The sequence below is a fragment of the Gopherus evgoodei genome, chromosome 3 (assembly GCF_007399415.2).
Source record: "Gopherus evgoodei ecotype Sinaloan lineage chromosome 3, rGopEvg1_v1.p, whole genome shotgun sequence".
In the NCBI taxonomy this organism is placed as follows: Eukaryota; Metazoa; Chordata; order Testudines; family Testudinidae; genus Gopherus; species Gopherus evgoodei.
The window spans coordinates 94,784,530-95,058,070 of NC_044324.1; the positions used below are offsets into that span (position 1 = coordinate 94,784,530).

At 41.7% G+C, this 273,541-nt stretch overlaps 1 protein-coding gene and 1 long non-coding RNA gene across 3 annotated transcripts; both read right to left on the reverse strand.

Annotated features, from left to right (window-relative positions):
* Window positions 1–4,737: 4,737 nt before the first annotated feature.
* Window positions 4,738–237,576, reverse strand: CDK19 (cyclin dependent kinase 19). Of its 2 annotated transcripts, none has more exons than XM_030556124.1 (13): window positions 237,494–237,576; window positions 186,555–186,630; window positions 133,517–133,627; window positions 121,817–121,957; window positions 62,046–62,103; window positions 59,403–59,534; window positions 35,987–36,130; window positions 35,662–35,731; window positions 34,656–34,728; window positions 31,714–31,811; window positions 28,208–28,286; window positions 16,254–16,520; window positions 4,738–9,400 (listed from the first exon to the last, which is right to left on the reverse strand). In XM_030556124.1, exons 2-13 carry the CDS (start codon window positions 186,576–186,578, stop codon window positions 9,269–9,271), a joined length of 1,329 nt encoding a protein of 442 aa, XP_030411984.1. In that variant the 5' UTR covers window positions 186,579–186,630; window positions 237,494–237,576; the 3' UTR covers window positions 4,738–9,268. The 2 variants fall into 2 exon arrangements, with proteins under 2 accessions (XP_030411984.1, XP_030411983.1); XM_030556123.1 differs by lacking the exon at window positions 237,494–237,576 and adding an exon at window positions 236,923–237,482.
* Window positions 237,577–241,862: 4,286 nt separating this feature from the next.
* Window positions 241,863–257,353, reverse strand: LOC115648406. The gene is made up of 3 exons (XR_003999545.1): window positions 257,276–257,353; window positions 254,345–254,354; window positions 241,863–241,873 (listed from the first exon to the last, which is right to left on the reverse strand). It is a non-coding gene; the product is annotated as an uncharacterized LOC115648406 (long non-coding RNA).
* Window positions 257,354–273,541: the final 16,188 nt, after the last annotated feature.

A 273,541-nucleotide genomic window follows, 5' to 3' on the forward strand; every position in this document is an offset into this window, starting at 1 on the left:
AAAAGAGGGACAAATGTTAGTGGAACATGCATTTACATTTTACATTGTGAGTCTTCTCCTATGGAGCTGAGAGGATGCTGTTAGCCAGAACAAGTCAGGCACACCCTGGAGATCTGACTCAGGTATGTTTCAATCCATGTCACACAACAGGCAGACAGGGTTTAAAGAGAAGGAACGAATGATCCTTTTGACATTAGAACATCACAGATTCTTCAGAAGAATTGATCAAAGCAGGAACCGCAACCACAATAGGGAGCATTCAGCCACTCGCTGTACTTGGTGATCACTCAAAATTAGTGCCTGTCATTCTACCACCTGATTTTTGGATAAAGCTGGTAATGTTAATGGCAGCTGAGATGGGAGAAGCATCTGAGTTGCAAAACCCTCCCTCCAACACACCTGAACCTGGTGAACTGTCATGATCATAGACCAGTCTTTCCATGGAACAGACAAGAAAACAGGTGAACATATTTCCATGTAAATACTACACACCAAAAACATTTATATACACATGATGTGGTGAGAAAATACATCAGACCCGCTTCTGCACTTACAGCCCTGTCGGGTGGGAAGACGTGCTTGTAAGGGCTTCAGCTTTAAGTCCTCACTTCCTTACGGTTAAAAATGAATTGCCACCAAAAACTCGATCGCTTGCTGAAGTTGCATTTGTAACTAGAGGTGCATGTTCTGGTGTTCTGGATGTTTTACGTTCTTAGCAGGTTGTATGAGCTTTAGCTACGAATGGAATTTTTATTAGACTTTAAACTTGTTCAATTAATACATTCTGTAGAACTGTGAATTAAGCACTCTTGAAATGTACGAGATTAGCGCCTGAAAATGGAAGTCTTATCTAAATATATACAATACGTACAACACAATGTCAAATGAAGCTCCCTCGACCAGCTCAAATACCTGAACCCTGGAGAATTTTCATAACTCTGCAGTATTGGCCTCTCCCCTGAGACTTCCAGTAAGGGTACCAGTTTGTGTCAGTTGGCTTCTGTAATGTGGACAGCTGCCTATTAGGAACTGGACTTTGCCCATCACACTCAGTTCTTACAGGACATCAAAAAGCCATCAAATGGTAACAATTTGCAGTTGCTGCTGGCATAGGGTGACATTAAGGTGGCAATTCAGAGGTGAACATCTGAGCATGCCACCCCTTGAGCCATCTAGTCTCTGTTGAAAGAGTAACTGTTACGTAGTTTGTAGCTTCATTTCCAAAACAGCTTGTGAACATCCATTATAAAATGGAAGCTTGGGAGCCTGTGATTTGTATGTAATTTGTATGTACATTGTGGGATGCTGGGTGGTTTTGCCTCACAGCACGGAGTTCTAGCTTAAATAATGGATTTACCCTCTTGTAACTGTAGAAATGGAAGCTGGTCATGTATACAGATGAAAAAAGTTCTCATGTTACTCATTTGAGAATGTCTGGCCTTGAGCATCCTAAGCTGGGACACACTGTGTATATCTGAAACCTTGCCGAAACATGAATGTTGAGAGTTGCTATACATAGTTATTTTGGCTGTTCAGGGTATGCTGTTTTATCACATTTTTGGCTAACAGACCATGTCTCAACACACACACACATTTGGATGTATGAATAAGCAGAATAACTAGGAAACTTGATTACAATTTTTTTGTAGGTGTCTCTTCAGCATGCAGAAATGTGGTAAACTGTATTGGTAAGAACCCATCAGCTATACTACACAGGGAGATTTAGGAGATGTCCTGAGACATTTTGCATGAGCAAACCACAGTGAAATGTTACACAGGGGTTGGCCTGCTGGAGGAATCCTGGAGTCTAAAAGCAAGTCTTTTGACTTCTACCTGCCTAGCATAAAGGTGTTACCATAGATTGCATGGAAATAGTCATCAACTAAGCACTAATTTTAGACATCTCATGTGTCCTTCCTGTCTTTTCCACATTCTTTTCCTTCTAAAGGTTTACATTTGTAAAGGTGCTCTCAGTTTGAAAGTTCCCCCGCTGAAGTAATTTTCAGGTTAATTAAAATGAGGCTACTTCGCAGCATAGTGTGCATCCTCTCAGTGTGGAACTGCTGATTTATGCAAAGTGACCTAGATTTTGGGTTTTTGTGTTGTTTTTTTTTAAACTTAGGCTGGAAAAGTCTGATGACATTGGTTATTTCCATTACTGTATCACACAGAGTGCCTCAATCAAGATTGGGGCCCCATTGTCCTGGCCCCCTGCATGTATACATTACCTACACTGCTTGTATTCTCAGTTTTTTGTGGGATGGAGACAGTATAGAACATATCATTATGATTAAATTTCATATCATAGGTTCTGTGTCTTCCAACAGAAGAAATCTATTGATTCAAAAATCACATTTAAAAATGAGAGAAGAGTCCTTAGCTAATTTGTTTTTAGTAACTCTCACTGCTAGTTTAGATTTACATCCACAGAGCATGACTCCAATTTAGCAGTGACATTACTGGGGCAAATAGATCCCTTGTTTAACAACTGATTTCAGGCATCAATTTGACTCATTTTGTTTTATTGGCATCTAAAATGCACTGATATGGAATGGCACCTAAAAGCAACATAGCCCAGGGAATGCTTTGCTGACTTATTTCATTCACAGACAAGAGAAGACAAGATTTTTAGCCACATGTTGTGAATGCACATAATAAAAGTACGCAATTTACACTTTCTTCCAAATTCTTCATCCTATTTAAGGGACTCCAAAGAACACAATCTCACAGATAATGCTTTCTCACAAGTACTGCACATGCATGCCAGGATGTTTATTTTCAAAGCTAGAGAGACTGATCCTGCGATAGTGTTTTTATACAAATACCTAAAATAAAAATATTATGTATGCAGGCAATAACCGTCAGATTTTAAACATCGCCAGAATGAGGGATTATGACTTTTAAAAACATTTACTGTGGATATTATTGTTGCATAATAGCACAGTATTTTACAGGCTGATTGTATCTAAAGTCCCATTACTCACATCCTTCACAGTAACATTATTTGTTTCAATCACTATAATGGTTGTGCTAATAAATATTTAATTTATTAATGAAAAAATCAATCCCTGCAGTGTCTTGACGCAACAATATTTTTCTTTCTGAATATTAAAAAAATGCAAAAACAAAATCACATTTGCTGACCACGCATCGCTCTGTGTTGGAAAAGAAGGGCATGAAATTCACTTGCATGAAAAACCAATGTCTGTTAAATAGTATTTCCAGGTCAACGTTATCCTTTGTTGGTCTCTGAAACAATGCTAAACTTCTGAGTTTATCTAGACTGAGTTAATAATACCTAGCATTTCTGTAGTGCTGTACATTTTCAAAGTACTATACAAAAACTAACTAATCCTCAAACTACTACTGTGAGATACCCAAGTATTAGCCCCATTTTATAAATGAGGAAACAGACAGAAAGGAGAAGTGACTTTAAGGCCCCACAGATTCAGTAATAGAGCCAAAGTGTGAATGCAGGACCCTGATTCCTAAGTCTGTGCTCATTCCTCCAGACAACACTGCCTTCCACACTCCCTCCATCAATATTTGTAAAAACACCTGAAGTAAAAATTTATTGCCCTTAAAGTTTCAGCCTGATTTTCTGTTCAGAACTTGTATCTTGCCATCAGCAACAAATATTCTCTTTGACACTTTTTGTTGCCTCTCCTCTGCTTTGGTGCTAACTCTTAGCATAAGCTTGTCTCAGCTTTAAACACTGTCTTTGCAGCCCTTACCCATAAATGGCTGGATGCTGCAGGGCTGATTATTCTTTAGATCATTAGTCATAAACTTAGCTCTTTGACACAGAATGCCAGACCTCAAAGGCTGGCATCCAACTTAAGCACACTGCAGGGAATGATGAATGATCTCTGAGACAATGCTGTACATTCCAGTGGACCAGGGATTTCGAAAGGCTACTGCTGCAGCACTCCACCAAGTACAAGCAGAAGAGGGAAAAAACATAGTAAGTGGAGTAATGTAGGCAGAGAATCCTTTATATAACCATGTCTACCCCCACCGGCTAACCAGCCATCCTCTCTTCAAGAGGAATAAACATAACCACACATGTTGCAGCCCCTTGGAATGCTTGATGAAAAGATTCCTATAATTTGTAAATATCATCTGGAAAATGTTTTGGGATCCATCTAGGTGAAAGATACTACACACTGGAAATGCAAGACACTAGTGCAGACACAAAGTAAAGAAACTTCTGATACCATGCATGCATAATATTAAACCTAATCCTTGGACGCATCAGGGAGGAGGAATTGGTCAGAACTCTTTATTTACTAGAAGCCAGCAGTAATGACAAGGGTACAGCACGTTCTTACCTTGTCCTAAAGTTACAGCAGAAATTCAAGCCTCCTTTTTGGTGTCAGTCGAGAAGCAAGTGAGTGGCAGCCATTCTCTCACACACGGCTGGGATGAAGAAAATGGGTGCAGTTTATGGAAAACGCAGTATAACCACCATCTCTGAAAAACTGACTTGTGGAGTTATAATATGCAGGCCAAGGAAGCACAGAAAATCAACCTGAAAAACAGCTGAGTTCCCCAGCTCATGTTCTCCAATCTAACATGCTGTTACCTTAGACACTTGTGAGAATTATATTCAAAGATAGCCAAGAAATGGGATTGGGGGGGGGGGGGAGGAAGAGGTAAGCGGGCGCGGGGGGGGGGGCTAGTTTCCAAATGCACAGCTTTTTTAGAAGACAAATATGTAAAATCACCAGGTTGGTAGTTTTATATTTTTATAAGTGGTATCCAAGCTGCATGCTAAATCACTTCAGAGAGTACACCAAGCATTCCACCTGTTTTGTTTTTCCATAAAGCTTCATTCTATTTCCGTACATACAAAACACGAATACCCTCTTGGGTATTTAAAAAGGCTATAAGTCCAAACTGGAGGTTTTACAAGCTCTGTTTTGTGTGGTTTATGATGATATAAACATCTGAATACAATTACAGGTCACAACTCGGCAGGATACATTGCTTCTTTTGTAACTCAGTGTCTTATGTTCACAACTTTCCAGCACACTTCTTTGATTTGAACCTTTTATTATTATTATTATTATTACAAATGTATATTATTTGTATTAAAAAAATTCACACTGAAGCAAAGTCAATTCAATTTCATGACAACCAGGAATATAAAATAAATGCAATGAACTTATAGTTCAGTTTTAACAGTCATTTCAAGAGCAACATGAGGACAACTTAAAAGCAGTAAACTCTTAGCTCTAGAATGAGAAACAAATATTTTATTTTGTGTTTTTGCAAACCCATCAGCATGGGTATTGCTGTATGTGGCCACCATAGAGCTAAAGCAGCAAAGCTTTGTGGCAGCAGGAAGAGCATATGCAGTAATCTATAATAAAAACTACAAAAATGAAGGATACGTGCATGAAATTATAAAAAAATAACTGAAGAGCAACAGACACACTTCCACCAATAGCAAACATGGGAGAACACAAACTAGAACAATTTGAAAAGTATACTACATTACACAGATAAAAAGTTCTTTAAATTGCTGTTTAAAAGGACATCTTCAGTCCACATTTTGTGTAATACTTTTTAGTGTCTACACAAGACAGGTTTTTAAAAAAATTAAATAGTATTAATTTACTACTAAATATTTAGGAGATAACAGTGCATTAAGGATTTTTTTCATATAGTAATACATATCGCTCCTGTGTGGCGACACTTTTAGAAGATTACATATGGCCTTATGTACAATACATTTATTTAATCCTAAAACAATTCTTTGCTTAATGGTGTTTAAGTACCATTACTGAAGATTATGAAGGGGAACTAAGCTTTAATATGTTTATATAAAATATTAGACATATCTGAATACTTCAAGCTACCCCCAACCCTCCCCTCAGATTGCTCTTCCCTCCCCCTCCCCCCAAAAGATACAGTGTCACAGATACAGTGCAGGACTCGCAGCTTTCACAATATTCTTCCTTCATTGTGCAGTTTGTGCTACATAAACTTCACCAATGTAGACTATGCTGCTAATCCCATTCCTCACTCTCCTGTCTTCTCCAAAAACCAGATGAGAAATATTGCAGGATGGTATTTGACTGTCCACTGTTTCACCAAGGGAACAGGAATGAGAAAACAATCAAGTTGATGTCACTTTCCATTTCTAGTTGCCAGTGTGAAATACCTTTCTGAGGGCACACAGAGGTTATGGGTAAGGTCAAAACTGTGAATAATAAGTGTCAAGTACCAAAACTCCACAGGTAGAAAAATATACATGATCCTGGGTTCCCATAACATATTACATGATTAACCTCTGAATACAAAGAGCATTTTTCCTCATGAAATTACCCCTTAACAAGTCTCTCTCATCTTGGCTCCCATCCACCCTGAAATTCACACATAGCTCACCAGAAAAAGCCAAATATCCGAACACCAACTGACAAAGAGAGAGAAAGCGAGCAAACGTGCACAGTAAACATTTTTAAGCAGTAACCACTGCTTTTATTTATTCTCCTTTCTACTTATATTTTGAAGGCAATGGAGGAGTTAGCTCAGCTTTGCACGTGCACAGAAGCTGCAAGGGGCTAAAGCACAGCAAGCAATTTAGATCTAGCAAATACAGAATTATCTATTCAGTTTAGACAATGGTGATAGCAGTCAGTCATTCTAGGGGATGGAAGCTCATTGAATTAAAGAACATTATAATGCTGTGTATCTTTGCATTCCACACATCATGAGCCTACACTATGATACAGCTTTGCTGGCACTATAAGAGGCCAGCTTAATTACAAGCAGATTTTTGTCCCCCTGCCACCATCAATAATTTGATGATGAATAAAAGCAGGTGGGAGGGGGACAAATGTTAAACTATTGTGTTACAATAGGCAATGGTGTTTTGAGAGGACAGAGGGCTATGAAGAAGATAGGAGACAATGACCAGGAGACAATGTCCGGAGCCTGATATCCAGAAAACTGGAAGCCAGTCACAAGAATATCCAATAAATGTTGTTGTAGGGCAGGGGCAAAATTCTCCTTCAGACAGACATGGGACTCCCACTGACATCATTAAGAGGTGGGGACTTGCATCTTTCGAGCCCAGATATATTGCAAGCAGGTAAAAAAATTTACTAACAATTAAAATCAGTTCCTGCCAACTAAGTTACGCAGAAGCACAGGCCATGTAGTATCACAAAGAATAAAGGTGGAAAGTATCCAATAGGAGATGGTTTTGTCCTAATTTATATTTTCCTTCAAATTGCTTCATCTCATTTTTATCACTTCCTGCCCATGCTATCTTCAATCACTTTCCAGAGAAGCCTGGTGCCATCGGCAAACAGAGCAAAGTCTTGTGGCAGCTGGTGTGGCCAAACCAGGTTTCCAACTGGTTATAAAAGCAAAACATTTTTGTGAGAGGAAAAAAGCATTTAAGGTGACTGGGAGCACACTCTCAATGGAAATATTTATTACGCTAACTGGGACAAAAAAAATTCTCCTCAGAGCAAACAGATCTACCACCTGCCTAGCTTCTATCACAATTTTGTTGTGGAATGTATAGTGTTTATGTCTAAAGTCTTGCATGGATTCAGGATAGAACACAACTAACCATGATATCGCACTGTGTAGTGTAAATGTCCGCAATATCATTGCTTAAACATAATTTGCTCCTTTCTTGACTCTTCTCCAGCTATCAATTAAAAAAGACTGGTGCTGCTCATACAGCGAAGAACATTCTAAAGTACGTGAATGTCTTTCCAGTTTTAGTGCAATCAAATTCATCAGCCTTATTTCTAAACACAGAAGGAAAATGGAGCTGCTCCAAATTATACATTATGTGTCTCTGAATACCTGTGGTGCCGAATGTTGGATAATGATCCTCCGATTATGCTTGCAAGCTCTAATTATTTACCTGGGATAGACTGCTAGTAACCCATCCACTTATGGTCCTTAGGCACAATCACAACGTGTTTGCTCTTGGGAAAAAGAAACATTTCAGTGCAACCAATCTGGATTAATCACAGCAATGTGAAGAATAAAGAATTTGCGTTATTAAACATGAAAAATGAAGACAATTTTCAACATGCTCTTCAAAACATACAGTAAGTTCTCTTAAATTTGATGATTGTATATAAAAATGGACAATTATTTGTTTTTATTTTATAATCCTTTACATTTTTGTCATCTTTATACTTAGATAATTGATTTGGGGAAACTGACAAAGGGAGACTGCATCAGAGAAGCCAGATATATAGAGCTCCCACACACATTAAAGAACTGGTTTTTTGTTTTGTTTAGTTTTGTTTTTTTAAACAAGGACTAGTATAAGTCCTCAACCACATTCTCTCTTCTGCTGAGATCATAGGGCACTAAATATATTTTCCTGGCTATTTTGGGTGCCCAGCCAGAGAAGACGTTCCATTGCATTCCATTTCTCTGTTCCAATGGCGCTCCGAAAGCATCTCATTTTCATGTAAGTATCATGCTTTAGTTTAAAATAATGCTTAATTCAACACTACTCAGAACATGGTCATAATATGTATGGGATTCAACATGAAAGATTTAGGAAACATTCACAATCTTCTGTTTGGTGTACAGTCCAGTACCATGAAGCACATTAGCTGCTGCAGAGACTTGGGTTGGTTTTTTTTTTGTTTTTTTCCCCCCCTAAGACGTCGCCTGAATACTAGACTAATACAAACAGAATAGTAAAATACTCTGGAACAGTAAAATTTGCTGTTCTTGACATCCATGAGGAAAACAGTAATATCTTGTGAAAAAAACATAGTGCTTTTAAAAGGTGCATTATACCTGTATAGCTAAACTGGTTTGCCTAGTATAAAACTAACTATATACAAGCTTGAAAGCCTGGGAGTTCAAGATTTTAAAACTTTAAAATCCCATTAAAGAGATTTGAAAAGATAGATTTATGGCGATCACTACAGCATGAGAAAGGTGCACCAGGAATCCTTCAAAAATTCCAAAGATTAAAGAAGTTAAGTGCTGGGTTCAGATCAGACGGTTTCATTAGAGTTACCACAATGGAACACATGCGAGGGAAGCGCGGGAGGGCAGGGGGCACTTCACAAGAATCTCCTTTATGGCAATAAAGAAGGAACAGAGTCATTGAAAAAAAAATCTTCAGTAAATAAAGTTTTCCTTTTATAATTGTGAACTTTAAATCTGTATCACAGTTTGCATTTTTGGTTCTTCTCATTGTTAGGAACTTCATATTGCTGGAGTCTTTTGACTTTTAGTCCATTCCTTTCTAAGCGCAGTCTATTAGGTCTCAGTACCTATGAGACTGATGAGACTGATGATACTGAGAGCTCTGTTGAGATGATGTGGAATAGCCCATTGTACTCTGGGACTGAGAAGATCCCTGAATGTTGCTTTGGTAACTCAGGCGTGAACTGGAGTGCTGGGGAAAAAGAAAATGGAAAAGAAATTAAAACAGCCTGTTAGAACAATGAGGCAGGGAGCTTTTTAACTCTAAGAGGCTCATTCAAATCAAAATACTGGGTGAAAGGTGTTTGACAGGCATGGAAAAAGACAGATGTTATAATCCAAGACCATTTAAAAATAATTTGGAAGTGATTGAACCCCATTGCTAACTCTTAATCTTTGTTGTTTCTTAATCCCATGTCTAATGATTGTGATTTATTTTTAATAAATATCTATTTTATTTGTTATTTCTATGCCACTATTAACTAAATAACAAATATAAGTGACTGCCAGCTCCACACTCTCATTCTCTACCTCGGGGGTGGGGTGGGGAGAGATTAGGTGTGCTAGAGAGGCAATGTATTCAGTTCCAGAGGAGATGGAATAAGAGTAGGGAAGAAGTGGGAGAATATGACTTAAAAGATACCCCAACATCTGACTGGGGAGACTTGTTGATAAGTTCCAATAATAATAATATTCTAGAACACATCTCGATTCCTGTTCTGGTGCTCCATTTACTAAAAATAATGACATTTACACAGAGATGCTAGTGAGTACATGTGTGCAAGACCTTAGTATTTAATTCCTGAATTCACTCTTTAAATTGCCAGAGTTGTGAAACAAGATTTCACAGAAACAGAAAAAAAGTTTGTTATTCATTAATCTTAATATTTTATGTGGAGCAGATCAGCTACTTTAAGAATTTCAAAATACTTGTACAGTATTTTGCAGATTCATAACAAAACAGTGATTCAATCTGTTCATGCCTTCCAGTTTCCTTGCCAATAAACAGTTAAGACCTGATAGTATGTATCATATCATATAATACTTTGTATAAAACATATGTAGCCCTTTTCATGTAAAATATTTCAAGGTCCTGTATAAATGATCAGATCTGGCCTTCAGATCAAATAAATGCCTGTGTACCCCTGGTCTTAAATTTTGTTTTACACAGCTCTGATCCTGTTGCCTTAACATTTAGCATCCAGGCATTCAACAAAGAACAAAAATTAAATAGTGCTCTGTCACCAGCTACGATAAACATTAATCTAGTCCAGGGGTTGGCAACCTCTCAGAAGTGCTGTGCTGAGTCTTCATTTATTCACTCTAATTTAAGGTTTCACGTGCCAGTAATACCTTCTAAAAACGTTAAAATGTCTCTTTCTATAATATAATATAATATAATATAATATAATATAATATAATATAATATAATATAATATAATATAATATAATATAATATAATATAATATAATATAATATAATATAATATAATATAATATAATATAATATAATATAATATAATATAATATAATATAATATAATTAATGAAGAGGTCAACAAACATGTGGACAAGAGGGATCCAATGGACATAGTGTACTTAGATTTCCAGAAAGCCTTTGACAAGGTCCCTCACCAAAGGCTCTTACGTAAATTAAGGTGTCATGGGATAAAAGGGAAGGTTCTTTCATGGACTGAGAACTGGTTAAAAGACAGGGAACAAAGGGTAGGAATTAATGGTAAATTCTCAGAATGGAGAGGGGTAACTAGTGGTGTTCCCCAAGGGTCAGTCCTAGGACCAATTCTATTCAATTTATTCATAAATGATCTGGAGAAAGAGGTAAACAGTGAAGTGGCAAAGTTTGCAGATAATACTAAACTACTTAAGATAGTTAAGACTAAAGCAGATTGTGAAGAACTTCAAAAAGATCTCACAAAACTAAGTGATTGGGCAACAAAATGGCAAATGAAATTTAATGTGGATAAATGTAAAGTAATGCACATTGGAAAAAATAACCCCAACTATACATACAATATGATGGGGGCTAATTTAGCTACAAGAAGTCAGGAAAAAGATCTTGGCGTCATCGTGGATAGTTCTCTGAAGATGTCCACGCAGTGCGCAGAGATGGTCAAAAAAGCAACAGGATGTTAGGAATCATTAAAAAGGGGATAGAGAATAAGACTGAGAATATATTATTGCCCTTATATAAATCCATGGTACGCCCACATCTCGAATACTGTGTACAGATGTGGTCCCCTCACCTCAAAAAAGATATTCTAGCACTAGAAAAGGTTCAGAAAAGGGCAACTAAAATGATTAGGGGTTTGGAGAGGGTCCCATATGAGGAAAGATTAAAGAGGCTAAGCCTCTTCAGCTTGGAAAAGAGGAGACTAAGGGGGGATATGATAGAGGTACATAAAATCATGAGTGATGTGGAGAAAGTGGATAAGGAAAAGTTATTTACTTATTCCCATAATACAAGAACTAGGGGTCACCAAATTAAATTAATAGGTAGCAGGTTTAAAACAAATAAAAGGAAGTTCTCCACACAGCGCACAGTCAACTTGTGGAACTCCTTACCTGAGGAGATTGTGAAGGCTGGGACTATAACAATGTTTAAAAGGGAACTGTATAAATTCATGGTGGCTAAGTCCATAAATGGCTATTAGCCAGGAAGGGTAAGGAATGGTGTCCCTAGCCTCTGTTCATCAGAGGATGGAGATGTATGACAGGAGAGTGATCACTTGATCATTGCCTGTTAGCTTCACTCCCTCTGGGGCACCTGGCATTAGCCACTGTCGGTAGACAGATACTGGGCTAGATGGACCTTTGGTCTGACCCAGTACGGCCGTTGTTATGTTCTTATAACTAAACTATTGTTGTATATAAAGTAAATAAAAAGTTTTTAAAATGTTTAAGAAGCTTCATTTAAAATTAAATTAAAATGCAGAGCCCCCCCGACTGGTGGCCAGGACCCAGGCAGTGTGAGTGCCACTGAAAATCAGCGTGCGTGCCGCCTTTGGTTACCTACCCCTGATCCAGACTCCACTAAAAAGATGAATAAATGAAAAAATGAAAAGGGTCGGGAAGTTAGACAAAAACCAAGCAAACCAAGAATTACAGTTGTCATTCTTAGAAATCATAGAATCATAGAATATCAGGGTTGGAAGGGACCTCAGGAGGTCATTTAGTCCAACTCCCTGCTCAAAGCAGAACCAGGACCAATCCCCAACTAAATCATCCCAGCCAGGGCTTTGTCAAGCCTGATCTTAAAAACCTCCAAGGAAGGAGATTCCACCACCTCCCTAGGTGACCCATTCCTGTGCTTCACCACCCTCCTACTGAAAAAGTTTTTCCTAATATCCAACTTAAACCTCCCCCACTGCAACTTGAGACCATTGCTCCTTGTTCTGTCATCTGCCACCACTGAGAACAATCTAGATCCATCCCCTTTGAAACCCCCTTTCAGGTACACCTCTACCTCGATACAACGCTGTCCTCGGGAGCCAAAAAATCTTACCAGGTTATAGGTGAAACCGCGTTATATCACACTTGCTTTGATCCATCGGAGTGTGCAGCGCCGCCCCCCCAGGGCACTGCTTTACCGTGTTATATCTGCATTCGTGTTATATCAGGTCGCACTGTATCAGGGTAGAAGTGTAGTTGAAAGCCGCTATCAAATCCCCCTCATTCTTCTCTTCTGCAGACTAAACAACCCCAGTTCCCTCAGCCTCTCCTCATAAGTCATGTGCTCCAGCCTCCTAATCGTTTTTGTTGCCCTCCACTGGACTCTTTCCAATTTGTCCACATTCTTCTTGAAGTGTGGGGCCCAAAATTGGATGCTGTATTCCAGATGAAGCCTCACCAATGCTGAATGGGGAATGATCGTGTCCCTTGATCTGCTAGCAATACCCCTACTTATACAGCTCAAAATGCTGTTAGCCTTCTTGGCAACACGGGCACACTGTTGACTCATATCCAGCTTCTCGTCCACTGTAACCCCTAGGTCCTTTTCTGCAGGATCGCTGTGATGATGGATGGCTGTGATTAAATAATATAAATGATTGTTCACCACAGATTTAAATTCAGAAGATAAGTGAACCCAAAAGCAAAATACTTTTCCTTCTAATTTTGAATTAAATCTAATGGAATAAGATTAATGTCATAAAACTAAAAGAATGCATTTAACTAGGCTATGTTTACTTTAGTCCCACAAAAGAGAATTTCTGTTTTGACTCCAGATTTGGACAAATTGCAGACAATCCATTCTGGATATAAGACAAACAGTCAGCTAGAACTGAGAGAGAGACAGAGAGCTACAGCTAGCCAAATACAACTGTAAAAATGGATAATCAGATTATACTGTTTAGCAGCTGATTTAATGGGAACATACAAATAATTAACAGCACAGGGGTCAAAATAAAGCCTAGAGTGGAGGGGTCACTAAAACAAATGGCTACAGGATGTGCAGAAAAGTATCAGAGGGGTAGCCATGTTAGTCTGGATCTGTAAAAGCAGCAAAGAATCCTGTGGCATCTTATAGACTAACAGATGTTTTGGAGCATGAGCTTTCGTGGGTGAATACCCACTTGGTCAGATGCATGTAGTGGAAATTTCCAGGGGCAGGTATATATATGCAAGCAAGCTAGAGATAACGAGGTTAGTTCAATCAGGAAGGATGAGGCCCTGTTCTAGCAGTTGAGGTGTGAAAACCAAGGGAGGAGAAACTGGTTTTGTAGTTGGCAAGCCATTCACAGTCTTTGTTTAATCCTGAGCTGATGGTGTCAAATTTGCAGATGAACTGAAGCTCAGCAGTTTCTCTTTGAAGTCTGGTCCTGAAGTTTTTTGGCTGCAGGATGGCCACCTTAAGGTCTGCTATAGTGTGGCCAGGGAGGCTGAAGTGTTCTCCTACAGGTTTTTGTATATTGCCATTCCTAATATCTGATTTGTGTCCCTTTATCCTTTTCCGTAGAGACTGTCCAGTTTGGCCGATGTACATAGCAGAGGGGCATTGCCGCCATATGATGGCATATATTACATTGGTGGACGTGCAGGTGAATGAACCGGTTAGGATAAACCAGATCAGCCACATTATCACCGGTTCCACTACATGCATCTGACGAAGTGGGTATTTACCCACGAAAGCTCATGCTCCAAAACGTCTGTTAGTCTATAAGGTGCCACAGGATTCTTTGCTGCCTGTGCAGAAAAGAATCACAAGAGCTACATATAATTTTCCAAAAAGATAAGCCTTAAATTAAGAAAATCCTGTAATGGAAAGGCTTGCCTAGAACTCCAAGACATCCTGAAGAATCCCATGGTCAATAACATCAAAGGTAGTATAAAAATCCTCAAAATATGGACAGAAACAAGCCAGCCATAAACAGGGGCTTTCCGAGATCTCAATCTTCTCTGGAACTTTTCAAGAAAGAAATTTGACTGAGTTGTTGTTACTCCTAAATTGCCGTCACCACCTTTAAAATCATTTGCAATAAAGAAAGAAAACTAGAAATGGAAGGGGAATGTCTAGCATTCAGAAATCAATTATCTGGAGTGGGGGGGTTGATGGGTTAGGAAGTCAAAGCAGCTGTAGAGTAAAAAGAAAGATTTGAAAGAGGCTGATAGGAGTCTTTATCAAGATGATGCTCTTACTAAAAGTGTCCAGCAATAGCATTTAGAATCCTTGCAAAAACATAACTTCAAATGAGATCCAAAGACGACAATGAGGAGTCCTTGTGGCTCCTTAGAGACTAACAAATTTATCTGGGCATAAGCTTTCGTGGGCTAAAACCCACTTCATCAGATGCATGGAGAAGAATATACAGCAGGTAGGTATACATATACAGCACACAAAAGCTTATGCCCAAATAAATTTGTTAGTCTCTAAGGTGCCACAAGGACTCCTCATTGTTTTTGCTGATACAAGCTAACATGGCTACCCCTCTGAAAAGTGATATCCAGTCTCTTCTCATCCTGATATATTTTCAATGATCTTTTAGTTAAGAAACAAAGCTTTGTTTTCAGGTGTATTCTTTTTTAAAATGAAAAATATTTATCTGGTGATGCTCAATTAATCTTGTCTGAAACGTTCACGATCTCCCCAAGTATTTGTAAGTTTGGTTCATACAATGCTTTGAATTATTTCATGTATGTCACACATTCAGTGTTGAAAGCATACTTTAATTCTAATAAACCAAGATAAATGTGCAGCTTCAAAAAGAATACAGAGATATTGTTTTCATTTAATATAATCTAATGCTGCTATAGTGAGAACATACTGAGAGTGGAAAACAACAGACCAGTTTATTGCAAATAACCCCTCCCCTCCAAACGTTTTCTTTGAAGATTCACTTTTGAATTCACTCACAGGAAGCATTTTAGAGATAAATTGGGAATCACCATTATTAGAGTGTCTTGCCTAAGCACAAAGCATACTGACTCACTTATAGATCTATGTTATAGCGTCACAGAAACTGTTGATCTTTAAGATTAAAAGAACAGTTATCAAGGTATTAAGACAAACAACAGAATATGAAATGTCCCATCTATCATTATCACATGGAACAGAAAGTGGCAGGAATTAAATCAAAGAACCTGTGCTGTTGACTCAGCATATTTTTCTAGGGCCTGCTTCTCACATGGGATCTATCCTCCAGAGTGCTGACTACTCTGGACCCAATCAAGCAAAACACTTCCGCATGTGAAAACAGTTCAGTGGGGTTACTCACATTCCTAAAGTTATGCACATGTTTTAGAATGATACTGAAATTCTGAGGACAAACGAAACGCTACTGAAATCTACATAAATACCGAAGAGTGAAATCCATCTATAATGAATACAGTATATACATTATATTACATGAATTTAAACTGAAGTAGAACTAAAGTCTACAGTTCTACTAATAAATTAGAGCAAGCACAATTCCATTATAATGAACTTCACTTAAAGTAAATTTATTCTGTGGAAATATTTCACTATAAAATTCTACAGTGGAATACACCTTGCCCCTAAAATTAACTAAAATATAACAATCAGAGTCTGTACCTGATAATCTGAAGGCATGACAGGCCCGCCTGAGTTAGTGCCTGAAGGCCCTATGCGTGGTTTCTTATTTGGAGGCACCTGATTGAGGCTGGAGTCCTGGCTGTGCTGAAGTCCTGCCCCAGTGCCGCCTCCTCCTGCTCCACCTCCTCCTGCAGTCCCATTTGTCTGGGTACTGTTTTGCTGTTGCTGCTGCTGTTGCTGAGGTGCTGCTTGCGGTTGCTGCTGAGGTGCTGTTTGTTGCTGATGTTGATTCTGTTGCTGTTGATTCTAAGAAAAAGCACAGCTTGGGATGGTCACTTTTTTCCTGAACTGTTTATTTACATTTGGTGTCACAAACTCTTCAGAACCCCTAAACCACAATGTGGGTGAGAACTAGCCAAAGCACAAAGCACAGCTGGACTTTAGTGAAGAGCACCAAAGTAAGTGAAACATCTGTCCTCAATATGCTGCAGTTTGCTCCAGGTAGATATTTCTGAACTGAGGAGGGATGGATAATTTCAAAGCTACTTAAATTTTGTGAGTTTGAAATTTCACAATAGAATAAAATTGTTCGTGGTTCATTTTTTAAAATAAGGTGCACTGGGAGAAAAAAAAGCAACGCGAATGACAATCTAGTGCCTCCTATCCCTAGCCAGCCAATCCAGATCAGCTTAATAATGAGAAGGATGGAAGGGAACTATCAAGAAAATGGTGGTCGTCACATCATGAATGAGTGCAAATAAGCTGCAGCAGGGCAGCTAGATAGCAGTGGTCAGCAATAGCAAATAAAGTAATAATACTTTGCACTTCAATGGCACCTCCCACCCAAGAATCAAAACAACTTTCCAAACAGTAATGAAGCTTGACAGCAATCCTATGAGGCAGGTGGCATTATCTCCATTTTACAGATGAGTCAACTGAAGCACAGAGAGATGAAATGAGTTGTCCAAGGTTACACAGTAAATCTGTGGCAGAGCTGGGAAAAGATGGTTACTCACCTTTGTAACTGTTGTTCTTCGAGATGTGTTGCTCATATCCATTCCAATTAGGTGTGTGCGCGCCGCGTGCACGTTCGTCGGAAGATTTTTACACTACCAACAGCCGGCGGGTCGGTTGGGCGCCCCCTGGCGTGGCACCGCTATGGCACCGAATATATACCCCTGCCGACCCGTCCGCTCCTCAGTTCCTTCTTGCCGGCTACTCCGACAGTGGGGAAGGAGGGCGGGTTTTGGAATGGATATGAGCAACACATCTCGAAGAACAACAGTTACAAAGGTGAGTAACGGTCTTTTCTTCTTCGAGTGCTTGCTCATATCCATTCCAATCAGGTGAATCCCAAGCCTTACCTAGGCGGTGGGGTCGGAGTGAGATACTGCAGAATGCAGAACTGCTAAGCCAAAGGCTGCATCGTCTCTGGATTTTTGCACCAGGGCATAATGGGAAGTAAAGGTGTGTACTGAAGACCACGCAGCTGCTCGACATATCTCCTGAATAGGTACTCGAGCTAAGAAGGCAGCCGACGAGGCCTGGGCCTTGGTAGAATTTGTGGTAATATGACCCGGAGAGGCATGAGCTAGATTGTAGCAAGTCCGGATGCATGCCGTTACCCAGGATGAAATCCTCTGAGAGGAGACGGGTTGGCCTTTCATCCGGTCCGTCACTGCAACAAAGAGTTGGGGTGTTTTGCGGAAGGGCCTCGTTCGGTCAATATAGAAGGCGAGCGCCCTACGGACGTCGAGCGAATGTAACTGCTGCTCCCTACGAGATGTATGCGGTTTGTGGAAGAAGACCGGGAGGAATATGTCCTGGTTGAGATGAAAGGCCGAGACTACTTTAGGGAGGAACGCCGGATGTGGGCGTAACTGCACCTTGTCCTTGTGGAACACCGTGTATGGTGGGTCCACCATCAGAGCCCGAAGCTCAGAGACTCTCCTAGCCGATGTAATGGCTACAAGGAAGGCTGTCTTCCATGACAAATATAGGAGTGAGCAGGTTGCCAATGGCTTGAACGGAGGGGATGTAAGTCTCGTCAGGACTAAATTGAGGTCCCAGGAAGGGGCGGGGCGCCGTACCAGGGGGTATAGACGCTCCAAGCCTTTGAGGAACCGTGAGACCATAGGGTGGGAGAAGACAGAGTGAGTACCTTCTCCGGGGTGGAAAGTAGAAATAGCCGCCAAGTGCACTCGCAAAGATGAGATAGCGAGGCCTTGCTGTTTAAGATACCAGAGATAGTCCAAAATAGTGGGGATGGGAACCTGCGTAGGTGCGACATTCTGCCTTTGACACCAGCAAGAAAACCGTTTCCACTTGGCTAAGTAAGTAGACCGAGTAGAAGGTTTTCTGCTACCCAGGAGTACCTCTTGCACCAGGGTAGAGCAGCGCAATTCCGATTGGGTTAACCATGCAGGAGCCACGCCGTGAGATGGAGGGATTGCAGGTCTGGGTGGAGAAGCCTGCCGTGGTCCTGCGTTATCAGATCCTGATGGAGGGGCAGGGGGATCGGGTTGGCTATCGAGTGGTCCAGCAACGTGGTGTACCAGTGTTGCCAGGGCCACGCAGGGGCGATCAGGATCAGTCAAGCCCTGTCCCTGTGCACCATCGGGAAGGATGGAAAGGCATAAAGCAGGTGGTTCGCCCAAGAGATTAGGTAGGCGTCCGATATTGAGCCCGGGGCGAGACCTTGGAAGGAGCAGAACCTCTGACACTTCCTGTTGTTGCAGGAAGCGAAGAGGTCTATGTGGGGCAAACCCCACTTCTGGAAGATGGAATGTACAATGTCCGGGTGAAGCGACCACTCGTGGGAGAGAAAGGATCTGCTGATATGGTCTGCCAGAGTGTTCTGGACCCCTGGAAAGAAGGACGCTACAAGGTCTATAGAGTGGGCTATACAAAATTCCCACAGTTAGATCGCCTCCTGACAAAGGGGGGAGCATCGAGTCCCTCCCTGCTTGTTTATGTAGTGCATTGCTGTTGTGTTGTCCGTAAGCACTAGAACACAACGGCCCTGCAGATGATGATGGAACGTCTGGCACGCGAGGCGGACTGCTCTCAGCTCCTGGACGTTTATGTGCAACGCTAGCTCTTGAGATGACCAGAGGCCTTGCGTGCGATGATGGCCCAGGTGTGCCCCCCAGCAGAGAGACGACACGTCCGTCGTCAGGGATACTGAGGGCTGTCTCTGTTGGAATGGCATTTCTGCACACACCAGGGAAGGAGTTAGCCACCAGTTGAAGGAGCCTAAGACGCTCTGAGGAACGGTGACGACCATGTCTATGGCGTCCCTGCCTGGGCGGTAAACTGAGGTGAGCCAAGTTTGAAGGGGACACAGGCATAGTTTGGCGTGCTTGGTTACAAAAGTGCATGCGGCCATGTGACTGAGAAGGCTGAGGCAGGTGCGGGCCGAGGTCGTCAGAAAAGTTTGGAGGCTTTCTATGATCGAAACTAGCGCCCGAAACCAGGGTAGTGGAAGCCAGGCTGTTGCGAGTTTGGAGTCTAGAATGGCCCCAATGAATTCTGTTCTTTGAGTGGGCACTAGAGTAGACTTCTCTAGATTGATCATCAGGCCCAACCGCTCGAATAAGTCCGTGATGATGGCAACATGCCTGGTGACTTGGGCCTCGGAGGTCCCGCGAATAAGCCAGTCGTCTAGGTAAGGAAAGACATGTATTCGCCGATGACGGAGGAAGGCGGCCACTACAGCCATGCACTTTGTAAACACGCGTGGGGCGGTGGAGAGGCCAAACGGAAGGACCGCAAATTGAAAATGTTGATGGTGCACCATAAACCGTAGGTACCGTCTGTGCGGAGGGTAAATGGCGATGTGAAAGTATGCGTCCTTCATGTCGAGAGCAGCGTACCAGTCTCCGGGATCCAGAGATGGGATGATGGTCCCCAGGGACACCATGCAGAACTTCAACTGCTTCAGAAAGACGTTGAGTCCGCACAGGTCCAGGATGGGTCGGAGACCTCCTTTTGCCTTGGGGATTAGGAAATATCGGGAGCAAAATCCCTTGCCCCTGAATCCTCCGGCACCTCCTCTATAGCTCCAATGGAAAGGAGCGTATGAACCTCTTGCCAGAGGAATTGCTCATGAGAGGGGTCCCTGAAGAGGGACGGGAAGGGAAGGTAGGAGGGAGGGGGGCAAAATAAATTGTAGGTGGTATCCAAATTCCATCGTGCGTAGGACCCAACGATCCGAGGTTAATTGGGCCCACGCAGGGAGGAAGGAGGAAAGGCGGTTGGAAAACTGAAGGGGATCCTAGGAAAGGACTGACGCTCTGCTCTTGGGCGCACCTTCAAAAGTTCGGTTTGGGTCCCGTGGATGATTTGGCGGGACTGTTATTCTGGCCCCCTTGGGAACCCGATTGCCATCTGCGGTTCCCGTGACCATGCCTCCTATTAAAGTCTTGTCGTGGCCTGGATGGGGGGTAAGGGCGCTGAGGCTGGGTATGGAAGGACCTCTGTTGGGTTTGCAGAGTATGCATCCCAAGGGAACGCATGATGACGCGATTATCCTTGAGACTCTGGAGTCTAGGGTCCGTTTTCTGAGAGAAAAGGCCCTGTCCATCAAACGGAAGGTCCTGAATAGTGTGTTTCAGCTCAGGAGGTAGGGCTGACACCTGCAGCCATGATCTTCTCCGCATTGTAATTCCCGAGGCCATGGTTCTGGCCGCTGAATCAGCAGCGTCGAGTGAGGCCTGCAGGGAAGTGCGTGCCACTTTCTTCCCTTCCTCCAGAAGGGCCTGGAATTCCGGGCGGGAGTCCTGTGGGACCAGTTCAGCGAACTTACCCACCGATTGCCAGGTATTATAATTATACCTGCTGAGCAGGGCCTGTTGGTTAGCCACCCACAGTTGGAGGCCTCCAGCGGAGTAGACTTTTCGCCCCAATAGATCCATCCGTCTAGCCTCCCACGATTTTCTTTCCACGCCTCTGGCCATGGGCGGGATAGACGCCGGAGATTGCCAAATGGTGTCTACTTTGGCTTGGATGGAACGGATGAATGGCAGAGCCACGCGAGATGGCGCATCTGCCGAGAGTATGTCTATGACCGGGTCTTCCACCTCCGGAACCTCCTCCACGTGGAGATTGATATTTAAGGCGACCCGCTGGAGAAGGTCCTGGTGGGCTCGGAGGTCGATCGGGGGCGGGCCCGATGAAGAAGTACCGGCTACGGCCTCGTCTGGTGAAGAGGACAACGACAGACCCGGCACGGTTGGGTCATTTAGTGACTCCTGTTCCTGAGGAGCATCAGGGTCCGGGAACGCCTGAGGGTCCGGTGCTAGGGCTGATTCGTCTGTACCCGCTGGAGGAGGGCAGCTAACAGTGGCCTCTGGTGCACGATGTTCCAACGGGGCAGAACGAGATGGAACCATGGGTTCGCCTTGGGCCTGGTGATATGCCCAAGGCATCCAGAAGGACCACTGAGGCGCTTGTTCTGTGCCCTGAGCCTCCTGGAGGACACGGCTATGCGTTTCTGAATCCCCGTAGGCGGCGCTATCAGCGCGTGAAGACTCAGATGGGTGCCATGACAGCCATGGCGGAGCAGAGAGCACGTGAGGAGAAGCCCTGTGCACAGGGTACCGTACGTTGTGCCGCACTGGAGAGCGGTACTGGGAGTCATACCGGTGCCGAGAGGTTGACCGGGACCTGAGACCAGCGCGGTGCTGGGAGGTCGACCGGGATCGTGAAGCTCTATGGTGAGAGCGGCTGCGGCGTGAACGGTGCTGGGAGTTGGACCACCGTCTGGAATATCGATCCGGAGTGCGGGATCTTGAGTGGTGCTGCGAGTACGACTGGTACCGAGAAGATCGATACCGGGACTGCGAGCGGCGCCTATATTGGGACCGGTGGTGAGATCGGGAGCATTGGCGAGACCTCGATCTTGAGCAGTGCCTGCCTGCGGCATCGATGGAAGGTGGCCTGACCAGGGCAGGCTTCCCTGTTGATGTAATAACCCGCACCGGCGGTGCCGGGGGTTGAGGCAGGGTGGGCTCCGTTAGGGCAATGAGTTCCCTCGCCATCGAAAAGGACTCTGGCATGGTGGGAACTATAAGCTCTACCGAGGCGTGTGCCGGGGAGCTGTCATGCACTGGACTCGACGGCTCTTGCGTGGCCGGAATCAACGGTGCCGAGATTGCCGGTGCCGTGGCAGTTGTTGGTGCTGGGCAGCTCGGTTTTGGCTGCTGCTCGGACTGCGGTGCAGATATTGGAGTCGCAGGAGCTTTGAGCTTTTTGGCACGCGGGGAGAGGGAGCAGTACCAGGCTGGCTTCTGTGCCGGTGACGGCTGGTGCCGGGACATCTTCGCGGTGCCGGCGCTCTCCAGTGCTGATGAGGCACTTCTCCCCGGCATGGACTGTGCGGCACTCGGTGCCGAAGACGGAGGAGTGAGGGCCGCCTCCATTAGGAGCTGCTTAAGACGAAAGTCCCGCTCCTTTTTTGTTCGCGGCTTAAACGACTTGCAAATCCGGCACTTATCTGTAAGATGGGATTCCCCCAGGCACTTTAGGCAGGAGTCATGGGGGTCTCCCGTTGGCATCGGCTGCCGGCAGGCCGAGCATGGTTTTAAACCGGTGAACCAGGCATGGGCCTGGTCACCAGGAGAGGGGAAGGGGCTAATCCCCAACCCTCTGAACTATATACACTAACTACGTTTACAAAAGGGTATTAGAAGTATTAACTACAACTATAAAACTAAACTATATACACAATAAGTACTAGAACGAGTGAATAGCTAGGGAAGTGGAGATCAGCTAAGCCACACTCCACTGTTCCAACGACCGACACAGGCGGTAAGAAGCAACTGAGGAGTGGACGGGTTGGCAGGGGTATATATTCGGTGCCATAGCGGCGCCACGCCAATGGGCGCCCAGCCGACCCACTGGGTGTTGCTAGGGTAAAAATCTTCCGAAGAATGTGCACGCGGCGCGCACACACCTAATTGGAATGGATATGAGCAAGCACTCGAAGAATAGATTTTCCAGCTCCTGAGTTAGAGTGCTATGCTTTAACCACCTTGCAAGGAGAGAGATGCTGGGAACAGGCCAAGCATGGTGCCCTAGACACAGGGTCAGAGAGTCTTAGTGATGGCAGGAGGAAGAGAGTTTGTTAGAGCAGACTGCCTGGAACATGGCTGAAGGACAGCGTTTTCTGGGGCTGAAGAAAGGATCTGGAGGTAGAGAATGAGGGGAAAAGGTAGCTGAAAGAAGGGAGGGAGAGAGAGACGCAAGATAATTGAAAGAGACACTAGGGCCTGGTAGCAAATAAAAGAAAGGGGAAGGAGCCAGAAAGCATAGAGAAAAAGGGCAGAACATATGGATGCAGAGTGTAGGAGCTGGAGAGCAAAGGAGACTCTGGTGGCCTGGCAGCAGAGACCTAAGGATTTGAAAGAATGGAGGGTGGAGTGTGATAAGCAAGAGTTCCTCAGATATCCAGCTGTAAAGAAACAGAACCATCCAGCACTGTAAAATGTTCTTACTACCGGGCATCTGTGCAGCCAAGGGGATTACAACAGTGACCATGTTTATTTGTTGTTCATATAAGATATAAAACTTTCTCTTAAGGGAAACAAAAACACACCTTTATTGCAGTCTGAGTTTCACCAGGAAATACATAAAAACTCTAAAATGTTGCTCAAAATATTTGAGCACTTTTTGGTAAATGCTTTAAAACTTTATAAAATTCTGAACTCACTTCAGTTCTCCCAAGGTCTTGGGGGTGAGGGGTCTGCTTAACCAGACAACAATTTATCAGAGCTTAAATGTGGTCAATCTTAATGCAAAGCTTAAATAATTCACTTCTCATAAGTCATAGGAACCAATTGCCTTCAGCACAAACTTCTTGGCAGACTCTCTAATCACAAGCTATTTAGCATCCTCAAACTAAAGTGTGCATCAATTGCCATTCATCACGACAACGTCACAAGTTACACTCCAGATGAAATTCACAAGAATGTATTTACTTAGGACTGCACAAAGGCTCATACTGTCTTGCATCTACATGGAGGGCTTACGTCTCCCTTTCCTATCTGCTAAAGTCAAAAATATATCCTACTGCCTGTGTGCATCATACAAGTCACATCCAGTTTCTATTTCAGGGGAGATCAACAAGTTAACTTGTTACATTTTTTTTCTTTTAAAGTTAATGAAGTTTAACTTTTTTTTAAAAAAAGAAGTTATTTATCTCACAGAGGTAGCTCAAACCATTATTAAAGATCCACATGAACTGACATATTTAAGACCCCATTTGTATCATAGTGCTGAGATTGTCATTTTTTTCAATTAATTATTTGACATTTTGTGATTTTTATATATGGGTGCTTGGGTCTGAGCTGAACCATTTTCACTATGAATCTCTCCAGGTGCCAAGTTGAAACCTGGGCTGCATGAAAAACAGAGAGAACTCTCACAACTGGGGCTAATGATTTGTTTCACAGGGGTGTGGATCATGGAGTCCATGATTTTCTGGCTTTGGACAGGGGAGATTGGAGATTACCTAGCTGGTTTGAGAAATCTGTGTAGTGCAGCTACTGTTCCTTTTGCTTTTGAAAGAGGACAAGGCTTAGTCTACACTAGAAAAGTTTGCCAGTATAGCTATAGTGGCAACTCCCCTAGTGTAGATGGCAGCTTATACCAGCAAAAGTGTTTTTCTGCCATTACGATTTTTAACAGTTATCTGAATGAAGTAAGTTATATCAGTGTGGAGAATGAGGGCTATAACTGTGTTATTTTGTTATGAATATTATATGTACCTCAGTTTGCCTGCCTGATATTATTCTGTCTGACTACATGGAACTGAATTTAGAAGGAGTTGTAAGGAAGAGCAAGCAGAGACCAAAACAATGGTCAGAGATAAGCTCTGGGTAAATGAGTTCAGAGGGACAATAGCTGGGCGATTAAATTGAGAAGATGCTCTTCCCAGAGGCCCTGACACGCTGTTTTGTGAAAGCCAGAGTCTAGATATCAAAAGGACCATAAATAGTTCAAAGCAACCCGTGGAGAAGGGAAGGGGTTTTGGGAACTGCTACTTGAGGTGACACATTTTGAATTCAGCAGAGAATGCAGCGGCACAGTCTGCAGAGGTGAGGTTACCTAGGTTGAATGGAACCCTCCTAAACTTGCACGGAAAGGAATAAGTCTAGGTAAGGCCAGACATGTACATTTTTGTTGTTTTCACCCATTTCCCTGATCACAGTGTATCTTTGGGTGAATCAACAATACTTTTGTTTGGAAGGAGCTATTTTGAGTCACTTTAATAAGTTGCTGGTCACAGGCTCCTGGAGGAAAATTTCTTGCAGGTGCCAAATACATACAAGTCTATTGTGTTAACATGAAAATAGGAGGATCCTGCCACCACAGGATCCAGTCTAAGAATGGTAGACCTGTGTGGTTATACTCAAAGAGAGGTAAGGTAGTGAAACCTGTCAGTTGAGGGGTGCACTCAAGAGAGACTGCAAAGGGATCTAAGACACAGCTCGCACTGTAGCAATGACAGCATGGTTGACGAAACATGTTGTAGCTTGGAGGTCCACTCTAAGATGGGATGAATGCCCACAAAGAGACAGGGAGAATGCACTGATGCAGTTCACCCCATGACAACAGGCAAAAGCACTTACTTGCTAGTATAACTATGTCCACACTAAAGCTTTGGCCATATAGAAATGTCATAAAAATAAAGAAATCATACACGTAACTGACATTACTATACCAGCAAGTTTCTAGCATAGACCTCCCTGAGTCTGGAAAGCAGTGCTGGAGACAAGGCAGATGCACCTCGCCCCACAGGCTTTCAAGCACTGCTGCCACTGCAGGTCTGAGCTGACAGGCACTGGTGCAGTGGTATCCAGTGTTTTGAAATGGTTGTGAACTGTTAGAGGTCGTTAAGTGGTTTAACCCTTTTTTAAATGATGAATATTGGCAACCTGTGACTGGGAATGTGTCTTTTATCGTATTTCTAGGACCAGATCTGCCTCACAGGGTTGCTGTGAAGCTTTATTACTGTTTGGAAAGTTGTTTTGATTCTTGGGTAGAAGGTGCCACTTGAAGTGCAAAGTATTATTACTGTTAATATAAATTACTGTGGCAAACAACAAGCTTTAGTAAGCATATATTATTTTTCAAGACATTTAGCAAACTATTTCCAGACTGTATTTTATGTGACAGCTATTGCTAGAATCATTGTTCCTTCATGTCCATCACTGCAATAAAGGGTTTTGCTGTTTTCACTCATTTAGCTGAGTATCTTCCCACTGAAGGGATCTTTGTCACCGCTCTGATTACTGCAGCATTTGTGACAACACAATGACATTGTGCTGCACTCTATTAGAACAGTAAATCTGACATTCAGGAATTGCATAACTCAATGGGATGAAACTTGTTATATAGTAAAGTTGTAAGAACAGGAGCATGTTCCGCTGCACTGCCACCCTCATTCATTCTACTGTTTTAGTTAGAAAAAAATCTAGCCATGTGTCTGAAACAAGGGGGGTTTTACTTAGGAAAAAATCATGGGGTTTTGTTTTTGTGAATACTTATTTAACTTAGCTGACAAATGAAAATTTTGGAGAAAGGATGTTTTTATTAAAGATTTACCCTTCCGTTAAGTGTAAGAGCTCCAGATACACCATCTCAGAGACCCCCTGTAAGCCTTCCAGCAAAATCAGGAAAGAACAAACTTGACATTCCTGATGTTAATATGTTTTTTAAAAAAAATCGTCTAGGCCTTTTTTATATATCATAAAGCAGAAAAACATGGTACAAATCCATTTTTTAAAAACACCTTCACTGGTTACCTTTAACAAACTTTTCCTGTTGTAGAGACAGATTCAATGAGTAATACACAGTTTAAAATGTCATTTTTTTTTCGAAATTAACTAGATATGCTGCAAAATCTTTATTTATAGCATGCATAAATATGGGACAGTCCCCACGAGACACAAAGGCTATTTATACAACAGATCATAATAGCTGCTTTGAATATTTATACTGTGCGTGTCATTTTTGTTTAACTAAATAAAATTTCCCAACAAAATGAAATACAAATATATACTTTAACACTCACAAATGAGTAAAATCAATTTAACAAAAGCCAAACTCATTTGAACTCATGTTGTTTCTTAATGTTCAGTAACTGAAAGTTTAAAAAGCATTGCTAAGTCTCGGAATTTCAATTACATCAGTATCATGACTCCACTGCTATTTTAATTTAGGTTTTGTAATTTCCTAGTCTCAAAAACAGACCTGGGGAACAAAATCCTGAGGATTTAGTAGATTAACATTTCCCCCTGCTCTGACACTGTCACATGCAAAAGAAATACTAATCTACAATATCAGCTCAGAAAGTAGAATTTACTCTTTCAAATGTATCATTGATAGGCACAGCTTTAAATCAAACTGGGCTCCCATGTTGTACAGACTATCTGAATCAGAGGACATGCACAACCAGAGGGTTTCTCTTGGATCAACAACAGGCCCTGTCCCCATGCAGCCGCCAGGACACAAGTTGATTACAGCATGAGGCCTCTTTCTCTTTCTTCTGTTAGCCATGTACACCTCTACCCCGATATAACGCTGTCCTCGGGAGCCAAAAAATCTTACCGCGTTATAGGTGAAACCGCATTATATTGAACTTGCTTTGATCCGCCAGAGTGTGCAACCCCGCCCCCCCGAGCGCCGCTTTACCAAGTTATATCCGAATTCGTGTTATATTGGGTCGCGTTATATCAGGGTAGAGGTGTATTACTAACGACGTCTGACTAGCTGTACATTTTTAAATTTAGGAAAAATACAAACAAACTATCTTATTCATTATAATTTACTATGCATTAATGTGAAATTTTCTAATGTACTGTGAAAAAATTTGGGACAGTCTTGCCTTCAAAACACATTCCTAGGTAAGAGCCCATGTTCTGTTAGTTTCTCTTTGTGGCATCACAACTTTTTTGTTACATTTTGAAAAAAAGTGCCTTTTATTATACCTTATCTCCTTTTTCTTCAGGTTCATCCTCATTGAGGAATTCTCGTTTTGGATAAGGAATCTGGCAGCCAGCAAATACACTGAAATATATCAAACAGCAAATCAGAGACATACTAAACATACATGCTTCTGAAATTAATTTATTTAATGTCATATATATTTCAGGGCTTTTTCTTTTAATGTTTGTTATGCCTTGACTCCAAATTACTAAGTGACACCCTATAGACACCCAACAGATCTATAACTACTGGTAGATGTACACTGATTTTAACTTTTACTATATTTGCTGTTGGCAAGCTGCCTTCCTTTAGAATTATAGCAGAACTGAGTAAGCACAAATGACAGCACAATTATTTGCTGTCCTGACACTGCATTTGTTCACTTTGCTGTGTGAATCAACCAGAAACTCTACAGCACTTAATTGGGAGTTTGGATGGCACAGTGGATTGAGAGCCTGATCCAATGCTCATTAATGTGATGGGAATCTTTCCATTGACTTCAATGGCTTTTGTATCATGCCCTAAATGTACTAGCTATTCATCTCTGGAGAATTGGAATCAATTAGTCTCAGGGGCCTTGTTTAGAAGGAAATAAAAAAGTAGTTTTTAGATTGAGTCAGCTAATATGATCTGAAATACTATTTAGTATCTAGTGTACACACAGTTTAATACCTTTAAAATTGTGTTGCCAGGTGGTGTGACCTAGGCAGAAGTAGACCTGTACGAGAGCGCAAAAACCTACTAGTAGATAATATTTTGTACCATTTTAGTTTCAGCAATTCTTGCTGTTGAACCTTCGGGGAGTAACCTGTGTTGCAATACAATCAGCTTAACATGATTTTGAAAGTGCTAACCTGGGTCTACGATAATTGCTAAGTGGCATTTCAAATGATAATTGCTAACTTGATTTTTTTTTTTTTAATTCTTTTTTCCTAGTCTAGACTAGACCTGTGCTTTCTTCCATGAGGGCTCCTACACCTCAAATAATTGTTAACAAAAGAGTTAATATCTTTTGAAATCCAAACAAATATCATAGGACTAACAAGACTCATGATAAATGTCATTGCTTGATCGCTCACAGACTTTTGTTGCATTGTAAACTCTTCAGGGCAGGGATCTCTTTTTTATACATTTACAAAGTGCCTGGCACAATAGGTTCTAGTCCATGACTGGAGCTCCTAGGTGCTACCATAATAATAAATAAAATAAAATAAAATAAAATAAAACAAAACATGATAGATAAATAAATAAATAAATAATCCCATGCTGCATCTGTGTATTTTCTATTCAGATAATAAAGTTTCCTGGACAGGGTTTTTATTGCCTTTCTGGCTGAAAAGCAACTAGCACACTGTTGGCACAATTAAATAATTGTATACAAAAAACACTATGTTAAAAGAATAGTCAGTTTGCAAAGACAAGCACTCAAATATTAGGAAATTCAAGAATAAAGGTGGCCATGTCCCTGCATACAGTTATTAATTACTTGATCACATATTTTTACCACAGCACCCCTGCCTCACTAAGTACATGGGATGGATAGGACTCTTCAAATGGGTAGGTATTCATATTTCTTTTTATCCTCTTCAAAGAGTGGATGGCCTTTCGCCTTATTTACTGCACACCATCCAACTCCTGCATGGAATACAGAATTATTCATTTCCTCATGAGCGTTTCCATGCTGCTCATCACTGTGCCATAAGAGTACTTCACAAACACTAATTCATTACATTTATAACACCCCTGTGGGTAGGGAAGCATTACGATCCACATTTTATAGCTGGGGAACTAAGGCATAAGAGATTAAGGCCAGAACTATCAAGTGTTCACTAAATTTGCTCAGCTTGAGATCCATTGGCATGTGGATAGCAGTATATATGTTCAAATCACACCTCTCATTGACATTAGATGCAGTTGTGAGTACTCAGCACATTCACAAAGCAGAACCTAGGATCTCAAGCTGGGAACCCATAAAATGAAGAGCAGACAATCAGTGGATAACTATGAAAAGTTTTGTTTAAGTGACTTGCCCAGCACCACACAGGAACTTTGTGGCAGAGTCAAGAACAGAATCCAATTCTCTAGGATATCATTCAACTGCCTAAACCATGAAACCATCATTTCTCTTCCTGCAATCTCCTTCACTGCACACCTTCCAACTTCTGCAACAAATGAGGCAAGGGTTCTACAGACAGCCTCATTCACTACAGAACACTGGTTCAGCCCTGCGCAGATCCATCCTGTACATTGAATGAGGCAGATGTCCTGTGGAAAAGCAGTATGTTATCATGTAATTAAAGTCTGTATCATAACACATATGCACAAGGGAGCTGAATTAAGCTTGCAAGGGCAACCTGAAGTCTGGCATCTCCTAATTTTTGAGTGCTTGACTTTCTAACCAAAATGTTCTTTTAATTAAGTATTTCTGATGTAATTTCCTAGAACACTGAAGAAAACTTCTATCGTGACAAGCCATCATATTTTTCCTTAATCTCATTCTCAGAAACAGCTAAACCAGTGGTCCCCAACCTTTTTCATCTGGCGAGGCACGGAGGACCGTGGTGGCAGATGAGCATCCGCTGAAATTCTGACAACAAGCGGCAACATCAATAGGCATCGCCGCCAAAATGCCTCCGGAAAGTAGCGTCATCCAGAGGTGTCGCTGCCGAAAATCAGCGGCATTTCAGCAGCGACGCCTCTGGATGACGCAGCTTATTGGCGGCATTTTGGCAGATGCTCGTCCACCAGCCAGTACGTGGGCGCCATGGCACCTGCAGGCACCGCATTGGGGACCCTTGAGGCTAAACCATTTTAAGTGAAACTTCAATAAAAAAACAAAACAAAAACCAACCTCAGGCAATCCTTACCCAGCATCGAAAATTTCAGCCCAGACGGTTAAAATTTGGTAAAGTTATAACGGAAAGTGGTTTAGCAACCTTAACTACATCCGATGCTGCTGCCAGCTCAGTCTATAATTAATGATAAGACACTAGATTGAGGTAATATGATAAAGTGTTTTTTTGGTATTCTTATCATAACAGCAGATGTATCTGTCCATGTCACACCATCTCCGCTGGCATAATTCAAGGTCTCTACCTAAGGGAGACTGTACACTAAGATAAGAGAGGCTGATTTATAAGTAATTCTTCAGAACTAAGCACATTATGTACAGCTTGGCTGAATGATGTATGTCTAAGAGGGGCATATCTACAAGAGTTTTATATAAATACTTCAGAATAGTTTTCTAAGAACCATCACTTCTTTCCCCCCACCATTTACCCACTTTTACTGAGTGCAGCAAGTATAAAGTGGTTGCTCTGCCTATCATTGGTTGATTGACACCACTGGTGCCCCTAGAAAGCTCAGAGGTGGACTCACAGTGGTGAGAAACATGTTCTTGTTACAAGCAGAATTCTTCATTTTTAAATGGTCACCATATATTGCACATTCATAGTTAGCCAAAAAAAAAGCATCATTGTAAAGAACACAGAAAAAGTGAGACACATACTCTGACGTAGGCAGTGGATCCTCCTGGAAATAGGGATCCTGCAAAGCCTGCTCTGAGGTAATTCTCTTTGTAGGATCCATGGTAAGAAGTTTTTGAAGCTGTGTAGTGTAACATTGGAAGTAGTAAACAACTTAAGAAACCATTATTTTTCAAACTAATGGCTTGTATGCCATACTTACATCACGATCTGATAAACTACAAATGGCTCATTCAGAAAAGCAAAATAAGGCATTTCATGCACAGCAACACGTCTAGTTCTCATAGACTCATAGATTTTAGGGTCAGAAGGGACCAATATGATCGTCTAGTCTGACCTCCTGCACAAAGCAGGCTACAGAATCCTACCCATCCACTTCTATAACAAACCCCTAACCTATGTCTGAGTTATTGAAGTCTTCAAATTGTGGTTTGAAGACCTCAAGCTGCAGAGAATCCACCAGCAAGTGACCCATGCCCCACGCTGCAGAGGAAGGTGAAAAACCTACAGGGCCTCTGCCAACCTGCCCCGGAGGAAAATTCCTTCCCAACCCCAAATATGGCGATCAGCTAAACCCTAAGCATGTGGGCAAGACTCACCAGCCAGCACTCAGGAAAGAATTCTCTGCAGTAACTCAGATCCCATCCCATCCAACATCGCATCACCGACCACTGGGCATACTTACCTGCTGATAATCAAAGATCAATTGCCAAAATTAAGCTATCTCATCATACCATCCTTTCCATAAACTTATCAAGCTTAGTCTTAAAGCCAGATATGTCTTTTGCCCCCACTACTCCCCTTGGAAGGCTGTTCCAGAACTTCACTCCTCTGATGGTTAGAAACCTTTGTCTAATTTCAAGTCTAAACTTCCTAGTGTCCAGTTTATACCCATTTGTTCTTGTGTCTACATTGGTACTAAGCTTAAAAAATTCCTCCCCCTCCCTAATATTAATCCCTCTAATATATTTATAAAGAGCAAGCATATCCCCCCTCAACCTTCTTTTGGTTATGCTAAACAAGCCAAGCTCTTTGAATCTCCTTTCATAAGGCAGGTTTTCCATTCCTCGGATCATCCTAGTAGCCAGTCTCTGAACCTGTTCCAGTTTGAATTCATCCTTCTTAAACATGGGAGACCAGAACTGCACACAGTATTCCAGATGAAGTCTCACCAGTGCCTTATATAATGGTATTAACACCTCCTTATCTTTGCTGGAAATATCTCACCTGATGCATCCTAAAACCACATTAGCTTTTTTAACGGCCATATCACATTGGCGGCTCATAGTCATCCTGTGATCAACCAATACTCCAGGGTCCTTCTCCTCCTCTGTTGCTTCCAACTGATGTGTCCCCAATGTATATCTAAAATTCTTATTATTAATCCCTAAGTGCATGACCTTGCACTTTTCACTATTAAATTTCATCCTATTACTATTACTCCAGTTTACAAGGTCATCAGGATCTTTCTGTATGATATCCCGGTCCTTCTCTGTGTTAGCAATACCTCCCAGCTTTGTGTCATCCGCAAACTTTATTAGCACATTCCCGCTTTTTGTGCCAAGGTCAGTAATAAAAAGGTTTAAGATTGGTCCCAAAACTGATCCTTGAGGAACTCCACTAGTAACCTCCTTCCAGCCTGACAGTTCACCCTTCAGTAGTTCTATGATGCACATACATCAAAAGTATGATGACTATGAAGTTTTGTTGGTCTGAGAAATAAAGTTAACTGGGCTGGATTCTTCAGTGCTGTATGTGCCACCTTGAGCTACTCAAAGTGGCTCTAAATTAAGTGTAACTGTCTGTGAAGGATCAGCTCAATATAAGGGTGATTCTCTGTGGGCACACAGATAGGATAGAAGTTATTATGTCACTCCCTGCTGCTGGCAGAGCAGGGAAAGAGGCATAGAGGAAAGTGGGTGAGATCAAGACCTCCTTTTGCCATGCCCTTGGTACTCTTTGTAGACAACGTATGCAAGAGCAGCCTGAGAGGAGCTGTAACTCAGTGCATGGGGACTGGTCCCATGCAAAGGCTGCATCCAGATCAGAGTGCAAAGGTGATCTTTATGCTACTACTGTGCACACACCCATGGCCTGTCCTCTTTGCAGATGAGCTACACTAGTAGTACACGGGTAGCACTCTGCTCCCATATGAGAAACAAAGATTCTATGCCTGGTATCTCTTGCCTGTGGATGTGAACATTATGCAGGCACAGGAGCGGCCATTTTGCCCCCCCTCCCCCGCGGGTCCGGTGGACCTACCACAGTAATGCCGTATGCAGGCATGACTGCGGTAGGTCTGCCGGAGCCTTTAGACCAGCGCACCGTCCGCCGAAATGACTGCGGCAGCTCCACCGGAGCCTTTCCAGCGGCGGACCGTCCACCGGCATGACTGCGGTAGGTCCACTGGACCCATGTGCTGCCCCCCCAGCAAAATAGCGCCCCCCCAAAAATTCTGGCGCCCTAGGCCATTGCCTAGGTAGCCTAAATGGTAGCGCCAGCCCTGTGCAGGCAATTTGCTCAGCCCCTCACAGGTAAAAGCCCAACACAGGAGATGGGCTCTGAAGTGTATTTGCAAGGTTTATAAGCTAGGGCTCTGATGGACCTTTCTATGTTATAGGTATGTTAAATAGAAAGAACTAAAGAAAGCATTCTTCCTTCAGAAGGAAAGGTGATCCCCCCACCCCTTTCTCCCACTGATACACGTATAATTCACAAACTGACCTATGATGCAACTACACAGAGGGATTACTTTGCCTGTATCAGAAAGGCAGCCAATTCTGGGTGATATGCAGAAGCCGACAATGGCAAATTTGTCAAAATATTAAAAGCCATGGCTGTAGCTATCATTTATATTTTTAAAATTCATACTTCTCATCCTCCAGTAAGCAGAAACGGAACTGTTTTAATATCACAATTATATTTCAAAGTAAAATAATCTGTAAGAGCACAATGATGTACATACCAAAAGGAAAACTTTGCTGTCAGGCTTGACTTTGTGTTTCTCCATGTATTTTATGAGGCTACTATTGGCATATCTGAAAAATTGTAAACACATTTCAAAAATAATATACTGTAGGATTATGGCACTGCACCAAGCAATAAAGAAAATGCATACTAGTCCCAAAGGACACATTCTGTATTTCATTTGTTAGACTATATAATGTCCTACATTGCCATACACTATATTTGTGAAGTGTGAATGTTTGTCCTAGCTTTCAGTATTAGTATTTTTAAAATGGTTTGTTCTTTATTACAATGGAATGTACAGCTTTGATATATGGTGAGGTCTTGATAGTAGCACACACCCATAGCAAATGTTGTAGGGAGGGCAGAGCTGCCCTATCCTAGTGGAAGCTACTTTGTCAGACAGACACAGTAGCTCCAGCAGTGCAGCCACTGCATCATCATTTGCCATCTGAGAAGCTGTTGCAACTATTCCCTTCAGCTGGCAGAGAAACAAGCCTGTCCCTTTTCCCAACTGAACCATGAGCCATGTGAAGTCTTCGCATTTCCTGAGCTCAAATATTCCCATTAAGAATAATCAGACATAGAGTTTATGTCTTGCTTTTAATCTCTAGATCTCTGTGGGTAACTATAATTATTTTACAAAGAAGGAAACCGATGCACAGAGGCATCAAGTGATTTGCCAAAGGTCACTCAGAAATTCCAGGGCAGAGCTGGAAATAGTACTCAAAGCTCCTGAATCCCAGACCTATGCCTTGTCCTGGACTATGCTGCTCCCTGTACCGTTTCCCTTCCTTGTCTACCAGTGCAGGGGATGATCTGACCTACTGAGCAAAAACTCTTGCCAATATTAAAAGATGGACACGAGCATTCTTTTAAAATCCAAATAATACTCTTCCAAAGTCTAAACAAGACAGAAGATAATTGAAGGTAATCTCTAGTGCTGATTTCTGTGTACCTATTACAAGCAGTTTTTAACCACTATCTGTGGTATAATCACTTACGTTGTTCTCCTAAAATCTTTTTGAAGTGTGGGATATTCTGGCATCTTCCTTATATCTTCCCAGTCTTTATCTTAGAAAAGATAAAGCAATCGGACAGTTTAAAGTGCAGGTTAAATAATATGATGTACATAATCTGTAATATTTGTCTGATATTTTATGTTAGTTGTTCTGTATTGTTATTCCACAAGTCCCACCACTCTCTTGGGCAGTGACTCCACAGCCATCATACTGCCAGCTTTTATAAAGCTATAGAGCTAGTAATTTCCTTTAAAACAAAATCCAGCTCAAAGGGTTTATGCCTGACCTTTTAATGAAAGTAAATTACCTGCTGGGAATCCCATTACACTAAAAATGCGGTCTAGCTGATCATGATGAAAAGGATTGCTCGTTTTGATGTCTTCCTGACGACAGTGAAAAATAGGTTCTGAAGTCAATAGCTCAGCAAATATACACCCAATTGCCCATATATCTAGGAAAGAGAGAAGATAATTTATGTGAATTGACCATATTCCATCAGCCTGATTTCTATTTTACACAGTAAAGACACAATAACTCACATGAAAATTCATTACGATAATTTAAAACATGCAATAAATTAACACACGGAAAATGGAATAACTGGACCATCATATTTTAGGTTACAAGCCAAATCAAACAAACAGTCTTGTAAATTCTGTCTGAAGTTGGACTCTGGCAATCTAACACAGTATAACAATACATTCAGAGTTACACCAGAAGCCCTCCCAATCTCTGCTGACAACTTAATCACTTGAATGTCCTGAAGACTATCTAAAACAGAACATAATGCTCCAAAAAGGATAGATTGAAATAATAGCTCTATCAGATATTCTCACGCAATTCCTACAAGGCAATCAAATATATACTGATAAGGAAAAACTATAACAGCTTGTGTGACTGGGCAAACAATGCAGACTAGATAAAATGAAGAGAGCAATATCTAAATTTTAGCTAATGAAGAAGACAGACTGTAGCTTTCTCAACCAATTAAAAAGACTCTGATACATGCTCAGTAATGTCCATTGGAACCATTTTACAACAGTGTACTCTACAGTAGCTTGATAGCAAGTGCATTAATAAACAGTACAACAGACTGATCATCTCAATGAAAGCAAAGTCTAGTAACATTAATTTGATACAAAAAGGTTTTGTGTCCTGTCATGTTAATATGCCATTCAAAGCAAAATCTACCAGAACAGCAATTTCAGTTATGTTAAATAAATCTATAGATTATATATCAGACGGGTAGCCGTGTTAGTCTGGATCTGTAAAATCAGCAAAGAGTCCTGTGGCACCTTATAGACTAACAGAGGTTTTGGAGCATGAGTTTTCGTGGGTGAATACCCACTTCGTCGGATGCATGTAGTGGAAATTTCCAGCACATGCATCCGATGAAGTGCGTATTCGCCCATGAAAGCTCATGCTCCAATACATCTATTAGTCTATAAGGCTCCACAGGACTCTTTGCTGCTTTTATAGATTATATGTGATCTAGCTAACTCCATTAACAACAGTCCTAGAGTTTATTGTACTACAACAAACTTACATTATGGTAAGCATCCTAAAAATATAAAATAGTAAAGCAATGGGCTTGAGGATGGGGAAAAAACACTGGCAGCTGAATTAGGCACCACCAGAAAAATAATCTTTAATTTTTCCTTATAGTACCCTTTGCATTATTTCCTCCAGTTAGTTTTCAGTGTCCCAAATTGCTTTACTTCCTTTGAGAAATACCATTCCAGAAGTCAACATCTTATCGTCAGACATTTTCCTGATGGTCATCTTAAATTTTCCCTTTCAATATTTCATCCCATTACTTTTATACATAATTAGGCCATTCTCAGATGTTGTCTTGCTTTGATTTTATTATTAGGGGTATGCGCATGAAAACAACATCTTTTGTTCTTAAGATTTTATCTCCTTCTGCAGCATGGGCAGCCTGGTATTTACATAATTTCTATGTGGGTCAAGTGAAAAGACTTAATCATTGAGTCTTACATGAGGCATTTAACTTCTTCCACTAAAAGTAAAATATGAAATCAGTGATCTCCTTCTAGTGGCAGAGATGACCTGGAAAACCTCCTCATATATTGCACATTACACTTTAGAGTCTATTCCCTTATGAGCTAAGCTGTGAGTGAGGCAGTTTACAGGTGGGGATGGATTCAAGTATCCTGGGTCTTTGTGATATAGATAAACAGAGAAATTACATTTCTCTGTCCTCGTGACTTCACAAAAGTTGCCATAGCAACAAGTGGAATTTTTTCAATAACTTTGTTTTAAACACACACAGGCTGTAAACACAGCATTTTAGGTAATGTTTCATTTACTCAAGAAATGGATTACTGGGCAACATGAAAGTACTTTAACTATGTTGCTTTTCAGTCATTATATTTAATATGTGCAGCTAATAATTCCTGAGTTTAGCCTGTTATGCCTCTTGTTGGATTTCCTTCAACTGTCTTTAGGGTATTATCAAAAATATCCTTAAATAACTTATTAAATTATAGAAAATCTGGAACTTTTATTTTTTTTATAGAATCACACATTCATACGGCTAGAAAAGGAATCATGAATTGCAATCCAAGTGGGTCAGGATTTTCTCTACACTAATCCTTAGCTTTATGTAACCTGCTCTAAAACTTGTCCTTGGCAGATACTACTGCAACTGCTTAATTGCCCTTACTGCTAGGCAGAGTCGATAAAAATCAACTATTTTTTAAAAATCAGATTTTTTAAATTTAAATTGGATTTTCTAATTCAAATTAAATATAGGGTTATTTTTTAAAAAACAAACATAAGTAAATCTGAAATTATGACAACCTACATTAAGGTCTAAACTTACTATAATCAATCAAAGTAATTTAAGTTTATTTTTTAAAAAAATTAAGCAATACATGTTTGGTGCCAACTTTCAAAAAAAGTCAACCACTGAACTGGCAGAAATCACTGGCTAACCACCTGGAACATCATGGTTTACTGAAGCACTAAACCAGCTTTTGAAATCAGTAGTCACTTCTGCAGGTGCAGAAAGAATATTTTTTTAATTTCAGTTTATTTTACTAGTTCATCTCAATGACTAATTCATTCAAAGTTAAAAAACCAACTGGGTGATGGAAAAAAAAAAAGCAGGAAAGTTTGTTTTCCTCTTCCAATATATGTAAAAAAAAACAGGTGGAAGAGGATGAAATCTACGAGTTCTAAAATCTTGAAAGACATGATGACCAGAAACAATCAGTTCAATTAATGAACTACGAATACTACTTCCTTTGTTTAAAAATTAAGTTAATTTTCAATGCAAAAAACTTATTTTGATAAACTTTTTGTCTTCTGTATCCAGTGCTAACTAAAGATAAAAATTAAAATGATGTTTTCTGCATTTAACCGAATTTTAATTTCTATCCAAACAGAACTTAACAAATCATGTACAAAACTGATAATAAAAAGATATGAAATGTAAAAATTAAGAATCTAAGTAAACATGAGTTAAGCTATAGAACTGCTTAAATAAATATGTATAGATATATATTATACCCATCTTATTAGCAAAAAAACAAACAAACCAGACCACCACAAAATTTAGTGTAAAGGCTATTTAGTTGCAAATCAACATGTTTTAATGGTTGCCAACAAAGGAGACCCAACCTTTATTTAGGAAAATAACTAAAAAGTATAAATGCAGAACAAAATTAAAATCTGTGATTTAAGTCGCTTTGCTTTAAATCAATCCAGCCTGCTATTAGAAATGTTTTCTATCACATTTCTCAACTCTGCTTTTGTATAATACTGGCAATTTGTGATAATTATCTACCATAGGTGGTATTTCTAGAGAAGGAATAATTCTGGAAATAGTATAGAAGCTCCTTCAGTACAAGTGTCCCTATACACGCCAATGTATCTCCTGGATTATTTGAATTAAATCAATCATGTATAGTTTGGGTCTCATCTTTTTGATAAAAATAAAAGATATTCCTGCCTTTATCTACCATATGGATCCAATCCTGTCAACAGTTAGGCCTGGTCAATACTTAAGTTAGACTGACCTAACTATATTACTATGTCAACCTAACCCCTGGTGTAAACATGGCTAGGTTGATGGAAGGATTCTGTCACCTCTCGGAGAGATGGATTAACTGTAATCAACGGAAAAGCCCTTCCATCGATGTAGACAGCATCTATGCTGTGTTGCTGCAGCAGCTGTAGCTGCGGTAGTGTAGCTATAACCTTAGTACACCATTTACCCCAGTTGAAACCACAGAGACTAGACCCACAACAGTAACCACTATCCTTGGACGTGAGTGTTTTCAGGGTTGAGCACTAAATGTTCAAATGAGGTTTTAAAAAGTCTTTCAAATATAAAATATATTGCTTCTCCGCCTTTCCTGCTTCAGGGACCTCATATAAAACACAGCATTAAAACAACAGTTTTAATTAATATTTATAATATTTAGAATACGTAAGTTGTAAAACACCCCAAAATAATAAAAAAAGCAGTAAAAGTCTACCACAGTAGGTTCTTCCCTTTCCCTATCCCTAAAGGTCAGGAGAAGAGATACTTCACTGCTCTTGAGCTACCGCAGCTAAAGCATGGACAGTGTTCATTCTGCTCCTCTATGCCCCCAGGACCAAAAGCACAATTCCCTCCAAACTAGAAGGGTGGCAATGCATATAAGGTTTTAGAAGCTCAGCAAAATAGTGTAACAAGGTGACATGCTGGCTTAATATAGCCAAGTTTTTTATTTTACTACATTAATTTTATCCATATTTGATTTTCTAGTAACAAACTCTTGCTATATTCCAACTTTGGTCTACAGAAACTGAAAACGTTGCAGCCTGGACTTGATTCCATACATTTCTGCAGAGAAAGCACATAATGTTCCCTCATTTGGTGAATGGTAATATCCTGATCCATGAACTAAATTATATTACTTTCCCTGTCAGCCTGGTTCTATCTTCCACTCTCCTTTTCCTATGCTATGGTGAAGACTGAGAGATGAACACATCTACCCATGACAATGGTTCTTATGTCATTGATAAAATACTGTAACAGAATAGCTTATAGTACATTTTGGGATGTACTATAAGCTATGGATATGGCAAACAGAAATAATTCTATCTATAAAGGGTTTCATTCAGAAGTGGCAAATTTCAGGTTCAGATGCTTACTTGGCCATTACCTCAACCTTTTGAACTCTGCTTTTCATAGTTGTCCAGGCTCTCTCCCCTCCTCAGACAACCCCAAGCCCAACCAGTCTCTCTCCCGCTAACTTTGCTCCATAGCTTTGAGGGTGGACTAACTGTCGTTGGAGGAAATGACTAAGTAGTCTGTTCCCTTCTGCAATGTAAGATTCTTTATTTCTGGCAGTCTCCCAGTTCCTACCTGTAATGTCTTCACTATTGTAATTATTATCCACATATTTTAAAAGCGTCTCATGTTGTTTTATAACTGAGAAAACAGACTTTAAATATATCCACTTTCACTGGCTACATGCTGTTCCTATAAGTGCCTGTATGTCCATGTTATTGGAAAGTGTTTATGATTGGCAATGTCCTAGCTTTGAAATGTGTGAAATAATGGCTTTTTAGGACAGCTGCTAAATTAGGACCCATTCTGCATAACCCATGTCACATTAGCACTGTAGCTAAAGTGTAAGTATACACAAGGAATTCAAAGGGAAATTAGTGTGAAATAGCTAGGGTCTGAATTTAAAGCACAATAACTATTCAGTACTAATTCTCTACATGGATGCTCTTATTCTGCACTAACAAAGGGTGTCCACATGGGAGTTAATGCAGAATAGTTATTCAGCAGTTGTAGATTCTGGGCTTTTCCTTATGTAGACAAGCCCTTACAGTAAAAGATTTGAAGAGCCCAGTCTAACTTATCTAAAAGAAGAATGAAAGGTGACTTGAATGAAGGGCAGAAGTACCTCTATGGAAAGAAACTACCAGGTATTAAAGGGTTCTTTAATTCAGCAGAGAAAGGCATTACAAAAACCAATAGCCAGAAAAGCTTAAAGCCAGATGCACTGAAATTAGAAATAAGGCACAAATTTTTAACACTGAGGGTGATAACCCACTGGAACAAACTACAAGTGAAGTGGTGTATTCTCTATATCTTGAAGTCTTCAAATCAAGGCTGGATGCTTCAAGATATGCTTTAGCCAAACAAAGTTATGAACTCATTACAGGGGCAACTGTGTGAAATGAAATGGCCTGTGATACACAGGAAGTAAGAATGGATAATCTAATGGTCCCTTCTGGCCTTAAACTTTATGGATCTATTAATCTGTTTAAGAGTTTTATCCTTCAGCCCGTAACCACAATATCTGAGTTTTTTCCGCATAAAATCAACAGCTATAGTGAAATCCCTAGCGGACTTCCTGGAGAATCTGGAACTTCTCCCTTTTCAAAACTCTGCTTGGGGTACAGGTTTCATTTTTTATTGGTTGACATGGATTTAGGGATCAAGGCAGTGTTGGTGAAGGGGGCTGCTGAAGCAAGAAAAAAATTGTTCAGCATGGAGTAGAGTGAGAGAAGAAAGAAAAAAGAGATAGGCTCTATGTAACCAGTATATCCATAATGTCCAAGGACAATTCATAAAGATTTTACAATCACTAAAATAGATACTACTCAAAAAATCATTCCAAATTTTACATACAACCCAGAGTAGACTGGCAAGGATATAATCTGTTTTAAGTTTCTGTGTGATCATACAAGCAGCATGCATGTACTCAGTTCAGCTACTGATATGGTACAGTTTGATTCTGAATCTTAGTATATTAATTTGGGGCTCCCACTATGATACTACAGAAACACAGTCTGACAGTTATTAAACATAATTTCTTCAAGTACTCAAAGATAGGATAAAATGTTATAAAAATATTTAAAGATGGGAGAAAAAAAATTTCACTTCTTTTCATTATTTCTGATACGGGGGAAATATTTGTCCTTAATTTACAAAAGAAATCCTATTTTTTTTTCTTTTTTTTTTTAAGGACAGTTTTTCAACTATTCCTTTGAGTGAGACCTTTAAATTTTATTTCTCTAAGCACTGGAAGAGTGGCTCTTGGAAAAGATTGGTTATTGAACCTTTCTTTTGAATGTGACGCCTCATATGCCGATCTGATGACAGGTTTGCATGAGCTAGCCTATGAAAGGCTTTTCACCTGGAAGCAGGCAGTAATGCTGATGGGCTATGGGCCAGGAGTTTTTGGTACCGCTCATCTAGAAGTTGGCAAATATTCATTGAAGCTTTAACAAACAGCACCTTGAAGGAACAGAACTGAAGAACTGAAATTTGTACTGTGAAAATATGATGAGCAAGTTAGTGTTCTGTCAAACAACCCACTTCTCAGAGATATGGAGAAGAATGTACATAGCTAGTAATTATGTATTTAACACTAATATTTCATCACAAGAATAGGTGGTCTCTAGGGTCATCATATATAGGACCAAGCCAATTTAAAATCAGATAGAACAAAACCATGACATGCAAATGAAGATGGAAGATATAAAACCAAGAGTCTGTATCTAATGTTTAAATACACTTGCTATTTGTTTATTTGTTTTTATCACCACTTCTTTAAACTGCCTGTATTCTAAACTTCCCTTAAGGCCTCTACTGGTGTCATGTTTTAAACTCTCACTCATACCTCTTGAAAAATATTGGGTGAAATCCTGGCCCCACTGAAGCCAATGGCAAAATTCCCATTTTCTTCAACAAGGCCAGGATTTCATCCACTCTGTTTAGAAGGAATTCTCTTTACCTATCAAAATGTCTACTCTTCTACTTCCATCTCTATGCCTCATAATATTTCCATAAGATAATACTGAGATCTTCTGAGTTCAGCAGCTGCTGTATATTAGGCATCTCCAGTCATAATCTTGTTTGCAAAATTACATTCAATTACAGTGGCAAGCATTGGGTTATGACTTCACATGGGGAATGAGCAGCAGGAACAGATGAACTCCTAAAGAACAGTCTTTTTTATGTAATGTAAAGAATAAATTATGTACAAAAAACTACATGAAAACAACAACATCTAAGTTGCAAAATCAGAAAATCAAAAGTTAGGAAATGCCAGATTTAGGATTGCCTACACAACCTTAATTCTGTCACCTCGTGTGTGCACTCTGTGCACTGAATGAGCCAGTGAACCTGTGGGGAAAAGTAGGATATGTAATCATAATCTGTATCATAATGCACAAGAATTAAGGTCACGTGGGCAACTGTAAATCACGCATTTTCCAACTTTCAAGTGCCTGTCTTACAACCTAAATAATACTATTTTAAATGTAGATTAGTTGTGTGGAATTTCCTAGACTTTTAAAAAATAAATAGGAAAAGTTAAAAAAATATTTTATGTATAACTATAACAATACTCCCATCATGCAGCACCAATGTGTGAACCCTGAGCCTTCAGCACTGCCTCACAGGCTGCTACCATTTGAGCAACAGGACTAGCTACATTAGCTGGCAGTAGGAGCTGGTTGTTACCCCAGAGAGACCATGTGTTGAGTCAGGGGGGCTGGCCCCTCTTACTCACCTACTCTCCCAATTCTCCCTCCCTGAGGATTGGAGGAGCTCCAGCCCTATTTGGTGCCCCAGGGGGCAGGGAATTTGGGTTGCTAAAAGGGCCAGCTGCTGGGTTTGGCGGGGAGTTGGATCCTGGTCTGGCTCTCTCTTTTCTAACCTGCGTGGGACCGCCAGATGGGGGCATGGGTGACTGGGACCACAGGTAGGATAGGAATATTGTCCTACCCCCTGCTACTCCTGTTTCCAGGTGTTCTCAGTACAGCACGTGCTGATGTTGAGCCAGAAACATCAGCTCAGCCTCAGAAAATGTGATTAGTTACTATTTTGCCAGGCCATCAAAATTTTCCTAAGACACAAGTGAGAGAAGGGAAATGGCCATTTTAAAGTTTATTTCTCACCAAAAGCACAATGGGATTTCATGGGATTTCCTCACCAAATATCACAGGGCTGCTGCAAATAATGGATGTCAGAGAGCTTCTCACAAAAAAGTAAACAAGAATCTTTTATAATGGAAACTGTTAGGCAGCCCAAATATAGGGATCGCTTTATCTCCCCCTATAACGATGAAGGAATTAACATTATGCGAGAAATACTGCATTGGCAAAACTGTTTTGTAACAGAATGTTTTATGAAGATTTCCAAGAAGCATGAGCGGCCCTTTAAAATCACGTTATGCTTTGCAATTTTAAAGTGACTGTGGAAGGTCTGGCCTAAGCATAGGACTGGAAGGACACAACTGCTACTTTCCAATCTGGCTCTGACACTGACTCCATTTTGGGACTTGGGCAAGCCGCTTACTCTCTTTGCCGCAGCTTCTCCCCTGGGACTTTCTGTTAATAAAAGGACACATCGCTCATAAGTATATAGATGCCACTGTAAGGCATAGTCCAGGAAACAGACAGATATTGAATGCACACAGAGTAATATACGCTGTAAAAAGTGAGACTCAAAGAGCAGTCCAGTACCAGATGGCATGGACCGCTCTGGTATATAGCAATGAGTCTCAGCTGGACTGACCAGCACAGTGCACCTCACACACAGTTATAATATTTATCCAAAAGGGGGCATGTAATATATTACTGGAAAACTAGTAACTGATTATTAGTCTTCTTTTGTGATATATGTACAGAAAATCTAAAAATAATTATGAAGACAAAAGAAAGGGTCTGACACCTCAAGCCAGGACAGTGGCTTCTTCATTTCCATCAGAGATTTCAGGATGAGCATTTGTATTGTAAAAAAAAAAAAAAATCACAAGTGGGAAGAAGGCAGCATGGCCTCAACACCCAGCAAGGGAAAGGAACATTATCTGAGGCTACATTTCAGAATAATACATTTCAAAGCTTACTGAAGTATAAAAAGAGAGGGAGAGAACCCCCCACGTTATCCTTGCCCTGAGGCGACAAAGAAAACCAAGCACACTGGGCTCTGTGATCCTGGTTAAAGACTAGCCAGCCACATTGGAAGAATGACTATGCTGAAAAAACTTTCAACAAGGCGGCTCACGTTGGTTGGATTTCAGTCCTGCTAGTGTATTTTCATTTTTCTTTATAAGCATCTCTATCCCTACTACTTCTAACTTGGTATCACCTAAATCTATGTCCTTATGTAGTTTAACTTGTTTTACTATAAACCAACTCACTGCTGTGATTGGAAGGAAGGTGTGTTAACCCCAGTTAAGTTAATAAGCTGTTGTGTCCTTTCTCTTTAAAGGAGAAGCAAACTTGTAAGCTTTTGTGAATGTTCCAGCAAGAGGGACTGGACACTACCAGGGAGATGGTTTTGGGGAAACTCAGGACTGGAAGGTCTGATGGTGTTGCCCTGCAAGAAGTAAACAGGGCTGGCAGAAGTCAGGGTAACTCCATTTTGTGCTAAAAGTATATTGCTGGTATCAGGGCTCTGAGCCAAAACTGCACAGCACAGAGGCACCCAGGGCTAGAGGGCAGGTGGTGACACAACCCCTTACTGGTGTGGGTTGACTCCTAAAGCATCACAGAAGGGTACTGCTGCTTTTACCCATGTTTTCTGAAACTTGACAACTGAGGAAGATGTATATATAATCCGCTGAAAAGGAAAGGAAATAACCATTTTTCTCTTCTAATCTGAAGACAGAACATTAAATTGAACAATATGTTGGGGTGGTGTACACAATACTGTTCTTATGAGCTTAACTTCATGTGAAATTAAGATGGAAATTGGTCTCTAATCTCTCTCACATATTCCCATGCAGCTGCTTTAATAAATTATTACACTTCTCTGCCACTAGTTTCAAGTTTTATAATGCCAGTATGTTCCTCAGTTACGCCAAGGTGAGAAAAGGCTTCTTCCCTCGTGGAATCAGTCATGATAAGAAAAATGGGTGCTTGTTTAAATTCACAGTGAATCCAACAAGCGTTTTTCTATTGACTCCTTGTGAGAGCTAGATAAAGCTTTTAATGCCTAAGCTGCCATATCAGCTTCATGGGGAAGGAAGGATTAAGAGATATCTTACCTATCAGACAGGACAGACACCAAGAGCAGGGCTTTATCTTCTTTTTAAGCATAGTGCTTTGCTTTACAATATATTAGTGTCACTGTGTTACTGAGGGGTCTAATCCTACATTAATTCATTGTATTATATATATACACCCTGAGAGTAACTCTTGTATCCTTATATGTAACTAAATTGGCCAGGTTGTGAAAGCACTAATGCCAGAAAGGCAGTCTGTGAAGCAATCCCATCCATATTTTGAGAATGAGGTAGTGATCTGGAGAGCAGTGCAGCATTGAGAGATATTTGATATTGCTGTAATAATTACATTTGAAGTTCAAATTGATGAAAGCTAAAATATCTCAGCATCAGGGTTTTGTACCTTAGATGGCTGTAAAGGTTGGCACAAGTCAAAGAATAATCTTCGATCAAGTGCTGATATCTAGACTACAACTTGATAACAAACTTTGGTAGCACTCTGTGGACAGCAGCCAGTAGTTGAACCTTTTCAACAGACACTTTTATTATTGCACTGATGAGCTGGAGGAGTGGCTTGCAGGAACCCTTTGTTAATTGATGCAAACTTTCGGCTTTCTAAAAGAGAATCTTTTTATTTAAAAGTAAGTTCTGAGCCCAATTCCTTGTGAAGGGAGCCTTGAAAACATAAGTGATAACAGATTTCTGAGAGTAACAGAAATTTGAAGCTGGGACCGATTTCTGCAGTAGGAGGCTGAGGAGACCTAAAGATACAATCCCACTATATTTTGTATTTAAATAAGTAAGTTATGTTTGCGCATACCCCAAAGAATTACATAAAATCCTTAGGCTAGCCCTGCATAGTGGTGTAGAGGAGACAGGAGAGGTGAGGGATAAAGAGGCAGTGACCAAAAAATTGTTCGTAACCCTCTGCAAAATGCTAACTCTGGTTCTGCTTGTTAACATTCTCAACTCTCTAAGTGCACTCAACTATTGCTGACTGTGGCAGCAGCTGCAAGAGAAACTCCTTTATGTCCCCACACAGTCCTTGTAGACAAGAATGGGGAATGCACTGCATTGTCCCCACAGCACCACTCCCTAACCAGTTGCTACAGCAGTGCATGACAAGGCTCAGGGGAGGAAAAGATGGGACTAAATGGCTGCTGTTCTAACTGAGAAACCTGTGACCACTGCTGCTGATGCTTGCCTGAGCAGCCATAGTCCAAAGAGTTGGTGTTGGGAGGGGGCCTGAATCCCCGCTCTCCTGCCCAGAAGCCTAAGGAAATCCACTCCTCTACTCTATCTAGGGAAAACCTGCCCAACTTAAAAGGAACCATTTCCTAAGCATCTGCCCAGCACCAGAGGGAGAATACTCCCACTCAACCAGCTACTCCAGAGCCAGAGGCCGTAGGACGATCACAGCTGCTGTTGTGAGGAACAGCTACCAGGCAGAAAAAACAGGGGAGCCCCAATGAGTCAGGAGCCACTGTAATGATGTAGGATTGCGGGAGAATATGAAATGGAAACATTTTTTTAAAGACAGCAAAGAGTCCTGTGGCACCTTATAGACTAACAGACGTAATGGAGCATGAGCTTTCGTGCATCCAACGAAGTGGGTATTCACCCACGAAAGTTCATGCTCCAATATGTCTGTTAGTCTCCAAGGTGCCACAGGACTCTTTGCTGCTTTTACAGATCCAGACTAACCCGGCTACCCTTCTGCGATTTTTTTTAAAGGCAAATAGTAAGGTGGAGGGGAAGGAGTTGGGTAGAAAGTGTGTGGAACTAATGGACCTCTGTGAACAGAATGGAGAAAGATTATATTGCCCAGGGAACATTGTCTTTATTACTCATTGAGGGAGAAATTTTTCATAATATTATGGCTTCACATCACTGGCTTATTGATTTGGAAAACTTTGTTTGCCTAATGCAATATGTTCTTGAACCACCCAAAATATTGTTAGCCACACTAATTATCCTGTAATAGTGTATCTCTGAATAACTGAATATGAAATATAAAATCAAAGAACCTGGATTCAACAGTCATTACACTTGGTGGGGGGAAAATTAGCCCAAGAAGAAGCTGAAGTGGTAGTGAAAGGTGTCGGTTAATGTAGACAGCACTGGGGATAATGAATTTGCTTTTCCAATCCTGGGTTAGAATATATGAAATTTTCAGTGTTGATTTGTGTCACAATTTTATGGTGGTCAACTGATAATGGTAAATGGATAGTCTCACTGCAGCTCCTCATTTACCAGTATCAGCCAACTACCACAAAATATGACATAAATTGAAATGATTGGCAGTCTCTGCTTAAGACTGAAAATCCACAGAATTTTATGTCAGGAATGAAATGCATTTGGAGGGCTGTATGGGAAGCTTGGTCAGCCTCCTCAAATGCAGAGCTAAATACACCCCAGGAGAAATATAATCTATGTAGCTACTTATGTCTCTCAACACTGTTCTATATCCGTATCCTACAATTAATGGACTTTATCCTCACAACACTACTATGAATTTTATTCTCACTTTACAAATGAGGAACTGAATCACAAGGTAGATTAAGTGATTTGCTGTAAACTACAAATGACATTTGTGGCTAAACCAGTAATTAAACCGATACCTCGAGTTCCAGTGCAGGACCCTTATCCATTAGATCTTCCTTCCTAACCCGCAGTAGAATAACTCCTCTGGCTTCAGAACATACCGATTTGGCCCCTGTGTCTGGCTCAAGTCATTACTATTAATCTCACTTTCAAAACCACTAAATGCACTCTAAAACTTTTAAAGATGCATTAGTGTTTCCTTTCAATTTTAGAAACTAAAACTTAGTTTATAAAAATGAAACACCTTTCTGATCAGACTACTCAGTCTGTATCAGCTAGAGCCTTTACCAGTTTATTTTTGGACATTAATTCTGGGGAATATTCTATTTAATCTTAACAGCTAATATAGAGTGCAGACTAGACAGAGATACAGTAACTAGACACAGATAAAACTAGTCTTCCAATTCAGGGAACACTTAATGTAAGCAAGACTGCTACATGGCTTTTAACTCATGGTAATTTGTCAATTCTAGCTGGCAGCAGTTTAGGTTTCACAAAATACCAATTCCTCAAACACCCTTGAAATGTTTTATATAAATAACCTTGCAGGAAAAACTAACACCTGTTGTGTGTCTGCCAAATAACTTTGTGCAGTACTTTGGTTTTCAGGTGACTGCAGTGATGGAATTAAGTTTTTCCTTTCCAAAACAATCCTAGAATATACTATACTGTGTACACACAATATTTTTGAAGGAAGTCACTGTCAAGGAAGAGGGAAGTAACCCAAGGTACTCAGCAATAAATCATCCATCTCTTACTGTAACTAGATAAAGAAAGCAACATTTAATCTACTTTGTGCATTTCAGAAAAGAACGAATGCATTATAACCAAAAACCTACAGTAAACAGTTAAACTATTACGGTTAAATACTATCTGAATTGTTCCTGCACCATCAAGCATTACTTAGAGCATGAAGAAGGCTCCGCTATCCCGGTCTCTCCAGGGCCACTCACTGCATCCTTGTTCAGAAGTCCCATACACATTTTCCCTTTCAGTGGAGGGATTCTTTTGGTCAGCCTCTTTTACATGTTCCACCAGCAGTTCAATGGCATGCCTTTCTTCATTCTTAACACATGACCCAGATATATCCATCATCTTTTCTGGATAACTCTCAGGATAAGATGATGTTGAATTCTGATAAATCTCAGCTTTTGTTATAAATACATTCCATTTGATACCTGGTAACTTCCTAGGGCATTTGCTTTCAAAGGTGTGTCTGCCTATACCTTTGGTGGATTTCCAGGTTTCACATTCACATGTTAAGGTGGAAATATCTGAGTTGAAAATTCATAGTTTGGTCTTTAAATTGTAGTTTCAATGACCAAATCTTGCTGGTAAATGCAACTGCCACCTTGCTAATTCAGGACATTCTTTCCTTTTGGATATTGCTATTGGCTGGAATTTTACTGCCAAAGTATGTGAGTTGACCCACTTCCCGTACTCCTTTGCCTTCTAATGTAAAGCTTGAGTTGGGAGCTGATATTAACCCTATATTTTGTGATGCTGGACAGCCTTTTGATCTTTGCTTGCATGTTGGTTGAGTGGTTATACAAAAGAGCTATGTCATCAGCAAAAACTATTATCTTCTGCTAAACTGTTGCTTACCCTGAGTAATGTTAATTAGATTGACTTAAGTGATAGTGTAGACTTGCACTGAGAGTAACAGCTTCTTGTTTCTGGATAAGTACATGGAGACAAGCTCTCTTATTTTGGACAAAATGAAGTTTAAAGAGTTGGGACATGGAGACCATGAATGAGGAAATGTAGTAATCAAGGTGAGAGAATGGAAGAGAATGAAAACTAAAGCAGAGGTCTGATTTGTATAATATCTGATTCGGGCAATGTTTCTGGGAGTTGTAATAGGTAGATTTAGAATAACTTTTATATGCATCCATAATAAATTTGAAATAAGCTTCTCATAATGACAGAATAGTCAATATTCACATCGAGGATGAGAACTCTCTAAAGCTAACCTAAGATTATAGCTAAAAGCCAGATCATTTGCAATTAATAATTAAATGGAACAATACATGGACAAGAGAGGAAAAATATATATACTGTGGAAAATGAGAACCTATGCCTATGTTATTTATCACATTTTCATAAAATTCAATTTCAAAACCATCTAGGCAATTTCTCCTCCCAAATGAACAAGTTCTGTTCAATGAGTGCCTTATCTAATTCAAGAGCTATTACTTATATATATATATATATTCCACTTCTTGACGGCTGTTAAAATTATGTTCCTCATAAAGAAATTTTAAGATGTAGCTTAAGAACTTCCTCCTTCACCAAAGGAATGTGTCTCTAATGTGTGGTCTGCAGTTGAAATGCCAACTGTTCCTGGTATAATTAGCCCATTAAGATTGCTTGGTAATTGCTCACAATGCTAGAGGCAAAATACAAGTTTGGACTCATAAGGAGCATACACATTACAATTGTCATGTTATAAGCTTCTCCTCCTTGCCTTCAAACTCCGCATAATTCCACACCCACATATATCTCTGTTCTAATTCCTTGTCCCCCCCTTTAACTTCTTCACTGGGCCAACAAATCTGTTTCCTCACTGCCTTTATTCCTTTCATCTCCACGCTTTCTATCTCGCTATCCCATGAGCTTGGAATACACTTTCTATCCATTTGTACAAGGCACCACCCTTCACACAGCAGCATCTGTGAATATTGTGAACCATCTCTGCTTTGCTAGGAAACTCCATCTCCTCCTGGCAGACAAAGACCGCGGCCTCAGCAATCCTCTTGGTTGGATTACAGCAATGTGATATAACTGACCATGAAACCTTCAGCACTTGGGAAACTTCCACTAGTTCAGAACACTGCAGCACATCTCAGCAACACAGGCTACCACAACCATATCAAACCAGTCCCTCTGCTCTCTACTCTGGCTTCCCAAAGAATTTCAAATCAAGTTCAAGGTCTTGATCCTTATTTTCAAAGCACTCCATGGCCTGGGCCAAGGACACCCAGAAGACTGTCTTAAGATCCGTGGCAAATATCGTGGTTGACAACTGTGCTCCTCTCGCACAGCAGAACTCTCAACAAAAAGAGTAAAGCATGTCTGTGAGGGAAACAGAACTTCCTCTAAGGGTGGCTTGAGACTGTGGAATGAATTCCCTCAGGAACTAATGATCATTGCAAACCTCATAAGAACAGCCATACTGGGTCAGACCAATGATCCAGCTAGCCCACTATCCTCTCTTCCAACAGTGACAATGCCAGGTGCTTCAAAGGGAATACATTGAGTGACCTATCTCCTGTCATTCACTCTCAGCTTCTGGCTAGGGACATGCAGAACGTGGGGTTGCATTCCTGACCATCTTGGCTAGTTACCACTTCATATTCCGCATGCAAGGTACATTTCCTTGACTTGCCTTCTCTTACATAAACACCTGAAATTTTTAATTTATATTAAAAAAATTTAACAAACAAAACTCCCAGGCCTTTATCAAAACAAGACACTCCACTGTACACCTCACTCTGGGGAAAGGATGAGAGAAAAAAAGCATGTCAGAGATGCATAGACACATTGCTTAATGCACTACTGGAGGGTGCTCAAGACATTATGGTGCTAAGCATGGTATACATGGTTACAAAACAGAAAGAACAGAATCAAGATAATTTCCCACTATGCAATCAAGATTGCCTCTGGGCTGCTCTAAGTTACAGGTAGATGCAATGGTCCCCATGGGGCTGTTGTGGCAGTTGGAGATTGCTGAAGCTCACCAGAAATACAGCCATGCTCCCTTCCCACAGTCACACTCCTTGCTCCACAGGTTGTGTCTAGCACTAGGTATGCCAGCTTTAAGCCAACTGGGGATTCCTCCAGGATAGGAGAATCCTCAGATGGCTATTTAAGCCAGCATTATGGCCACATTACATAGCTGCAGTGGTGCAGTGGTGCAAAACCTTGCCCAATGTTTATATGTGATACTGTATTCTTCATATCACATTATTATACTCCTCCTTCAGGATGAACTCAATCCTGACAAATGCTAACAGAGGCCACATGGCTGTTTTCCCAAACATCTTCAAGGACATAGGAAATTAAGAAATCTCACAATCACTGGTAATCTAAAATGATATGTCTTGCTAAAGCCAATCTCACTTCTTCTCAGAGAAGGAATTCACTATCAGCATGAATCTGTCTCTTAATATACTTTTATAATATAGGACATTATTAGTAACAAAAGTGATTCAACTGACTATAACTGAATCTTTGTACTGACAGTAATAGCAATTTCTATACCCAATACCTTGTGTGTTAAGGATAGTCGCAAAGGATAATAATAATTACTGCATAAATCAGAGATGCCTAGAAAATCCAATCTCACTCTGAGTCAAATATTTAAATAAGCACAGACTGCTTTCTGTAGGAAGCAAGATGGGGTGAAAAATAGTAAACTAAGAAGAACGAGGAGTACTTGTGGCACCTTAGAGACTAACAAATTTATTTGGGCATAAGCTTTCAAGGGCTAAAACCCACTTCATCAGATGCATGCAGTGGGAAACACAGTAGGAAGATATACATATATAAAGAACATGAAAAAATGGGGGTTGCCATACCAACTCCAATGAGACTAATTAATTAAGGAGGGCTATTATCAGCAAGAGAAAAAAACTTTTGTAGTGATAATCAGGATGGCCCATTTCAAATAGTTGACAAGAAGGAGTCACCCACAACTATTTCACATTTGGGGACAATATATACCTTCAAGTCAGTGGCACTGCTATGCATGGCCCCACAATATACCAACACTTTTATGGTTGACTTAAGAATAATGCTTCCTCAGCTCCCGTCCCCTAATGCCCCTACTCTACTTGCGCTACATTGATGACATCTTCATAATCTGGACCCATGGAAGCCTTGAGGAATTCCACCATGATTTCAACAATTTCCATCCCATTATCAACCTCAGCCTGGACCAGCCCACACAAGAGATCCACTTCCTGGACATTAGAGTGCTAATAAGCGATGGTCACAAACACCATCCTATACTGGAAACCTACTGACCGCTATACTTACCTACATGCCTCCAGCTTTCATCCAGATCACGTCACATGATCCATTGTCTACAGCCAAGCTCTAAGATACAATCACATTTGCTCCAATCCCTCAGACAGAGACAAACACCTACAAGATCTCTATCAAGCATTCTTAAAACTACAATACCTACCAGCTAAAGTGAAGAAACAGATTGACAGAGCCAGAAGAGTACCAGAAGTCAATTACTACAGGACAGATCCAACAAGAAAGTGACAAAACGCCACTAGCCGTCACCATCAGACGCCAACTAAAACCTCTCCAAAGCATCATCAAGAATCTAAAACCTATCCTGAAGGACAATCTTCCCTCTCACAGATCTTGGGAGACCAGTCCTCGCTTACAGACAGCTCCCCAACCTGAAGCAAATACTCACCAGCAACCACACACCAAAAACACTAACGCAGGAACCTATCTTTGCAACAAAGCCCATTGCCAACTCTGTCCACATATCTATTCAGGGAACACCATCATAGGACCTAATCACATCAGCCACACCATCAGGGGCTCGTTCACCTGCACATCTACCTATGTGATATATGCCATCATGTGCCATGTACATTGGCCAAACTGGACAGTCTCTACACAAAAGAATAAATGGACACAAATCAGACATCAAGAATTATAACATTCAAAAACCAGTCGGAGAATACTTCAACCTCCCTGGATACTCAATTACAGACCTAAAAGTCACAATTCTTCAACAAAAAAACTTCAAAAACAGACTCCAACAAGAAACTGCAGAACTGGAATTAATTTGGAAATTGGACACCATTAAATTAGGCTTGAATAAAGACTGGGAGTGGACGGTCATTACACAAACTAAAAACTATTTCCCCTTGCTAATTTCCCCCCTACTGTTAGTCGCATCTTCTTGTCAACTATTTGAAATGGGCCATCCTGATTATCACTACAAAAGGTTTTTTTTCTCATGCTGATAATAACCCACCTTAATTGATTTGTCTCACAGCTGGTATGGCAAGCCCCATTTTTTCATGTTCTCTGTGTATGTGTCTTCCTACTGTATTTTTCACTGCATGCATCTGATGAAGTGGGTTTTAGCCCATGAAAGCTTATGCCCAAATAAATTTGTTAGTCTCTAAGGTGCCACGAGTACTCTTCATTCTTTTTGCCGATACAGACTAACACGGCTACCACTCTGAAACCGGGAGACTCTCATAGCCCTTTCTATACTTATAACTCATTCTATACTTCAGTTTTGTTCATATCACAAATAAGTGAACAGACCATGCGTTCTCGTTTGTTACATCTTCTTGATGACATCAATTGTTAAAGAAACACTAGATTTTAGTAAGAAGCTCAGGCAGCAGTAATTCAAACTCCATCCTTAAGCTTGCAAATAAAGCTGTAAGACAAGTTATGTTTTGCTGTTCTCCCAAATTAAGATCTTTACATTATCCATTTTTCCACAATATATTAACATCTTTATTTATATATTTCAACTGATGAAAAGCAGCATTTTTGGAACTACTACCTTTGAATATATTTGATGATATTGCTAATATTTCTCTGCAGATAGAAATTAAGTTTATTCACCTGTACCTAGAGTTCTTTAAGACAGACTCTGCATGTTAACACCGATGGAATGTGCCAGCATTGCAACTCTGACTGTGGAACATTTCACATCAGTGTCATCTGGAATGTTCTTGGACCTGCTCCTCCACCCGTTCCTGAATATTCTGAGGGCAAGGCTATGGGGAAGATGGTGAAAGGACTCCTAAAGCAGAAGACAACTTATCAGGTTCCAGATCCGCATCCTGGTATTCAGTGGGGCCCATCATTGTTTCCTCTGACAACATGTGGGACAACCACTGGGGAATGCTCTCTGTACTCCAGACAGAGATGGATTTGGGAGAAAAGGATCCAATGTATAAGGCTTCCACTGACTTCCAGGAGGGATGGGTCCCTGTAAAACAAGTATGTTCAACATCCCCAAAATATGTAGGTGAGGGCCAATAAAGATATAGTCTGTAGCTACATGAACTGAGGAGCATCTGTATATGGTCTGTAGCTACATGAACTGAGGAGCATCATCACATGCATCCGACGAAGTGGGTATTCACACAAGAAAGCTCATGCTCCAATACGTCTGTTAGTCTATAAGGTGCCACAGGACTCTTTGCTGCTTTTATAGATCCAGACTAACATGACTACCCCTCTGACACTTGACATCTGTATAGTGTTTGCTCTGATACCTTTTCTTTGCACATGTTGGGAGATGAGATGGTAAAGAATGGCTGCTTATCTTGTATAGTAACTAGAGTACTCCCAGGTGTATGGTCCCTATCTGTACTACCACCTCAGCAGCCTCTTGTGAGAGGGGTCCCTGAAGAGGATGGTCCTCATTCCACTGTTTTAGTGGACAGTGGTCCAGAGCACACTTGGCTGACAGTGCCAAGGAACAAGTGTCGTGTTCTCTTTAAGCTTCTGACAAACCTGCACTGCAGTGCAGAGTCTCACCCAACAGAGTGAATTGTGGAAGAAATCCTTTTCCTAGAAAAGAACTTAGAAAGGGATTTTTCACATTGTCCTTGTGAGAGTGTTTACTCTTACTCTCTTCATGTCTCCCCTATTTTCTTCTAGAGTCCTTAACTCTGCTTGCAGTGGTCCCGGAGCTGGAGATAACTGTGCTTGAAAGAGTACTTCTTGTTGCATTTGCCCAATGCACAGAGAATCTGATGGGCTAGGGTCAGACTCTGGTCTCATTGAGCAATCACCAGGAACGTTCGGAGTCTGAACTCATGGGACTGACCAATTCAGTGAAAGTCTGAGAGATGTTACAGCTGGGTGAGATATGAGCTTCCCGGAGGCAATACAAACAAGTGTTGTAGCTGTCACTGACCAGGAAGTCCCAGAGGAAGACCATGCAGTTCTTGAAGCCCGGGTCCTTGGGCATGCTAGGGGTGGGAGGGATAGAACAAGGAACCTCAAACCTTTAAAAGCTCTCCAAAATTAACCAACCTCTGGCCTCGGTTCACAAGGTATTTTTGGAACTGACCTTGAGAGAACCAAGGAAGACCAAGAACAGTGCTTGGCTCTGCTAACAGGAACTGTATCTCATGCCACACTCTTATTCAGAAGTGGAGACATTGGATTCAAAGGGGCATTCCTATTAAACCTGGCTATGCTAACACAGACTGACACCTGTAGGGTTCTGCTATTTCTAGGCTTATGATCCAATGGCTTAGGATCCTTCAGTACCTAAGATTTTGCTTTCACTCCAGAAGTGGAAGACAGTACCTTTGTAAGCATCTTTTTATTCCCCGAGGGCTAAGGTACTGTTCCAGGCCTCTCAGTACTCACAAAACAAGGGTTTGAGAAACCAGAGGGTTTGGCTGTGATTGCCTGCTGAAGTAGTAAGGCTTGGAGATGGTTCTGAAGCGTCTTGCCAGCTCTTGTGGTGAAAGCACTGTAGTTTGCACACAGTGAAAGAATATGTCCTTCCCCCAGACATCTCATATGGTCGTCCAAAGCAGGGACAAGAGGTAAACCACTTAAATACCACTTAAAGGCTTCTTCCCCTTCAGATTCACCATAGGATCCGTAAGCCCACACCATGGTGTGGCAAGTAATAAAAACTAATAATGGAAATAATTTTATAAGGAAAATAAGCTAAATTTCTAACACTAATCCTAACTAACTCAGAAATCTAATATACTGAGTCTTCATAGAGGTTGACTCTGAGACAGAGCAGCTTAGAAACGCTCCTGGTCTGCCTGCTGCTGCAGCGGGAAAGAACTGAGGCAGCTGGAGCACCACATCCCTTTTATAACCTGGCCCTCAGAATATTCAGGAACCATGAGGAAAGGGACAGCAGGGGGCACAAGCATGCTCTAACAGGCACTGCTATGAAATGTTCCCCTATCAAAGATTCATCACCTGCACAACCATGAGTGGGAATGTGTAGAGGCCACTCAAATAATTCCTCTGTCTGAAACAAAGCTTCTATATTATGCCTTCCAGTTTACTTGCTTGTTTAGGAAGCTTAAAGGTAAACTGACAGATATTGCAACTCCATATACTATCTTTAGGGACCAATGTATACAATTTATGAATGTTTATGTATGACTGTTCTACTCCATGGGGAGGGGGAGGAGGTCATCACAGCTCCTCCAGGAGCTAAAGACAGTGGGGGCTGATTATCCCTGAGATTGTAAACAACTCCACAAAAGTTCCACCCTCTCCATTTTCCAGAGACAAAGAAAGGGGCTTTTGGTATAAAAGGATGAGTTGAAACTGACTGGTTGTCTTCCTTTTGATTCAGCAAATGGATAGAACCTTCTGTCCAAGGAAAGGCCCCACCCCTTGCTGAAGGCTTGGAAGGAAGATTGGCCTATTAGACTCTCCATGTGGAAAATAGGTTTTTTCTGGTATATTTAGTATGTATGTTAATTAATTGTTTTTAATGTTTTTTCTGTAATGCTTTTGCCCTGCAAATAAATGTGCTTACCTTGAAAGAGCTGTATTGTCCCTGGTTAAAACACTGTTATTGTCCTAAGCCAGGGGTTGGCAACCTTTCAGAAGTGGTGTGTCAAGTCTTCATTTATTCACTCTAATTTAAGGTTTCGTGTGCCAGTAATACATTTTAATGTTTTTAGAAGGTTTCTTTCTACAAGTCTATAATATATAACTAAACTATTGTTGTATTTAAAGTAAATAAGGTTTTAAAAATGTTTAAGAAGCTTCATTTAAAATTGAATTAAAATGCAGAGCCCCGAGACCAATGGCCAGGACCTGGACAGTATGAGTGCCACTGAAAATCAACTTGTGTGCTGCCTTCGGTACACGTGCCATAGGTTGCCTACCCCTGTTCTAAGCCAAGCACAGGCACTGGCTGTTAGGCAAACTGGCTTGCTGGGGATATCACAGTGTGTAGCAGGGGATTGTGCAGTCTTTAATCCTGGTCAGAGGGGAGTGGGACAATAGTCGACACCCAGAGATAGGTGACAGCTGGAGACCTGACTGAGCACTTCTGGAATGGGCCACAGAAGGAATTCACATACAGTTATCCTAAAACTGTAAACAGCTTCACTTCCCTATACAGTAACTTACCAATTGCTTTTGTGTAATGTCTGGCACCAAGTAACAGTTCTGGAGCTCTATACCAGAATGTCACCACAACTGGATCCAAATCTGCTAAAGGTTTCAGAGGTGAATTGAACAATCTTGCAAAACCCATGTCGGCTGAAAAATAAATATTAAAACTTTTGTTTGACTATACATAAGTCACACAATGACAAGCAATATTTATAAGCATGATAAGCAAAATGTTTATTAGAATACGATGTGACCTAATATCATTGAACATTTTAAATCATGGTTATTAGATATCTGACTGAATTACTTCAAATTATATGGGCCTAACTCCATTGACTTCAATTAAGTGATACCATTATGTAACATTTAAAAGGTGGCTTCACCGTGGATCTCTAGTGCAGTAAAACAATTATATCATGGCTGTAATCAGGGCTGGGCGAGCAGGGCAGCCACCCGCAGTGCAAAGCTGCATGGGCAGTGCGGGCATGCGGGGGCCATGTGCTCCCCCCAGATTTCAGCCATCCATTTAGCACAGAGGTTTTCAAACTATGAGGCTTGCCTCCTGCCAGAAGCCGGCAGATCAGAAGCTGGTTGGAGCTGCCTGCTCTGCTTGGGCCCCTGGCTCTCTGCGCTGTGGGGGCCAGGGCGCTGGCTAGCTCCCCGGGAGCCTTCTTTACCCTGCTCCCCAAGCTGGGCTGCCTCTGCATGGCCAGGCACTTCCCAAACAGGACAAGCAGCACAACTCCAAACTGCTCCTTGAAACGTTCATTTCTTCCCCCGAAGGAGCCCAACGCCGGCCAGCGACACCCTCTGAAGCCAGCCCCTACCTGTGGAGCCCAGCTGCCATGAGATGTCCCTGAGGCAATTGCTCGCTGCTGCAGAGCAGCAGCAGAGCCAGGAGTAGTCCTGATGACTGATGCCAATGTATCCACAAAATGAGAGTAAAACAATGGCAGTGCAAGTTTCCCTGTACTATCCTTCTAATGTACCCAAACCCTGACTTGGAAGGATCACGTCTAGGAGTAAGAAAGTAATTTAGTCTGCACATTAGCAGAGTTCCCTCAACTACCATTACTGCACAGCAAGCCAGTGTGCTGTAGATTTACACCCTGACTTGCTGCGCAGCTGTGTCTCATATGGACACTGCCACAGTGTGCTAAAAGTTTCAGAATGCTCTTTGGCTACTACTACTTTTAAAGCACAGTAAGCCAAAGCATACTACAGAACTTCCAGTGTGCTGTAGCTATGTGCACATGGGACATTACTGCACAGCAAGCTAGTGTACTGTAGATTCACACCCTGGCCTGCTGCACAGGAACATACTGTATAGACAAGCCCTAAGATATTTGCAGGATCAGGCACTAAATCCTGGCCCCTCTGCTGAATCCACCAATGAATGCCTTTTAATACACACTCTGATGGCAGTAAATTTCAAATGCTATCAAGTTGTATAAATCAAAAGTGCTAAGATAATATAGAGATAGAAATGTATTTTATATAGGACTGGCTTTGTAGTAATGAGGAGGAACACTGGCAGGAGCAGACTGTCAAGTGTGGATAAACACTCAAAAGCATGGATGCATATCCAAACCTCACCTGAACTGTTTTTAATGCAATTTTGCATGCAAAATCTCAAGTTAAAGGGTTCTCTCACAACAATTCAGCTCTCCTCTTTCTAGGAGTGACCAATACAAAGAACTGAAGAAGCATATAAACACAAAACTTAGTCAAACATTTTCCAAAAAGTTCAGGTTGACTCAAGGAATGGGCAAAAATTCAGGTGGGTTACTATTTTATCCTAACTGATTTGAACATTCCCACCCAATACCTAAAAATAGCATACATCTACTATATTAAAAACAAATTTGATATCCTCTTTATTATTGCCTAATACCTGCATAGTATAATTAGATATGTGATTAATAGCTTCCACAGTGATTTTGTGTTTCCACTTTGATGCCTAATAGTTTTTTATTGTACAGGGAAATCTTCAAAAGAAAAGTGCACCATCTCTTTAAATTTTATATGTTAACATTGTCTGAGGAAATGTAGCATTGTTAAATACCATATTAATTCTTGGTTACAATAAATCCACTATTGCTCCATAATTCTTCAATATTTAACTTGTTTCGTTTACCAAAAATGGATTTTCAGTAATTGCATTAACAAAAATGTGAACAACTGTTAAAACCAGTACTTAAAAACATAATTGCCATACCATATCAGACCAATTATCCAGTTACCTTTCTAGTCCAGTAACTTGTCTCTAAAAGTCACTGGTACCGGAATGGCAGGTAGAAGTTGCAAGAAGCCTGTGTTGGGCAACTATTGATAAACACAGCCACAAGGAAAATTTCTACCAAACTGTTGATAGTTAGTATTTGTTTATGCCCTGAAGCATGCCCTCATCTATACTTTTATCGTACCTAGTGTAAGTATACATGTCCTCATTATCCATATAAATGTCTAATCCTTGCTAAATTCTTAACTTCAAACATACTTTTTGGCCAATATTCAGTTGAATTAGGAGTTATGTACAGAATCTTCTTATTAAGAATACAGTGAATTTTAGAATGTTCTGTTATTTTAAACTACCACGTTGCATAGCAAGTTCATTATTCATTGTATATCTAATGAATATGTTATTGAAAGGGTTACCTATTTTGACTCTTCCTCTTTCAGCACCTTCTCCCATTACCAGAATGTTTGCTGGTTTCTGAAAAATAAAAAGCAGAATATTCATCTGACTGACACCTTATGAGACAATCAAAACCCTGGGTAAATTGCTCAAATTGTTAATTACTCTCACTATTAAAAATTGGCACCTTATTTCTAGTCTGAATTTGTCTAACTTAAACTTCCAGTCACTGGATCACAAGCTAGACTTAAGATCTCCTTATTATCAAATTTCTACTCTTCCTGTAGATACTTATGGACTGTGATTAAATCATTTCTTAACCTTCCTCTTTGATAAGCTACACAGATGGAACATCTTAGACCTTTCACTATTAATGCAGGTTTTCCAATTCTTTTATCATTCTCGTGGCTCTTCTCTGAAACCTCTCCAATTTTTCAACATTATTCCTGAATTCTGAACACCAAACTGGACACAATATTCTAGCAGTAGTTGCATCAGTTCTACTCAACAGTCCCTGGTTCTATTCAACAGTCCCTTCTTTATGCATCCTACAATCACATTAGCCCTTTTAGCCAGTGTCACATCGGAAGCTGATTCAGTTGATAAGCAACTATGACACCTAAGAATTTTTCAGTCACTGTTTCCCAGGATAGAGTCTCTGTCACAGGCTGTCTAGCCCTTTAAGGCAAGCCAGGCACAGCCTTGCCTGTGACCATCACGCTCAGCTGGGGGATAGTTGTCCAACGACTTAATTAAAAGTCTGCAAGGGATCAGTGAGAGGACTACTTAAACTGACCTGTGAACACAGTCTGGGAGAGGAGACCCAGGAGAGAGGAGCAAAGGGGAGTTCCCTCTCTCTGGGAAGGGCCTGGTAAAGTCAGACTAGAAGATATCCACAGGGAGCCGGGGAGGCAACATATAGTTGAGGAAACCTGCTGGGAATAAATAGTACAGGAAGAAGCTCTGCAGGACATAGGAGATGCAGTGAAAGGCAGAGAACTTTAGAGTAGCGCAAGGGGGCAGAAGAATTATTAGTTTGTATTTTTATCTGAACTTACAGGTGAACCTTTCTTACACTAGAAGGGGATGAACTTTTAAGTGACCTGGCCAGAGGTACAGGCCATGGAAAAACTAGACAGATAGGCTCTTATGGGACCAAGAAAGTGGTTACTGGGGAGGGTGCGAGAGGGGGGTGTTAGAGACAAGAACCCCTGCAACACCACAACTTTATGCCAGGGAGTTCTATGACAGTCAGTGCAATTGCATACAGTCCACCACTCTGCAAGTATGGCCTACATTCTTTGTTCCTAGATATATGACTTTACATTTGGCTGTAAAGAAACACCTATTGTTTGCTTGAGCCTAGTTTATCAAGTCATCCAAATCGCTCTATGTCAGTTACCTGTCCTCTTCATAATTTACCACTCCCCCAATCTCTGTGCCACCTGCAAACCTTATCAGTGATGATTTCGTGTTTTCTTCCCGGTCATCAATAAAAATATTAAATAGCCTAGGACCAAGACCTTTAATTAAATTTTAATTTTACCTTTAAAAACACTTACAAATAATTAAAATGTCAGCAATTTCTACATTGAGGTACAAGCAGAGACCCAAGAACACTGTCGGGAACATTTAGATTTTTTGAATGGTGGCCCATGAAGTCCTTGTCTTGGGCTAGGTCCACACAATTTTTTTTGCTGATCATGAATGTGATTTTTATTAAATGACATTTTTATACTAACAAAAGCTCTTATGTGGAAGCAGTTATCCCAGCAAAAAGTGCTTTTTCCAGTACAGTTAATTTTGTTAGGGGAACTGTATAAGCTATATCAACAAAAGCAATCTTTTGCCAGTACAAACTGTGTCTACAGCATAGCTATACAGACAAACCTTTTCTAGTGCAGATTAAGCCTTGGCTGATAATACAAAGTCTTTATAAGTATCTCATGCAATCTGCAACTCTTCAAAGCAAACAAATAGTCCATTCCAAACATTAGCTATATAAAATGTGCATATTACATTACAACAATTGTTGTACAATTGAACAATAAGCACGGTTTAGACTTCCTAAACATTAATAGACATATCTTGGAAGATTTTCTACTATTGTATTAACTACAAAAAAAATGAACAAGATTTTAAATGTGAAATTATTTAAATAGAGGGATACACAACAGCAACCTTCAAAGCATAACTTTAGATACTTTCATTCAAACATTTATCATGAAGTAGGTTTAAATATACAGTTTAAAACTGCTGGCAACTCAACGGATCACATCAAGTTTGACTTTCTCCAAAAATTAAAAGACAGTGAACAAAACTCATGCCATAACCTCAATCAGTTTATCAATTCCTAACACCATATCCCTGAAGTTAAAACAAGATTTTTTCAAGGTCTCTTAATAGAGAATGCATTTGGCAAGGATAGTATCAATTTTAGCACACAGTTATTGCAAAAAATATAAACCACAGTCTCTTCAGCAAATCTAGGCAAAATGAAAAAGATGATGCTTGCTCTCACTTTGCACACAAAGATAAACTTGTAACTATAATTAAATGTACATTTAAGGGAAAGTGGGCAAACTCTTGCTGTAAATTTCAAATTGATCATAGCAGACATTATCCAAGTTGATAGCATCTCAGAGTTTGGTGTCTATGAGGTGTCTGTCACCAACCCAGTAGACTTATGAAAGTGATAGTCATTACACAGGTATACTCAAAAGAGTTGTGTAAAATGTAAGCAACTTGGGCCTGGTCTACACTACGCGTTTAATCCGATTTTAGTAATGTTAAACCGATTTAACCCTGCACTCGTCCATACAACGAAGCCCTTTATATCTATATAAAGGGCTCTTAAAACCGGTTTCTGTACTCCTCCCCGATGAGAGTAGCAGTGCTGAAATTGGTATTGCCATGTCGGATTAGGCTTAGTGTGGCTGCAAATCGACACGGCCTCTGGCCTCTGGGCGGTATCCCACAGTGCACCACTGTGACTGCTCTGGAAAGCAATCTGAACTCTGATTCACTGGCTAGGTAGACAGGAAAAGCCCGCAAACTTTTGAATTGCATTTCCTGTTTGCCCAGCGTGGAGCTCTGATTAGCACAGGTGGCGATACAGTCCCAAATCCAAAAAGCGCTCCAGCATGGACCGTACAGGAGATACTGGATCTGATCGCTGTATGAGGAAACAAATCTGTTCTATCAGAGCTCCATTACAGAAGACGAAATGCCAAAGCATTTGAAAAAAATCTTCAGGCTATGATACAGAGTCCACAGCACAGTGCTGTGCGACAAGCATAACGGAAAGCCAAAGAATCAAATGCACACTCATGGAGGAAGGGGGGGGAATGAGGACTCCAGCTATCCCACTGTCCCCGCAGTTTCCGAAAAGTATTTGCATTCTTGGCTGAGATCCCAATGCCTGTAGGGTCAAACACATTGTCCGGGGTGGTTCAGAGTATATCTCGTCAATTTACCCCTCCTCTTGCCCCGCGAAAGAAAAGGGAAATAAATTGTTTCTTGCCATTTTTCATTGTCACCCTATGTCTACTGCATGCTGCTGGTAGACAGGCTGCTGCGGCACTGAACAGCAGCATCCACTCCCCTCCCCTCCCCGGTGGCAGACGGTACAGTGCAGAAGGACTGATAGCAATCCTTGTCATCATTCCATGAGTACTCCTGGCTGGCCTCAGGTGAGGTCAGCTGGGGGCATTTGGGTAAAAATAGGAATGACTCCTGGTTATTCCCGGCAGATGGTACAGAACAGCTGGTAACCATCCTCATCATAGCAACTGGGGGCTGAACTGCATCAGCCCTCCCCTCCTCATGTCTGGACTATCATAACAGCAGGATGCTGCACTCCTCTCTCCTCCACCGTTTAATGTTCTGCCTCGACTATCACAGCAGCTGGAGGCTGCCTCCCCATTTTATCTCACTAAAAAGTCAGTGTTTCTTATTCCTGCATTCTTTATTACTTCATCACACAAATGGGGGGACCCTGCAACGGTAGCCCAGGAGGGTTGGGGAAGGAGGGAAGCAACGGGTGGAGTTGTTGCCGGGGCACCCCCTAGAATGGCATGCAGCTCATCATTTCTGCGGGATCTTACACGGAGCGGCTGTGCGCTCTGGTACACTGGTTCTCTAGTACGCCTGCCCCATATTCTAGGCAGGACTGACTCTATTTTTAGATACAATATAAAGGAGGGAATGACCTGGGGAGTCATTCCCATTTTTGTCTTTGCGAAGGTCAGCCAGGATCACCCATGACAGCAGCAGACGGTACAGAACGACTGATAACCGTCATCTCATCGCCAATTTACAATGGCACGGCAGAACGACTGGTAACCGTCTCTGCTACCTTGCAAAGGCAAATGAATGCTGCTGTGTAGCGCTGCAGTACTGCCTCTGTCAGCGGCATCCAGTACACATACGGTGACAGTGACAAAAGGCAAAACAGGCTCCATGGTTGCCATGCTATGGCGTCTGCCAGGGCAATCTAGGGAAAAAGGGCGCGAAATGATTGTCTGCCATTGCTTTCACGAAGGAATGAGTGACGACATTTACGCAGAATCACCCGCGACACTGTTTTTGCACCATCATGCACTGGGATCTCAACCCAGAATTCCAATGGGCGGGGGAGACTGCGGGAATTATGGGATAGCTACGGGATAGCTACCCACAGTGCAACGCTCCAGAAATCGATGCTAGCCTCGGTACATGGACAAACACCACCGAATTATTGTGCTTTGTGTGGCCGCATGCACTCGACTTTATACATATATGTAAAATCAGAATAATCCTGTAGCGTAGACGTACCCTTAGAGCAGGGACTGTCTAGTGTAGCCCCGACCTGGATGAGACCTCTACACTACAACAATATAAATATTAAATAACAAATAATATTCCCATGTTACCTACAGTAAGTAAATAGTCAAATAAGGACACTTGCCAACTTGCTATAGTTGAGGATGATGGGCGATTGCTGTCCAATTAAGTTAAGGCTGCTCATTTTTCACATCAGACATCCAGTGAAATCATAAGCAGCGGTTCACATGTGCCCATCATGCAACTGCCAAACCCACTACTACAGTAACTTCTCACTTCACATTGTAGTTATGTTCCTGAAAAAAATGCTATTTTAAGCAAAATGATGTTAAGCAAATGCAATTTCCCCAAAGAATTAATGTAAATAGGGGGGGTTAGGTTCCGGGGAAAAGACATATACAATATACACACTATAAGTTTTTTTAAAAAAACAATTTAATACAGTACACAGCTATGATGATTGTGAAGCTTGGCTGAGGTGGTGGAGTCAGAGGGTGAGATATTTCCCAGGGAATGACTTGTTGCTAAATGATGAACTAGCACTTGGCTGAGACCTCAAGGGTTAACATATTAATGTAGCCTCACACTCTACAAGAGCACAAATGGAGGTAGGAGACACAACAGACGCATGGTAGTGGGTGCAAACATTCCCTGTGGAAACTGAATGTGAGAACAAACCCACGCTGTCCCACTGGAAGTGCACCTCTCCCTTCACTTTCCAAACTGCAGAGGGTGCATGTGTGTGTGAGACAGAGACATACAGAGAGAGTGTGTGTGTGTGTGTGTGTGTGTGTGTGAGAGAGAGAGAGAGAGAGAGAGAGAGGTGTATTGCCCCTATAAGTACACTGACCCCACTCTAAGTAGACTGCCTTTTTAAGTATATCTGCAAGTTGAGACAGCAGCTGCTGCCGGCAAGCTCCCTCTGTCCTAGCCCCATGGTGTCCCCCCCGTGCTCTGTGGAGATGGGGTACAGGAGTAGGGGAAAGGGGACACCCTGACATCAGCAGCCCTCTTCTCCCCCACCTCCTGCACAGCAAGCAGGAGTCTCCCAGGAGCAGCTCCAAGGCAGAGGGCAGAAGCAGCACATGGCAGTGGGGAGAGGGACACCTGAACTGCCCAGCAGTTGATAGCCTGCTGGGCAACTGCCACACAGGAAACATATGGGAGGTGAGGGAGGGCTGCCGATGCACCTTGGTTCCAAACCCCCACCAGCTAGCTCCAACGGGCTGCTCTTCCTGCAAGCAGTGCAAACATTAGCAGCTGTTTTCCTATTAATTAGAAAAAACTGGGAACAGTCTATATATGGTTGTGATAAAGATTCCTGCACTGTATTTAATCAATCTGGAGATAGAACTCTGCTGCAACAACTAGCAAAGAAGTGTGTCTACGCTGATTTCCGAGCTGGTTAGTCTGCTGTTTTGATCACATTCTTTTGAATGTTTTTTCTATAAAAAGTTTTAAAAGTTGTTAAGGAATTCCAAGTGGGTGTTTTATGATTCTAAAATACACAATAGCATACAGAACCAGCTATCACACACTGGCAAGGTATTGTGAATAAAATCAACAGGAGGCCAAATTCAATAACACCAGGGATTAATCTATCCTAATGTGGTGTTTTTTATGTACAGTATGACATTTATAAATTTAGGCCAACATTTTCAAAGCTAGGTGCCAAATCATTATTCGAGCACTTCAATAAAATAAATGGCCTGATTTTCAGAGATGCTTGGCACCCCCAACTCTCTTTGACTTTGGAAGTAAATGGTGGAGATATGTCAAGTCTGCAGCTATACTGTTATACAATTCTCTCTTGTCAGAGATTACAAAAATATTGAAGAAACATATGCAAAAATTTGTTCTGAATATATACCTGCCCCTGGAAATTTCCACTACATGCATCTGACCAAGTGGGTATTCACCCACGAAAGCTCATGCTCCAAAACGTCTGTTAGTCTATAAGGTGCCACAGGACTCTTTGCTGCTTCTACAAATCCAGACTAACACGGCTACCCCTCTGATTCTGAATATATAGATACACTCCTCTCCAAAAACGTGTGTACTGGAATTTGCTGATTAATTAAATCTTCCAGTGAAAAGCAAGAAATGGATACCAGTTCTCTAATGGTAATAAAACATACAATACTCAAAAATGGAACTCTAAGTTGCCATCTGTGTATTCAGATTAGTTGAAAGAACTGTCAAATGGAGAACATTTTACAGGGGTGAAAAAAGTAGGGGAAATGCCCTAAAATATGGCCTGATCTGGATGCATTAATGTGAATGTGTATCTTTTATACCTGAGGTCATTGCTGAAAACAGCATTGTATAGATTACATTGGTATAATTCATTTCAATGTATTTTTCTTTATATTTGTGCTTTTTTGAAAAATAACGTTGAAAAAATATATAGGCCAACATTCTTGCTGATGCCCTGCATGGCAAAAATTGGCCAACTTGGCAGTTTTGTGATTAAATACTATATAAACAGGAGGCTGGATTTTATACCTTTTATCCATACACATGGAAAAACATGCCTTATTCTGGAGGTTTTAGTCATAAAAATCAATTTTCTGCTTTAAAATTGAGCTTTTACACTTACATCTTTCCCACATACTCTTCTTAAGTACCTAATTAGCGTGGCTTTTCATTAAGTATTTTGGGCTATGACTAACTTTGTCATGAGAGGCCACTTTGGCACCTAATGACCTTCCAATGTGACCATATTTTTGTACATGCGGTCAGGACTGCATCCATGATACTACATCCTATAGGTCCACACTGAACAATTGGAAAGGCTACAGAAAAGAGCTACAAAAAAAACTAGAGGATTAGAAAAATGCCTTACAGTGAGAGACTTACAAACTCAATCTGTTTATTAAAAAGATGATGGAGAAGTGACTTGATTACAGTATATAAGTATCTTCATCAGTAGAAAATACCAAGTACTAAAAGGGCTCTTTAATCTAATAGAGAATGGCGTAACAAGAACCTCGACTAGAAGCTGAAGCCAGACAAACTCAAATTAGAATAGGGCACAGTTTTTTAACAATAAGGACAAACTATCAAGAGAAGTAGTGGACTCTCCATCTCTTGATGTTTTCAAACCTAGACTGGATGCCTTTCTGGAAGATATGCTTTAGTCAAACAACAAAGTTATTGGGCTCAATTCAGGGGTAACTGGATGAAAATGTAATGGCTTGTGATATACATGTCAAAATAGACAATGTAAAGTCCCTTATGGCCTTTATAGTCTATTTATCTAAGAATTTTGTACAACATTAAAAATAAACGAGAGAGGCAGAATAGCCAGCCAGGGCTGGCCATAGGTGAATTTCTATCCACACCTCCACAGCACAGATTATCTTTTTTGAGTGATATTTACTATACCATTTTGCAAAGGCACTTTCTCTTAAGCAAACATTTCAAAAATTTACTTTTTGCCCCTTTCATCTGTTCTTTTCTTTCACTTCACTTTATTTTCCCTTTCTTCTACTAGATGTTTTTTCCTTTATCAGCTTATTTGCTGCTCAATTTTGCTATATTGTTTAGTAACCAGCCTTTCCCTTTCCCTCTCTTTCACCTCCATTCCCTTCCTTTCTTTTCATATTCTGTGTTCTCTTCTTCTTCCTTCCAAATTCCCAGTCTTTCTATGCTCTCCCTCTATCACTGCTTCCCTTATCCGTGTTCCCCATTCCAAACCTCTCAGTACTCTCACAATCTTCTTTTTCTTTGTCTCTCCTGCTTCCCTGATCAAAAAACTTTATATAGCCCTTCCTCACCCAATGCAAAAATCAATAGGCATGTCCACACGCAACATACTTTTCCTCTTTCCCTTTTCTACCCCAAAAAATCAACACACATTTGAACTTCCTGCACGGACTAAATTCAGAGAGGAAAAATACTGTATTATGCCAATATCCAGTATGTGCAATCTGGTGCCCTGTCAGTCATGTGAGTGGATATTTTTCTTAAATAACTGGCTGATAATTCTCCACAGCAAGAGTGATTGGTTCTGGCAGTGAGTGGAGACATTCAGAGCTAACAAGGTAATCTGCAGTCTAATAGTACAGCAGGGTGTGCTTAGAGGAGGCTGTTATGGCAGAGGAGAGATTGGACTTCTTTTTTTAAACAGCTGCAAGTCTACCTTGTGCCAGAACTTGTCTGCACATGCATGTATCTTCTACCTTCAATGCTCAAATTTTCTTCGCAATTTTTCTGTTGCTGATCATCAGAGAATCTTGGACATCTGTGAGGGGCAACTAGATGCTTCAGCACAAGCGTGTCCAATATCTGTGGTTTGTGAGTGGTTCTGGTGGCTTACTAGATCTTTTTTTCTGATGGCTTTTCAGTGGTAATGGTGGTGGGGATATACTTACAAGAAAGTTTTGGACTCTGACTAGGACATGAGCTTCTACTTGTCCAGAGGACAGATGGGTTCTGAAATCAGGATTGAGAATGTGATGGCTGGTACAGAAGAGGGGTGTATTTTCTGTGCTCTCTTTATCCATGTCCATTTAAAAAAAAAAAAATCAGATCCAGGCTGTGAACAGCTGTGCGTAGATCCAGAAACGGCCTGTGAGAAACCAAGAGTGGAAAGTACAGAGAAAAAAATTGAGTGTTGTCAACAGAGATACTGAAGTCTCTCAGAAAGTAAGTCTTGGAAATTTTATCACCATTTCAGACAGCATCTCAATTCTGCTAGGTAACCTTTGCTTTTTGGAGGCCTACATATTAACAGCAGAAACATCTTGGACTTCTCTTTAGATTTGTATAGTACTTTGATTCCCTAAAATAATTTTGTCTCGAGATGATCTCTCTTGCATTTGAGGCTGGACTGGACAGGCTGGAACATGGTAATAAGGCAACTGAGAAGATCAGGACAGAGGAAGTGGTAGTAATCAAGAAGGGAGGATAAAAAACCATGTAAGATTGTAGGCAGATGAAGACTAAAGAACAGACATAGGCAATATTGCAATGGTTGAAATAAGACTTGTAGTAATTTATATGATGAAGAAAGACTCATTCTAGGTCACAGACAACATCAAAGGCTGTGATGTGCATGGTATCTAAGAGACCAGAAACAAACACATGCACAGAGGAAATCATGGAGCTCTCCTGTTGCCCAGGAGAATAACATTTCATTCAAAGGAAATAAAAAAAGGCTATAGAAACCCCTGAATCATTTAACAAACTTATCTTAGTAAAAAATGACAACATTTCTGACCCAGTTGCATCCCAATTCATACACTCTGTACTTTCCTAAAACTCTCTCCTTACTGTGAACACAAAATGCCAGCTGTGAAACGAAGTGATATTGCTGGCTGTTGCAAGTTCAGTTGCTATAGAAACAGCAGAAACAGTAAGAGTTGCAAGTCTCACATTCAAGTTACAAGCAATAAAAAACGAACAGACAAATCCCGGCTGAGATGCATTTGAGGTTTGACTGTAAACTAAAGGAACAGTTTCAAAAAGAACAAGATCAACAGCAACAAACAATTTTGTGTGAAAATTTGAAACTTATACAGCAAGGGGTCTAAATAACGATATAATTCAACAAGTTGCTTACAAGATGTAAATTATAATGTAAATGTGAATTATAGTGTTTTCTCTTCTTCTATCAGTGGGCCAGTGGCAATTAACAGATCTCAGTGTGAGAGAACTGGAAATGCTGATGTAACAAGTATTTATTATTTAAGAATAAAAATTGAAATGCAAACATGAACGTGACCATAAGAAAACTGATGTTTATTGAATCAATATACCTTCAATGAAGTCTTTAACTGGGAGTGGTTGGAGAAGAAAAAAAAACACAAACAAAAGTAAAAACATCTACAATCTTCAGAGGAACACAATTAATTAGGTCATAACAGGAACAGTATTCTAACAATGGATCGTAGCATATTAATTGTAATAAAACTTTTACTGTTCTTTTACTTAAATACAGTGACACAATTCTTCAGAGATGTGATAAAGAACTACATTCCCATGAGAGCCTCCTTTGGTCATGCAGCTTTCCATACACAATTCTTTATTGTTTATACCCAAACAAACATGTTTCCCTGTTGGAATGTACCACTGGACAAAGAATGATCTGAAATAGGCACTTTCTATTGTAAAAAAATAAAGTATTTTTCTATGTAAAGTTTAAAGTCTTGATTATTTAGCAATTATTTATAGGCTAGGCAGCACAAACCTTTTTCCCTAGGAGACCCATCTAAATTAATTCTTAAGACGCAAGCAAAAATGAGTTTGGTGGTTTCCTCCTAGCCTTTAGATTGCAAACACTCAAGTCAGAAAGCCATTAGGCTGCACAGAACAGTTTTACACTGACAGTCTGCTGAAAAGTAGCCAGTGGTTGTTGAAGGTCAGTATTTAGATTTGTTTGGAGAAACTTGCACCCAGGTTGCCTGCACTACCCCAAAATCTCCTACCATCCACAAGAAATACATTTATACAATAAAACAGAAAAAAGTCATTAAATGGTTTTCCAGTCAGAAACTCATCAGAACAAAAATCCATCCTTCAACTCAAAACATTTTAGTCAAACATGCTGTATTACCAAACTAATGTTTTTGCAGCCAATCATCAAACTTATTAATGTAGTAATTCAGTCACTAATGGCTCATAAGCACTTTAAATCTTTTATTGCTAGACAAGCATTCAAACCCCCTAATAGTTTTTGGTGCTCTTTTCTGAACACCTTCCATTGTATTTAACTACATGAAACACAGTGTCTGTTAGCATTGTCATTCCACCATCTATTGTTAGAAAACTGTTTGGTCAACATCTTTCTGGTATTGAAGTACCTCAGAATAAGACACAATATCTAATTAGTTCTTCACATTGCAATATGACAGCACTATAAAGAAAAGCAAACGCATAAGCCTGACAAGAGTCCCTTTTGACAAAATGACTTTCAAAGTCTCTCCCTCCTACTGAATTATCAGCATTTCAAGTTATTTTCCCACAGATTAATTAGCTGATATTTTCCCAAAGTCAACTATATTACATTCTCTGTCTAGATTTCTAATCCTTCTAGTTCTTTTTGTATTTCTCTGTACTACTCTTAATAGCATTACCTCTCAATGCAGCAGCATCTATAAATTTCATCAAAATGCTGCTCACCATTTCTTCCACAAAGATGTTTTCTACAAGTATTACATTCAACAAGAACAGACTGATTCAGACCACTACAGTACACGCTAGAGACAGAATTATGTTTACCATGTAGGAAATCTGCACCAAAGTGTAGGAAATCTTTTTTAAAAAACAGTTGGAGACCATTCAACGGAAATTGAAATTAGTCTAAGTCTAAAAAGAAAAATGGGTAACAGAGGCAAATGTGGTTAAGCAATTAGGTAACAAGAAGAATAAGCCCGTGCAGTAAGTAGTACAATGCAAGGCTTTTAAAACAAAATGATCTAATAAGAACAAAGATGAAGAATGATACAGAAAATAGAAATTAACAATGGACACTATTAGATTGGTAGGCCTAGACTTTCTGGTTTCCTCAATAACACCTTGACTTCTCTCTTTTTCTTTAAATTGGATAGACATCAGACCAAAAGCTACTACTGCAGTGAAAACGGAAATAAAAATAAATATGGGTGTTTGCAAATATAAAGCCAAGTGTAGCCAGATTTTTATCTTTTAGAGAAGTGTAGCTTCAAAATTCCATATTCATGTGCTGTTTGTTCTCAGAGAAGCAGCAACTTTGGCCACAGAGATATGCTTCAATCATATTCTAAAGGATCAGAACCTAATTTCACCCTATGCCCTTTCTTTACAATTGATAATGAAGACAGCATTTATTGTCTTCTCTCTTCCTAAATCAGACATCGACCCTCTTCCTCTACAGCAAAGTGGGGAGCGCAAGAGGATCCTTCAGGGTGTGCAGCAGGAGGAGCGCCACCGGAGCAGCGCTGCTTTGGCAGTTCGGGCAGTTTTTGGGGTTTTTTTGTTTTTTTTTAAGCTTTGGCAGTTTGGGCAGGAGTCCGAGTGCCTTTTTTTTTTCTTTTGCTTGGGGCGGCAAAAATGGTAGAGCTGGCCCTGCGGCGCAGCAAGGGGTGCGTGCTCAAAAATTTTTTACTGATAGGGGTGTGCAGTCAAAAAAGTTTGGAGACTTCTGCTCTACCGGATGATAGTTTTAAAGTAAAATATACAAGGGATTGATTTTTAAACAGCTGAAAGAAAGAGTGCAGTTCTGAATTTGAGAGCAAGAAACTACTGAACAGATTTCCCTGAGATGTAGAAGAGCGGATAAATAGGCAACTGTGAGCTGTGATGACTGCTAGTGTTGCAGAGCTAAGTTTTTTATTTCTCTATTGTCCACAACTGCTGGATTAACAAAAAAGCTAACTCTGGAGACCTGAAATTCCTCCAACTGCAACCGGAAGTATACAGTTTGCCTCACGCTCTGGGTCAAATTACAATACTTTGTATAACCAGAAGCAAATAATACACTATGTAAGCTAATTGATTAGTAAAAAGCTTTTGCAGTAAACTTATTGGTTAATAATAGACTTTGAACCAAATCCTTGTCTGAGGCTGAGGAGCACAGGTCAAGAGAGACTGTCCTCATATCACAGTTTGATTCTAAAGATGATCAATCCCAAAGATGATCAAACAATCAGACTCTAAACTGAGGGAGCATGTGTGATAGATAATTACATACACAAAAACTATGTTAAAAGAACATGTTTAAGGTTGCAAAGTCAAGCACCCAAAAGTTGGGAAATGCCTATGAAATCTTAATTCAACTCCCTTGTGTGTATGCATTATGATACAACCTTTAATTACGTCATCACATAATGTTTTCCGCTGTTCTTTATGGACGAATCAAGGTTGTGTATTGAAGGAGGCTGATGTCTGTGGAACCCGTGCCTTATTAGTTGCAGAGAATTAAGTCCATCCCTGTCTCTACCATAGAGTTCCTATCTGATGGTGGACAAGTCACTTAAACCGAACTTTTCATAGGTGGTCACTAATTGTGTGTTCCTCATTTTCTGGGTGCCTCACTTAAGGCTCTTGAGTCTGATTTGCAGAAGTGCCAAGTACAGTAAACTGCAACTGAAGTCAATAGGAGCTGTGTTTTGAACATACGAAACGCAATATAAAGCTAAGTACGTTGAAAAATCAGGTCCTAGATGTAGATTCATGGACTTTAGGGTCAGAAGGGACCAATGTGATCATCTAGTCTGACCTCCTGCACAAAGCAGGCCACAGAACCCTACCCATCCACTTCTATAACAAACCCCTAATCTATGTCCAAGTTACTGAAGTCTTCAAATTGTGGTTTGAAGACCCCAACCTGCAGAGAATCCACCAGCAAGTGACCCATGCCCCACGCTGCAGAGGAAAGCGAAAAACCTCCATGGCCTCTGCCAATCTGCCCCGGAGGAAAATTCCTTCCCGACCCCAAATATGGCGATCAGCTAAACCCTGAGCATGTGGGCAAGACTCACCAGCCAGCACTCAGGAAAGAATTCTCTGCAGTAACTCAGATCCCATCCCATCCAACATCCCATCACAGACCACTGGGCATACTTATCTGCTGATAATCAAAGATCAATTGCCAAAATTAAGCTCTCCCATCATACCATCCCTTCCATAAACTTATCAAGCTTAGTCTTAAAGCCAGATATGTTTTTTGCCCCCACTACTCCCCTTGGAAGGCTGTTCCAGAACTTCACTCCTCTAATGGTTAGAAACCTTCGTCTAATTTCAAGTCTAAACTTCCTAGTATCCAGTTTATACCCATTTGTTCTTGTGTCTACATTGGTACTAAACTTAAAAAATTCCTCTTCCTCCCTAATATTAATCCCTCTGATATATTTATAAAAAACAAGCATATCCCCCCTCAGCCTTCTTTTGGCTAGACTAAACAAGCCAAGCTCTTTGAGTCTCCTTTCATATGACAAGTTTTCCATTCCTCGGATCATCCTAGTAACCCGTCTCTGAACCTGTTCCAGTTTGAATTCATCCTTCTTAAACATGGGAGACCAGAACTGCACACAGTATTCCAGATGAGGTCTCACCAGTGCCTTATATAACGGTACTAACACCTCCTTATCTTTGCTGGAAATACCTCGCCTGATGCATCCTAAAACCGCATTAGCTTTTTTAACGGCCATATCACATTGGCGGCTCATAGTCATCCTGTGATCAACCAATACTCCAAGGTCTTTCTCCTCCTCTGTTGCTTCCAACTGATGCGTCCCCAATCTATATCTAAAATTCTTATTATTAATTCCTAAGTGCATAACCTTGCACTTTTCACTATTAAATTTCATCCTATTACTATTACTCCAGGTTACAAGGTCATCCAGATCTTCCTGTATGATATCCCGGTCCTTCTCCGTGTTAGCAATACCCCCCAGCTTTGTGTCATCTGCAAACTTTATTAGCACATTCCCGCTTTTTGGCCAAGGTCCGTAATAAAAAGGTTAAATAAAATTGGTCCCAAAACTGATCCTTGAGGAACTCCACTAGTAACCTCCTTCCAGCCTGACAGTTCACCCTTCAGTACGACCCGTTGGAGTCTCCCCTTAAACTAGTTCCTTATCCACCTTTCAATTTTCATATTGATCCCCATCTTTTCCAATTTAACTAATAATTCCCCATGTGGAACTGTGTCAAATGCCTTACTGAAATCGAGGTAAATTAGGTCTACTGCATTTCCTTTGTCTAAATAATCTGTCACCTTCTGAAAGAAGGAGATCAAGTTGGTTTGGCACGATCTACCTTTAGTAAAACCATGTTGTAATTTGTCCCAATTACCATTGACCTCAATGTCCTTAACTACTTTCTCCTTCAAAATTTTTTCCAAGACCGTACATACTACAGACGTCAAACTAACAGGCCTATAGTTACTCGGATCACTTTTTTTCCCTTTCTTAAAGATAGGAACTATGTTAGCAATTCTCCAGTCGTATGATACAACCCCTGAATTTACCAATTCATTAAAAATTCTCGCTAATGGGCTTGCAATTTCTTGGATGAAGATTGTCTGGGCCCTCCGATTTTGTCCCATTAAGCTGTTCAAGTTTGGCTTCTACCTCAGATGTGGTAATATCCACCTCCATATCCTCATTCCTGTTTGTCATCCTTCCATTATCCCTAAGCTCCTCATTAGCCTTATTAAAGACTGAGGCGAAGTACTTATTTAGATATTGGGCCATGCCTAGGTTATCCTTAGCCTCCTTTCCATCCTCAGTGTTTAGCGGTCCCACTTCTTCTTTCTTCGTTTTCTTCTTATTTATATGGCTATAGAACCTTTTACTATTGGTTTTAATTCCCTTTGCAAGGTCCAACTCTACTTGGCTTTTAGCCTTTCTCGTTTTATCCCTACATGTTCTGACCTCACTAAGGTAGCTTTCCTTGCTAATCCCATCCTTCTTCCACTCCTTGCAGGCTTTCTGCTTTTTCTTAATCACCTCTCTGAGATGCTTGCTCATCCAGCTTGGTCTACAACTCCTGCCTGTGGTTTTTTTCCCCTTTCCTGGGATGCAGGCTTCTGATAGTTTCTGCAGCTGCGACTTAAAGTAATTCCAGGCCTCCTCCGCATTTAGATCCACAAGTTCTTCAGTCCAATCCACTTCCCTAACTAATTTCCTTAATTCTTTAAAGTTAGCCCTCAAGAAGTCAAAAACCCTAGTCCCATATCTATTTTTGTTTATCCTTCCATCTACTTTGAACTGAATTAGCTCATGATCACTCGAACTAAGGTTGTCCCCTACAACCATTTCTTCTATGAGGTCCTCACTACTCACCAAAACCAAATCTAAAATGGCATCCCCTCTTGTCGATTCTTCAACTACTTGGTGAAGAAATCCATCTGCTATCACATCCAGAAAAATCTGAGCCCTATTATTCTTGCTAGCACTTGTCTTCCAGTCTATATCTGGGAAGTTAGTCTCCCATGATCACACAATTCCCATTAGTGTTTACTTCCTTAAAAACATTAAAGAGGTCTCTATCCATATCCAAATCAGATCCTGGCGATCTGTAACACACCCCAAGCACTACCTCAGGGAAGGCTCTAGTACCTTTCTTTCCCAGTGTGATTTTTGCCCAGACAGACTCTGTCTTGTCCACTCCATCATTTCTTATTTCTTTACAGTTAACCTCCTCATTGATGTACAATGCTACTCCACCACCTTTGCCTTTATTTCTGTCTTTCCTAAACAGCACATAGCCTTCAATACCTGTACTCCAGTCATGACTATATTCCACCATGTTTCTGTTATTCCTATAATATCTGGTTTCACTTCCTGCACCAGTAGCTCTAGTTCCTCCATTTTGTTCCCTAGGCTCCTCGCATTAGTGTACAAACATCTTAATTTTTGCCCTTTGGCTTCACTGACATTCTTTACCCTGTTAGGCACAGACATTCTACCACCAGCATCACCTGTTAGTCTGCTATCTACACTACCCTTCCTCCTTATGTCAATTCTTCTGTCCACGACTGTACCCCCTCTTACTCTGTTTACTTCCCTCTCAAGGTTAAATTCCGGCGTGGAGATCTCCTGAACACCTCCTAACCATCTCCCCCAAATTCCTAGTTTAAAGCTCTCAATCAGTTCGGCAAGCCTCCATCCTAGAAGTCTATTTCCCTCCTTACTCAGGTGAAGTCCATCCTGAGAGAACAGTCTTCTGTCCGTAAATGCTTCCCAATGGCCGTACATCCCAAAGCCCTCCTTATAGCACCACTGCCTGAGCCATCTGTTGATCACCATAATCTTGTTACACTTTTGTTGCCCTTCTCTAGGAACCGGCAGAATTCCACTGAAGATCACCTGAGCCTCGATTTCCTTAAGCGTCTTCCCCAGTCTGGCATAGTCTCCCTTGATACAATCCAGAGAGTATCTAGCTGTATCATTCGTTCCCACATGAAGGACAATCAACGGATTCTTTCCCGCTCCCGCCAGGATCCTTTTCAGCCTCAGGTCCACATCCTGTATCTTAGCACCCGGCAGACAGCACACCCTTCTGTTCTCCCAATCAGCTCTAGTTACAGGCCTGTCTATTCTTCTCAATAAGGAGTCTCCAATCACGTAGACCTGCCTTTTCCTGGTGACAGTGTGATTCTCCGGTCTATCCCCTATGCCCACTGGCTACAAGTCCTCTCGATTCCTATTCACCCTTGCAATCCTCCTGGGGCTTATATTTGGTGTTGCCTCCATTGACTCCTCCCCTCCTCTTGTAGGACTATCAGCTCTTCTCTTTTTCCTTGCCCTCTCCCCTTCAGCGACCACCTGCTGTGCCCCTTCTTCATTTTCCAACTCTGCAAACCTGTTCCTGAGTTCTACTTCTCCTTCACTGGCCTGTCTTTTCCTCTGCCTGGTTCTCTTAGTCACATGCTTCCACTGTCCACTTTCCTCACCCAGCAGTCTCTCCTCTGAATTCTTTGGTCCTGCTTCCATCTGCACGTCTGAGCTTATCCCTTCAGCCCCCTCGTGTCTGTGCTCCATCATCTGCTCAAACCCCCTTCTAAACACAACCAGAGTTTCCACCTGCATCTTCAGTCCTCGGATCTTTTTTTTCCATCAGCTCTATCAGGTGGCACTTCATGCAGACAAAACTCTTTTCAGTTACCCCCTCCAGGATCATGTACATGCCGCAGCTTCCACACCCAGTCATCCTCATTGTGTCTTTCACTGCTACCTCTGTATCAGTCATAGCCTTCCCACCTAAAGCCTGGTCATCCATGGAACACAACACAACACAAACCCCCAGCAGGCACCAGACCACCACACACTCCCTTACCTAGCCTGTCAGTTCCTCTGTCCTAGTCTCCCCTGCAACCTCCCCCTGTAAGCTCCCTCTGAAACTCCCCTGTTTACAGCTCTGTTTGCTGGCCGCTGTGCCACTGCAGCTGTCTGTGCCGCTGCCTGACTGGCTGGCTACTTTTATAGGACCCCTAATCAGGTAAGCCCTGCCCCCAATCAGGGCTCCGCTGCTCTCCCAGCACACTGCCCCTAGCAGCCTCCACACACACATACACACTACACAATACAATCCACAAACTACAAAAACCTGCTCCTCCAACAGAACTCCCCCTGAAACTCCCCTGTTTACAGCTCTGTTTGCTGACTGCTGTGCCGCTGCAGCTGTTTGTGCCGCTGCCTGACTGGCTGGCTACTTTTGGGCACCCAACATTAATTGATACTTTTGACTTTAATCTCTTTCTGCCTCAGGTCCCCATCCATAAAATGGGGATAATACCCACCCATCTCAAAGGGGTGTTGAGAAAATAAAGGCATTGTTTGTGAAGAACTCAGATGCCATAGTGTTGAGAGCCATATAAAAGATGAAATTAATAATTCTGTCTTCAGAGCAGGCTTTGAATACTATGCAGTAAAAAAGGCCTAGGGTCACACATTGAACAGGGAGGAGAAATCAAAATATTGAATAGCTGCTCATATGGTGAGAACAGCCTCCATCCTGTGCATGGAAAGATGCAAGGGTCCTGAGGAAAAAAACAATATGTGATCATGCAATTAAAGAGTACACAAGTAGCCTTAATTCTGGCATTTCCTAACTTTTGCGTGCTTAATAGTTAAAAAAAAAAAATTCCAACATATGATGCCATACAGATAACCCACAACCTTTAGATCCACTGCACAGACCTCTGACACTTGAACTAACAGAGTAACTGACAGAAGTGGGATGGGACACTTTACCAGTGGGTTTTCACAGACACTTGCTCTCAGCAGAAGAATGATGAAACTACAGTTGCACGTTATAGCACAATAAAGCCGCCAAGAGCGCTCAACCTCACTCCCGATCCATACTGGCAAAGCACGTAGAGCGCTCTGACTCCGCTTCGACTCTGCAGCTGGAGCGCTCCTAGTACTCCACCTCCCCAAGAGGAATAATGTTTGTTACACTCTTGCTGGAGCGCCACGGCGCCAGTGTGGACACCTAATGTGCTCTCATTGGCCTCCGGAAGTCTCCCACAAGCCCTAGCCACTCTGGTCATCAATTATGAACTCTGCTGCCCTGTCCTCAGGTGACCAAGCATCAAACCCACCCTTTAAATTCCCTGGGAATTTTGAAAATCTCCTTCCTGTTTGCTCAGCCAGGCGTAGACTGCTCTCAGCACATCTTTCCAGGTGGCCATGCCTCCATGAGCCAGGCGATCCCCAGTATGGAGCAATGGCAAGGTGCTGGACCTCATCAGTGTTTTGGGGGGAGGAAGCTGTGCAGTCCCAGCTGCGCTCCAGCCATAGGAATTACAGTACCTTTGATGGTGGGGTTCTGTGGCCTGCCTTGTGCAGGAGGTCAGACTAGATGATCAGATTGGTCCCTTCTGACCTATTAGTCTATGAGTCTATGAGTCTATGAGACAGGGGCCATGACTAGAATGCGGTGCAGTGTCGGGTTAAAGTGAAAGAGCTGCAGAATGCCTACCGCAAGGCCCATGAGGCAAAGGGCCGCTCCGATGCTGCCCCCACGACCTGCAAATTCTACAAAGAGATGGACACAATGCTTGGGGTCGATCCCACCTCCACTGCAACAACCACCATGGACAATTCCGAGCCCAGCACAGCAAGGGGGGGGAGGAGGAAAGCCTGAGTGATGGTGCTGAGGCAGGGGGAGACACCCCAGAATCTCTAAATGCATTCAGCCAGGAGCTCTTCTTGAGCCAAGAGAAAGGCAGCCCGTCGTGGCATCCGATGCTTGGGGAAGGACAAACAACAGAGGAGGTTCCTGGTAAGTGGCTTTCTTGTTTTTAGGTACGGGCTCTTTGGGTGAGGAGGGTAAGGGCTCCATGCATGCCTAGATGCAGAATAGTGCACTGATGTGGTCTATCACATCGTGGTAATCGCCATCGGTGGTCTCTTCAAAAGTCTCAGCCAGAACATGGGCAATGCGCCTGAGCAGGTTTATTGAGAGAGCCAGCATGGTTCTTGTCCCAGTCAGGCTAGTGTGTCCGCACCACTGTGAAGTGAGGGGTGGGGGGACCATTGCTGTACACAGGCAAGCTGCGTATGGACCAAGGCTGAAGCCGCATTGTAGGAGAAGGCCCACCCTTGCTTCCCCGGTCACCCTCAGCAGCGAGATATCTTCCAGGACACACTCCTGTGGAGAATGTTGGGACAATGTTCAGGTTAGTGCCCCCTGCAGCTGTTGGCTCTCCCCAAGGCACAGAAACCCAGAGGACAGTACAGCCATGAAACAATCAGTCCCCATGGATCTTGTGCTTACTCACCATTTCTGGGGCTCCCGCAGGTTATGTGCACTCGCTTTGGGACAGGCAAAGTATTTTTTTTTGTGATTGCACTGCTTAAGTGCTGGGGAATTATTGCTCTGTTTGGTGTGTACAATGCTGCCTCTGTTAAGTGTTGCATTTTGCCTGTCTAGGTGCAACCTTGAGATCTCAGCCATCATTCTTATCACCAGCCGACAGCCTGAGAAGACTCCTGAAGAGGCCGCATAAAAGCAAAGACGACATAGACTCATAGACTCTAGGACTGGAAGGGACCTCGAGAGGTCATCGAGTCCAGTCCCCTGCCCTCATGGCAGGACCAAATACTGTCTAGACCATCCCTGATAGACATTTATCTAACCTACTCTTAAATATCTCCAGCGATGGAGATTCCACAACTTCCCTAGGCAATCTATTCCAGTGTTTAACTACCCTGACAGTTAGGAACTTTTTCCTAATGTCCAACCTAAATCTCCCTTGCTGCAGTTTAAGTCCATTGCTTCTTGTTCTACCATTGGAGGCCAAGGTGAACAAGTTTTCTCCCTCCTCCTGATGACACCCTTTTAGATACCTGAAAACTGCTATCAGGTCCCCTCTCAGTCTTCTCTTTTCCAAACTAAACAAACCCAATTCCTTCAGCCTTCCTTCATAGGTCATGTTCTCAAGACCTTTAATCATTCTTGTTGCTCTTCTCTGGACCCTCTCCAATTTCTCCACATCTTTCTTGAAATGCGGTGCCCAGAACTGGACACAATACTCCAGTTGAGGCCTAACCAGCGCAGAGTAAAGCGGCAGAATGACTTCTCGTGTCTTGTTTACAACACACCTGTTAATGCATCCCAGAATCATGTTTGCTTTTTTTGCAACAGTATCACACTGTTGACTCATATTAAGCTTGTGGTCCACTATGACCCCTAGATCTCTTTCTGCCATACTCCTTCCTAGACAGTCTCTTCCCATTCTGTATGTGTGAAACTGATTGTTCCTTCCTAAGTGGAGCACTTTGCATTTATCTTTATTGAACTTCATCCTGTTTACCTCAGACCATTTCTCCAATTTGTCCAGATCATTTTGAATTTTGACCCTGTCCTCCAGAGCAGTTGCAATCCCTCCCAGTTTGGTATCATCCGCAAACTTAATAAGCGTACTTTCTATGCCAACATCTAAATCGTTGATGAAGATATTGAACAGAACCGGTCCCAAAACAGACCCCTGCGGAACCCCACTTGTTATACCTTTCCAGCAGGATTGGGAGCCATTAACAACTACTCTCTGAGTACGGTTATCCAGCCAGTTATGCACCCACCTTATAGTAGCCCCATCTAAATTGTACTTTCCTAGCTTATCTATAAGAATATCATGCGAGACTGTATCAAATGCCTTACTAAAGTCTAGGTATATCACATCCACCGCTTCTCCCTTATCCACAAGGCTCGTTATCCTATCAAAGAACGCTATCAGATTAGTTTGACACGATTTGTTCTTTACAAATCCATGCTGGCTATTCCCTATCACCTTACCACCTTCCAAGTGTTTGCAGATGATTTCTTTGATTACCTGCTCCATTATCTTCCCTGGCACAGAAGTTAAACTAACTGGTCTGTAGTTTCCTGGGTTGTTTTTATTTCCCTTTTTATAGATGGGCACTATATTTGCCCCCTTCCAGTCTTCTGGAATCTCCCCCGTCTCCCATGATTTCCCAAAGATAATAGCTAGAGGCTCAGATACCTCCTCTATTAACTCCTTGAGTATTCTAGGATGCATTTCATCAGGCCCTGGTGACTTGCAGGCATCTAACTTTTCTAAGTGATTTTTTACTTGCTCTTTCCTTATTTTCTCTTCTAAACCTACCCTCTTCCCGTAAGCATTCACTATACTAGACATTCCTTCAGACTTCTCAGTGAAGACCGAAACAAAGAAGTCATTAAGCATCTCTGCCATTTCCAAGTCTCCCGTTACTGTTACCCCCTCCTCATTGAGCAGTGGGCCTACCCTGTCCTTAGTCTTCCTCTTGCTTCTAATGTATTGATAAAAAGTCTTCTTGTTTCCCTTTATTCCCATAGCTAGTTTGAGTTCATTTTGTGCCTTTGCTTTTCTAATCTTGCCTCTGCATTCCTGTGTTATTTGCCTATATTCATCCTTCGTGATCTGACCTAGTTTCCATTTTTTATATGACGCCTTTTTATTTTGTAGGTCACGCAAGATCTCAAGGGTAAGCCAAGGTGGTCTTTTGCCACATTTTCTATCTTTCCTAACCATCGGAATAACTTGCTTTTGGGCCCTTAATAGCGTCCCTTTGAAAAACTGCCAACTTTCCTCAGTTGTTTTTCCCCTCAGTCTTAATTCCCATGGGACCTTGCCTATCAGCTCTCTGAGCTTACCAAAATCCGCCTTCCTGAAATCCATTGTCTCTATTCTGCTGTACTCCTTTCTACCCTTCCTTAGAATTGCAAATTCTATGATTTCATGATCACTTTCACCCAAGCTTCCTTCTACTTTTAAATTCTCAACAAGTTCCTCCCTATTGGTTAAAATCAAGTCTAGAACAGCTTCCCCCCTAGTAGCTTTTTCAACTTTCTGAAATAAAAAGTTGTCTGCAATGCAGTCCAGGAACTTATTGGATAGTCTGTGCCCCGCGGTGTTATTTTCCCAACATATATCTGGATAGTTGAAGTCCCCCATCACCACCAAATCTTGGGCTTTGGATGATTTTGTTAGTTGTTTGAAAAAAGCCTCATCCACCTCTTCCGCCTGATTAGGTGGCCTGTAGTAGACTCCCAGCACGACATCACCTGTGTTTTTTACCTCTTTTAGCCTAACCCAGAGACTCTCCACCCTTCCGTCTCCTATGTCCATCTCCACCTCAGTCCAAGTGTGTACATTTTTAATATATAAGGCAACACCTCCTCCCTTTTTCCCCTGTCTATCCTTCCTGAGCAAACTATACCCATCCACACCAACATTCCAGTCGTGTGTATTATCCCACCAAGTGGGATTACAGTCTGCATGAAGTCATGTAGCAGACTGTAAATGACAATCAAAAGGCACAGAAGTGGAGGGAGAGCGAAAGGAGGATCTGCCAGGAAAACGCGACACACCAGCGGCAAAGCAAGGAACGGCTGATTAGCATAATGGAGTGTCAATCAGACTCTATTCAGTGCTTGTCGCCATGCAGGCAGAACACTACCACACTCGCCCCCCCACCCCGCAGCAGCCCTTGTCCCAAAACTCTTCCCCTTGTGCCCTCATGCCCCCTCCAACCCACTTTCCCCAACATCCGGGTTATTACCACCCCCAGCTGCCTCCTAAACCCGTAGCTTCACCACCCACCCATGAAAACTATGACCCTTATTCACTGCACTCAACCCCCATCAACATGCCTTATAGCCATCCTGAAGTGCAGCACTCAATGCACAGCATTCCAGACAGGATTCAAGACTATGAAATCAGGACATACTCAAGCCTATGAGTGAACCGGTCCCCACCCCCCTGCCCTTTTGGTATTTCTGTGTTACTTTGTTTTTTGTTTTTTTTTCAATAAATGAATTTTCTTTTCAATAAATGGAGTTTTTTACTTTGAAAACATACTTTATTAGTGCATAAAGCAAAATATACCTTAGCCCAGGAAAGCAACAAGCACCGTGAGTCAATATACCAAACACAGCCACTGCACTTAATTCCCGTGCAGAGCACCAGACATTACTGGTGGCTTTCAGCCTCAGATTGCTCCCTCAAGGCATCCTAATCCTTGTAGGCTCACGCTGAGCCCCTCTAATAGCCTTGCTCTCTGGCCGCGCAAATTCAGCCTCCAGGTGTTGAACCTCCGAGGCCCATGCCTGAGTGAAGCTTTCACCCTTACCTTCACAATTATGATAGAGGGTACAGCACGCAGATATAACTGTGGGGATGCTGTCTTCGGCCAAGTACAACTTCCCATAAAGAGAGCGCCAGTGGCCCTTCAAATGGCCAAAAGCACACTTCACAATCATTCGGCATCAGCTCAGTCTATCTTTAAAAAAGGGAAAAAAGGTGATCCGAGTAACTATAGGCCGGTTAGTTTGACATCTGTAGTATGTACAGTCTTGGAAAAAAATTTGAAGGAGAAAGTAGTTAAGGACATTGTGGTCAATGGTAATTGGGACAAGTTACAACATGGTTTGATTAAAGGTAGATCATGCCAAACCAACTTGATCTCCTTCTTTGAGAAGGTAACAGATTATTTAGACAAAGGAAATGCAGTAGATCTAATTTACCTCAATTTCAGTAAGGCATCTGACACGGTTCCACATGGGGAATTATTAGTCAAATTGGAAAAGACGGGGATCAATATGAAAACTGAAAGGTGGATAAGGAACTGGTTAAAAGGCAGACTACAACGGATCGTACTGAAGGGTGAACTGTCAGGCTGGAAGGAGGTTACTAGTGGAGTTCCTCAAGGATCAGTTTTGGGACCAATCTTATTTAACCTTTTTATTACTGACCTTGGCACAAAAAGCGGGAATGTGCTAATAAAGTTTGCTAACACAGAGAAGGACCAGGATATCATACAGGAAGATCTGGATGACCTTGTAAACTGGAGTAATAGTAATAGGATGAAATTTAATAGTGAAAAGTGCAAGGTCAAGCACTTAGGGATTAATAATAAGAATTTTAGATATACATTGGGGACACATCAGTTGGTAGCAATGGAGGAGGAGAAGGACCTTGGAGTATTGGTTGATCACAGGATGACTATGAGCCACTAGTGTGATATAAAGCTAATGCAGTTTTAGGATGCATCAGGCGAGATATTTCAAGCAAAGATAAAGAGATGTTAGTACCGTTATATAAGGCACTGGTGAGACCTCATCTGGAATACTGTATGCAGTTCTGGTCTCCCATGTTTAAGAAGGATGAATTCAAACTGGAACAGGTTCAGAGACGGGTTACTAGGATGATCCGAGGAATGGAAAACCTGCCTTATGAAAGGAGACTCAAAGAGCTTGGCTTGTTTAGCCTAGCCAAAAGGAGGCTGAGGGGGGATATGCTTGTTCTTTATAAATATATCAGAGGGATTAATATTAGGGAGGGAAAGGAATTATTTAAGCTTAGTACCAATGTAGACACAAGAACAAATGGGTATAAACTGGACACTAGGAAGTTTAGACTTGAAATTAGACGAAGGTTTCTAACCATTAGAGGAGTGAAGTTCTGGAACAGCCTTCCAAGGGGAGTAGTGGGGGCAAAAGACATATCTGGCTTTAAGATTAAGCTTGATAAATTTATGGAAGGGATGGTATGATGAGATAGCTTAATTTTGGCAATTGATCTTTGATTATCAGCAGATAAGTATGCCCAGTGGTCTGTGATGGGATGTGGGATGGGATGGGATCTGAGTTACTGCAGAGAATTCTTTCCTGAGTGCTGGCTGGTGAGTCTTGCCCACATGCTCAGGGTTTAGCTGATTGCCATATTTGGGGTCAGGAAGGAATTTTCCTCCAGGACAGATTGGCAGAGGCCCTGGAGGTTTTTCGCCTTCCTCTGCAGTGAGGCTTGGGTCACTCGCTGGTGGATTCTCTACAGGTTGGGGTCTTCAAACCACAATTTGAAGACTTCAGTAACTCAGACATAGGTTAGGGGCTTGTTATAGAAGTGGATGGGTAGGGTTCTGAGGCCTGCTTTGTGCAGGAGGTCAGACTAGATGATCATATTGGTCCCTTCTGACCCTAAAGTCTATGAGTTTCACCGTTCCTGGCTGCTGTCGAGGCTCCCTGTGTAGGGTTTCATGAGCCATGGCATTAAAGGGTAAGCAGGATCTCCAAGGATCACAATGGGCATTTCTACTTCCCCAGGGTGATCCTCTGGCCTGGAAAAAAAGTCCCAGATTGCAGCTTCTTGAACAGACCAATGTTCCAAAAGATGCATGCGTCATGTACCCTTCCAGGCCAGCCTGCGTTAATGTCAATGAAATGACCACGGTGATCCACAAGCACCTGGAGAACCATGGAGAAATACCCCTTTCAGGTAACGTATTCAGAGACTAGGTGGGCTGGTGCCAGAATAGGAATATGCGTCCCATCTATCGCCCCTCCACAGTTAGGGAAACCCATTTGTTCAAAGTCAGCCACAATGTCATGCACGTTACCCTGAGTCACGGTTCTTCTGAGCAGGATGCAATTAATGGCCCTGCAAACTTGCATCAACACAATTCCAACCATCGACTTTCCCACTCCAAACTGGTTAGCAACCGATCAGCAGCTGTCTGGAGTTGCCAGCTTCCAGATTGCAATAGCCACCCATTTCTCCACCAGCAGGGCAGCTCTCAATCTCGTGTACTTGCGCCGCAGGGGGGAGAGCTCAGCACACAGTCCCATGAAAATGGCTTTTCTCATCCGAAAGTTCTGCAGCCACGGCTCATCATCCCAGACGCGTAGGACGATGTGATCTCACCACTCAGTACTTGTTTCCCAAGCCCAAAAGCGGCATTCCAGGGTGGAGAGCATGTCTGTGAATGAGACAAGCAATTTTGTGTCGTATGCATTATGCAACTCGATATCATCTTTGGACTCCTCACTGTCACTTTGGATCTTAAGCAGTAACTCGACTGCCAAACGAGACGCGCTGGCAAGACTTGTCAGCATGTTCTGCAAAGTTTGGGCTCCATTCCCACAGACCGAAAGGGAAGACAAAGCACGCTCTGCACAGAAAACATTGAAAGATGACATCAAATGTGGACGGAAACACAGGGATTGCTGAGATGCAAAGTGATGCATCACAGGGCATTGGGACAGGATCCAGAATGCCCCACACCCCACGCCCTCTTCCCACAAGCCACAGCGCCAGAATGGGAAGAGGTGCTCTGTGGGACAGCTGCCCATAATGCACAAATGCCACTTCAAGTGCTGCGAATGTGGCCACGCTAGTGTGCTTGCAGCTGTCAGTGGACAGACTGGAGCACTTTCCCTGGTGCACTCTTCTGAAGGCTGGTTTAACCCAAAGCACTCTACATCTGCAAGTATAGCCATGGCCTCAGACTCCATTCCAGAGACTGGAGGAGATGTGGTCTACTAGGCATAGATTCTCCCTTTACAAAAACCATGTTGGTTCTTCTCCAACAAATTATGTTCATCTATGTGTCTGATAATTCTGTTCTTTACTATAGTTTTAACCAATTTGGCTGGTACTTAAGTTAAGCCTACTGCTCTGTACTTGCTGGGATTTGTTGGGAAAGAGTTAACATGACTTTTGTAAAGATAAATCGTGCCTCAACAACCTATCAGAATTCCTTGAGAGGGAATATAAACATGTGGACAAGGGTGATCCAGTGGACATAGGGTATTTAGACTTTCAGAAAGCCTTTGACAAGGTCCCTCACAAAAGGCTCTTAAGCAAAGTAAGCTGTCATGGAGTAAGAAGGAAGGTCATCTCCTGGATCAGTAACTGGTTAAAAAACAGGAAACAAAGGACAGGAATAAATTATCAGTTTTCAGAATGGAGAGAGAGAAATAGCAGTGTCCCCCAGGGATCTGTACTGAGACTAGTGTTGTTCAACATATTCATAAATGATCTGGAAAAAGGGCAAACAGTGAGGTGGCAAAGTTTGCAGATGTTACAAAATTACTCAAGATAGTTAAGTCTAAAGCAGACTGCGAAGAGTTACAAAGGGATCTCACAAAAATGGGTGAGCAGGCAACAAAATGGCAGATGAAATTCAATGTTGATAAATGCAAAGTAATGCATATCAGAAAACAATCTCAATTATACATATAAAATGATGGGGTCTAAATTAGCTGTTACCATTCAAAAAAGAGATTTTGGAGTCATTGTGGATAGTTCTCTGAAAATATCTGCTCAGTGTGCAGCAACACTGAAAAAAGTTAACCAATGTTAGGAACTATTAGGAAAGGGATAGATAATATGACAGTAAATATCATAATGCCACTAAATAATACTCCTGGGCGAATTCTGCATGATGCAGAATGTGTGCAGAAATTAATGTTCTGCATAGAATTTCCTTTTTCTCCCCACAGAGACAGCAGAGCCCTTGGACCCAGCAGAGCCCAGCTCTACATCTTGCAATTAGAAGACACTGCCAGGGAGTGGGGGACAGAGTGGGAGGGTTCCAGGCAGTTGCAGTTCCTGGCACACCCTGAATGAAGGAGGCGGCATGCAGGAAACTCCACACAATCCCAGGACCCAGCATCAGACTGTTTCTCCCTCTGGATCCCTGGGCTCTGGAAGGGTAGGGGGTGCATGTGAGTGTCTGGGCTAGGGGGCATGGCTGGGCTCTGGGATGGAAGGGGTGCATGTCTCTGGTCTGAGGGGGCGTGGCTGAGCTCTGGGGGAGCAAGTGTCTGGGCTGGGGGTGTGTCCTATGGCTGAGTTCTAGGAAGGTAGGGTGTGAGAGTGTCTGGCCCCCTGGACTAGGCTGTGCCGGGGAGGGGGCAGAGAAACAGGAACTGAGTGGTCACAGGGGTTTCTTTAACTCTCTACTCCTGGGGGAATTTTGTGTGTCTGTATTGTTATAGATATTGTTGTTGACAGGTATTTTGAAATAAATTACCAAAATAACTGAAACTGGCATGTTTATATAGTGTTATTTTGTCAAATAACTTATGCAGAATTTTAAAATACTGTTCAGAATTTTTAATTTTGTGGTGCAAAATTCCTCAGGTGTAATATAAATCCATAGTATGCCCTGACTTTGAATATCGTGTGCACTTCTGGTCGCTCTATCTCAAAAAAGATATATTAGAAATGGAAAAAGTACCGAGAAGGGTAACAAAAATGACTAAGGATATGGAACAGCTTCTATATGAGGAAAGAGATTAAAAAGACTGAGACTATGCACCTTGGAAAAGAAACTACTAAGGGTGGATATGATAGACATCTACAAAACCATGACTAGTGTGAAGAAAGTGAATAAGCAAGTGTTATTTACCCCTTCGCATAACACAGGGACCAGGAGTCACTCAATGAAATCAACAGGCAGCAGGTTTAAAGCAAACAAAAGAAAGTACACTTCTTCACACAACACACAGTCAAACTGTGGAACTTATTGCGAAGGCATGTTGTGAAGGCCAAAACTATAACTGGATTTAAAAAAAGACTTAGGTAAGTTTGAGGAGGATAGGTCTATGACGGGTTGGACACACCTCCACCCCCACTCAGGGATGCCACTTGATGTAATGGGGTTTTACTGCGTCTCTCCTGCTCCACCAGCCTGGATTCCCTCTCCCCTCTTGCAGCATGTGCTCACGCGCACACACACAGGGCCACACCCAGCTGCAGACATAGCCTGAAGTCAGCTCTGTGTGAGAGAACTCATCCAGCACTCACATGCACACCCCTTTTGGGCAATAAACCCAAAATAATACTGTCTTGCACTGTACAGAAAGATCTGCACAGCACAAGCTCCTTCTTTGTTCCTTGGGTGTTTCCAGGTGCGTTGCTGTAGGGAAGAGTGAAGTCCTCCCATAATGTCAATTTCTCCCTTTCATATCTTCTCCCCACTTGCTGGAAAGCTCTTTTGCTGTAACCTGGGTCAAACAGTTGCCATTGTGTAGTGCTATCTCTGAGATGTTTCTATTGTACACAGTTCCCGGGGTAATCCTTGTGCTTGTGTGCATTTCCTCAATAAGCCATTAATATTGTTTGGCCTTTTTAATGACGTACCTGAAAGGCTGCTTGTGGGTGTTTTCAACCTCAGGACATGTTTCTGCAACATATACATTGCCAAACTTCATAATTTCCCACACGATGATAGCACATACAATCCAATGAGATATTACTGTCTAGCAGATCAAGACTTTTAGAATTACACCTCACAAGGCATACTTTGTATAAGACATATCCTAATTACATGAGAGTGGTGAATATTGAGGTGTCAGGATGTAACAAGGTCCATCAATGGTTATTAGCCAAGATAGTCAGGGATGCAACCACATGCTCTGAGTGTCCCTACGATTGACTGCCAGATGCTGGGACTGGATCACAGGGGACTGATCTTTGATGATTGCCCTGTTCTATTCATTCCATTTGAAGCATCTGGCATTGGCCACTGTCGGAAGACAGGATATTGGGCTAAATGGACCATTGGTCTGACGCAGTATGGCCATTCTTATGTTATCTCGTCTACCTTCCTAATACTGCCCAAAAATGTCAGACAGAATGTTCGCGGTTTCTTATATAAATATCTGTTAACTAATGATCTGATGTGATTTCTTGCAAAAGAGCAATTCCCATAAAACATATGGTTAACTTATAAACTGAAGTGGTACGATCAGAACTGAAAGATATGGTTTTGCTAGATGTAACAAATTGTTTTGAAGTATATGAACAAAAATAAAGCAGTTAAAGGTAGTTATGGTTCTGGAAAATTGATTGCTGGCATCCAGGGTAAACAAGGTCAGCACAATCAAGAGTGGAATGTATGGAACTATAGAAGGATTCATAAATTAAAGAATCCTCTTTGAACATACCATTCTGGAGACTCAGGGATTTCTTCAGGTTGCCTAAGGATGCCTGTTTGTTGAAGAATCTTTGCAAGACAAAATTAAAACTAAAGTAAGACTCAGGATGCTGAGCATACTTTCATAGTACTTTACTTCATAATGCATTGCTTTGTTTTGTTCCAGTTGATGACAATGCAGTTAAAGTTACAGAGAAAAGAACTGTAAAAAAAAAAAAAAAAAAAGTCCAAAACAGTCAACACAATTTAAATTAAAGCTGTTATGCAACATAATCTATCCAAAAGCACTTATTGGTGCTGATTCTGCAACAGTATACTTCAATTTAAAATACCTAAGTGGTATTTTGGGGAGAGCAAGGAAGAAAAGAAATATGAAGGAGAGAAATGGAGTGAAATAATTTTAATAAAAAACATCAAAAGGAAGCAGTTGTTCATAACAAGTCATTCATGTTATCTCAAGGTTTCTCGACAAATCACAATCCACTCTAGCTCAATTCCCATGGAACATCTCAATATTGGATAATTTAGGGCCAGATTCTGTGTGGTCCTTAGGTAGATGTGCAGTACGGTTGGGAGAGGAGGAGAGGACAGAGAGTATTAGGAGATTGCCCCAGCCCTCATAACTCATTTAAGAGCTAGTTACATTTTCAAACCCTGTGTTCATGGGAGCACACAGACTGCTCCCAAGCTGCTCCCTCATGGGCAAATGGCACCTCAAAGGGGATGAGACCATTGTTCTATCCACTTAGACACACCACCTGCAAAGGAATGTGGAGGAAGTAAGCTGCATCCCATAAAAGATGCAGTAATAGGTAATACTTGTGTAATAGCTCCAGAACACATTCTGCTTCAGAATGCCTCAGGATGCTATGGCCAAGTCAACATAATTCTACATTGCTCCTTACCAGAAGATGTGCCTAATTTACCTTTATTTTCTAAATGTAGAATAAAGATCTGATTCAAAAAATACTGAGATGGGACTTACGGTTATATATTCTTAAACTAGGACTTCCAGAAATTAATGATACACTGCCACTGTCCTTAATTTAATAGAAAAACTAAAAAGAGAGACTATAAGTCTGAGAGAATACTAATATTAAAAAACCCCCACCAATTATCCTAAATAGTTCTTGATTAGAATCTGATGAAGGAAGGAAATGAGATTAGGGCATTCAGATGAGTGATTTACACCTGTTTTCCATTGTTGCAACTCTCGTGCTTGTTTGCATTGTTCTATTTTCATTACAATTCCTTGCCTTGAGAATTAGGCATCATAATTGCCATCTCTGATAATACTTTGAACTATGGCAATAAATTCAGCTATTGTCAACTTCTGGTATTTGTTTTGTAGGGTATTCTGGCTATTTTGCATGGCCTAGTGAGACTATTAAAACAGGAACTTGAGGCCTTTAGCTAATCAAAGTACAAATAACTAAAAATGAGAGTTCTGCCAATCATCATAAAATATGTTGTTAATTGTACTTCACCAAATATCGTAGACATTAAAATTCTGATACTTCACTCTTCTGTTAGTCTAAGGCAGGCAAACAATAAAAAAAGTTTCTATGATAAATAATATAGAAATAAAAGGCATCGTTGCAAAATTAACCCATTTTCATCACAAGCCTGATTTTGCTCAGTGGTTTAGACTGACTGAATTAGGTTAAAAGAATAAGTCCTTATGTGGAAATCTTAGAGAAGGAAAAGAGAAAGGAAAAACAGCTATTTATAAAGTGATTTTTTTCCCCAAAAATTTGTCTTGAAGTCTTTGCCTTCATGTCTACGGGGGGATTTTGAGAATACTTCAGGGACGATGCACTAAGGAACCAAATTGTTCTTTGTATTTTTTTAGGCAGAAACTTTAGGCTGAATTCAGGAAAGATGTAATATGTAGTAACTATTCAGTGTAAAATTTTAGTGATCAAATGGTTATTTCTAATTATCTTTCAAATTTAAATAACGCTTTCTCTTGAGTGTTTGATTTTCCAAGATGCATGGAACTGTGCTGCATAAAAATTAATATATTTACCCACATTCAGTACATACTGTTTTTCCATTATCAAAATCTTGAGGATCCTCCAAATATATAATCAGCACAACTGTATAAGAGCAACATGGTGGAAAATGTACAGTAAAGCACCCCAACAAAACTTAACTAGTTTAATTGGACTCCTGATATCAAACTAACTGTAAAGTCATCGCAAATTAAATCACACAAAGAAATAAAGTCACATGTATATAAAAATGAACATTTCCCTCCCTGCTGCTTTGTATACAATCTTGTGCTGGAATTCATATTACTGAAGTTATGAAAGAACAAAGAGAAAGAAAAGAAATTATTATGACCAATAATATTAGCATGAGAGGATCCAATGCACACCATAACTAGTCAAACCAGTACTGGTCTGCTACAAATGGGTGCTAGGCCAAATGCAGGTTTCTGACAAACTTATCTCAAGCATTTAGAAATGACAATCTGTCATGCTACTCTTCAGGAATCATTCTGTACAAAACTGTTATTTTCTTATGCATATTGATTGGGGAAGGGTTAGGCAAGTGCCAAACAAATGGCCAACAACTTCCATATTATTAAGTACTGTTTACATTGAGCAACTTTACTAAAATAGGGCTACTATCAAAGATACAGAGAAAACTGAATTGTTTTAAAATTTGTATTTCTATGGATTTAAATAATACTAAATTCTGCCCCCTTTAATGTGAAGACAGACATATTTATCCTTTCTCTGTACTGACACTATGGAACTGAAGATAAGTCTGAAGCATGCTTGTGTGATCAAACTAAATATATCCTATAGGCTAAGGGTTAAATTCTGCCTCACTGTGGAAATACTACCCCAAAGGGTGCACATACAGTAACTCCTCACTTAAAGTCATCCCAGTTAACGTTGTTTCATTGTTACATTGCTGATCAATTAGGGAATGTGCTCGTTTAAAGTTGTGTAATGCTCCATTCTAACGTCGTTTGGCAGCCACCTGCTTTGTCTACTGCTTACACGAAACACAGCCCGTTGCAGCAGTAGATTGGTGGGGGCTTGGAATCAGGGTGAACCAGCAGCCCCCCTATCAGCTCCCCGCTCCCCTAAGTTCCCTATGCAGCAGCTGCCCAGCAGGGTAGCAATTGCAGTTGTCCCTCTCCCTACTGCCATGTGCTGCTCCTGCCCTCTGCCTTGGAGCTGGGAGGGAAGGAAGAAGGGGGCTAATGTCAGGGTGTCCCCTCTCCCCATGGCTCCTGCAGCCCACTTACCCTATCTTCCATAGAGCAGGGAGGACACACCAGAGCTGAGGACAGAGGGAGCTTGCAGCAGCTGCGGTCTAATTAACAAGGCAGTGTACTTAAAGGGGAAATGCTCACAGCTCCCTCCATTCCTGCTGCCTTGTAGAGTGAGAGAGTTAACCCTTGAGGGCTCGGCCAACTGCTAGTTCATCATTCAGCAGTAAGGGAAATATCCCACCCTCTGACTCCTCCATCTCAACCAAGCTTCACAATCATCATCCCTGTGTACCAATATTAAATTGTTTGTTTGAAACTTATACACTGTGTGTGTGTGTGTGTATATTATATATATATATAATATAGTCTTTTGTCTGGTGAAAAAAATTTCCCTGGAATCTAACCCCCTCATTTACATTAATTCTTATGGGGAAATTGGATTCGCTTAACATCATTTTGCTTAAAGTCACATTTTTCAGGAACATAACTACAATGTTGAGTGAGAAGTTACTGTATACACCAAGAACTAGGCACTTTAGACAATACTAGATTTAGATGCCCAACTCTATTTGGAAGTCAACTGAAAGCAGGGGCTTAACTCCCTTAGGTGCATTTGAAAATTTCGCACTGACACAGTCCTGACAAGCAAATATATTTTGGTCAGCAATAACCCTACACACAATACTCTATCTGATGGCATAAGCAGGAATAATGTTGGGGGGTGGGGAAGAAGCGGTATGAGTAGAGGCCAAGTATGTGGAGCAGACCCATCCCCCAACTCCATCCTAGACAGCCCCTCCTCCACGGCTCCTGTTGCAAGATAACACTGGAACGGAGGCTGACAACTTCAACCTTGCACTTTCCTTGCTTAGATATTTTGGGTGGGTGCCTATGCACCATGCCCTACCAGAATTTGGCACTACTATTTTATATCCTATAGCTAATTTGGAACAACATGATGAGAGGATCTTGGCAAATCTCATTCTTTGATGTGGCAATATAGTCTTCAAAATTATTGACCTGAAGCAAAGGTGATAAGAGAATGAGCTATTAATAAGATTTCTGTTTGCTCTTTGCAGGCCGGAAGAGAGATCTCTTTATAACCTGCCACAGTTGGATGCTCCCACTCAAATGAGATTATAAGATATAAAGCAGAGATCTGCTTGAGAGTGTTTATGTTAATGATGTCTTTGCAGTGTTCCTTAAAATATGTATTCTTGATGCATGCTCTGTGGAATTTTAATGTATTACATTCACTTTTCTGCTCATTTTATCAGTTACGTGATAACATATACCGACTAGAGTGCATAATGAACTTGGATTCACCTTTTTGCTGTGTATTCTTTTCAGACTTTGTAAAGGTTCCATTATTCACTACAGAATTTGAAGACTGTGCACACTACATGTCAAATTTGGGCATAACTATCTGCCCCCACAGATCTGATTACAAAAGTGGGGCCTTGGAGTTTCAGATCCAGGCTGGTTTTGAGTTATCCGAGACGAAAAATTATTTGGGAATTTTTTACTAAAAATACTGGATTTTTTTTCAGTCTAAAATACTCAGATATCATTCAAGAGATTTTCTTCCCACTTAAAACTATTCACTTACATGTCGAGAGCAAGAACAAGAAACTTCAGCCCAAAATGTATTTTTTTTTGTGGAAAGTTATAAACAGCTAAAGTTACAGCTTTAGAAACTGTCACAACATCTGTATACACTGCTAACACAATGCTCTATTCGAAGCCCTTTATGTGTACATAAAAAGGTATAATGGAATAAAGTGTACTGAAAAAATAGTTCCTGTTTTGAAGAGCCTTTGTCTAAAGACACAAATCAGTCTAATACAGGATGCTTCATGGTGCAGGCTTCCAGCGTTTGGTACAAGAAAGTACTCTGAGAACGTTAATCTGGGAAGATGTTCCAAGCAAAAGGACCATCACAAGAGAAAGCAGAGTTAGCAGGAGTGAAGAGGCAAAGGGAGCAATCAGGGGAGGCGTAAGCACAAGGTAGAACAGATTGTATCAGCGGAGTTAGAAAGGGATACAAACAGAAGAGACTTATTTGGAACACTGAAACAAACAATAAGAGAAATCTCTACCCCAAAAAGCTTACCATAAGCGCTGACTCTGTGGGTGCTCTGGGGCTCAAGCACCCATGGAAAAAAGTAGGGGGTGCTCAGTACCCATCAGCCAAAGTGGTTGCAGCCCTGGATCAACTGTTTGGCAGCCCTTGGGGCTGGAGAGAAGCAAGCTGCGGGTAGGAGGGATGGACCTCGGGGGAGGGGGCAGAGTGGGAGCAGGAAGAGGCAGAGCCAGGGCAGGACCTCACAGCGGAGCAAGGTGGAGCACCCACTGGGAAAAACAAAAGTCAGTCCCTGTGGAGCTTACAATCCAAGTATAAAAAGAGACAATAGTTGGATTCAGACAGGCAGCGGTAGTGCAAGCAAATGAGGAGACAATATTGGTTAGTACAATAGGTTGTAGTCTCAGAACATCAACAGTTTAGTTGTTGTCAAGTTTTTTGTAGGCCTCACAGCAAAAAAGAGTTTTAAGGAGGCAGCTGAAAGTTAGTTTAGTGGATGATTACAGGGAGCTCCTCCCTGGCATAAGGGACGGCATGGGAGAACACATGATGGTGCCTCTTTGAAAATGTAACAAGTGGGGGAATGAGGTTGGCCTCATGAGCTGATCAGAGGCAGGAGTCAACCTTTCAGTACTGAATGAGAGATGGTGTTAGGGTAGGGAGGCGTTGTGTGCAGGGCCTTGAAAGTGAAGGCACATAGCTTTTAGAGGGCTGGAGCATGGCACTTTCTAAAAATCAGGCTCTCGGTATCTCACCTGGTCTGACTCCTGCTCTGATTATTAGGCCAGATCACCCACATTCCCGTCATGACATCAAGATGCACTGGCCACATGGATTTCACTGTTGGTGTCTATGCAGCCCAACTGCACAAGAGTAAATATTTTTGGCCAGCAGTGTGTGTTGGGGCTGGGCCTGCACCTGAGATGCACCCCTCCGATCTGAGGGCACAAAACAGCAGAGTGGTCACAACTGTGTCCATTGGGGCTGCTCCTGCACCCTAGATGTCCTTGCTCCCAGGCTCTCCACCCAAAGGCATAAAGGGCAGAGCAGGCCCAAAAAGATGAGATGCCCCTCTAGATGCCCAAAGGGTCACAGTCAAGAAAGAAGGCTAAACTGGGTAAAAAACAATGTGGCTTAGCCAGGAAGTGAACGTAGTTATAAAGAAAAATAAAAAAATAAATGAAAAAGGTGGAAAGTTGATAGCACTGAATATAAAACAGAAACTAGGAATTGAAGGAAAATGATAGAAGAAACCAAAGGACAAAAGGAGAAACCTATAGCCAAAAGGTTATGGACAATAACAAAGGGTTTTTTAAAGTATATTAGGAACAAAAGGGATGCTAATTATGGCATTGGACCATTACTAGATGGAAGTGATAGGACTGTCAATAATAATAATGTAGAAAAAGACCGTAGTCAACTTTGCTTGGTGAACAATAAGTCCTGAAATAACGTCACAGTAGCCTTGAATGAAACACAGGAAACTCCATTATTCTATATTGAGTATGGTACTGCATGTTCTACAAAGAAAAACCAAGGACTAGAATGGCTTACACATCATCTGCGCCCAATAAACCATTCTTTCTTGAAAAGTTTCATAAGATGTTATAAAAATGAGGAGTCTGGTGGCATCTTAAAGACTAACATTTATTTGGACATAAGCTTTCGTGGGTAAAAAAAACAACACTTCTTCAGATGCACGATCTCTCCATATACATCTGTTAGTCTTTAAGGTGCCACCGGCCTCCTCGTTGTTTTTGTGGATACAGACTAAAATGGCTACCACTCTGCTATGAGATGTTATGGTCAGAGGTGATCTAGTCCTTCCTTCATTGGAGAGACTGCACTTTCAGTTGCACAGCACCTCTATCACTAGGTGGGCATGTCTATAATCAATTTCCAACACTGCTTACTATAGAAGTTACATACTGAAGGTCTTCTATTCAATTTCTGACCTAGCTTTTCTCTGCTTAGCTTGTGAGATCACAGTGCAAAGTTCTATGAAAGCAGATTTTCAGAAAGCCTTACAGACAAGCAGTACAACAAAGCTCTTCACTCTCCTCTCAAGATAGTCCCTCCATTCACCTGATCATCCTAACAGTCCTTCTATGCACCTTTTCCAGTTTGAATCTGTCTTTCTTACACCTGTGCAATTGTAATTGTACACAGTATTCCAGATGAGGTTTTACCAGTGCCTTATACAATGGCATTAATAGTTCCCTATCTTTACTGGAAACACCTCATCTGATACCTCCTTTACCTTGGTCTGTTATATTTGAGATCGGCCTCCCTTCTACAAAAATTGTGGTCAATAATTAAAAATATTTATGATAACTTCTGAAAATGGAAATATTTTGATTTTTAAAGAATGCAAGGATGAGGGAGTTATCTGAGACATAAAAAAATAGATCTTATTTGGTATAGGATCTTTCCAGTAAATTATCCCAAAAATGCTTTACAAGAGCTAAATACAAAATACTGTATGTTGTAAATATAGAAGCAATTATATAAACACAGTTTATGGGGAGCAAATTATTCATTTGTAAGACCAATAACTGAGAAGGAGAAAGAGACATAGGGAAGAAGAGAAGTTAAAAGAGCTTAAAGTAGAGAAGTCCTGGCTCTTCCAAGGGACAGGCATTTCAAGGAGAAAGCACTCATACTGAAACTCAAGATTATGAGCAGGATCAGGTAGGAGCTCAGTTCTAGAAATACAGACTGAACCAGAAGAGGGTATAGAGAGAGTCATAGGCTTGTGCAAGTTCAAGAGTTTTAAATCAAATAAGGCAATTTTTATCAGAATCTTGAAATGTATAGGGAGTCAGTGGAATTATCTGAAGATTGGGGAGAGGTGAATGCACTTGTTTGTACATGGGACAAGATATAAAGCAATATTCTGCACATGATGGGGCGTGTTCAGTTAAGACTTGGAAATGGCACAGAAAAGGGAGTTGCAACAATTAAGGCAGTATCAGAGCGGTAGCCATGTTAGTCTGGATCTGTAAAAGCGCAAAGAATCCTGTGGCACCTTCTAGACTAACAGACGTTTTGGAGCATGAGCTTTCATGGGTGAATACTCATGCTCCAAAACGTCTGTTAGTCTACAAGGTGCCACAGGATTCTTTGCTGCAATTAAGGCAGTGAAGATGAAGAGACTGATGAGGATTTCAGAAGAGATGGAGTCAAGGCAATATGAGTAATGAAGAAGAGATGGCAATAGGCAGATTGACAGGTACAGGAGAGTGTGCAGAGGAGGAGAATGGAAACAAATGAAAGGTAAGTATGGAGGAGGAAAACAGCAGATGGGAGTTGTCAAGAAGGTGCTTCTGGCCCAAACGAACAAATTCCGTCTTTGACCTGGCTCAGAACTATTTACATTTTCTCCCTCATTTATCAACAATTTTCTATGTAGAATAACGTGAAAGAGCAGGTAGCAGTGAGACAACTACATTTCTCAGGTATCAGAGACATGCAGCTTAGGGGCCTATCTCCCATCTTTAGGCACAAATAGGATTTTCAATGGCGCCCAGCCAGGTTAGGAGCCTAACTCCTATTCATTAGAGACAGATTTTCAACTGGAAATCTTTAAAAAAAAAAAAACTCACTCAGTGCCTAAATCCCTTTGAAAATCTAGCTCATTATCACAAACCATAGAACATTGTTTTCTGCCCGACAAATGTACTCTGCCCTGCATTATTCCTTACTGATTACATAACAAACTACATCCTGTGCCATTCAGTTTAAATTATTCCTTTAGCACAGTAGCAACCATTATATTGTGAGTGAATGACATTCTGACAGCGTTGGATAAGGGTCAAACCTGCTGAAGCTTTATTTCTTATTGAGTTAGCAGCTTTCATACTCTTGTCAATTGAATGACTGTTACAGCAGTTTGACTTTTAGAATAAGAGGCATGGGCTGATTTGGCACCATCACTAAAATCAGAGTTCAACAAAATAAAAAGACGTTGAACTCAATATTTTTGAAAATATTTATGGTAATTTTAGAGTGTTTCCCACTGAACAGGGAAAGTGCATACTATGCATATTATAGAAAGTGTATTAGCCCAAACTATGGGTAATGATGAGTTAACAGGAATTATCCTAAAGCAGAGGTCGGCAACCTTTCAGAAGTGCTGTGCTGAGTCTTCATTTATCACTCTAATTTAAGGTTTTGCGTGCCAGTAATACATTTTAATGTTTTTAGGTCACTTTCTAGAAGTCTATAATATATAACTAAACTATTGTTGTATGCAAAGTTAATAAGGTTTCAAAATGTTTAAGAAGCTTCATGTAAAATTAAATTAAAATGCATAGCCCCTCGGACTGGTAGCAAGGACCCGGGCAATGTGAGTGCCACTGAAAATCAGCTCACGTGCCACCTTTGGCACCTGTGCCATAGGTTGCCTACTCCTGTCCTAAAGTCATTGTTGTTATACTGACATTTTATTATCATCCTCGTTTATAAAAAGGAAAATCCTTCAGAAACAATGTAAAATTGTGCATATTGCTGAATGGCACATTGTTTAAAAACAGCTCAGACCTTTATGACACACACTCTCTCTTACTGAGAGACTGAGGAAGGGGAGGGGAGAGTTGGGATTCTTCCAACTTAACCAAAAATTATAACACAAATAGGACAGTCATTATGGGGATCAGAAACTTTCAGAAGGTATTGAGGGGAGAGGGTTAAAATGAAGTCATTGACAAAATTCTCATTCTGTGGGAACCAAATTGAGCTTGAAAGAAGGAGGCAACTTTTTTTTTTCTGAGGGAGGAGGAGGGTTTCAAACTTGAAACACAACAATTTCCTGTTATCGGTTTGACAGCCTCATTTCCTTTACATTTTGACTCCCCCATTTTTCTTCCACATATTTTTAAATGCTGCAGCTGAAAGGAAATATTGAGGCAGCCTTTTGGCAAAAAGCTTGTACATTTGAAGTTCGGGAGCAATAGAAACAGAAAAATTATAGTAGCTAATCTGAGCAAAGAGAGCTGCATTTAGTAATAACCATCTACTGAAAAACCCTGCATTCTAGCAATATTTGTCAGCCAATCAGAGCATATATATTCACCGATTCTATGGTTATTGAGATATACTTGTGCCATCATTATACTAAACAGCTATCTAGAACTTCATAAGTGGGGACCAAGTATATGTTATTCAGAAACCATGCAACACTGTTATCCTCTTAGTGACTATGACAATCAGTATATTGATACACAGTGACCTAATTAGAATAAGTTTCAGGAATATTTGAGTTTGTAATGTCCTTATCAGTATCCTGAATTTTTTTGAAAAACAAGAATCCAGTGTCCCGTTTTTAGTTTGTTGAAGTCCAATGTCAATGAAGTTGCCAAACCAGCCCCCAAGGCTTTTGTTCTAAAAGTTCAGTTGCTGTAAAATTTAGCTTCAACAGCATTACAAGTTGCTGCTAGCTCACTAAATACAGCTTCACCAAACTTGAGCCTTATCCAAACCTTTGACAAATGTCACCCGGAGTTATTACATCAGCAGTTATTGCAGGGGTAGGCAAGCTGATTATCAGTGGCACTCACACTGACCGGGTCCTGGCCACTGGTTCGAGAGGCTCTGCATTTTAATTTAATTTTAAATGAAGCTTCTTAAACATTTAAAAAACCTTATTTACTTTACATACAACAATAGTTTAATTACATATTATAGACTTATAGAAAGAGACCTTCTAAAAACGTTAAAATGTATTACTGGCATGCAAAACCTTAAATCAGAATGAATAAATGAAGACTCAGCACACCTCTTCTGAAAGGTTGCCAAACCCTGAGTTGCTGTTTTAAAAGTAGATCTAAAACTGAACTAAACAAGAAAATGCCTCCAGCACCTAAGTACTACAGATACCTTGCATGAGGTGCCATATTATTCCACTTAGAAAAATTGTATTATTGACTCTTGAATGAAAGAATGAATGAGGGTACATAGTTCCCAGACATCTCTATGACAAAAGTTCTTCAATGACAATTTTAGGAATCCTGAATCTGGTCCATACACATTACTTCCAAAAAAATATATATTACAAAAATACTGGCTGTCAATGGACACTGCACTGAATTCTCCAATTCTAACTCAATATTTAATCAAGAATGATGGAGTTAAACTACTCTGGTTCTTAAGTTTAAAAATCTGAAATTGCTATTTTACGTAGAACCAGCTGAATACTTTTAAACTCCAAATTTCACCACTGCTTGACTACAAGGACATTCTCTACATTTAATATATCCTTTAATAAAAAAATAATAATGGTGATTGAATGGAAATGTAACAGACTGCCATGGAGAGAATCCAAGTTTGTGTCCTCAGCTTCTTAGGCTAGCAGAAGTCAAAAGCAATGAGAAGGTCTATAAGGTGCTGGTTCATCCCCAGCCCACAAAGGACCCACTGCTACACCTAGTCTCTTCCAGGTGGTTTTATGTCTCAATGGTAGGCAAACCCCCCTCCACACACACACACACACAGCTCCCCAGCACCGTGGTCTATAGCTCTCAAGGGATTTTCCCCTTTGCCTCCCTCAAGTCCTCCTGCTTCAGGGCCTATTTCAGGATTCTCCCATGCTCCATTAACTGAGCACTGCCTCTTTAGGCTCTCCCACTAGGGACTCTTTTCCCTCACAGGCTCCCACTGCCTCCCCAACCAAGGAGATTCCTGCAGTTCCTGCTTCCACTACCCAGGTCTCCTAGTTTCTGGCCTGTCTCCCTGTTTCCAGGCAAGGAGAGCCCAAAATATGATCTCTCTGCCCTTTTCCTGACTCATTCTCAGGCCTGACACTCCCAGGCTCCCCATCACCCAGTAGCTAGCTGCCTTCTCACTTAGCTCAACTGAGGGGTCAGCTGACCAGACAGAGGTACACTGGCCTCTTTCCTCTTAAGGGGCAGTGCCATCCTGTGACAAGATTTTAAAAAGGCAGCAAACTTTTAATGCTGATGCAAGAGGTGGTGCTACTAAAGAAAATGAGCTATAAAATCACCAGCAGCTTTACTAAATAAAATCACTACTATATTGTTCTTACACTATGAGCCGAAGTAGGCAGGAAGGCTATTTGAGTTGGCAGATGATGTTAAATCAGCTCTAAAAGAATAATGGTGGACAGCACAGTTACCAACTTTCACGTGATAAATAAGCACCCTAACTTTCACAATAAGCCAAAATATCAAGCTAATCCCATTTCAAAACAAGGCCAAAACAAGCCAATCCCTAAGAACCCCAACACTCTATGTGACTAGATCCCCCTGGCATGCAGTCTGAGACTATGGTGGGCCCGCTGTGCACCGCTGACTCTCTCCCCTCCTTTCCCCTGCTTGCTGGGAGCCAATCAGAAAAAAGAAGCAATAAGCTACAAGCCAAACAAGCCACAAGCAAAAAACTAGCCAACAAGCAACTCAAAAGCCAATTAAGTCAAAAACAAGCCTACTTTCTGCATTTTTTTCATGGGTTTGGCATGTCTGGTGGACAGAGGATGTGAATTAATTATTTGTGTTTCAGTACTACCCAGAGGTCCCTTTTGTGCTAGGCGCTGTATAAACAGAGCAGAATAAGAGCCCCTGCCAAAGAACTCAGTCTAATTTCAGACAGGACTCAACCATGAGAGCATACAACAGGAAGGAGAAGGACGACAACCGAAATAGCAACCAAAACATATGATAACTTGTAGGCCACTTCTGTACTACGTTCGATGGTTTCAAGATTTTCTTTTCTGCATAAAAATTGTAAGATAATTGTTGAATGAGATATATGTCACAAATCCTCATTGACCAGACTTTCTGGCATATGTGGCTAAATGATGACAGAGTACTTCTGAAGCTACAGAACTGTGGATTTTTAGCAGTGCTCCTCTCATGCACAAAAACAGCTTTGGAATTCAAGTGGCTGAAAAAATTAACTTTGATATGCTTGCTATATGACATTCAAAACATATGCATAAGACTGCAGCAACCCCTCTTTTACTGTTCAACCTTAAAAACTTAATTGCCAGCTCCTGAGAGGAGCCTCTCACAATTTGATCCTTATATAGCTAGCACAGATAATTTCATCTAGGGTGTTTTTTTAATTTACTGTGTGTTTTGTTAACAGATCTCACCGACACTAAAACTAAATGTAATTTGCACCCTAAAAGGTTTTAAATACAAATAAAAAAAAGAGGGAAAAGATGATGGTTCAGTGACAACTCTTTTGTGAAATACTAGACCTGTCATTTTTACAGCAAAGTAAGTCTATCTCTGACAGAGATCACAGAACGTGATAAAGCTAACTAATGGGTCAGTGCAAATTACTGGACCATTGATCAGCACTGATTAATTTAGATGCAACACAGTCTGCTACATTATTGCAGAATCCTAATATAGCGGGAAGAGCTACTGTATGTTACAAGTGAAGAGGAATATATACTAGAGACCACAAGAAAGGGATCAACACCTGAGAACAAATGCAAATACAACATTTTTTTTGTTTCTTCACATACTATGTACACACGCGCAGCTCTGTTTTCTCTGATCTGCTTCAATCTTCATCACCTTCCAGAATTAAAAGTATGAACTTTTTAACCTTATTCATGAGGGATTATGCCACCGAATAAGCAAGAAATTTAGACAGATGCGATGTTAGCTGATCACATCATAGCTGAGAAAAGGCAGTATTCTCTAAGAAAAGAAATAGAATTTGCAAGATTACAGTCGCTGGAAAGAAGGCACTTTAAAGAGCTGTTTTTAGAATGTAAATTTCAGTATGCTAACTCCAAGAGGACAGCTGCACCAGCATGCTAAATACATTATCTATTTACTAAAACGCTTTATAAAGCAGATGGCATGTGAATTTGCTCCATTAGAAATGAGAACATTTTCCTTCTGTTTTTTTCTACATTAAGCAAAGAAATAAACAGATTCCTGAACTACTTTCATTTTTTGTCCTCACTCTCGATTCTCCACTCCACAGGAGAGCAGATAAGCAGCTCTCAGAGGAGCCACATGTAGCTGTTGAATTTACTGGCCGAATGCAGCCACAAGAATGTAAGTCAGTACTTTCTGTCTTCTGACTTACCTTACCAACATGTTTTATTTCCTGTCAAAGTTTTATTGGTGTAAACCTCTTTCTAAATCTTGGATTAAGCTCTTCCCTGACAGCAATTATAATTCTTCATTTATAAGATGCCTCTACAAACCACAGAAGTCTTAGTAAAAGTTATCCAAAAAGGGAAAGCATGTGCTAATGGACCTCTGGAAGATGTTTTGTTGTTTGGATGTATTCAAATGCTGTAAGATTCAGTGGACCTTAGCAGACATATATAACCTTACAACACTAAGGGTTTGTCTACACCAGCACTTTCATTGCTAAAATTTTTTGTCACTCGGGGTGGGAAAAACACCCCCCTGAACGACAAAAGTTTTAGCAACAAAAAGCGCCAGTGTGGACAGCACTTTGTCCGCAGGAGCCATGCTCCTGGCAACAAAGCTTCCACTCCTTGCTCTCTCCCAGCGATAAAGAGTGGCCATACAGTGCACCTTACAATGGCACATGCCATTGTAAGCTATGCAATGTAGACATAGCTTAAGTCTCTCTAGAACTGAAGGGGCACACATTAGTGTTCTAAGCAAAGACACTCCTGACCTTCTGAAGTAGATGCTGATAAACCTAACATTTTAAGGATGTAGAAAACAATAGGCCTAACAAAATTAAACCTGTCAGTGAGTAAACCCTGTTTTAGCTGACATACTCATACGTTATTGGATGACAAATAAACATCTCTTTAAAGGTATCAGTACAATCTGCTTCCACTATGTCTTTCAGCACACTATTCCAAATCACTCAAGCAGAAACAGTCCTTCCAAATATCTTCTAATCATTACCACCTTCCCGTTCTGGGAACACGAGAAATCCTTTCTGTAGATCTTTGTTTGGGGTCCTTTACAATACTTACATACTGTGATAAGATCGCTATCTTGTAAAGGGTCAGGTGGAATGACTGAGGAGTAGGAACCCAACTCTTTTTGTACAATATGGGAACCAGTAGACAGATGTAGAAAAGCACCAATCAAGACAAAAAAATTACAAGCAATATCTATTGTAAGGACTTACATTTTTAAATGGAAAGCATATTCTAAAAGCTAAGCAAACAGGCAGACAGGTTGGTGGTTATTTACTTATTTATAGAAAGGCATGTATACATCCTGATAGGTGCCAAGAAAATCTTCAAGCTAGCACAAAATTGTTGGCAGTAGGGCAGGTTCCAACTGTTCTGCATTCCTGCTCAGCAACTGGTTGTCAAAAGACTGATGAGTGAACATAAGCCTAAATTTACTTTTGATATCAGCTTTTGAAAATCCTCTCTCAGATTCACTTTTGGAAGGGGAGATCATCAGACTTCTTTAAAGCGATTCTTGTATTGTTCATTGTAGGTTACATCTTTCAAAAGTACACACGTTTTGCTTCATTTATAATCTGAAATGGTACACTGAAAAACTGCCTCTGTTTTGAAAAAAACTGCTTCAGTTCTGCAGCATTCTAGGTAATTTTTTAAAATTAATCACTGTCTTAAGGACAAGCATTTTGAAACAGGAAACGTTTTACTCTATGTTTGTAGAGTGCAGCGTAAATTTATAGCACTCTATAAATCAAGACAAATAACACTCTCCTCCACTAAGGAGTCCTTCCAAACATGATCAGTTTCTCACTACCTACAAGTCCCATGTAGAAATCATGAGTGCCTCTTTCTTACAGTTTACCAAACATCTTTCTGATATACTGTGTAAAGTAGTCAAATATAGAAGAAGCTTTTTGTCCACCATGTAATTAACTTTTATTTTAAAGGATTCTTAATACTTCCAATTCACTGGGATGAGTTCATCAAAAAGATAATTATATAATTTGCACTATATAATGTTTTTCACTTGAGGATCTCAGAACACATGAAAATATTAATTAGGACTTGCCAGAAAATAATATTGTTTCATGAAAAATTTCAAGGTTTCTTCAACATTTTTTTTTTGTTCTGTGAAAACGAGATATTTCTAAATGTTTCATGAAAATGACCCAAAACAGCCAAAAGCCCAGTGGTTAGGGCTATCACCCAGGATATGGGAGATCCAGATTCAAGTCCCTGCTCTGCCGGATTCAGCACAAAAGAGAGAGTATATCTAGACTACAGCTGGGATCGACTCTCTGAGATCGATCCACCGGCAGTCAATTTAGCAGGTTTAGTGAAGACCCACCAAATAAACACCAGATCACTCTCCAGTCTACCCCTGTACGCTATCCCCGACGAGAAGAGTAAGGTAAGTTGACAGGAGAGTTTCTCCTGTCAACCCCCCATGGTGCAGACCCCGTGGTAACTCGACCTAAGGTATGTCAACTCCAGCTACATTATTCACGTAGCTGGAGTTGTGTAGCGTAGGTCGACTTACTGTGGTAGTGTAGATATAGCCAGAGAATCTACAGCTTGGTGGGTAGGGTACCGAATCAGGGACTTTAAACTGGGTCTTCTGTATCTTAAGTGCCCTTACCACAGAGCTTGAGTGTCAGTCTCTCCCTGTCTCTGGCCCTATGAACATTTAAGTAAAATAGCTCCTACAGGAAAGAATGAGATAAGACTGGGTTGTGAGAAACTCAGGTTGAAGTCTTTACTCTGCCTGATTCAGACCAGGGATTTAAACGTGTATCTCTCACACCTCAGGTTAATGTCCTAGCTCCTGACTACTCTGGGCTGATCTCTCTCCTGTCCCCTACATCCCCACCTTATAAATTCCATCTGGGCCTGAGAAAGCCTTTTTGTTCAATCAGCATTTTCCAATGAAAGACTTCTTAGTCAAAAACATTTCAACATTCTCTAATATAGATTAAATTCCATAATGTCCCTATGGATTAGATAATAGATGAAGTAATTGAGGCAGAGAGAGGTTAAATGACATGCCTAAAGTAACAAAATGGTAATGCTCAGAATAAAACCCAAACATGGCTCCCTGATTTTAGTTCCGTACTCCAACCACTGAATAAAAGCTGCCTCCTATGATGAGATACCTTTTGACTTTTGAATTAACGCATACAGTCTGTCTTTACTACAAATCCGAAAATAGACAGATATTAAAATTCAGTATTGGCCTTAAAACTAAGAAAAGATTATAAAAACGGAAAAGAGTTGGTTTTCTAGACACATACAAGTGTCATGGTTTCCATTTAAAATACTCTTTTTGAATATATCAAACAAGTCAGAACCAAAGTGATCCACATACAGAATAATCTTTCTGGGCACTCTATTTCAGCTTTCCCCTTTTCCTTTTCCTGGATGGAGAAGATAAAGCCATGGTCTCTACATCAATGGCTGTGATTGCCAGAGAGTCCTTTGGAATAAGCCTGGTTATTGCATTATCCACTGCTTGCAACTCCAAGAGATAGATGCTGAGTTGGAATTCCTGAAGAAGGTTTGCCCTTGTAAAGATAATGGGGTGATCACTACTAAATTAACTAAATATTGAGAGTAACTGTTAATAGGTGGCCCATAACTGAGTCTGTTAGCTCCAGGGCCTGATCATCCAAAAATTCAAGCAAGCTCTGAAATAGTGGATTATTTGTGGCTTGAAAGCTAGAAGAGACTCCTTGGGCAGAGAGACTCTGGAAGAACTCTGGGATGAAGTTGAGGGCAAGTGGTGAGTTGACTGAGGCAGAGAAAGGTCAGTAGTGCTAGGCACCTCCCTTGAGTACTGTGTGCAACAGGAGCTGGCCACTGTGATAGTTTGATGGTAAGGGTCCCCACAGAGCCCACAGTTCTTCTTTTACAAATCTGAGGCTGATTGCCAAGATTTTGGAGCAGAGAGCACAGGAAAAATACCCATCAGTAACTATGGGGGAAGAGGGGAGAAGACACCAAACTGTCAGGTACTTGCTTAGAAGAAACTCTCAAAATGAAGTGATAGAAACTTAGGAGAGGAGTTCCCGGGGTTGGCAGGGGGTGGCGGTTTGGAGTGGCTTCAGTGCATGAAGTCAAACATGGAAATGGAAATATTGCCAGCTGAGTTCCTCTTAACCACTGAAAGTGGCTGGAGAAGATCTTTTCCCTTTAAGATGGAGACCAAGGGAAGACAAGAAGAAGATTGCAAAACATCTTGAGAAAAAGTAGCCTCATGGTGCTGCTGAGGAAATGGAGGAAGAATACTGATGAGAAACGTCAGTGCAGTTCCCCAGGCTTGATTGTAGAGTTTGCTGAAAGGCCATGTGGGCTGGCATGGGGAGGGGAAAAAATAAAAATAAACCTCTTTTCTTCCTCTTCCAACTTGGTCCAATAAAAGATACTTCACCCACCTTGACTCTCCAATTCTGCAAGTCTCAGCAGATTCAGAATTGATGGAGCAGTAGATTATTATGAAAGAAAACAAAGAAAAGACAGACCTAATATGATATCAAAATATATAATTCCTAACGCTTTTTAACACTGACAGGGGTTCCTGTAATTCTCATACTTTTGGTCCTTCATATACTCTGTTAATGATTTTGCTCTTGTGGATTAAATAAGTCTCATACTTATTTACTTTACTTAGTTTTGCATGTAATTTTTGCAAACACAGTCCAAAGCTGTTGTCTGACCTGCTCCAAAGCAGCCTGGATCACCAGGGAATTAGGTGGAGGATGAGAGGACAGAAACTCAGACCCCTTGAGGGGAGATAATACCTTTCCCCCTTTCGGTGCGGGGATACGTAGCTGGGTTATGCCACACAGTGCGTGCCAGTTGGAGAATGGTGTCACTGATTGGTAGGGCCACTCTAGCCAGTACCAATGCATGCAAGGTATCTAGTAGCTGGTGCTGACTATCCTGCAACTCCAACAGGATCTGAAGGGCATTAGTTATTCTCCTGAACAGCTCCTGGTATTGACAATAGCCGTCAAGAGTGAGCCGGGGGGGGGGGGGGAGCATCAATAATACAACTGCATTCAGGGACCAGGGGAACCTCTTTGGATCTGTTGGAGCCAGGATAACCAGCACATCGTCCAGCCCCAGTTCCAAACTCTACTCGATGAAGAACGGTGTGGTGAGACAGGAGATTCCCTTCCAGGTTGAGTGAGACAGTTCTAAAGGCGAATATTGGGACCACAAGCTCCAATATGGCCAAACTGGTTGATCCTGGTGTTGCTGCAGCAGCGTCCATGGAGCTGGGTACCAGTGGCTCCTGGGCTGCGGCAAGGGAGGTTACTGCCATGGTGCCACCAGGATCCTCTGGTAGTCATGCCTTCAGAAAGGAAGCAGTGGACCATATGTAGTATCCAAATCGTCAGACTCAGAGGAACCCACCAACAGGGCCAGTGGAGTGGAGTATGCTGTAGGAACTTGAGCAGAGGGTGGCAGATCTGATGTAGGAGAGGGGGCCTCTTAGCAGGTGAATTGACTGGAACACACAGAGACCTCATCTGTTCCAGGACAAACAGTTCATGAGGCCCAGGAGCACATCCAATTCTCTCTGGCATCAACAGCACCCAGTCCACGGAGGAACCAGGGCTGGTAAGGGGATCTGCCTCAGGACTGACCATTCAGGCTGCACTGGCAGACCCAATGCAGGACAGGTGCATGGTTCTAGAACCGGGACCGGCTTATCCAGCAAACAATGAGACTTATTCTCACTCTTGTGGGCCTTGGAAGGCACCCCTTCTCTGTGGTCAGAACTTGTGGACAGTGCAGCTTCTTTCTTGGATGTGGAGGAAGACTTACTGCCACGCTTATGAGCATACTTCCATTTTTCATGGCTAGATCCTGGCATGGAATCCACAGCAATGGTACAGGCAGAACCAGAATAAGACTCCGCGATAGGAGGCGCACCTCTGGACTGGTCAGGCCAATGTATGGTGGGGTTCCCTGGCCAGGATCTGACTGCAGCCTCATGGTGACCTCCATGAGGTGTCTCTTAAGGTGGAGTACCTTGCCTTTCTGGGTATGGGCTGGGAAGGAGAGGCACATACTGCACCTGGATGTGACGTGGGCTTCCCCCAACCAGTACAGACAATGTTGAGCCTTGTCACTGAGCGAAAACGGATGAGGGCAGGAAGTGCAGACCTTGAATCCCAGCATCTTTGGCATAATCCAATTCGTAGATTCAGGTGCTGGGGGCATTGGTAGGAAACCACCAAAGCAGCATTGAAAAGTAGTTAATCCTACAAAATCCTACAAAAATATGAACACTAAATCTATTACAAAAATCAGTATAATCCTAACTATGTACAAAAATAAAAAGTTTTTCTGGAAAGTGCATCATCAAGGACAAGAAGACAAAGCGGAAGCTCCAATTCAGACCATGTGGCAGTGAGAAGGAACCGAAGATGCAGTCGGTCTGCCCCGCCCTTTATCACCTCAGGCAAAACCACAAGAAAATGCAAGGGCACATGTGTGGACCGAGTCACACGACTACTCTGAAAAACTCTGGCTTTGGGCACATGGTGCATGTGCATAACCCTCAGTGGAATACAATAGGGATCATAATTTGAAGGAGAACTGGCAATAAATCTCACTCTCACGCTGGAAGAGAGCAATATGAGAAATTAAGGAATTGACCTTGGACCTCTGGTTACATCTCATTTAATAAAAGATCATCTGCAGGGTTCACTGGTCATGACAAACACTTTACAAAATTAAAACTGCCCCCAATGACTGGTTGGGAGGTGTCAGAGCAAAGAAACCACACTTGCATATATGTTTTGGCCATGCTCTATTATTTCAAGCTTCTAGGATGCCACTAAAAGAAGGATTAACACAATCACAGAGACTTCACTTGACCTTAAAGCAGACACCTGCATAATGGGCCATGTACCCTGCAAATGGAAGCTATCATTATAGCAAAGCAGATGGCTACACCGAACCTTACTGGTTGGAAGACATCAAATTTTGCCACACTGGAAAAGTAAATAGTGCTCCAAGCCACAAAGACTGGTATAATGGACTGGCAGACCTGGCTGTGAAGGAAATGATCACATATAATAGACAGCAAACGCCAGAAAAATATGAATCCATTTGGGACAGTTTCCTAGAACTGATTAGCTAAAGATCCCTTCAGGACATCTGGATGAAAGGCAGGAAACTAATCCACATACTCCATCTTCCAATCCCCTCTGTTTCTCCCCCTCCTTCCCATGCCTTTTCCCCTCTTGGCTTTGATTTCATTAAATTTAATACATGCCATACAAACCCTGTGGTGGAAATATTTAAGTTAATGCTTGGGATCCCAAGCAACTGTGTATAGTCTTTTCTTGTTTCTGGAGTATAGTATTTTTATATATATTCTAGAAATTGGCACCTAGAATTTGTTATAAGAAAAAAGATTGAAAAAAATAATAAATAATGAAATGGCCCATGTCTCTTATTTTCCATTAGTAATGAGTATAGGCTGTAAAAAGGGATAATATCACAGGTAATATCTGAAAATTGTTAGAATGTCCAGGACTCTTAATAACATTATTCTAAAAAGCACTCTGGACAGTATGTGGTGGATTCTGTAGTGGGGTTCTTTTGGCTACTTAGGAGTATTTCCAGATCTTATAGTTGTTTAGTCAAAATGGTCCATCCTTTCTAAAGGATCACACAGAATTAGTCAGAAGGCAAAAGCTCCATTATTTCTGAAGTATCAGCGGGTAGCCGTGTTAGTCGATATCCACAAAAACAACTAGAAGCCCGGTGGCACCTTAAAGACTAATGGATTTATTTGGGCATAAGCTTTCATGGGTAAAAACCCTCACTGATGTATGTGGTTGTAGAGGATGCATTCCAAGCTTGCCCTTTAATGCCATCTAGTCTCCTTTTCAAAGAGCTAGGGAAAAATTAAATTAGAGTCTAAAGCAGATAGTGTTATAAGAATGTGTTCAGCATTTAAACTTGTGGAATACTTGTAGGATACTGCAGGTATTGATCTCACTTATAAGCTCTGTAGCCCATGATATAAAGTTACACTGAGTGTTTGCATTGTAAACCTCTGTAATTGTGTAATTCAAACAAGAAAAGAAGTGTTAATTAAGGTCAAGTGCACATTCTGCACACAACATGGTCCACTGAAGGCTAGTGAGGCATTGTATACCATCAAAGGACAGAGACTTTGATTGCATTCCTAACTCCATCCAGGAAAGGAAGGCCTGTGCATGCACAGTTCCCATAGATACTGGAAATGGGTGACAGGGGATGGATCACTTGATGATTACTTGTTTTGTTCATTCCCTCTAAGGCACCTGGCACTGGCCACTGTCAGAAGACAGGATACCGGCCTATATGGACCTTTGGTTTGATCCTGTATGGCAATTCTTATGTTAAGATTTTCTTTTCTTCACCCAGCAACAAGTAACCCAACCAGAAAGAATCATTTTAAATGTCTTGATAGGCAACAAGCCTATGCATCTATTTAGTACACCAGCTCCAAGGTCATGCTATTGAAGAAATAAAAACCTGACAGTAGTGACAACATAAAGACTGTGCTCTTGTCCCTTCTTCTTTGCTGTATTCACAGATTCTTAGATTTCAAGGCCAGACGAGACCATTGTGTTTACATAGTCTGACCTATTACACAGGCCACAGCACTTCCCCAAAATAATTCCTAGAGCATATGTTTAAGAAAAACATCCAATCTTAATTTAAAATGGTCAGCAACAGAGAATCCACCACAACCTTTGGTAAATTGTTCCAATGGTTAACCACTTTCATCTTTTAAAATATACACCTTATTAAATAGCATAATCAGGTAAAGAATATCCTCTCTAAAGCCGCTTTCCTGCTGATGAAAAATAAGTATTTAATAAAAATATATATATATTTGTACAAAGCCATTTAGTCTTTCAATCTCCCATAGAAAAAATTAACCCCAATATTATAAAATTTATCAACACAGTTACATTAAATCTAAAGAAAAAAATCTCAGTAACCAATAGTAATCAGGTTAACTGAACATTTAAACCTTAGAATGATGACAGTTTCCAAACTGCTACCCAACAGGGTCCTTGAGAAGGTGCAGACAACAACAAACCTCTTCCTAAGGATCACACTTAATAATTGATGGTAATAGCCTTTACTCCTTCTTAATGCAGTATTATTAAAATAAGATAATCAATTTCTCATTTTTAAAAGTACAACAATTGTTCAACACCAGCACAAGTGCAGAACATTACAGCTACTTCTCGAATTGAGTGGGGAGAGCTCAAAATAGAAAGATCTATTAGACATGTTGGACAAATTTAGAAAGTGGTGTAAATTAAATCTTTGTACATTAGTTTGAACTACCTTAAACCTGCTTACATCTGCCGTACCCATTTGTAAGGGAGTCCAATATATCAAGCAGCTGGGAGGTGGTGTAAATTAAAGTCCAAGCTACTGTATTTTGATTTATATCTTCTTGTGGTGACACTGCATATATGCTACTCTAGATTACATTCCCTTATACTTCAGTTGTGAGGATGTAAGCAAGCATAATGGGGTCTAACTTTCACCAATTTGTGCATCACTTTGAATTTGTGCACAAGGAAGTTTAAGCTAGAAGAACAAAATACAACAAGGGAGCTGGAAGAAAGTATAAATTACATGACTTTGACTCACATCTGAATTTGGCCCCATGGCTTTTTAAATCCTCACACATTCCTTTATGGCTGTATGTGTCACCTTTCCTGGATTTGTCAGTTCACATTGTTCAATTTGTTTACCAATTTGCAGTTCTTTACGTTGACTCTTTCGGCCAATACTGATGGTCTTAAAATAATTTCTCCGAGTAACTATTTTCAGGTATCCAAGAATACTGATCCTGGGATCTCCACAAATATATTTACTATCCTAGTTTTTGCAATCTTCTTTTGATTAAATGCTGTGACAGGTTTGGTCACAAAGATCCCTTGGGACGTATTGAAATTACCTCTGAGCCCTTTTTCTCTGCCAACTTGGGACTCCAAAACCCTGCCTTGTTGAGCCAGACACGCTAGCCTGCTACAACACAGACTCAGGGCCTGGGCCATGCCCTGCAGACTAATTAAAAACAGCTCAGCTCTAGCACCCAGACACCTGATGGGATCCAAACTCCAAATAAATCCGTTTTACTCTATATAAAGCTTATATAGGGTAAACTCATAAATTGTCCACCGTCTATACACTGATAGAGAGATATGCACTGCTGTTTGCTCTCCCACATATTAATCACTTACTCTGGGTTCATTAATAAACAGAAGTGATTGTATTAAGTATAAAAAGTAGGATTTAAGTGGTTTCAAGTAATAACAGACAGAACAAAGTAAGTCACAAAGCAAAATAAGACAAAAACACACAAGTCTAAGCCTAATACTTTAAGAAACTGATTACATGTAATCTCTCACCCTCAGAGATGTTCCAATAAGCTTCTTTAACAGACTAGACTCCCCCTTAGTCTGGGCCCAATCCTTTCCCCTGGTACCGTCCTTGTTAGTTCCCATAGACATCTTCAGTGGTAAGCAGGGGTTTTCTCAAGACTGGCAGCCCCTTTGTCCTGCTCCACCCCCTTTTATAACTTTGACACAAGGCAGGAATCTTATGGTCTCTCTGGGTCCTCACCCTTCCTTCTAAATGGAAAAGTACCAGATTTAGGTTGGATTCCAGCATCATTAGACATGGTCACATGTCCTTTGAGACCCCAGCCTCCATTCTTCCTGGGCTGGCCCACACCTACACAGGAAGGTTTACAGTAAACAAAGCCATTTACAATTCATTGATTCTGAAGCACCCTTAATGGCTTACACTTAATATGTTTACATTAGTAATACAAGTTTATATCTTATTCTCCTAATTCCAGACATAGAAATAATACAAATAGGATGAACACACTCAGGAGATTATAAGATTTGTAATGATACCTTCCTTACAAGAGACCTTTCGCATGAAGCATATTCCAGTTACATCATATTCACATTTATAAGTATATTTTCATAAAACATATGGAGTGCAACGTCACAAGTGCAACCACAAAATAAAATGTATAATCTCTCCCACTACTCCAGCAAGTGTCTAATTCTTATGTTTCTGCATTTTTTCAATGTAGTTTGTGTGCAGTAAATTCTAAACATCATTTCCTGTTGTATTATACTAAAACAGTTTGACTGGTACTATGATATAAATATTCTCTGAGAAAATTATAGCTTTAGATTTGTAAATTTATGACATTTACATGTTACTTTTTTCTCAGGATTCTTATACTTGCTTAATTGCTACAAATAACTAGAAATTATTTATACTATCTAATCAGGAAGACACAATGTGCCCAGCTGTAAAACACTGCTTTACATAAAATAGAAAGAAGTATTTTGTTTCCAAAGGGTGTAACCAAACCAACTAAGACAAAACAAGAAACAAATATCAGGCTTAGTGAGTAAGGGAAATAGTTCACATACACATACTTTGATTCAGTTTAATGGAAATGTAGATACAATTGTTTTATAAGTACAAACAACAAGAAGGTAAGAAGGTGGATATGTTGGGAAACATAACTGAGTTTTTTGATCATTAAACATTTAAATTAGTTGCTAAATGAGCATATTAACGCCAATCTCAAGAGAGAATGTGAACTACTGGAGCAAATAGAATCACAGATTCATAGAAGATTAGGGTTGGAAATGACCTCAGGAGGTCATCTAGTCCAACCACCTGCTCAAAACAGGACCAACACCAACTAAATCATCCCAGCCAGGCTTTGTCAAGCCAGACTTTAAAAACCTTTAAGGATGGAGATTCCACCACTTCCCTAGGTAACGCATTCCAGTGCTTCACCACCCTCCTAGTGAAATAGTGTTTCCTAATATCCAACCTAGACCTGCCCAGCAGCAACTTAAGACCATTACTCCTTGTAATGTCATCTGCCACCACTGAGAACAGCCTGGCTCCATTTTCTTTGGAACCCCCCTTCAGGTAGTTGAAGGCTGCTATCAAATCCTGTGATATACCTCTTACCCTAAAGCAGGGGTAGGCAACCTACTAAACAAGCCCTGTTCCCTGAGCCTCTCCTTTTAAGTCATGTGCCCCAGCCCCCTAATCATTTTCATTGCCCTCCACTGGACTCTCCAATTTGTCCACATCCCTTCTGTAATGTGGGCCCCAAAACTGGACGCAATACTCCAGATGTGGCCTCACCAGTGTCCAAAAGAGGGGAATAATCACTTCCCTCAATCTGCTGGCAATGCTCCTACTAATGCAGCCCAATATGCCATTAGCCTTCTTGGCAACAAGGGCATACTGATGACTCATATCCAGCTTCTCATCCACTGTAATGCCCAGGTTTTTTTCTGCAGAACTGTATTGTTTGTTGTTCATCAATATGTGATTTTAATTACTTGAGATTTACAAGATTCTGAAAAGGGCTTTTATTCTGCAATTCTTTCTTTTAAAACAAACATGCATTCTGAGTGTCTTTAATCATCAGTACAGTGTGTAGCACCCCTTGCTGTGGTATCTAAGCACTTCCTAGTAAATTAGATTTACATAGCAAGAACCCAGTGAACTTCAGAGTCTTCTGGTCTTCTCCATTCCTAGTTACAGAAAGCTCTGTTTGGCATCATCATTCCACGTGTGATATGGAAAAAAAACTGTTTCCTCCTACAAAGACAACTGTCATTTCTAAGGCAGAATACAGACTCCTGGCACCATTTTTGCTCCATATACACTGACAACAGATAGGATCCACAAAAGTATCGTCAGCCAACCTGAGCGTAAATAGCACAAGTTAAAGAGAGAAATTTCCAAGTTTTTAGGCTTCTTATAGGTAGCTGCCTTGTCAAGAAACCAAGCTCTTAAGAGAACACATCTTTGAGACTGTACGTGGCACAGTCCTAAGATCATTTATGCTTTCTTTAAATGTAGTTGAGCAGTTTTTTGTTTTTAGGTTTTTGTCTTAAGCCATTTTTAATTATGTCTTCACATTTTGCATAAGTGACACCTCTCTTTCACAGACTATCTCCTGAGAAAAATGGGAAATTCAGCACTACAATCAGTCCTATTTTTGAATTTTGTTTCCTGTTGTTGCTCAGAACTACAATTCCAGACACAGAAAGCACAAATATATTAATATCTAAGAGTAGAGGAATAAGCTGCTAAAGTTTTAAAAACCATTAAGGAACAGGTCAACTTTAATTAACTTCATTAACTTTCTGCAATGAAGCAGTTATCCTGGCAACTAGAAATATGAGCCTGATTCCCCTCCTTTCATTTGATCACTAAGATATGGCAACAACCCATGTCTCATCCATCAAAACTTGAAAATGACTGAAATCTTTTGGAGATGCTAGTAGCAGGCCAAAAAGCTGTTGGCAACTACAAAAAACCCCCACAGGTAGAGTTCTAACAATGGTAGAACATTTAACCACTATGTTGTTTACCTTGCACAAAGAAATTCTACAGGCTGTCTACATTAGTGTTTCGCAGAGCTAGTGTTAGAAATGGTAGGAAACTTTCAGAAAGAACACCTAGCATAGACGGGGCAATTGGCAGCTTTCATAATTTGCAACCACTTTCAAGAGCCAATCTAGGTCATGCGAAACTTGCAAAGCTGACAACTTGGTCTCAGTTCACTTCTCACAGCCAGAAAAAAATATCACTTGAGAAAAATACTCCACAGAAGAAACTAGTGTTCACTAGCTTTTATGATAACCTTACACACTGTTTGGCTCATGTGCAAGTTATCTATCACTTTCATAGTAAACTGTCCTTTTAAAATAGAGCACACACTTATACTACAAATACATACCAGCTGGCTGGTGTATTGTTTTCAGATATTGGTATCTGCATTCCTTTTACCGGATGCAGTATCATTGTCCTAGTTCAGATGTGGCAGATAAAAACAATGTGAACACATAATTTGTTTTCATTTTTAAAGCCTCCAGTGGTATCCAGTAACAATAACAGGAAGAGCTGTAAGGATCGATAGGCAAGATTATTACTTGTGACTTTTCTTCCTCTTCCCAAGAATACATATGTGAACTTTTCAATATCATATAAAACAGAGTACTTACCAGGTCCCTGTGAAGCACCCAGTTTGCATGGAGGTAATGGATTCCATCAAGGATCTGGTAGAGTAGTGATTTAACCATAGATCTTGGCAACTGCATGGGCTTTTTATTTGCTTTTGAGGCACGGTGAAACTTGATAATATGCTAGAAATAAAACAAGTAGAAACATGAAGCTTTTTTAACAATGTAAGTTTCCTCAAATAACATTAACAAAGGGAAAGAGAGAGATTGTTGCCTTTTGCATTGCAAAGGTAGCCTTCAATTATTTTTTAAATGTGTGTGTTCTCAGTGTTACACACCTACTCATTTTTAAAGAAAATCTAGATACTATGAAAACAGTGACTACTTACCACTTTGCAGTCACTGTGGTTCTTAGAAATGTTTTTTCCATGTGAACCCCACCCCATTTATGGTACATATGTGCCACATGTGCACGAGATTGGATTCTTTTGTCCAGCAATGTCCACTGGTGCCACACCTGTGCCCTGCACCCACCCAATGGCATATGGGATAGACGGGCCCTGATTGCCTCTCAGTTTCCTTGCTAATTCAAAATCCCAGCACAGATGGACTCCAAAGGAACAGAGAAGATGGGCGGTCATGCAATTCATAAGGACAAAACAATTTAAAGACCACAGTTACTGCAGGGATAAGTAATCATCCTCACCTCAAGTCTTGGTCAGTATGGATCCCACTTATGGTGATGGATTAGCAATTCCCAGATTAATAAAGGAGGGTTTGAGAATTTCTAGCTACAGAACTGCTCTCCTGAATTTGGCATTTGATTTGCTCTCTGATCCAGAGCCTAATGTTTGTTAAAGATACAAAATTAGCTCCCAGTGGCTGCCCTATGGGTCTCTGAAGAGGATACCTCAGCTCTAGTTGAGTGAACCGTGTTACCTGAAGGAAGGGGCATATCTGCTAGTTGGCAACAAGATGTAATGCACTGAATGATCCACTTGGATAATCTCTGGGAAGAGAGTGATTCAGGAATTGTTTGGGAAATCCCTGAGAGGAGATGGGCAATGGATATCTGGAGATGGGTCTCAGCTTAATTCTGGAAAGAGTATGTGGCTGAAGAGAAGGAAGAGTAAATATATTCTAGAGATGGTGGTGATATCTCAGTGGTAGGATAAGACTTTACCAGTACTGAGGGTTTAATTATTTCTTGTGCCAGAGAAACTGGTACTAGTGGCATCAGAACTGAGGACAGTGCCAGGGGCTCAATGTCAGTAGCTAGGAACAGACCTATAATACTGTTATGGACTATGCTTCCGGGGATCTTGGTGCCTATGAGGAATCTTTGTTTCAGTATCAGAATAGATTTGGTGCCACAGTAGCCTGCCCAGGGAGCCTTTGCTTCATCTCTATTTACAGGGATACTTAAGGATTGGGCTCAATAGGAAAACAGTCCCTTTCTAGCATAAGAGAACACCTTTCAGAACTCAATTAACTCCTTATGGATGGCTAAAATTCTACCTCCTGCAGCCAGGTACCTCTGGAGTGATGAGTTCTGGTAAAGAAGGACCAGCACACAGAGAAATGGTCTGGATCATGGCTCTTGAAAAAGAAAAGACACCAACTGTGTCCATCAGTTATTGGAATAAGTCCATCACATGATTGTAATGGCTTGAAGTCAGAGGGTTTAGACTCGGCCATTGCACAGGCAAGCACCTTGGCACTAATTAGTATTCAGGCAAAAGACAGAAAATCTAAAGAAACCAAAAAAGAGCTTCCATGAGGGTACAAAAATGCTTTTGAACTAAATACACTAATTACTAATATTTACAAACATTTACATAATTGCTTCAATGAATGGGCACTGTGGGGTAGCAGATGAACACGACAAAGTTCCCTCTCTGTCACTGGTGGTAAAAGGGAAGTGAGAGGCAGTCAGAGCCATTCTGCCTTATATGCCCTTAGTTGAGGTGGGAGTGCACGAGAACATACATGGCACAGGCATGGTCCCAACAGATACTACTGCTCAAAAGATTCCAATCTCGTTTGCAAGAGGTCTGTACGCCATAAGTGAGATTCTCACAGGCTGAGATTCAAAGAACCATGCATAACAAGCCAACTTTCAGTGTGCTTTTCTAAAGGATGAAATTCATACAGACCATTTGTATACATTTATTTAGAGCAATTCAAGGTATTAATTTGAACAGCAACAAGACTGAATTACTTGAACGTTCAGTAGAAGCTCCCTAATTCAAAAAATTTGTTCCCAGCTTTGAAGCTTTAGATATCAGGCTGTAACTAGAAGCTGTGTCTACATTAGACTTTTTCTCTCACCATTCTCACCATTGCTGCCACTGGTGAAGCTCCTCTAGGGGGAGAGTTAACATAAGCCATCCACTGGTATTTTAGCCACCATGTCATCGAACCATGCTCAGAGTAGCTCTTGATGACACAGTGGGGTTAAAAAACTGACAACTCCTTGTCAACACTAATATTCTCATTGTTGCTTCCACAAGTGATGATGATAGTAGGAAATACAGCAAAATGCCTAGTACAGACAAAGCCATAAGGTTACTAGTTCTTGCCACCCCAAAGTACAATTAGTAAATAAAACCCAACCTCCTACAGCCGGGTATCCAAATGCCTGAATATCCTGATAACACTAAATGAAACCCTTAAGGGGCCATTTTACATATTATATAGGAACCTGCCCTGAAGTATTTCCTTTCAGTCACATCACAGAAGGAGTTTGAGAGAGAGAACTGGGAGTTCCTGGCTCCCAGTATTGTGCATTGCTCCTTGAATGAGAAGAATTCTCTTATGTACTTCAAAGTGCTTTTCAAAAGATGCTGCTGCTAATTACAACAATTTAAAAAAATATTTTATTGGTATACAATCAAAAATTCAGAAGCAGCAATAAAACATGCAGAGGTTACCACGTCAAAGACCCACACAACAAATCAATTAGTAAAAGCTTAGCCCTTTCTCATGGAGCATGTAGTGATAAAAGCATTTCAATGGATCCATTTCAGAAGTAGCTAATGATCTTTGCAAGAAACTAATCTTTACAAAAATATTTTTTTAAATACAAACTATTTCATGGCATGTAGAGAAATCCCCAACATAAAAGAAAAACGCTGGTTAGGGATACTTAAATGAAACAAATGCACAGCCATTATGAGCAAAGTTTGCAAAAGAACACAAATGAGAGGTAGATGTTAAAAAACTGCAACTATAAAAGAGTCGGAGTTAATAGTGTATTAAGGTTTGTTGGAAAATTATCTAACCCTCTCTGGAGAGATTCTCCTTTAAAGGCCTAATCAAAGCCTAGTTTCCTGTACTAAGTGTAGCTTTACTTTCTTTCCTAATCCCCCCCAATTTTACAGGTCAGTTATAATTGATAATTTCCCTCAGAGGTAGATGGGTGTCTCAAATTCCATCTCCTACAAAACAAAAGCAAAAACTACAGTTACTGCTGCTATCTTGTTCCAGTAGAGACAGGCTTATGCTATTCTACATGCTTGGTCTGATCCTGTCCCACTTATAATTTCAGTACTGAGTAAAATTTAAATTAAAGATACATTCACAGCCAAGGGATTGGGATATAGAATATTTCACTGTTATGTCACTGGACTGAATCAATCTTATGAGTGACCAAGTCATACACATGAGAAGGCTGTTTAATGGCTTATGTAAGATGAGTTAGTCTCAGTCCAGTTTCTTGTGGACAAATATATATATATAAAAACCTACCAGGACAACTAGTATTAATGTGAAATTTTGCTGGCAACTTCATCAGAGAGCCCACAAAACGTAGAGACATGGTAACTGGCTACCATCTCACCATTAGAGATTGTTCCTCCAGAACAAGATTGATGGCTGGTGGGTCCCAGTCCTTTTATTTGTTTTATTTATTTAATTTCTTCAAATTTCCAAAAGTACTTCTATAGGCTTCTATCCAGTGCTCTGGGGGCCTATTCCATAAACTAGAAACCACAACAAAAACAAAGGACTGACCATAAAATAGCCACCTTAGCCACTCCCTCCTCAACAGCCTTAAGGAACAGAGAAAAAATGGGATCTGCAATGTATCCAGAAAGTTAACACATCTTGGCTCTGGCAAACCAAGGGAGAAAGCGAGTTCCAAAACACAGGACCTCTCACAGAGAATGCCCTGTCAGCAGCACTCCTTTGTTTGTACTGAAGAAGCTGCAGCTCGAGCACCTCTGATGATCTCAAATAGGACAGGATATAAGAGGGAGAGGGCTGATCTCTCAGGTAACCAAGTCAGAAATCAAATCATCAAATTATTCAAAATCAAGGAAATAGAAAAATCAAGAAATTGCCAGAGTTGCTTTGTCACAAACTTCTCAATGACATTGCCTAAAAACGGTAGATAAGAAACAGGTTCACAGTTAGCAAGACTGACAACATCATGAGTTGGTTTCTTGAAAATGGATTTATTTAAGAGCTGCTGGAGCCATTGTTCTTCCCTCACCCAGGGAAACACGGACAATATCAATCAACAATGGAGCCAGTACTTCTCAACTGGCCTGAAACAGCTGGTAAAAAAAAAGGTCCAAACTGAAAGCTGATGAAACTTCCTTTTATCGTGAACATAAGAATGGCCATACTGGATCAGACCAATGGTCCCTTTATCCCAGTATCCTGTCTTCCAACAATGGCTGGTGCCAAATGCTTCAGAAGGAACAAACAGAACAGGGCAATTTATTGAGTGATCCATCCTTTGTTATCCAGTCCCAGTTTCTGGCAGTCAGAGACTAGAGACATTCAAAGGATAGGGTTGCATCCTTGACCATTTTGGCTATTAATCACTGATAGACCTATCCTCCATGAACTTGGCTAATTCTTTTTTGGATTAGCAGATAAGCACTGAACACCTCACAACCCCTCACACCATATCCAGCATAGTATCTCAGAACTTAGGAAATGTTATATCATCTTAGATCAGTGACCCTTCTCTTCCAGCATACCATCTTCCACAGTAGCAGAAAAACTGTCAGTCTGACAGAACAGACAAAAAAAGCAGCCTTCAGCAAGTACTACAGCATTGAGGAAAGGGGGAAGGATGAAGCCCAGCCAGAATTACCCTTCCTCCTTCAGTGTCTCCAGACCCAGAACTCCGTAGGGGTGAGTCTCCCACCCTCTGGGGATGCTAGGGTCCATGCAGCACCAACCTACCCCTAAGCTGTGTGAGAAGGAGTAAGAACCAGGAATGAACCTCCCCCCGCACACACACACACACTTTGCCCTCACCCAAAGAAACTCTCAAGCCAGCAGGAACAGACACAGAAGCAGCCTCAGCAAGGACCAAGGGACAGCGATGATGCACAGTTTTCATCATGGACATTCTTTCCCCTGAGAATGCTGATTGACTGTCTGCTCTAAGCCCCTACTGCTCATCCTTCACAGTCTCTTATTTATGCCTCATTCCACCTGCCCTTCATACCTTTCCTTCCACCCACTCTTCTCTTCTGCTTTGTCCACTTCACTCCCCTCTCCTTTCCTTTGTCTTTCCATTTAATTAATCCTCTCCCAAAGAGGCTCATCTAAACAATTAAAAACAAAATATTATGGAACTAACCTGGCATTTGCAAACCGTTACTTTGTTCATTCTGCATGTATGTTATATACCTTTCCCCTATCTTTTATCTATTTAAGTTGTAAACTCTTCAAAGTAGCAACTGCTTATTACTCTGGGTTATGTACAGTGGGGTCCTGACTTCAATTGGTTTCTAGGCACTACTGTTATAAACATAAGTACTGCTGACAATAGCCAGTACCAGAGACAGGTGCAAAAAACTTTGCAGTAAGCAGCTATAAAATAGACTGTCCATAGAGGAAGTTTCTTCCTAATTGTCATCAGTTAGAAAGACTCGATCATCAGTGCTGGCATATGCACTGAAACAGACTTTTAAAAGATAAAACAGTGACATTAACAAGACTAGTCAGAATTACTGCTGTTATTCAGAAGCCTGTGGGCAATAGTGAAATTCATAACATAAAACCTCAGAATGGATCAGACCCAAAGTCTATCTAGTCTAGTATTTTGGCTCAGACAGTGAACAGCATCAGATGCTTCAGAAAAAGGTACAAGAATCTCACAGGAGGGAGATGTGGGATATTCTGTCTACCTACATTAGTTCTCATCTTGATCTCTAATAGTTCGAGGAGAGTGACTTAAACCCTGAAGCATGAGATTTAACTCAAGTATCAATGTTAATTTCATGCTACTGCTCTTGCTTGAGAAAGCTAAAATGCAGCAATGCACTAGAGTTAGTCATGAGGAGATGGACCCAAAAACCATAAGATCAGTAAAAGAGAGGCTGGAAAAGTAGTAATCAATTAGCAGGAATTTCTCTCTTTCTATACTGATCACCTATTACTTACCTATTAGCTGGTACACTACTTACAAGGAAAATAAAAATAACAACAGTAGCCATTACACTGTAGTCTACTTCTCCATCTTATTTGCAATCTACTTCTGTTAACTAACAGCAAACAAAAAAACCCCAAACCACCTTACAGACAGCCTCTCAGAGGATTTTGAGGCACTTTGTGGAGCCTTAAGGTATCAGAGGTCACACTAAGACTTTCATTACAAAACACTATCAAAACTAAATTACTTTACGTGACACACAGACCCACAACAAAATAAAGAACAAACACAATCTAGATCATTCAGAACAGACGTCGGACCTTTCAAAACACTCTCGCCTAGTAAAACTGCATCAGACCAACAAAGCCAGGGCAAAACAAGAGCAACAAAAATATAAGGATGGATAGGAGTGAATGTCTCCTAGTATAGCTAGTAAGTTATAAAAAGGCTGCTATGCAAAAATGCAAAATGTAATAAAAGAATGCCCCATGATGCAAAGGGAGGCTTCCACCTACATCAGGACAGGGTGGATTTATTTAAATCACCAAGTGGAAAGCTTATATTTAAATCATCAATTTTAATCAACTTTTCCATTTGTAGTTCAGTTATTTTCTAAAGAAGACGCAATCTCATTGGTTGATATAATCATTAAAAAATGTTGATTTACAACTAAATAGAGCCTTTGCACACTAGATTTAGTATATCTTTTTGCTATCTAGGGAGAGTACGCACCATAACTACACACATTAATTTAAGCAATTGTAGAGCTTAACATTTTCAGATTATTAATTGTAGTTTAGTATGTTAGAAAATGGTGAATAACATTGATTTTTTACTAGGTAATTAATTTTTGCTCATTATTTGTATCACAGATTATTAGGGTTGGAAGGAACCTTAAGAGACCATCTAGTCCAACCCTCTGCTCAAAGCAGGACCAATCCCCAAATGGCCCCCTCAAGGATTGAACTCACAACCCTGGGTTTAGCAGGCCAATGCTTAAACCACCAAGCTATTATTTGTGTCAAGGTGCATTAGGATGGTAACTGGAATTTAATTAAACACATAAAACAACATATAAAATTTATTATTAAACAAACCAAAATGTTTTGAATACATAAACTTCCTTCCTGTTTTGATAAGTGATTAACTGTATTTAAAAATGTTTTTAAATAAATAAATAATATATAGAGGTGAGAAATAACAGATCTCGACTCTACTGTCCCTCTGCAAATTTGTGTACACAGAGTCAATCCCTTACCTCTCTTTTAATGAAAAGTTTCTAAAAGTTCAATGAATAGAAAATTGTTGGGGGCGGAATAGATCTGTACAAGGAGAAGAAGTCTGGAGATAAATGTGAGAAGCGAGGGACATATGCTTTTTTGTTAAAATACTATGTTTGCTGTTGAAGAAAAAAATCCAGAATACTTAACGTTGTTGTTTTAGTTAAATAAAACAAATCAAATGTTTGTCTGGTGATGTTCTCCTCCTAATACAGCCTGGCAAGAAAATCCTCCAAATATTAATGATTAACTTGTTGAATTGGAGATAGTTCACCTCCCAATGACTTCATAAATATCTGCTTCAATTATCTTTAGTAAATGAAATAACCAATCATTCATTTTCTGATATAGCTCTAAAACTAATCTGAAAAGTTTTCAAAATAGATCACTATTTAAAAATGTATAGTGTGTACATTCTAAAAATGAAACCTACATCTATCTCTGAGTTGTGAAGAATACGTATTAAGGTTATAACAATCAACAAGAATGCACTTTTACGTAGAAACCCATGATTAATTTTAGTCTTCCTGACTAGTGATTTAAATCATGATTTAAATCAAATCCACCCTGCTCGCTGTGCTCCTGCCCCTGGTCCCTTCATTCCCCAAGGGGGCCCACAAATATGTTTGGCATTAGGCACACAAAAAGTTAATCCAACCCTGCAAGAGAGACATTTAAAATTGTCTTTTAAAAAACTTTTACATGGTCAGCATTGGGCATTGCGGAACACAGGTAGAAAAGTTTAGGGATTTACACTTTGTCTTGGATATGCTTCAACCATGAAACACATTTTATAGGACTGTACAGTCATACATGTGGATTGGAAAGACGCAATTGGAAACATGGCCATCATTCTGCATGTGGTCTTTATGACTAGCTCAATGGTATGTAAAACTAACAATACTTCTGATCTGAAGATCATTAAATCAAGAAAGAAAACCTGGATGTATATCAGATTAAAATTGACCAAAAAGAATGGCCATTAGACTTTGTAAGGACAATACACCCCCCAGAGAGGAATAGATTGCATCATTTGAAAGACAGACTGAAAGAACACAGGACAGAATTTAAAAACATATGGAAGCCATATGTGGATTATATTAAGGATTTTAGAATTAAAGTATAAAACAGAGTCTTACTATTGTATTGGTTCAATGAATTGCTACATGGCCAAAATTCATCTCTAAACAAGCATGCTTTCTTCAAATCGTGTGGATTTTGTTTTGCCTGTCTGGTAAAATTTGGGAGGTGTTTTGGGGATTCAGTATGATTATATTAACTAATGAGTGGGTAGTTAATATGTCTGCAAGGAGGGATAATACAAATATTGATACAGTCTTAGTCAAATGTTTTTAAGTTATTACAACTCTCTTCACCTCTTCCTTATGCCAACCACAGATGTTAACAAGATACATTACAGCTACTAACATAAATTACAAGTAAACTTTGTAGTTGAATATATTTGTCACCAAATGTGAGGTGGTCTGTGATGCTTCTGTATTAAAAGCGCTAAACAAAAACAAGTAATGTTTGTTCTTCTCCATCACAAAAAAATTTTAATAAAATGTAATCATCATCTGAATCCAAAGACTATCCCCTTTAATGACTGGGCTTCTACCCATCGTTTTTGTTCATTAAAATAGGTTAAATTTTCACTGTACTACAAAATATATAGAATAAGATAATATCTGGTATACTTCATTATTCATCTCTGGCCAAAATTTTCCAGGAGCTAAAGATAACCACTTTAATTAAAAGTGGCCTGATTTTTATAAGTGATCCACATTTACAGCTCCCACTGAAGCCATTAAGAGTTGCAGATGATTAGCAACTTTAATGATCAGGACACACTAATGTAGGTGCTTAAATATGGATTTGGGTAACTAACTTTAGGCACCCAAATTTGAAAATGTATCTCACTTTAGTAAAAGCACATCTATTATCCCACAATTTCAAAAAAAAAAAAAAGTCTTTTCAGATGGATATGGGCATTAAATATATTTATTTTGTTTTGGGTAATACTATGAGAGTATATACTGCTGTTCAGTAAAAACCCTATGCAAAACAAGTAAGTTCTCTTCCTCAAAAGGTATAAGGGCCCAAGTTGTGCAGCATAGGAAATGCAAAACACCAAACCACAGAAACAAGTGGACATTACTACTGCAATGATTCACAAAACGTGGGATTTTAAGGAGCTTTTTGAAGGAGAGTGAAGGAGCTTTACGTACGTTAACTGGGAGGCTGTTCCTGTGTAGGAGGCAGCATGAAAAAAGACACAAAGTTGGGAGTGAGCAAAAGAGACAAAAGGGGAAGTTAGGAGCGATGCTTGGGAGAAGTGGAAGGAACAAGGGGCTTGTAGAGGAGATGAGGCCAAAGGTTTAAGCAAGAACCAAGTTATGGAGAACCTTGAATGTAACTAATTTTATGCAGAGGAAGAGGGAGAGTTCTTGTAAAGACTAAAAAGTGGAGAGACATGATCAGGTGCATGTGAAAGGAAAATTATTCGAGCAGCACATGTTGCACAGAAAAGAGTGAGGAGAAAGTGAGAGGCCAGAAACAACTAGGGTAACAAACATTACATCTCAAATAATATATACCAATTAACTAAACTGGGACTTATGGCTAAGTAACAGCCAGACCTGTAACGAGTGGTGACAACATTAAAACATAATGATTTCTTATCTATTAGCCATGTGGGTTTTTGTTGTGTTTTTTTTTTAACACAATATGAATACCACATGCACACAAAAATGAGAATAGCAATGACTGGTGAAAAGCGTTCTTGAACATGCCACTCCGTGAAGCAGTAAAATGGTTCTTGTGGTTACTCTAAAAAGCAAGTAAATTCAAGTGATGGACAGAATTATTTAAATTCTATGAAGATAAAATTATAATATGTAGAATGGGAATATAATACTTAGTTATCAGCTGTGTAGAGTACACACATTTTTTGCGTCACTTGACTTTGATGAAAAACCTTCTAAAGTGACTCAGTGCAAGACTATCACCATATCAGAGCAAGCTGATTCAACTAGATTATATGTAGGACGATTAAATCTCATGATATGATTCACTCTGATTTAAGTTTTCTTTTACTTTGTGCATAGTCCGTGTTTACTTTCCTCAGTAGTAAACTTCTGATAGTGTCTTGTATAAATAGCTCTCATTATCTAACATTCTTGAAATTACAAGCAATTCAACAGTCTGCCACTGACATTAAACATATCATTAGTAATGCTAACTTCCATATTAGTGATGCCTTTGTAATAACATTGAGACTGACACTGGCAAGGACAGAAGTAGCAAGGACGATTTCAAAGGAACTTATTACAAATTATTCTTAGGGTGTTTTGTTCTCTTCTGGGCCTGAACTAAGGCCCCAGATCTAAGCAACCCATATATTTTGGATGAGGAAACGGAGCTTGAGAATCTGTACACAAACCCAAAACACACTGTTGTAGCAAACTTCAGTTTATATCAGACCAAACCAAATATCATGAGACTTTTGGTGGAAAAATTCCCTTTCTGCCATTGACTGCTATTACTACGAGGAAATGAGCTAGAGATACAAGTTTTCATTTTAAAAAGTCTCCAGAAATCATTTCATATCCTACTCTAAACTCAACAGAACAGGCCTCACTCATAGCAACATAACAAATTCAGACGTTAATAAACTTTGAAATTAGCGTATAAAATAACTGGATTTTGTTTTCCGCACTAGATATTGATGAGGGAGGCCAGTAAACTAATCTCTGTCTCTCACTTAATTTTTGTAACAAAAGTAGCCAAAAGAAAGCATGCAAAGCTTCTATTTTAGAGTGACAATTCGGGAACCCCATAACCTATTCCCTTCAAATATGGTAGGCATATTCAATTTTGCCTTCAAATCTAATCTCCATTTTTGAAGCAGATATGGCATTTTTCATGGATATTAGAGGAAAGGCCAAAATTGGGCTTATAACAGATCCTAAACTGCAACCTTAACTACATTACACACAGACGCATCTCAGTGTCACATATGAATGCTGCATAAATATTTCAAAAATACAGGAAAATTGCACTTACCCACAAATCATGTTCGGCATAATCAAACAGCAGCCAAACCTTTCTATCACTGTGAGAAAGGAAAACCTTCTGTAATGCAATCACATTGGGGTGCTTCAATTCTCGTAAAAGCTGTAAGTAAAGACACAAAAAAGTCAGTATTTCTACAGCTACAAAAAACACCATTTACATGATTCCAGTCTGCGATGCAAAGTATATAATGACAAAGGCAACTGTGTTACCAGAATTGGAGACATGGATAACTAGGGTAGGTCATAGACATGCAAGGTACTTGAAACAAAAGAAGTTTGGTCCCATAGACAATATACCCAAAGCAATTCAGAACATTATTACTATTAACTTCAGACAGGGCTAGATTGTGCCCAGCTAGGACACAGATGCAGAGTGAGGTGCAGTAAGAAGAGCATAAAGAGCCGTCCCACCACCAATGGCTTGCTGACGGGTCAAACAGAATTGTAATTTAGGGGTGACTATATTTCTGTTTCTATGGGGAGAAACACACACACCCTGGCTAGCCTCATAAAGGTGTACAGCAGTGAACAACCTGCATATGTCAAGCATCTCAAGAAGGCATACTGGCACACTGCCTCCTGGTGTTCCCCCAAGGGTGAGCAGATGTCCCAATAAAATCGGGACTGTCCCAATACTTAACCCTGTCCAGCATCCCAAACAATGTACGATTGGGATGCCATTTGTCCCAATATTCAGGTAAGGAGGCAAGCACAAAGGAGTTGCCGACTCTGTGGGTTCTCCAGGGTTGGAGCACCCATAGGGAAAAATTGCAGTGAAGCTCCCTCCTCCTCCCTCCCTCCCTCCCCCCAGCACGCCATGTCACCGCTCCCCCCAACAGCTGTTTGGCGGCACTTAGTGCTTTCCAGGAGGGAGGAGGAGGAGCGGGGATGTGGCGTGCTCAGGGGAGGAGGTGGAGAAGAGGCAGTGCAGGGGTGGGGACTTGGGGGAAGGAGTGGAATGGGGGCGGATGTTTGGGTGGGAAGAGGCAGGGGGTGGGCAAGCATCCACCTGACAGAGGGGAAGTCAGCGCTGGAGGGGTGAGTGGTGGGCGGGGAGGGCAAAGAGGCGAGCCAGTGGCAGACAGGTGGGGTGAGGAGGTGAGCGGTGGGTGGTGAACTGAGGAGGGATGCAGCAAGCCAGCAAGGGGCTGGGGGATGAAGAAGGGCACGGTTGGGTAAAGGGGGCGGGACGTGAGGCAGACTGGGGGCACAGCCTTGGATGAGTAGGGATGGACTGTGGGCGGGTCTGATGGCACCCTAATGTGTCCCAATAATTTAGTGTTGTCATCTGGTCACCCTAGTTCCCTCTGGGGTGGTGTGAATGTGCTTAAATGGTACAATTGAGCCTGAAGGATGTATATCATGCTGTGTGTTTAAGGCAGCAGTTTTTCACCACTGGCACATGGCTGTTATTAGTAAACATTTTTATTACTACACAAACACAAAAACCCTATGTTAAAAGGACATTAAGGTTGCAAAGTCAAACACTCAAAAATTAAGAATCATCAGATACACAGACAATCTTAATTCTATGTGGACCAGCACTAGAGGGACATGAAACACATACTTTGCCACTGCATTTCACAGATATTTGCTGACAGCAGGTGAATGGTGAAACTCAGGCATCTCAGGTTCCATTCCAGTCTCTGGACAGGAGTATGCTCTAGGGGGCACAGAGTCTTCTACTCATTCCCCACAAACTTGACTCCTTCTCCCACATACACTCCAAACTGTCCACGTCCCCATCCTGACGCTTTCTCACTACTGGGTCCTTGCCCCCGTCTCCTCACTTAACCAGTCCCAGGCTCCATTCCTCAGGCTTCCCATCCCAGTCCCAGGGCTCAGACAGCCCTAGTTTCCCCCTCTAGACTCACTGTTCCAGTCTTCCTCCTAGTTCGCACTCCTGGTCTGTGTTCCTTGCTCAGAGAATCCCAGGTCCCCCCACTCACACCCAACTCTGCCCCTCGTCTCCCTTCCCAGCCACTTCCATTCCCCTACTCCATACTCCTTGTCCCATCCGTCTGTGTCCTTCGCATCCCAAATCCAGTTGCCTTCCTCCTTTCCCCCTCACAAGCCCAGAGTTCCAGTCTCCTGGAATAGGATTCTTACCCAATCGGTCCCCTCACCACCACTACCACCACCTGGCTCCTTGTCCAGTCAGTCTTAGTTCTCCCCTCAGATCCTTGTCCAATCTCAGTTCCTCCCCATCCTCATATCCTGGCTCTTCATCAGATCCCATGTCTCCTTCCCTCACCCCCATTCCCCCACCCCACTGGTTCCCAGTCTGTCTCCTTGCCCAACTAATTCCACTCTCCCTCCCACCCCCCATTTCCGTCTCCCACTAAGACTCCTTGTCCCAATCTGCTTCTCTCCACCCTTGGATGTGGCTCTTGTCTCCTCTGTATTTGAATCCAGCAGCTTCCTCCTCTATGCTGCCTGGGCCCAGGTGGGGCATCAGTGACTGCACAGGAGAGATGATCTCGCTGCTGTCAGTTTCTGTTCCCAGGCTTAGCCTGGTCCACAGCAGCAATTGCATAGAAAGTCCTGCTCAGAACTCTGTAGCCCCTGGATGAAGCAGGTTCAGTGCAAATGGAATCTCCTGAGTTTTTTACTTTAAAGCTCTAACAAGTCCCTACTGAACACATGCAAACTGGGATTTTTCCAAGACTTATAATTTGGCCAAAGTTAGGCAGATCTTCACAGGGATGACAAAAGTCACAATCCTGAGAATAAAGCCAATCCATCTCAAATTTCAAGTCTGTGCTCCAAAGCATGGCTATGCTTGAAGTTTTCAAAGACAACATCACTAGAATTTTTAACATGGGCAAAACAACATATTTTTCCGTAGTCTCATTCTTGAAAGACTGAACTCTTTTGATGGAAATTCCCTCCCCTCTCCTTACTCCCCCCCAAAAAAAAATCAACCTGAGGCAGAGACCCAGCATAAAAAATTTCACCCAAACTGTTAAAGAATGGCAAAGTTATAAGCAACTGAAAACACGGTCTTATAATGAAAAACAACGAGGATTCCTTGTGGCACCTTAGAGATTAACAAATTTATTTGAACATAAACTTTCGTGGGATATAACCCACTTCATCAGATCCATGGAGTGGAAAATACTGGAAGCAGGTATAAATATACAGCACATGAAAAGATGGGAGTTGCCTTACCAAGTGGGGGAGGTCAGTGCTAACGAGGCCAGTTCAATTAGGGTGGATGTGACCCATTCCCAACAGTTGACAAGAAGGGGTGAATATCAACAGAGGGAAAATTATTTTTGTAATGACCCAGTCACTCTCAGTCTTTATTCAGACCTAATTTGATGGTGTCAAGTTTGCAAATTAATTCCAGTTCTGCAGTTTCTTGTTTGTCTGTTTTTGAAGTTCTTTTGTTGAAGAATGGTGACTTAAGTCTGTTATTGAGTGTCCAGGGAGACTGAAGTGCTCTCCGACTGATGTTTGACCATTACTATTCTTGATGTCTGATTTGTGTCCATTTATCCTTTTGTGTAGACTGTCTGGTTTGGCCAATGTACATGGCAGAGGGGCACTGCTGGCTCATGATGGCATATATCACATTGGTAGATGTGCAAGTGAACAAGGCTTTGATGGTGTGGCTTCTGTGGTTAGGTCCTATGATGGTATCCCTTGAATAGGTAAGTGGACAGAGTTGGCAATGGGGTTTGTTGCAGGGGTTGGTTCCTGGGTTGGTGTTTTTGTTGTGTGGTGTGTAGTTGCTGGTGAGTATTTGCTTCAGGTTGGAGGGGGGGTGCTGTCTGTAAGCGAGGACTGGCCTGTCTCCCAAGGTCTGTGAGAGTGAGGGATCGTCCTTCAGGATAGGTTGTAGATCCCTGATGATGCGCTGGAGAGGTTTTAGTTGGGGGCTGTAGGTGATAGCTAGTGGCGTTTTGTTACTTTTTTTGTTGGGCCTGTCCTCTGGTAGGTGACTTCTGCGTACCCTTCTGGCTCTGTCAATCTGTTTCTTCACTTCCCCAGGTGGAGACTGTAGTTTTAAGAATGCCTGATAGAGATCCTGTAGGTGTTTGTCTGAGGGATTGGAGCCAATGTGGTTGTATCTTAGGGTTTGGCTGTAGACAATGGATCATGTGAAGGAGGCATGTAGATAAGTATAGTGGTCAGTAGGTTTCCAGTATAGGGTGGTGTTTATGTGACCATCGCTTATTTGTACAGTAGTGTCCAGGAAGTGGATCTCTCGTAATGGTAAGTGTTCTTAAAATGATGTGTGTTGGGCAACCTGAATAATAACCAGTGCAACCAGCGCAGCCTATAATGATAGCACCCAAAGGCAGCAATTGAGATTTGAGCTCCATTGTGTTGGGTGCTATACAAACACAGATAAGATACAAGCCCTGTCACAGAATGTTTACAAGCTAAACTATACAAAACAGGGTAGGGGACAGGGTTGCAGCGTACAAACAAATGAATCTGGTGAAGAATTGGAACAGCTTTGTTAGTTACATGGTTTGTGGTTTCCTTTAAATTAGAAGAAAAGGGAGAGTAAAGAGTGGCAGTAATGGGGAAGTTAATAAGAGTAAGCAAGTAGAAAAAGGTTTGCAGATTGTAAGCCTTTAAGGGCCAGTAGAGTCTTATCCATGTTTGTAGTGGGATCTTTGGGTGCTACCATAATATAAATATTTAATAATACATAATAAAAAAGAAAGATAGTCACTGTATTAATATTGCTAAATCAGGCATTTACAAGTTACGGTCAAATGTCAATCCGCGCCTAAATTATAAAAGCCTACAGGCAGGGCATCAGTACACTGACATTATGTACCTTCTATTCTACTTGTTCCAAATCCCTGTTTTGTGACTGAGCGGGAAGCCCCTACTCAGCAGGGGTAACAGTCAGGGTCAGAGTTATGCTTAAGAGGACCCATAACTAAATTGTCTGTTCGAGGATCCACAACTGAATGATAGGCTGAGGGCACATGGTTGTATACCCACGGTTTAATTCTCGTAAATAAATTCAGCCTTCAAAAAGACTGGGAACCAGTGCTTTCGAAGTACCAGTATGGGTAAGGTATCAATTCTCAAATGAACTGTGTAAACTAATTTGAGAAGGGGATTGGTAATTTCTATTTATTGGTAAATCAACATGACCTTCACGGGCACTGCTGCTCCTGGAGTTCAGGCCAGTTCCTGTTTCTCTCCTCTTATGGAAGGAGTGAAAACTGAGTCTCTTGGGAATAGAAGCCCTCATGATTGATCCTGTCCCCAAAGTTTCTGACAACTACTGCTTGCTCATTCCTTACCAAGACAAGCATCAATGTCAGTAAAAAATATTTTTCATGCTATTTAATCGTTAAAAAAATAATCCCAAATACTAATCCAGTTTGTAATTGCATTTCAAAGAGAGCAGAAGAGGAGGAACCAGATGGCTAAGAAGATTGACAGAATGCTACAGCATGTTTTCCTATAAGCCACCGCTTCATTTCCAGGCTAGGTCCGTAGTGATCACAGTCATTACTAGTCTCAGCACAGAGTTTGAATAGATAAATACTGAGACACACTTTCAGGGCAGAGTGGGGGAAGATTTTCTGATATACTGCTAGGGTTTTCAACTCTTTTTTTGTAGTGAAGACTTTATCTTAACAGAGACATTGTCTTGTGGACCACCTTCAGCACTCTTATTTAGCCTAAGCCCCCGCAGGATTTACAACCTCCTTGAGTTGTTAGCAGTCTAAAGCCCATGATACATAGCTGAGCAGTTCTGAATCCATCTGAAAAAAGAGCAGTGCTAACTGGGTCACTGAAACACAAATTCTATGCAGTAGATCTGATGCCAATTTGCCATTATACAAAGATACAGCTGAGAAATAGGAAAGAATAAACACCATATGATTTACATTAACTAAAGAGTACAATATTTAAAATGTGTATGCATTCTGGAATTCTAAAAACAAATATATTACTGCCATTAAAACTAAAGAAATCTTATATCAGTGGGCACATACCAGCACAACTTGACTAGTAAGTGAAACGTGCAAAAACAATGGAGTACCAAGAAGTTAGAGGAGAGAAATTCTTTCACACTACAGAAGCAATGATTTTTTTTTTTTAGGCAAGAGACACAGATACATACCAATTGATATTCTAAATATTTTAATTAATATTTTAAATATTTTTTCATTTATATTATAGCATTTAAAACAAGAAGGCATGAAAAGCCCCCATGTCCAAAGCTTCAAGACTAAACCTGAGAAGAACTAGACTATGATTAGACTAACCACTTACAAGGATTTCATAAAACTCAGGAAAATTACTGGTTTGGTTTTGTGTAAAGTATGTTTTTAATTTACTGCATAAAACTGATAGATCTGATCCTAAAATTGAAGAAGTACTGCATTTAAATGGAATATCAAGAATTCTCCCTGAAAAAAGTGGCTGTGTTTTTCAGTTACTGTATAAGCCTCTGGGTATATCTGTGTAGTCACAATCACAGAAGCCAAGACGATCCCACCAAATTACCTAAATTTGTTTGTGCATGTTACAAAAGTACACACTGTATGAGTACTTTTTTAAATGATCATGTTCTGAAAACCAAATTAAATATATTAACATTCCAAAAGAATGCTGAGAGGCTACCAAGTGAAATTAACTAGGAAGATTTCCAAGTAATTAAATTGTAAACACACAAACTAAATGCAAGATCCTTACAGTAGAATCTCAGAGTCATGTACGCCTCGGGTGTGGAGGTTGTTCTTAAATCTGAATGTTGATAACTGAACTAAACATTATGATTGTTCTTTCAAAAGTTCACAACTGAACATTGAGTTATTACAGCTTTGAAACTTTACTATGCAGAAGAAAAACACTGCTTTTCCTTTTTTTAGTAGTTTATGTTTAACACAGTTTGTTGGCATCCTATCATCTGTGAGAGATGGTGGGAATTGCAGCCTTTGATGTAGATGGTTTGCAATGTCTCATGTGACTGAATAGTCCAATATGAGATTTGCATGATCTTTGGCAGTTATCACATATGCATGTATCTTGGTTGGGAGCTGCTTGCTTCCTATGGGCTCTTTTCTCTTCAAGCTGTAGTAGCCGGCTTCTGTCATGAACTTTGACACTCTGATGGAGAAGATAACATCACATTGGTCAAGATCAATTCCAAATTCCTTCATATCTTGCTTTCATGTCTCTTTAAATGAATCTTGGGTCATCCTGTTGCTCTTGTTCCCTCTGATAGCTCCCCATATAGCATGTCCTTGGGTGTGCGTCCATCTTCCAACCTACTCAGATGGCCCAGCCAGCACAGTCATCTTTGCTTGAGCAGGGCTGTCACACTTCGTAAATTTGCCCTTTGAAGGTTGGTGACTTTATCTTGCCTTTTTGGTGTTGAGTATGCGTCATACACAACGTAGGTGGAAACTGTTTAACCTTTTCTCCTGATGAGCATAAGTTGTCCATGTTTCCCCACCATACATGACAGTGCTGAGGATGCAAGCATTTTGGTAGACTAGCATTTTGGTCTTGATCAGTGGTGGGCAACCTGCGGCCCATCAAGGTAATCTGATTGCGGGCTGCGAGACATTTTGATGACATTGACCGTCCACAGGCATGCCCCTCTGCAGCTCCCAGTGGCCGTGGTTCACCGTTCCCGGCCAGTGGGAGCTGCAGGAAGCGGCAGCCAGCACGACAGGTTGAAGAGTTTCCCAGCTGATCTTGTGTGGAAATACACTCCATCGTTCATGTCCTTAAATGCACAGTTCAAGAGTATTAAAGAGAAGATTCCAAAGAGTGTAGAGGCAAGAACACATCCTTGCTTCACTCCACTTTTCATCTCAAAGCTGTCCGAAGTGGACTGGTCAAACTGGACAGTTGTTCTTATGTCACTGTGGAATGAACATATAAGACTTAACAGGGTTAGTGGCATCCTTCTTTTCTAGTATTGCAAATAGACCTGCTCTGCTGACTGTGTCGATTGCTTTGGTTAGATCCAAAAAAGCGATGTATAATGATCAGTTTTGCTCTCTATGTTTTTCTTGGAGTTGACGCAGAGAAAATACCATGTCTGCAGTTGATCTTCCAGCCCTGAATCCGCACTGCGATTCAGGGTAGACATGATTCGCCAGCTGTTGTGGGTGCACTAAGATGAATTTTGCGAAAGATTTTCCTGATATACTTAGTAGCAAGATACCCCTGTAGCTATACAAAGCAATGTTTGCATCACACATCTCTTGTGGTACCTCACCCTCTTTCCTGCACTTAAGTAGCAACTGATGAAGATATGAGGCTGGTGTACTCATGGGAAAAAAATGGTGGGGCGCCCTTATCAGAATCTTCCCCTCCTTCCCTGCGCCTCCTGCCTGCCGCAGATCAGCTGTTTCGCGGCATCAGAAGGTGCTGGAAGGGGTAGGGATGGAGCAAAGGCACAGCGCACTCAAGGGAGGGGGTAGATCTGGGCAGGAAGAAGTGGGGCGGGAAGAGGCATGGTGGGGAAAAAGCAGGGCAGAGGTAGGGCATTGGGGGAAGGAGTGGATTGGGGTGGGGCTTGGGCAGAGCACCTCTGGCAGATTAGAAACTCGGCGCATATGCTAATAGGCTGTCTTGAGGATTTCCGCTACGATGCCATCTTTTCAGGAGCCTTGCCACTTGATAGGAAATCAATGGCTTTTCTTAGCTCTTCTGCAGTGGGCTCTACATCTAGCTCTGTCATGACCTATAGAGTTGGTATTTGGTCCAGTGATTCGCTGGTGATGTTTCTTTCTTCACGTATAGCTCTGAATAGTGTTCGACACAAGAAGACAACTGTTTGCTTTTACCTGTAATAATTTCACCACTGAGCGATTTGAGGGGGGCAACCTTGTTGACAGTGGGACTGAGAGCTTTCTTCAGGCCATTATACATGACTGAGGTTCCCTGTGTCTGAGGCTATCTGGATCTCTTCACAGAGCTTGATCCAGTAACGATTGCACAGTGTCTGCTTGCTTGCCTGACCCTGTACTTTGGTTCCAAATGAGGTATGTGATTGACTGATGTAACTCTAGTGTTTGTAACTCTGAAGTTCTACTGTATTTACACTTGCTAGCTGGATAAATGTATTTGATTAAAATAGCAGCTTTGTCTCAAGCAGCTACAGTAGCCTTTGAATACAGAATACTGTAACTGCTGTTTTTTAAAAATATAGCAGATAGATATTAGTTTATGTCATACAACATTCTTTTAAGATCAAGGTGATAAAAGCTATTGTCCAGAGACTAGCAAAGTTACACATACTGTAATACACATTATCATTCTGTCTAAGCAGAAATATTTTTCTTCATTAGGGCTCAGCATGGGCACAGGAGTCTGTGCACATGAATCCAAGTACAGAATCAGGATCTAAAGTTGCAGTATGTTCAAAATTCAATATGGAATATTTATATTTTTGATTCCTGGAGATAAATCCATTCTCTGGTCATTCAAATCAGACACCAAAATTCTCCAAATTTTTTTTAATTAAGTTACTGGCTGAGGCTGCTTGGAGCAGGGCCCATCAAGCTCTCTCAGTTCTATAACAGACCAAGTGTATATCAGGTATTCGTATATTTTTATGTTCATGAAATTCAATTATTGTAAAATATTATCTGATCTGTGCTCTAACATGAACAAAGATGCTTGTTAAAGAGCAGATTATATTTTAGTAATATCCTTATCTGCTCCTTTTAAGGTAATGGTTTTTTAGACTTCTAAATGGAATGAAGTCAGCTATCATTTATAGCCACATTTGAAAGTGCTGTTGCAACACCAGCAGCCCACATAACATGTATAAACATTAGATCTTTTCCCATAAATATTTAAACAACAATTATAGTGAATCATACAATCAAAACAGTAAAAGTTGTTTTGCTGCTGAACAACAAATTGCATACTACGCAACATCTGGTCCTGAAAAAGGAATTCTAAATATACCAAACTGCAGCATAAAGAAGTGGCACTTGTCAAAATAAATTACCCAGAACAGAAGATTTTTTAGTTAGGGTCGCTGTCACCATCATCATGATTTCAGATGAGATTTAATGGCAGTCATAAGCAGAAAGTGGACACTTCCCCGTCAGAGTTCATAATAAGCTATTTTGAAGGGACAGATCAACTACCTGTCATTCATGAGAGGTACTCTCTGACTCATTGCTTCTCACTCACAGCAATTAAAAACAAAAGATTACTTCATAGTTATAGCCAAGAGATATTGCTGTAGATCTGCTGAAGTTATACTAAACTTTAAGTTGGTACTTGCCACAGTAGTTAAATACAAGTAGGTATCCCCAGCTTTAATTTTATATAATGTTTCCAATGCTTCACTATGTAGTATTGAAGACTGTTCCGAGTAAGTTTCCATTCTAAATTTAATGGGAAACCAGTACAGGAAAGATTGTTAAAACTTCTTCCAGGAGGTCATGCTATTTAATGTGCCCAGAACCTGAGTTTAGGATACTCTACTCTACTAGGGAAACAGTTCACAAAATATATATATATATATATTTTCACAATGATTTTGATGTACATTAAAGTCTAGAACAAGATTTACATCATGGTGTACATACCTCGACTATATTTCAGATATTCTAATTATACCCTGTTTAGATTCCTGATTATTCTAATTATATTTGCTGGTATTCCATAATTTTCCAAAGACTATCTCTATAAATTATGTCAAATGCCTTCCTGAAAGCTATAATATTAATCACAAGTGCTGCTTGCCACTCCACACTTGGTTGTATATGTCTGAGAACTACACCTGGTCTTCACATTATCTTAGGGGTCTAAAATCTGTTTGTTACTCTCTAAGTTGAAAGTCTATTTGTTTCTTGATATGTTCCTGGATGACATTACTCTCAGTGCGTGAGAACATGTGTAATGTGATTCCTCTCCAGTTACTGCAGTTGGCAAGCTCGCCCTTCTTTGGCAATATTACTAAAAGGCCTCTCTTCTACCAGGTTGGGTTCTTTTCTTCATAGCATATTCTATCCAAAAACATAAGGAAAGCCTGAAGCATTGTTCCAACACTTGCTTTAAGCATCTCTCCAGTAATATTGCCCTCTCCAGCTGCAATCTCATTTTTAAGAATTTACTGATGGCTTTAACTTATTCCATTGTAATATCTCCCAAATCAATATCAAGTTCTAGCAGTAGCTCTTCATCACGTATTCCTAGTATTTCATTTGGATCAGAGATGGTGACATCAGCCAGTGGTTTTCAGTGACAACTGGAGAAAGGCAAGGTTGTACTATGTCCATTATGTCCTCACTATGGTTTGTACTGGTAATTGACTATGTCATGAGGAAAGTAACTGCAGAAGGCAACCGAGGAATTTTATGGACAAATGATAAAGCACAATTGGATGACCTCATTTTTGCTACTGACATTGTCCTGATTAGTTCAACACATCAGATGGAAGAAAAAAGACAGTTACTCACCTTTGTAACTGTTGTTCTTCGAGATGTGTTGCTCACATCCATTCCAGTTAGGTGTGCGCGCCGCGCGTGCACGTTCGTCGGAAACTTTTTACCCTAGCAACTCCAGTGGGCCGGCAGGTCGCCCCCTGGAGTGGCGCCGCCATGGCGCCCAATATATATCCCTGCCGGCCCGCCCGCTCCTCAGTTCCTTCTTGCCGGCTACTCCGACAGTGGGGAAGGAGGGCGGGTGTGGAATGGATGTGAGCAACACATCTCGAAGAACAACAGTTACAAAGGTGAGTTACCGTCTTTTCTTCTTCGAGTGATTGCTCACATCCATTCCAGTTAGGTGACTCCCAAGCCATACCTAGGCGGTGGGGTCGGAGTGAGAAGTCGCGGCACGGAGCACTGCAGTTCCAAAGGCCGCATCCTCCCTCGACTGCTGGACCAGGGCGTAGTGGGAAGCAAAGGTGTGGACCGATGACCAGGTCGCTGCCCGACAGATTTCCTGGATGGGCACATGGGCGAGGAAAGCCAGAGACGACGCCTGCGCCCTGGTAGAATGCGCAGTCACACGGCCCGTAGGGACATGGGCCAAGTCATAATAGGTCCTGATACAGGACGTAACCCAAGAGGATACCCTCTGGGAGGAGATAGGAAGCCCTTTCATACGATCTGCTACCGCCACGAAAAGCTGGGGGGATTTTCGGAAGGGTTTGGTCCTCTCTATGTAGAATGCGAGAGCCCTACGGACATCCAGCGAGTGGAGCTGCTGCTCCCTGCCTGAGGAGTGAGGTTTTGGGAAAAAAACCGGAAGGAAAATCTCTTGGTTGACGTGGAAGGCTGAGACCACCTTGGGCAGAAAAGCAGGGTGTGGTCTCAGCTGCACCTTGTCTTTGTGGAAGACCGTATATGGGGGGTCTACCACAAGAGCTCGGAGTTCCGACACCCGTCTAGCTGAGGTGATAGCTACTAGAAAGGCAGTCTTCCAAGAGAGGTAGAGCAGGGAGCAAGTAGCTAACAGCTCAAAGGGGGGCCCCATGAGCCGGGACAACACCAGGTTAAGATCCCAGGTCGGAGCAGGGGGACGGACGTTAGGGAATAAATGTTCCAGCCCTTTAAGGAATCTCGACACCGTCGGGTGAGAAAAAACGGAGCGACCGTCCGCACCCGGGTGAAAGGTGGAGATAGCTGCTAGGTGGACTCGCAACGACGATAAGGCCAGACCTTGCCCTTTGAGGGACCAAACATAGTCTAAGATTTCGGTTACCGAAACTTCCATAGGGCGGAGATTTCTCTCTACGCACCAACAGGAGAAGCGTTTCCATTTCGCTGAATATGTGGCTCTTGTGGACGGTTTCCTGCTGCTCAAGAGCACCTCCCTCACAGGCGTGGAGCAGCGCAGCTCGGAACCAGTCAGCCACGCAGGAGCCACGCCGCTAGGTGCAGCGACTGCAGGTCTGGGTGACAGAGGGTCCCGTGGTCCTGGGTGATCAGGTCCGGATGAAGGGGCAGGGGAACTGGGTCGGCTACGGCCAAGTCCAGCAGCATGGTGTACCAGTGCTGCCTGGGCCATGCCGGGGCCACCATGATCACGAGAGCCCTGTCTCTGCGCACCTTCAGGAGGACCTTGTGGACCAGAGGGAACGGGGGAAACGCATAGTACAGGTGGGTCGACCACTGGATGAGGAAGGCATCCGCTATCGACCCCGGCTCCCTGCCCTGAAAGGAGCAGAACGCTTGGCACTTCCTGTTCCCCTTGGACGCGAAGAGGTCCATCCGGGGATAACCCCACCTCCGGAAAATGGAGAGAGCGACGTCCGGGCGAAGGGACCACTCGTGTGACAGGAAGGATCTGCTCAATCGATCCGCCAGCGTGTTCCGTACTCCAGGGAGAAAAGAAGCCCTGAGGTGAATGGAGTGGGCTACGCAAAAGTCCCAGAGTCGTATCGCCTCGAGGCACAGGGAGGAGGACCTGGTGCCACCCTGCTTGTTGATATAGTACATGGTCGTCGTGTTGTCCGTGAACACGGCGACACAACGACCCTGAAGCTGATGACAGAACGCTTGACAAGCAAGGCGGACCGCTCTCAACTCCCGCATGTTGATGTGTAGCCCCACCTCCTCCTGGGACCACAGGCCCTGTGTCCGCAGGGTCCCTAGGTGGGCCCCCCAGCCTAGATCTGAGGCATCCGTTGTCAGGGATACCGAGGGCTGAGAGGGGTGGAAGGGAAGACCCGCACATAATACGGACTGGTCTAGCCACCAGCCGAGAGAATCTAAGACCTTCTGGGGGATTGTGACTAACATGTCTAACGGTTGCCTTGCCGGCCTGTAATGACTGATAAGCCACAGCTGGAGAAGCCTCATGCGGAGCCGAGCGTAGTCGGTCACAAAGGTGCAAGCCGCCATGTGGCCTAACAGGGTTAGACATGTCCTCACTGACGTCAATGGGGCTGACCGCAAACGTTGAACGATCGCCACCATGGTCTGGAACCGTTGCAGAGGCAGCGAGGCCCTGCCCACAGTGGCGTCCAGGACGGCCCCGATAAATTCCACCTTCTGAGTGGGCCTCAGGGTGGACTTGTCTGTGTTTATCAAGAGGCCCAGACTTGCAAACATGCCGGTGATCACGCGGACATGGCTGTTGACTTGTTGTTCCGACGTGCCCCGAATCAACCAGTCGTCCAGATAAGGGAACACGTGGACACGGTTGCGCCGAAGATGCGCCACGACAACTGCCATGCATTTTGTAAACACCCTCGGGGCCATGGACAGGCCAAATGGGAGGACTGCAAATTGATAATGAAGAGCCCCCACAACGAAGCGGAGGAAGCGTCTGTGGCGCGGCCAAATGGCAATGTGGAAATACGCGTCCTGCATGTCGAGGGCGGCGTACCAGTCTCCCGGATCCAGGGATGGAATAATGGTCCCCAGGGATACCATGCGGAACTTCAACTTCACGAGGTATTTGTTGAGCTCTCGCAGGTCGAGGATAGGCCTGAGGCCCCCCTTGGCCTTGGGGATCAGAAAGTAGCGGGAATAAAACCCCTTGCCTTTCTCGCTTTCCGGAACCGCCTCTATAGCTCCTTTGCTGAGGAGCGTCTGCACCTCCTGCCGAAGGAATTGCTCGTGAGAGGGGTCCCTGAAGAGGGACGAGGAAGGAGGGCGGGAAGGAGGAAATGAAACAAACTGCAGGCGGTATCCCGTCTGCACCATGCTTAAGACCCAGCGGTCCGATGTTATTTGGGACCACGCCGGGAAGAAAAACGAAAGGCGGTTGGAAAACGGGGGGGAAGGATCCACGATAGAGAACTAGGAGAGCTAGGGACATGGAGGACAGCTATGCCGCGCTCCACAGTTCCAACGACCGACACGGCGGTAAGAAGGAACTGAGGAGCGGGCGGGCCGGCAGGGATATATATTGGGCGCCATGGCGGCGCCACTCCAGGGGGCGACCTGCCGGCCCACTGGAGTTGCTAGGGTAAAAAGTTTCCGACGAACGTGCACGCACGGCGCGCACACCTAACTGGAATGGATGTGAGCAATCACTCGAAGAAGAATACATCTTTTGGCAAATACAGATGTTGATTTGTTCATCAAGAAGGGAAGACAAAATATACAACTATCAATATCCCAAAACTAACCAGAGTGGATGAAGAAACACTAGAAGAAGTGAGTCATTTTACTTACCTAGAGATGAAAAGTGCAATGATGGTGACACCACGCAGGATGTGAAGCAACAAACATCAAAAGCGGTAAACAATGTATATAAACTTGAAAAGATTTGGAAAAGTAGCATGATTAGCACTAACAAATCACACATTTTTAACTCCAGTATCATGTCCATCCTTTACGGAGTGGAATCATGGAAATCTACAACAAATTAATAAAATCAACTAATTCCAAAGTAAAAGCCTGTAGAAGATCTTTGGAGTCCATTGGAAAAAAGTTTTTTGCACCATCAGAAATTGTAAATAGAGCAAACCAATCTAAATGATAAATATGATAAGATGACAACTAAGGACATTTTACAGATGACACCAACACGATTTCTATGGCAAGTGATAATATGGACAAACAACCGGGAAAGAGAAAAAGAGGGCAAGGTAGAGAAACACAGAAGAATAGAGGAAGAAGCAAAATTCATTCACATGACACTCGGAAGCCAGAACAGACCACCACAAGACCAAAAGAAATAGCAGAAGCTGGAGGACGCCCTATACACCTGAAGGAGGAGGACAAAGAAAGAAGAATTATACCCTATATGCTTTACATGCAAAAAACTGCAAATATTAACAGTTAAGGCCAATTAACTGGATTTCCCTTTAACATTTTTTTCTTAGAAGTGCAGCTTCGAAATCGTTTCGTAACTATGCATTCTGTTTTACTAGACCCCAATACTATCCACTGTTCTTGGAAATTAAACTCATCACGTCTTTAAAAGAAAAGCACACTTTTTTTCTTTGTCTCTGTAACCATGGTTTTCTGTTGCAAATAAGCCTCTACTTAAATTTTGTGTCCTATGAGAAGGAAACTGACTGGAATTTCTTTGAGTCAAGGAGTGAAACAGTTAATTTTAAATTTGCTGTCCAAAGAGCTTAATAAGATAGAACCTGAGTTAAGCTGAAGTTCCTGTATGGCATGAAAGGCTCAAGTGATATTAATGGGCTTTGAATCTATTATGGAGCAATGAATGTGAAACCGCATACAAACTCTCCTAACAACTAAACTTTGCTAATATGTTTTCACTTTAGACTCCCTGCACTAAACTCAGCCCAGGTGTCAGACACTCAGCTTAATCTGAGACACCCCGCTGTTTGCTCTTGCTGAGAAAGGGTCACATATAAATATACACTGTCCAGAAGGGAAAACATTCCCCACTTATATAAAATGCAAAATTTTTATTTTTAAAATCTGGTTCTCAATTAAACCAAGTACTATAACATTGTTACTACAGATTTAGACTCTTATCATCCCAAGAACCTTCTGATGTTTCCATTGACATACTGGAGGAAAAGTATTTGTGTAAGAAATGACTTTCCAAGCAATTGCAGCCCCTTTCTTCACTCTCCTTCCACTACCCAGTGTGTTCAAGGGCACTTTCTGCCAGATTCAAACAGCATTATCTCATGGGTCACATGCCAGTTCTGAAATGATTATGGGGTGAGTTCACCACTGATATGACTCAAAAAATACGTATTTCAGTCCCCAGGACGTCCTCACAGGTTGTTAGTCACTTATCTAGAATCCTCTTGCAACATAGCACTCTGTTTACATTCTAAGGACACCATGAAGGTCACCTCCAGTACTACTGGTTACTGTGTGCTTACATCAGGGATTCTCAAACTGGGGGTCAGGACCCCTCAGGGGATCACGAGGTGATTACATGAGGGGTCGCTAGCTGTCAGCCTCCACCCCAAACCCCACTTTACATCCAGCATTTATAATGGTGCTAAATATATTAAAAAGTGTTTTTAATTTATAAAGGGGGTCACACTCAGATGCTTGGTATTTGAAAGGGGTCAGCAGTACCAAAGCTTGAGAACCACTGGCTTACATGAATCTACTCCTCCTCAAGCTGAATTACACTTGGATAAGTCCAAATACAATATGGAGCGATTAATACATTATTCCATCTCTTCATACATTACAATCTGACTAGATTTCATTATATGTGGATGTAACTTGTGTTTAAGAAGGCTGTGTAACTGTCTGGGTTTATTTTATTATAGATTGACAGGGGTGGACTGATTTAAATCACAGCAATTTAAAATTACAGATTCTAATCATGATTTTATATCAGCAAGCAGAAAATCTTCAATTTTAGTCTTGTTTTCGATTTGTACTTTTTAGTTATTATCCTAAAAAGAAGTTGATTTTCCTTGGTTAGCAAATCATTAAAACATATTGATTTGCAACTAAATAGCCTTTACACTAAATGTGGAGCTTCTTTTTGTCAACTAGGAGGATACAATATATTGATACATACACCTCTACCTCGATATAACACGGTCCTTGGCAGACAAAAAATCTCACTGCGTTATAGGTAAGACCGCGTTATATCAAACTTGTCCCCCCCGCAACCCGTTCCTTGTTCCCTGACCGCCTCCTCCAGAGACCGCCATCCCTAATCACCCCCAGGATCCCAACCCCTACCCAACCCCCTTCTCCTGACTGCTCCGACCCTACCCACCCCACCTGCCCCCTGACAGGCACTCACCGGCAGCAGCGGGAAGCAGAGCAGCCCAGCCCCAGTCCGCTCCACTCTGCCATCGCCCAGCCCCAGTCCGCTCCACTCTGCCATCTCCCAGCCATGGCGCTCTGCTTCCTACCATCAGTGAGTGCGGGGGGCTTGAGGAAAGGATGCCCCCCGCCCCGCACTCACCTGCGGCAAGAAGCAGAGCGCCACAGTTGGGAGTTGGTGGAGTGGAGCTGGTTGGGGCTGGGTTGCTCCGCTTCCCACCGCCGGTGAGTGTGGGGAGGTTGGGGAAAGGATGCCCTCCGCACTCACCGGCGGCGGGAAGCAGAGCGACACAGCTAGGAGCTGGCAGAGTCGAATGGGCTGGGGCCAGGCTGCTCCGCTTCCGCCACTGCTGGTGAGTGCGGGGGGATCCCTTCACCCAAGTGACGCGCCTGGAGCTGGGGCAAGGGAAGCAGAGCAGGCTGCTCCTGGCCCCCTGCTAATCTCTCGGGCCACTCTGGGACTGCTGGGTCCCCAAAAGTGCCCTCCCACAGCTCCTGCCCCAGACACCATGGGGGGGGGAGCCCCTGATTGCCCCCCAGACCTTCTGCCCCTTATCGAACCCGTCGGCCCCGGCATGGCCCGGCACCCTTAACACACTGCTCAGAGCAGCGTGTCAGAGCTTTACCATGTTGTATGCAAACCCGCGTTATATCAGGGTAGAGGTGTATTTAAGCAATTACATAGCTTAATTTACACAGATTCTTAATGCTTACTTTTTTTTATTATGCTTGAAAATAGTGAATGATGCATTTCTTACTTACCAAATTATTAATTTTTTTAATTTTTTATTTGTGTGAAGCTCTATTTGGAAATTCAAAATCAATTAAATTCACAAAACAGCATTTTTAAAAAAAATTAGTAGTTAAATAAGGTTAACCCATAAATCTACTGGATACATAGAAAAACTATCAAAACATGCTTTACACTGAAAACTGATTTATTAGACAATGTATTATCTGTAGTTTAATTGAACTGCTTGCTTCTGATCACCATGGTCCTTCAAGATTTTCCAACAAGTAGATCTCACTCTCTCTCATCTGGTCTGGTTTTTATTTATATAGTGGAAGAGGAAAAACAAGATTTCTTGTATTTTCAACTCTCATTTGGTTTCTCAACTTTGAATGACCTAGTAATTGAATTGAACTAATTGAATAAACTGAAATACAGAAAAGATTTCCTCTGCATCTGTACAAGAGGCTCCTGCTGTCAAAAGCTGGTTTAGCAGTTCAACACAGGTTTTGGGTAATTAGCGAGTGATTTCTACCAGTTCAGTGGTTCGAGTTTAAAATTTTAACAGCAAGAATGTATTGCTTAATATTATTGTTTTAATATAATTTGAATGATTAATAGATTATAGTAAATTTACACCTTAACATAGATTGTCAATTTCAAAATTAATTTTAAAATTATTTTAATTTAATTTTAATAAGATCCAATTTCAATTTTTAAAAATCAGATTTTTAATTGATTTTTTTAATCTGCTCTATAGACTGGACTGGACATTGTGACATATTTAATAATAGATTTGTTTATTGTCCCCTCACCTCTTTAAATCTAATCCAATAATACTTATCCCAGGTTTTACTAGAGCCTTTTGCCTGTATCCCAGGTGAGTTACTGAACAATTATTTACCTATTTTAATAAATGAATAAGGGAAGGGTTTGAGAGAGAAGAACTAATTCACCACTTTAAGGATTTCATTACATTCAGCAGCACCTCAGCTTATATTGTTTCCATCACTTTGGCAATGCTGTAGATCTTCCCACTTATAAAAACATTTAAAATTGAATATTTCTTCATATCTAGTTAGGGATTTTTTTTATACAATCCTTCACCATAACATCTTTTACCTGATTGTGTGGTCCCAGCCTCAAAATTCTGGGTTTATATAGCCTGGAATAGTTTCTAGGTTTTCTGGTACCTACGTAACATATACAAAGTTGCTAGTGACTTCTTTGCTTTCTGTCAAAATGACATGTATTTTGAGGGAAACTTAATTTGGAACAAGATTCCCCTATCAGTGGATGTCTTGCATACTGAAAAAAAAATAGTACACCTCTACCCCGATTTAACATGACCCGATATAACATGAACTCGGATATAATGCGGTAAAGCAGTGCTCTGGGGGAGCGGGGCTGCGCACTCCAGCGAATCAAAGCAAGTTCGATATAACGCGGTTTCACCTATAACGTGGTAAGATTTTTTGGCTCCCAAGGATAGCATTATATTGGGGTAGAGGTGTATTGAAAAATTTCCGATGTTTGAGAGAGGGTAAAGTTGGTAATGGAATCAGCAGAGAAGCTTCAATGTTGGAATCTTCACAAAAGGAACATTTCAAAGGACAATGTACACAGAAACATTGCTTTGCCTTTCATTATTTGCCCTACTAACTAAAGGACAAAGTGCTGGCTTCAGCAGAGCTCAAGTTGTCTTAAACTCTTTCTTACATGTCATCCATTGATCATCTTAGGGTTTTGTACTGCTGCCGATAGCTGGAGTGTGTGTGTGTCTTCCAAATAAGAGACTGGCAATACCAAAGTCTCTGGCTTGTCTACTTTTTGGAAGACAGAAAGGTCTGTTTGGAGTAGGGTCTCTTTATAGGAATTAGGGAGGAGCGGTGAGCTGTTGTTACTGTGCAGGTCATTCTCATTATGATAAAAAAGCTGTATCAAATATGAAGGCTTTGTAGCACTTGCTCAAATGGTCAGACACCAGATTCATCAAAGCTAAGTCTTCAGTGACCAAAAAGGTTGTGTTTTTACTGCAGGATAACTAATGCACATTAGCTATCCTGCTGTAAAAATTTAGAAGCAGCAATGCACTTCAGTTGTGCTAGAGGTCAGCCATGGGTGGGAGGTACAGTACTGACCCTGCTTAACTACCTCACTATCTACAAAGTGGCAGTAACCACAAGGGATAAAAAGGTTAAAAGAGCTTATGAACAATTTTACAACAGCTGTCACAAAGAGAACTCCCAGGTCTAGAACCTGGCAACTACGTTTGTGCCAAATTGGATGGAGAAAAGGGATGGACAACTCCAGCTGTCAAAGAAAAAGAATTCAGTACCCAAATTATGTGATTGAGACCAACAGCAGAGCGTTCAAAAAAAAAAAGTGAACATCTACAGTTTGTTCATAAAAAAGAACAGTCAACAGAGCAACCTGTACAGATGGCAGATGCGGAACAAGACGACGGTGACTCAACGATTCCAAACCAACTACAGCCAGTCGCTGCAACTAATGGATAGCCAGGTGATCACGTGATTACGCATTTGAGTTATGTAAATATAAAAGCAGTACAATGCAGAGACACTTGCAATGCAGACTGACAATGCAGACTGATCCGTACTGAACTGCAAAGACATTGTGACAGTGTAAACATTTGTAGAAGATAGAACTTAAAGGGGGAGATGTAATAGAACGCTACACTTTATTATGCTGTTTAGCCTCTAGGTGGCACTATGTGTAAAATACCTTATTTAACAAAATCTCAGCCATACATGGTGGAGCATTAAAGGATCTTATGATGAACACATCTGGTATGTATAAGCAAGGTCTGTAAGCAGTCCATATCTGGTTTAGGAGCATGACATGACCCAAAAAATATCAAATTTGCTTCCAGATGGTTTGTCTAACCTACTTATAAAAACAGTTCCAGCTACTTGAGTCTTGTGTTTTCTTTACTTTGGGTACGTACACTTGTGTTCCGTTGGTTTTAAGGATGGTTCAGTTGAACTAGTTTAAAACTGTTTTGAACATTGAGGGAAAATTTCCTCAGCACAGATATAATGTATTTGTTCCCCATGCAAGGAAGTAGGCATCACAGTATAAACCAGGGGTCTCAAACACGCGGCCTGCCAAGTTATTTTCTGTAGCCCGCGAACTCCTCACAGCCCCCCAGCCATCCCTCAGCATTTACCTAGAGCAGCTCTGGCCTGGCGTGCACCGGGGGCAGGGCAGGAGTTGGGGTGGGGATTTCGGGGAAGGGGTTGGAATGAGGGCAGGGAAGGGATGGGCAGGGGCAGGGCTTCATGGAAGGGATGGGGTGGGAGGAAAGAGGTGTCAGTAATGCAGCCCTTGGGCCAATGTACTAGTCCTCATGTGGCCCTCATAGTCATTTGAGTTGAGACCCCTGGTATAAACAGTGCTACTATACTGCTAACCTGGACTTGCAGAAAACTCTCTGGTCAAATATTAGAAGCAGCAAAGGAGGGACTTGCCATATTAATATCAGTCAGGAATGAACTTAAAAGCATAACTGCTTAAAAGCATGACTTTGGCTCTATTTTTAGCAAAATGTATGATAATACAATTAAGGTCTTTGAGTTAAAATACTGGGAACAGCAGAAGTTAAGGTTCCTCCAGGGATATGCAGAAATTAACATTAATTAATATTTAACAAGAATAAAAAATGCTGTGCACAGTAGTATGTGCAATGTGGCCAAGTTAATGTTGCTGTAGTAACCTTAGCTTTTACATCTCCCAACACTGAAACTTTATTTTAAACTATATAGCTGTAATGTGGTTTAACAGCTTTTTTATTTTTGGCACTACATTTTATATTACTCCTTACTTCTGTGTTTCATTTCCTGTAAGTGTTCATGAAATGAAGATGCCAGATTGGTGAATATAAAACAGAGAAATTTGATACATGCAAATTTAACTGCTTTTTTTTCCCCTAAAGAAAAAAGCCAAAGCTACTTCTATAATTTATTTCTGTGGTTCTTATTTGTCTGCAATAAGAGTCAACTCCCTGACTGCTCTGGTGTGGCAAACAGCCACAAAATGTCCATGTTTTATGCGTGTATTAAACCATGTACCCCTGGCTGGACATACCTCATCTCTTGGGATACGATTTTTTTTTTCACACCTTGTGCATGTCGGCTGGTATTCTGCTAAGACTGGGAGTTCTCTCCCATTGCCTCAAGGGTTTTATGATATGGACTTTTAACTCTGAAGTTTCTGTTTACAGTATCTAAGCTAGTTTCAGGTTTGTCAAGTTGTCCTAGGTTTTGCTGTTTCAACAACTCAGATTGATTTGTTCTCTCTATAGCTGTTGCTAGGGTTAAATCTCTCTTCAAATGTACCTAATGTGAAAAGGCTTTTATTAGGGCTGTCAATTAATCGCAGTTAACTCACGCGATTAACTCAAAAAAATTAACTACGATTTAAAAAATTAATCACAATTAATCGCACTGTTAAACAGTAGAATACCAATTGAAATTTAATAAATATTTTGGGATATTTTTCTACATTTTCAAATATATTGATTGTATTCTGTGTTGTAACAGAAAAGTGTACAGTCCTCACTTTATATTTTTATTACAAATATTTGCACCGTAAAAATGATAGAAGAAATAGTATTTTTTATTCACCTTATACAAGTACTGTAGTGCAATTTCTTTATCATGAAAGTGTAACTTACTAATGTAGATTTTTTTTGTTACACAACTGCACCCAAAAACAAAACAATTTAAAACTTTATTGCAGGGGTCAGCAACCTGCGGCACACAAGTTGATTTTCAGTGGCACTCACACTACTCGGGTCCTGGCCACCGGTCCAGGGAGCTCTGCATGTTAATTTAATTTTAAATGAAGCTTCTTAAACATTTTAAAAATCTTATTTACTTTACATACAACAACAGTTTAGTTCTATATTATAGACTTATAGAAAGAGACCTTCTAAAAACATTAAAATGTATGACTGGCACACGAAACCTGAAATTAGAGTGAGTAAATGAAGACTCGGCTCACCACTTCTGAAAGGTTGCTGACCCCTGCTTTAGAGCCTACAAGTCCACTCAGTCCTACTTCTTGTTCAGCCAACTGCTAAGACAAACAAGTTTGTTTACATCCACGGGAGATACGGCTGACTGCTTCTTATTTACTGTGTCACCTGAAAGTGAGAACAGGCGTTGGCATGGTACTTTTGTAGCTGACATTCAGGTGACGTTGTAAATAAGATGCGGGCAGCATTATCTCGTGCAAATTGTAACCAAACTTATTTGTCTGAGTGATTGGCTGAAGTAGGACTGAAGTAGGTTTTAAAGGTTTACATTGTTTTGTGGTGCAGTTATTTTTTTGTACATAACTCTACATTTAAAGAAAAGTATTATAGTTAAACTATGACCACAGATTTATTAAATACAATGGAACCATAAATGTAAAATACTGTCAGTTTTCACTTTTTTCTACCATACATTGGAAATACAAAAGAATTAAATGTTAAAGATGCATCAAATCAGAAATACTTGTGTGTCTAATTGGTGTAAGAGTAAAAGATTAAAATCTAGATTGGATTTATATTCCTTATTTTTTTTAAAATGCAGTAGGATCAACACAAGGCATTTAATCATGTTTTGTGAGGCTAATAGTAGCAGAAATTACTACAGGAACTGTTGTATGTGTCTGTTCTTGCCTCTCTTAATTTTGTAGACTCTCATTTTGAGGAATTTGGATTTAATCAACATTCAGCTAGCTATTACATTGATGTTATATTTGCAGTTTAGGACTTTCTTCATAGGAAATTAAGCCAAATTAATTAAAGGTATGAATTTAAAATGCATGAATAAAAGTACATTGAACCCCTTTGTGGATGCTTGCAGAAGTAAAGTGGCCTTTATCTTGATTCACTTTCAAAAGTGAAAAATAATCTCTAATATTCCATAAATTCATCTATTTTTAGAAAGAAATTCAAATTTGAAAGTCAGAGTTTGTGAACCAGATTAATATAAGGAAATAAAAATTCAGATTGACACTCTGTTAGGTTATTAACTTTCTTTGGACGATTCATGTGGTCATAGTTTAACTATAGCACTTTTCTTTAAATGGTTCTTTATACAGTATTTTATAGATGCATACAGTTCATTTTCACTGCACATTGATTGTATTATAGTAAATCATTATAGACCCAAATATTGCACATAGGGGTTTTTTTTGTTTGTTTTTGTGTTGTTTGTTTGTTTGTTTGTTTACAGTAAATGCTCTTGTACATTATATTTTAGAGTAATAATACTGAACTTGTAACAAAACCAACAAAAATATACTTCAGGGTCTCTTTTGTTCAAGACTCAAAGACAAATTAGTGAAGGAATTTAGCCAGTTATTTGTTGTAATTTTAACATTTCTCTCACTGAGTTGAAGAACAAATATGTTTATTATATCTTTTTATGAATGTAATTACTGTTAAATTTGGTACTAGTTTTATACTAATTTGGCACTAGGTTACCACTTATTAGTGATACCTTTTGCAGTCACTCACTGTTAACTCTTTGGAGAAATCCAAAGCATGCAACAAGCTAAAACAAGACGTTAATTGACTGTCTCCCAAGTCACACTATGCCCCCCCACAAGATTCTTTTCATTTTCTTACCATACATCGAGGGCAATTGAGAAAACTCAACAGGCTATTCGTTTAGGACTAGTATTTTCTCATTCCTCAGTCAAAAGTGAAAAGTTTTGTGATGACACAACCCATGAGGCAAAACTACAACATTTTTTCCCCAATGAGAACGGAGACAGCTGACAAAGGCTTTAGGTGGTGAATGATGACTTAACAGACGTTTCTTAGAAAACTTTGATCAGCAAAAGAAATATTGGTTAGGCAAGCTAAGCACCTCGAGAATTGGCAGAGGTGCTCTAATAGTGATCCCTAAGGGTTCAGAACAACATACTATGTCAACACTCCTATTAGACATGCTTGCTGAGAACTGGGTTCAAAGAGTTTCTCAGACAATACATGAGTAACTGAAGTGTCATGCAGTCTTATTCAAGATTATTCACAGATCCCTTCTAAAAATGAATACAGTTTCAGTAAAACACATATGCACGCACTTGCTATCAAGTATCATTTTCTACAATCCTACAACGAAAAAACTTTCATTCAAGACTTCAGTACAGAGTTCACTCATGGACACCAGCTTCATAGCATCTCCAAATGAATTAACTGAAATCATTATTACTTTTGTAATTATATGTCATATGACTTCAGATTGCCTAAAAAGGCAGGGAAATTATTTTTAAGTTACAAAATTTTATTGTTGGCAGGGCTGGTAGCACTGCCTATTATTAAGGCTGCCTGAAATTTGGAATTATAAGACCTTGTTTTCAGTTGCCATAATTTTCCCAATCTTTAAATGCTTATGCTATTAATGGAATGATGTCAGATTGGAGGAGGTCTGAAGTGGGGTTCCACAGGGATCTGTTTTGAGTCTGGTATTATTTAACATCTTTATGAATGACCTGGATGTAGGAATAGAGTGCATCCTGATCAAATTTGCAGATGACAAAGTCAGGAGGTTGGGGGGTTGCCAATGCTTTGGAGGATAGAGCTAAGATTCAGAGGGATCGTGATAAATTGGAGAACTGGGCTATGGACAACAAAATGAAATTCAACAAAGACAAATATAAAGGGCTACACTTGGAGAAGAAACACCAAATAAACAAATACAAAATGGGGGATAACTGGCTTGGCAGCAGCACAGCAGAGAATGATCTGGGAGTTGTGGTGGATCACAACCTCAATGAGTCAGCAATATGGTGCTGTGCAAAGAAAGCAATTGCAATTTTAGGTTGCATTAGCAGAGGCATAGCATGCAAGTCCTCTACTTGGCGCTGGTTAGGCCTCAACTGGAATACTATGTCCAATTTTGGTCACCAATGAATAGAAAGGATGTAGAGAAACTGGAAAGGATTCAGAGGTGAGCAACAAAGATGATGAAAGGGATGGAATGCAAGACATATGAGCAAAGGCTGAAGGAATTAGCAGGGGCGGCTCTATGATTTTTGCCACCCCAAGCCTGGCATTCAGGCTTTCTTCAGCGGCATGCCTGCGGGAGTTCTGCTGGTCACGCAGATTCAGCAGCGTTTCTGCGGGTGATCTGCCGGTCCTGCGCCTTTGGCATACCCACTGCCGAACTGCCGCCGAAGCCACGGGACCGGCGGACCTCCCGCAGGCATGCCGTCAAAGTTTACCTGACTGCCGCCCCCAGCGGCTTGCCGCCTCAGGCACACGCTTGCTGCACTGGTACCTGGAGCCGCCCCTGGGAACTGGGTACCTTTAGTTTGGAAAAGAAGAGATTAAGGGAGAGACATGATAGCAATCTTCAAATACTTGACAGGCTGTCATAAAAGAGATGGAAAAGAGTTTTTCTCTCTTGCCACAGAGGGCAGGAACAGAGGCAATGGGTTCAAACTCAAGGTTGGGGAGGGAAACCACATTTTCCCCATTTAAAAAAGAATCTGTGACCTTTTGAGGAGTTCTAGCATCTCCATTCTATGGAGCAGGGATTTGAAATTTAGTGGAAGGTGGCCCTGTGTCAATAAGGATGTGCCATTTTCCATCCCTATGAAAATCTGCCCTAATTTGGCCATTATAAGCCTTTGGGGGGGGGGGGAATCACAATTCACACATGCTCAGTAAAGGCTTGCCGAAGGTTTGCAGAAAAAAGTCTGCAGAGTCCAGCTGTGCTTTCCCTACAGTTGCAACTCTTGGCCGCTTGAAGACCAGACGGGGTGTTGGTACTGGAATTGAGAGCACAGGACTCTCATTCCCTGTGTTTCCAATGCTCCCCATGCAGCACTGGAAGCTGCCTGATTCACATGCAGAAGGGACAAGAGCCAGCCCTCCAGGGGAGTGGAAGGGAATGGGTACAGAAACAAGACAAGGAAAACATAGGGACACAAACCAGGAGAACTGGGGACCTGAATCTGGATGCTAACAAGGGGAGAGAGAAACTGGGAGTTGGAGGAGAGGGAAATGGTGCCAGCAGGTAAGTGGGGAGTTTGAGCTAAGCAGGGAGGAGGAATGAGCCTGAGAACATGCAGGGTGAGATAGGGAGACAGATCTGATGAAGAGCAGTGGAAGAACTGTAACTGTCTGAGCAAAGAGACTGGGACAAGAAGCCAGGGGGAAGACAGACAGGCTCCTCATCCAAGGGAGGGATGTTCGGACTAGGACCCAGTGGAGATGGAGAATGAGGAGATGGGAAGAGAAGACAGATAATAGGAGCCAGGATGGGGAAATGGACTGAGATGAGAAGCCTGGAGGCACACAGACTGGGACTATCTAGGTCAGTTGTTTTTTAATTTTTTTTCTGGCGACCCAGTTGAAGAAAATTATTGATGCCTGTGACCCAACAGAGCTGGGGATGAAGGGTTTGCGGTGAGGGAGGGGCTCAGGGCTGGGGCAGAGGGTTGTGGTGGAGAAGGGGGTCAGGACTCTGAGCTGGGGGTGCAGGCTCTGGGGTGGGGCTGGGGATGAGGGGTTTAGGGTGCAGAAGGGGGCTCCAGACTGGGGCAGGGGATTGGGGCACAGGATTACCTCAGGCGGCTCCCGGTCAGCAGTGCAACAGGGTGCTAAGGCAGGCTTCCTGCTTGTCCTGGCACCACAAACCACGCTGTACCCCAGAAGTGGCCAGCAACAGGTCCAACTCCTAGATGGAGGCGCACAAGTGGCTCTCACCCGCAGGCACTGCCCCCTCTCCCCCTGCTCCTATTGGCCAGTTCCCAGCCAATGGGAGTGTGGAGCCAGTGCTCAGGGCAAGGACAGCATGTGTAGCCCTGTGGCTCCCCCCCGCCTAGGAGCTGGACCTGCTGCTGGCTGCTTCCAGGGCACAATGCAGTGTCAGAACAGGTAGGGATTAGCCTTAGCCAGGCAGCACCAGTGATGGGACTTTTAATGGCCCAGTTAGCAGTGCTGACCAGAGGAACCACAACCCAGTGCCTTCCATTCCGCAAGCTAGTGCTGGGTTGCAACCTGCATCTTGAAAACCAGGTGTCTATGGGAGGGGAATGAGGCAAAGAGACAGGATGGGAAAGAGAAAAAACTAGAGCAGCATGGAAGCGGTCAAGCTTGGAGGGGTGGGAAATGGGCTGAAGAGTTTGTACACATTAGAAGACACTGCACCCCAGAGCCTGGAATGGAACCCAAGATTTCTGAGTTTCTCATTTCCTCTCCTATTAGCAAATATCTGTGAAACCCAGTGGGAAAGTGTGTCACATCCCTCTTTAGTGCTGGTATACACAGAGGATAATCTACTATTGCTATCAATCAGTTGTTGGCTCAAGTGGCAGAGGCCTCTACAGTGGATCAAAAAGTCCCACTCTGTTGATGATCGATGTGGGCAGTGATGAGCTGCCAAAATATTAACAACCGGTTCCCGCCTCCTCACTCCACTAGGGGGTCATGCCCCCCCACCCTGGGACTCCTGTCCCATCCAACCCCCCACGTTCCTTGACAGCCCCCCTCTACTCCTGTCCCATCCAACCCCCCACATTCGTTGACAGCTCCCCCCAGGACCCCATCCACCCCCCTTCCCTGTTCCCTGACTGCCCCCCACTGCCCCATCCAACCCCTGCTCCTTCCTGACTGCCCCCCCAGGACCCTTGCCCCCATTCAATCTCCCTGTTCCTTGCCCTCTGACCGCCCCAACAATAATCCACCCCCCCAACTCTCCTGCCCTATATCCAACACCCCCTCCCTGCTCCCTGCCCCCTTACCACACTGCCTGGAGGTGGGGGCCGGGGCCGCAGGCCGGAGCTGCTCAGCCAGAGCAGGGCTGGGCAGCTCGGTTGGGGCCTGGGTTGGGACCGGAGCCGCTCGGGCGGAGTCAGGGTGATCGGCCGGGGCCAGAGCTGTGCCGCCTGGTTGGCCGTGACCGGGGCCGGGCTGGAGCCGCGCCGCCTGGACGGCCAAGGTCGGGGCCGGGCTGGAGCCATGCCACCCAGCTGGCCAAGGTCGGGGCCAGGGCCGGGCCAGACATGCGCTGGCCAGGGTCGGGGTCAGGGTCAGGCTGGAGCCGCGCCGCCCGGGGACGGGGTTAGGGTTCGGGTTGGGAGGCAGGCCGGAGCTGTGTGGCGCCTGGAGCCCTACTCGCGCCCCCGTCCCCCTGCCCCAGCTCACCTGCGGGAAGCTGCTGCTTCCTTCTCAGACCTCCCCGGCTTCCCGCCTGAACAGCTGATTTGCGGGAAACTGGGGAGGGGAAGGGGAAGCCGAGAGAGTGTTATGGGGAGGAGGCAGAGGCAGAGGCAGAGTGAGGTGAGCTGGGGCTGGAAGAAGGGCAATGAGCTGCTGGAGCTTTTGTTAAATTTAAAAGCCCTTTTCGAACTGGTTGCCCCATGAGGGACAACCATTCTAAAAGGGTTTCTAAATTTAACAACCGGTTCCCGAGAACCGCTGGGAACCAGCTCCAGCTCACCACTGCATGTGGGTGTCAATGAGACATCACATAACATTTCTGTTTTTTCAGTTTGCTTTTAGAAAAACCATATAAAAATTACACACAGACACACACACACACACACACACACACAGAAGAACATTCAAGTTACAAAGTCAAGAACTCAAAAGTTAGGAACTGACAAATTAAGGTTGCCGGACCAGTCTTAATTCAGTCCCTTTGTGCATATGCATTATGATCACCTACTATTTTTATCAAGGTCCTGTTGTAGGGCAACCCCTTCTGGAGCATCCTCCCACAGACGGCCATGGCACAATATGCCTGCCTGCCTCAGTTTCCCCTTTGAATTGACACTTGAAAAGAATTATTGCAGTAAATTCAAACCATTTTATTTATATGAAGTACCACAGTCCACACATCCCTCACAATAAAAAACAGTTCTGAAAACCCCAAAGTAAAACAAGGTTACAGTGCAGCAGCTCTTTCAATCCCATTCCAAGGTCACTGTTTCCCAGGTAATGCACCCAAGCCATGAACCACTCTGTGTCAGTTCCTTCAGCCCCTAGTCCAGAGCCTCACTCTCCAGGCATTCTATCAAGAGTTCCAAGACATGCTTCTCTTCTGTGAGTTCTCTCCTCTAGTCCCACATCTGGTCTTTTGCAACAAAGCTGTCCACCGTGTTCTGCTCAGCCAGGCCTCCCTGCCCGAGTGTCCTATTCCTGCTCCAGGAACATCCTTCCAGCACCAGCCCCTTATTCTGGGTGTAGGTTCCTGCCGCCTTCCACTCAGGCCAACTGCCAGGGGGCTTCCCAGCATTCCATTCACTCGAGCCTCTCTGCATGCGAGTCCTACTCCTGCATTTAGGATTCGCCCTCAGCATCAACCCTCTTTTTTTAGGCTCAGTATCTCTTAACCAAGCTGATTCTTCCCCTTCTGAGGGGTGTCTGCATGAGCTCTCCTTTAACTCAGCAGGGGTTCCTCAGCTCTGACCAGTCCTCACCATCAAGCTTTTGCTCTTCCCAATGGCTCTCTGTACCAGACATCCTCTGCTGCTGCAGTTCCTCCTCCTCCGCCCCCCTAGTCTCACCTTTCCTCCTCAGACAGCTGTCACCTACCTTCTTTCTCTCTGTCAGTGCTCTCAGTCATCTTTGACTCACCAGATCTTGTCCCCATGGTCCAGGTACCCTCTCTGAACCCTAACTGGGGGTCAGCTTACCAGTCACAAGTGTACTGGCCTCTTACCTCTTAAAGGGCCAGTGCCACCTTGTGACAGGTCCCCTGCCTCGTTCAGTATACAGAACAGATTCTCTCTGGGGATGAATCAGAGTTCCATAGTGAAGGAAATTTATCTGTAGGACACCTATTTGTTGCCTAAGAAAGAAGGTATGCAGTGACTGAGGCAAGTGAATGTGGAAAGAGAAAGGATGCACTCATGGTTAAGACAGTTGAATGCTGCCCTTGGGAACTGGACTCTGTTCCCATTTGTGCACATTCGTATGTGATACTAGTTAAGACACTAAAACCAAACTTTTCGTAGATGGTCACTAATTAGGTGTTCCCCATTTTCTAGATGCCCCATTAAATACCCTAGGGTCTGTTTTATAGAAGTGCTGAGTGCACAAGATTGCAGGTGAGGTCCATGGGAGCTGTGGTTTGAGCATATAAAGTGCTATATAAATAGTATGTATTAAGTACTCTGAAAAAATCAGGTCCTAGGTTTCTCAGACTGGGAAAATAAAATTACTGCATACTTTTTACCTTAATCTCTCTACCTCAGTTCCCCAATTGCAAAATGGGGATGATAATCATTTCACAGGGATGTTGTGAAAATAAATTCATTAATTTTTTGGAAGTATTATGTAATGGCAATCCACACATGGACACTGACAGCGAGGATCAAACCTGGGACCTCGGGAGCTTAATGCATGAGTCTCTACTGCCTGAGCTAAAGACATGTCTCTTAGACAAGGCTGTAGCAGGCTCATCAATCTCTAGCTGGCCTAGCCACCACCAGAGGGGGACAGAATGCCACTCCGAGCAGGCAGGGGTTACACATTCAGATAATACAGTGATCTGCTCCACAGAAAAGCACATGAGAAAATAGATAATTCTGTCTCCCAAGACAAGTTTGAATAGTGTGCTGTAAATAAGGCATGGGACACACATTGAACAATGAGAAAATATTAGATTGCTCACTAAATGAGCACCATCCATTCTGTCCACTACAAGGCAAGAGTCCTTTGCAAAATAACATGAACAAGCCTGTGTTCTTTTCAGCCAAGCCAGTTACCACCATCCCAAACTTGGTCTGAATCTAAAGGTACATTAGTAAGATACAGTGATCATCACAAAAAGTTAATGTTTACCAGCAGACATTACAACACATTTTTTTCCTATTCCAAAGTTCAGGGAAAGAGATTACTCCCTCTGTAATAACTGGAGTTCTTTAGATGTGTTGCCCCTATGTGTAGTGCACTTCAGGCCTGTATTTGCACTCCCGGCATCTGGGACTGGAGAATTCTTTCCAAATGTGTCCATTTGGACCATGCATGTGATCCTGCTGTCCTAGTGCTTTTCATCCAGGGTATTAGAGGCTGCTCAGTCATCGTGATCTCAGTTCCTTCTCTACCACAGGTGCCCAGGATGGGATCTGAGGCATAGCGGAAGAAGGGGATAGTACACTGCACATAGGGACAACACATCTTGAAGAACTCCAGTTATTACAAGTAAGTTGCCTCTCCGAGTGCTTTTCCCTGTGTGAAGTGCCCTTCAAGTGATTCACAAGTAGTATCCTCTTTGAGAAGGTGGGTGCCTGAAGCCAGGTCCCATTACAGAATGCAGGACCCCTCAACCCAGAGAGGCATACGAGGCCAGCTGCCTGTACTAAAGCACAGTGCTTTGTGACAATGTGTACTGAGCCCATTAAAGGAATAAAAGGTGGATCAGCTCACTCTCCTGGATGACCTAATGATGTCTGTGCAGGACAACTTCAAATCTTTAATATACATTGTCTCATTCAGAAAAATCTGTCCTATGTCTGAAAAGCTTTTCCCTCTACTAAATTGAATATGGCACCTATTAAGTGAATCCTTTGAGCAGGACAAAAGATAGACTTTGGGAGGTTGAGAAAAAAACCTAGGTATGAGGGAAGTTTGGCTGTGGTAGCTATGTGGCTCATCAGGTCCTTGCAGAAAAGCATACTTCAGCAGCTAATCATTCAAGAAGGGACAAACGAAAATATCAATTCCTTAAGTGAGCCACTACCATGGAGAGGCATTTTGTACCTGCCTTAGGTGCAGAGAAAAGACCAAGTGGGAATACTCCAAATAGGGACAAGCACTCTTAGAAATGTGGTTACTGAAATGCCGACTTTTTAATAGTGACCACTGTACTTTGACATTCAATATTATACAAAGGCTCACACCCTTTTAGTAGTGATCCTGCCACATACAATGTTTGAGCATAAGGTAAATTAGTTAAAGGAAGTGGTGCTAAGTGACTAGTGCAGCACATTCCGGGCCGAGACTGATCAAAAATCTATTGCTTTTTACATTTGAGTCAGTCTTACATGTACTTGAAGGTTAGAAAAAATAGTTTAGACCCCTATTCTGGATAGCAATATATAATCTCATTTAATAGCACGACACAGAAAAATTAAACTGTTTCTCTTATACACTTCAATGACTTGTCCCAGGAACTTCTTCAAACAATATATTTAGTTTGGCAAGAATCTTAATAGGACTGCTTTGCTGCTCCAGAAAAGATATACAGGAACTCCTCAATTAACATTGTAGTTATGTTCCTGAAAAATGCGACTACGTGAAACAATGTTAAGCAAATCCAATTTCCCCGTAAGAATTAATGTAAATGAGGGGGTTAGGTTCCAGGGAAATTTTTTTCACCAGACAAAAGACTATATTTATCTATATAGATATATATCACACATATACTGTACTGCATGTGTGTGTAAGTTTAAACGAACAATTTAATACTGGTACACAGTGATGACGATTGTGAAGCTTGGCTGAGGTGGTGAAGTCAGAGGGTGGGATATTTCCCAGGGAATGCCTTACTGCTAAATGAACTAGCAATTGACTGAGCCCTCAAGGGTTAACTCTCACAACACTCTACAAGGCAGCAGGAACGGAGGGAGGGCAGACAGAGACACATACCCTGTGTGTGAGAGAAAAAAATGTGTATTCCCCCTTTAAGTAGCTGACCCCAGCCGTAAGCACACTGCCTTGTTAATTAAATCAGCTTGCTGAGCCCTGAGACAGAAGCTACTGCCTAGAAACTCCCTCCCTCCATCGTGTGTTCCCCCTGCTCTATGGAAGATGGGATAAGCAGGGTGCAGGAGCAGGTGGGAGGGGGAGACACTCTGACATTAGCCCACCTTTCCCCCCTCCCTCCGTACAGCAAGCAGGAGTCTCTAGGAGCAGCTCCAAGGCAGAGGGCAGGAGCACCACATGGCAGTGGGGGGAGGGACAGCAGCTGCACAGGGAACTTAGGGAAGTGGGGGGCTGATGGGGGGCTGCTGGTCCACCCTGGTTCCAACCACCCTGCAACAGGCTGCTCTTCCTGCAAGCAGTGGACAAAACAGGCAGCTGCCAAATGATGTTAGAAGGGAGCATTTCACAACTTTAAACGAGCACGTTCCCTAAAATTGAAACAACGTTAACCGAGACGACTTTAAGTGAGGAGTTCCTGTATAATGAAAGGACCTGGACTTTTCCCAAATTATTATACATTTCTGTCAGCAGGAGGCAGGCTGGTAACTTGTTTTATAGTATTCTTTACTGTTTGTGTTACAACAGTAGCAGCGAGAGACACCAATCAAGATCAGATGCCCACTGGGCTAGGTACTGTACAAACATATGGTAAAGAAAAACAGAAGCACTGACCAGACCCAGAACAAGTACAGAGCTCCCATTTGTAATTGTTTTAGGATATCATATTTTTAAAGTTTCAATTCCCAGTTTTATCTGTATCACCATAGTGCTAGCAGCCCTACTTATGGACCCTGGACTGTGGTAAGCACTGTATCAAGCAGAACAACTAGGCTCACCCTACTCCAAAGGCCTAACAATCTAACTTCAAAACATGAACAAAAATAAACAGACAGAGGCCCCAGAGGGGGAAGTACAAGAAAAGGGGACAATATTGCTCAGTATGATAAGCTATGGACTCGTACAGCAGCAGCTTAACCGTGCTCAAGATTCTTGTAGGCATCACAGCAAAGGAGAGTTTTGAGGATGGATAATGAGGTTGCTTTGTTGATGTCCATGGGAAGTTCCTCCCAAACACATGCAGCAGCATGCAAGAAAGCACGAAGGTGCTTGTTTGAAAGTGTAACAATTGGGCAATGGAGGCTAGCATCAACATCTCAACAGCAATGATCTCTCCAGAGATGAATGTTAGTGTGATGATAGGCCATGAAGGCAAAATAGCCTTGAAAGTGAAGACAAGCCATTTATATTTGATGCAACAGAGAAGTGGGAGCAAAGACAAAGATGGTATGGTCAAAGAAAGAAGGCTGGGAAAATCTTTGCAGCATCATTCTGAATGGATATGAGTGGGGCATGATTATTTTTGCAAAGACCAGAGAAAAGGGTGTTGCAATAACAGATGCAAAGTGAGGGCCTGGATGAGTGTTTTAACTGTATGGATGGGTAGGAAAGGCTGTATCATAGAGATGTTATGCAGAAAAGAACATGCAAGATTTAAACATAGCCTGAAAGTGAGGACCTAGAGAGAGAGGTCTGAGTTGAAGACACCTAGATGACAGACAGGATTGTGATGTTGTCTACAATGATCAAGAAAAGAGGTTGTGAGAAGGGGTTGGGTGGAGGGAAGATTAATAACTGTGTTTTAGCCATGTTAAGCTTGAGCTAATAGCTAGACAACAAAGTGTCAAAGAGACAGGTCAAGATTTTAGTCTGGAAACAAGACGTAGATCTGCAAGTCATCAGTATGTTTCTGCAGGTGTAAAGAGAGAAGAGAATGGGACTCAAGACAGAGTTCCATGGAACCATACTTCCACTCATTCCCCTCAAAAAAAAAAAAAAAAGTTCAGGGGGAAAATTAGACCAATTCTCCAAAGACGCAATTAGAGAGGTAGAAGGAGAAATAGGCAAGGACAGATCATAGATGCAAAGGGAGGACAAGATTTCAAGAAGAGGACCATGGTCAATGGTGTTGAAGGCAGCTGACATGTCAAAAACAGGAAGAAAAGGAAAGAAAGAGAGGGCTGAGAACAGACAAGAAGTCATCAGCAATGATGGACTGGAAGTCACAGAAAGGCCAAGTGACAGGGAATGAGGGAGACGGCTGATGGACAATGCTGACAGTGACCAATCTCCTCCACCTTCCCCTTTTCAAGAAAATTGATTTCAAACTGAAACTGGTACAGAGAAGAGCTAATAGGATGATCAAGGGAGTGGAGAGCCTATCTTACAAGAGGAGACTAAAAGAGCTTGGTTTGTTTACTCTAGAAAAGTGAAGACAGAGAGAGGACATGATTGTGCTCTATAAATATAATCAGGGTTATAAACACCAGAAAAAAGAGCTTTTTAAGCTAAAGGAGACTGTTGGCATAAAAACAAAGTGGGTATAAACCATGAATAAGTTTAGGCTGGAAATTGAAAGATTTCTAAACCATCAAAGGAGTGAGATTTTGGAACAGCCTTTCAACAGGAGTAGTAGAGGAAAACATCCTAACTAGTTTTAAGACAGAGCTTAATACATTTATAAATGGGATTATATGACAGGGTTGCCCATGATAGCAAGGAACTGGACTCTGTAATTCAAGAGGTCCTTTACAGTCCTATGGTCCATGTTCTTACATCAGATAGGGGAAGCTCACCAACAGAGAGATTAGAGAAAGCAGTGCTTGGTAAAGTGAATGGTCCTTTTGTTGAATGGAAGAGTTGAATCAGGGCTACAGGACTAACAAAGTGAAGGTGAGGAAACATGCACCAAAGGGGTACAATGGGTCATCAACATGGAAGCTGAACTCGCTGTGGATTAGTGTGAGAGGGAGCCTACACCAGTGGACAAAATTGGAGGGGCAGGCTGATGGGGGGATTAGAAGATTTAAAAACACCACAAAAGAGAGTTATGGGAATTTAAAAATAATTCATTCCTTCTATTTAGAGGACAAATGTTTTTCTTTTACATTCATCTTTTCAGCTACCAATGCCATAATATTGGACATTTTGGAGTAGTTTCCCAACATGTCACTAGGGTACGATGGGATAATTCAGCCAATTAATCAAATAAACTAAAAAATAAGGGATACACAATATTCCTTTCTTGTTTCCATGCACTACAACATTACAGTTTGACCTGTCTGACCACATATGTCCTTTATCCAAACCTGAAAAAAGTATAGGCGAGGAAACTTTCCTTTATCCCATACCGCCAAGACAGAAAAAATGTTTTTGCAATGCCCTTTATAAAAGCATAAAATAAAGGTTTTCCTTTCTATTTCTGCCAATAAGTATGGAAAAGTATATGCAAGAGGCCAAATCGTGAGCTAGTGTATAATGGCATAAATTCACTGTCATCTTAAAGTTATGCTAGTGTATACTACAAGAGGATCAGGCCTAAAAATGTGCTTTGATACTATCTATCATATCTAATATCAAAGCTCTTACTTCCTTTGAGTATAAGTTGAGAACAGTATTCACTAACCTGGAAAGAATGTGGCTGCCCACAGGAAGGAGAATAAGCTATACCAGAATAATATGAATGTAACTGCATCTACAATACAGAAGCTGTACCAGTATACACATTATGATTTAAAAAAGTCATACCCCCTAATCATAATAGTTATACTGGTACAAAAATCCATGTACAAATCAGGCCTCAGTATAATTTTACATGATCCAGAAGCTGAATACTAATATTTTTTATATTCTAGTAGAGACTTCTTGTTGTTTTTTTTTAAAACACTTTTAATGGATTTCTTTTTCAGATATTTTAGAAGAGTAACAAATTATCAAAGATGTAATACTAATTAGTCAAATGTCAAATCAAAAGGAACTTTCTTAAGGAGACAATCAGAAGAATGCATAATACTGAAGAAAAAGCAGAGGCAAAATGTAAGTCTACAAAATCTAAAATAGCATTTTAGTGTGGAAAGGGAACATTGATGAATTTTATTATTTAACACTTAAAATCTCATACAACGTCAGATAAGGAAGAGTTCTCTCTCGCCCATATCCTCCTTCCTTCTCTTCCTGGCTTATTAATTTCATCACATGCAATGGTAAAGTAATAAGCAGCTTAATTACTGCCTGCATTATATTTACTAATGAGGATGATAATTGGCTGCAACTCCATGCTGCACATAACATCTGTTCTTTTCCTTTCATAGGTACTGAAATACATATTCTCTGTTGCCTGGGTAACAAAACATCTTTCCCTGAATAAAATCTAACATTTTAAAGGGACACTATCAACTATAGTCACTTCTGTCTGATTTTCTCTCCCCTACTGTTAGTATAAGTGAGTGGTTTTCAAACTTTTTACCATCATGTGTCACTTTTATCAGATAAAATAAGCTCAGACCCCTCCTTCACATGTGCTAAAGGTAACATTCATTTTGTCATCTCTTAGCTGAACAGAGGTCAATTTCGTGACGTTGCACTAGGTTAGTTTCCATTGTTGAGTGGTGACATTCTGGAGCATGGTGTAATTCGTTTATCTATACCAGTGGTTCCCAAACTGGGATTCGTGAACCCCCCCAGGGAAAAAAATCCCTAATGGTGGACAGAGCTGTCTCTAGGGACCCCGGCCAGCAGGGCTTCCAAGAGCTAAGCAGATCAAAGCAAACATATCTATCACACTGAGGAGGTTTAAACTTTAATACTCCCTATAAGAGATGGAAAGGGAGGTGGATATTTAAAAATTAAATAGGCAGCTAGTATTAATAGATTCAGTAGCTCATAACCTTTACAGAGATATGTTACATGGCACATGTAGCATACAATACATTCTAGTTATGATATATATGTACACACATACATAAGCATATTTCTATAAAGCCTTATGGGGGGCACCAATCGTCACAGACACTATTCCCACTAGCTCTCATCAAGCTAGCCTGCTAAAAATAGAATGCAGCCATGGCAGTGCAAGAGTCTAGCTGCCCTGAATACCTTTCCTGGACAGGACTGTATTTGGGGTGACTAGCCCCTCATACCACGACTACATTCCATTTTTAGCACACTAGCTCAATCAGAGATAACATGAGCACGTTTCCTTGAGTGAGGAATTATACCCCCAGCTTGAAGTGTATCCAGGTACCGAGGTATGCACAATGTCCAGGAGTTGCGGATGATTTTTCCTGGATCACCTCAACTAGATCTCAGGTGTGTTAGCCAGTTTGTGTAACGAGTCCTGAAATCTCCTGTGTTTATCTGAGGTTGAAGTAGATGATGCAGGGACTATAGCCTCATCCACAGATGATTATAATAGTGAGCCAGGGCAGGATGGTCCTCTGCTTTGTGACTCCTCATCAGAGCCAGGAATGGTCTGCTCAGCTGGCAGTAGAGCAGACCAAGCTGGCTATAAAGCTCTCTTGTGAGGTGGAGAAAAGGCTCCAGCTCTGGACTGGGATGTAGACAATGGTCTTCTAGCATGATGCATTCCCCAAAGAGCCTAATAAGGCCAAGGATGTTGATAAGCATAAGGGGCAGGTGACAATGGGGGCGGACCTGGGAGTAGTATCCCTCTTTGAGCTACATCTGGGATAATAAAACTCACCCTTTGACTCCCACTTGGACATATGCTGGCCTGAATACCTAGAACCCATGGAATGAGCTGGTCAAAGTGCCATAAAGCCCTCAGTGCCTGAGGAGGAGAATGAACAGTCCTCCTGAGGAGGAGGACCTGTACCAGCAGGCATGCCAGGAGCACCTGGCTAGTAGTGCTGATATACTCTGTACCACTGCCAGAACAGCAGAGGAAGAGGCACCTTCACCACTACTAGTCCTGGGAAGTCCAGTAGCAAAGAAACCAGAACAGGATTTTGGTCCCTAATACACTGGTGTCAAAATATAGACAAGTAGATTGTGTTAGGACTGGACGCCTCAGTGAAATGAGGTCAGTAACCATCAATTTATGTGGTACTGAAGTAGCTTGTCATGAGGCACAGTGACAATGTCAGGAGGACCCTTTTTGGGCCTTGGGCTACCTTTTATCTGAGTTTGTGATGATTTATGTCTCCTCAAGGAAGGGCCTAGTGATTGAGACTAGATCTCTTCCCCTCGAGACTCAGTGCTCTTCCCTTCCCAGGAACTTCAGCTCCACATGTAGAGGAGCCAGCAGGAGCAGTTTTAGATAATTGCTCAGAAGTTTCTGCCCCAGACATCCCAGAGTCTAAAAATGTTCCTTTTGGAGAGGTCAGTGCACCCATCTTCAAGCAAGATACTCTAACTCTCTGTTTTCACAGACGAAGACTTACAGATGGCACATCTTTCTCTAATGTGCCCTTCACCCAAACATAGTACATATCCCATGTGCCCATCCCTGAGAAGTATTAAAGCCTCGCATTGAATTTTTGAAGCCTGGAGATTTGTGTTCAGTTATACAACTGATCCTAGTATGGACTCACAGGCAAAACAAAGATGTTAATTTCCTTATAAAGGGAAGAAAGGAAATGCTATCAAAAAAATCTATACTAATATCTAATTACTAAGGACCTAACTACCTACAAGTGCTGACATAAAGAATAAGCTGCACTAATGAGTGAAGAAGTTAGGAAACTGCAAGTTTTGACTCAACTCAGCTACAAGCAGTGAGAAGAAGTTGAAGGGCAGGTGGAGTAATCCCATCCTTTTTGCCTTTTTGGAGGCAAAAGGACAGGACAGGCACCAGGAGCAGCCCCAACAGACACGGCTGACCACAACAATCCAACTTGAGTGCACTAGGTACATGCGTACCAAGACGAATATTTTTATATTATATATATATTTATGTATATACACAAACACACACGGACAAGTACTTTAAGTAGCAGTAAACAAGACCTTGTGCAGAGAAGGCGGCAGGATTTAAGGAAGAAGACTAATGTTGCTAATAAGTGGTGGAGACTATAGGGATAGGATTCAGCAACGGAAGAGCAGTATTGCTGTTTGGCTGGGTAGATGGCAGAGTTACACAGCAGAGAATAAATCTACAGTGGATGAAGCAAGTGAGGTCACAGGACTTGCAACAGCCATTCAGCAGAATAGATACAGAAGTGGACAAAGAAAATGTTGGGAACGAGCCAAAACTGTGAGTGGTGAGATGAACTTTGTGATGTAGAGAGGGCATGGGTGCCAAAAGGTAAAGAGCAGTGCAGAATGAAGGATATAAACAAAAGAGAGCCAGGAAGCACAGTGGGAAACTTCTGGTAGCAAACTCACATCCCATCTGTGAAATACAGTAAGTAGTCCAGCAGACATCACTAGGCATGCCATTTAAAACACTTCACAACTTGCAGGTCTGCTGGTTCCTTTTTAAGAGATATTTCAATTCCTTTCACCAATTAAGTTCCCTGCCACCCATCTTCATTAAGTAAGCATGCCATTTATGAGAGTGCATGATTAATTGATTTTACTATATATTAAATCCGGCTTATAGAGCTATGGATAGGCACTCAAAATGAAACACATTCAACAGAATACTATCAATTTATAGGATAATATGTATTTCATATCATTCATTTGTGACTAGACAAAGGAAAATAATCCCATATAACCCTTTACAAAATAAGTAGGGCTGTCAAGCAATTAAAAAATTAATCACAATTAATTGCGCTGTTAAACAATACCATTTATTTAAATATTTTTGGATGTTTTCTACATTTTCAAGTATATTGATTTCAGTTACAACACAGAATACAAAGAATACAGTGCTCACTTTATATTATTTTTATTACAAATATCTGCACTGTAAAAAACAAAAGAAATATTTTTCAATTCACCTAATACAAGTACTGTAGTACAATCTCTTTATAATGAAAGTTGAACTTACAAATATAGAATTATGTCAAAAAAAATAACTGCATTCAAAAACAAAACAATGTAAAACTTTAGAACCTACAACTTCACTCAGTCCTACTTCAGCCAATCACTCAGACAAACAAGTTTGGATATAATTTCCAGGAGATAATGCTGTCTGCTTCTTGTTTACAATGTCACCTGAAAGTGAGAACAGGCATTCACATGGCACTATTGTAGCCGGCGTTGCAAGATCTTTATGTGACAGATGCGCTAAAGATTCTTATGTCCCTTCATGCTTTAACCACCATTCCAGAGGACATGCGTCCATGCTAATGATGGTTCTGCTCGATAACGATCCAAAGCAGAGCAGACCAATGCATGTTCATTTTCATCATCTCTCTCAGATGCCACTAGCAGAAGGCTGATTTTCTTTTTTTGGTAGTTAGGGTTCTGTAGTTTCCACATCGGGGTGTTGCTCTTCTAAGACTTCTGAAAGCATGCTCCTCAACTTATCCCTCTCAGATTTTGGACAGCACTTCAGATTTTTAAACCTTGGGTCAAGTGCTGTAGCTTTTTTAGAAATCTCACATTGGTACCTTCTTTGCATTTTGTCAAATTTGCAGTGAAAATGTTTGTTTTAAGAATGTGTGCTGGTTCATTATCTGAGACTGCTATAACATGAAATATATGGTAGAATGTGGGTAAAACAGAACAGGAGACATACAATTCTCCCCCAAGGAGTTCAGTCAAAATTTAACTAATGCATTCTTTTTTAACGAGCAGCATAAGCATGGAAGCATGTCCTCTGGAATATTGGTCGAAGCATGAAGGAGCATACAAACGTTTAGCATATCTGGCACATAAATACCTTGCAACGCCTGTTCTCACTTTCAGGTGACATTGTAAGTAAGAAGCAGGCAGCAGTATCTCCCATAAATGTAAACAAACTTGTTTGTCTTAGCGATTGGTTAATCAGGAAGTAGGACTGAGTGGACTTGTATCTTGAGTTTTATATTGTTTTGTTTTTGAGTGCAGTTGTGCAACAAAAAAAATCTACATTTGTAAGTTACACTTACACAATAATGAGATTGCACTACAGTACTTGTATACAGTGAACTGAAAAATACTATTTCTTTTACTATTTTTACAGTGCAAATATTTGTAACAAAAATTATATTATAAAGTGAACACTGTATACTTTGTATTGTGTGTTGTAATAGAAATCAATATATTTGAAAATGTAGAAAAATATCCAAAAATATTTAATACATTTCAATTGGTATTCTACTGTTTAACAGTGTGATTAATCCTGGTTAATATTTTTGAGTTAAGCGTGTGAATTAATTGCTATTAATCGACAGCCCTAAAAATAAGATAACATAACACCTATTTAATAAGAACTTCTCAAACCAAAGTACAATGAAAATTTTAAACATTTTCTATTTTACCACATTTTATGTTTCAAATGTTGCACGGTCCTGAACATCGTAATAGACATTTTACCTTCCCTAACATACAAACATAATTTTGTAGAATAAGTTACATTTCCGCCACTCATACACTCCCACTAAAACAACAAAATATATACTACTGACAATTTCTGCCTATACATTCAGGTCTGATCTAAACCTCCTGAAGTTAATGGAAAAACTAGTCCTCCTCTCTATTTATTCAGTGTCATTCCAACTTACTTTATTGGCCAAAGTAAGTATTTACTACTTTCTACTTCTTTGTGCAGGGTCAACACATGTATGGAAGATAAAGATTGTATTTTATTCATAATGAACAGAACTAATAACCAAGTTCTGATGACAGAGTCTTTATTATTAGTAGTGCGTGTCAGAACTCATCTTGAAACTAAAATTTCAGACTGAGTTTACAGAATAGTAGCTAAAATACGTGTTTTTATTTGTCACGAGTAAATTTGATCTGCAAGCCGTTTAAACAATATGCTAACCTGTGTCAATTTTATGAAGTCACTTTTCAAAGCAGACCTGCACTATAACAAAAAATTACATTTACTTTAAAGGATGTTTAAAAAGTTGACAAAAACAAGAATACTCAGAAATAACACTGACATTTCATTAGTTATTAACATGGATCCGCTTTATACCCTTTCTTGGATGCAGGCCTAAACATACTATATTGATTAGCTTGCAGGGGGCAAGGAGTAAAAGTGGGGGGAAGTTGATGTATAAAAATATCTAGTTACATTAGATTTTAAAAGCAATATTATTTTGGTCAGTAATGTTAGCTGCTAAGAGACTGAAAAGAGGCAGATCTGTTGAAAGAAGAGGTACCATTTTCACATTTTTCTTATAACTTCTCTCTAAAGTAAAAAAGGGATAATGAATACTGTAGTGCAGCAGTGCTTCATTGCTGCGCTGCCTCCTGCTGGTTGTTCAGGGAATTAGCTCGTTCCAGTCCAGAGCAGCCTCTGCAAGCCAGTGTCTTGCCTTCCGCTGGCCCCCCATGTCCCTCCCAGACCCCGGTGCCCCTTTTCCTTGGGTTCTACCACCTGGCAATACCCCCACCGCTCTGGGTCTCCCCTGCCCGGGGAACCACCAACCTTCTATCCCCCACCTCGCCTGAGTCTATGGCTACTGCCAGTTACCATCTAGCCCCCGCTCACTGGGACCGACTTCGGTGTATAAGCCATTCATCATTGGCAAAGGGTTGTTTGAACCTGCTGCCTTTGCCTATCCTTGGGCTGCACCTCTGCAACCCCAGTACTCTTCCTGGCCTTTATCAAGGCCTGCAGCCTGGAGGTATTCCAGCCTGGAGCTCCCCAGCTCCTCTGGCCTTTCCCCAGCCCTGCTCCACTCTAGGTACCCTGCCGAGCTCTCAAGCAGCCAGGCCCATCTCTGTCCACATCTAGAGAGCGACTCTCTGAGCTCCAGCCTAATAGCCCCTTTATAGAGCCAGTTGTGGCCTGATTCAGGCGCGGCCCAGCTGCACCTGCTTCCCCAATCCGCCCAGGCTTACTGGTTCCCCGCCACAGCCCTCTCACAGGGCTGTTTTAAGCCCTTCAGGGCGGGAGCAGGTTTACTGGCCCACTACACATACCCATAAACTATAACTTCTCTTATGCTTTAAAAAGCTGTTCTGTACTCCCTTAAGAAAACTGTATATAAATTTCACAGTTTATACAGGATTAGGCAATGTAATTTGAGTAACTCTCATTTTACCCATGGCATGCAGATCAGAAGGGGCTGTCATGTTGCTAAACAAATAACTTTTCTGCTGTTGATTCATGTTTTATAAAGCCCATAAACATTGTAGACTATTCTAGCTAATACATGCCTAACATTAATAAAAAAATTCCTCACATTTAAAATATATAGTTATATCACTACCTCCAGCTACTGAAATAGGGAGTGGAGTTTCCAAGCTTCCATAAACACAAACATTCTATTTTCACATTCAAAAGAAACTGCTACAGAAATTGCTACTGCAAAAGTGTTTTTTTCAAGAGATACATGGTAGATTGGGGGCAGGGCGGGGGGATGGTTGTTAATTTCTCACTTTATTTAAACTATGCTCTAAAAAAGCAGATGGAATAGAAGTAGAAAGTTACCTTCCACATCACAGCAAATATTGCAAAGTGCTGATGAAGTCTAAGATCCAGGAGAAAAAGGAAGGCTTGGACATGGATGCAAGTCCTCTGTTTTGCTTAAAGGTTACTAATTAATAAACAATGTAAGTTATAAAATACAGTTTGTAATTGTGTCTTAAACATTAAAGATGTGTTACCTATGTAACACTTTATGCCTTCAAAATACTTTAACTCTGAATAATTAATCCTCACTCTTATAAGGTGAATTTATTTCACATTTCTAAAATGCAGAAAGATCAGGTGACCACGAGTTATTGGCATAGCCTGGAGAAGAACCGAGAATTTATTAGTTTCACGTTTAGTTCAACAGACCACATGGACTCTAAGACATTGCTGATCCTCAAAATCATTTGGTCCCTCTGGCATGTTGTAGCGCATCTTGCGCCCCCACTCCAAGTGGCATACATGAATGCTAAGTCTTCTTGGATTAGTTTTCAGTAAAGCTAAATTAATGTTATAATCCAAACAATTTCATTTTGTATCATGTTAATGTCTGTATGGACAGAGGTAACTTGAAATGGTTCATCTAGTCCTCCCACTAGTGTCCCAGAGTACATGGACAGCCTTTTGAAGGTACCCAAAATCTGCTGTTTCTGGGAGCTTTGCCAGAAACCAAGATATTGACACATGGTGTTGCAGCTGAAATGGTTTTGAATTCTAGTCTTAATACTGACACAAAGGCAAAACTGCAACAATTCAGAACACTCATCACCATCACTAGTGCAGACGCAACAAACCATTTGTGACTAAACTAGAGCAATACAACTAGTTCAAAAAGGAATAGCTCACTTCTCTATCCTGAAAGACCACTGATCTAAAAACTTAAATATTTATATTCAGTTTATTTTCCCCTACAAAGAAATTCAGTGAAATTTAGAACTAAGTGCACTATATCGGGTTACATTATACAGAGTAAATTAAAAATAAGCCTTGAACAAAATTCATGGCATTTATTAAGTGCTACAAAATAAGAGTTCTGATTATATAATAGTTTTTAAGATTGTTTAAAATTCAGACTGACTGGAAAGTTACAATATGGAGGCTAGTTTCAGTAGTAGTCGTGTTAGTCTGTATCAGCAAAAAAAGGAGGAGTCCTTGTGGCACCTTAGAGACTAACAAATTTATTTGGGCATAAGCTTTCATGGGCTAAACCCACTTCATCAGATATATGAAGTAAAAGATACAGGAGCAGGTATAAATACATGAAAGGATGTGGGGAGCTTTACCAAGTGTTAAGTTAGTCTAACAAGATAAATCAATTAACAGCAGGATACCAAGGGAGGATAAATAACTTTTGAAGTGGTAAGAGAGTAGCCCATTACAGACAGTTGACAAGAAGGTGTGAGCAACAGTCGGGAGTATTAGGGCTTGTCTACATCAGAAAGTTGCAGCGCTGGTGAGGGAGTTACAGCGCTGCAACTTAGGAGGTGTACACATCTGCAGGGCACCACCAGCGCTGCAACTCCCTGTTTGCAGCGCTGGCCATACTCCCGTTTTGTCTCGGGTGTAGAGGATCCAGCGCTGGTGATCCAGCGCTGGTAATCAAGTATAGACACTTACCAGCGCTTTTCTTGACCTCCGTGGAATAAGCAGGTATCCCAGCATACCTGAGGAAGCCTCTGGTAATCAAGCTGGTCTCCTTTCCCGGTTTGCTCTCTCGTTCCCCGAACCCCCGAGCAAGCAGGTCTCCTTCCCTGCGGTTTGCAGGGGGGTTCGGGGAACGCGAGAGCAAACCGCGGCGAAGCTGGTCTCCTTTCCCGGTTTGCTCTCTCGTTCCCCGAACCCCCGAGCAAGCAGGTCTCCTTCCCTGCGGTTTGCAGGGTGGTTCGGGGAACGCGAGAGCAAACCGCGGCGAAGCTGGTCTCCTTTCCCGGTTTGCTCTCGCGTTCCCCGAACCCCGAGCAAGCAGGTCTCCTTCCCTGCGGTTTGCAGGGTGGTTCGGGGAACGCGAGAGCAAACCGCGGCGAAGCTGGTCTCCTTTCCCGGTTTGCTCTCGCGTTCCCCGAACCCCCCTTGAAGCCGCCCAACAGCGCTGCAGTGTGGCCACATCTAACACCACTTGCAGCGCTGGTTTCTGTAAGTGTGGCCACTCTGCAGCGCTGGCCCTATACAGCTGTACTAATACAGCTGTAACAACCAGCGCTGCAAAATTTTAGATGTAGACATGGCCTTAGTGTTAGGGAAATTAAGTTTCAGTTTTGTAATGACTCAACCACTCCCAGTCTTTATTCAGGACTAATCTGATGGTATCTAGTTTGCAAATTAATTCCAGTTCTGTAGCTTCACGCTGGAGTCTGTTTTTGAAGTTTTTTTGTCGACTAATTGCCACTTTGAGGTCTGTTACTGAAAGACCAGAGAGACTGAAGTGTTCTCCTACTCATTACTGAATGGAGACTGTGCTTGAAGGGAGGTGTTAGAGAAAGAGGAGTCAGTCTCCAAGGGCATAGCTCAAGTCAAACTGATCAATGCATTAGTAAAACAAGACTAGTGAGTTTTGACTCTCTGGGCTCCAATATCACACATGGGCTCTGATGGCTACATAAAGTTAAAGTAATTTAGAAATCTTGATATGCATGATATAAAAACATTACCAGAATCCCTTAATAGAATTACAGTCCTCTAATTCACTTACTTGTAACACAACTTGTTCTGTATGTAATATACAGTAAAAAAAGAATGTTGATATTTATCTTAAAACTGTTTAACCTTTTGATTTACCTAAGTGATGGTTGTAATATGTTAAATTTTGATCAAATGCTGTAAACATTAGGTATAACCAAAGTGGCAATACTTATGGTAAAAGGAGGTATTTGATAGGGTACATTATTTAGTCCTAACATATAATCCAACAGTTGATCTCTTATGTAAAGATGGATTTAAAACTTAGCTTTCAAGATTTATTTTAATAAGCTTAGTCAAACGTGTTGGTTGCTTCTCACATTCTTTGGAGAAAACTGTATCAGCAAACAGCTGGTCCACGGGCTCTGTTTAATAGGATATATTATATTTATTATTCCAATTGTTGTTAGAAAAGAACACTAAGTATAAGATGAAAAGCCAATTTTGCACAAATGTTTCATAAACTTTCTAGAATTTTTTTTTAAACACTACTGCATGTTATTCACTCATTTTCCATTCTCTTTATGACAAGAACACAGAAGTTAAAATGATGAAGGTAACAAAAGAAAAATATAACGCTGGGTATCCAAGGCATGATTTCAAGTACTTCAAATGACGAATATCTAAGGAAGGTATCTTCAAGATTCAGAGAAAAATTAAACTTCCTTGAAAAGATATGTTAATGCTCAGATCATATCAAGGAATTGTTATAAGATTAAGCTTAATCATATACATCAAGATCGGGGTCTTTCATTGCATGATCATGCAACAGTGGACACTGTAGATCTTACTACTGTATTTTACGAAAACAAAATATTTTCTACCCAGTATTATAAAGATACTGTAAAAGTACTCCAACATAAGCTATTAAACTGATAAGAATCTCAGTAGACAATCTTAAATCTACATAAGTGTGCACTAGTAGTTATGTTGTAGCTCATGCAGATGCACTAGTAATGTTGTAGCTCATGGATCTCTTCAGAAGCAGATTTCCAGATTACACAAGTACAGTGCAGGTTTTAGTGTATGCAACTATACGTCTCAATAAAAACCACAGACTTACTACTGCTTTCAACAAGTACAACACTGGAGCAATTTTCAATGAAGAGAGAGTGTTAGTCACAAACAGTTTCTGGGTATGAGGAATAAGTGCTGACTCCCAAACCACAAGCCAATGGCCTGCTCTCTTCCTTTCACTAAATAAAAAGGTTAAAAATAAGTGGCAGACAGTGTGTATGGGGGGGAGAGATCTTGCCATTTCCTCATGCTCCAATATTACACTATGTATTTAGACTATGATGGTGCTATTCTGATGCTATCAAGTCTTACATGTCATGGTCAGAAATTGATTCAGTAAATTTTCTCCAAGTCCAGAAGGAACTCACATACCCAATTATTTTGGAGGTAGCAACTGAAAGAGAATGATACAGGAAATACTTAGCTCTTTATTTCTTTTCTCTGAAGCGGCTTTTCCATCAATCCAACCCTGTAGGTTCATGGTCCTTTTGCTATAGGAAGATCAGCACTGACTCTAGGAACCATTACCTATTTGACACAATCAGCTATATGAGCCCTTTCCTTTCTATGGACAAGGAACAAAAACAGAGGTAAAGAAAGAAAGGCAAGGCACAAAAATGATTTGCCAAGTCCTAACAAAGGACTGATAAACTGTTCCGTAATCTCTCTGAAGAAAGATAGCAGCCTTTGCATTTCTTCTTGACAGAAACAGTCAGCCTCTGGGTCACAAAGCTATACCTGATATCCTCCCATCTTCTGCAATGTCTTCTATATATATAATAGTTTTGAACCTGTGGACAGCTGAATGATCTCTTAACACAGCGATAAATTCCTGTGACCTCAGGATTTGATCAGGTATAACATGGTCAAACATCAGAAACAGGATGGGTTGTCAGCTATCCTGAACACTCAGTCAATCAGGTTGTTTGCATCACATGTGCCTTTCCTATTGCAATTTCATTCAATGGAGCCACATATACACCACTATGAAGATGAGCCCCAGTTTTGGAGACTGGCATCCATCCTGATCTTCCTCTGAAATTTGTATTATGAATGCCAAAAGAACTATCCACACAATAGTCTTAATATGGCCTCCTTCGTCTGAATCCTTTACACTCACCTATGTAATGTTGAGCTTTTCAAGAGAAATGTGTAGTTTTCCCACTTGTAATACGAACATCAGAAAGGAAGTTACTGAGCTTTTGTACTATAAACTGGTTTTAAATCTGAGGACTAATTTCCTCTCCTTACATAGACACTCACTCTCTCTGAATCCGCTCTCTCCATTGCCACCTATAGAGACGTCTCTACCAATCCAGTCTCTTTTCTGTAGGACTTCATAGGTTTGTATAAGTAAACCCTGTAGTGCAGGTTTTGAGGTACATTTTTGGCCAAGCTTGTGAGGCCTTACATTCAGTTTGATGGAATCTCTCTCTGTCTGTCACACAGTAGCTTTTGAACACTGTGTCCAATCAATTCCAAAATTTCAGGGAATATTCTAGACATCAGTAGTCAGAAGCCTATTGATTTGGAAGAGAACAACAATATTGAAAAAGGGAAAACAAGACATGCTCAGCCACAGTCTCCTCTTGATGGCAACCCGTTAATACCTTCCCTCAGAAAAATATCCCCTTCACCCTCTCAGTAGAATTTAAAATGTTCACACCCTGATCTCTGAATGATCAAAAGAGAAATAATTGCTCTCCCTGCTTGAAGCTTTGGGGTAGATGTGCAGCCCCCCTGGGCAGTCAGAGGGAGAGAACAGAGAAGAAGGCTACTTTCATTCCCTTCCTCATACTTTGCCTCCTCAAAGCCTGCTCCATTTGGGCAAGGGAAGGCATCAGCCATCCACACTGCCATTCTATAAGGGAGGAAGAAAAGGTTAGGTATCCTTTGGAGGGATGCGGGAGAGAGACACAGAGCCCCTAGTATGGTGGGGCAAATGGCAGCCAGGGAAGACAATCCTTAGTATGGTAGAGAGAATGGGCAACCCTGGTGGGTGGGAGGGATGGGCAAGGAAGAGGGAAGAAAGCCCTTGGTATGGTGAGGAGAATGGGCCACCCTGCTGTAGTGGGAGAAGGGAATCGGGGGCACACAGGAAATCTGCAAGGGGAGATTGGGAGGTTACAGTGAGTCCCTGTAATAGAGGGGATTGGGAGAGTGTCACAGAAAGAGCTTGTGGGGTGGAATGCATGAATACAAGGAGCCCCCGGTGTGTGCACTGAGCTTGACTCACAGAAGCTATAAAGTTTGCCTCACAGTGACCCCTTTAGTCCGTCTATCTTATTTGACAAAAGGAAGAGTACGTTTTTCTGTTTCGACTACGGGAGCTATCATCTTCCCTAAGGTTACTCAGTGTTTGCCAACCTTAAATTTTACTGAGGCCAGCAGTAGTTTGCCATGCCATATCAGCCACAGGAGTTTTACTATGGAATTTGTGAGAAATGTTCTGGAGATGAATAAGTCAACTGCTGAGGCAGCAAAAATAAAACAAGCAAAAGCCACACTTCTATTTACTGTAGAATTAAAAGCTTTATGTAATAGTTGTGTCATTTTTCTAGGTTGTCTTGAGCTCTTGAACCAAGCCAGAATAGTTCAAAAAAAGAAAAAGCAAGACTATGATGCTGCCATATTTCCATGTCAGTATACAGACGTTATTGAACAGACACTAATATGGCCATATGGTCTCATACAGAAGGAAAAGTTATACACGTGAGAACTGAACCCTCCCCCACAAAATATTAATACAATTTAATACTAAGGGAGTAGAAATGCAGAGATGATAGAAGTATCACTGCTGTCAGAAGACTGTATGCTAACTGAACACATTCTAGCACTGATATTAAAAAACAGCTGTTATTCCCTCAAAGGCAGAAATTCCAGCAGGCAGGTCATGGAGGTAGATTCTTTTAATTGTAATTGGACAGCCCTGCAACTACCTATAATCTCCACAGTGAACTACCTTAATTTAATAGTGACAGGCACTTTAAAGAACAGTGCTTTTAGCTGCTAAGCCTCCTTAGATAACACAAAATTACCATGTACATTATGCTAAACAGAAGTCAGTGGCCTCTTCAATTCCTGACCACCATGAACTTCTATTGTCACGTGATACTGTGTGTGTCTGAACAGCTTATTTTTGTATTAGGGTACTAAAGTAAAAAGCCAGAGGCATCCATCTTATATTTGTAAGCACTGACCATGATGTCAGCATTCAAATATATTAGATCAAGCAAGTGCATCTCTTTTACAATAATGGAGCAGGTATTGCTTTACAAAATTGTATTCCCCTAACAAATACTTTAACCCTAATGCACAATTATTTTCAGTCTCAAAAAACCTCAAAATGATCAAATTCTGCCTTCAGATACAGACATGCAATTCCTATTATTATTAGGAATCCTACTGACATCACTAGGAGATGCATACACTTACAATGAAAGAAAGCATTAAAGCAAAATGGAAAAGTAGTCTTAAGACAACTTTCTGTACGAAGGAGACCACAGAATGTAATAAGAGTACAGTGCCTTTTCAGACATAAAACAAGAGTAGGTTACCATTACACTGACACAGAACACATGAGTGATCTTTTTATAGTGGCAACTCGAGTCTCTTTTGAAACCCTAAATATTTTTTAAATTTAACTGATATAGTTTTTAAAACAATACTTCTGGTTTTTTAACCCTGGCAAATAAAGTAAAACAGACAAAATTATACTGAAAAAATATATATTATATCCTTGCCACAGATCTGACATTTACAAGTAGTTTTTTAATATATTTACAAAACATTAATTTTAGTGGAAGCATATATTGGAATAAACCTTCAAATTTTCATACCTAAAGTGAAAAGTTTATACTTTAAGCCTTTGGTTGTATTATTCACAGAGCAAGACATTTCTTATACTTTGTTATGCAATGGATAATATGATATTTTCTTTTGTTTATGTCCACTTACTGCAATCTCTCTACAGGCCGACATCGATATCCCTGTACCTTCAATTTGCTTCAGTGCATACTCCTTTTCATCTTTTCTGTGCACAAAAACAAAAAAGAGGAATATTTTATAGATTGCATTTATAGTCACTTAAACTGACAAAATGCAAGTACATTACACTGAATTTTGTCTTCTTAAACTAGATCAAGACACTGAAACTCTAATTTTTATAACATGAATTACAGCAGAATGAGGATCAAAAAGAATCAAACCATCTTTAACCACTGTAACAATCATCAAAACTAAAAAAGTGAAAATTGTAATAAGAAAAAGCTTTCAATCTGTAAATATCTACATCTCTTGAAACCATCAAACATTTATAAGGATCCCTATAAAGAAACTCCATGGGCACTTTTTCCAGACCTTAACAGAATATCAAACATAAAAATACATACACATAAACACAAAGTATCTGCAAGATTCTCTCAGGAAGATCTTGCAACCATGCAAATGGCTCAAATCCAGATAAAATTGTAATAGTCTACTTCTAACTGTAAAGCCTTTTATGTTTTGAAGATTTAATATATCATTGAAAGAATATCAAACTCACAATGTGGGTTTTTAAGACACAGTTTTCCGTATTATACTGCAACAGATCTAGCAATTCTTTGCTAGGTCCTCATCACTGACAGTTTCAAACTTCATGGGCCATGTACGGTTCAGTGCACCCTGCAGGGGAAAGTCCTAGAATCTGAGATGTTCCCACTAAATAGGCTACCATGCATTTAAACAACCACAATACAGTATACCTAATCAAAGGGTTGGCTAGTAAGAAGTAGGGAAAACCCAGAAGGATAAAGCAGTCTCACCAAGTCCCACTCATGCTCCAACTTAACCTCCTTACTGTCTGTAGTTAAGGTTACAATTATCTTCCATAATAACACTTGTTTTTGTAATCCTATACCTTTGGACACAAAATTTGTTTGGCTTGAAAGTTGTCAGATTTATTCTTAACAAAAAGGAGTATTTGAAAAGTTACACTGATTGGAAATTGAGTTTTGTCTAATTTTGTCTCACCCTAACTCAAAAGTGGATTATTACTCCTCCTTTTAAACTAACCCTCTTGTTACGTCTACAAAAGGGTTTGCTAGTTAGGTTTGAAAATACATTTTAACAAAGCCAAAGTTCTTGATTTTTGTGGTGAGCAATTCAGGGGCAATCCTGCTCTATTTATTTCAACAAGAGAGTTTGGTTTTCGTTGGTTGGGTCTTTCTGCCATTGCCTTCAGCAGAAGTAAGCTTAAACATCTTAATATACATATGCCCTCTATTAGCAGCTTAGAAACAACAAAGGACCTTCTGAAAATGAAAGCTAATACTTTCCTTTAGTTTAAGCAGTAAAGGCCCGGTCCAATAGTTTTTGCAGCTATTTGACTGGGGTTCTAATTGAGGGCTTGTCTACATCAGAAAGTTGCAGCGCTGGTGAGGGAGTTACAGCGCTGCAACTTTGAAGGTGTACACATCTGCAGGGCATCACCAGCGCTGCAACTCCCTGTTTGCAGCGCTGGCCGTACTCCCGTTTTGTCTCGGGTGTAGAGGATCCAGCGCTGGTGATCCAGCGCTGGTAATCCAATGTAAACACTTACCAGCGCTTTTCTTGACCTCCGTGGAAGGAGGAAGCCTCTGGTAATCAAGCTGGTCTCCTTCCCTGCGGTTTGCTGGGTGGCTCCGGGACCGAGAGAGCAAACCGGGAAAGGAGACCAGCTTCGCCGCGGTTTGCTCTCCCGTTCCCCGAGCAAGCAGGTCTCCTTCCCTGCGGTTTGCAGGGTGGCTCCGGGAACGCGAGAGCAAACCGCGGCGAAGCGGGTCTCCTTTCCCGGTTTGCTCTCTCGTTCCCGGAGCCCCGAGCAAGCAGGTCTCCTTCCCTGCGGTTTGCAGGGGGTTCGGGAACGCGAGAGCAAACCGCGGCGAAGCGGGTCTCCTTTCCCAGTTTGCTCTCTAGTTCCCGGAGCCCCGAGCAAGCAGGTCTCCTTCCCTGCGGTTTGCTGGGTGGCTCCAGGAACGCGAGAGCAAACCGGGAAAGGAGACCAGCTTCGCCGCGGTTTGCTCTCCCGTTCCCCGAGCAAGCAGGTCTCCTTCCCTGCGGTTTGCAAGGGGGTTCGGGGAACGCGAGAGCAAACCGCGGCGAAGCGGGTCTCCTTTCCCGGTTTGCTCTCTCGTTCCCGGAACCCCGAGCAAGCAGGTCTCCTTCCCTGCGGTTTGCAGGGGGTTCGGGAACGCGAGAGCAAACCGCGGCGAAGCGGGTCTCCTTTCCCGGTTTGCTCTCTAGTTCCCGGAGCCCCGAGCAAGCAGGTCTCCTTCCCTGCGGTTTGCTGGGTGGCTCCGGGAACGCGAGAGCAAACCGGGAAAGGAGACCAGCTTCGCCGCGGTTTGCTCTCCCGTTCCCCAAGCAAGCAGGTCTCCTTCCCTGCGGTTTGCAGGGGGGTTCGGGGAACGCGAGAGCAAACCGCGGCGAAGCGGGTCTCCTTTCCCGGTTTGCTCTCTCGTTCCCGGAACCCCGAGCAAGCAGGTCTCCTTCCCTGCGGTTTGCAGGGGGTTCGGGAACGCGAGAGCAAACCGCGGCGAAGCTGGTCTCCTTTCCCGGTTTGCTCTCTCGTTCCCCGAACCCCGAGCAAGCAGGTCTCCTTCCCTGCGGTTTGCAGAGGGGTTCGGGGAACGCGAGAGCAAACCGCGGCGAAGCTGGTCTCCTTTCCCGGTTTGCTCTCCCGTTCCCCGAACCCCCCCTTGAAGCCGCCCAAGAGCGCTGCAGTGTGGCCACATCTAACACCACTTGCAGCGCTGGTTGCTGTAAGTGTGGCCACTCTGCAGCGCTGGCCCTATACAGCTGTACTAATACAGCTGTAACTACCAGCGCTGCAAAATTTTAGATGTAGACATGGCCTGAGTTTACTATGGAGACATAGCAGCCTCTTCATACGGAGACCTGTAATTATGGTACCATTCTAAGAGAAATTAAAAAAAAAAAAAAAAATTCAGCCTTATAACTGCAAAAAACCTTCATGCATTCTGAAGTGTATAGCTGACACCAAGAACTAGAATACATTTTGAAATATACGTACTTTGAAATTATCGCTTCAGATTTTTTATTATTTTGGGGGGCAAAGTGCAAGTTTATGTCCCTTAACTCAAATGAAAGATTATAAAGTTTGAAAACACAGGTAACTTTTGACTTGGGACTTGTGTAAGAGGCAGTTTTCAAGGGCAGGAATTAAAAACATTTAAGAAATTGCCATTATTGAAAACAAGACCCGATTTTCTGTCAGTAAAACTGATTGCAAAAAGACAGATAAGAACATAAGAACGGCCATACTGGGTCAGACCGAAGGTCCATCTAGCCGAGTATCCTGTCTTCCGACAGTGGCCAGTGCCAGGTGTCCCAGAGGGAATGAACAGAACAGCTAATCATCAAGTATTTTATCCCCTGTCGCCCATTCCCAGCTTCTGGCAAACAGAGGCTAGGGACACCATCCTTGCCCATTCTGGCTAATGGCCATTAATGGACCTATCCTCTGTGAACTTACCTAGGTCTTTTTTGAACCCGATTATAGTCTTTGGTTTCATAAAATCCTCTGGCAAGGAGTTCCACAGATTGACTGTGCGTTGTGTGAAAAAACACTTCCTTATTTACTTTCTCCACACCAGTCATGATTTTATAGACCTTTATCATATCCCCTTCCCCCCAGCCATCTCTTTTCCAAGCTGAAAAGTCCCAGTCTTATTAATCTCTCCTCATATGGCAGCCGTTCCATAGCCCTAATAGTAGCTGGCAACAAAAATTGAGACTATTTCAGAACTGGGCAGGGCTACTTTTAAGAAGAGTGAAAAGAAATTTTAGAATCTACCGAAGTAACTGACTCCATCTGTGTGTCCCCTGCCCACGCCAAAAAAAAACAAAAAAAAACCCAGTCCTTTAGCCTAGCGGGAATGTACACAGGCCTATTTTTCAGATGAGGTAACTGAGGAACTGAATTTAAGTAGATTGTCAGAAGTAACATTGACAGAGCCAAGAAGGGATTCTTAAGGGCTGGTCTACACGGGGGGGTAGGGGGTTGTCAATGTAAGATACGCAACTTCAGCAATGGGAATAGCGTTGCTGAAGTCGACGTATCTTATTTTGACTTACCTCCCTCACAGCACGGGATCGACGGCTGCGGCTCCCCCGTCGACTCCACTTCTGTCTCTCACCCTGATGGAGTTCCGGAGTCAACGGGAGCACATTCGGGGATCGATATATCGTGTCTAGATGAGACGTGATATAATCAATCCCCGATAGAAAGATCGCTACTCGCCAATCCGGCAGGTAGTCTGGACGTACTCTCAGTTTAGAGGTGGTAGACTTGTACCTTAGCGCATACAAATTGCTTTGGATATGAGTACTTAGTTAAGCCAAATGTAAAACAAGGTTAATAATAAATGCTCATCCATCTTTTTGAGCTACCTTGATAACTACAGATGAACTCTATATGAAGTGCAAAGCATTAACCACTTTTTCAGATAGGGTAACTGAGGCCCAGAGACATGAAGCTTGAGAGGTACTCTCTGTGGAATCAAAGACCAGAGCTTTAGCCTTGATCAGTGATCAGACACTTACACTTGCCTTGATTTTAAACAATTTTTACCAGCATTGAAGAGTGAAGATAGGCTGTACTATTCAGCTACTTTATTAGGTGTACAGTGCAAGAGACAAAGTCCATCCACAAGAGTCATTATTAGCCTCCTGTGGAATGCTCACTTTTCTGTTTTAATAATCTGGTGGCCCATCCATTCTATTTTTAGGGCTGTCAAGCGATTAAAAAAAATCAATCTCAATTAATCATACGATTTAAAAAATTAATCATGATTAATTGTGCTGTTAAACAATAATAGAATACTATTTATATAAATATTTTTGGATGTTTTCCACATTTTCAAATATATTAATTTCAATTCCAACACAGAATTCAAAGTGTACAGTTATCACTTTATATTTATTTTCATTAAATATTTGCACTGTAAAAATAATTTTTCAATTCACTTAATACAAGTATTGTAGTGCAATCTCTTTATGATGAAAGTTGAGCTTACAAATGTAGAATTATGTACAAAAAACTGCATCCAGAAACAAAACAATGTAAAACTTTAGAGCCTACAAGTCCACTCAGTCCTACTTCTTGTTCTGCCAATTGCTCAGACAAACAAGTCTGTTTACATTTGCAGGAGATAATGCTGCCTGCTTCTTGTTTACGCCACCTGAAAGTGAGAACAGGTATTTGCATTGCACTGTTGTAGCTGGCATCACAAGATATTTATATGCCAGATGTGATAAAGATTCTTATGTCCCTTCATGCTTCAACCACCATTCCAGTGGACATGCATCCATGCAGATGACAGGTTCTGCTCAATAACAATCCAAAGCAGTGTAGCCCAATATACGTTCATTTTCATTGTCTGAGTCAGATCCCACCAGCAGAAGGCTGATTTTCTTTTCTAGTGGTTCGGGTTCTGTAATTTCCACATCAGAGTGTTGCTCTTTTAAGACTTCTGAAAGCATGATCCACATCCTACCCTGATCAGATTTTGGAAGGCACTTCAGATTCTTAAATTTTGGGTAGAGTGCTACAGCTATCTTTAGAAATCTCACATTGGTATCTTCTTTGTGTTTTGTCAAATCTGCTGTGCAGGCTTTCTTAAAACGAATAACATGCTGGGTCATCATCCGAGACTGCTATAACATAAAATATATGGCAGAATGCAGGTAAAACACAAAGCAGGAAACATACAATTCTCCCCCAAGGAGTTCAGTCACAAATTTAATTAACGCATTATTTTTTTAACGAGCGTCATCAGCATGGAAGCATGTCCTCTGGAACGGTGGCGGTGGCCGAAGCATGATGGGGCATACAAATGTTTAGCATATCTGGCATGTAAATAACTTGCAGTGCCGGCTACAAAAGGGCCATGCAAACATCTGTTCTCACTTTCACGTGACATTGTAAATAAGAAGCGGACAGCATTATCTCCTGTAAAATATAAACAAATTTGTTTGTTTTAGTGATTGGCTGAACAAGAAGTAGGACTGAGTGGACTTGTAGGCTCTAAAGTTTTTTATTGTTTTGTTTTTGAGTGCAGTTATGTAACAAAAAAACTCTACATTTGTAAGTTATGCTTTTGTAATAAAGAGATTCCACTACAGTACTTGTATGGGGTGAATTGAAATATATTATTTTTACAGTCAAATATTTGTAATAAAAATATGTGAGCACTGTACACTTTGTATTCTATGTTGTAACTGAAATCAATATATTTGAAAATGTAGAGAAACATCCAAAATATTTAATAAATTTCAATTGGTGTTCTATTGTTTAACAGTGTGATTAAAACTTTGATTACTAGCGATTAATTTTGGTAATCACGATTAATTTTTCAGAGTTAGTTGCGTGAGTTAACTGCAATTAATCCACAACCCTAAAAATTTAAAAAACTATCTTCACAGATTCCTAGAAATGTAGGACTGGAAGGAACCTCAACAGATCACCTAATCCAGTCCCCTGCATTGAGGCAAGACTAAGTATTATCTCTAGACCATCTCTAGCAGGTGTTTGTCTAACCTCTTCTTAAAAACCTCCAACGATGGAGATTTCACAACCTCCCTAGCTAATTTGTTCCAGTGTTTAAATACCCTGACAGTTAGGAAGTTCTTCCTAATGTTTAACTCTGGGGTTCTCAAACTTCATTGTACCCCAACCCCCTTCTGACAACAAAAATTACTACACTATTTCCAGGATGGGGGACCGAAGCCTCAGCCCACCCAAACACTGCTGCCCTTGGTCAGGGGGCCAAAGCCAAAGTCCAAGTCGTACTGTCCTGGGTGTGGGAGCCAAAGTCAAATCCCCAGGGCTTCAGCCCCAGGCAGAGGGCCTGTAACCTGAGCCCCGCCATCCAGAGAGCTTCAGCTTCAGCCCCTGGCCACCCCATTAAAATGGGGTCCCAACCCACAGTTTGAGAACCTCTGGTCTAACCTAAATCTCTCTCAGTGGTTAAGAAGAACAATTTATCACCTCTCTCTTTATAACAACCTTTTATGTGCTTGAAGACTGTTACCATGCCTCCTGTTACCCCTCTCCGTTCATCTATGTACACCAGGGTCGGCAACCTTTCAGAAGTGGTGTGCCGAGTCTTCATTTATTCACTCTAATTTAAGGTTTTGCGTGCCAGTATTACATTTCAACATTTTTAGAAGGTCTCTTTCTAGAAGTCTATAATATATAACTAAACTATTGTTGTATGTAAAGTAAATAAGGCTTTTAAAATGTTTAAGAAGCTTCATTTAAAATTAAATTAAAATGCAGAGCCCCCCGGACCGTTGGCCAGGACCCAGGCAGTGGGAGTGCCACTGAAAATCACCTCACGTGCCGCCTTCGGCACTCGTGCCATAGGTTGCCTACCCCTGATGTACACAATATAAAAAAGTTCTTAAAATTTAAAATCCAAACCCCAAAAACTTGTTTACAAAACCCAGTAACTAAGAAGAAAGGACATAGCTAATTAAGGACATAATAAACCTTACTCTGCCCATATTCCTATCAAGTATTAAGAAATGTATACTGTGACATTGCACTCCACATGTTTATGGAAATATATTTATAAGTGTAAATATGATGCAACTGGAATATGCTTTATGTAAAAGGTCTCTTGTAAGGTATCATTACAAAGCATATAAACTACTGAGTGTATTCATCCTATTTTTATGAATGTATCATTCTTGTATCTGAAATTAGGAATACGAAATATAATTTTGAGGTCCTACTGTAGTCATGCAAAGTATGGGCCATTAATGGTGGTTTAGAATCTTGATGGCTCCCATCAACTAGCACAACTGGTTGTAAATGGCTGTTTACTTGTAAGCCTTCCTGTATACGGGGGTGCCAGCCAGTGAGTAATGAAGTCTCACAGGACATGTGAACATGTCACATGATGCTGGAACTCATCTTAAACCTGGTGCTTTTCCACTTAGAAGGAAGGGTGGTAACCCATAGAGAGACAAAGGATTCCCGCATTGTGCGAAGAATATAAAAGGGGGTAGAAAAAAACAAAGGGGCCTAAAGTCATGAGAAATTCCCTAGTTACCATCTGAGCCGGAACTAACAAAAACTATACCGGGGAAAGGATTGGGCCCAGACTCGGAAGGAGTCTAGTCTGTGACAGAAGCTTATTTGAACATCTCTGAGGGTGAGATTTTACCTGTATTCAGTTTCTTAAATGTATTAAGCATAGACTTGCATGTTTTGTTTTGCTTGGTGATTTACTTTGTTCTGTCTGTTATTACTTGGAACCACTTAAATCCTACTTTTCATTCTTAATAAAATCACTTTCATTTATTATTCAACCCAGAGTAAGTGATTAATACCTGGGAGAGCAAACAGCTCTGCATATCTCTCTGTCAGTGTTATAGAGGGTGGACAATTTATGAGTTTACCCTGTATACGGATTTATTTGGTGTTTGGATCCCACTGGGAGCTGGGTGCTGGAGACAGGAATACCTGCTGAGAGGTTTTCGGTTAAAGCCTGCAGCTTTGGGAACATGGTTCAGACCCTGGGTCTGTGTTGCAGCAGGCTTGCATGTCTGGCTCAACAAGACAGGGTTCTGGAGTTCCAAGCTGACAGGGAAAGCTGGCTCAGAAGTAGTTTCAGCACATCAGGTGACAGTCCCGAGGGGGTCTCTGTGACCAAACCCATCACATATATATTTCCACAATCTTAACTCATACAAATTATTATTTTCAGTAATTTCAAAATATAAACAACTTTTCTTAAGAAAAATTACATATATACATATTAATGATAAATTCTTCAGCCTGAAATGCAAATGCATATTCATAGTTTTATCACAGGCTAGTTTACACTTGTCTTATTTTATACACATTATCAAGAAACAGCTGTTTCGAGTACTTCACCAAAAAACTACAGCCAACTGATAAATATATTTTAGCTCCTATTATTTCCCATGTGTCAGTATTCTTTCAGACAAAAGCCATTTAAAAATCCCAACATTCCATGAGTCAGTTAAGACTGTTGCACCACGATGAAATACATAGTTCTGTATACTAGGTAAGAAATCTTATATTGTCTATGCAAACATTCTTAGCTAGCCATTTCCATGCTTTTAAATGTTGAGGTTCGATAAAAGAAAACAATATGTAAACACACTGCCTGATTTTAGTGACCTAAACTTTTTTTAAAAATGCATTTGAATGTGTGATGCTACAGTATACATACAAGAAAGTTCTAGTGAATTATGTAATAAGCTTAAGAGTCAAATATATTGGTATCCCTGCAGGAATAGCACAGTATAAATATCCATGATAGTGTTGTGAGAAATATATAAGAGGAAGAATACGAGTGCAGTTTTCATTAAAAGAGAGGCACAAGAACTGTCTTTATAATACACTCCATAAATGTGAAGAGTCATGCAAGAGGCCATTATTCTGTAGTTCTGCAGTTTTGGGGCAATCCAAAAGATGGCAACTTATTCATACACAGACCTTTGACTATTAACAACAAATCAGATAAGAGTTGTTTTCACTAACAGATAAGTTTCTTCCTTAGCTGGTTACAACACAAGTAATTCCATCCAATGATCTTCCAAAAACAAAGCATTGTTTTAAATGTCTGCTGTTGCAGCTATTAGATACACCTGTACCTCAATATAACGCAACCCGATATAACATAAATTCTGATATAACGCGGTAAAGCAGTGCGGTGGATCAAAGCAAGTTCGATATAATGTGGTTTCACCTATAACGCAGTAAGATTTTTTGGCCCCCAAGGACAGCGTTATATCAAGGTAGAGGTGTATTTTCATTTATGAAGTTTGAAAATTCTCATATTCAAGGCTATGGGTATTATTAAGGACTATTTTGGTATTATTCTGGTTCCAGAAGTGTTATCAACCTTGTTATTTTATGAAAAATAAAAGCATTACAACAGGCTGAACTACATGAGACTTGTATCCTGACTTGAAACTTTCCTGGCTCCAGACTCTGCAAACTGCCATGGGAAATATCCAGATGCAAAAGCCTTCAATCCTAGCAAGTGATAGATAGGAGGCTCTTTCTATTGTAAAATGACACACCAGGTGTAGGGTATGAGGTGATCTCTCACCTTGAATAGTTTCTCTCCATCACTAGGCAAAACCTAGTTCTGTAAATCTTCAGGGTTAATATTTCTTAATTTACAGTGGAAGGAAAAACTGGTTTATTTCCAAATAAAGTACTCCTTGCAGAAAAGCAAAATGCAACTTTATGCTTTCTTCCTGGTGCCACTTTCACTTTGCGTTTTCCTCACACAAGTCCAAAAACAAGTCTAGTTTCAAAATGTTCATCTCAGAAGAACATAAGACTTCCCTTAACAAATTTCAGAGGATTTCAGTACTACGCCTCACAATACTTCAAGAATTAGAAAGCATATTACAGATAAGTTGACAGAGAAGAGACCTGCCCAAGACCACAGTGTCTGTAACAGACATCAAGAAGACTCGACAATTAGTCCATTGCTGTAATCTCTGATAGTACCTTATCTATACTATTCAGAGTATGTTTCAGATATATTATAATGGCCTCAGTTTGAATTCAAGTAGACTTAATTTGGATGTCATTAAATATAGTTCAACCTGTGTAACAAGATCACGATTAACTATCTGCATTAAGGGACAGCTCTAGAGGGTTGTGCTCCCAATGCAAGCTCTAACAGACACTGTTCACCAGCTAAAACAGTGGCTCTCAAACTTATTTAATCAAACACCCCTTCTTTGTGTCTGTAGTAGTTTACGCCCCTTCCCCAACCACACAAGTACATATAATCGCCCAGCTCTAAATGCAGAGCAGAGATCAGCGGCTGCTGGCCAGGCACCCAGCTCTAAGGGCAGCGCCACCTCCAGCAGCGCCAAAGAAGTATGGGTGACAATGCCATACCATGCCACGCTTATTTCTCCAGTGGTGCTGCCTTCAGAGCTGGGAGTCTGGCCAGCAGACAACGCTCTCCGCCTACCCAGTTCTGAAAGAAGAGCAGCTTCTTCCCCGCCCCCACCCCACCAGAATACATTCCACAGTGTCCCCCAGTTTGAGAACATCTGAGCTAGAGAATACAGAAATGACTGCATGGTATACTAAAGGTTATGGTGTACACCTATCATCACTCTAGTAGTGTGTACAATAAAAAAAAATTAAGCCCATCATTACAATTTAAAAGATCTCCAACTCACTTGTAAACAAAAACCACAAAGCTGAAATAATGGTTTTGTATGTTAGACTAGGATGAGTGGGAACCTAGAGTCCAGGGTCCTTCAATGAGAACATTATACTGTCAGTAGTGACTTTTAAATCTACCAATTGTTTGCCTCGACATCACAAGCTACTCTCAACTATAGATGCAAAGCATAAGCGGAAATGTGATCACCAAGATATTTAGAACATAAATTATAAACCCCTTTTTATGTTCTTAATAGATCACAACCAAGACTCTGGACTGCATCCGGAAATGAACTGGAAACCCAGTGCAATCTTTGGAGCACAGGTATAATATACTTCATGAATGAAACACTGCTCAACATATAGCTATACTGGACACTAGCTAACATTTCAAAGTGGCTCTCAAGTATAGCCCCAGGAAAAGCACATAGTCATAGTCCCATATGGAAATAATGAGCGCAAATAATGGTGGGGAGAGATACATCTGATTGAGAAGCAGGATGCAATCTTTCCAATGAAAGATAAAAGTTCTCGTTTTCAGCTACTTTTTGGACAGACAAAAGCAGCCCTTAATCCAACAAGACTCCTAGATTTCAAACATGAGTATCAAAAGGCAAATAAAAGCATATATTCAGACTCTCTGTATTGTCCCCAAACTTAATTAAGTCTTACCCAAGAAGTGCATCAGCCAGTTAGCTCTTATCCACACTTACACTTTTGAGGTTACCAAGGGGTACAGGGTGAATCACTACTGCCAACTTACAGAAGGAAGGTGGCTTGTCTGTGCCCACTCACCCAAGGCTATTAGCTGCTGACAACACAAACATCTCATTCTGGGTGCCACAAGTCCCGCTCTTTCCCTCTGCAGGCTAGTCAAGGGCTTTTTTTCTGGGGCTCTGTTGTGCTTTGTAAAGGCCCAAGCCTGCCCCTTGTCTAGCCTATAAACACTTAGCTAGGCTGGGTCCAACAATGTCATTTGTTCTCATTCTTGATTGAGTTGGCTCTGAGAAAATCTTGCCTCAATTGAAATTTCACTTCTGGCAGCTTTGGAGCATAAAATATTTTCCATACATAGATCCCATAACAACCGTGACAACCAGCAGATTCTTAGTTTTTGGCAGAGACCACACAGCCCCTTCAATGAAATAATATGAAAATAGTGATCACAGGGGTAACACCTGTCTAGGCAAGTCCTTGGATATAGACTAATAACTATGTACCCACCTGTGGTCTATTGCCAACATTAGGTCTCATACACCCCAGTATTGCAGACATTGTAAAATAAGGTCTTCCCCAACAGTTTCTACACCTACTGATGGTTATCTCCCAGTGCCAAATACTTTCACAGTCCCAACTGAATGAGACCAGATTTCCTATTCTTATCTCCAAATGGAATGCCTGAAGAAGGCAAGTCTTTCCTTTGCTCACTTATCTCAGAAATTCCTTATTTGTTATGTTGGGAATAGTAACTGTGCCAAGCAAAGAAGGCAGAAGTTCAGCTACTTAGGTAGTGGCTTTGATATAGTTACACTCTACCTTCTTATTGCAATTCAATCCATAGTACTGACATACCTAGCCCTAGTTCTTCAAACTTCAAAATTGTTTCCAGATATGAATGTAAGCAGGAAGACAAGGCAGGCAATGTATGCCTAAGCAATCATTATAACACTTCAAGAGATGTTAAATGCATGAATCCATAGATTAAAAATACAATTCATATGCAAAGTATAAAATATCAGGTGCAGATGAAAATTTGAAACATCTCAAAATGAAGCTAAGTGCAACAAAATCAGAAAAGTAGAGAAAAGGGAAAGCAAATGGAGAAAAGAAAACTTTTTTAAATACGCAAGGAAAGAGTTCAGAAGAAAAATGACAAGATACTTGGCATGGCCATGAGACCTCTCACTACTCCTAGTAGGAGTGAAAGTTTGGGGGTAGGGGGTTTGTTAAACAGTATTTCCATACTGGATGTGATGGAATCGAGTGTGAGAAGCTTACAGTTTTGTTAAATGATTAAAGAGAATCGATTCCAGCCATCTATTAACATACGAAAATGTAAACAACAAATATAGAGAATTACGTAAGGTAGGGAGGTGTAAGCAGAATGAGATAAAATGGAAAGAAAATTCAGTCTATCAAAGCCAACGCTTTGAAAATCTGATCTCAGACTGTTAAATAACCACTTCAGTGGAGGTCTCCATCCCCACTTGAGACATTTTAAACAAGACTAGACAAAGCATTTAAGAGCAGAGTAGCTGGCTTGTATGTTAACTAGTTCCTTGAAGGCTGGGGAAGGGAAGAATCTTCCCCATGTGAAGAATGGCAGAACAGCAGCAGCAGCAGCATGGCCTAACAGTTGCTAGTGTGGGGTCAGAGTTTCTGAAGTGTACGTGGAAGAATGGCTGATAGATCCATGAAGTCACATGTTCTGACCTGGCTCCCAATCTTCCCCTGTAGGGTGGTGCAGAAAGAGCCCTGCTGTGAAGAGCCTAGGCTCCATAGCACACATGAAGTACCCATGCATTGCAGTGCCTCACAGCATTCTGCCCTTGAACGACCCTACATTGGCACCATTCCAGTTCCACTACCAGCGTGAGCCAGCATACCTGTGGAGGTGATGGTAGGATTTGTCACTAACGGAATACGCTACGTATGAAGAACATATTTAAGATTTTATTAAACTGTACTTCAATACATGCCTGTCAAGTATAATAGCCTTTAAAAATCTAAAACTTAGGAAAAAAAAAAGTGGAAGACATGCCAAAAACTTATTTTCCATGGTTTAAGAAAATCAAACACAACCAGAACACCACTCAGATGACAACAGTTTATCTATTTTAGGAGAGATCTTATTCACTTTATACATCGATGACCTAGAAAAGAGTGTACAACATTTACTTTCAGTACAAAATTGAAAACAAAACAAAGGCAGAGGGCAGTGGAATTTATAACAATGGGAGATCGTATGGACGTTAAGATGGATCTCTCATCAGGAGATCCTAATGACTAATTTTTAAACAAAGCTCTGTTTTAAAGGACTGCAGCCTAGAATTATTCTTCCTAAGGTGCAAACACCTGTTTAATCACTTAGCACTCAGAGCTATATCGAATGAGACAAAGATCCTTCTTCTTTTAATATAGAAAGTAAATAATCTGTGCCTTTCATATATAGTAGTTACAGCTTTGGATCAGCTACTTCCATCTTTCCTTGAAGCTAACAGCCAAGATCTAAATTAGGTGATGGCAGCCTCACCAGAAAAGAAAGTCTCATAAGAGGACTCAAGCTTTGTCCAAAAATGTATTTGGCTAAGGTATTTCAGTGTGTAAGAAGCCTTGAAAATAGAGCTAGGGGTATGGGACGTGATTGAGATGCAAATGGAGAGGAAATGTCAAAGCCCTCGAGATATCAAGGAGTCCACATTCAACATTGGTGAGCAAGATGATGGGCCACACCTGAAGTATTCAGCCCAATCCTGGAACAAGTGGCACTCTTTCCTACACAACAAAACAGAAGTTAGGGCAAGCAGGAAGTATCTCACAGTAAGCACAACGGACACCCTCGAAAAAGTATTATACTTAGCACTTTGTTTCTATACTTTTAATCTTGAAAATAAGTTCTAACCACTTCAGTTTTCAGGGAAGGAGCATTTGCAGTCCTTCATCCCACCTGGAACTTTAACTTATGCAAATAATTTTACACAAAGTTTGGATTATCAGAATGTCACTGTCTGATTTACATTGTTCAACACCACTGCATTTTTTGTATATATAGTTCCTTCTTTCTAATAGATCACCACACAATGCCAGGCACCCCAGCAAACATACAATGACACCAGAAGGCAGCACTCCTCTTTACCTTCTGCTGAATATTCTGCTACCTCCATGGCAGGAAGTCCATACACGAAGCCCTTCTGGAATCTACGAACACAGCAGAAGTAAAAGGCAGAGAAGTTTATGTAGATTTAAAGGTTGCACTTCTCAAAACACAACAATGCCAAATTCCTAAATGCTATACTTTGTTTATTATTACTTTGTTTACAGACTTGTCAATGTACTATATTTACATACATGAATGCCCAAAACAAAGCAATTATTAGGATTCAGCATCCAAAATGTAATCTGAGTCTACATTTTGTTTTTAAAAAGTTAGAAAAGGGAAAGTTCTCAATTCTACATTCTATTAGAAGTACTATTTCTACATATGCTGCACACAGACAGTAATTTTTAAAAATTGTATATTTATTTAATCAATCAGAGGAGCCAATCTAAACCACAGGACAAATGTTTGGACAGATCAGATTATTTTTTAAGTAGTCTAGTTTAATAAATGTTACACTAAAATAATAAGATACAGGAAACTTACAGGACAGCAAACTAGATAAGAATTATAAACAAGCTTTTATTATAAGATACTATTAGAAACATAAATATAGCCTGATTTTACCCTTCATTTGGTAAATATATTCAGCTGCATTATTAGAATAGACACTATGAACATAGCTGCCTTTCTGTTTATTTGTCTCTCTGTACATCAGGGTCTATGAACTCAGATGGTGTTTACAGCTTAAGAAATAAATCAAATTCACTGCCCACTGCTGCAAAATTCATGCTTTAAAATGCCATATTTATATGTTCTTCTACTTTGCATTTCTAGAGAACCTACCATAAGACCTGAAAGAGTATTGCAAAAGCTAAGCAAGCCTCAGAGCACCCGTGATAGATGTATTTATCCACATTTTACATGTGGGGAAACAAAAGAGGTTAAGTGATTTAACCAAGACAACGGTGAATCCGTGTGTTTATGATGAATACTCTGGATTTAATAAAGCCTACCCATGAGCTTGACCATAACCTGAGCCAGGATGGAGACAGGCACTTTCTCAGAGAAGGTCTTTTACTGGTATTTATGCAAAAAGAACCTTGCAGGCAATGCAGGAGACATTCATGAATCAGGTCTTTTCTGTTCCAGCACCATTAGTAGTAGGTTAATCTAGTTCTCTTCCTTCTCTCCAGTAACTCCTAAACTAGGAGAATCAGAGATAACTCCTAACTGATTGTAAAGGCCTCAGACTACTATACAATCAGCAATTCCAGCAAGTTTTTAGGGTTTCTACTTGCTAATTAGAAAGAGTTTATTAGCTGCAGTTTTTCTAACCCTATTGTAGGACACAAAAGAAAAATCTTTTCTTTGGCAATTCACTCTCCTTTCCACCCAGAGACTGCCTCTGCTACTACCAACCCTCTTGATGAAGGTTCATAGAAATATCCAAGCTAAAGAACTGTCACCACTGCTAAAATTAGGCGGACTCCACAGTACCACTAGTGAATAGGAACTACAATATATGCAGGTAAGTTTCTTCCAAGGCTATGGATACTAAGTTTGACAGTCTGCTTATAATGTAACAGCAAAAGTCCCCATGTTAAATAATTCTGAACTGCTAAAAATTCATCTACTTTAGTTCTAGGTCCAGATAAGTTCTTGCAGCCTTTACTAGAACTGTACATATATTGTTGTTTCTTCAAAATCTGACATAACTGACTGGTTAAAAAAAAAAGTTACTAAGCTGTTCTGTAACTGTTGTCTTTCCAAATGTGTTACACATGCCCATTCCATTTCAGGTGTGTGCATGCCAACTGCAGAGTCAGATTCTTTTTTCCCTTCCCCGATACCTGTCAGAGTGGCACTTCCTCATGCTGCTGCATGATGGTATAAAGTGGGGTGCCACCTCAGACTTCCTTCTCAGTTCCCTCTGATCGAACAGACTCTGACAGATAGGAAGGTGGGTCATAGAACAGACACGTATAATATATCTAAAAAAACAGTAACAGAACAGGGCCAGTAAGCATGTTTTCCTTCAATTGATTGCACATATCCATCCACTTCAGGTGACTCACAAGCAGTTCAAACCAGAGGTCTGTTTTACAGTCTACCTGAACAAGGACTGAAGAACTACTCATCCAAATGTGGCATTTTCAGAATACTGAGATATAATGTCATGAGTAGTAAAAGTATATACCGATGACTATTAATTGCAGCTCTACAAATGTCGGCTATAGTTACTTGAGATCTCATAGAGCATGCTACCACCCTGAATGGAGAGGGTACATTGGCAATATCATAGCACAGGCATATGCAGGACAAAATCCAGGATGCAATCCTCTGCTTTGAGACTGAAAGACCTTTCATCCTGCCCACAACAGACAGTCATCCCAGCTGTTTATCTAAAAGACTATCTAGTCCTGTCCAAGTAAAAAGCCATTGCCCTTCTAACATTTAGGGTATGGAGCCTCTCCTCATTCTGATGAGAATGGGACTTAGGAAAGAAAGTCATTAAGTATATGGCTTGATTGGGGTAGAATTCCAATACTACTATAGTCAGGAATTTCAGATGTAGAGGTACACATACCTCATCCATACAAAAAAAAATGCATAAGGAGAGTCAGCTACCAATGCTCATACTCCACCACCCTTCTTCTGGAGGTAAAAATACTTCGTTCAGAGAAATTTGCAGTAAAGAGCCTGCAGCCATCAGTTCAAAGGACAGAACCATCAAAACTTGTTGCACCAGATCTAAGTGCCAAGGAGGAATGGGATCCATCACATGGAGAGAACCTCTGACCAAATGCTTTAAGAATCTGACTGACATAACATTCAAAAATACTAAGCAGCCTGCAATTGATGGCTGGACACAGCTACCAGCTGAACTCTGACAGAACTAAATCAATAGGTCTTGTTGTTTCAGGTGGAACAAACAGTTCAAAATATATTGGAGAGGCCAGGAGTGGTGAAAATCACCATTCTGTTTTCACCATAAAGGAGAATCAGTTCTACTTCAATGGGTAAATGTATCTAGTAGTTGGCTCCCTACTGTTCAGGTGAATGTTCCGCACATTCTCTGAACACTTCACTCTTGAGGTGTTAACCATAGAGCATCCAGGCCATCAGATGGAGAGCAACTGGGTTGGGATATAGCAAGGGACCATGGTCCTGGGAGCTCAGCTTGAGTTCTGGAGGTAGTGTCAAAAGAGTCCTAGCAGAGAGGCTCAGCAGACTGGAGAACCAATGTTGTTAAGGCCAAGCTGGTAATATAAAGATGATGCAAGCATGATCTAAATTAAACCTGAACACCCCCATAGGAAGGAGTAGACTGGGAGGACAGGCATACACCAGTTTATCTTTCATAGAAAGTACAAAAGCATCAATCAGAAATCCCGGATTGTGAACTCCTCTGGAATAGAGTGACCAGATAGCAAGTGTGAAAAATTGGGACGGGGTGGGGAGGTAATAGGAACCCATATAAAAATAAGCCCCAAATATCGGGACTGTCCCTATAAAATCGGGACATCTGGTCACCCTACTCTGGAACAAGAAACTTGGCACTTTCTGCTGAGGCAAATAGAAAACAGCTCTATGTGAGTAATTCCCCGCCCCCAAGTTTGAAAAATGAATCTCACGTTATCTGAACTAAGAGGCCACTCATAATCTCTGTTGAATGATCTACTCAAGCGATCCACCAAGATACTAAGAATACAAAGAAGGTGGGAGGCTTTGAGAAGTATTGCACAGGCAATACCAAACTCCCAAAGATGTATTGCCTCTTGATAGAGATGGTCTGATACAGCCCCTTCCTACATATTCATTTAGAATATTGCCACAGTGTTGTCCATGAGAACATGTAGTCTCTCCACCGTGATGGGAGAAAAGCCCAACAGGCCAGATGAACAGCCCACACATCCACACATTTATGTGGACAGCCAAATCTTCATGAGATCACAGACTTTGAGTAGGTAGGTTTTGTAGGTGAGCTCCCCAGCCTAGAGAAGAAACATCCTTAACTAGAGCCAGTGTGGGTAAGAGAGAGCCAAAGTGAACTCTCTTCCATACTCTCATTGGCCAAATGCATCCATTAGTCCAAGACGACAAACCTAATAGCTTTATCTGACAGGTTAACCAGCCTTGTGCATAGGAGGAAAGCGGTAGATGTGGTATATCTTCACTTCAGTAAGGCTTTTGATACAGTCTTACATGACCGTCTCATAAATAAACTAGGGAAATACAACCTAGATGGAGCTACTATAAGGTGGGTGGGTAACTGGTTGGAAAACTATTCCCAGAGAGTAGTTATCAGTGGTTCACAGTCAAGCTGGAAGGGAATATCAAGTGGGATCCCGCAGGGATCAGTTCTGAGTCCAGATCTGTTCAATACCTTCATCAATGATTTAGACAATGGCATAAAGAGTACGCTTACAAAGTTTGCGGACGATACCAAGCTGGAGGAATTGCAAGTGCTTTAGAGGATAGGATTAAAATTCAAACTGATCTGGAAGAACTGGAGAAACAGCCTGAAGTAAACTGAATGAAATTCAATACAGAAACATGTAAAGTATTCCACTTACGAAGGAACAATCAGTTGCATACATACAAAATGGGAAATGATAGCCTAGGAAGGAATACTGTAAAAAGGGATCTGGGGGTCATACTGGGTCACAAGTTAAATATGAGTCAACAGTGTAACACTGTTGCAAAAAAAGCAAACATCATTCTGGGCTGTATTAGCAGGAGTCGTTGTAAGCAAGACACAAGAAGTAATTTTTCCACTCTACTCCGCACTGATTAGGTCTCAATAGGAGTATTGTGTCCACTTCTGGACACCACATTTCAGGAAAGATGTGGACAAACTGGAGAAAGTCCAGAAAAGAGAAACAAAAATGATTTAAGGTCTAAAAAAAAACAAAACAAAACATGACCTATGAGGGAAGATTGAAAAAAATGGGTTAAGTCAAGTCTGGAGAAGAGAAGACTGAGAACTGACATGATAACAATTTTCAAGTTCAGAAAAGGCTGTTACAAGGAGGAAGGGAAAAAATGTTCTCCTTAACCCTGGAAGATAGGGCAAGAAGCAATTTAAATTGCAGCCAGGGTGGCTCAGGTTGGACATTAGGAAAAACTTCTTAACTGTCAGGGTGGTTAAACACTGGAATAAATTGCTTGGGAGGTTGTGGAATCTCCATCATTGGAGATTTTTAAGAGCAGGTTAGACAAACACCAGTCAGAGATAGTCTAGATCAGTGGTTCTCAACCAGGGAATACACAGGGGTCTTCCTATGGGTACAGAACCTCATCTAGATATTTGCCTAGTTTTACAACAGGCTACACAAAAGACACTAGCGAAGTCAATACAAATTTCATATAACTTGTTTATACTGCTCTATACACTGAAATGTAAGTATAATATTTATCTTCCAACTGATTTATTTTATAATTATATGATAAAAATGAGAAAGTAAACAATTTTTCAGTAATAGTGTGCTGTGACACTTGTGTATTTTTGTGTCTGATTTTGTAAGGAGGTAGTTTTTGAAGAAGGTGAAACTTGGTGGTACACAAGACAAACCAGACTCCTGAAAGGGATACAGTAGTCTAGAAAGGTTGAGAGCCACTGGTCTAGATAATACTTAGTCTTGCCATGAGTGCAGGTGACTGGACTAGATGACCTCTTGAGACTAGTACTCATGCAGGAACTCAAATCAGCATGTCCAGTGGTGATTAGCCAGAGAATACCGTCTTTGACCAATTATGCAATTTCCTGAGACAAAAGTCCAGCATGCCAAACCACATATGTGCAGGAGGCCACATGCCCCAGTAGTCTGAGGCAGTTTCTTACTCTTGTGATTAGATGGGCTTTGAGATCTGTGGAAATGTTAAACATTCTCTGGAATTTGGCTTGATGTAGGAACACTTTGGTTACTGTAGAATCTAGGATCGCCCATATACATTTTGTTCTCTGAACTGGGGAGAAGACTGACTTGTCCTTGTTGATCAATAAGAGGGACTGGATCCTGCATAAACCGAGTTCTACTTGGAGTCTGTATCTACCTCATACCAGCCAGTCATTCAGGTAAGGAAATACTTGCACTCCTGATTTTCTTAAAGATGCAGCCACTATGCCATGTCTTTTTGTAAATACTTGCAAGGCAGAAAACAGGGCAAAGGGCAGGACTGAAAACTAATAACAGGTTGTGTTGACCAGAAATCTTAGCAATTTCCTGCGGCTTTGATGGATAGCCACATGGAAATATGCATCCTTTAAGTCACCAGGATCCAGAAAGGGTATGATGGAGGTTAGGGTGCTCATACAAACCCTTGTTTTCTTATACATTTGTTCATATTTTAGAGGTCTACGGTGGGTCTGAGACCTTCTTTGAGATCAAGAAGTCATGTGAAGAAGGGAACCTCTTCTATAGCTCCCAAACGAAGGTGAGATTGGACCTCCTGGAGGAGGACAACTTCTTGAGAGTGGTCCCTGAAAAGGGATGTTGAAGGAGGGCGGAAATAAATCCCTGTTCCACAGTACTTAGCACCCAATCGATCTATCATGATATGGGCCCACGCAAATAGGAGTGAGATAACCTGTTGGAACAACAGGGAAGGGAGAAACTGGGACATAATGATTTGACACTGTCCTCAGTAAAACAGTCAAACAGGCTGCCTGAATTTCCAGAGTGTCTCAAAGAACCTACCATGGAAGAAAACTGAGGAAGTGGAAGTCTCTTCCTGTGGTGGGCCCCCCCACTGCTTTTCTTAGAGTTTTCAAGGCTGCCTTAGTGGGAAGAGCTGGTATCTCTGGAGACACTGTACAAAGAATTGCTTTCCTTTAGGGAAAGGAACATAAATTCCCAACGTTTCAGTGTGGCCCTTGAATACTTCAGACTATGGAGTTTCTGATCAGTCTTCTGTGAGAAGAGAGTAGGACCTTCAAAAGTGAAGTTGCTGGATAGTCTGCTGGACTGGACCTCCTTCAGGAGACCCAATGATTATGCACAGATGTCCATGGCTTCATTTACTGCAGGTGCCTTGGCTCTGGCTGCCAAATCTGCACCATCTAAGGTAGCCCACGGAAAGGTCCTAGCCATCAGTTTGCCCTATTCTAAGATGGCCTGCAGCTCCTGCCTGGCCTCCTCCAGCAACTTGTCTGAGCACTTCAATACATAGCCAGAAAGGGAGAATTCGTATCTGGCCAGTAAGACTTGTTGGTTAGAAAGATACAATATTGTAAACCAGCTGTGAAATAAATCTTTCTACCAAAAAGGTAGCGTCTCTTTCTGTCTTTGTCTTCTGGGGTAGAAGAAGACTGTCCCTGATCTTTCCTCACTGCTGAGACAGTTAAGGAACCTGGCAGGTTTAAAAACATTCATAGCCCTGAGAAGGGACATGGTAAATTCCCTCAGTCCTCTTCTCTGTTGGAGGCAGAGAAGATGGCATTTGCCACAAAGATTTTGTGCACTCTGGAATGACTTACGAATGGGGCTCATGCTCCAAAACGTCTGTTAGTCTATAAGGTGCCACAGGATTCTTTGCTGCTTTTAATTTAAAGGCAGCGCCACTCAAGAAGATCCTACCATATATATGTAGTATGCCTACCAGCCTGTGGGGACTCTGCCACACTTGATATTCAGGTTGAGGTGGTTCAGGAACTACTCTCTTTAGTTACTCTTAGTAGGCCCTGTAGTCACTCTGGACAGACAAAGAATCCCCAGACACCACACGCTCCTCCTTTCAACTTTCCACAATATCCAGTGAAGCAATCACCCAAGATAGAATTCCTTGATGCCCAGCCCAAGCAGAAGTTTCAAAAGGTAGACACAGGGCGACCTGCCTGAGGAGGTGATATAGTCTCACTTCTCTATCTTTTTTCTCTGGGACTTGAAGTACCTGCAGATCTGGCGATGGTCTTGGAAGTGACCCTGACCGATGCACTTTATGTACCTGGAATGAAGATCACTCATCAACAGACTTTTTGCAGCTGGCATAAGGCTTAAAAGGCTGGAGACCAAGGCATACCCCAGTAGAGGTCAACAGTCCCCCTTGTATAGTAGGAACCTGACACTCAAAGTTGAAATAGAAATAACAAAGAAAAGCTACTCTAACAAATACTACTATTTACAGAAGGGAAATCAATCCCCTGGAGTGAGAGAAAACTTACAGTAGCAAGCGGATCAACTTCCACTACTGATCCTGGGTAGTAAAAAGGAACTGAGGAGGGAGTGGAGCAGAAAAGTCTTCAACTCTAGTGCACTAAGAGCATACACACCTGAAAGCTTTCCTTTCCGGAGAAGCAAACAGCACAAGACAAAGAATTATCCAAAGATAAGGAGGTGGGGGGAAGGGAAATATTATTGCTGAACCAAATATATTAGGCATTAAGTGGTGAGAAGAAAAATTTATACTCCAATGATGTTAAATCAGACTATCAGCAAGGACTCCACTACCTAAAAAAAGGAGTGATGCACTTCTATTTATCTGTGAATTATACATCAAGGCACAGCAGTAAGGCTCTTCAGACTGTCAGAGAAGCTCACTGCATTTGCCACCAGTTTCATGGAATCCTGTGTAATAATTTTCTTAATTAAACAATAAAGACTAGTTTACCAAATTATTTAGGAACAACAATACCAATATCTTTAGCTGCCTGCTTTTTTCCAATTCTGTAAATACAGCCCCTGGAAATAACATTACTGTGTTGTAACAGCGAGTTCAGCTATGACTAGCTTAGTCTGCATACTATCTTTTCCAGTCTAATATCCCCCTATTACTTGACTACAGAAAGGATAGAACACTAAATATCAGGTCTATACTGATCTTATTAGGGAGCCTGTACTGCTTATTCTTCTGCTTAACAAGGACCACAAGTGTGTGGAATATTCTGAATGCAGATTCTTCTCTAAACCATTATAAAGATCATAACATCCCCACTTTCATTCAATTTGTAACAGAGTAAGGGGAAAAGAAGGACTTTGACACTAAAGCTCACTGGAAGGAAGAACCTATGAAATTCTACAGCGGTCAATAACATTCCCCTTATGGCACACATGAAACAGCAGGAGAATCCTCCAAGCCTGTTAGAGATGCCAGAGGTCTACAGGAAGCATGTTGTGGAGCTACTGATATTCCCATCCCAGGCCTCTCCAGCTCAGCTGACTTACCTTCTACAGCAAGGGTAGGCAACCTATGTCACACGTGCCAAAGGCAGCATGTGAGCTGATTTTTGGTGGCACTCACACTGCCCAGGTCCTAGCCACCAGTCCGGGGGGCTCTGCATTTTAATTTAATTTTAAATGAAGCTTCTTAAAACATTTTTAAAACCTTATTTACTTTACATACAACAATAGTTTAGTTCTATATTATAGGCTTATAGAAAGAGACTTTCTAAAAACATTAAAATGTATTACTGGCACACAAAACCGTAAATTAAAGTGAATAAATGAAGACTCAGCACAGCACTTCTGAAAGGTTGCCGACCCCTGTTCTACAGTCTTTAGCTAGCTTTAATAAAGGGTATACATATAGGCAGTTTGTGGGTAAACTAGATTTTAAGTATAGAAACTGCTGACTTCAGGTTGCAATTTCACTGACGAGGAGGCAGCAAGGCCAGGCAATCTCAGAGCCAGAGTCAGACAGACTGCATGTTTGTCTTATCTAAAAAACACCCTTAGGCAGAGACTGGAATGAAAGATTGATGCTTGGTCAGGTCTAATTTCACTCACTGCAATTTGGAAGACCAGCCATCATTGCTAATACATGCTCCAGATTTAATTTTTTTTAATATATACAAAGATTAAGAATTTAAATCATTAAGGTGTCAGGCTTGTAAATTACAAATACACAACATGTTAGAACAGTTGAGTCAGCATGAGTAACAAACCTAAAACCACACATTTAGATTTTATTTTACTATAAAATTAATTGTTATTCTTCAACTTGCTCTCAGATAACAAGTGACATCCCTCCTATATACTATATGTATTTGAGTCATATTAAATTAGAATGGAAGACTCTTTGTCTCAATGTTTATTAAATTGCATGTCAGGTTTTCACAACTCACATAGTTACCATGTATTTTAATGTCAATATCAAGATTTTAAGTAGATTTCCTGGAACATATGATAAACCAGTAAGTTATTAAATACTCTTAAAAGAATTATGTTTTTAAAGCATAACATGTTCTTGAAAAGACAATTCACATCCCCACTCTCAACAATGATAGGTTTAATTTCAGATTATAAAGAGTTAATCTTTTATGCACTGCACCAAACATTAAAAGCTTTACCTTTTTCATTTAAAGAGAATAAAGGTCTCATTTCTGCAGAGAACAAGTTTACCAATCGCTTATCAACTGCACTTTCCTCCCTGAAAGCCTTACCTTATTTTAAGCTAACAAAGTCACCACCAAAATTCTCAATCTTAAAAGCTGATGTACATCATACAAAATGTTGTACATGCCATAGAATATTTATATGATTTTCTGTTTTGTTGATAGTCAATAGGCATTCTACATTTTACAGTATAGGTAGATACATTTGAAGCTGGTGGAATATAATAAGTTGCTGGCTAAACATTTGTACAATTGTTAATATTAAATTACACTGGCCAAATTCTGTTAAAAATTTAAAATTATGCATTTTGTATAGTAACAGGAAAAGCCATAAGAACACGGCAGTAACCTTTTGTGGTATGGTCACAGACTTTAGGGACAAATTTTGTTCCTTCCCAACTGGGTGCAAACGGTCCCTTGTCAGGTATGCTGTTCATACTAACAAAGCCAAGCTCTGAAGGAGATCCTTGTGTAGCTGCACTGGAAAGTCCTTTTGACCTTTTCCTTATAGAAGGGTGTGGTAGGCTTTTGTATTCTTTAATAGTTCAGAAGCATAATATGTGTAAAGTCTCATATTAAGATTCTAAGATTTTATCCACAGAATTTATATGTTGACAATAGATCAAGTTACATTCAACTTCTAATAGATCTTTGGTTGATTAAATAGACCTTTAATATAATAAAGCAACCTTAATAGTCTGAGGGCCCACCTTTTGTATAAACCCCACACTAGGAGTTAAAGGGTTACTCCTGGGGGAATTCTGTGCCAAAAAATTAAACATTCTACAAGGAATATTTTAAAATTCTGCATATTTTATTTGTCAAAAGAATACAATATAATCATTCCAGTTTCAACTATTTTGATAATTTATTTCAAAATATCTGTCAATAAGTATGTCAACAATACAAACAGCAGCAAAAAGGATTCCCCCAGGAATAGAGAGTTAAAGAAACCCCCTACAACAACCAGTTCCACTTAGAGGGGGCTGTGTGGGGCTCCAGACATCCGCACTCCCATTCTCCCAGAGCCTAGCTGCAGGCATCCCCCAGCCCAGACACCCATAACCCCTTCCCGCAGAGCCCTGCCCAGACCCCAGCATCCCCAAATCCTTTACTCCCCCAACTTCTTTACTGTCCCACCAGGGGACTGCCTGCCCTTCTTCACCCTTTGTCAGTGTAGGATTAAACCATAGTTAACTGAGCTGTTTGTCATTTTCCTCAAGCTCACAGTGAAATAAAAGCTTGGAGGCAGAAGACTGTAGAAGAGAATATAAGTAACTGAGCAGACAGATTCAGAGCAGACTGGATAAGACAAGAGCAAATATACAAGAGAAAAATGTATGGAACCTGAGAATTATAATGAGTGTAATACAAAAGGTATGTTCACAACAGTCAGACTTCTTACTGAAAGGTTTTACCCACAATCAAACATAATAAAAGTTCACTATTGCAGAGTCCTCACTGAGGGTGGTTATAGTAAATGCAGGGGGAAGAGATTACTGTGCTAATCTGGATACCTCAAGATGACAGACGAGAGTACAGAGCCAAAGCCCTAAATCTTGTGAATGAAAGTGGTACATTCTATTATGAAAATGAAGCCTGAGAAAGCATGAGAAATAGATCACAAAATTGTTCGTATATGGAAATTTTGTAAGGATGTATGGATGACTAGAAATTGGCAAGAGAACTGAATGAAGGGGATATTTCTGCCCTTATCAAAGAAGGGAAACATCATAGAGTGTAGTAACTATTATACCATTTCCCTGATATCTCATGAAAACAAAGTTATGCTCTACATAATCCAGGACTGTATGAAATGAAGGACAGAAACAGAACTATCACCACAACAAGCTGGTTTCAGAGAGGGCCAAGGCACATGTAACCAAGTCACATCACTGAAAAGTGTGGAGAGTACAATCATGCACTGATCACATGCTCCACTGATTAATGGACAAACTGCAGAAACAGTAGATGAATTTAATTATCTGGGATCATTTACATATAACCAAGGAGGCTGTTCCCAAGAAATTGGAAGACTACTAGGGATGGCTCACTCAGATATGGCCACCTTTAAAAAAGGATGGAAAAAAACATGGCATCTCAAAATGCATGAAGGTGCAACTGGTAAAAATCCTATTTTTTTCCATAGCAATTTAAAGATGTGAATCATGGAAAGTTAATGCTGCTGACAAGAACTGGAGCTTTTGAAATGTGGTGAAGGCCAAGACACGTATCTCCCGGGTGCAAAAATAGAAAAAAGACCAATGCCCATGTTAGAAATATTACTGGAGAGCAGCAGACCCTGATGTCAGAAATCAAATGCTAAAACTTATGTACTTTAGTCACATGAGGCACAGAGATGGAAATAACCCTGAGAAAGTCATTATGGAAGAAATGGTGGAGGATCATCACAGTAGGAGATGACCTATGATGAGATGGATGGATGGTGTGCAGCAGATTACCTACTGAGTGCTCGAAGTTAGTCTTCATGAACTATCACTTTAGATAATTCTGATATGTTGTCATTTTATGTCATATTCAGACATAAATAAATGGATTTTCTTAGTTTACTTTAAGAACTTGCTAACATGTGACCTCATTACAGCTCTCATCTATGTATTCGCCTGAGAGCTGAGAGAGGCTGCTCAGTGGTGTTGATTAGCTAAATGCAGATTCATTAATTAATGGTTCAATCACACTTGCTTCTTGAACTCTCTTCTGTGTGTTAATGAATACCAAACTTCTTCACTATGATTCAGAATTAGCAGAATCAAGATGTTTATAACATTAAGAATGTTTTTCCAAACTATAGTCTGATAAGGTGTTCAAATATTTTCATAGAAGATTTCATAGAAGATTAGGGTTGGAAGGGACCTCAGAAGGTCATCTAGTCCAACCCCCTGCTCAAAGCAGAACCAATCCCCATCACTTGATCACTTTTTACATCACTTGATCGCACTGACAAGAACAGATAGTTAATATTTGGTTAAGCAAGTTTAAAAAGGAACAGACTAATTTATTTTATAAATTTAGCTTGTCTGATAGATTTGCCCTCAAAAAAGCTAACAGGGTTACATAAAAAAAACATAGTAGGAGTTAGAGTCTTAGTTTAAAATGATATTTAAAAAAGTGAACAAGCTTCTAGACAAAATACAGAACTATGCTCATTATTCATGTATATTTTTGTACAAAGTTAAGCACTAGATCGGGGTGGGAAAACTACGACCACATCCAGCTCTTCAGACATTTTAATCTGGTCCTCAAGTTCCCGCCAGGAAGCGGAGTCTGGGACTTGCCCCTCTCCTGTGCTCCAGCCTGGGAGCTGGGTCAGGGGCTTGTCCACCTCCGCACAGCTCCCAGAAGCAGCATCAGGTCCCCCTGCAGGCTCCTATGCATAGGGGCAGGCAGGGGGCTCTGCACACTGCCCCTGCCCCAAACACTGCTCCCATTGGCCAGGAACCACCAGCAATCGGAGCTGCAGGGGCAGTGCCTGCAGATGGGGCAGCATGCAGAGCCACCTGGCTGTGTCTCCGCATAGGAGCCAGAGAAAGAACATGCTGCTGCTTCTGGGAACTGCTTGAGGTAAGCGCTGCCAAGAGCCTGCACCCCTGGCCCGCTTCTACACTCCAACCTCCTGCCACAGCCCTAATCCCCCTCCCGCCCTCCAAACCCCTTGTTCCCAGTCCGCAGCACCCCCAACCCCTCATACCCAGCCCCACCACAGAGCCCACACACCCAGCCGGAGCCCTCACCCCCTCCCACGCACTGAACTCCTCATTTCTGGCCCCACCCCAGAGACCACACCCCCAGCCAGAGCCCTCATGCCTCCCTCATCCCAACCCCCAATTTTGTTAGCATTCATGGCTCACCATACAATTTCCATATCCAGATTTGCCCATCCCTGCGCTAGACCAAATCCATCCCTGCTGCAACTAATGAATTTAGCCCAATTATTCTGATCTGCAAACAGCACAAGTAACCCAAACAATTCATAGTTAAATAAGATCAATCTTAATTATAAAGTTAAGCTGTACTTAAAATTTAAAATAAAGCACAGAGATTGACCTGAGCGTCAGTGTTATTGCTCCACATAGCCACGTGAGAAACCAAAGTTCAATTCTGGGACTACTGCAAGTGCCAGGAATGCTATGCATATATTATGCTCAACTCTATCAATCAGCTGACCAATCAAAATCAAAGATCCTTGGGGGAGTTTCTGGCTTGGAGACTATCAGATGTGGAGGATGTGACAAATATGGCAAATTCCTGCAATATACTTGGGAGACCAGATCACATTGTATTTAGTGTATGAATTGTTTATGTATCATTGTGGACCAGCGAATATATGCACTCCATAGGGGAAGGTTACCACAGCTTCTCCAGGAAGTGAAAACAATAGGAGATGATTAAGGCAAATCACTCAGGTTATTGAACCTCCAGAGATGTACCATCTCCCAGAGAAGCTCACATATTCTGGTTCAAACTGGACTATCCAGAAACCAACTAACAAAGAAAGGACTTTTGGCTAAATAGCCTGAGCTTAAAGTGACTCAGGATCTTTGTTCTGGTTTCCAATCTAAAGACTGCCAAGAACTTCTAACCATAGGGAAAACGCAATTGTGGAGTTTGAAGGACTGATACCTACTAGTGCCCTATTCTGGATCTGGGGATGTATTCTGGGAGTGTACTTCTAAGCATGTGTGTAGATTATTTTATTGTTTTATATGCTTTCTCTATAAAGCTTTTACCTTAAAAATAAATATGCTTACTTAGAAGGAGCTGTGTGGTAACTTATAACTGCTGGTGACATGCTGATCGGAGCCCTTGGAGAGAAAGCAAAACACAGGCACTGACTTTTAGGCAGACTGGATTGCTGGGAATATCACAGAATAAGGCAGGAAACTGCACAGCCTTAAAAGACCAGTTCAGAAGCAAGTGAATGTGACAGGGTTCCCACAGTGTAACCTATAACTGGGTTACTGCTGAGCCTTCTGTCCCACCAACCTCAGCTCCCTCTCACACTGTGATGCTGTTGTTAAGCCACAAGTCAGGTACTGAATTTACACAGACACCCACAGGCAGGGACACACCCAATTGCATTGCATAAATGCTTCTCCCAGCCACTCATGAATCAAATACAGAAAGGCTCCATCCAATTCCCCCCATCTCCCCAGCCTTGCACCCCAGAACTGTACCACCTTGCACTTGTATCAGTGTAAGTTAATTAAATTCACCATTTCTATAAAGGAAAGTGGACGTGCACCACCCTTTGTAACCTAAGCATATTTCCCAAGCACTTCAACCAAAACACATTGTTTCAGGTAAAATATAAAACATATTTATTAACTACAGAAAGATAGATTTTAAGTGATTATAAGTGAGCGTAGAAATGAAAGCTGGTTACCTAAGAAATTAAAAAAAAACTTCAGTCTAAATTCTATAAACTAAACAGGATTTGAATCAAGCAGTGTTTCACCCTGATAGATAGTACAAGCAGGTTACACATCTTCAATATACAAGCTGGAACTCTCCTCCAGCCCAGGATCACCTTCCTCCATTCAATCTTTGTCCTCCAGATGAGTTTCCAGGTGTTGAGTTGTGGAGGGAGAGAGGCCAAATGATGATGTCTCTTCTCCTCTTTTATAGTTTCTTCCAGCTTGCTGGAAAGATCCTTTGCTATGACACATGTCAAGCAGTCTCCATTGCCTGTGTGTTATCTGTGAGAAGTCTCCATTGTATACAGTTCCTGGAATAATCCGTAAGAGCGTGGATTCCCTTTAATGGGCCATCAGCATGTCTAGCTCCTCCACAGTTGCATCTGAAAGGTTGGTTGTGGGTGTTCCCAACCTCATAACATACTATTTAGCAGCAGCCAAGCTACATACTTGTTACCATAAGTAGAACATAGAAACAAGTTTTGACGATAGACAACAGGTATACAATTTTTAGAGCATATTCATGTCTGGAGTTTTACTTGAAGCAAGGAATGGGTCAAGAAGTTATTGAAGGTTTCAAAAAAAAAAAAAAAAAAAAAAAAAAAAAAAAAAAAAAAAGAAGTTAGTAAACCAGAACTATCCAAGCAGCAAAGAATCCTGTGGCACCTTATCGACTAACAGACGTTTTGGAGCATGAGCTTTCGTGGGTGAATACCCACTTCCTCAGATGCATGTAATGGAAATATCCAGGGGCAGGTAGATATATGTGTGCTAGCAAGCAAGCTAGAGATAACAAGGTCAGTTCAATCAGGGAGGATGAGGCCCTGTTCTAGCAGTTGAGGTGTGAAAACCAAGAGAGGAGAAACTGGTTCTGTAATTGGCAAGCCATTCACAGTCTTTGTTCAATCCTGAGCTGATGGTGTCAAATTTGCAAATGAACTGAAGCTCAGCAGTTTCTCTTTGAAGTCTGGTCCTGAAGTTTTTTTGCTGCAGGATAGCCACCTTAAGGTCTGCTATAGTGTGGCCAGGTAGGTTGAAGTGCTCTCCTACAGGTTTTTGTATATTGCCATTCCTAATGTCTGGTTTGTGTCCATTTATCCTTTTCCGTAGAGACTGTCCAGTTTGGCCGATGTACATAGCAGAGGGGCATTGCTGGCATATGATGGTGTATATTACATTGGTGGATGTGCAGGTGAATGAACCAGTGATGGTGTGGCTGATCTGGTTAGGTCCTGTGATGGTGTCGCTGGTGTAGATATGTGGGCAGAGTTGGCATCGAGGTTTGTTGCATGGATTGGTTCCTGAGCAAGAGTTATTATGGTGTGGTGTGCAGTTACTGGTGAGAATATGTTTCAGGTTGGCAGGTTGTCTGTGGGCAAGGATTGGCCTGCCACCCAAGGCCTGTGAAAGTGTGGGATCATTGTCCAGGATGGGTTGTAGATCCTTGATGATGCGTTGGAGGGGTTTTAGCTGGGGGCTGTATGTGATGGCCAGTGGATGATGCCATAATGTAGGCATAGATGATGCCATAATGTAGAGTAATGTAGAAGCCACAGCACAACTGGCTGCTGAGCTCTGTGCCTTTATACTTACACACAACTATTTCAAATTTGATGACAATATATATCTCCAGATCAGTGGCACTGCTATGGGCACCCGCATGGCCCCACAATATGCCAATATCTTCATGGCCGACCTGGAACAACGCTTCCTCAGCTCTCGTCCACTCACGCCCCTTCTCTATCTACGCTACATTGATGACATCTTCATCATCTGGACCCATGGGAAAGAGACTCTGGAAAAATTCCACCATGATTTCAACAGCTTCCACCCCACCATCAACCTCAGCCTGGACCAATCTACACGGGAGGTCCACTTTCTTGACACCACGGTGCAAATAAGTGATGGTCACATTAACACCACCCTATATCGAAAACCCACCGACCACTATGCCTACCTTCATGCCTCCAGCTTCCATCCCGGGCACATCACACGATCCATTGTCTACAGCCAAGCACTGAGGTACAACCGCATCTGCTCTAACCCCTCAGACAGAGACCAACACCTACAAAATCTCCACCATGCATTCTCAAAACTACAATACCCGCACGAGGAAATAAGGAAACAGATCAACAGAGCCAGACGTGTACCGAGAAGCATCCTACTGCAAGACAAACCCAAGAGAGAAACCAACAGGACTCCACTGGCCATCACATACAGCCCCCAGCTAAAACCCCTCCAACGCATCATCAAGGATCTACAACCCATCCTGGACAATGATCCCACACTTTCACAGGCCTTGGGTGGCAGGCCAATCCTTGCCCACAGACAACCTGCCAACCTGAAACATATTCTCACCAGTAACTGCACACCACACCATAATAACTCTTGCTCAGGAACCAATCCATGCAACAAACCTCGATGCCAACTCTGCCCACATATCTACACCAGCGACACCATCACAGGACCTAACCAGATCAGCCACACCATCACTGGTTCATTCACCTGCACATCCACCAATGTAATATACGCCATCATATGCCAGCAATGCCCCTCTGCTATGTACATCGGCCAAACTGGACAGTCTCTACGGAAAAGGATAAATGGACACAAATCAGACATTAGGAATGGCAATATACAAAAACCTGTAAGAGAGCACTTCAACCTACCTGGCCACACTATAGCAGACCTTAAGGTGGCCATCCTGCAGCAAAAAAACTTCAGGACCAGACTTCAAAGAGAAACTGCTGAGCTTCAGTTCATCTGCAAATTTGACACCATCAGCTCAGGATTGAACAAAGACTGTGAATGGCTTGCCAATTACAGAACCAGTTTCTCCTCTCTTGGTTTTCACACCTCAACTGCTAGAACAGGGCCTCATCCTCCCTGATTGAACTGACCTCGTTATCTCTAGCTTGCTTGCTAGCACACATATATATACCTGCCCCTGGATATTTCCATCACATGCATCTGAGGAAGTGGGTATTCACCCACGAAAGCTCATGCTCCAAAACGTCTGTTAGTCTATAAGATGCCACAGGATTCTTTGCTGCTTTTACAGATCCAGACTAACACGGCTACCCTCTGATACAGAACTATCCAGAATTTCCCTTACATGTGTAGTTCTCATTCTAGATTACAATAATCCCTGCCCTCCAGAATAAATAAAAAATAACCGCACTTTATTAAATACAAGTATTTGGGCATGAAAAACTGCCAAACATGGACAGTATTGTACCTCTCAATTTGGGAAAGAAAACTCCAATTTACTTCCCAACATATTGAATATTTTCTCTATAAGGAATTTCAAAAGGTATCACACAATGGATAATTACTTCCCTTGATAGTCTACTTCTTTGACGAACTCTCAGGATTCTAATCTCAAACCTCCAGAGAAAGACTGGCCAGGAACACCCAAACCTAAAGAGTTTAGAAAAGCTGCAAATCCCACCTCCCTTCCTTCCCTGTCCTCAACCCCATCTAAACAAAACATTTCAGTTATGCACTGCAAATTGTACAACTCATTAGTGCCCTCAACTGTCAGTTCCTTTCGCTGAAGAAAAACATTCACTATGCAGAACTCTAAAGATAACCTCAAAAGAGAACTCCTGATCGGACTTGGGCAACAGAGAGAATTCTGCAAGATTATATCTTCAAAGAAACAGAACTACAAAGCAAGTAGTTTTTGTGCCTTTAAAGATATCACCACAAGCATCTCAGTCGGGGAGAGTAGAGTAGCTCATGAGATGCCCCATCTAACAAGGAAAGCAATAATACATCCTGCATCACACACAGTTGAAAATACAAGCTATTCTAAACAAGCAACCAGATTTTTTTTTAAATAAAGGTTGAGAGGAGTCTGATGCTGCCAAATATGATGCATTAATTAGAACTTGAAGGATGTATGTCTCCATAACTAAAAACTTGGAGAAGTTAAACAGGGGACACTAAGAGAAACAAAGACTCCAAGGGAGTGGGAAAGTTTTGACCTCTCTGCTCTCGAAGGCAGGCCATGGCAAGTCTGAGACATCAAATCAGGGGTTCACTCCTAAATACATGCAATTTTACTTTGGGAATGTATGTAGGCCCATGGGAGGCATGTAGCTACCAGCAACTGGTCATGATTAAAATATTTGAGGTTTCTGGTAAAACTTACCTTCTCTCTGATAAGGCTCATATTATCTAGGTCAAATTAGCAGAAGATTGAAACAGACAGCAATGTTCAAGGAATGGGTGTCAAGAAGTATTTGGTCTACCTACAGTTTGTCAGACTGGGACCTGCAGCCAGCAAACCACACTTGTTTTGCTCATTTATGAAGTGAGCCAGGAGCACTAGGGAAGGTTGGGAGGGAATATGAGAGACAGGATATCGCAAAGAGCAGAGAGGGAATTCTAGGATGTTCACTAGATGAGACAGTATAAAGAAAAACCGGTAACTCCACTTCCTCCTGTGGTTGGATGACTATTTCAAACAATTGTGCCAGCAAATGACTGGTGCCAAATTCATCAAGACTAAATAATGATTGAGCCTTAAACAACATCAGAGGCTACAAGGACATTACTTAGTCTCTGACAATCCACTGAAGCACTAGTTTGGGTCACAAGGTGCATTTCAATTGGGGAAGGGGGAGAAGAAGGGGAAATTATTCTCAGACCTGCAAAATTCTCTAATATACACAAGATCTTTCTCATGCGGTGACACCCTTCTTTCTCTCATTTATCCTGCAGGAGCTCCTCCAGCTAGTGCTGCTGCTCAATGTCCTGTTGCTACAATATCATTTCTTCTAAGCCAGTGCTTAGTTCCCTCCTGGTCATCACCAGGTATCAGACCAATTCAAGAGTGGGACTTCACACCCGAGAGTCTCATGGCACTAGCACCAAAAAGCCCAATGGTTTCTCCATTTCAAAGAGATACATGCAAGATTTTTCTTAGTAATCAGATTATGATCCCATCCTTTCCTAAAAGTTCAAGTGAAGTTTACAAGCAGTTATCCTGGATACTAACTGCATCCAATATGAAAAGTGAACAATAACTGACAACTCTGAACTGAACATGGTGGAATCAGACAATGTCTAAGAAACTGAAACAGGAACATCAAGGACTATCAACAACTGAATAGCCTTGACCGAGCAGAACAACGGAGGCTACCAACCAAGACTACTGACTGGTTAATGCTTTATTAGATAAAATAACCATCTATACCAGAAGTCTGTAAGAGGGAAAGGGGAGCTAACTCTTGTACATTTCTATGAGGAAAGTGTGTATAGTTAAGATATTCTTTTGCAAAGACTGCATGTCCCTTGCTTTAAACTGTCAAGTAGTCTGATGAGTTAAATCATAAACTAGACACTAGAGCACTCGTGAGGGTGATGCTCTGGGGAGGGCATGCTTACACTATTGGGAGACTTGGGGGTTTTGTGGTCTTAAGCAACTAGGCACTGATCTTGTGGCTTAGGTCAACTGGACCCCACATCCTAAGAATGGGTACTAGGCAGGAGTCTGTAACCCCAGGAGTGTGTCTTTCTTGTAGTCTAGCCTCAGATGCTACTCAGACTCAGGAGGCGTGAAGCACACAGGATCCTAAGCTTGGTTCCAAGACAGCAGCCTGGTGTCAGATGACAAGGAAGAACTCAGCCACGGCTGTAACTTTCCTTCATTCTTCTTGAAAAAGAAGCGCTTTGATTCAAGATCACACTAAGGTCTTTTGCAATGCAGTTACAGTATCCCTGATTGCAGCACGTTTAGTTTGCATTGCACAGCCAACTAAACAGGTATAAAAATAATTCACTAGTCTGGTCTAAAGTCCATCTAATACACAGTTAACAAAAGTCTTCATGCACAGTAACATGCCATTATTAGTCTCCAATATTAGCTAAAACTATTCTATTTACATGAACTACTCATTCAGAGTAAGTGCTATATTCTAAACACCAACACTCAGAGTAATATTTTTGGCCTATTACACTAGCATTCTGGACAACAAAACACAAGAATCATATCAACGTTGTGCTTTGCAGTATTCCTATTATTTATCATTGAAGCCAAATTATTGCCCACAGAACATGTAAACTGATCTGAGCTCTTTGTTCTTTGCCTGCACCAGTTAAGCAAAGGATACTATTTTAGGAAATCCACCAGCATTGCTCTTTTTATGAGCAGTATTTTGGATGCTAAAGTTTAGAACTAAGTGCTTGGAATTAAGCAGTTCCTCAACTTTTAAGCTGATCAACCAAGATCTCTTATAAAAATGTATCTGTATTTCAATATGATGAGCTGTAGATCCACTTTCAGAACTCAATTCCTGCTTTGTCTGTCAGCCTATGCAACCTGTCAGAGCAGCATGAAAAGGGAGAATGCAAGAAAGGGAGTGAGCATATTAAGGTAGATAACTAAGCATGCTACAGTTAGAAATTATTATTGATGTATGCAATTGACACATTATCATCATGCACTATCAAAAGACTATGATACTATACTTGTACAGTACACAATTTAAAATCTTTTCACCTTCATTCCTAAATGCCCAGATGAAAAATTATATTAATATGGAGTTAAGGTTAAGAGAATATATTGCGATTTAGGATACAAATATTGAAGAATATGTTGCAATTATCCCAAATTATATAACTGAATCATATAACTGCTTGTTGTCCCATAATGGATTAAACTGGTTTTTAAAAACATTAAAACTCTTCTCCCATGGTTTCCCTACAGGGCAGAATTAAGGTTGCTTGAGTGTGGATTTTCACACCACTGAGCAATTTAGTTTTACTGATACAAGTCTCTATTGAAGACCTTGCCTGAGAAAATTTTGCCTACTATCTTTAGAAACACAAAGTTTATTTCTCCAATCTTTTAAAATCTTTAGTTTTCAATTTATTTACTTTTCATTTAACAACACTTTGTAGATCGGGGTAGGCAAGCCGCGGCCAATGGGAGCTTCAGGGGAGGTACCTGGAGGCATGGCAAGGGCAGCGCATGCAGAGCCCTGCACCCCCCCTTTCCCCAGTGGCCACAGTGCTTCATGGAGCGGTGCAGCATGGGGCCAGAGCAGGCATGCAGGGAGCCTGCCCTGGCCCCGGTGCACGCCACTGCCACCCCAGAGCCGCTTTAGGTAAGTGGCACTGGGCCAGAGCCTGAACTCCTCCTGCACTCTGTCCCCCAACTCCCTGCCCTAAGCCCCCTGCCTGCACCTCACACCTCTCCTGCACCCCAACTCCCTGCTCTGAGCTTCCTGTTGCACCCTGCATCCCTGTGCACCCCAACCCTCTGCCCTGAGCCCCCTGCCACACCCCTCCTGCACCCTAACTCCCTGCCCTGAGCCCCCTCATAGACTCCATACCCCAACCCCCTGCCCTGAGCCCCCTGCTGCACCCTGCACACCTCAACCCCTTGCCCTGAGCCCCCGCCGCACCCCACATCCCTCCTGCACCCCAAACCCCTGCCCTGAGCCCCCTCCCGCAATCCGCACCACTCCTGCACCCCTGTCCTGAGCCGCTTCATACACCCCACACCCCTCCTCTGCCCCAATCGCTTGCCTGAGCCCCTTCCTGCACACCCTCCCACACCCCAACCCCCTGCCCCGGCCCTGCATACAATTTCCCCACCCAGATGTGGCCCTCGGCCCAAAAACTTTGCCCACCCCTACTGTAGATACTCAACTTCACTATTCACCCCTGGGATATTTCACACACCAATATGAGAGAGAAGTTTAAAAAAAAAATAAGATGACATTTTAAAACCATAGGAGTTGGGAGAGGGACTTAGGATCAGCTGCATTACCTAAAATTACTATAAATTTAAAAAAATTATTAGATTGCCATTAATAGTATCCTTTTAACCTACCAGAAGTAAATTTGTAAGGATGGCTTAAGACTTGTCTATACTATAAAATTAGGTTGACTTAGTTTAGGTCAACCTAGAGCCACGTCAGTAATTAATTCAGCTGTTGGTATCCACACTACCCTCCTTCTGTTTGCTAATTCTTTTGTGAAAACAACTGTCCTGAAGTGGATTCAGCATTCTTTCAGTCAAATACATGACTATTGAAACAATCTTTTTAGGTCAATTTCTACTTTGTTTCATCCAAGGTGAAATCTGAGATATTAAAAAAAAATGCAGGTTTTGTTTGAATTCCTGAATGTCAGCAAGCAAGGTCAAAAGAAGATACATCTTTGGGAAGTAGAAAGCAAAGTTTACAATTGTTTTTTCTTTACATGATTCATTTTCCCATTCAGTGTTTGAGTTATAATTGAGGGAGGAAGGGAGAGAGGTTATGGAAAGACTATTCAGCTCCTGACAACTCCCAGGTCAGTGCCGCTTCTCGAACACCTTTCCTGATATCCACTTGTCACAGGTTTAAAACTTAGAGCAAAAATGAACTCATTTTTCCTCCCAAACACTCTTTTCTTTCTCCCTTCTCTAACATCCACTGTCCTCCTTGTGCAATGGGATGGCAACTTATCCATTCCTTACGAGCTCCCATTCTCTCTCTTCAGTAAGTCAATCACTAAATCTTGCCAGTTTTTCCTCATTAGGTTATGAAAATTGGTCCTCTTATGCAATCAGTCTAGTTTTCTCTACTCCCCTGACAAAAACCCTTCACCCATATATAATGGTGTGCTGTTTGCATAGTGTGGGCAACAGAGTCCACAGCATCTCACGTCTTTAAGAGGTCTCAGACACTGAAGAAGGAGGAGGCATGATAGATCTCTGGAAAACTCTGCACATGAATGTCTTAAGGAAAGAGCATCAAGTGTCCATCACCATTCACTTTGTCCTGCTGGAAAGTGGAGTTGCATCATCATCTCCAGCTCTGTCATGTCATTTCATTCACAGTTGTCAATCATGACAACACTATCTAATTCCTATTTCATGATTTTTCAGTGTGTTTTGCAACTAGCAAGTTGTACAAATTCATTTTATTATCAGGGTATATGGATTTTTTTTTCTTTTTAATTACACAAACTATAGTGACAAATTTTCAGGTTCTGCTTCAGGCTAAGAAACCAACAGTAGTGCTCCACACTTATCATGCTAAGTAAACTAATATACTTCGTGCAGCAACAAGAAATTTACTATTATAAAGTACATAGCATTGCACATTCAACACATCAGAAGACAAACAGCACAAGCCATTCAGTATGTGGGTGAGTTGTGCAGTCTGAATTTATTCCCAGCTCTTCTGTAACTTGTGGTATGACTTTAGACAAGTCTAGGGTTGCCAGGTGTCCAGTTTTTGTTGTTTTTTTTTTTACCAAAACACCCGCTCAAAATGGGACCCTGACGGCTCCAGTCAGCGCTGGTCAGCGGTGCAGCGGGGCTAAGGTAGACTCCCTGCTTGCCCTGACACCACGCAGCTCCCAGAAGTGACCAGCATGTCCCTGTGGCCCCTAGATCCAGGTGCGATCAGGGAAGTTTCCCAACACCGCCCCCATCGCGAGCACACACACACACACCCCTGCAGCTGCCACTGTCTGGAAACCGCAGCCAATGTGAGCTGCAGGTAGGGTGACCAGATGTCCAGATTCTATAGGAACAGCCCCGATATTAGGGACTTTGTCTTCTATAGATGCCTTTTACCCCCACCCCATCCTGATTTTTCACACTTGCTGTCGGGTCACCCTAGCTGCAGGGGCGGCCCCTGCAGTGTACATTGTAAAGAGCTGCCTGGCCATGCCTTCGCCTAGGGGCTGGACACGCTGGCCGCTTCCAGGAGCAGCAGGGAGGGGCAGGACAGGCAGGGAGCGCCATCCGGCCAGAGTCCGCACCCCAAACCCCCTGCTCCAGGTCAGAACCCCCTCCTGCACCCTCACTACCTCCCAGACCCTGCACCTCGCATGCCCGCCCACCCACATCCCAACCCCCTACCCCAGGTCGGAACCCTCTCCCATACTCAAACGGGCTCCCAGAGCCTGCAACCCAACCTCCTGCCCCAGCCCTGAGCCCTGTCCCGAAGCCCATACCGCAACCCAGAGCTCCCTGCTGCACCCTGAACCCCTCATTTCTGGCCCCATGCCAGAGCCCACACCCCCAGCTGGAGCCCTCACCCCTCCCACATCCCAACCCCCTGCCTCAGCCCAGTGAAAGTGAGTGAGGGTGCGGGAGGGCAAGCAACAGAGGGAGGGAGGCTAGAGTGGAGGGTGGGACCTCGGAGGGAGAGGGGCAGGGGTGTAGATTTTTGTGCAGTTAGGAAGTTGGCAACCCTAGGCAAGTCACAACGTGGATAAAGATCAATGATTTTTTTAAAAAAGAAAATTATTTTTATTTAAATTGGATTTTTAAATTATTTAAATTACAATACGTTTTTCTTTTTTAAATAAACCTGTTTAAAATGATATCTGAATTTAATACAAAATATGGTAAGGCCTAAACTTCTTACAATGTGTTAAAACATTTAAATAAAAAATCTGCTGCTGCATGTTTAATTAAATTCTAGTTACTGTCCTAATGCAGCTTGACACAAACCATAAGCAAACAGTAAATTATCTAGTAAATAAGCAATATCATTCACCATTTCCCAACACTAAAAATGTACAATTAATAAGAGTCTGAAAATATTAAGCTACACAATTGCTTAAATAAATGTGTATAGTTAGTATACCCTCCAAATCTAGTGTAAAGGCGCTATTTAGTTGTAAATTAACATATTTTATGGTTATGCCAACCAATGCACCTTTTTTTAGAAAATACCTGAAGTACAAACAGAAAAGTTAAAATAGAAAATTATTTAAATCAAGGCTTTCCACTTGGTAGTTTAAATCCATTCTGGCAAGTCACAATCACCTCTGCATCTATAACATGGGAATAATGTACATACTCACCTTTATAGAGTGCTCTGAGACTTTTGTGTAAAAATGCTAAGTAAAGAGTAATTACTATTTGATAAAAACAAAATCACTATTATCTTTGCTAGAAGTTGTTCAAAGGCAGTTAATGAACAACCAAGCAAAGTACTTCAAAACATGCACCATCATCACAGCTTTGGAGAGAGCAAGCCAGTTCAAGACACTGGGTTTGGGTAAAGGTGATCAGAACTGACCATGATTAGAAAGATTACATTTATTTGAAATCCTCAGCATCAGTTTCAGCTTTTGTAGTTGCTACTTCTACTACAAAGCTAAAAACGGCATGGACTGTGTCTATTTGATTTGTGAATCCCATTGTTCCTCCTGTTGTCTTGATTGGTCCAAGGATTAACAACAGTATCTTTCTAAGACAAGGGTGGGCAAACTATGGCCCCCGAATCCGGCCCTCAAGGTCCTGCTGGGGAGCAGGGTTTGAAGCTTTCCGTGCTCCAGCACTCCAGCCAGGAAGCAGGGTCAGGGCTGCTCCACGCAGCTCCCAGAAGCAGTGGCATATCCCCCCTCTGGCTCCTACGCATAGGGGCAGTCACGGGGCTCCACTCCGAATGCTGTCTCAGCCCCAAGTTACACCCCTGCAGCTCCCATTGGCTGGGAACCATAGCCAATGGGAGCTGCAGGGGCAGCGCCAGCAGATGGGGCAGTGCCCAGCAGAGCTGCCTAGACATGCCTCCACATAGGAGCCGGAGAAGGGACATGCTGTTGCTTCCAGGAGCTGCTTGAGGTAAGACCCACCCAGAGCCCTCACCCCTGAGCCATCCCCCATGCCCCAACTCCCTGCCTCAGCCCTGATCCCTGCCACCTTCCAAACCTCTTGGTCCCAGCCTGGAGCACACTCCTGCACCCCAAGCCCCTCATCCACAGATTCACCCCAGAACCTGCACCCCCAGCCAGAGCCCTCACCACCACACCCCAGCCCAGAGCCCCCTCCTGAACCCTGACCTCCTCATTTCTGGCCCCAGCCTAGAGCCCGCACCGCCTCCCGCACCCCAACCTCAATTTCATGAGTATTCATGGCCCACCATACAATTTCTATACCCAGATGTGTCCCTCAAGCCAAAAAGTTTGCCCACCCCTGTTCTAGGTGATAGGTTTGACCATACAAAGGGAGCTAGACAAACCACATGAAAGGAATAGAATCATTCTATATTTAACCATACTGACAAAGGCTTTAAACTGATCTTTCTTGAAGTGTAAAATAATAGTCTTTTCAGTCATATGATGAAACTAGAGATCCAAATTCTTATTACATCCTGAAAGTTTTGTCCCCTGTTATGAGGGAAGCCTTATTTATGAAACTCACAACAGTTAAGCACACCACTGTTGCTCACAGTCTCATCAAGACATTGCAAAGAATTTAACAAGAAAATGGAAGCAAAAAAAAATCAATGCAAGACAAAGTGTACTAGTCACATCTTTGTATGTGTGGTTGGGAAGTGTTCTCCAAATATATTATATTTCTTATTGGACAAATGTGAACAAGCCATTTTAAACTGGGTCTCTCAGCTGCAGCACAAATTAATAAGCATTTGGGAAGAGAGGTCTTCACGGAGAAAAGGAATTGTTAAGGGGTCACAATTAGAAGAAAGTGATGGTGTCACAGCGGAGCTCTAGTCAAACCCCCAGTTACTGGATGTTTCCATTAATGTGATTGGAAAATTAAAGTTAATATTGACATTTAAATTGTAATAATCAGATTTCAGACCTATCCATATCTGGATTATCCTTCTGAGCTATCGGTTCACTTAGTGTGCAGACTTCGAAAGAACGTACTGCATCACGTCAGATAAAGATGGTTGCCTTCACAGCCTAAGAGACTTCAATACCTACATTTGGACAATTCTGGCTTAACTTTAGGCAACTGCATATTTAGGCAACTAATAAGTGACATGTTTTTTCTAAAGGTGCTGAGGGCCACACAAATCCTACTGAAGTAAATGGGAATTGCTGGTGCTCTACGCCTTTAAAAATAAGCCCATTTTCATTAAATACATATTTAGGCCATGTCTACATCTAAAATTTTGCAGCGCTGGTTGTTACAGCTGTATTAGTACAGCTGTATAGGGCCAGCGCTGCAGAGTGGCCACACTTACAGCAACCAGCGCTGCAAGTGGTGTTAGATCTGGCCACACTGCAGCGCTGTTGGGCGGCTTCAAGTGGGGTTCGGGGAACGCGAGAGCAAACCGGGAAAGGAGACCAGCTTCGCCGCGGTTTGCTCTCGCGTTCCCCGAACCACCCTGCAAACCGCAGGGAAGGAGACCTGCTTGTTCGGGGAACGAGAGAGCAAACCGGGGAAGGAGACCAGCTTCGCCGCGGTTTGCTCTCGCGTTCCCCGAACCCCCCTGCAAACCGCAGGGAAGGAGACCTGCTTGCTCGGGGGTTCAGGGAACGAGAGAGCAAACCGGGAAAGGAGACCAGCTTCGCCGCGGTTTGCTCTCGCGTTCCCGGAACCACCCAGCAAACCTCAGGGAAGGAGACCTGCTTGCTCGGGGTTCGGGGAACGCGAGAGCAAGCCGGGGAAGGAGACCAGCTTGATTACCAGAGGCTTCCTCAGGTATGCTGGGATACCTGCTTATTCCACAGAGGTCAAGAAAAGCGCTGGTAAGTGTCTAAACTTGATTACCAGCGCTGGATCACCAGCGCTGGATCCTCTACACCCGAGACAAAACGGGAGTACGGCCAGCGCTGCAAACAGGGAGTTGCAGTGCTGGTGGTGCCCTGCAGATGTGTACACCTCCTAAGTTGCAGCGCTGTAACTCCCTCACCAGCGCTGCAACTTTCTGATGTAGACAAGCCCTTAGGCACCTATGTTTAATGATTCTGGCCCTCTTTTTTTCCTATTAAAGCTTAACTTCTCCAGAAAATGATGAAGTCACTAGAGACATGCCACCACATACTGAAGAAGTCAAACACAGTCAATGCCCTGTCTAGAATCCTTTCATGTCCCAGTAGATCAAAATCAGAGCAATGCAGCCACTTTTACAAGCACTTTATGGAACAGCTTGACAAGTGCCGTATAACATTTTACTGTTTAAAAAATCTGATTTATACATCTCATGAAACAAAATGACAAACTCTGTGTAGAATGTTTGCAGAGCTACAGAGTATTGAACATGTTCAGCCTCTTGAGCAGTGCTGGGCAACCTGTGGCCCATCAGGGTAACCTGCTGGCGGGCCGCAAGACAGTGTTTACATTGACCATCTGCAGGCACAGCCACCCACTGCTCCCGGTGGCCACAGTTCGCCGTTCCCAGCCAATGGGAGCTGGAGGAAGCAGTGAATGCTCCAGGGCTAGAACACCTATAGAAAAAATAGTGGGTGCTCAGCACCTACCAACCACCTGCCAATCAGCTAGGGGGGAAGGAAGCAGAGTGGAGCTGAAGGAGACCGAGCAAGGTTGGGGCCATGGGGGAAGGGGTAGAGTAGGGGTGGGGCCTCAGGCAGAGCACTCACACGGAAAGGAGAAAGTTGGCACTATAACCAGCAAAAAATCATACCATGCAGGTTGTCCTTATTTCCTTCGTCATTTATTTGGACGGCTGCTGTCAGTCCTCCCACTTTCCAGCCAGGTCCCAGCAGGCACTGCTGGGATGCTGCCATGCTCCGTTTGTCTGAGGCTTAAGGGGAGGGGCTGGGGAAAAGGTGAGAATTGTCTCCCCACTGTACCAGTGTGAGTCTATATCCCTATGTTCACCCTTTTTTACAAGACTGTGATAAATTTTCTACAAAGTATGCCTTGTAAGGTATCATTTGAAAACTCATGATTTGCTATCATTATTGTTTTAGTAAAATGTGTGGCAACACTGTATGTCCACTTATAAGATACCACTGTATAACATTACTGAGACATGTTCCAAGTTTAGAAAAGCAGGAACAAACCAGTTCCTAAAAGACAAAAGGCAAACTGATGCCTCTGCCAGGGGTCAGCAAAATCAAATGAATTATCACCTGGTTAAGAGGCTATTCTTTGCCAGGAAAAAGGGTATGTGAAAGAAATCTACATTTTGGCAAAGAAACAGCTGGATGTTCCTGTACTCCCGGACCTTCTGTCTCCTGAACCTCATCTCAAAGAGTATAAATAATGGAGAACAGATGCCCCAAATCATCTCTCCCTTCATCTCTACTCATGGCATGGACAACACCTGAAGGACAAAGGAAACATCACTGGACTGGGGAGGGATCCTGGCAGAAAGGAATTCAGCCAGTAAGACTGCTAGAACATGTACTGAGAGATTTTTGCTTTGAATGCATTTAGCTTGTTAGATTAGGCATTAGCTGAGTTTTACCTTTTATTTCTTTGTAACCAATTCTGACTTTTATGCCTCTTTATTTGTAATAACTTAAAATCTATCTTCTTATATTTAGTAAACTTGTTTCACTGTTTTATCTAAATCAGTGTGCTTGGACTGATGTGTTTGGGAAATTCCACTTAAAACAACACGATTTATGCATATCATTTTCTATTAAAAAAATGATAGTCTTTATAGGCGCTTGTATTGTCCAAGAGAGGGCTCAGCAGTATACAACACACATTTCTGGGGGAAGTCTGGGTCTGCAAATTTGCAGGTGTTCCTTTGCAGTGTAATTCAAGGGTGGCTGGCTGTAGCACCCGTGCAGCATAGCTGGGAGCAATTTGCATGCTGAAGCGATAGTGAGATCAGGCCAGGAGTGGTCACTGTCCCAGCACCCCAGATTGGAGAACTGAGGGAACACAGCTGTTCAAACCCTGGGGATTCTCACAACCAGATGATCAGAGTCCTAAGCCCCTTTCCCCCAACTTCCTTAGGGGGTGCCTCCCACAAAAATCTGTTCCAACTCCTGTTTACCCTTGAACCATCTTTCTTCTGTAATGAGTATGGGCACAGACCGCCTGTTGCTGGTCTGAGATAGAAAATGTTCCTTCTGCAATACGCAGGATATAAATCCCACACCACCCAAGGCACATGTAAGGCTAGGGTTTCCACCTACCTGGACCTGCCACTTCACTGAACAAAATGGATGGTGCAAAGGGGAGTTCCCCTTCTCCCTCCTCACACGTCTTTAAGGAGACCCCTCCTTCTGTAGCTAGACAAGAGGACTCTACATCTAGTTGCAATGAGTACATTCTCTCTGTGAAGATATTTTAGTTAGTTCTGTCCATAAATCAGTCATTCCAGCCCCATAGTCATTTTGGTTGCTCTTCAAATTACTTTTGATCATCTGCTGACATCCCTAGTACTGAGGTACCTTAAAACTGTACAACACATTCCTGTTGTGGACTCACTGACCAGTACCATACAGAAAGGGTTAACAATCTCCTTCATGCTCCATGAAGTGAAGCTTCTGGATATGCAGCCCAGAAGTGATACTGCCATTTCTGGCATCATATTACTGTCCACTATCACCTTTACGTCCTTTTCATCCTCACCTCTTTCCAGTTCCTCTCTCTCATGTCCAGTGTAGTTTTTGGATCATTTCTCACACAGATGTTATTAGCTACCATTGTTCCAAGTTCAGTCTCATTTTTATTTCCTGCCAACATTTCTAACATTTTAATGGCTTTAGGTACAAGTCCCTTATAATCCTTCCAACACCCATTTACAGTATATGAGCAATATCTCCATTTTACAAATGGAAAAACTGAGGGTGTGCAATCAACTTTTAAGTTTCAGACAGAAAAATTATACTTTGGGGGAGAGGGGAAACCAATTCTTATAAGTAACTCCAAGGATGACTATAACAGAGATGTTTTCAGTTTACATGATGTGTTTCACAGCGCTGTCATTTTATAGTCATTTTAACCATTATTTCTTATTGTTTTCAAAGATCTTTCACGCAGTAACAAGGATGAGAAGAGCCATAAAAAAGGAAAATGTAATTGTAAAATCACCAAAATTATCAGGGGATCTCAGGGTCACCTGGAGTACCTGGAACTCCTTTAGATTCTCTTTTTGAAGTTAACTAGACTTTATGCTGAAGGCAGCAGTCAGCTTTGGAGCTTGAATCAGATTTCCTGACTCCCAGTCCTGTACTTGGACCAGTCCTCTGTCTCAACTATTTGTCTAGCCTCAGTATTATACCCTATTAACTTAGGCCATGTCTACACTACCACTTATGCTGGCAAAATTTATATGGCTCCACTCAGAGGTGTGAACAAAACACCAACATCACTCTGCGCGACACAAGTTTTGCCACCGTAACTGGCAGTGTGCACAGCTCTATGTCAGTAGGAGAGCTTCTCCCACTGACATACCTACCACGGCTCGCTGGAGGTGGTTTGATTATGTCAACAGAAGACCTCTCTCCTGTCGGCACAAAGCAGCTACACGAGAGATCTTACAGTGGCGCAGCTGCACTGGTGCCACTGTAAGCTCTGTAGTGTAGACGTAGCCTTAATATATCTTGCAAATTTAGGTTACTCCAATAAGCAATTAACCTGTACCAGGAGATCACAGAGGAATGTGTTTAAACTGAACCCAAAACTGACTGCCCTCTGCAGCACTGCACTGGACAGAACTCTAACCACCGTTCACAATCATTCCTTTGTATAGCAATAATGAAATTTAAATGATAATAAATTTGTATTTCTAACATCCTTTTGCTTTTCCAAAACTCCCCTTGACTATACTGATGGAAGTCTACATAGATTTAGTCTGTGGAACGATAAGAACTTACAAGTGTCTTTAAAAACTGAATATGTACAGAGCAGCTCTGTAAATGCACCCTTACAGACATACACACACCATAAGGAATACATAATAGTTCTGTTTAAAAAAAAAAAAAAAAACACCGAACACTATCCTATGTTCCTATAATCTGACTGATTTGAATGAGAGGTGTTTAGAATTATTATATTCTCCAGCAAATATACATGCTGTGTGAAGTACAGATCAACATTTGATTTTTTTTAAAACCTTAAGATATAGTTAAGTTTTAATCACAGAATTGCAATATAATTAAATGAGACAAGCAAGGAATAGTAACAGCTGGCTAGGGCACTAACATCCCACCTGTGCAGCATCATAGGAAGGAAAGCAGCACATCTCATTCTGGGCCTAACCATCAGCTACTATGAAGTCATACACATCTAACAATTACCAAACTTATTAAAAACTACAGTAAAATTCTACATAGTAGAGACAGGAAAAGTCGAAGCAAGCACAGCCGGTCATTCTTTTGGATTTTAAAAATAATTTTGATGAACTCTGGAGGTGCCAATGCTTCAGGAAGCACACAATACCCCTAGAGGATTTTCCATACTTAAAAACCTCACACATTTAGTAGACATACTGAATTACCTCACTAGGACAACAAGAAAAACTAACTTTTTAGCACCACCTCACTCAATTTTTACTAGACTGTGCTATTAAATGTATCACAAAATGCATAAGGGACACTAACCACCACCAAATTACTGAGCAGCTAACAAATTTCACAGCCTTAACAATTCTGGGGTTGGGGATGAAAACATGTATTCAAAAACAAAATAAGACATTTGAAGCACCACTTGAGAGAGACCTCCACTAAGAACACACTGGGCTAGCATCAATATACTCAGAATATGCTTTAATTTGGTTTATTTATGTGGAAGGGCATTGTTGGTTAGTTTTGTCTATTTTTGCTAAAATACTCAGGGCCTGCTTGGGGCCCTAAACATAAGTGCTTAATTAGCACATTTATGAGCTATATGAAGCCCGGATGTACCAGTTAGTGGAGTTGCACCTGCATCTCCCCACGCCCATCTCATCACAAAGTCATGTTTGGTAAATACATTTTTTGAAAGCTGCATTTTGTACTTTAGTACAAAGTTTACAAAACTTTTTCAAGAGTTAGGTTCTTTAGCCTATTTTTTCCTTTGCCTCACCATCCTTCAGGACTTCAAGTGAAACAGTAAAATTACTGGGTGGAGAATAGGGAGGAAAATTGCTGGTGCCCATCTTCTGCAGGGAGAAAGGGCCACTGAGACACACACACACTTTACCACCAAGGCTACCACAGGTCATCCTCAAGCCTTTACCCCAACCCCCAAACCCTGACTCTCCCTTCTACCACCCCCCACACACATGCCCAAGGGATGTCCCCAATTTCCCCCAACACACACACTCCCCACTTTCACACCAGGGCTGCCCCCCACAATCAAACCCCAACTTCACCCGAGGATTATCCTCTCCCTTCTTCCCTCCCACTGACCCACAACCTGGCTCTCTCCCTCCCACTGCCCCCCACACACAACCAACCTCACCTTCACACCTCACCTGTCCTACCTCTTTCCCCCCCACCCCCCACACAAACAAACAGGGAGTCATGGCCAGCTCCCCCTTCGCACCCGGGCTCGCCCCACAACTGCCCCTTTCCCCCAGGCCGCGCTCCCCAGTGTATGTGTGTGTTGGGGGATTTCTGGGCATTCACACAGGCAGGGGGCGCGGCAGCCAGCGCCGCCCAGCCCCGCTGTCACCGCCAACCCCTGCCCCCAAGGGCCACAGACAAGAGCCGCCGCCCCCCGGCGCGAAGCTGCAGGGTCGAGATGGTGCCCCAGGAGTCTGCGGCCGCGCATCAGGGGAGCGGGAGGAACACGCAGGGACCCACGGCACCGCTGCCGCCCTCGGCTCCCAATCGCCCCAACAGAGCCGGGGAACCGAGCCCGAGCCCCGCACCAGCGCCGCCTCCCCTCTTACCCGTCCTTGCGCCGCGCTTTGTAGACATGCCCGTAGGTGCCTCTCCCCACTTTGCAGCCCTCGTACTCGAACAGATCCTCCACCCGCTCGCGCTCGGCCGCCAGCTTGGATTTGAACTCGTAGTCCATGGCTCACCCATGGGGCAGGGGGGCGCGGCGGGATCAGCGCCCCCAGCGCCCGGAACCCCCTCCCTGCACCATTTCCTTGTTTTGGGTTGCGGTGTGGTTTTTTTGTTTTTTGTGTTTGTTTGTGTTTTGTTTTTTTGGGTCCCCTCCGCCGCCACCCGCTTCAACTGGGGCGGCTCGCAACGTCGCGCGGGGCATTCCGGGACTGGTAGTGCAGCTGGCAGCTGGGATCCAAGGGCCCCCTTCGGCAGGCAGCAGTGTGCGAACTACATTTCCCAGGATGCCCCGTAACACCCTGTCCTTGTCAGCGCCTGCGCTCTACGCTTCCTGGGCTGTTGAGCGTTTTAGTGGGCGCTGGGAAGTTGCTGACTCTTCACTTTGCCTGGCTGAAGGGGGAGCAGCGGCTGCATGGGGTGGGGGGGTCGTAGGGAGACCGTGCGCCATACCTGCGCCGCAGCTACCGCCTCAACCCTTCGGCTATGGGAGTGCAGGGGAGGGACGCTGCTGCTGCCTGGAACTTGTTTATTTCTTGAGCTGCCACTCAAACGGTGGTCCCGCCCTCCCCCACACTGTTCTTCCCAATTGGCCAAGGCTAATCCTGTCTATTTGCGTTCTTGTCACGGCCGTAGGCGGGATTGGCTGTCCTGCTTGTCAGTCAGCGGCCCTGGCACGCGCTGTTGGGGCGGAGCTGTCCATGGACAGCGGGGTCGGGGTAGGGCGGAGCGGGAGTTGCAATCAGCGTTGCGCTGACGCCCGCGGCTCGGCCTTGTGCCCCGCAGGGTGGCGTGCCTGGAGGGTCGGTGACGGCTCGGAGTGGGCAGGGAGCTGCGAGTTCCAGCTGTCCGTCCCCCGAGGGGTCAGAGGCGAAGAGAGTTGCCCCTCCCTGTGTACCCCCCACACACACACACACCCCGCTTTGCAGCACAGCGAGGAGATGAGTCATCCTCGGCCCCCAATAAGGTGCGGGCAGAAGAGGGCAGCGCTTTGGTTTCCTTCCTTATCTGGCAAGAGATCTGAAGGTGTGCACTTAAATCCTGCATTGCACTCTGATATTGGGCTTGGGCACAACCATGGCTTCAGGGAGTGTTGCAAAACGAAAGCCTTGCCCAGAAGTCGTTGCACAGAGGTGAACCTAGATTGCCGGCCAGCCCAGGGTGGTGGGAGTGAGAGACACCATGCGCACGCCTGATTCACCATCGCCCTGAAAACATCCCCGGGAGGCTACTGCACTGTAAGAGGAAACATCTAGTCATAACTCAGTCTTAAGCATGCTTATCAAGAGAAGAGTTACATCCTTCTGTCCTAGGCTTGGTGTACATTTAAGTTGCGTTGGAATAGCTACTTCAGTTAGGGGTGTGAAAAAATACACCCCTGATAGCCATAGCTATGCTGACAAAACCCCTGTGTAGGCACAACTATGTTGACAGAAGATGGCGTCTGTCAAAATAACCAGTGTCATTCAGGGACATGGTGTTCCTACAACAAATCTGTTGTTATAGGCTGCATCTACACAACAGAGCTATATTAGCATAGTTATACCTAGGGCCCTACCAAATTCTTGGCCATGAAAAATCCATCACAGACAATTCAGTCTGATCTTTTGTGTGCTTTTACCCTATACAGTAAAGACTTCACAGGGGAGACAAGTGTTTCTCAAACTGGGAGTCCTGACCCAAAAGCCGGTTGCACAGGATTGCAAGGTTATTGTAGGAAGGTCATGGTATTGCCATTCTTACTTCTGAACTGCCTTCAAAGCTGGGTGGCTAGAGAGCGGTGGCTGCTGGCTGGGTACCCAGCTCTAAAGGCAGCAGCACAGAAGTAAGGGTAGCAATACCATCCCATGCCATCCTTACTTTTGCACTGCTGCTGGCAGTGGCATTGCCTTCCGAGCTGGGCTTCTGGATAGCAGCTGCTGCTCTCCGGCCACCGAACTCGGACGGCAATGCCATGGCCAGTGACAGCGCAGAAGTAGGGGTTGCAATACCATGATACCCCTACAATAACCCTGTGAACACACTCCCACTATCCCTTTTTGCATCAGGATACCTACAATAATAACACCATGAAATTTCAGATTTAAATATCTGAAATCATGAAATTTATTATTTTTAAAATCCTATGACTGTGAAATTGACCAAAATGCACCGTGAATTTGGTAGGGCACTAGTTATACCGATATAGGCTCCATAAGGTAGACATATTTTCAATTCCCAATTCTATTTTGAAATTGATATTTAGTATAAATTTATCATTTCAGGCTGAAACTAAGGATGGTTTGAAATGTTCCAAACTGGGTTTTATCCTAGGTTTTAGGTTGAATCTTGGTCCAACAGCACTACCATGTCTCAAGCTGTTCTCAGAAGATGAGTGGTATATGGCCACATATAACCATCTTTTTTAAAAGGAGACTCCATTTTGGCTTTATTTTTTAACTGAAAATCAATGCCATAAGGACTTTGCTCTGTCAACAATGTCAACCTCTATCATCAATTCTCCTATTATGCATGGAAAAAACTCCCCATCAAATCCATAAAACTACTTCCTTATCCTCAACTCACTTTTGCCATGACACCTACAAAACACTGACATTGGCTAGGCATGGCCAATGGTAAATTCAAATTATTGGCTAGTATGCAAAACATTCTTGTTTTACTTTTACTTTGTCATCCCAGAAATATCCTTTGTTCAATGAATCTACTTGTTGCTGCTTATTATAAACAAAGACTGCGTTCACTGATCAGGGACTGTAGCAAGATATGGACCCGAGTCTTGATGTGGGCTTTTTGGTGCTTTTGTAATGTCAATTAATTCTAAACAATGTGAAAACGTAACTTCATACCCAGGCCAATATCAGTCCTAAATATATTGGGCCTACAAAGGAATCCTCAAACAGACATCATGAAGATTAAATGTTGAAGTTCTAGAGAGTAAATTACTTTGAGCTCTCAAATATTTTAAATACTTTATTAATTTTTGAAATGTTGTTCTGCTTATTTTCAAGCTTCTTTCTCTTGTTTGGAGGCCTCCATGACTTAGTGTTTGGGGCTAAGGTAAGTAGAAGAAATTTGACTTAATTGGAACCTCTAAATCACATTTTGTATAGTGGTTAGTGTTTGGATTCAAATCCTGCATCTGACTGGTATGGCCGGGAAAACATAATGGGCTATAAAGTCATGACAAGAAGCTTGTATCTGAAGTGGCAAAGGGGGACGATAATTATTTTAACATGATAATTTTTTTGTTAGAAAGGTAGGTGAGTCAGCTTTCCTTCTGCCATAGCTCCAAATACTTGTGAATCAGAATTATCTGATAGCCTGCTTTCTCACCGTGCAAGCTTCTCTAATGGTGGATGCTATCCTAAGCAGGGATTTATTTGCAGATACTGGTAAATGAAAATCCATAAGGCCTGATCTTGAGCTGCTACATTGCTATTTAGCCCAATGAGAGGTATCAATCCAATGTTAACCAATATAATTAAATAAAATCACATACTTTAGAAGTGTTAATAAAAATAAAACCACTGCAGAGTTATCCTCTGTGGTCAAAATAATGCTTCAGTGTTTCCCATTTCTCACATTTTTCCCCCATCCTAAACTTCTGTCATCTTCCTAACTAAGCAACTCCAACTTCTCCACCATAATGTATCTCCTATCTGAAATCCCAGCTGTCTTTTTTATCATCTTTGTTTCGCTTTCCAAACACTCCCCAGCTCCTCCTGCCTCCACTTTTCTCTGACAGTATTTCACTAGTTTCTTTTGAAAAAAATTGACAAAAATGCAACAAGACCTTCACCTTTTTCTCACCTTTCCTTCCCCTCCTACAACTCATTTTTCCTTGTCACTGATACAGAAGTTTGTCTGCTCGTATCCGCTAGCATCTTCATTGACCCCATCCCACCTCCTGATTTCTGTTGCACCCACTCTCATCTCTCCTTTATCCTTCTCCTTAACCTCTCGCTCTTCCCCAGTTCTCTCTCCTCATAATACAAGCATGCTTCAGTCTCTCCCATCTTAAATCATCCCACCCTTGACCCATTTTTCTCTCCAACTGACATCCCTCTCCCTTTTATCTGTTGCCTCATTAAATGTACTGTCTATAATAGCTGTCTGGAATTTCTCTCCAAATCCATCCTAGACCCTTTCCAATCTAGCTTTTACCCCTTGCACTCCAATGAAATGCCTCACTAAAGCTTTTAAACTCAGAACCAGTACTTCATTTTCACTCACCTCAACCTGTCAGCTGTCTTTGACACCACTGATAGTACTCTTTTGATATCTTATTCTCACTTGGCTTCCATGAATCTGTCCTCTCCTGGTCCTCCTCCTCCATCTCTAATCACTTCTTCAGCATGTTCTTCAGAGGATCCTCTTGACTCCTCACTCCAACATTCGGGCGGGGGAGAAGGCTTCACTATGGATCCCCTTCTCTTTTCCCTCTATGCTTTATGTCTGCATAAACTAATCTGCAAACACAAATTCAACTCATCGCTATGCTGAGAGTGCACAGATCCACTTCTTTTCTATACCTTTTTCTATCCAAACTGAAGCCTCAGCCTGTCTCTGACATTTCCTTGTGCATACGCAGCCATTAGGTTATACCCAGCATGACCAAAACAGATCTCCTAATACTCCAATCTCTCTTTTCTCAGGAAACGTACAACACCTCCATCCTCCCGGTCTCTCAGACCTAGAACATTCATCTTTGCATTCTTTCTAAATCTTTACATCATGGTTGTGTCAATCTAAAAAATTCTAAAATACTGCCTTTCCTATCCACCCACACAACTGAAACTGTCATTATCTCAGGCTATATCTACACTACAGCAGCTACAGTGGCACAACCATGGGCAGCATGTGCACCCCCCATTCAGGAAGGGTAGGCCCCTGCCCTGCCACTTCAACCCAAGGCCCCTCCCCCCTTTTACCCCTCCCCCTGCTCTCACCAGTTAGCCTGCTGGTGCAGCCCCACACCCCAGCTGGTGCCCAGATCAGCCCTGAACCTGGACTGGCCCACTGGCACTAAGAACAGTCTGGAGGAGCCCCACAGGGCTGTGGCAAGGAGTATTAGTGGAGGTTTCAGGAGGCTTAGCCTCCCCCCCCCCCGCCTCTATTATCTGCCACCCATGGACACAGCTGCACTGATGCTGCTGTAGCGCTTTTGATGAAGATGTTCTAAGTTGATAGAAGAGAGCTCTCCCGTAGGCTTAATAACTCCTGCCTCCATGAGAGGAGGTAACTATGTTGGTGGGAGAAGCTCCCCTGATGACATAGAGCTTTCCACACTAGCGTTTAGGTTGATATAACTTACATCACTCATGGATGTACATTATTCACACCCCTGAGTGACGTAAATTAGACCGAAGTAATTTGCAGTGTAGACATAGCCTTAGTTACCACAATGTCCTTTTCTTTGGCCTTCACAAATGAGGGCTTGCCTTAGCTGTATCCATTCCAGATGCTGCTGCAGAGATCACTTCCCTCGCTTGTCATCCCTCTTTCCATCGCTACACTGGTTCCCCTTTCCCTATTGCATCAAACAAACTATTCTTCATTTTCAAGGCCCTCCTTGCATCTTAACTTCCTTCCATTCCCTTCAGGGAAAGAATTGATCATATCTGCCAATCCTATGAAAGGAGGAATGATTTAAAATCTTTAATGTTGGAACAGAAATAAAATCATACCTTTGAAATACAGGTAATTAAATAGATGAGGCTAGAACCAGACAAGACTAAAACTTTTAAAGTGTAAGAGTTTTTAAAAAGTTAATTAAAATGTCTAAGAACGCCAAGAACCTGTTTAAGACTCCAAATCATTAAGAAGCTATGTGAAGACCTACTATATTTACTTGCAAATTTTTAAACAAAAATCCAGTTCTTTACTTAGCTGCCAAGACCTAAGATCTGGGTGCATTGTTTTCCTGCAAAAAAATATTAAAGCATATGATCTCCTGGACTCTTGAAGAGCCAGTATCTGTACCTCAGGTCCTGGCAGGTAAAAATGCTCAGTTAATAACACTACATTTGAAATTTGTGAGCCTAATATACATGTATTCTGTTGAACTTGGATCATAAATCAATTTTTAAAAGCATTTCAGATCACCTACTGGTACTCTTAAGTAAAGCTGTAACTTTGAGTAGTGCCCTACATCTTAAAGGGCTGCTCTCCCAGGCAATAGCTCTACAAGTGATGGGAAAGGCATTAACATTCCAGAGCTGGCTCACTCTTTCTCTGGACCTTCACCTCTGTTCACTCTTTTTACAAATGTAGTCTACAGATTAAAAGGGACGCTCACTAGGCAGTTTGCCCAACATGTTTTGAGAGGAAACTGTTACAAAACTTAGCATTAATAAAAGTGTTTTCATTACAGTTTTAAATGAAAGTAGTTTTTTCAAAATTTAAGCCATTCTTTGGCAGCGTTGTGGTGGTGCATTAGAATCAGTAAATGAAGCCAATCAGAAATAGAAATGAAACTGCTTAGTTTTTTTCATTGTCCAAACTGAGTAAGATACAGAAAGAAAAGAAGTGAAAAGTAAGTGATATTTTAAATTTGTTTTAATAACCTGGAGTATAAGTAACAGGTAAGGAAAAGTATGTTAACTCACTTTAAATGTGAGTGTCCTAATGCCTAAGAACTCAAGGAGAAGCAAAAAAAAAAAAAAAAAAAAAAGGGAAGTGGCCATGATAACTGTTGTACTATGATGATGCTGGCTGTCCTACCTGATACTAAGCTGAGTTTTAATATAACTGTGGTAAGCCTGTGAATTCCTATTGCTCTACTGCTTCTACCAACTTCTAGCCCAGGGGTCAGCAACCTTTCAGAAGTGGTGTGCCGAGTCTTCATTTATTCACTCTAATTTAAGGTTTCGCGTGCCAGTAATACATTTTAACATTTTTAGAAGGTCTCTTTCTAAAAGTCTCTAATATATAACTAAACTATTGTTGTATGTAAAGTAAATAAGGTTTTTTAAATGTTTAAGAAGCTTCATTTAAAATTAAATTAAAATGCAGAGGCCCCCAGACCGGTGGCCAGGACCCGGGCAGTGTGAGTGCCACTGAGAATCAGCTTGTGTGCCGCCTTCAGCACGCGTGCCATCGGTTACTTACTGTTGCTCTAGCCTTACCATGTGAGGCTAAGTGTTCCTGGGATTAACGCAGCCCTAGGGCCAATAAGGATGATTTTCAGAAGTTCAATTCCCACTTGGTGCAAAAAAAAACACAACAAACCCCCTCCTCCTCCAACTCCTGATGTAGGGGTATGAGTTAGCATTTTCTGCTCTCCCATAAAAATAGAAATATTTAGAGGAGTTCATCTTAGCCTGTCTGACTGGAGAAAAGTTGTTGAGGGCAGGAAAAAGGAAGAAAAGTTATCCATTTGGATGAATACAGATAGGTTTGGGCAGCTAGAGATAAGCCGCAAGGGACCCTATTTGTTCCTCTTTACTCCTAGAGGCAGGGCTGGCTCTACAGTTTTCGCCGCCCCAAGCAGCACACCGAATTGCCACCGCGGGCGGCGGGGGCAGTCTGTGTGCCCTCAGGGTGGCAGGCACGTTTCTGCTGCGGCAGCAATTCAGCGGCAGCTTCTATGTTTAGCTGAAGCCGCTGCGGACAGCTAAACATAGAAGCTGCTTCTGAATTGCCACCGCGGTGGAAACGCGCATGCCACCCTAAGGGCACATGGACTGCCCCTGCCGTCTGCGGCAGCAATTCGGCGCGTTGCTTGGGGGCAAAACAAGAGGGACTGCCGCCCCTTGCAGATTGCCGCCCCAAGCACCAGCTTGGAATGCTGGTGCCTGGAGCCGGCCCTGCCTAGAGGGTAAGCTGCACAAGCAGTTTTACACAAGCTGGAGAATCTCTGAGTGACAACCAATGGGAATGGAGGGAAGACTATTGAAGGACTTGTGTTCTGGGGCAATATTATTTCCAATGCTTTTTCATGCTAGGAATATGCTAGTAACACGCAGCTCTTAGAAGTTTCTCAGTTTTACTAAATTGGTATTTTCTCTATGCTTTCTGTCTCAGCTGGGTCTATTTCCATGTTTTCTAAGCCAGTTAGAAGTGAAATGGCTTTAATATTTTTAAAATACTGTGCTTTTCTTTTTCCTTCTGTTAATGTATAAAGGTGGCCTAAAAGTCACACAAAACCACCAGAGCATTTTTTCTTCTTATTTCTTACCTCAGGAATTCATTTAGATCAGGAATGCCAAATTGGCCGACTTCAGGAATATTTGTTATACACTCTAACATCTTCACTGTGGATGCAAAGATGTTGCTTTGGAATAAATAATTCATTTTTAACAAGTGTTAAGTCACAGAAGCTAAACACAAAAAGTATTAAACAGTCTTACTATAAACCCCTTTCTTTCTCAATTGCTCAGCTTTCATTCACTTGGTGATTTCACTATTCTTTACTCATCATAGTTTTCCAAGGCAGACAAGGCATGTATTTCTAAGGTAAAGACCAAAGCTGCCTTTTAAACATTTTTAGACCTTGTTTATGCAACATGAGGGGAAAAGGACATAAGCCAAATCATTCCCCTTTGCAGGTTGCCTTTATAATATGCTAACTTTGTCTTTGCAGTTTGCTCTAACTTCCTTCCATCCCTTGTTGTCTAGATAAGTTTCTCAAATGTTATACTCTGTTTCTATATAATTATCAGGGAAGAGCAAAAAGTTCTGATCTCTTCTTTAACCTTCCTTAACCCACAGTCTCTCACAAATGGAGGCTGCATCATCTCTGTTGCTTCACTCTTAGCTGGCTGATACCTAACTGAAGCATTCATTTGCCTATTAGGTTCAGCAAGGGAGCAGTTTCTCTTACGACTCTTAGGCCACATCCACACTACAGAGTAAAATCGAAATTAATAAAATCGATTTTATAAAACAGGTTTTATAAAATCGATTTTACGCGTCCACACTAGGGCACATTACTTCGGTGGTGTGCGTCCATGGTCCCAGGCTACCATCGATTTCCGGGGCGGTGCACTCTGGGTATCTCAGTAAAAGAATGGGACCAATAACTTCGATTTCCGTCCACACTAACCCTAAATCGATATAGTAATATCGATTTTAGGGTTACTCCTCTCGTTGAGCAGGAGTACAGAAATCAATTTTAAGACCCCTTAAAATCGATTTTAAGTGCCTTGTAGTGTGGATGGGTACAGCGTTAAATCGATTTAACGCTGTTTAAATCGATTTAACGCTGTAGTGTGGACCAGGCCTTAAAGTGCCAGAAGCAGCCTTTTCCCAGCAACTTTGCTAAACCTGACAGGGTATTGTATTGGTTATATAAAATACTTATTTTAAAAGTTTACTTCAGTTAGACTCAAAATGAGGCTGCCTTTCCTGAAGAGTAGAAAAAGATTAATCTCTTGCAGTTTAAGGAAGCTGGCTTATATGATGGAAACCATAGAGGAGGAAGAAATCTCACAGGAGGAGGAGTTTATAAGAGGTCTCTGCAGGTGTATGTCTTCAAATAGAAGTGCTGCTAAAGCATATAGAGGTTCACTTAAGAAACAAAATCATATAAACACATTGGAAATTTTTGCTGAGAGGTATAATAAATATATCTGAGGTCTTCATGGGTGCTTGCCTGAAAGTTTCAGGAGTCTCTGCAATGAGGTGGGGCATCATAGCATAGGTTTTTCAAGAGATTTTTTAATCTATTCCAGGTCCAGCACTTCAAAGCTTGGCAGTTCATAGCCCTGGTGGCACCTCTGGGCTTGCCGTGTCTGTTAAAAAAGTAAAAAATTGCTTGAGCCCTATCTTCTAATTGCTTGAGCATCTTCACCTCTTTCATTACAAATTAAATACTGCCCATACTTACATCAGCTTCAAAATCTGAAAGGGGAGTAAAGCAGAATCAGGTGGCATAAGTTCAGATATCTTATTTAAATTGTAAACTTGTCAGCGTTACAAAGGAAAAACTAGTTTGTGTCAGTGAGTTTTAACAGTAATGTTTTTAATAAAAAAAATTCACTTCTGTAGCATCTTCCATCCAAGGGTCTCTCTATGTCCCTTACAGCCATTAACTAATTTAACCTCAAAATACCCTTGTGATATAGAAAAGTATATTAGAACCTCATTTTATAGGTATGGAAAGTGAAGCACAGAATTTAAGTGACTTGCCAAGGATCTTACAATGAGAGTGCACACTAGGAATGGAACCCAGGAGTCTTGACTTCTGCTCCCATGATCTAGCCACTGACCTACATTGGCTTTTAATTCACTTATTGTTCTAAGTATCATAATCAAAATAGAAACTTTGTGCTGTTTTTCTGGGGAATGATCCAGTACTCTGGCCTGAACATAGGAGGTTCTGTCTTTGGCCAACTTCTTTATTCTGGGGGTAAGAAAAACAAAGTGTTACCTCACAAAACAGCACAAGGATTTTGTAGGCAAAATATTCCTTGTCCCTGGACTAACAAAAAGCTGAGGCTAAAAGACAAATCAAAAAGACATGGTAAATCAGATGTGTGATGAGGCAGACTGGCCCTGCACTGGGACTGAGAGAGTTAACCCTTCCCTGCTGGCAGAGGAAGCCACGTCCCTGAGGCCCTGCTGGGCATGCTCCAACCGGGAGTAAAGCATAAAAGCTTGCAGAACTGCTCAGTCAGGACTGGTGGCAGGGGAAGGAGGATGCCCAGCAGAAGCCCCAGCCCAGGAGCAGTTGCAACCCTTACAGGAGGGAGCTGAGGACCCAGGAAGCAGGCCCAGAGATTAGCAGCTGTGGGAACCCCAGTGAGCATTGGATGCTGAGGAACCTGGAGACCTTGATGCCACAAGGACTGCTACATTTGGAGGACTGGTAGGAAGTGACCCAGGGAAGGGATGGGAGTAGTATCTCCCACCACTCTGAGGACAGTGTGTTGCGATAGGATTCCATGCTGACCCGTGGCGGATCACACCATCACTCACAGGGCCCTGGGTCGGAACCCAGTGAAGTCAGGTGGGCCCAGGCTCCCCTACCAGGGATCTCTAACACCCCCCCCTCTTTTGGGGGATGACATAGTTCACCAATCCCTCTCTCTCTCGCCCCCAAAGAAGGTAGACAGACTCCAGCCGCTGGGCCACGCTATCCCCCGAGGAGAGAAGAATTTAGAGAGACTCTGGCCATTAGGCCACACTGCCTTAGGAGCACACTATAGAAACTCCAGCAGCTAGATAGTGCTATCTCACTAGGAGAAGAGGAGGTTGAGAGACTCTGGCCATTAGGCCATGGCGCCTTAGGAGTGCACTATAGAGACTCTGGCCGCTAGGCCACGCTACCCCATCCGGGGAGGCAGATTTGAGGGACCCTAGCCATTGGGCCATACAGCCCTGACTACCAAGGAGGTAGCAAGACTAACATAGATGCAGGGAGGTGTGGTTAAGCTCACCCCCTCCCTGAATCAAAGGGGTTGACAAGGTACAAAACCCGCCACAAGAGGAAAGAGTTAACTATCCAGTTATGGAAATAGTGGGGCACATTAAAGTTACGTCGGAATCATTACAGATAAAAGCAAGCAGTTGTCTCATTGGGTTGAACACTATTCAGAGCTATACACACAGGAAAGAAATATCACCAGCGAATCACTGGACCAAATACCAACTCTACAGATCATGCCAGAGCTAGATGTGGAGCCCACTATAGAAGAGCTAAGCAAGGTAATAGATTTGCTGTCAAGTGGCATGGCTCCTGGAAAAGATGGAATCCAAGCAGAAATCCTCAAGTGCTGGAAAGACAACCTATTACCTTCATCAGCTGCTACTTAAATGCTGGAAAGAGGATGAGATACCACAAGAGATGCATGATGCAAACATCATCACTTTGTATAAAAACAAAGGCGAAAAGGGAGACTGCAATAACTATGGAGGTATCTTGCTCCAAAGTGTAGCAGGAAAAGCTTTCACAAAAGTCATCTTAGTGTACCTACAACAGCTGGCGAATCATGTCTATCCTGAATCACAGTGTGGATTCAGGGTTGGAAGATCAACTATAGACATGATATTTTCTCTGCATCAATTCCAAGAAAAGTGTAGAGAGTAAAACTGACCATTGTACATCGCCTTTATGGACTTAACCAAGGCATTCAACACAGTTAGCAGAGCAGGTCTATTTGCAATACTAGAAAAGATAGGATGACCACCAACTCTGTTAAGTCTTATGTGTTCATTCCACAACAACATGAAAGCAACTGTCCAGTTTGATGGGTCCACTTCATACAGCTTTGAGATGAAAAGTGGAGTGAAGCAAGGATGTGTTCTTGCCCCTACACTCTTTGGAATCTTCTTCTCGGTACTCTTGAACTGTGCATTTAAGGACATGAAAGATGGAGTGTATCTCCACACAAAATCAGATGGGAAATTCTTCAACCTGTCCCAAATTAAGTCAAAGACCAAAGTCAAAAAGGTGCTAATGAGCAAACTTCTATTTGCTGATGATGTTGCCCTCATAGTCCACAATTAATATCTACTACCAGAACTCATGGACCCCCTTTCAATTGCCTGTCAGGCATTTGCTCTCACCATCAGCATAAAAAAACCAGTTGTATTAAGACATGAGGTTCCACAAGATCCTTCAGTTACCTTAAAAACAAACCAGACAGAAGTAGTCCAAAAGTTCAGCTATTTAGGTTCTACAGTGACCACCAACTTCTCACTGAATGAAGAACTAAATGTTCGCATTGGAAAGGCTGCCACCTTCAGTGGACTAATTAGAAGAGCATAGAACAGCTCAAACCTTACCATCAAGACCAAAATGCTAGTGTACGAAGCTTGCGTCCTGAGCACTCTCATGTATACTGGGGAAACATGGACAACTTATGCTCATCAAGAGAAAGGTTAAACAGTTTCTACCTATGTTGTTTACGCCACATACTCAACACCAAATGGCAAGATAAAGTCACCAAAGCAGGGGTTCTTCAAAGGGCAAATTTACCTAGTGTGACAACCCTTCTCAAGCAAAGATGACTGCACTGGCTGGGCCATCTGAGTAGATTGGAAGACGGATGCGTACCCAAGGAAATGCTGTATGGAGAGCTATCAGAGGGAACAAGAAAAACAGGACGTCCCAAGCTTCACTATAAAAACACATGCAAGCGAGATATGAAGGAATTTGGAATTGATCCTGACCAATGGGAAATCTTGGCAAGTGATCATAACAAGTGGTGCCATCATCTCCATCAGTATCAAAGTCCATGAGAGAAGCCGGCTCCTACAGCATGAAGAGAAAAGGGCCCATAGGAAGCAAGCAGTTCCCAACCAAGGTACATGCATTTACCAGGGCGGAAATAAATTAGTGGCCCCAATCTTGTAAAGTGACAAAAATGAGAGCTTGTCTACACATAGAAATAGCACTGGTTTAACTTAAATCAGGTTAGTTAAACCATTGTAGTTTTTGTGTGTGGACTCTCTTGTGTGAAATTAACACTGGTTATATCCGTTTAGCATGTGCCTGTTTACTGACACAAGCTAAACCAGAGTAAAGGCTTATCTACACAAAAGTTTTGTATCACTACTATATTGATTTAGAAAGCCATGTAGTAAAAGTGGTGCAATCCCCTGCTGTGGACACAGTTATAGTACTATAAAGGTACATTTATCAGTATACCTCAGGAGTGGCCAAACTTACTGACCCTCTGAGCTGCATACAACAATCTTCAGAAGTTCAAGAGATGGGGCGCGCCTGCTGGGTCTTGGCTTCAGCCCCGCAGCGGGGTGATGGGACTTGGGGCTTCAGCCCTGTGGCGCGATGGTGGGTCTCAGGGCTTTAGCCCCAGGGATAGGCAGGCTCAGGGCTTCAGCCCTGCGGGGAGGGGGGTTTCGGGGCTTCAGCCCCATGGGAGGCACCTATCTGGGCTTGGGACTTCAGCCCCACTCCTGCTGAAGCCCTGAGCCCCAGTAGGCATGCCCTATGGGGTTGAAGCCCCAAGCGCCCCCCCCCCCTGCTGGGCAGAAGCCAGAGGCAACGCACAAGGGGGTCACATGTCCCCACCAGATTTTTGCCAGGATTTGCTGGCTGTGCTTGGTCAGATGGTGCTACCAGGCCCCCTCCCTGCATGGCAGCTGTTGGACCTAGAAAGCTGGGAGCTATGGCCATGGGGAAAGGCAGCAGCAAATAGCTTGGAGCTGCAAGGAGAATGACTGAGGGTAATGGGGTGCATGACTCAAGCTGTTGGGGGAGGGGACCTATAAATTGTGCCCCACCCACTCTCAGCAGGCACCATTTGTTTCTGGCAGAAGCCCTTAGCCCCACCACCCTGCTGCAGGGCAGAAGTCCTGAGCTCCCCCCTCCCCAAGTCTGGTAGGTGGAGAATGGGGAGGGAAGCTCTGCAAGCTGCACTTTATAAAAGAGCCAGATGTGGCTCATGAGCTGCGGTTTGGCCACCCCTGGTATAGCTTATTACCATAACCTTAGCTATACCAATGTAAGCATTTTTATACTGGTATAGAATCATAGAAATATAGATCTGGAAGGAACCTCAAGAGATCATCAAGTCTTTCTCTTCCTCCTCCACAGTGCTGAGGCAGGATTAAGTATACCTACACTAACCCTGACAGATGTTTGTCTAATCTATGCTTGAAAATGACCAATGATGAGGATTTTACAAGAGCCCTAAATAACCTGTTCCAGTACTTAATTATCTTTAACATTAGAAAGTTTTTCCTAATATCCAGCCAAAATCGCCTTTGCTGCAAACTAAGCCAATTACTTCTTGTCCTACCCTCAGTGGACTTGGAAAACAATTGATCACCTTTCTCCTCATAATAACCTTTTATATATTTGAAAATTATGTCCTCCTTCTGCCCTCAATTCTCTAGAATAAACATATCAAATCTTTTTTCATAGGTTGTGAGTTTTTTTTTCTCTCCTCATGACTCTCTCCATTTTGTTCACATCATTCTTAAAGTGTGGTGCCCCAAACTGGAAACAGTACTTCAGCTGAAGCTTCACCATTGCTGAGTAGAGCTGAACAGTTACCTCCAGAGTTTTACATACAACACTCCTGGTAATACACCTCAGAATTACATTTGTCTCTTTCACAATAGTATCAGATTGTTGACTCATATTCAATTTGTAATCTACCATTATTCCCAGATCTTTTTGTGACCCGTTGTGCCTGGGGCAGCCCTCACTGAAAATGCCACAGTCAGGGCAGGCTGCAAAAGGGAGAGCAGACACTCCCAAAACTGGTGGTTAATACTGAAGTTAAACTTGCCAACCAGTCACAAACTGTACTTCTGATTCCCTCCACAAGTTATTGAGAAGAGAAAAAAGAAATCACACAGCCCCCTTTATTGCATTCCAATTCTCTGGCTCCCAATCAGCACCTAGGTCCAGTACAGTGAGAAGTTATTTAAAAACTCTGCTCACTATACAAAATGCTCTTCTGACCCCAAAGGGTCAGCCACGTCACCAGGTCAATATTAGTTTGGATCTTACCTAAAATACCATGGTGCCGGTCAATCCTTTAGTGTCTAAAACTAAAGGTTTATTCTAAGGAAAAAAGAGAGAACATGAAGAGAGTTGTTAAATGGTAAAGCAATCGGATACCTACAGACTTCAAAGTCCATATATCACATTCTTAGCAGTATTGGTGAGTTTGCTAGCTTGAAAGTCCCTCTGGAACACATCCAAAGCTTGGATGGGTCATTCAGTCCTTTGGTCAGGCCTTTGTAGAAAAGTTACTCCAGAAGTAAGAAGCGGGAGTGAAGACAAAATGGAGAAGATGCAGCTGACCTTTATATTGCTTTTGCCATGTGGCTTGTACTTCCTGTGTCCCAAACACAAGCTTCATAGCACATGGCATGGAAAAACCTTGGAGTCTCCTGTCCATAGGCCTGCCTCTACAAATCCTGCTGACTCATAAGGTATAGCCCCTGGGTTCTTTGAACAGCTGATGACCCTTGCTGGGCCATTGAACAGTCTCAGCACTGATGCCAATCTGTCTGGGGATGTCACCCAGAAACACAGTACAAGTTTTGAAATACAGATATATTATACATATCTATAATTCACAATACAAAGATGATACAAACATATAAACAAGATTATCATGCTTGGCAAATCATAACATTTTCACAGATACCTTACATGGCATATCTGGTCAGATTTCTTGCAATTTTATAATATTGGTATGAACAATATCATAAAATGTCTCCCATGTTTCATACAGCATCACACCTTTTCTGCAGTACCACTACCTATCCAGTTTTTCCTGATTTTGTAGTTGTGCATTTGATTTTTCACTAAGTGAAATACTTTGCACTTGTCTTAATTGAATTAATTTTTTTTTATTTCAGACCTGTTCTCCAATTTATGAACAGCATTTTGAATTCTAATCCTATCCTCCAAGGTGCTTGCAGCCCATCCCAGTTGGTGTCATCTGCAAATTTTATGTGTACTCTCTACTCCATCCTCCAAGCCATTAATGAAAATATTGAATAGTCCCAGAACTGGGACAGACCCTGTGGGACCCTACTTGATGTCTTTCCAGTTTGACAGCAAACTAGTGATAACTACTCTTTGAGTATATTTTTAAACAGTTATGTGTCCACCTTATCATAATGTCATCTAGACATGTTTCCTTAGTTTGCTTATGAGAATGTCATGTGGGACTGTGTCAAAAGCCTTATTAAAATCAAGATACTCTATATCACATTTACTGCTTCCTCCCTTCCCGCTATAACTAATTAAGCAGTAGGAAGTTGTGCTGCTTTAACTGTATTGGTTTCTAAACCAAGAGAGTTATAGTGATACAAAAACTGTTTATAGACAAGCCCCTAAGTGTCCATACACAAAGTTGCAATAGTTTGACTAAACTGATATAAAATAACACTTTCAGTTAAATTGACACTTGTGTGTAGACCAGGGGTTGGCAACCTACACCACACGTGCCAAAAGTGGCACGCGAGCCGATTTTTGATGGCATTCGGGGTGGGGTTCCCGCTGCTGGCCCCTTGCCAGGCAGGGTCCCGCTGCTGGTCCCACTCAGCACCCGCTGCTGGCTTGGGTGAAGGAACCCTAGGCTGGCAGCGGGCTGAGACCCTGGATGGCAGGAGCCAGCAGCTGAAACCCCAGAGCGGGGCGGGCTGAGCCGCTCAGCCTACTGCCGCTCTGGGGTTTCCACCGCCAGCTCCTGCCAGCCGGGGTCCCACCGCCAGTCCCACTCAGCACCTGCTGCTGGCCTGGAGTTCCTTCCCCCAGGCTGGCAGCGCACTGAGACCCCGGCTGGCAGGAGCCGGCAGCTGAAACCCCAGAGCAGGGGCGAGTGGAGATGCTCAGCCCACCGCCAAAACCCCAGAGCTGGGCAGGCTGACCTGCTCAGCCCTCTGCCGCTCTGGGGTTCCGGCTGCTGGCCCTTTGCCAACCAGGGTGTCATAAACAGATAGCTAAGGGTTAATGTTCTTTTATCTGTAAAGGGTTAACACAGGGAACCAAACACCTGACCAGAGGACCAATTAGGAAAGAAGACTTTTTCAAATCTGGGTGGAGGGAAGTTTTGGGGGGGAGTTCTTTGTCCTTTGTTCTTGGTCTGTTCTTCTCTCGGCTCTGAGAGTGATCTTTCTATCTCCAGGCTTTCTAATCTTCTGTTTCCAAGTTGTAAGTACAAGGATAGTAAGACAATAGGTTTATATTGTTTTCTTTTGTACTTACATGTGCGTAGTTGCTGGAATGTTTTAAATTGTATTCTTTTTGGATAAGGCTGTTTATTCATTTTTTTCCTTTAAGCAATTGGCCCTGTATATTGTCACCTTAATACAGAGACTATATTTAATGTCTTTTTCTTTCTTTTTTATATAAAGCTTTCTTTTTAAGACCTGTTGGAGTTTTTCTTTAGTGGGGACTCCAGGGAATTGAGTCTGCAGCTCACCAGGGAATTGGTGGGAGGAAGAAGTCAGGGGGAAAATCTTTTTTTGTTAGATTTACTAAGCCTGACTTTGCATACCCTCTGGGTGAGGGGAAAGAGAGATTAGATCTCTCAGTACTTGTGTTTCCAGGACTGGAAGCAGGGAATCTCCTAGGGTCGTCCAGGGAGGGGAGCCTGGGAGGAAGTAACAAGGAAACAAGGGGGGGGGAGTTATTTCCCTTTGTTGTAAGACTCAAGGCATCTGAGTCTGGGGGTCCCCCAGGGAAGGTTTTGGGGAGACCACAGTGAGCTAGGCACTGTATAATTCCTAGCTGGTGGCAGCAATTACCAGGTCCAAGCTGGTAACTAAGCTTGGAGGTTTTCATGCTAACACCCATATTTTGGACGCTAAGGTCCAGATCTGGGAAGAAATGTTATGACACAGGGTCCCTGCCGCAGCGCTACTCAACTTGCTTCTGGTTGGAGTTCCAGCACAGGCCCCCTGCCAGACAGGGTCCAGACCTCCGGCCCTGCTCAGCCCTACCAGCCGCCAGCTCCACTCACTGCTGCCAATCTGGAATTCCAGACGGTTAACAACTGATCACTCAGAAGCCTGTGTGCAGCTTAAAGTATCAAATACATGCCACCAGACATTGGAAAACTTATCAAGGAAAAGCAAGAGCAAGGATCACATTAAACTAATAAGATCTGCAATTTAATTTAATTTAAAATAAAGCTTCTGAAACATTTTGAAAACCTTGTTTACTTTACATATAACAGTAGTTTGGTTATATATTATAGACTTATAGAGAGACCTTCTAAAAAACATTAAAAGGTATTACCGGCATGCGAAGCCTTAAATTAGAGTGTATACATGAAGGCTCAACACACCACTGCTGAAAGGTTGTCGACCCCTGGTGTAGACGAAGCCTTAGTGTTTGTAAAAGATCCTTATTCTCCAATTATGATGAAAAGTCAGACAAAACTGAGTGATTTATTTCAGTGTTTAAAGGGACATAACTTGAAACATAATTTAAAAAAATAGTTTAAAGTTGCTTCTGGTATTAAAAATTGATGGGGAACTGAGAAGGTTTACAGTTCTACAATTATGTTCTCGTATTTAAAAAAAAATCCTTGTACCTGTTGGTATGTGAGGACCCACAAAAACAGGGAAATGACTATATGCAAAGTGCTTCTAAATACATACATTAAACAAACTGATTTTTTTCTCATTTCTTTCAGTTCTCGTAATCTGAAGTGCTGTATCATTTCAGACAGAAGCATATTTTTAATGTTGTCTATTTCTCTTTAATCTAATTTGTGTCATTTTGAAAGTTCATAGCCATATTCTATTCTGTACAACCTTCCTCTCACATATCACCAGTGTAAGATATTACATGGAAGGGGTCATATGATAACTAGTAAATTTTATTTTTCTGGAGTCTAAATGTCAAAGGTTCTCAATGTCATGTAATTAATGGCACTTGGCATATTACTGAATTGGGCCCAATGTTTTTTAAAGCTTTCAGCACGATTGAAAAGAAACAGCATGCTCCTTGTTCAGGTCACTGTTACATGTGTGCTTTGTTTGTTTCTGAGAGCCAAATATTATTTGTATTTCTAGTAAACTTGTATATTATAGTAGCACCAAAGACCCCAATTGGTACTGAGACCCTAGTGTGCTGGGTACTGTGTAAATACAGAAGAGGGACAATTCTCACCCAGCAGAGCTTACAATCTATCCTTAGGCCCCAGAAAAGTAAACTTAATCAATCATCATACAGCCCTGCTTGTAATTTCTTATACCATAGATACAAGTACATGGGAGGCAGATTGCACAGACTATACTATAACACTCAGTTCTTATTCTTTATATGTTGTAATGAAAATATAGATCTTCCACAACAACTGAAACATTAACCTATCTATAACAGAGGATTGATCTCTAGGCATATGCCCAGGGCACCTGTTCCAAGGCAGGTCCTTTAGTGCATTGGTTAGCACAAGTGATGGAACTGAGAACAGCCACTGTTTCACAAAGCTACAATTTATAAGGTGCCTATAGACACATTCAGTTAGGGTTGCTTTTTGGTGTAAGAAAATAATGTCTTCCTAGAGCTTCCTAACAGAGACTTGGGAAATGTAAATTTGTAAGGAGCAGAAACCAGCTAGGAAGGCTATGAGGTATCAAGTCTGCTGGGAGGAAAGCCTCAGCAGGGACAAGGCTAGTACTCTACACCAAAGTTTGTGACCTAGCAAGAGTAAAGTTGCCAGGCATCCGTTTTTTGACTGGAATGCCCGATCAAAAAGGGCCCCTGGTGGCTGCTGACTGGGCCGGTAAAAGTCCGGTCGGCAGAGCAACGGGGCTATGGCAGGCTTCCTGCTTGCCCTGGCTCTGCACAGCTCCTGAAAGCGGCCAGCATGTCTCTGCGGTCCCTAGGCACATGGGCAGCTAGGGAAGCTCTGCGCGCTGCCCTCACCCTGAGCACCAGCTCCGCAGCTCCCACTGGCCAGGAACTGCAGCCAATGGGAGCTACAGGGGCGGTGCCTGTGGGCACGAGCAAAGCGCACCATGCAGAGATGCCTGGCCACACCTCCGCCTAGGAGCCAGACGTGCCAGCTGCTTCCAGAGCAGTGCAGAGGCAGAGAGCCTGCCTTAGCTCCGCTGCGCCGCTGACCGGGAGACACCTGAAGTAAGTGCCGCCTGGCCGGAGCCCGCACCCCAACCCCCCTGCCTTTGGTCAGAACCCCCTCCCACACCCTAACTCCCTGCCAAAGCCCACACCCCATGCCCCCTCCTGCACCCTAACCCTCTGCCCCAGTCCTGAGCCCCCTCCTGCATTCCAAACTCCTTGGACCCAGCCCAGAGCCCCCTCCTACACCCCAAACCTCTCATCCCCAGCTCCACCCCAAAGTCTGCACCCCCAAGCAGAGCCCTTACCCCCTCCCGCACTCCAACTCCTTGCCCCAGCCCAGTGAAAGTGAGGGGAGAGTGAGTGATGGGGGGAAGGGGGACTGGAGTGAGTAGGGGCGGGGCCTCACAGAAGGGGAAAGGCAGGGGCCCTGGGGAAAGGGCAGAGAAGGGGGTGGAACAAAGGTATTCGGTTTTGTGCAATTAGAAAGTTGGCAACCCTAAGCAGGAGGCTGATTAGATTTGTGATTTGTGTTCAATAAATCAGATTCCTAGAAGAGGAGGTTCATTGTGAAAACTCCTGCAGTGTGAAGTTTGATTCCCTGGGAAGTAGTAGGGTCCAATGCTGGACTGAGTGAGCTCCTTCTATACTTTCCATAGTCTTCTAGAAGGTTCTAAAATATTCAAAACATTCGGAGTTAGGTTATCTTATTTTTAAATGGTCTGAATAACACAGTTGTTTAATAGCTATAATAATATTGTGGTTTAGAGTTACATTGTGCTTGTGTCAATCCTAACATTACTATAGAAAGAACACCCTCTGAAATCATTTGGGTTTTTCTGAGTGAAGATCAGAGACAAATTTAGTCCTGAAAGCCCTAATCCTGCAATTGGTTCCACTCAAACGTGTCCTCGCATCTATGCAGAGTCTGTTGCAGAACTGGGGCCTAAATCTGTAATTCATCTGTAGCAGGACCCAGGGTTCTCTTCCTGCCTCTGAAACGTCCATTGAAGAGGACTTTAAACAAGTAATTAAACCTCTTCATGCCTCACTTTAAGTGAACTTGGAATTTTATTCTATTCATTTTCTTATACTGTCCTCATCACTGTAGCATCTGAGCATCTTCTAGAAGTGCATTAAGCAAAATGACTAGCCCTTGTCATGTGAGTCTCCTCTTCTGCCGTCTTCCTCTCCAAAGGGAAAACTGAGATTTGCTTTTTGTTTGTTTTTTATTTTATGGATGTTGTGTCCGTTTATTAAGGTAAGGTCAAAGGAGTGTGCCTTGCCCTTTGAATGGGAGCAATGACGACTGAGGTGTTCCTTAGATCCTACAAGAGCTTTTCAGTCTTGGATGGCCCCTGAGACCTCTGTTTCCTGCATAAACAAGTTAACCTTTGCAGTAGCTAGCTGTCTTGTGTCTGAGGAGCTGAGTTGTTGACCACAGTCTTCATTCTTGAGCTTCAAGTGGCCTTTTAGGTACCGCGGGTCCAGACCTTTGCACACCAATGCTATCTGAGACTCATGAAGCAGAGATGGTTTTAGTAAGATCGAAGTTTGTGAATTATCTTGGCAAAGGGAAGATATCCCTGTTAACAGAAGAGAGAGACTCAACTACTACCCGTTTTTCCAATATGATACTCTCTTCCAACTAATATCCCTTCAGTTTGATCTGGATTGAGTCTTAATTTACTTTCACCAACTCCCAATCTCAGATTCTGTGCTGCAAGAGTCAGACATACTCAAAATAACTTTTTATATTTTACTGTAGAATAGTGAAAGTACTTCAACAACGGGGGTAATCTATCATTGGAACAATTTACTGAGGAATTGGAAAATTCATTATTCCTTTAAATCTTTAAATTGAGATAGAATGTCATTCTAAAAGAGACGTTCTAGTTCAATCACAAATCACTGGGCTTGATAGTATTTACTTGCATAGTAGCAAAGAACAAACACTTCAACTGCTGGAATCGCTGGATGAAATTCAATGGCCTATATAATGCAGGAGGACAGACTATATGATCATAGTGGTCTCCTCGGCCTTAAAATGTATTCTTTAGAGGACTAAATTCTGCCCTCTTCTACGCTGATGTGTGTCTGTGGGAAGGATCAAAACTCAAAATAAGAAACAGACATTTCAAGTGCGTGTGTTTTGGCCATCAAGCAAATTTTTTAATTCTCCTTGGAATCTTGATAACTTCAAGAATTTTTGGTTAGCCACATTTGTTTATGAATGCCTCCATACTAGCAATTAGTTCGTAAAGGACAGATTTTCTGGATTCTCTGAATTCTAACATGCCATTGATATTTCTCTGAAGTGACTATTGTGCAGGACACTAGAAGAATGCTGCTACAGACACATGTTTTTAAGGTAACTGCAAATAGATACTTGTACCATAAGTACTGATCTGTGAGGAAACTTCAAAACAAAAATCAATACTCTGTATCATCGTCAAAACAAGCGCTGTATGATTTTCACCCTCAAAAGCCCCCATTCCATTGCAGCCTTTTCTCTAAGGGTATGTCTACACTACAAGATTATTCTGATTTTACATAAATCGTTTTTGTAAAACAGATTGTATACAGTTGAGTGCACGCGGCTACACTAAGCACATTAATTCGGCGGTGTGCATCCACGTACCGAGGCTAACGTCGATTTCTGGAGCATTGCACTGTGGGTAGCTATCCCGTAGCTATCCCATAGTTCCCGCAGTCTCCCCCGCCCATTGGAATTCTGGGTTGAGATCCCAATGCAAAAACAGTGTCGCGGGTGATTCTGGGTAAATGTCATCACTCAATCCTTCCTCCATGAAAGCAACGGCAGACAATCATTTCGTGCCCTTTTTCCCTGGATTGCCCTGGCAGACGCCATAGCATGGGAACCATGGAGCCCGTTTTGCCTTGTCACTGTCACCGTATGTGTACTGGATGCTGCTGACAGATGCGGTACTGCAGTGCTACACAGCAGCATTCATTTGCCTTTGCAAGGTAGCAGAGACGGTTACCATCCCTATTGCACCATCTGCCATTGTAAATTAGCGATGAGATGACGGTTATCAGTCGTTTTGTACCGTCTGCTGTTGTCATGGGTGCTCCTGGCTGGCCTCACTGAGGTCGGCCGGGGGCGCATAGACAAAAATGGCACTGACTCCCCGGGTCATTCCCTTCTTTATGTTTTGTCTAAAAATAGAGTCAGTCCTGCCTAGAATATGGGGCAAGTGTACTAGAGAACCAGAGAGCACAGCTGCTCCGTGTCAGAGCCCCAGAGATCCCGCAGAAATGATGAGCTACATGCCATTCTAGGGGGTGCCCCTGCAACAACCCACTCGTCGTTTCCGTCCTCCCCCAGCCCTCCTGGGCTACCGTGGCAGTGTCCCCACATTTGTGTGATGAAGTAATAAAGAATGCAGGAATAAGAAACACTGACTTTTTAGTGAGATAAAATGAGGGGGAGGAAGCCTCCAGCTGCTATGATAGTCCAGGCAGGACATTAAAGGGTGCGGGGGCGGGGGAGGAGCGCAGCCTCCCACTGCTATGATTGTCCAAGCAGTACAGAATCTTTTCTTTAGACATGAAAGGGGGGGGCTGATAGAGCTCAGCCTCCAGTTGCTATGATGAGGACGGTTACCAACCATTCTGTACCATCTGCCGGGAATGACCGGGAATCATTCCCATTTTTACCCAGGCACCCCAGGCCGACCTCACCGAGGCCAGCCAGGAGCACTCACAGGCTGCTGCTGATGATGGATAGCAGTCATATTGTACCGTCTGCCACCGGGAAGGGGATGCTGGTGTTCAGCGCTGCAGCATCCCGTCTACCAGCAGCATGCAGTAGACATAGGGTGAAATTGAAAAAAGGCAAGAAATGTTTTTTTCCCCCTTTTCTTTCAGGGTTGGGGGAAGGGTGTAAATTGATGACATATACCCTGAAACACCCGGGAAAATGTTTTTGACCCTTCAGGCATTGGGAGCTCAGCCAAGAATGCAAATGCTTTTTGGAGACTGCGGGGACTGTGGGATAGCTGGAGTCCTCAGTACCCCCTCCCTCCCTCCATGAGCGTCCATTTGATTCTTTGACTTTCCGTTATGCTTGTCACACAGCACTGTGCTGTGGACTCTGTATCATAGCCTGGAGATTTTTCAAATGCTTTGGCATTTCATCTTCTATAACGGAGCTCTGATAGAACAGATTTGTCTCCCCATACAGCGATCAGATCCAGTATCTCCCATACAGTCCATGCTGGAGCTCTTTTTGGATTTGGGACTGCATCGCCACCCGTGCTGATCAGAGCTCCATGCTGGGCAAACAGGAAATTAAATTGAAAAGTTCGCAGGGCCTTTCCTGTCTACCTGGCCAGTGCATCCGAGTTCAGATTGCTTTCCAGAGCGGTCACAATGGTGCACTGTGGGATACCGCCTAGAGGCCAGTACCGTCGATTTGCAGCCACACTAACCCTAATCTGACATGGCAATACCGATTTCAGCGCTACTCCTCTCGTCGGGGAGGAGCATGGAAATCGGTTTAAAGAGCCCTTTATATCGATATAAAGGACTTCATTGTGTGGTCGGGTGCAGGGTTAAATCGGTTTAACGCTGCTAAATTCGGTTTAAACGCGTATTGTAGACCAGGCCTAAGGGGGGAGGGCTGGACATGACTCCCTTCAGAGATTGTCAGTGTCTCTTTGTGTGTCAGACAGATCTTGCTCAAGAATAACAAGCTAGTGACTAAGAATATCCAGAGCTCCAAGTCCCTACTGGCCTTGGAAGCAATAGAGTAGCTAAGAACTCATGCTTGGATCTCTCAGTAACCTATTATGCTACCATCAGTTTACTACAAGGGAAAGCCATAAATCTCATATTTTAGTAAGAGAGTAGATACAGATTTGCACATTATTACATGCATATATACAGTGCCTATTACTATAGTATCTGGGCATCCTTTATGTAGTTTGATTAAAGGAACAATGTTGTCAAGAAATCATGTCATCCAAAAGCTGCTGGCACTACAGGTGTTCTGGTGTTGAAAATGCAGCAGTCACTGACACCTTGTCTATACTAGCAGTAGCGTGACCAGATATCCCAATTTTATAGGAACAGTCCTGCTTTTTGGGTCTTTTTCTTATATAGGCTCCTATTACCCCCCACACTCTGTCCCAATTTTTCACACTTGCTGTCTGGTCACCCTAACTAGCAGTTCTACCATTGCTACTACCTGTGGCGCTGCAACAGTGTTATGAACAATGGAAAAGTTCAGGGAGTCTAGCATAGACCTAGTGATAAATAATCAGCACTTTCACTTATCTGAGCTATGGTTTTTGCTGCAGACTCACTATCTCTGTGAGCTCGTAGGAGGCCCATTTCAGATAAGATCAACAGGTTCTTCTTTGAAATTATCTCTGCATATTTTCCCTTGTAGGATACACCTTCTGACTGTATGGGACTTTAGAAACTGCAGGGGGAGTTGTGTATACTACGTACCTGAAAAGGGTCCTGGGTAGTACCAAGCACGTGGAGTCAAGGTTATACAGTATTAGATAGGTGCATCAACCAACTGCTTAAGTTCCTTCTGTTGAACATCAGAGTCCAAAATTTAGACCATAACCCTGAGGAAGAGGAGAAGGTGGGCAGATCCTGTGATTATGCAGGGACAAAACTCTTTCTGAGGACTCCAGTAACTTGTTAAGTAACCTCTCTTTTTAACTAAGGTGGCCTCTGTGTATTATCAGTCATGGTGCACATGGGGGTGGGGTAAATAGTAAGTAGTACAGCCCCCAGGGAAGTGGGCTGAGGAATTCTAAATTAATAGATAATGGAGTTGCCCTTCTCAAGTGAGCATCCATTCTGGATGCCAAGTCATGGAAGCACGAATGAATAAACAAGTAAACCAAACTTGAAGTAGCTCTGTGTATTACCATGATACATTACAAAGGCATGCCATAGATCCTGGCTAAATTCTAGTGCAGTGAGTTACAGTTCCCTCTAGTACTGGAACTTGAAACTTCTATGCTCGCACTGTAAATAGCCTAATCACTTACACAAGATTGTGTAGGAACAGCTACCCTTTATAATATATAAAAAAGTTGTAAACAGGGTCTTATCTGAAATGGGCCTCCTAAATGCTGTAGTCCTGCCTAAATAGCAGTTCGGTGCCATTTTTACATCTCAGAGATAGAGCCTTATTTCTCCCTGATGAGAATAATGGTCTGGATAAGATAGAATCAAACCGTGACCTTTGGCAGAAATGTGGAAGGAAGATGAAACACAACTTTGTGCTTATGGAAGGCTGAAGGGAGGATCATCTGTCAGAAGCATCATTTGACAAAAGAAGCAATTCACTTATTTTATGGCAATCACTCGTAAGTGTAAACAGACCTCTCAGAATAGCTTTCTGTGTTTTAATCTGAAATACATCTGAAGATCACTCTGTTCCAAAACCACTGAACAAGATTTAGTAATGGTCCATCACAGTGGTGGTAAAATTTACCAGGCAGGGGAGAGCTGGAGGGTTCGGGGATTACACCATGATAAAAAGGTTTTTTAATGGTAGCCAAAATAATATAACTGGTTGTAAAAAAAAAACAACACACCACAGATTTTATTTAAACAGGAACAAACAGAATTGGATTCCACCTACAATAGCATTAAACAGATGAAGAATATGTATAATAAAAAAATGTATAACCCTTTGAAAATATATACACTATAACTTATTACTCAGTGTACTTAACTAAATATAACCCTCAAAATATATCTATCTCTGAATGCACAGGCTATCATAGGTTATTATGATTATTATTTTGTTCAAGATTCCCCTTTCCCCAGATATCTCACTCGGTTCTGTCTAACACCAAGTCAGTCGTTGAGCCTCAGGTGCCTCTCATGATTTCCTGAAGAGATGGACTTGACTCCAGTGATGCTTTCTTGCAGGGGACACGTTAGGTGAGACCTACAGGATCTGAAGGACCCTTAGTTCTCCTGTTCTGGATCTCAGGGACTGCATGGATCAATGATAGTAGATGACTGGAACTGATGCTCAGAAACTGAGGCTCAGGAATATGTTATCAAACATGGAGTGACTTGACTTTAAACTAAAGGGATCTCTTCTGCGTGTCTGTTTGTTCAGCTCAATCTCAGTCAGTCTCAATTTACTCTCAGTCCCAGTTTCCCTCTGTCCCCACTATCTGTCTCTCCATTTCCCTTCATTTACTCCCAGACTCTGTTCTGCTCTCTCACTTTATCTTAATTTCCCCGCTACCTGCCTCTGTCCCTTAACTGTCCCTCTCTTAGGGGAGAGGCCATCTCCTCTCACTTTCTCAGATGAAGGGCTATCTCCTTTCCATAGACAAATGACAGTGCATTCACTCTGAGCACACCCGAAACCATACATCCCCATGCAGGATCAAGTCCCTTTACCAAATTTACATAAGGAAAGAGGATAGACCCTGTGAAACAAAGAGCTCACGAGAGCTCAAAGGGTGCCTCTAAAAACCAAGCAAGCACTAAGTGGAGATCCCATATTAGAATAGGGTCTTTGAAGAAAAGCATTAAGCAGTCCTTTCAAGAATCTCTTTACCATAGGGTGACTGAACATGTTAAAATGGCCCACAAGTTAATAGTGCACAGAGACTTCTGAGAGGAATTCACTCACAAGGGAAGACTCAGCCTTTAAGCAGGTAATCCAGGATAGACAAAACAAAGGAAGAACTTGGAAACTTGAAATTATCCAGTGCACATACTGAGAATATTTTCCACTTTTGTGATCAGAATTTCAGTGTGGACGGCTTTCTAGAATGAAGTATATCCTATACTATGTTCAAAAAAGTAAGGTCAGACAACAATTACAATCCCACAGCTCAAGGAGCCAAATTAAAAGGTGCTGAATTAGGACATTTCTTGATTCAGTAGATCTGGACAAAGAGGAGGTTCCTAAGAACTCCATGAAAAAAAAAAAAAAAAAGGAGCACAAAACAAATCCAACCCATTTCAAAGGTTGGGAGTGAGGGTCTTTTATACAAATTCTATTTTTTTTAGTAGTTCTAGTTTTGCTGCATACAACATTAAGTTACACATTAAAATATTACAGTAATAAATGTGCGTACTTACATTATTTAAAAAGGTCATCCTTGCTCTTTCCGTCCTCCATGGTCTCTCTTGCCTCAGTGTGGTAACATTCCCGTGTTGAACCATTAAAGCATATCCTGGTGTGGGACAATACATTGGAACATGGGCTGTGTCAAGTGGGTGGTCCAGAAAGTTCATGAATTTGGGTGTGTTTTCTTAATTGAACTGGAGTGAAGTAGGAGGATTCTAAAATTCTAATGATATTCATCTATGACACCAGTCAATTAGCAAAACCACTCCTACAACCATTTTTAAACTATAATTTTGTGTTAAAGTCACCTATTACAAAAAAGCCCAAATAAGCTACCTTCAAATAAAATAATCCCAAAAAACTGCAACCCATGTCTCTCAAAACATTAAAAGGTCTTTTTAAAAAACAAGCCCAATTCTGTTATTGGAAATGGACTTGGCAACTACTGTTCTGGCTCTAAGTGGAGTGATCAAAATGACTCTCTCTGTGTTTTGTCATTTTTACCAGATACTAACCTTTTGTAACTCTTACCTATATCAGATGACGTAGGCCAAGAAATAAAGTTCAGTCTCCTGCCACAACATACACTTGTGTGTGTTACTCTTATTACAAGGGTAGAAGGCTTTCTTTCCAGGAACAAGTTTGGCAGTGCTGCCAAACCAGAAGAGCTCTCCATCTGCATTCCAAAAGACTAGCATACGTTGCCACATGTACAAAACAAACAGGGGTAAATAATTATTTATTTTAATTTTTCAGGTATAATTATCTTAGGTGTTGTTTGCGGCTATTGTGCATTTTTTAAAAAGCATGGTTTTTAAATTGACTATGTCCCTTAATATGTCTTTTCTGTACAACAGGAAGCATATATTTCATGGTCCATCACACTTGCCATCCAAAAGTAGCTCACTATAAACAGAAACTTCAGCAGTAAATTAACTACTCTTGCGGGAATTCTTCACCCAAAAATTAACAATTCTGTGCACAATATTTTAAAATTATCCAAAATTCTGCATATTTCATTTGTCAAAATAACAAAATAATCACACCAGTTGCAATTATTTTGGTAATTTATTTCAAAATACCTGTCAGCAAGTATGTCTGAAACAATACAGACAATAATGATTCAGGAAGTGTTGCGCAGCTGGGACTCATGCTGATAGCCCCAGTCAGTTGGGCCTCCAGCTGACAGCCGTGCGCATGGTGGGGCTCCCACTGACAGCCCCATGTGGCTGGTCCTCCTGCTGACAGACCAAACCCTGCCAAGCGTGGGGCTGAATTTATTATTCCCACCAGATAGAAGCATTTTCTTAGAAATCACAGATCTGTGGGGAAAAATAGAATTCAGCAGGGAACATTAATTCTGCGTTGTGCAGTGGCACAGGGAGATCCCAGAACCTTCAGTTAGTGGAAAGTCCAGACAAATAATGTCTTGTACCATACTATACAAGTAGCCTAGCTTGGGCTTAAACTCAAAGCTACAAATAGAGACTGAGTCTCTCAGATAAAACAAATGTAGAAAACATAGAGGGAAGGTTAAGATTATATTGCTACAGAAATATTTACCAAAGTTAAGGTGATAAAGTGCAACTCACTTAAATGGAAAACAGATGAAATTGGCTGATTTTAAAAAGGCTGATTTTAAAATCAGGTAAAAAAAAGGAAAAATATGTTCTGTATACACCTCCTATACCTCTATGATCAGAACCAATTTTGTCAACTCTAGGAAAAAGTGTTGCCCTCCTATCCCCAAAATGGTTAAATTATTACTTTTGTATTCTCCAAAAACAAGCTCTCTGTCAAGATTAATTCTAGAGCAAATTTCAGAGCTGAGTCATGATCTGTATTTAAAAGGTTTTATTTTGGAAATGCTGACACAAGCTTAGCTATAGCATTGCCATCAGTGAATGCTGCTATAGTAAAACTTAAATCACATTGCCACTGAAAAAGTATAATAGGTTATTTCAGTTGTAAGCCAGCTAATTATACATGCATTTGTAGAGTTCTAGGTAGTTAAGCCACACAGCTTCTACTCCTTTTTAGTATGGTAAATATCTTGTAATTTAATTTATAGGTGAAGTATTGTACAATATATAAAATTATGGCAGAGACACTTGAATTTTTTATCATAATGTTGCCAAGTCTCATGATTGTATTGTAAATTTTGTGACATGTAATCTTTTTCTTACACCCAGCTCCTGGATTCATGTGACTATGTGGGACTCTCATCTGTTTTTTTATAAGGTAAGTTTCCATCCTTCATTGTTGCAGAAAGAAAATTTAAAATGTTGAACTGCAAAAATTCAACATCACAAGTCAAAAAAAAATATGCAAACCTATTATTTTTAATCTCATTACTCTCAAGCAAACCTCATGAATTTGATTCCTGGCTCATGATTTTTTTTTTAATGCTTAGTTTTGGCAATATTATCATAATTTGAAGTATTCACTTACCGTATATAAACAGCCTTTCTACAATATTGTTGTGATTGATGTGATGAATTATCCTTAAATCAAGTTGGTTAAAACCTACCATGAACAATCCCATGTCTCTGCACAAGCGAACACCATGACGGGAAAATGGAGCATTCTAATCACCTAGCTTCCTTCAGTGAACTCTATGGAAAAAAACTCAACATGTGCTACCTCCTACAAAGGTGTGTGTAATTCAGAACAAGAGAAAACAATACTATCTGGAGTTGAGCTGTGGGTTTTCCTCTCTTTGTGCTGTTTAGCTGAAGCAAAGGCTTATGGTTTATTCTTTGTTGTCTCTATGAGAAGCCTTTTCAATTAATTTAGACCATAGCTCTTGTCTGTGAGGTCTTAAAAGGAAGAGAATGGCTTTTCTCTTCTTTGTAAACAAAATACTTCCCTAGTGCTAACACTCCATCCATCTGGGGTTGATTCCTTTAATTAATTTCTATTGCACTGTCCAGTTTCTTGATATCTACAAAATGTGATCTACAAAAGATCTTTAAAATTTGGGTTTGTATCTTTTCTTGCAGCTTTATGTGTATAAAGAAGGCCTGATGTGTTTAGTTTTTAAACAAATTCCTTGTATTTTACCTTTAGAAATATCAGGCATGTAAGTCTAGCCTTTCCTGGGTTTGCTGGAGAATGGGGAGGCAAGGGGGTATCTCAAGATATGAAAGTTTGCCATCCTTTCCATTAGATGTATATTCTGGAAACTTTTACAAGGTTTCCTCCTAAGTGCGCATAATGCATTTAATTAAAATGGCATTAATGGGGGGGAAAAGGGGGAAGAGTTCTAAAAAGTCTAATATTCCTTCTCAATTACTCAGCTTTCAGTTTCTTACTATGCCAGTTTCTCTAGTTCTTCAGTCACCGGTGTCTTTCAGAGTAGACATAATCTGAATTTCTAGTGTAAAAAACCAAGACTTTAACTATGTTTTTAACCAAACAAAAGAAACAAACACTTTAAATTCTTATACATCATAAAGAAACAAAAAAGGGAATGAGCCCAATTTTCCCCCTTTGAAGATCTGTAACTAACTTATACCTTATTAAAAGGTGGCATTTTTCATCATCATAATTGCGGCAAATCCAAATGGGATGTAGCCTCCTTGCAGATGGAGTGTCAACTGGATCTAGCTCTAGCTACATTCTTAAGGTGGTCTGGTGGTATTGGTAAAGAGGAAAATCACTCTTCTCCTCTCATAGGTGAAATAAAATTGTGATACTGAACAGAAGTCATCTTACCTCCCTCTCTGTGTGTCATCAGTTTGACCCCATTCTTGCAAACACTTGTATGTGAATAACTTTTACATATATAATTACTACAAAGGACTTCAAAATATGTCTACTTGTGGGCATAAAGTTAAATGTGTGTAAATATTTACATGGTCAAGGCCTTTGTTTGTGTACTGAATTCCTTTTGATTGAAATCAAGTGAGCCATATGGGGGAAAGGGGAGGTAAAAGACACACCCAGTATGTTTATATTGCCATTATAGGGTATGGGGCATTCCACTGAAGTCAGTGGATGCTTTTTTGCAAGCACAGTTTAGTAGATCAGGCCCATAAGGAAAGAGTTTGGGATTGGTTTTTGTTTATTTGTACCATTTAATATGTTGATTTTAGGGATTTCTAGGGTCTTAACTGTAATTTTCCTATTTAGTATTAGTCACTAGAAGTCATCACTATCTCAGAGGTATCAAAGTACTACTGATCCTATATTTAAGTTTAAGAGTTTTAAAACAAATCCTTTATTTTCAGTCACACAAATTTAACAAAAATAATTTCCAGTTGAAGTTTGACATACTTATGTGTTAACTGACATAAGAGGGTTTCAGAAAACTGAGCGATTGTGAGACATACTACAAAAAGATTTTTTATTACACATACAAATATAAAACAACTTAACAGTGCCAAGATCTTCCACTGTATTTATAGTATATAGAAAAAAGTTGTTAACTAGAACACATTGCAACAACTATTCAGCTAAGTGTTCCTGAACAGTGGTTTCAGCTAAAAGAAAAAAACCTAAATTTATCATTCTAAACAGTATATTGATCAAATATGCATGAATACCTAGTTGACAATCATTGCCAAACAAAGATGAGCTGAGAATCAATGTGAAAAATTTAATTTGAAAAATAAAGAATAACTAAGATTTACTTATGAATTATACATTTCTTACAAAGATGTCACAAGATATCTTTGTAAAAGTGCAATGTTCACTTACTGTGCTATATGAATAAGAAAACATCATTTTAAAATATATACTATTTATTTTAAATATAAATACTATTATTATTGTAACATTAAAAATCTCCATTTCTGAGGGGGATTTATAGATGAATATTGTTTTAATTAACATTTTTTACATATATACACTCTTTATTCTAGAGGCAACATGAGCTGAAGGAAGTACAGAGTTGTTAGTCAAGAACACAAGTTCTTATTTTTGCTTCTCACGCTCTCACTCTGAGGCATTGAACAAGTCACTTAAATAGCTCTTCCTATGAAACTCAGACCACCAACCTCTGTCTTAATAGCTCCACTTGTGAAACAGGAATAAAACTTACCCATCACAGTAATGTTGTGAGGATTAATAAATTAATGTTTGTAAAACTCACTACTGTGGCATCTGGGCATCCATTAGCTTTTACATTAGCTCTTTAGTTCATATTACTTGCATCAAAATTGAAATTCTTGGCCTGAGGATGTAATTTACCTTTAAAAAACTTCACTGAGTGATTATTTAATATTTTATGTATTTTTCTTTTTAGCTATTGAATAAATTCATTTTAAGTAAATTGTGGGAAGGTTACAATAACTTTTTTTTTTAATTAAGATATAATTTTCACAATACTGGCCAGTTATTACATAAGAACTATTTCTCTTTGCTATTCAGCAAATACAGAATTTTGCAAGGCATAGCTAAATATTCAAGTTATTGTAAGAATATTTTCTGGACAACCAAGCAGGTCTACAGGTACCTTAGAAACCTAGCAAAACAGACAACCACTGCTTACTGTAGCATACAAAACCACTGCTAATTCCTGAGTTCACATCCAAGGAACAGGTTTATTTCAGCATAGGTACAAAGTGCCACACCCCAGTGATTAACTGAGGTATATCAGGCATAGGTTTGACTGTACGTATAAACAAGGTGTACATAAACAAAGGCAAAGACTTACATCTCCATACACTCTTTTATACCCAAGATGACACCATACTTTTATCAACACCACTCTCCTCTTATTTGTCACATAATAATATTTTATGACTAAATACAAGATTCCATATTACACCCTAAATTATATAACTTGTTTATCTATTTATTATTAATAACAAAACTATCAATCTTAATATATGTCAGAGGTTTGTGGGATTTTGGGGACTTTCTTTGTTTACCCTGATTATATTTGTCTGGGTCATCATAATCTTTCATTGTTACTTCATCCTTGGGAGCTTGTCCCCAAATCGAGGACATTTCAATAACTGAATAACAGGATACATACTAAGCCAAAAACATTGTTTTGTACGCCTTTTGAAAAAAAGGATATTTGAAGGTTCATGAATCAAACTAAACTAGCCCTTTATATAAATATATTGATTATGCACTTGCATTTTTATATTACTAGCTTATATATTTAAAAAAAGATCCATTCAATACACCTATGCCCTTACTATTTTACCTGATGTAAATTCACCTAATCATTGCGCTAATATTAGTAAACTCTGAGCTTGCCATCAGAATTTTACTGGGCTCCTAAAAGAGGCTCAGATGGAAGGACAGCACTTTGTATTTTTTATTGATATCTAATATAATACATCAGAATAGCAACTGGTTGTGTACAAGAAATCCACTATACAGCCCCTATATAACAAACATATAAAACCCATGCTTTGACTATTTTGTCTGTTTTTAGATTTAGACACTAACAAAAGATAATTAACAAGTAAATAAGAGAACTATCATTGCTAGTTACAACAGACATAAAAACAAACCAGAATTTCCACAAGGTAAATGAACAACTTGTGTTTGGAGAGAGAAATTTTCAACACTAACATTTGACCCACTGAAGCAGAGAGCTGGCTGTAGTTACTGCCTTGTATGTAAGTAGAAATGGGAGAACCAAGGCTGCTAAATCAAGATGAATGTGGGAGGGCAGCACTGGGCTGGGAGTAGTACAGATACATAAAAACAATGAACACTTTTGCCTAGAAACTGGTCAAATGTCTTGAAAGTGCACAGTCTTCTTTATGTGCACAGACTAGATCAGCAGCAACTAGTTTTTTTCTATCTGTATCCTTTTAAAGTGTCCTTGGAAATATGTGATAAGCAAATCAGTCAACAGTATGACTGAACTGTGTTTAGCAGAGGAACCCATCCACCCAACACATTACCCTTTTTGTTCCCTCCCACAGATACACAATTTTTCTTAGCAGCTGAAAAATAGCCATTCAACCAGCTTTCCACAAAATGAGAAACCCCTGTACAAAAGGAATATTCTCCAGGGGTTGATTCTATATACTACACAGCCCCTATTTTTTTTCGAGAATGGTGTAAAGGGGTTGAAGCAGTATGGGGAATTTGTCCATTTTCTTTTGCTCACACTAAAACACAGACATTCTTTCATCACTCCCTCTTTGGAACTGATTCTTCGTTCTGATCAAGGTATCCTCAGCACGGAACAGAAATGGGCAAGGACAAAGGTGGCTTTATGCTACCTTTGTGCTCCTTGTATTCTGGGGCTGGTGATTGCCAGGATCCAGCTGCCTATTAACTCAAGGTGATATTCTGGCAGGCAGGGATAGCTGGAATGTGGAGCCACTCTGACTATGCACCCTTTCCCTTGGTCATGCTCCTTATATCAAAAAGCTGAAAAATGGTGGTTGGCATAGAACTACAGTAGCACTGTAAGTTCCCCTCCTGGGAACTTTCTCACAGGAGGAAATCCCAGCTGCCAAGATACAACGGCTTTACAACCCCTTTGCACATACAGAGCAGCATAAAATGGCCGTATCACAAGCAAATATTGTACCCTAAGTAACACCATCATCTGATGATCTCTGTACTGTACTATGCTCGCTCACTCTCCCACCCCTGTCTACATGCAAAAATTGTACTCATTTAACTACATTAGTTTAGAAACTGCTTTCATTAATTTGGTGCATGGACACTTAACCAGTTTAAGAGTGCCTTATATCAATTTACCTTAAGTTGATACTTTATCAATTAAAAAAAATGATTTAGTTAAGCCTGCACTACTTTTGTATGTAGACAAGGCCTCACACACATGCAATCACCCCTTTTTCTTTCACACATGTTTTCCCTTACACTATCGCTGTTGTTTCTCTCTCTCACACAGGTTATTTCTTATACCCCTGCCATGTCTGAATACAAAAGTTGCACCATTTTAACCGAAATTAATTTTTAAATTAAACATACTTACATTGTTTTAGTTAAACTGGTG

Bases quoted from the DNA above. Each gene is read 5' to 3' on its own strand.
- CDK19 (XM_030556123.1), bottom strand. From the start codon at position 237,050: ATGGACTACGAGTTCAAATCCAAGCTGGCGGCCGAGCGCGAGCGGGTG. The intron at 186,631-236,922 runs GTAAGAGGGGAG...TTTTGTGCACAG, and splicing joins AAAGCGCGGCGCAAGGACGG to AAAAGATGAAAAGGAGTATG. The intron at 59,535-62,045 runs GTAACCCTTTCA...TTTATTTTTCAG, and splicing joins AAGAGGAAGAGTCAAAATAG to CCGACATGGGTTTTGCAAGA.